At 41.1% G+C, this 288,358-nt stretch overlaps 4 protein-coding genes and 1 long non-coding RNA gene across 16 annotated transcripts in view; 3 read left to right on the plus strand and 2 right to left on the minus strand.

Annotated features, from left to right (window-relative positions):
* Positions 1-961: 961 nt before the first annotated feature.
* Positions 962-57,822, plus strand: LOC132398452 (V-type proton ATPase subunit S1-like). The gene is made up of 11 exons (XM_059977919.1): positions 962-978; positions 1,755-1,904; positions 10,075-10,201; positions 10,295-10,363; positions 22,942-23,123; positions 27,699-27,739; positions 38,924-39,009; positions 45,126-45,367; positions 48,264-48,326; positions 49,180-49,417; positions 56,238-57,822. The coding sequence occupies exons 2-11, from the start codon at positions 1,792-1,794 to the stop codon at positions 56,445-56,447; spliced, it is 1,371 nt and encodes a 456-aa protein (XP_059833902.1). The 5' UTR covers positions 962-978; positions 1,755-1,791; the 3' UTR covers positions 56,448-57,822.
* Positions 57,823-75,986: 18,164 nt separating this feature from the next.
* On the plus strand, positions 75,987-135,794 carry slc13a1 (solute carrier family 13 member 1). 3 transcript variants are annotated; one of them, XM_059977925.1, is made up of 15 exons: positions 75,987-76,141; positions 78,292-78,420; positions 84,045-84,181; positions 85,025-85,209; positions 85,311-85,413; positions 90,768-90,816; positions 92,125-92,282; positions 94,760-94,879; positions 100,719-100,817; positions 108,188-108,289; positions 112,198-112,295; positions 117,211-117,323; positions 119,215-119,376; positions 123,670-123,807; positions 132,434-135,794. In XM_059977925.1, the coding sequence occupies exons 1-15, from the start codon at positions 76,043-76,045 to the stop codon at positions 132,569-132,571; spliced, it is 1,830 nt and encodes a 609-aa protein (XP_059833908.1). In that variant the 5' UTR covers positions 75,987-76,042; the 3' UTR covers positions 132,572-135,794. The 3 variants fall into 3 exon arrangements, with proteins under 3 accessions (XP_059833908.1, XP_059833909.1, XP_059833910.1); XM_059977926.1 differs by lacking the exon at positions 94,760-94,879; XM_059977927.1 differs by lacking the exons at positions 85,025-85,209; positions 85,311-85,413.
* On the minus strand, positions 94,893-103,033 carry LOC132398455 (uncharacterized). 3 transcript variants are annotated; one of them, XR_009513659.1, is made up of 3 exons: positions 102,903-103,033; positions 95,667-100,441; positions 94,893-95,105 (listed from the first exon to the last, which is right to left on the minus strand). XR_009513659.1 is itself a non-coding variant. In XM_059977928.1 (3 exons), the coding sequence occupies exon 3, from the start codon at positions 98,153-98,155 to the stop codon at positions 97,160-97,162; it is 996 nt and encodes a 331-aa protein (XP_059833911.1). In that variant the 5' UTR covers positions 98,156-99,295; positions 100,272-100,441; positions 102,903-103,033; the 3' UTR covers positions 95,334-97,159. The 3 variants fall into 3 exon arrangements, 2 of the variants coding, with proteins under 2 accessions (XP_059833911.1, XP_059833912.1); XM_059977928.1 differs by lacking the exon at positions 94,893-95,105 and having other exon boundaries at positions 95,334-99,295; positions 100,272-100,441; XM_059977929.1 differs by lacking the exon at positions 94,893-95,105 and having other exon boundaries at positions 95,334-100,441.
* A 51,598-nt stretch (positions 135,795-187,392) lies between the features above and the next one.
* Positions 187,393-236,656, minus strand: LOC132398458 (uncharacterized). Its single transcript, XR_009513661.1, has 3 exons — positions 236,523-236,656; positions 206,178-206,269; positions 187,393-187,564 (listed from the first exon to the last, which is right to left on the minus strand). It is a non-coding gene; the product is annotated as an uncharacterized LOC132398458 (long non-coding RNA).
* Positions 236,414-288,358, plus strand: part of cadps2 (Ca++-dependent secretion activator 2) — a 676,394-nt gene continuing 624,449 nt past the window's right edge. For 7 of the 8 annotated variants that reach the window (XM_059977932.1, XM_059977934.1, XM_059977935.1 and 4 more), the window contains exon 1: positions 236,415-236,948. In XM_059977932.1, coding sequence (XP_059833915.1) covers positions 236,580-236,948 — 369 coding nt within the window. In that variant the 5' untranslated portion in view covers positions 236,415-236,579. Of the gene's footprint in view, positions 236,949-288,358 lie in introns of all 8 variants that reach the window. The other variant, XM_059977930.1, reaches the window with a different exon arrangement.

The raw sequence follows: 288,358 nt of genomic DNA on the forward strand, positions 1-288,358 counted from the left end.
TTAAAGTACAGCTGCTCATTTCTGGCTGTGTTTCTGGAATGCCATGGCCGTCTGTCAATTTTTGTTGGCAGCTCCCGCATGACTTCTGTACTAGTCCCCACATGCCCCACATTAATACTCAAGTTCAGTGTTGGAAATTTAGGACTGAAAACTGCTAAGTGCTTCCAGTTGCAACTGGAACAAGTCACAACTCCCTGATACTTTGCAGATGGTATGAGACAGCATTGTTCTTTTAAAACTGGCAGATCCTAACTAAAGTCCTGGACCTATGCAATACTGCATAATGTTTATGAATGCTTCCGACTTTTAAAAGCTGTTACAAAATACACAATTAAGGATAACTAATGTATTATTAATAATTTAGAAAACTAGGATATGTTAGGGGGGAGGAAGGAAGTGTTGATAATTTTTTTTTCCTTCTGTAACCATTTGAAAATTCAATAAAAAATATTTTATAAAAAATAATTTGGAAAACTTTTAATGTCAATTAAACAAAAACATTAAGTTAAATTCAAATTATTTTAAACTTATAACCTAAAAATTTCGTAAGTCCATACCAGCTGGTCATCTGCATTGAAATGAATGGTCCAGCAGGGAGACAAAGGAGAGGGCTGCATGGTGGGCTGTCTGGAACCTGTTCAGATTGACTTCAACTATGTGGCTCCAGCAGTTTACATATAATATCACCTTGCTTGGATTCTGCATAACAACAAGCCCATAATCTCCAGAAAAAACCAATGACCTTTGGACATATAGTAGAACACAAGTAGAAGTGTATCCAGCCCCTATGGTGTCATGGGCATTGAAGCTTGATGTTGTAAATCCATTGCTCTTTATGCATTCAGTATGTTTGGTAGAGTTAAGGGGAGAAAAATAGATGCAAAGCAATATACAACCACCAACAACTTTGGATCGATGGGCATTCATTTTAGTGTGAGTCACTCCCCTTTTGATGTCAGCTTGTAGTAAGTTCTGAAGGTAAACACAGCTCAGTACAATTTTTTCTGTCTACAAAAAACTCCTTGATCCTTCAATCTGGTACAGTTCCAGTAGAAAGAATAGCAAGTTTAGGTGATGGCATATTGCCGCAAGTTCACACTAAGTAGCTACTAAACTTGGGACATGCTTATATGGGAATCCTAAATTTAGAGGGATTTATGCAAAGAAGTACTTTTATTAAAAAACATAAATAACATTTTATGTGCATGTTCTAATAAGATTATGGACAATTTATGAACTACAAATTTATATTTTTACAATATATGACCCAGAGGAAATATTCAGCAGAAGATTTTTGCTTAAGTATATTTTAAAAACTTATACATTTGTCTTTTTTCTCAATTCTTTACTTCTGTAAATTTATTATATTCTTTAAATTAAAAGAGAATCTTTTATTTCTCTATTCTTTGTTGGAGGATTGCTGAAAAGTTAAAAATTAAACACGAATGGGAAGTGGAAGACATTCTTTAAGTAAGATTATTTTGGTGGTGAACAAGTTAATCATTTCTGATTGCAACATCATTCACGTGCCTTTTGTCTGACATTGCTCACATCGCAGTAGAAATTTCCAAATTGCTTTTCATCTTTTGTATTCTCCAATTTGCTATTTAATTAAATTTTCTTTCCCTGTCCATGTTCAGTAATGTTTATATGAAAGCAAGAAGGCACCAGAAAAAACAAGTTAAATCTGTAAGTTGCAGATGTGATCAGCAGGGCTTGTTTTATTTTAAGCGTATACACATTTTCACTTTCAGTGTGTTTTGATCGGAGGCAAGTCCTGTTGAAAGTTCCATGGCTTCAGATCGTTGGTGTTTGCAGCCACTACTATGGTGCACTTTAATTCACCTCTTTCAGGGTACTTCTGCCGTGGATCACGTTCCTGTCCTAGTGTGGTCAACATTTAGGTGAGTTTTTGTACAATATCTAATTAATACAATTAGTGTTTTTCAATCTAGGAAGTTACGAAGTTGCAACTTCCTTATATCCATGACAATGTATTATTGCCCTATAGCTGCTGTAAAACAAATTCAGAAGCTAAGCAGAAGTCATAGTTAAACAGAAATAGTTATTTTTTGAATGTTGTCCGGAAAGAAATCCCAAATCTATTTTAATGGAAGTCTGTGTAAATTTCTGCTTCAAAATAGAACAACTTTGTTTGTATGTCATACTGCAATGCCACAAGAAAAAGAGGCAACAAGCCACATAAAGGGAAAGTATACAGTTAATGGCAGGAGCCTAACAGGTGTTGATGTATGGGGAATCTTGGGGTCCAAGTCCACAGTTCATTAAAAGGGCTGCACAAGTTGGTCGGGTGGTAAAGAAGGCAAATCGCACGCTTACCTTTATTAGTTGAGGTATTGAATTCAACAGCCAGGAAGCTATGTTGCAGCTTTGTTGAATTCTAGTTAGGCTGCATCCAGATTTCTGGAGTATGTGGAGGCTTTAAAGATAGTGCAGAAGAATTTTACCAGGATTCTGCCTGGATTAGAGGGCATGTGACACAAGGAGTTGTTGAACAAACTAAGGTTGTTTTCTCTGGAGCAGCAGAGACGGAGAAGAGACCTGATAGAAGTTTATAAATTTAAGAGAGGCATGAATAAATATCCAGTATTTTCTTTTCCCAGAGTCAAAATGTCTAGTACTATAGAGGGCATACAACTAATAAGTAAGGGAGAAAGTTCAAACAGGATGTGCAGATCAAGTTTTTTTTTCACTCAGAGTTGTAGGTATCTGGAATGTGCTGCCAGGGGTGATTATGGAGGTAGTTACAACAGATATGTTTAAGTGGTGCAATGTATTTTAAAGTACAATATCACTTAAAACAATGGAATAGTGCCTTTCATGTCTAGGGGAAGTGGGAGGCCATCAGGGCATTACTGGGGCTGTGAAGTGGAGACCTCTAGGACACTCTGTCCTGTGGGTGTCACAGCTAGGATGTGTGCCTGGGAATTATTGCAAGGACTGAGTGTCGGCAGCGATCATGCCCTGGTTCATTGTAACTGTTCCATATGGCCTGATCATGTGTTAAAGTAAATACTTGTGTGGCAAACTACCAATGTTGACCTTATTTAAATGTCAAGGAAATTGAGATGTCACATGTACTTGCATGGAAAAGTCCTAAACGTTCTAACACCGATTCTGTAAATTAACTCTACGGCTGGGCTCCATGTGGACACCATTGGGAAGCATGGACTTAGCTGTGCAAATACATTATGAAATCTCCTCAAGAACTCTGTGTCAGAACTGATGCAGGATCAGTAAGCTCACTGATTTCAAGGTCAAATGCAATGGTGATAACATGAGTGAACCTCAAAGTCCTAATGACTGTATTAAGAGGCTGATAAAAAAGAAATCAAAGTATTCTGTTGAAATACATTGTACAATAGAGTATTACAATTAGAATTAAAACAACACTGGTCTGAGCAAAACCAGTATTAAACAAAACTGTTGTGATCTGATGGATTATGATTTTAAAAGTATATAGCTTGCAGACCATTTTGAACTACTTAAATGTAATAAGGTTTAAAATAATTGCAATAGGCTTTTAAACTATTGCAATTCAGCAGCTTTTGTCAACCTTGGGGAATATCAACAGTATTTTTTTATGTGCGGGCTGGAGGTACTAGGTCCCAGACTCCCACACATTTGCTCATATTCATTATTGTAACTTGAGTGGTAAAGGGCATTGAAAGTGCACTCCCTGCTCCTTTTGTGAGTTAGTGGAGAATGGCTGTGAATCTGACTGTTATCCTTTAAGGTTTGGTCCAGTGATTTCATTGTAACACACACCACCGAAGTGAGGAATGGAATCTGAAGTTCGGAATGGACATGTAGGACATTTAGTATTTTGAGAATTCTTTACCTTTCAATCAAATCATAATTGATGAAAGCCTACCATTGTACAATATTTAGATAACATGCATAAATGATCCATTATTCCTGCTTCCCTGACATGTGCCTGTAAGTAATTTTTTTCCCAGAGGTTCAACAAGACATTTCACAGAAAACAAAAAGCAATCAAAAATAACAAAACAGGATTTCTTTCATTAGTTTTCATTTGTAGAATTCACAGGTTTTGACAATAGTATTAATATTAATCCTTGCAAAACTAGTAGAAAGCTATCCAAAATTATACTTTCCCTCTTGTTTAAAAGGATTTTACAGAAAAAAAGTTAATACCAGAGTTCTGTTTGAACTGTAAACTTCTTGATATTCAGTAAAATGATTCTTCCCTGTTCAGTGTGGCTGTTTCTGCATATATACCTGATTAACTGGTAACAGGCAGTAATTGTGTACAGTATCTGCTTTCATTTCCTAAAACCAGTTCAAAAAGCAGAACATAAGAAATGTGATGAAAGATTTCTATGACCTTCATTAGAATACTTGGGTGAGTTCATAATAAAATAACCAAAGAAATATAAAGGCAGACATGATTTACTGGTAAAGATTGAAAAGACAACTGCCCACTTCCCTTTCTTACATTAGTCATTATTATTACTTTTGTTTCATTTCTCTTTAGCAAGTATCTTGTTGCTAAAATATTTTCACCCTTCCTCTTTGGTCTGAGCCCTTCCTTTCAAGTTCTCCTTAATTTTTAGAAGCACCATTTTAGTGTTCTATAGTCTACTCTGCATTTTAAAATTGCATGTGTTGTACAAAAAGCTGAATAAAAATATTGACCTACTGTACGTTACAATAGATGGTCTGAAGTTTTTTTGTAACTTTAGGTGGAGATTTTGTTTGTATCTATAAAATTAGGTTAGTAAATAAATTCCACTGCATTAAATCCAGCATTGCAACGACAGTTCATGAACTTCTGGGATGTTGGTTTCCTTACTGAATTTTTTTTAACATTTCTGGGAGTTGCTGATTGATGTAGTAATTTATCAAAATCAGCCTGTAGTTTGGAGCTTGTAAGATTTCCACAATTTGCAAGTTGTGCTTGATATTTAGGGAGAGGATAAAACAATGAGAATTAAATACACAGATTATATTCCATTTTAACACAAACTTTAGAAGTCTCAAATAGTTTCACAAAGTTAACTACTTTGCAAATGTAGTAATTATAAATATCAAAATTATGAGGTCGAGCTTTCACTTATCCCAGTTATCCCAGGACAATCTTGGTAAAATCTGTTATAGCAAACCAAAGATTGTGCAATTATGTAAATGAACTTTTTGAAAATTGTACCCAAAATGAGTCACTATTATACTCACTTTCCTAATCCCATTTTTCAGATATTCTGCATACCTAACCCAAAATACCAAAACAGACACACCTGGCTATTGTCAGAAACAGAAGGCATTAACAGAACAAAGTTCCCCACGGTCTAATCATTTTGCAGCCTCTGCAGCCAGTATATCTGCAGAGAAATAAACTTCACAACTTAGCCAAACTTTTATAGTGCTTTCAAGCTGTTGGCAAGCAACCTTAAGCAAAGTTCATAAATTATAAAAATTAAAAGAGAACTAAATACCTTTGGCTGCCAGCTGCAGCTTAATTTATAAAATTGCTTCAATGTAGAAAATTTCACAACAGCTTAATCAGTGAAGTACTTCACAGCAGTATGATTAATAAAGTAGACATTGAGCTGAAGCAGATACAATGAAGTCTGATTACCAAAGTAAGTTAAGAATTATTTCACATTTATGATCCTAAGTTTTGGACTTGCAGCCAATGCACAGCTCCCAGACATCTGTCAACCCATAACACTAATTTTTTTTTAAGGCAGGCTTACTCATGAAGACCTGTATTCATCCAACCTGAAGCGTTCTCTTTTTCGGAGAAACATTCCCAACCTGTTCAATCATTTTTGATCATTATCCCCTCTTTGTGGTTGGATCTTTTTTTTTCAGTTCTCCAGTGTCTGTAAACTTTATATAATACAATGCTGTGCTGTGTTATTTAGCAAAGTTCTAAGCAAGTTTAGCATGATAGCTCTTCTTATTTATATGTTGCTGGAAGTGAAAATCTGAATATTTGTTTTCTTTATTCTATAATGTTCAGCAATTTGTGTCACCGACCTGAGATCCTTTATTCCACTTCATCTTCTCTATAGTGAGCATGTAGCCTGTTTGTCCTACATACCCCTTAAAGGAAGAACTTGGTGGAGAAGTTATAAGGAAATTCCATAACGTGTCTGAACATATACCAGAATGTGTTGCCTGCATTCCCTACTACAAACTTTTGTCTGTTCCCACTAGCTCCACCCTGTTCTTTGTTCAAACACGAAGCAGATTGATTGCAACAATGGGTATCAGATATGACTCTGAAATGTGTTTTTAATGCCATATGTATAGGCAATTACTATGCACGTGGCATTGCTTGTCTCTACCCCTGCCTCAAGTGAAATGCTGCTGAAGCATTCATATACAGTCAATTGCACTTTATTAGGTATGCCAGCTCACCAATGCAAATATCTTATCAGTAAATCATGTGGTAGCAACTCAATGCTTAAAAACACTTAGACTTAGTCAAGAGGTTCCATTGTTGTTCAGATCAACACTGGAATGGGGAAGAAACGTGACCTAAGTAACTTTGACCATAGAATGGCTGTTGAAACCAGATGGGGTGATTTGTGTATCTCAGAAACTGCTGACTTTCTGAGATTTTCACAAATAGCAATCCCTAGAATTTACAAAGAATAGTCCAAAACAAAAGCAAAATAAAATTCATTGGTCCAAAATCCAGTTCTGTGGGCCAAAACACCTTGTTAATGAATGAGGTCAGAGGAGACTGGTTCAAGCTGACAGGAAGTTGACAATAATTCAAATAACCATATGTTACAACAGTGACGTGCAGAAGAGCATCTCTGAACTCACTGTATGTCAATCTTGAAGTGCAACTTGAAGCAGAACATCATGTATATACCCTTAATGTCCACTTTGTTAGACACCAGAGGTACCTAATAAGATGGCCTCTGAGTGTAAGCTATCATTATCTCTGGGCTTAGCTTTTCCGTTGCACTTCTGTCTGCTTCTCCCCAATCTCTCCTCAATAAACTTGAGCACATTCAAAACTTTCTTTATTGTTTCTTTGAGGTGCCTTTTGTATGCCATTGATACACAACATGGTGTGTATGTGGTTAATGCTACAAAAGGGAGAGGGATGCAAACACAAAGAGCTAAAGCCAGAAGAATGGATTACCCTGAAGGTAACTTTGAGGAATGGAAATAAGGCAATGGAAATCTGTGATGAAGTTTCAACAGAAGGATGAGGTTTAAAATTTGTGATACTGAGAAATAGGAAGTCAGTGTAGATCATGAAATGCTAAAGTAATGGATGAATACAATTTTCAAATGAAAGATGTGTTTCTATGGGGAGCTGTTTATGAATGATTAAGTATCAAGGTAGAAATATCATTGATGGAGATTTTATTGGAAGTCTCTGGCAAAGAAAAGTTCGAATAGTGAGAATCACATATTCAAGATAACATAATTGCTGCTTTTGCAGTGGATTCATCATGCAGTACAATTATCATCAACATCATTATGTGCCATGTTGTATGATGAAGGTGGTCATGGTCTCATTATTATGATTATTCTTTGCACATTTTTCTACAGAAGTGGTTTGCCATTGCCTTCTTCTGGCCAGTGTCTTTACAAGACCGGTGACCCCAATCAGTATCAATGCAGATTGTCTCTCTGGCATCAGTAGTCACATAACCAGGATATGCTTCAGCTACTCATATGACCATACACTACCAGCTCCCACAGCTCATTGTGACTCTGATCGGGGGCTAAGCAGTTGCCAGACCTTGCCCAAGGTTGACCTACAGACCAGCAGAGGGAAGGAACATCTTACACCTCCTTTGATAGATATCTCCATTCTGCCACCCAAAACAATACTATAACAAGATCAAATTAATTTGAATATATGTTTGTGTCCAGAGATCTTTTTGATTAGAGGTAAAACAGATGTCTGATTAAAACAGTTAAAGAAATTCAAATGTATGTTGTTATAATTATTACCAACGTCCCTGGAGAGACACTGAAGATAGTGGATATAGAAGTGTTTTATTCAGCATTTGAGACACTCTTGGAAGTAGGGGCCTGGTCAGACAATACTTTTTATATGCTAAAGATCAAAGCTAACAGCTGGACAATTCTACAATGTACTGTATCTGCAATGCTTCCTTTGAATTACATATAACTTTCAAACACCTCCTTTGCACCCACACTCCAGACACCCAGAATGATTATTAATCCCCACTGACTCTAGGCCGCATTCAGGCACAGGCAGACATCTGAGGTCGAAGTGGAGTGTTTCTTTCTTTGCGAATGCCCCAACCTGTAGCTCCAGGAAGTCCATTGTTCAGAGCCGCAGTTTAAATTCTGTCTGCAATCCACTTTCAAATCTGAAGAATGGCTGCTGTTGAAATTAATATTTGCTATATTCACTTCAGAGTATGCCCTAACATATATGTTATGCACAGAATTACATTATGATGAATTCACCTGCTTTTTTAAAAACTGGTCTATTAATTTTTACAATGAATGCATCTTGACAAATTTATGATGGCACCATTCAGAACCAAATGATCTTCAGTATCTTGCAATTATTTGTCTTTGAAGTGCATGCACTATAAACCCCAGAATTTTAGGATCATCAGAATTAATAATTTTTTGATATTTTATTGCTTGTTAAGCAATTTTATTACATTATCCTATACAATTTTGAACAGCATTTTTAATGCTATGGATGAAATGACGTGCCTGCTCATGGAATATATACAGGGTTTTGAACACAGATTTGTCTATAATCCAATGTTGCACCTTCTGTATTGAATTTATAATGTGTGAGAGCTGGACAAGGTATAGCACTTTTCAATGAGTTAGACTGAAGAAATCTCACTGGGACATGGAGATTCTAAACCAGGAAAGAGAAAGTAGAATTAAGTTATATACAGAATCGGAAATAAGTACTGGGAAGGGGCAATGGAATTAAAAGAGAGTTATGTGCTTAAAATTTCTTAAAAGTATGTGATTGTATCTATAAAGTAGATCTTTTAGAGCTAGAGAATTGACTTTGCAGTAATTATTCAAAACACATCATTAAATATTCACTTGTTTGATTTAACTTTTTCTAGCATGTTTACTGTATGAGCAATGTTTAGGTACCTAACTGCACCATTATATTGAGTTAAATGAAAGAAGAACAATGCATACACAGGATAAGATGCTATTTAGAGAGGAACTTCGAGGTGATAAGGCTCATGTCCAACTATCATCCTAAGTGACCCAGGTTATTTATTTGGTAGCTGCTGTCACAGAAGCCTCTGGATACCCAAAGTTAAATATCTATACAAATAGTTTCACAAGGAGAAATCTGTTTCCAAATCATAAGTAGTAGAGGAATGTTTGAGAAGCAAGTATTCATTATGTTTTAACAATGGTTTTCATGTGATCATCAGCTTTTAAAAAGACATTGTTTTTGGTGTATTATTAGGTTGCAGTTGTTAAACCTACCTGTACAAACAAGCTAGATGAACTCAGCAGGTCGGGCAGCATCCGTTGAAATGAGCAGTCAACGTCTCGGGCCAAGACCCTTCGATGAATGGATGCTGCCTGACTTGCTGAATTCATCCAGCTTGTTTGTACGTGTTGATTTGACCACAGCATCTGCAGTGTACTTTGTGTTTACTAGTTGTTAAACCTACTAGTGAGGGGAAAAATAAAGAAGGGATTTATATATTTAAAGGAAGGAATAATGACCTTTTTGTAGATATGCAGTATGTAGTAGCACTAAATTACAAGCATATTTAATTTTCATGTCAATTTTAAGACCACGTGTTTTCTACAGCTAATATTGCAATTCAGCTAGAATTAAAGAAAATATTCAGAAATGAATGCACATGTTAATGTTAAATGTTTCAATTTTCACTTATACATGTTATTTTCAGTAAAACATTAACTGATTATACTGATCATAGTGAAATAGGAAAATTAGCTTCTCCAGTACATTAAATTATATTTATAGTTAAATATGATCTTCATAATACTTTATAAATCTTTATAAATATTATCTTTAAAAGAAGTACAAAGCCTTTTTGAAATGTTCTTGATCACTTATAGCTCTTTATGGAATTTGAAAAATGCAACTCATGAAGGTCATATCATTGGAAACAAAGATCTACATACATTCCTGAAACCAATTTTTAACCAAGAGTCCCAGAATGTTATTCTATTTCTTCAGAATGAGGTTAGTAGTAGCTTTTTATGACATTAAAATTTATGCTGCATTTCTTACTAAACATTTTGTGCTATGTACTCATTGACTTTGTTTGCTTCATAGCTTAGTGTTGAAGACTTTACATGTTATGGTCCTCATAATGGAGACAATGAAGTGTTCTACAATATACAGGTAAATGCAGCTATGTCACTAGTACTTGGTTGTATTTAAAAATAAAATAATGTAAGTGGGGCCTTGAATTTAACACTTAAAACCTCAGCCACCTGGAATAATAACAAGATATTTTCTATGCTAAGAAATTCCATTAAAATGCAACAAAGCATTAAAGAAATGACAAAACTGCATTTATATAGACATTTTCATAACCCCAGGATAACCCAATTTTTAATTAATCTGAAAATACAGTTGTCAATTTCTATACATGAGGTTATCCCAAGTAGCATTGAGATATTTATTTTAGTAATAACATCTGAGGGAAAATTGCTGGCCAGGATATTTGGGATAACTTTTGTGCTCCATGCTGTTTCATCTTCTTGTGAGAATTGAGGGCTTTTGATTAAACATCTCATTCCAAAAGACAGAAATTTTACTCATGAGATACTGTAAAAATCCATTAGTCAGTTTTGTTTATGCTCAAGCCTGTAAACTAGCCCTTGATCCTAAGGTTTTTTGACTGTGAAATGATATTGTAGCTACTGAGCAGAGATAATTAACTCTCCCTGCTTAGAACTTCAATTATAAATGTTTCTTCCATTTTGCTACACTCTTTAATTTTAAAATAAAAAAAACTCTTTTATTTTAAAATTAAAAAAAAAACTCTTTTAAGAGACTCCTGGATAGGTACATGGAGCTTAGAAAACTAGACAGCTATTGGTAACCCTAGATAATTTTCTAAAGTAAGGACATGTTCGGCACAGCATTGTGGGCCGAAGGGCCTGCATTGTGCTGTAGGTTTTCTATGTTTCTAAAACTAGAAATCTTTCAATGCCATTAGCCTTTAAAAGTACCCAGCATTTTCAACAGGTCTGTTTCTTTTCCTATGTTTATACAATAGATTTAGGGGTTTGCTTATTATTCCTCAGAAAGTATAAGAACAGAATGTTGGGGAAATGATAGGAGGGAGAATATATATAGTAGGAATAAAGATGATTGTGAAAATATAAGAGCTTTTTTTTTAATATGAAACAAATTTTGGTTTAACAGCTCTGTGAATTTCTACACAGAAGAGTGAGAGCTGCCCTGCAGGAGAGGGTTACTGTATTGCATATCTAAATCATCCCTGACCATTATGTTGCAGTCATTATTTTTTCTTAGTACTCATTAAATAAGTCTATGATGCTTAAAGATATTATTTAAAGCAGAATATAACCACTATGAATTCAGCATTTAAATAACAATGAATAATGAGTATACTGCTTTCTCAACATAAGTTTCTGTTTATTGATATGCCAGATGTCATTGGTAACATGGGTTAAGATGAATGGAACATCACAATGAAGTTATGCTTAAACCTAACCTTCAATTTATGAATAACCTTGTAGAGGTTATTCATAAATTGTTAAATGTTTTATCAGTTAACTTTCTAATCTACCACAAATCATTAAATCAGTTACTATAGTAAATATATATTGTTGACGGTGGTGGTACAAGTAACTGAATATACCTCTGCTTGGGTCAAGTTCCACATGGGTAATGAGGTGTGACGGAAGTCTTCACTTCAGGGTGACCACTTTACATAATGACTTGTAACGAATCACAAAGTAGCAGTGGGCTGGATCATACTAGATTCTGCCTGCTTGCTCCTCTAAAATTCTTACAGCCACAGTTACTTCTGATCTGATGGGGCCAAATATTCTGCACGGCTGTGTTGCAAAGCAATATAGTCTATGAGCGGTGACTGAGACTGCTGGTGGTGGATCCTGAGACCCCATCCTCAAACCATTCTTATGGCCCTGGACTGCTCAACAGACAAATTTTAAAGTGCGTAAGGTAGTTCTGTGTATGCCTGGATTTGCTGGCAAGCAGTTGAGAAGCTAGATTTGAATTGCTTTTGCCAAAATTCAAAGCAACAAATTGCCTAGGCTTCAGTTGTACCTGCCAAAGTACTAACTTTATCACCTGGATGTACAAAATCAGAAGAGATAAGGGACTCCTTGACTCCGCCTTCGGAGCTGGTGACAAGGCAGCCCTAACAACAGCAAAGGCCAAACCATCCTGGGCCATCAGAGAGTCAAAGTGTGCACATATCCAATGAATCTACAACCACTTTCAGGATAGCAGCGACACGCGGCACATGTGGAAGGGTGTTCAGGACATCACCAACTACAGGACAACATCACCTGACTGTGCAAGTGATGCCTCCCTCCCAGATGCACTGAACAACTTCTACGCTCGTTTTGAGGCAGAAAATGACACGGTGGCGAGGAAGTCCACCCCTCTTCCAAATGACTAGGTACTGGGTCTCACTGTGGCTGATGTGAGAATCCTGTACTGGCTCAACCCACGGAAGGCTACTGGACCAGACAATATTCCAGGCAGAGTGCTTAGAGGATGTGCATCCCAGCTAGCAAATTGTCTCACTGACATCTTCAACATCTCCCTGAGCAGTGTCATCATTCCAATATGCTTCAAGGCTGCCACCATCGTCCCCATGCCGAAGAAGTCTTCAGAGTCCTGCCTCAATGACTACCGTCCTGTTGCACGTCATGAAGTGTTTCAATAGTCTCGTCATCAGGCACATCAAGACCATGATGCCCCACTCACTGGACTCCCTGCAGTTTGCGTACTGTCCCAACTGTTTAACAGACGACACTGTTGCCACCACCCTCCACCTCGCCCTAACCCACCTGGACAAAAAAGACATGTATGTTCGAATGCTGTTCATAGACTTCACTTCAGCATTCAACACAATCATCCCTCAGAAACTGATTGGAAATCTGAGCCTACTGGGCCTGAACACTTCCCTCTGCAACTGGATCCTAGACTTCCTGACTGGGAGACCTCAGTCAGCCACAGGGCCCCCCCCCCCCCCCCCAGGATTGTGTTCTCTGTCCACTGCTGTTCACTCTGCTGACCCATGACTGTGCTGCAACATACAGCTCGAACCACATCGTAAAGTTCGTTGATGACATGACCGTGGTGGGTCTCATCAGCAAGAACGATGAGTCAGCATACAGAGAGTGGGTGCAGTGGCTAACAGACTGGTGCAGAGCCACAACCTGTCTCTGAATGTGAACAAAAGAGATGGTTGTTGACTTCAGAAGGGCACGGAGTGACCACTCTCCGCTAAGCATTGATGGCTCCTCAGTAGAGATCGTAAAGAGCACCAAATTTCTTGGTGTTCACCTGACAGAGAACCTCACCTGGTCCCTCAACACCAGCTCCATAGCGAAGAAAGCCCAGCAGTGTCTCTACTTTCTGCAAAGGCTGAGGAAAGTCCATCTCCCACCCCTCATCCTCATCACATTCTACAGGAGTTGTGTTGAGAGAATCCTGAGCAGCTGCATCACTGCCTGGTTCGGAAATTGCACCATCTCGGATCGCAAGACCCTGCAGCAGATAGTGAGGTCAGCTGAGAAGATCATCGGGGTCTGTCTTTCCACCACTACAGACATTTACACCACAAGCTGCATCCACAAAGCAAACAGCATTATGAAGGACCTCATGCACCCCTTATACAAGCTCTTCTCCCTCCTGCCATCTGAGAAAAGGCACCGAAGCATTTGGGCTCTTACGACCAGACTATGTAACAATTTCTTCCCCCAAGCCATCAGACTCCTCAATACCCATAGCCTGGACTGACACCGACTTACTGCCCTCTACTGTGCCTATTGGCTTGCTTATTATTTATTGTAATACCTGCACTGTTTTGTGCACTTTATGCAGACCTGGGTAAGTCTGTAGTCTGGTGTAGTTTTTTTTGTCCTTGTTGATTTTACGTAGTTCAGTGTAGTTTTTGTACTGTTTCATGTAGCACCATGGCCCTGAGAAACGTTGTCTCATTTTTACTGTACCAGCAGTTATAGTTGAAATGACAATAAAAAGTGACTTGACTATTAGTGCCTCTAAGTCGCTCTGCAATTTACACACCACCCGTTTAGAAAATTGTAATTGTTTCATCATTGGCTTTGAGAAGAGATCCAACAATTCTCTACCTTTCTGAAGAAGATCAAAAAAAGATGCCCATCACTGTTATTTCAACGGTGATTAGCACTCTGAACTAAGCTCCCAGACAGTGCAGAGTAAACTAAGAGGTCAAATGTTCCAGCCTCTGACCTTCAGCTCATCTTTGATTTCTGTATTACAATGCACATGCACAGAAGTCAGGAACAAGTTGGTCTGTGCGTTATTGCATGCCATTTAGTCAATTGGATTGGATCTCCTTACTGCAAACGGAAAACATTTAAGATTTAAGAATATTTCTCATTATTACTACAAGAAGGTTTTTCAGCTGTTCCTTCCTAATAAAATTTACTTGACAGCTTTTTATGATTATTATGATTTATCTACAGACCAGGCCTTTACTTAGATTAAAACAACTGACTTATTTTGAAAGGGAGTAAAAGAAAACTCTATTAAGGTATTTTTTTTAAAGTAATAATGTAATACGGGGCAATCACAATGGCAGTGACTTCATTGCAATTGAATTTGTGATGCACAGATTCAATTACAGTAATGGAAAAAACAATCACAATGCACCCAAGTAGCAAAAATCTACTGGAAAAATGTAAAGTCTGGGGATCTGATTAAACTAATGGCATAACTTGTAATTAATTTAAATTTCTTTTATTCTGACATATGTTAACTTTGCTGGCAAGGTTAGCATTTATTATCTGTTCTTAATCACCCTTGAGATGATGGTCTTTCTCAAAGCCATTGATGAAACAATGACATTTTTCTAGGCAGGGTTATTGTGTAAGTTGGCGAGTGACTTAGAGGCACTAATATTCCCTTACCTCTCCTGATTTCTTATCACTTTGAAAAGTACAACTGAAAAACCTATCAAAGTTGCTGCTTTGCATTTTGTAGATAAGTCTGTGGTCATTGTGCTCTGGTGATGGAGGGAACTAAAGTGATAAATGGGATGTGAATTATGTGCTTGTTTGGCACTACATTGTGTTGAACGCCACTAATCTAAGCAAGTTCAACTGCTTAGATTTGAATGTTTTGCCTCCTGCCATTCAGCCAATCTTTTATACATGATGGTATCTTTCTTGTAGTACCATGAGTTTTTAACTTGTTAAGCAGCCTTATGTGTGACACCTTGCCAAATGGCTTCTGAAAATCCAAGTAAACAATATCCACTTACTCTTCTTTGTCTATTCTGCTTGTTATTTCCTCAAATGATTCCAAAAGATCTGTCAGGCAAGATTTCCCCTGAAGAAAGCCATGCTGACTTTGAGCTACTTTATCATGTGCCTCTAAGAACCTAAAACCTCATCCTTAATAATGGTCTCCAGCATCTTTCCAGCCACTGAAGTCAGACTACCTAGTCTATAATTTTCCTTTCTTCTGCCTCCTTTCTTAAAAAGTGGAGTGATGCTTGCAATTTTCCAGTCCTCCTAAACAATTCCAGAATCTACTGATTCTTGAAAGATCATTACTAAGGCCTTCACATTCTCTTCAGCTACCTTTTTTGAACACTGGGATATAGTCCATCTAGTCCACTTCAGATCTTTCAGCTTCCCAAGCTCCTTCTCCTTATTAATATTAACTACACTTGCTTCTGCTCCCTGACATTCGAATTCTGGCAATCTGCTAATATCTTCCACAGTGAAGACCAACACAAAATACTTAAATTCATCTGCCATTTCTTTGACCCCAATTTCTACCTTTTCAGCATCATTTTCCAGCTGTCTGATACTTAATTTCACATCTATATTATACTTTATATATCTGAAAAATACTTTTGATATCCTTTTTTATATTATTAAATAGCTAGCTTATATTTCATCTTTTCTCTCCTTGTGGTTTCTTTAGTTGCCATCTGTTGGTTTTTAAGAGCTTCACAATCATTTAACTTTCCACTAATTTTTGCTATATTATATGCCCACTCTTTTGCTTTTATCTGTCTTTTGACTCCCCTTGTCTGTCATGGTTGTATCATCCTTCCTTTAGAATGTTTGTTCATCTTTGGGAAGTATCAATCCCGCAACTAACAATTTGTTCCCAAAAACTCCAGTCATTGCTGTTCTACCATCATCCCTGCTAGTGCTTCCTTCTAATCACCTTTGGCCAACTCATCTCTCATGTCTCTATTATTCTCTTTACTCCACTGTAATGCTGATACAAATGACTTTAGCCTCTCCCTCTCAAACTGCAGAGTGAATTCTATCATATTATGATCTCTGCCTCCTGAGCATTTCTTTATCTTAAGCTCCCACATTAAATCTGGTATGTTACACGACATCCAATCCAGAAATGCCTTTCTCCTAGTGTGCTCAACTATAAGCTGCTCTAAAAAGGTATTTGTAGGCAATCCACAGATTCCAGCTCTTCGGATCCAGCACCAACCTGATTTTCCCAATCTATCTTCTTAATAAAATCCCTCATGACCATTGTAACATTGCCCTTTTAACATGCCTTTTCTACCTTCAGTATAATTTTTATCCCACGTCCTGGTTATTGTTCAGAGGCCTGCATATACTGTAACTCGAATTGGGGTATTTTGACCCTTGCAGTTTCTTAACACTATCCACAAAGATTGTACATCTTCTGATCCTATGTCACCTCTTTCTGCAATATGTATCTTTGGATGCTATGATCTTCTTTCTACCATGATTTTATGGGCACCATTATGATGCCCATAATGTCATACCTGCCAATCACTAATTGCACAACAACATCATCTACCTTATTCTTTATACTGCTTGCATTCAAATATGACACCTTCAGTCCTGTATTCATCAACCTTTTTGATTTTGTCCCCATGTTACACTTCAACTGATGCCACTGACTGTAATTTTGCCCTATCATCTACCTGTCATTCCTTACAGTCTCACTAGACACTGCAACTGCTTGTCTACCAACTGTACCATCCTTAGCCCAACCACTCCAGTTCCCACCCCCCTGACAAATTAGTTTAAACTCTAGAAAATATGCTCACAAGGATATTGGTCCCCTCAGGTTCAGGTGTAACCCATCCTTTTTGTACACGTCATACCTTCCCCAGAAGGGATGCCAATGATCCAGAAATCTGAAATCCTGCTTTCTGTACCAATTACTCAGCCACACATTCATCTGCCAAATCATCCTATTCTTACCTTCACTTGTGCATGGCACAGGCAGCAATCCAGAGATTACCACCCTGGAGGTCTTGTTTTTAGCTTTCTACCTACCTCCTTATATTCTCTCTTCAGGATCTCCTCCCTTTTCCTACCTATGTCATTGATACCAATATGTACCATTACTTCTGGCTGTTCATCTTCCTCATTTAGAAGCCTGCCATGGACCCAATCCAAGACATGCCTGACCCTGGCACCTGGGACGCATCATATCATCCGTGTGTCTCTTTCATATCCACAGTTATCTTCTATCTATGGAATCCCTTATCACTACTGCACTTTTTCTTTGTCCCATTTCCTTCTGAGCCACAGAGGCAAACTTAGTGCCAAAGACCTGATCACTGCAGCTTCCCCTGGTAGGTCATTCCCCTCCCAACAACTCTATCCAAAGCAATACACTTACTATTGAGGGGAACAGCCACAGCAGTACCCTGTACTGGCTGCCTATTGCCCTTTCCTCTCCTGACAGTCACCCAGGTAGTTCTTCCCGGAGTTTTAGGGCTGACTACTTCCCTGTAGCTCATATGTATCACCTCCTTATTCTCCCATATGAGCCGAAGATCATCCTGATATAGTTCCAGTTCCTTAACATGGTCTCTTAGGAGCTGCAGCTCAATGCACCTCATACAGATGTAGTTACTAGGGAGATTGGAGGTCTCTCTGAGTTCCCACATTTCACATGAAAAACATACCATTAACCATGGGCCCATTCTGTCTGCTCTAGCTACATACTAAGATACAAAGAAAGATTTAAAGAACTTACTGGAAACTTATTGTACTCTCCACCTGTTCTCACCTAGCCTGTTGAGCCAAAGCTCTGACCCTGGCCGGCTCCAATATCGCTGGGCTACTTACGCCTCATTTCTTTTTAATGGCCTGTGCCGAGTGATGCACCATCAACAACTCACACTGAGACGTAAGGCGAGATATTGGCTTTTATTGACTGGAAGAAGGAACCAGGAGTGAGTGTCCATCATACTATGTCCTGGAGACTGAGGCCGAGCATCAGGCCTCAGATCGCCTTTATACAGGGGCCTGTGGGAGGAGCCACAGGAGCAGTCAGCAGGGGGCGTGTCCAGACAGGCACATAGTTCACCACACCGAGTGCCTAATCATTCATTATTATTACAGCCTGTTGAAAATTCTCAAAAGACCCCAAGCTCTTTTAAAACGTCATGCCACCTCAGCCCAACAGGTGACTGTTCATGATTATTGCAGCCCACTAAAATGTCCCAAAAGGCCCTGAGCTCATTTTAAATCTCACTGTGTCTCAGCCAGACTAGCAGCTGCTCACGGTGATTGCAGACTGCCGAAAGCAGTATTTTTTTTGTATTCATTCTGCCTATTTACAAGACCAACTTGTCCTGCCATCTACATGGGTTTGCAAACATCCACATTTCCTGTACCTTTGTTGTACTGTTTTGATGTACGCTCAGTTTGTAAGCCTGCAATGTTGTTGTGCTCCGCCTAACACACAATTTCAGTGCTTCATGCTTATGATTGTACTACTACAAAATAGCGTTAGATGGTGCTATATTTCTTACAATTACAAAAATATCAATTCTTCAGAAGTATTTCATTGGCCGTAAAATATGTTGATCCTGAAAGGCATGTGAAAAGTGAAATATAACATTTTTATTTTCTTTCTGAAAGTTTCTTTTAATTAGCTAATTACCCTAAGACCCCTTGATTATGCTTTTCACTATTTCTTATTTTTGGTTTTCTATTCTTACTCTACTTTTTCTTAATGAAGGTACTATTAAATGAGAATTACAACTTATTATTTTATTCTCATTCTTCTAAATATATCATGCTTTCTGTAATGCCTATTCAAATAAACAACACTAACTAGCTACTACACATGAATGAGTTTGGATGAAGAATCAGACGAAGATGCATCAGATTACAATCTATATTAAATTGGCCCATTTTATAAACTTAATTTATTAGCTTGAGTTCCACTTTCTTTCACTTAGTTTGGCATGACCAACATACAGTGGTATATAGAACATATAACATAGAATAGTACAGCACAGTACAGGACCTTCGGCCCACAATATTGTGCCGATCCTTAAACCCTGCCTCCCATATAACCCCCCACCTTAAATTCTTCTATATAAATGTCTAGTAGTCTCATAAATTTCACTATTGTATCTGCCTCCACCACTGACTCAGGCAGTGCATTCCACGCACCAACCACTCTCTGAGTAAAAAACCTTCCTCTTGAACTTCCCACCCTTTACCTTAAACCATGTTCTCTTGTATTGAGTAGTGGTGCCCTGGGGAAGGGGCACTGGCTGTTCACTCTATCTATTCCTCTTAATATCTTGTATACCTCTATCATGTCTCCTCTCATCCTCCTTCTGTCCAGAGAGTAAAGCCCTAGCTCCCTTATCTCTGATCATAATCCATTCTCTCTAAACCAGGCAGCATCCTGGTAAATCTCCTCTTTACCCTTTCCAATGCTTCCACATTCTTCCTATAATGAGGCGACCAGAACTGGACACAGTACTCCAAGTGTGACCTAACCAGAGTTTTATAGAGCTCCATCATTACCTCATGACTCTTAAACTCTATCCCTCGACTTATGAAAGCTAACACCCTATAAGCTTTCTTAACTATCCTGTCTACCTGTGAGGCAACTTTCAGGGATCTGTGGACATGTACCCTGAAAGCTCTGCTCCTCTGCTCCTCCACACTCCAAAGTATCCTGCCATTTACTTTGTACTCTGCCTTGGTGTTTGTTCTTCCAAAGAGTACCACCTCACACTTCTCCAGGTTGAACTCCATCTGCCACTTCTCAGCCCACTTCTGTATCCCATCAATGTCTCTCTGCAATCTTCAATAATCCTGTACACTATCCACAGTACCACCAACCTTTGTGTCGTCTGCAAACTTGCCAGCCCACCCTTCTACCCCACATCCAGGTCGTTAATAAAAATGATGAAAAGTAGAGGTCCCAGAACAGATTCTTGTGGGACACAACCCTCCAATCCGAATGTACTCCCTCCACCACAACCCTCTGCTTTCTGCACGCAAACCGATTCTGAATCCACCTGGCCAAACTTCCCTGGATCCCATGCCTTCTGACTTTCTGAATAAGCCTACTGTGTGGAACCTTGTCAAATGCCTTACTAAAATCCATGTAGATCACATCTACTGCACTAACCGTATCTATATGCCTGGTCAAATACCGAAGAGAAGTATTCATTGAGGACCTCGCTCATTTCCACAGCCTCCGGGCACATCTTCCCATCTTTATCTCTAATCGGTCCTACCTTCACTCCTGTCATCCTTTTGTTCCTCACATGATTGAAGAATGCCTTGGGGTTTTCCTTTACTCTACTCACCAAGGCCTTCTCATGCCCCCTTCTTGCTTACTTCAGCCCCTTCTTAAGCTCATTTCTTGCTACCTTGTATTCCTCAATAGACCCATCTGATCCTTGCTTCCTAAACCTCATGTATGCTGCCTTCTTCCACCTGACTGGATTTTCCACCTCACTTGTCACCCATGGTTCCTTCACCCTACCATTCTTTATCTTCCTCACCGGCACAAATTTATCCCTAACATCCTGCAAGAGATCCCTAAATATCGACCACATGTCCATAGTACAATTCCCTGCAAATGCATCATCCCAATTCACACCTGCAAGTTCTAGCCTTATAGCCTCATAATTTGCCCTTCTTCAATTAAAAATTTTCCTGTCGTCTCTGATTCTATCCTTTTCCATGATAATGCTAAAGGCCAGGGTACGGTAGTCGCTGTCCCCCAGATGCTCACTCACTCGAGAGATCTGTGACCTGATCCAGTTTGTTACTTAATGATAGATCTAGTATGGCATTCCCCCTACTTGGCCTAACAACATACTGCGACAGGAATCCATCCTGGACACACATAAGAAACTCTGCCCCATCTAAACCATTGAAATTAATCATGTGCCAATCAATATTAGGGAAGTTAAAGTCACCCATGATAACAACCCTGTTATTTTAGCACCTTTCCAAAATCTGCCTCCCAATCTGCTCCTTGGTATCTCTGCTGCTACCAGGGGGCCTATAGAATACTCCCAATAGAGTAACCACTCCCTCCTGTTCCTGACTTCCACCCATTCTGACTCAAAAGAGGATCCTACTACATTACCCACCCTTTCTGTAGCTGTAATAGTATCCCTAACCAGTATTGCCACTCCTCCTCCCCTTTCCCCCCTCTCTATCCCTTTTAAAGCACTGAAACACAGGAATATTGAGAATCCATTCCTGCCCTGGTGCCAGCCAAGTCTCTGTAATGGCCACTACATCATACTTCCATGTATGTATCCAAGCTCTCAGTTCATCACCTTTGTTCCTGATGCTTCTTGCATTGAATTACACTCATTTTAGCCCTTCTACCTTACTACCTTTACACCCTTTATTCTGCTTCTCTTTCCTCAAAGCCTCTCTATATGTTAGATCTGGCTTTACTCCATGCACTTTATTCACTGTTCTATCGCTCCGGGTCCCATGCCCCTTGCAAATTAGTTTAAACTCTCCCGAGCCATGCAAAGATATTGCTCCCCCTCGCGTTCAGGTGCAAACCATCCAATCTGTGCAGATCCCACCTTCCCCAGAAGAGATCCCAATGGTCCAAAAATCTAAAACCCTGCCCCCTGCACCAACTCCTCAGCCACGCATTCAATTGCCATCTTTTCCAATTCTTACCATCACTATCACGTAGCACTGGCAGCAATCCTGAGAATGCCACCTTTGAGGTCCTGTTCTTCAGACTTCTACCTAGTTCCCAAAACGCACACTTCAGGACCTCATCCCTCTTCCTGCCTATGTCGTTGGTACCAACATGTATCACAACTTCTGGTTGCTTTTCCTCTCATACCAGAATGTCGTACACCTGGTCAGTGACATCCCGGACCCTGGCACCCAGGAGACAACAAACCATGTGGGTGTCCTTCTCACGTCCATAAAATCTCCTGTCAGCTCCCCTGACTATAGAGTCTCCAATGATGACAGCTCTCTTCTTCTCTGTCCCACCCTTCTGCACCACAGAGTCAGACAGTGCCGGAGGCCCTGCCACCATGGCTCACCCCTGTTCGGCTGTCCCTGCCAACAGTATCCAGGACGGTTTCCCCCCTCTGACTGTCACAATTGTGTATAATGCACAAATATTTATAATAATAATGCCATTGGTCAGCTGAACAAAACAAAATCTAACTGGTCCATCTTTGAAATTGATGTGTTTTTATTTTAATGGAATTTCAGGATATCTTCCATTTTTTTTGTTTTCCTTACAAATATAAAACCAAACATTTCTGAACAAATACCACTTTCAGATATTAGCGTGCTAGGTTCATTTCACTCCTTTTCTTACACCTATGTTAAAATAGGATCAAGTAATAAATGTTTGTTTATTGTATGTTTTCCTTAAGTTTCTAGGTGAAGTGAGAAAGAAGTCATGCTTTATTTTCTTTCCAGCAATTCCTTGACACCTCAAACTCATCCGTGGTTCTACCAGCAGTTGACTGGAGGGCAATAAAACACCTAAAAGAAAGTTTTAATTGGACCAAAGTTCTAATTGGCCATGATCAGGAGAAAGAACTGAAAGTGGATCCTTCAAAGCAAAATCTGATTGTAATAAACTTAGAACCAGTTGACAGGTATGTGTTATAATAATTAAGCTTATGTGCATTTTACGTTGGCATTAACATTTTAACTTAATGAAACATCTGACTATTATATCAATTTCATAAATTCAATCATCGTTCAAAGATCAAAGTAAATTTTTTCATTAAAAATATATGTCACCATATACAATCCTGAGATTCATTTTCTTGCATTACAAAATAAATCAAAGAAACTCAATAGAATCAATACAAAACCACACCCAGTTTTGAATTGTGCAAATACAAAAGAAATAATAACATAATAAATAAGCAATAATTATTCAGAACATGAGATGAAGAGTCCTTGAAAGTGAGACCAATGGGATCAATTCAGTGATGGGTCTAGTGAAGTTGAGTGAAGTTATACCCTCTAGTTTAAGAGCCTGATGGTTGATGGGTAATAACTGTTCCTGAACCTCATGGTATGGGTCTGAGGCTCCTGTATCTTCTTCCTGATGGCAGCAGTGAGAAGAGTGAATGGCTTAGAGTGGATGGTGGGGTCCATTATTACTGAAACTAAATGTTGAATTTGAATAAATTTGTACCTGCTGAATTCTGGGATGATGAACCAAATGAATTTTTTTTAAAATATCTGCTTCCAATTCATGACCATCAATAGATAACAATGGTAAACTTAGAGATGGAATAAAGCAGACACATAATTGATAGAATTCACAACATTTACCTAAATTTTTAGTCCCTCCCTTAACCTATTTAGCCCAATGAATTTGCTCCACTATTTGATCATGGCTAAACCATTTCCTTCTAAATCCCTTTCTCCTGCCTTCTCTGCATAACCTTCCATGCCTTGACATCAAAAATCTATCAACCCCTGCCTTAAATATTCCCAATGACCTGGCCTCTACAGCTTCCTGTGGCAATGAATTCCACAGATTCACCAGAAATGGATGCCCCTTTATTCTGAGGTTGTGCCCTTTGGTCCTAGACTCCCCCACAGTAGGAAACATCCTTTCCACATCTACTCTATCTGGGCCTTTTGATATTTGATAGTTTTCATTGAAATCACCCCTCATTCTTCTGAATTCCAGAGAGGACTGGCCCAGAGCCATCAAATGCTCCTTATATGTTAAGCCTTTCAATCCCAGAATCGTTTTCTTGAACCTCCTTTGAATCGTCTCCAATGTCAACACACCTTCTCTTAGATAAGGGGTCCAAAAGTTTTCGGTACTCCAAGTGAGGCTCAACAGTGTCTTATAAAGCCTCAGCATTATATCCTTGTTTTTACATTCTAGTCCTCGCGAAATGAATGCTAACATTGCATTTGCCTTCCTCACCACCTACTCCATCTGCAAGTTAACCTTTAGGGGATTCTGCACGAGGATTCTCTGGTCCTTTTGCACCTTGGACTTTTGAATATTCTCCCTGTTTAGACAATAGTCTATGCTTTTATTCCTTTCCTACCAGCGTGCATGAGCATACACTTCCTGGCACTGTATTCCATCTGCCTCTTCTTGTCCATCCTGCTAATCTCTCTAAATTCTTCTGCAGCCTTCCTGCTTCCTCAATAGTACCTGGCCATCTACCTATCTTCATATTGTTTACAAACTTGGCCACAGAGCCATCAACTCCTTCATCCAAATCATTGACATATAATGTAAAAAGAAGCTATCCTAATACTAACCCCTGTAGACACTAGTCACTGGCCGCCAATCAGAAAAAACTCTCTGCCTCCTGCCAATCAACCTAAGCTCTATCCATGCTAATATCTTTCCTATGATACCATGAGCTTTTATCTTGTTAAGCAGTCTCATGTGCGGCACTTTGTTAAATGCCTTCTGAAAATCAAAGTACAAAACATTTACCAATTCCCCTTTGTTGATCATGCTTTTTATTTCTTCAAAGAATTACAACAGATTTTTCAGGCAAGATTTTCCCTTAAGGAAACCATGCTGACTTTGGTCTATTTTGCCATGTGTCTCCAAGTCCCCTGAAACCTTATCCTTAATTAACAATCAAATACAGTACCTTTCCAACCTCTGAGGTCAAGCTAACAGGCCTATAATTTTCTTTCATCTGCTTCCCTCCCTTTATAAAGAGTGGACTGACATTTGCAATTTTCCAGTCCTCTGAAGCATGTCAGAATCCAGTGATTTTTGAAAGATCATTACTAATACATCCACAACCTCTTTCAGAACCCAGTGGTATAGTCCATCTGGTCCAATGACTTATCTACCTAGACCAGATCAGATGAACTACAGGCAACATAATCTCTTAGTTGTCAATGTCTGTCCTAAAATACTCACAATATATATATCTAAAATTGAAAAATATACAATTTTCAAGCTTTGCTACCATGCACCATCATTGACCCTACATCAGAAATGAATTTTCTTTTCCACATTTCAAGTTGATAGGCTTCTTCTTTGTTGGTGCTTTTTTATTTGAAGTTACAGTATAGATGTTGCTGCCTTTGGGCTTTCATCCTGCATGGTAAATCTAATGAGGGCCTACTGTGCAGATTTCTCTCTATGATTACAATTTGCTGCTATACTCATGTGATAACCTGCCGGGCTTTTCTGGGCTACTTTGAACAGCCCATAAATCATATATTTTCCTTTCTTCATCCACATTCTGCAATTTAGTCACTTTCCTTTAAATGCAATTGATTTTGTGTTAATTGTATAATCTCCAGTCAGCACATTGACTAGAATGTTTCTCATCATTATTTAACAAATTAAATGAATGAACAGTTTCTTTATTAATACTAGTTTCTATGTACTCATTCAGCATCAAAACATATTAAGCAAATATATATATCTCTAAGAAGGACCGTTACAAGTATAATCATAACCAATATTAATATTAATTGTGCACTAGAATTATAGTAAGTAAAGATTTTATTCAGAATCTTCCTCTGATCTGGAATAATACTGGAATCTTTCTAATATAAACTATTAATTTTTTTTAAGTTCTGAAAATGCAAATATAAACAGTTCTTTTGTTAGATTCATAAAAATATGTCATTTCCACATCCATTACATTTCATTTGAGCCCTGTGTCTGTATTTGAAATGCTTACTTTAAAAATGTGTCATATAAGTTCATACAAATGTAATTTAATAGATATATTAATATAGAAACATAGAAAACATATGGCACAATATAGGCCCTTTGGCCCACAAAGCTGTGCCGAACATGTCCTTATTTTAGAAATTACCTAAGGTTACCTAGCCCTCTATTTTTCTGAGCTCTAAGTACCTATCCAGGAGTCTCTTAAAAGACCCTATCGTATCCACCTCCACCACTGTCGTCGGCAGCCCATTCCATGCACTCACCACTCTTTGCATAAAAAACATACCCCTGACATCTCCCCTGTTTCTACTTCCAAGCACCTTAAAACTGTGCCCTCTCATGCTCGCCATTCCAGACCCAGGAAAAAGCCTCTGACTATCCACACAATCATCTTATACACCTCTAAAAGGTTACCTCTCATTCACCATCACTCCAAGGAAAAAAGGCTGGATTCACTCAACCTATTTGTATCAGGCATGCTCCCCAATCCAGGCAGCATCCTTGTAAATCTCCTTTGCACGCTTTCTATGGTAATGTTGTAGACCCCACTTGGAGTACTGTGCTGAGTTCTGGTCGCCTCACTAGAGGAAGGCTGTGAAAACCATTAATATATATAATTGATATGTATGTGTTATAAAATTAATAGATAATAATAATTAATAGATGTATTTTAATACAAGATCTACTGTTTCTGTTAATGAGATAATTATATTGGCAATGGAGAAAATGGGACTTACAAATAGTCTTGATGTGTGCCAGGAATTTACAGACTGGTTTGGTGGGACCTGCAAAATGCAACCTGCTTGAAATGATAGATGGAAATATATTGAACTCCAACCTTTTTATTCTCATTAAAAGAACATAAATTTATATGCTTCTATATGATATATCAATGCATTCTCTTTTTATAATCAACTGAATTATTTGCCTTTGTTATTAAGTTACAGGTGTCATTTACAATAATAAGTCATCAGTTCAATGGAGTATCCAAAATGACATGAGAAAAATATTTATACCACTCAAAACAAAGATTTATTTATTTTGCAACTCATGGCAAAACTCACTTCTTTTGCTTTGGGGAGAAAGTGTAAAAAGTCCCTTCATGATTTTTTTATAAGATATATTTCCAAATGCTTATCTACCTCCACAGAAAATCATAATTCTGACTGACCATAAGGATTTCCATGAAGATATTTCAAAAATGCAATTTTATTTAGGTGAAAAGAAAAAAAGGAATGGAGAACTTCATAATAAAATTATTTTTCATGATTCTATTGTTGGAAAGAGCATAGGGATCTCAAAAACTCTTTGTAAGGTCAGCTTGTAGCATACTTGAATGAATTCTTCACTATGATCCCCAATGACTAATAACAAAATGAGGTAATTTCATATGTACAGTTTTTAATAATTAAAAATTAGTTATTGCTTTAAAAATATAACAAAAAAGTGCAACTCAACAATTGATACATTAGATTTTTTATGATTATTGTAGTACTATACATGTGTCAAAAATGATTTTCTCTGTCTTAATGAATAGGGTGAATAACTTGAAAACAGCACAGTGTCTAACCAACAACGGTAAGACTAGCAATGATTTTGTTACTTTCTCTTGGCTAAGACTAAGCATTTTGCTATTGCTGGTCTAGTAGTTTGATAGGTCAAAATTCAACTGGACACTATAAATATTGTGTATTTTGATGTTAAGTGGAATGGATTGGACTAGAAATTGGATTATGTGCAACCATGTTTTTCCATACTGCATGCTGAAATAGGAATTATTTGTGAAGAAAAATTGAGGCCTGTTGGTCCTGGCTTTTATGCTGTGGTACCACTTCCCGGATGATAGCAGCTGGAACAGTTTGTGGTTGGGGTGACTTGGGTCCCCAATGACCCTTTGGGTCCTTTTTACACACCTGTCTTTGTAAATCTCCTGAATAGTGGGAAGTTCACATCTACTGATGTGCTGGGCTGTCTCTGCAGAGTGTTGTGATTGATGGATGTACAGTTCCTATATCAGACAGTGATGTAGCCAGTCAGGATGCTCTCAATTGTGCCCCTGTAGAAAGTTCTTAGGATTTGGGGGTCCATACCAAACTTCTTCGACAGTCTGAGGTGAAAGAGGCGCTGTTGTGATTCTTTCACCACACAGCCGGTATATACAGACCACGAGAGATCCTTGGTGATGTGTATGCCGAGGAACCTGAAGCTGTTCACCCATTAAACCCCAGATGCATTGATGTCAATAGGGGTTAGCATATCTCCATTCATCCTGTAGTCCACAACCAAATCCTTTGTTTTTGCGACAATGAGGGAGAGATTGTTTTCTTGATATCACCATGTCAAGGTGATGACTTCTTTGTAGGCTGTCTCATTATTATTTGAAATTAGACCAATCAGTGTAGCATTGTCAGAAAATATAATGAGCAGCTTGGAGCTGTGAATGGCAACACCATTATGAATATTCAGAGAATAAAGGAGGAGGCTTAGGACACAGCTCTGAGGGGTACATGTTGAAGGTTAGATGGGCAGAGGTGAGGGAGCCCGCTCTTACCACCTGCCGACGATCTGACAGGACGTCCAGGATCCAGCTACACAAGGCAGGGAGAAGTCTGATTGCTCTGACTTGCATGTGGATGATTTAGAAAACCAATCATTAGGTGTTAATGTTTACGTCAAAGATACGGTGAGCTATAATAAAATTGACCGAGAAGGTTTTGGATAGAAATGAAGTTGTGCAGTATATTTTCTAAAACTTGTCAGTTTTAACTTAGACTGTGGTAAAATTTGCTGCGTTACTCAGTTCTTTCTAATGGAAAGAAGTAAGTACTGAAATGTGTTTAAAGCAGTACAAATTATTTAAAGGTTAATTACTTACTGACATAACTCTTTGTCCACGTTGGAAAAAGTTAGTAACATCTACCGCTTTGGAGTTAAATGGGTAAACCATTTCCTGCCAAAGATTAAATAATCTGATTTTATCTTATGTTTATAAATAACTAGAAAATAGATATTATTGTTCCACTTGTTGCCTTTGGAATGTGTTTTGCTCTAATATGGATATTGTAAGAAAGATCAGAGCACCCACTGGTTTCAACTGGTTGCCACTGGTTAATATTGAGTTACATTTTTCTTTGCATTTTCAGTTGAGGTGATAGGGTTGTAGAGTATGAGACACAGGGCATGGAAACAGGCTCTTCATCCCACTGAGTCAGTGTCTGGAAACAGGCTCTTCATCCCAATGAGTCAGTGTACGGAAACAGACTCTTCATCCCACTGAGTCAGTGTACGGAAACAGACTCTTCATCCCACTGAGTCAGTGTCTGGAAACAGGCTCTTCATCCCAATGAGTCAGTGTACGGAAACAGACTCTTCATCCCACTGAGTCAGTGTACGGAAACAGACTCTTCATCCCACTGAGTCAGTGTACGGAAACAGACTCTTCATCCCACTGAGTCAGTGTATGGAAACAGGCTCTTCATCCCACTGAGTCAGTGTATGGAAACTGGCTCTTCATCCCACTGAGTCAGTGTATGGAAACAGGCTCTTCATCCCAATGAGTCAGTGTATGGAAACAGGCTCTTCATCCCACTGAGTCAGTGTACGGAAACAGGCTGTTCATCCCACTGAATCAGTGTCTGGAAACAAGCTCTTCATCCTACTGAGTCAGTGTACAGAAACAGGCTCTTCATCCTACTGAGTCAGTGTATGGAAACAGGAACTTCATCCCACTGAATCAGTGTCTGGAAACAAGCACTTCATCCTACTGAGTCAGTGTACAGAAACAGGCTCTTCATCCTACTGAGTCAGTGTATGGAAACAGGAACTTCATCCCACTGAGTCTGTGTATGGAAACAAGCTCTTCATCCCACTGAATCAGTGTACAGAAACAGACTCTTCATCCTACTGAGTCAGTGTATGGAAACAGGGCCTTCATCCCACTGAGTCTGTGTCTGGAAACAAGCTCTTCATCCTACTGAGTCAGTGTACAGAAACAGGCTCTTCATCCTACTGAGTCAGTGTATGGAAACAGGCTCTTCATCCTACTGAGTCAGTGTATGGAAACAGGAACTTCATCCCACTGAATCAGTGTCTGGAAACAAGCTCTTCATCCTACTGAGTCAGTGTACAGAAACAGGCTCTTCATCCAACTGAGTCAGTGTATGGAAACAGGCTCTTCATCCTACTGAGTCAGTGTACAGAAACAGACTCTTCATCCTACTGAGTCAGTGTATGGAAACAGGGCCTTGATCCCACTGAGTCTGTGTATGGAAACAGGATCTTCATCCCACTGAGTCTGTGTATGGATACAGGCTCTTCATCCCACTGAGTCAGTGTACAGAAACAGGCTCTTCATCCCATTGAGTCAATGTAGGGAAACAGGCTCTTCATCCCATTGAGACAGTGTCTGGAAAGAAGCTCTTCATCCCACTGAGTCAGTGTATGGAAACAGGATCTTCATCCCATTGAGTCAGTGTATGGAAACAGGAACTTCATCCCTATGAGTCAGTGTATGGAAACAGGAACTTCATCCCTATGAGTCAGTGTATGGAAACTGGCTCTGCATCCCACTGAGTCGGTGTACCGAAACAGGATCATCATCCCAATGAGTCAGTGTATGGAAACAGGCTCTTCATCCCACTGAGTCAGTGTACGGAAACAGGCTCTGAATCCCTATGTGTCAGTGTATTTAAACTGTCTCTTCATCCCACTGAGTCAGTGTACAGAAACAGGATCTTCATCCCAACGAGTCAGTGTACGGAAACAGGCTGTTCATCCCACTGAGTCAGTATATGGAAACAGGATCTTCATCCCACTGAGTCAGTGTCTGAAAACAAGCTCTTCATCCCACTGTGTCAGTGTATGGAAACAGGATCTTCATCCCACTGAGTCAGTGTCTGAAAACAAGCTCTTCATCCCACTGTGTCAGTGTACGGAAGCAAGCTCTTCAAACCACTGTGTCAGTGTCTGGAAACAGGCTCTTCATCCCACTGTGTCAGTGCATGGAAGCAGGATCTTCATCCCACTGTGTCAGTGTACGGAAACAAGCTCTTCATCCCACTGTGTCTGTATACAGAAACAGGATCTTCATCCCACTGAGTCAGTGTACAGAACCAGGCTCTTCATCCCACTGAGTCTGTGTACAGAAACAGGCTCTTCATCCCACTGAGTCAGTGTAGGGAAACAGGCTCTTCATCCCACTGAGTCAGTGTCTGAAAACAAGCTCTTCATCCCACTGTGTCAGTGTACGGAAGCAAGCTCTTCAAACCACTGTGTCAGTGTCTGGAAACAGGCTCTTCATCCCACTGTGTCAGTGCATGGAAGCAGGATCTTCATCCCACTGTGTCAGTGTAGGGAAACAGGCTCTTCATCCCACTGTGTCTGTATACAGAAACAGGATCTTCATCCCACTGAGTCTGTGTACAGAAACAGGCTCTTCATCCCACTGAGTCAGTGTAGGGAAACAGGCTCTTCATCCCACTGAGTCTGTGTACAGAAACAGGATCTTCATCCCACTGAGTCAGTGTAATGAAACAGGCAGTTCATCCCACTGAGTCAGTGTACAGAACCAGGCTCTTCATCCCATTGAGTCAGTGTCGGGAAACAGGCTGTTCATCCCACTGAGTCGCTGTATGGAAAAAGTCTCTTCATCCCACTGAGTCAGTGTACAGAAACAGGCTCTGAATCCCTATGAGTCAGTGTATTTAAACTGTCTGTTCATCCCACTGAGTCAGTGTACAGAAACAGGCTCTTCATCCCACTGAGTGAGTGTATAGAAACAGGCTCTTCATCCCACTGAGTCAGTGTACAGAAACAGGCTCTGAATCCCTATGTGTCAGTGTATTTAAACTGTCTGTTCATCCCACTGAGTCAGTGTACAGAAACAGGCTCTTCATCCCACTGTGTCAGTGTATGGAAACAGGATCTTCATCCCACTGAGTCAGTGTCTGAAAACAAGCTCTTCAAACCACTGTGTCAGTGTCTGGAAACAGGCTCTTCATCCCACTGTGTCAGTGCATGGAAGCAGGATCTTCATCCCACTGTGTCAGTGTACGGAAACAAGCTCTTCATCCCACTGTGTCTGTAAACAGAACCAGGCTCTTCATCCCATTGAGTCAGTGTACGGAAACAGGCTGTTCATCCCAGTGAGTCGGTGTATGGAAAAAGTCTCTTCATCCCACTGAGTCAGTGTACGGAAACAGGCTCTTCATCCCATTGAGTCAATGTACGGAAACAGGCTCCGCATCCCTATGAGTCAGTGTATGGAAACTGGCTCTTCAACCCACTGAGTCTGTGTATGGAAACAGGATCTTCATCCCACTGAGTCAGTGTATGGAAACAAGCTCTTCATCCGACTGAGTCAGTGTACAGAAACAGGATCGTAATACCATTGAGTCACTGTACAGAAACAGGCTCTTCATCCCACTGAGTCAGTGTATGGAAACAGGCTCTTCATCCCACTCAGTCAGTGTCTGGAAACAAGCTCTTCATCGCACTGTGTCAGTGTACGGAAGCAAGCTCTTCAAACCACTGTGTCAGTGTCTGGAAACAGGCTCTTCATCGCACTGAGTCAGTGTATGGAAACAAGCTCTTCATCCCACTGTATCAGTGTACGGAAGCAAGCTCTTCAAACCACTGTGTCTGTATACAGAAACAGGATCTTCATCCCACTGAGTCAGTGTACAGTAAAAGGCTCTTCATCCCACTGAGTCAGTGTACGGAAACAGGCAGTTCATCCCACTGAGTCAGTGTACGGAAACAGGCTGTTCATCCCACTGAGTCAGTGTACGGAAACAGGCTCTTCATCCCACTGAGTCACTGTACAGAAACAGGCTCTTCATCCCACTGAGTTACTGTAAAGAAGCATAATCTTTATCCCACTGAGTCAGTGTACAGAACCAGACTCTTCATCCCACTGAGTCAGTGTACAGAAACAGGCTCTTCACCCCACTGAGTCAGTGTATGGAAACAGGCTCTTCATCACATTGAGTCAGTGTAGGGAAACAGGCTCTTCATCCCATTGAGTCAATGTACAGAAACAGGCTCTGCATCCCTATGAGTCAGTGTATAGAAACTGGCTCTTCATCCCACTGAGTCAGTGTACGGAAATAGGCTCTTCATCCTATTGAGTCAGTGTACAGAAACAGGATCTTCATCCCACTGAGTCACTGTACAGAAACAGGCTCTCCATCCGACTGAGTTACTGTAAAGAAACATAATCTTTATCCCACTGAGTCAGTGTACAGAACCAGGCTGTTCATCCCATTGAGTCAGTGTAGGGAAACAGGCTCTTCATCCCACTGAGTCAGTGTCTGGAAAGAAGCTCTTCATCCCACTGAGTCAGTGTACAGAAACAGCCTCTTCATCCCACTGAGTCAGTGTACAGAACCAGGCTCTTCATCGCACTGAGTCACTGAACAGAAACAGGCTCTTCATCCCACTGAGTTACTGTAAAGAAGCATAATCTTTATCCCACTGAGTCAGTGTACAGAACCAGGCTCTTCATTCCACTGTGTCAGTGCATGGAAACAGGATCTTCATCCCAACGAGTCAGTGTATGGAAACAGGCTCTTCATCCCACTGAGTCAGTGTACAGAACCAGGCTCTTCATCCCATTGAGTCAGTGTATGGAAACAGGCTCTTCATCCCACTGAGTCAGTGTCTGGAAAGAAGCTCTTCATCCCACTGAGTCAGTGTACAGAAACAGCCTCTTCATCCCACTGAGTCAGTGTACGGAAACAGTATCTTCATCCCACTGATTCAGTGTACAGAAACAGGCTCTTCATTCCACTGTGTCAGTGCATGGAAACAGGATCTTCATCCCAACGAGTCAGTATACAGAAACAGGATCTTCATCCCAACGAGTCAGTATACAGAACCAGGCTCTTCATCCCACTGAGTCACTGAACAGAAACAGGCTCTTCATCCCACTGAGTTACTGTAAAGAAGCATAATCTTTATCCCACTGAGTCAGTGTACAGAACCAGGCTCTTCATCACATTGAGTCAGTGTAGAGAAACAGGCTCTTCATCCCATTGAGTCAATGTATGGAAACAGGCTCTGCATCCCATTGAGACAGTGTCTGGAAAGAAGCTCTTCATCCCACTGAGTCAGTGTACAGAACCAGCCTCTTCATCCCACTGAGTCAGTGTACGGAAACAGGCTCTTCATCCCATTGAGACAGTGTATGGAAACAGGCTCTTCATCCCACTGTGTCAGTGTATGGAAACAGGCTCTTCATCCCTCTGAGTCAGTGTACGGATACAGGCTCTTCATCCCACTGAGTGAGTGTACAGAACCAGCCTCTTCATCCCACTGAGTCAGTGTACGGAAACAGGCTCTTCATCCCATTGAGACAGTGTATGGAAACAGGCTCTTCATCCCACTGTGTCAGTGTATGGAAACAGGCTCTTCATCCCTCTGAGTCAGTGTACGGATACAGGCTCTTCATCCCACTGAGTGAGTGTATAGAAACAGGCTCTTCATCTCCCCGTGTCAGTGCATGGAAACAGGATCTTCATCCCACTGTGTCAGTGTATGGAAACAGGCTCTTCATCCCACTGAATCAGTGTACAGAAACAGGATCTTCATCCCAACGAGTCAGTGTACGGAAACAGGCTGTTCATCCCACTGAGTCAGTATATGGAAACAGGATCTTCATCCCACTGAGTCAGTGTCTGGAAACAAGCTCTTCATCCCACTGTGTCAGTGTACGGAAGCAAGCTCTTCAAACCACTGTGTCAGTGTCTGGAAACAGGCTCTTCATCCCACTGTGTCAGTGTACGGAAACAGGCTCTTCATCCCACTGAGTCAGTGTACAGAAACAGGCTCTTCATCCCATTGAGTCAGTGTACGGAAACAGGCTCTTCATCCCACTGAGTCAGTGTATGGAAACAGGATCTTCATCCCACTGTGTCACTGTATGGAAAAATGCTCTTCATCCCACTGAGTCACTGTACAGAAACAGGCTCTTCATCCCACTGAGTCTGTGTACAGAAACAGGATCTTCACCCCACTGAGTCAGTGTACAGAACCAGGCTCTTCATCACATTGAGTCAGTGTATGGAAACAGGCTCTTCATCCCACTGACTCAGTGTATGGAAACAGGCTCTTCATCCCACTGAATCAGTGTACAGAAACAGGATCTTCATCCCAACGAGTCAGTGTACGGAAACAGGCTGTTCATCCCACTGAGTCAGTATATGGAAACAGGATCTTCATCCCACTGAGTCAGTGTCTGGAAACAAGCTCTTCAAACCACTGTGTCAGTGTCTGGAAACAGGCTCTTCATCCCACTGTGTCTGTATACAGAAACAGGATCTTCATCCCACTGAGTCAGTGTACGGAAACAGGCTCTTCATCCCATTGAGTCAGTGTAGGGAAACAGGCTCTTCATCCCACTGAGTCGCTGTATGGAAAAAGTCTCTTCATCCCACTGAGTCAGTGTACAGAAACAGGCTCTTCATCCCACTGAGTCAGTGTACGGAAACAGGCAGTTCATCCCACTGAGTCAGTGTACGGAAACAGGCTGTTCATCCCACTGAGTCAGTGTACGGAAACAGGCTCTTCATCCCACTGAGTCAGTGTACAGAAACAGGATCTTCATCCCACTGTGTCACTGTATGGAAAAATGCTCTTCATCCCACTGAGTCACTGTACAGAAACAGGCTCTTCATCCCACTGAGTTACTGTAAAGAAGCATAATCTTTATCCCACTGAGTCAGTGTACAGAACCAGGCTCTTCATCCCACTGAGTCTGTGTACAGAAACAGGATCTTTATCCCACTGAGTCAGTGTACAGAACCAGGCTCTTCATCCCACTGTGTCAGTGTACAGAAACAGGCTCTTCATCACACTGAGTCTGTGTACAGAAACAGGATCTTCATCCCACTGAGTCAGTGTACAGAACCAGGCTCTTCATCCCACTGTGTCAGTGTACAGAAACAGGCTCTTCATCACATTGAATCAGTGTAGGGAAACAGGCTCTTCATCCCATTGAGTCAATGTACAGAAACAGGCTCTGCATCCCTATGAGTCAGTGTATAGAAACTGGCTCTTCATCCCACTGAGTCAGTGTACGGAAACAGGCTCTTCATCCCACTGAGTCAGTATACAGAAACAGGCTCTTCATCCCATTGAGTCAGTGTAGGGAAACAGGCTCTGCATCCCTATGAGTCAGTGTATGGAAACTGGCTCTTCATCCCACTGAGTCAGTGTACAGAACCAGGCTCTTCATCCCACTGAGTCAGTGTACAGAAACAGGCTCTTCATCCCACTGAGTCAGTGTACAGAACCAGGCTCTTCATCCCACTGTGTCAGTGTACAGAACCAGGCTCTTCATCACATTGAGTCAGTGTAGGGAAACAGGCTCTTCATCCCATTGAGTCAATGTACAGAAACAGGCTCTTCATCCCACTGAGTCAGTGTACGGAAACAGGCTCTTCATCCCACTGAGTCAGTATACAGAAACAGGCTCTTCATCCCATTGAGTCAGTGTAGGGAAACAGGCTCTGCATCCCTATGAGTCAGTGTACGGAAACAGGCTCTTCATCCCACTGAGTCAGTGTACAGAACCAGGCTCTTCATCCCATTGAGTCAGTGTAGGGAAACAGGCTCTTCATCCCACTGAGTCAGTGTACGGAAACAGGCTGTTCATCCCACTGAGTCAGTGTACGGAAACAGGCAGTTCATCCCACTGAGTCAGTGTACGGAAACAGTATCTTTATCCCACTGATTCAGTGTACAGAAACAGGGTCTTCATTCCACTGTGTCAGTGCATGGAAACAGGATCTTCATCCCAACGAGTCAGTGTATGGAAACAGCCTCTTCATCCCACTGAGTCACTGTACAGAAACAGGCTCTTCATCCCACTGAGTTACTGTAAAGAAGCATAATCTTTATCCCACTGAGTCAGTGTACAGAACCAGGCTCTTCATCCCACTGAGTCTGTGTACAGAAACAGGATCTTCATCCCACTGTGTCAGTGTATGGAAACAGCCTCTTCACCCCACTGAGTCAGTGTACAGAACCAGGCTCTTCATCACATTGAGTCAATGTACAGAAACAGGCTCTGTATCCCTATGAGTCAGTGTATAGAAACTGGCTCTTCATCCCACTGAGTCAGTGTACGGAAATAGGCTCTTCATCCCATTGAGTCAGTGTACAGAAACAGGATCTTCATCCCACTGAGTCAGTATACAGAAACAGGCTCTTCATCCCATTGAGTCAGTGTAGGGAAACAGGCTCTGCATCCCTATGAATCAGTTTATGGAAACTGGCTCTTCATCCCACTGAAGTCAGTGCATGGAAACAGGATCTTCATCCCAACGAGTCAGTGTATGGAAACAGGCTCTTCATCCCACTGAGTCAGTGTACAGAAACAGGCTCTTCATCCCACTGTGTCAGTGCATGGAAACAGCCTCTTCACCCCACTGAGTCAGTGTACAGAACCAGGCTCTTCATCCCATTGAGTCAGTGTAGGGAAACAGGCTCTTCATCCCATTGAGTCAATGTACAGAAACAGGCTCTGCATCCCTATGAGTCAGTGTATAGAAACTGGCTCTTCATCCCACTGAGTCAGTGTACGGAAACAGGATCTTCATCCCACTGAGTCACTGTACAGAAACAGGCTCTCCACCCGACTGAGTTACTGTAAAGAAACATAATCTTTATCCCACTGAGTCAGTGTACAGATCCAGGCTCTTCATCCCATTGAGTCAGTGTAGGGAAACAGGCTCCTCATCCCACTGAGTCAGTGTCTGGAAAGAAGCTCTTCATCCCACTGAGTCAGTGTACAGAAACAGCCCCTTCATCCCACTGAGTCAGTGTACGGAAACAGGCTCTTCATCCCACTGTGTCAGTGTACGGAAACAGGCTCTTCATCCCACTGAGTCAGTGTACAGAAACAGGATCTTCATCCCACTGAGTCAGTGTACAGAAACAGGATCTTCATCCCACTGAGTCAGTGTATGGAAACAGTATCTTCATCCCACTGTGTCAGTGTATGGAAACAGGCTCTTCATTCCACTGAGACATTGCTGGCCATCAACAGCCCTCTCCCCCCTGTATACTTTACAGTCCTCTGCCACCTTGCAATACACCTTTTGTAGATTATGTGTCTTCCAGAGTGATTGAAGAGCTGAGTGTTTGCTTCCTCTTGTTTTGCATTCTGTGAAGGAATTTGAGTAATCGTAGGAATTTAAGCAAGTCATCCACACTGATCTGCAATCTTTCTACTCATAAATTGCACCTCCCCTAGGATAATAAAACCTAAAATCACATATCAAACACTTACATTGCTCAACTCTTGTGTCCCAATGGCTGTTATTCAATTAACGCCTAGGATCTGGTGACAAAAGTTCAATGTTTCTTCACATGAAAGAAGAGATTGTGTTGTAAGAGTACAGTGAATGAAGAGCACAATTCTTATTACATTATGGTCATTAAAAATATGAACAATACTTAACAAAACCATTTAAAAATGGTTTTGAAAATTATATAGATACACTAATATTAGGCTTCTAGTGCAGCATAACATATTTTAATAAGCTATTTCTCAAGTTCAGAATTCATTTTGGGCCTGTGCTAACATTCAATCATCCTGTTAAAATAATAGTAAATCTCCTTTGAGTGCATATTCATTCAATAACCAAACCAGAATTTATTCCTCTCATGTTGCTGAGCCAAATGTATTTTGAATGTGCTGTGATCGGCTGATGTTTCTTAAAATGTGCATGTTTTGACCTTCATGTTATTTCAATCTAGATAGAGTAATTGGGATGACAATTAATACTCTGAAAAAGAAAGGACTTCAGTTTTCTGGCATTTACACAGCTTTAAGACCTTCTGTGGTGAGTGATAAAATTAAACCCAGATTCTGTGTTCTTATGCCACGTCTTGCATCTGACCATTTGGCTATATGTAGTTTATATGATCTTTATTACATGTTTTTTTCTTACAGTCCATTTTCAAATTTTATCCAATGGCAAATGTTATTATTGCCTTATTACTTGCTTGTTTTCCTTGTAAACATAATATTCCCTGGTAACCTGTTTAAGAATCACAGCAAAGTGACATTGAAACAAGTGACTAATTGTTGGCAAACCAACAGCATCAATAATAAAATGACCTGTATTCCTATTTTTAAGAATAACAGAAGTTATTCGATCCATCCTTGGTTACTTTAGACCTAGAAGAAGATTACAAAAGCTTCATAACAATGGCTAGCTTTCTCTTATGACTCCAAGATATTGACTCCACTGCTTAACCATGCAGCCTTTACACTTACTAATTATTCTTTATGGAAAAGTAACCACAACATTAAAAATGAATGCATTAGAGATTCATCTACTGTTTGTCTTCCATTCAATATTACCTTGCCTACCTTTTTCTTCAGCAGTATTCTCTTGCAGTTTTCCTATATTCCCTGATTTCTAAATATATAGAACTCTATCAATGTTTGTCCTGAATAATATATAGTTATTTAGCTTCCACTACCCTTTTAAGTGCAGAATTCCAAATATTCACAACCCACATCTTGTGGGTTGGCTCCTCAGGCCATCTGTGGTGAGAATGTTCCAGTTTGGGGCCTGGAAAATGAAAATGGCCAATACATTAGGGGTGTTATGCATGAAAGTGTAAAGAGACTGGACTGAGAGAGAAATAATAGATACAGAGTAGGAAGAAATAAGATCTGTGGGATGAGAATGTGTGAAATAATGAGCCTGTCAGGATAATCATGTTCGGGGAGAAGGTAAAAGTGTGATAGTGGAATTGGAGTACTGTGAGGCTAATAGCTGTAGAGGGAAGATCTCCTGAGAAAGTGAGGTCAGTGTGAGGATCAAGATTCAGAGGGTGATATGAAAAGGTATCTGAGAGGAGATAGCTTTTGTGAGCTGGAGGTCAGTTTGACGAATGACAACAGCATCACTCTTGACAGTAGATCTGAAGATAGCATTGGGGTTAGTCTTTACTGTGTAAAATACTACAAGTTCAGGGAGTAGTAGATTTGAATGAGAGGGGGTAGTGGTAAAATTGAGACAATCTAAACCCTCTGGTAATTAGCAGTGACTAGATATAAGTTCCACAATGTGGGGTGAGAATCCAAAGCCAAAGAAATAGGGATGAAGACAAAGGTGAAGAAAAGGTCAGTATCAAATCTTGGAATTCATTAAGGCAATGCTGTAGTGGGGTGAAACTAAGGTCTGTTTTAAACACTAATTGTTTAGGCTAGGATCAGAGAAGGGAGGATTGACAGTAATAATGAAAAATACAGCAAAGGATGAAAATTTGAGGACAAATAATGCTGGAGGCAAGTAAAGTGGAGGAAAGTTGTGAAGAGTGTTATTTGAATTGAGGAACTGCTGAAACTTGCAATGTTTGAAGTCTGAAAAAGGGAAGGAAGTTTTTATTCAAATATCTAATGTGATGAAAGATGAAGTACCTCTGCAAAGTAGAACAGCCCTTAAATAGAGGGAGTCAAAAAGAAGGTAGGAGTACGCATATGATGGGACATGAAACTCTGCTTGGATCACAGAATGGTTTGAGAAATATTTGGTAGTTCAAATATGCCTGTAAATGCATCTGAAATGTGAAGGGTTGAATTTCAGTTTTATTCCAAGTGGAATTAGTTTCAATCTGAGATATTGTGAAGGAAAAAGATGGGGCTGTGGAAGCGAGCTTTGTCAGCACCTCATCAAAGACAAGAAGAGAAATTGAAACTATGAACAGTTGACATGGTAAAACAGAACTTTCTGCCAAAGACAACCAGAAAGAATATGTTAATGTCAAAAATCTGAACAGAAATTACTACAAACACTCATCCAGTAAAGTAGCACTGTTCTACACAGTATTATGTCACCCTTGGTGGAACTTGCAACTATTACTAATGTTTGCACAAAGCATTCATTCAATTGATAAAGGAATTTATCTATTTGGCACTAGTTGTTAAATTTCCATTTTATCCTTGCAACAGAAATTAATGTTTTATAATTTTTGAATAACAAATATAATAAATGCTGGAAATGTTCTAGCATTAAAAGTGATTGACGTGAATTATTCATTCCCACTCCATTGGTATCCATATTTTTTTTACAAAGTGGCTTTTAAAATTGCTAATGTTGTTTTTGTTTCTTTAAGCTTTCCCAGTGTATTAAGTTACCTGTTAAAAATGATGATATTCAAACATGTTTGTATTTTAACAAGCTTGGACAATGTGCCTCGCAAAATTTGTTCTAAAGTACAAACACTACAATATTATGAGCTTTTTTCTAAGGGTACACATTATAAATACACTTGCCACTGCTATATGAAATGTCCATTATGTTAAGGATCTTTTAATGATGGGGTGCACAATTGACATAAAATAATTTAAAAGGATCTTGTCAATGAGCTATATAGGACAGTACAGTTTGACTTTCAATTAATGCCTTTGAAGATGTGCAAATGGGCTTGCTAAATAATAACTTTACGATGACTGAAAAATGCCAGTAAATGACCAGTTCTGACTCAAAGGGCTTGATGGTAATAGTCTGTTCATTCTGAATAGATTTAAAATGTACTTCCTTACTTTGTATTATTTTGCATTTATCTACATTGAAGCCCACCCACTGTTCATCAGTCCATCAGTTTCATTTCACAGCACCCTCTTAATATTGTAGATCTGCTTTGTAGCAATCCCAGATCTTTGTGGAGTCATTACATTTTTCTGTTGTCTCTATGAAGCATTTTTATGATTATATAACAGGCTTTTACAGTTCTCTGAAATCTGTTTGCACTGTTGGTGACCATTTCCTATTCACCATCACAACCTAATTCCTGCTACTGAATTTGAAAATCTAGTAGTTTCAGAGTCTGGCAACTCTTCTTGGCTAAGTTTCTAACATCTATTTTCCTTCTGTATCAAGCAACTAAACTCTTGGTTAATGTTATTTAAACCTAGGTTAACCGTTAGCTGAAGTAACACTTTCTTGTAAAGTATTTTGACTGCATTTAGTAATTCTGCTGTTACATCAAGTGTGTTTCTTAGGAACTAAAGATGAGAATGAATATGTTAAAATATTTTGACAGGATTTAATGCAGACAGGATTTCTTATTACAAAGAGAATTTGAAGTTGGTTATTTATCTTAATCAAACATTAAAACTGGCAGTCAAATGATCATAAATGAATTTAAAACATTACATGTTAGAAACTCAGCTGGTAAGGCGGTAACGGGAGTTGGATTTGATTTTTCTGGTTGTTGTTATTTTGACGGAAGTGGGGAAAAGAGAAAAAATATGTCTCGTAGCAGTGAGGGTGAGGAAGGGCTGGATAAGACGAAGGAACTATCTTTGAAAAGGGTTACCATGGGGATAAGGTGTCATGGAAGACATAAGTGTGAGAGCTCAAATAAGGAAGTTACAGATAAAGGGAAGATAAACAAAGGATAACGAAAGTTATGAAGTGCAGAGAAGCAGGAAATTCCGAGAAGGACAGGTATTGCCAATGGAGAGAAAACCATTGAGCCAATGTTTCAGATGGAAGACCAATCACAAACAAAAGAGAATCTGCAGATGCTGGAAATCCAAGCAATACACACAAAATGCTGGAGGATCTCAGCAGACCAGGAGACATTTATGGAAAAGTGTACAGTTGACGTTTTGGTGGAGGCCTTCACCAGGACTCATTACAAATGGAAGACCTGTTGCAGTACTGGCCAGAAATGATACAAATAGGAAAAAGAAGTTACTTGAAGTTGTGGAGTATGGAAATAGCAGCACTCCCAGGCAGATGATGTGATATTCCTCAAGTATATGTGGGCTCCATTAAAACTGTGTAGAAGGCTAGAGGCCAATAATAGGCCAGAGTTGGATGGAGAGTTAAAAATGGCAGGTAGCAGAATGCTCAGAGTCACCCATGCAGACTAAATACAGGCACTCAACAAAACAATCATTTTGCATTTTATTTCTCCAGTGAACACTGTGCACACTGCACTAGACTGGAAGAAATGTAAGGGTTTCATGTGGAAGGGCTTTTTGGTCGCTGGATAATGTAGTAATAGGAAAACAAATCTTCTCCCAAGTTGCAGTTCTCTTTCAGACCGCATCATATTTTCCCCCAGGATTTCCCTGTATTTTGTTGCATTCATTTTACTCTCCACCTTCACAAGCCTTCCAGGGCCTGCTGCAGTGAAGCATCCACACAGCATAATGTAGCCACCACCATGTTTCATGTTGTGTTTTTGACAATGTGTGGTGTTCAGTTTACACCAAATGTAGCATTTAGTCTGATGCCAGAAAGCTCAATTTTGGTTTTATTAGATCATAGAACTTTCTTCCAGCTGACTTCAGAGTCTCCCACATGCCTTCTGGCAAACTCTAGCCAAGATTTCATGTGAGTTTTTTTCAACAGTGACTTTCTATTTGCCATTCTCCCATAAAGCTGTGACTTGTGAAGCACCTGGGTAACAGTTGTTTCTCCCACCTCAGCCACTGAAGCTTGTAACTCCTCCAGAATTCTCATAGGTCTCTTGGTGAGCTTCCTTCACAGTTACTCAGTTTTTTGAGTAAGTCCTGTTCTAGTCAGATTTGTAGTTGTGCCATATTCTTTCTGTTTCTTGATGATTGACTTAACTGTACTGCAAGGGATACTCAGTGACTTGGAAATTTTCTTGTATCCTTCTCTTGACTAGTGCTTTTCAATAAACTTTTCGCAGAGTTGCTTGGATTGTTTGTTTGTCTTCATGGTGTAGTTTTTTGTCAAGATATTGACTCACTAGCAGCTGGACCTTCCAGATCCAGGTGTATTTTTACTACAATCAAGAGAAACACCTTGACTGCACACAGGTCTCCAAAAACAGATCTCCATTTGACTAATTATGTGACTTCTAAAACCAATTGGCTGCACCAGTGAGGATTTTGTGTGTCATATCATAGGGAGGTGAATACTTAAGCTATCAATTATTTTGTCTTTTATGTATGTAATTAATTTAGATCAATTTGTAGAGATCTGTTCTCACTTTGACATGGAGTTTTTTTTCCATTGATCAGTATTAAAAATGCCAAATTAAATCCATTGTGATTCAATGTTATAAAACAATAAATCCTGAAAACTTCCAAGGTGGGTCAATACTTTTTATGGGCACTGTGCACTGTATATGGTCTTCATTGCAAGGATGAAGTCTCAGATCATCAGCTAAGGATATTTCCTTGGTTGTAGATTTCCCTTTGTTTTAACTATATCCTGCTGCTTTGGTATCATTTGCAAGTTTATAAATCTTACTTTTCAACACCAGAATCCAAATATTCACATAAGCAAAGCAATGAAGAAAATTGGTCACTGTGTATATTTGTTGGAATTACTCAGACTAGTTGTTTGAGGAACCATTTCCAATCCCTGTTCTTGATCTTATGGTGAACTTGTTACCCAGAATATGGCTCACCCTTATTGAATAGCTTATTATGGCCTCTTGAAAATAAAGATATGTTACAAATATTGCCACTCTTGACCATGCCATTGTTAGGGGCTGGCACAGATGATGTCGATGGATTTGCCTCCCTTAAGTTTCTGTGCAACTGTCATGTACTGTCTTAGCTGCAGTTGCAAGGCCATCAACTGATTTAACTTTGCCACAGGGAAAATAGTGCTACCTCCATCCCCAAAGCAGACACTAAAGCACTATAGATATTAACCTCATTTGTTCCTCCTGGTAGTGAAGCATTTACACTGAATGCTTAACACCATAACTGGGATCAAAATAAAATGCCTTGTATTGCTCTAAGGCTGTCTTAAATTGGCTACATTAAGGTAATTACAATAACTGATGTTTTATAATGTTTCTGAATCAAGCATGTGGACCATGTAGGGTTTACTTTATTTCAGGATTACTTGCACAATTTTGGAATATCAATGAATTAGTCATGGGTTGCATTAACAAATTGTGCTTGTCTTTATCTGCTTTGTCTAACATTCTCCTTTCAATCTTTCAGGTTATTAGCAGCCATACTGAGAGAATGATTCATACTGGACGGCGATTGAAAGCCATGGATACAGATAGTTCTGTTTCCTACCCACCACTGAATGTGACAAATGGCACAGACACCTGCATTCTCTTTTATGCTACCAGCCTGCAGCTAAAGGTCAATGGAACGTTGATTGATCTCACCAATGAAACCTTTATTTCCCGTTCAGTGAACACCAGGAGTTCTATATGTTCAACCACCAATGCCACGTAAGTGGAAGAAATTGCAGTACTAAAGCTAAATCAGCTCTCTTATGCCAAATTGATTTCTTTAATAAAAGTGATAGGTTATATATGGTTTAGATACCTGTTGTTTCAACTCTAAACTCTCTGATGTTTATTTTAACCAGGGTCATTGTAAAATTGTAGGTTTGTTGATTCATATTTTTCTCCTGTATACTAAAGTCTCAAGGTTTGGTGGCTGTTCTGTAAGTGAGATATTTCTGTTGTGAACTTAAGAGAATGCCAAAGCTTAGTTTCTCTAAATTAATCATAGGGCTTATGTTATCAAATAGTGATGATAACTATTAGATGAGGTGTAGTGATTATTTATCTAGACATGGATGGTGCATTTCTGGAACCTGTGGGGGAGATGAGCAACAGGTTCACGTTCCACTTAATGTGAAAAATATGTACTGGAGCCCTGAACTTTCTGTGCTGTAATGGGCATATTAAGCTGGTATTATGTGCTGGGCTAATACATGCTCTCAACATTGTATACATCTTACACAAGGGGACAGTTCATAAGGATTGAGATTCAATGTGTGATGGTTGATTCTGAACTTAAAGTGTTCAGAAACTATGAGCCACTTAATTCCTTAAACCTATTCTACTCTTCATGGAAATGGTAAATGATATATAACCCAATTTCTGTTAAAAATTGATGTAATGTTCTTTTGGTTGAAAAAAAACAATCAGAGATCTAAAATTAATAGATGACACAGAGATTTCTAAACTTCCTTACTTTGTTACCTGAACACTCTTAAAAAGCTCAGATTTAGTTTCAAAAAATTACACCACCAGGTAGTATATTTGTTTTTGTAATCTATAACATGTTTCCTTTGAAAAGTTTGATAAAATTGCTTTCTAATTTTCTGAGTTCTACAGAATGAAGCCTTAGTTTGTATTAAATATCCTTCCAATTTAAACTTTAGACCCCTATTATTCAGAACCTATGCACGCCATCCTAAAAACTGATATGGCATATCTTTTCTAAGGTATGGTGCATAGAGATGTAGTCTAACAAAGATTTTGCTTGGATTCAGCGTAATTTCTACTCATTTTCTCTTTTGATCTAGAGGTCAGAATTCCATTAACTTTTTGATAATTAATGGATCATATATGTGGTCTCAAGTTGTTTGCATTTTAAGATTTTCATCATTTAAAAAGTACAGTTCAATCCAGTGACTTCACAATTGCCAAATTTGAAGCAACTTTTGTTGATGAACTTGACTCATTCATATCACTTTGTAATATAATGCTTCTATCTAGTCTGATTTTGTTATGATCTGCCTTTATGACTTTTATTGACTTTGATATGATGCTTTCTTTTGCATGACCAAAGTAATCTTTACCGGCATGTTTAGCCTCTAACACAGGCCCTTCAGATCAATAATCCTGAATGGGATGGGCCTATAATTGTTAGTGTTTCTTGAAAGTAATATTAAAGAAGCATTGAAGATTACGAGATCATGTTTTCTTGTAAAGAATCTAGGTGATTGAAGGGAATTTAACTTGCTCAATCTCCCATCATCAAAATCCTGGGGGCCACTATGACCAGATACTGAAACGGTCAAAGTAATGAAAATCCCATGGATAACAGAGCAAGTTAGAGATTAGGTGTCCTGTGGCAAGTTACTCATCTCAAAACACCTTAAGGTGTTTCTACTGTCTACACAAGTCTGATGAAATGCCCCCTGCTTGTCTGGATGAGTTTAGCACAGCTCTCTTGAGGCTTAGTACCATGCAGCTCATTTGATTGTCATCTGATTGGGACCCAGAACATTCATTGCTTCCCCCACTGCTGCAGAGTGGCAGTATTGTGTACCAGCTTCAAAATTCATTGCAGAAAGCTACTCCAACATTACCATTCAAATCTGAAATTATACTGCTGAAGAGAATGAGCACAGCGGGTATATATGAAAACTCCCATTTGAAAGTCTTCATTTGGAAATATCTCATTGGTCCTTTATAGTCATATAGTCTAAACCCTCAAATTCTCCTTCTAACAGCATAATCGGAATTCTTTCATAATAACTGTGTTGGTTCAAGCAGGCAGCTCAACACCACCTCCTCAAAGACAATGCAATCTTTGTTAACGGCATCCAGGACCTGTAAAAGAATAATTAAAAAGAATAATTGTTCACCCATTTTAAATAGACTTGAGAAGCAATTTTATTTCTTAGGGTCCAGAATCTTATAAATTCTTCAAATGTGTGTTGAATTAATTCAAGGCTAAGATAGACAGAGCTGTGGTCTCCAGGGGTGTGGAAGCAGTCAGGAGTCCAAAGGTCAAGATCAGAGAAGCAATGATCTAACTGAATGGCAGACTAGATTCAGCTGCTGCTTCTTGTGTTCTCAGGTAGTCTGATAGTCCAATGGATGCAGGGTTTTTTTTAACAAGTGGATAGATGATCCACGTATTAAGTCAATTGGCCAATGCTGGATTTCTTTTTCCAAAAGAACATCAGTCAACTAGAATCACACACAAAATGCTGGTGGAATGCAGCATTTTCAGATTCAGACTCAGTTTATTGTCATTTAGAAACCACAAATGCAATGCAGTTTAAAAATGAGGTAACGTTCCCCCAGAATGTGTGTTGCTTGAATTTCCAGCATCTGCAGATTTCCTCGTGTTTGCAGTCAACTAGAATGTTTATTTTAACAAAATCCGTATATATACTAGCTCTTAATTCCAGTTCTATTTAATGAACTTTGTTCAAATTCTCCAATTATCATGTGATATTTGTGTGTGTTTCATAAGGCCAATATAAAGTGATTATATGAACAATAATTAACTATTTTACTATTCTGCCTAATATGTTAAATTCTGTTCTACACTTTTAATAAGTACGTTTTATTCACATCTTTTATATTTTTTCATTAGGTTATCACTCAACTATTCACTCCAACAAAATTTAAAAATTAATATTAAGACACTAGAAATCAGGTAAGTCATTATTTATTTAGAGATATATATGGTACCAGGCCCCTCTTGACCAAAAAGCCCACACAACCCAATTACACAGGTGTGACCAATTAATCTCCTAACCTATATGTCTTTGGAATGTAGGAGGAAATTGGTCTACTTGGAGAAAACCCATGTGCACATGAGGTGAACATACAAACTCTTTACAGACAGCGGTGGAATTGAACCCTGAAAAAAAAGATGAGGAGCCAGAGTAAGAAGGTGGGGGGGCAGGGAGAAAAAACATAAGGTGATAGGTGAAACCAGGAGAGGGGTGAAATAAAGAGCTGGAAAGCCTTCTCCAGCCCTGTATCTCTTTCACCAATCAACTTCCCAGTTCATTGTTTCACTCCTATCTCCTTGTGTTTCTTCTTCCCCTCCCCACCTCCACCTTCTTATTCTGACTCCTCATCTTTTTTCTCCGGTTCTGATGAAAGGTCTTGACCCAAAACGTTGACTGTACTCTTTTCCATAGATGCTGCCTGGCCTGCTGAGTTCCTCCAGCATTTTGTGTGTGTGGCCAAAATGTCTTAGATGTTCTTTTAGTTCAATAAACTGGACTGCTCTTCAATAAAGCTGTACGGCCCCCTTGTGTTGCAACCAATCACATTAAACCTGTACTCTCTGATCACCATCTTTCACTCTAAAGAATTGGTTTACCTTTGTTTACTCTAGTTAAATATTCCAAGAGATTATCATCTATCAATTCTGAATCTGAATTAATCATCACATATTTTTCTTATGAAGTTAATCAATATGACTTGTTTTGAGCTTATAATAATTTACCAAGAAACCTTTTGCAAACATGATTTACTGATTTTGCTTTCCTTCAAAGGTTTCTCATGAGGAACACTTTCTACACTGGATCTGCTCGGCACTGGTTCACTTTAGATTTTGTTGAAATTGTGCAAGATGAAGTAGATGTTGGAAGATTTAATGTGTCCAGCATCTCAGCACCACAGGAATATTCCTTCCACTGTCAGTTGGTAGGAACTAGTGGGCTTAATGGTGTAGAATTTATTCCAGCTAACAAGACTGCCCAAGCCTGGACTATCACTATTTCTGAATTTCAGGTAAATTGGTAGTATTAAATAAAAATTTGTATGACCCTGATTATTGTTAGCAAGTCTTATTGTTGATTTGGTGATATATACTAGAAATGGAATAGTTGTAAAATCTACATCCATTTTCAGAAGAAAATAAGGTCTTTATGATCTACAATCATAACAATTAAATTTATATCCTTGTATACCAATGGCTACAGATTTGACATTTCTGCTTGTCAAACATGCTATTTTAAAGCATAGTGATGGAATTTTAGTTTGTTAATGTCCCCTTTTGACTCTTTTCCTTTGGTTTAATTTGTCCTTATTTCCTGTTAAGTATCATTGAAGAAAAAAATAAATTTTTAGCTGAGTTCCATTGTACACAGGTATACTTAGGAAGCAAAACCTAGCCATCGGGCGAAGGCATTCGTACTTTTGTTTAAATGAATGGGCCTTCATGATATCAGGAAGAACACAATAAATAAGAGTAGGAGTAGGTTACCAGGCCCCTCAAGTCAATCAATCAGATTGAAATCCTCTTTTGTGTCAATTCCTATAACCCACAATTTATCCATTTCACTGTTTAAAATATCTATTGATATGGCCTCCACCACCTCAGAGGATGAGAATTCTAGAGACTTACTGACCAGCAACAAAATGGCACCTGGTAGACAAATCTCATCAGTGGACACTATGTTTAATTCACACTGTCATTTATAACTGGAGGTAAAGGTAAATCCTTTATACCACATGCCCAGTATTGAGTGATCTATAACTACAGGTTTCCTTGAAAGATAATCTGAGCAGAAAGGAATAAGCATCATTAAAATAATTTTGTGATTGAAAAATTAATAGATAGGTTGATATTTCATTGATCCCAAAGGAAATTACAGTGTCACAGTAGCAGTACAAGTGCACAGATATACGAGTATTAGAAGAGAAGTGAGAAAGAATAAAAAATAAGTTACCTCAAATAGTCTAACAGGAGGGGACCATCACTTCCCAGGCTATAGGTTCACTCATTATAGAGCCTAATGGCTGAGGGTAAGAATGACCTCATATAGCACTCTTTGGAGCAGCACAGTTGTCTTAGTCTATTACTGAAAGTGCTCGTCTGTTCAGCCAAGGTGGCATGCAGAGGGTGAGAAACATTGTCCAGAACTGCCAGGATTTTCTGTAGGGTCCTTTGTTCTATCACAGCCTCCAGAGTATCCAGTTTGAATCCTATAACAGAGCCAGCCATTCTAGTCTATGTTGATGCCATTGCCCCAGCACACTACCATGAAGAAGATTATACTGGTGACAACAGACTGGTAGAACAGGTGAAGGAGAGGCCTGCATACTCCAGACTCCTCAGGAAGTGGAGGCGACTCTGGCCCTTATTGTACACAGTCTCTGTGTTTGTGCTCCACTCAAGTCTGTCATGCAGATGCACACCCAGGTGCACACTTGTCAGTCCTCACCATATCCACATCCTCACCATCAACAGTAACAGGGAGTAATGCAGGCTTAGTCTTCCTGTAGTCCATCACCATCAACTTTGTTTTACTGATGTTGAGCTGCAGGTGATTCAGCTTGCACAGTCTGACAAAGTCCCCCATCAATGAGGGCACTTGAGAAATCAAAAAACATGATCCTCACAGTTCTGTCCTACTTATCCAATTGGGAGTAGGCTCTGTTCAGCAGGTAGATGACAGCATCATCAAACTGCAGGGGATTGAGTGCTGATCTGACCAGGGGTTGGAAGTGAGCCAGGATCAGCTTCTCTCGGGTCTTCATGATGTGTGAGGTCAGGGTCACTGGACAGTAGTTAATCAAGACTTTTGGTTGGCCTCTCTTGAATACTGGGACCACACATGATGATTTCCACAAATTCAAGACCCTTTCCAGGCTGGGATTCAGAAACCTGTGATTATAAGGGTCCAGCAAAGATTGGTGCTGGGACTCCTGCTGTTCAGTCTATATCAAGTTTCTGATTGAGGGAATCAGTGTAAACTATCCACATATGCTGATAATACAGCATCAGGTGGCATTGTGGACGGTGTGGAGTATGCAAAAAGGCCCATTGGGAATACAGAAAATAAGAGGTCTTCCACTTTCCAAGGTTAAAAGTAAATTGATTAACAAAGTGCAGTACTTATATATTAACATATACAACCCTGAGATTCATTTTCTTGCAAGCAATCACAGTAAATACAAGAAATACCATAGAATCAATGGAAGGCCACACCCAACAAAGTGGACAACAATTAATGTGCAAAATTAAAATTGTGCATGTGCAAAAAAGAAAGAGAAAAGAAATAATAATAATAATAATAATAATAATAAAAAATAAGCAATACTCTTTGAGAACATGAGATGCAGAGTCCTTGAAAGTGAGTCCAGTTCAGCGATGGGGGCGAGTGAAGCTGAGTGAAGTTATCTCCTCTGGTTTAGAGGGGACATCTTCACTCCGATGGTTGAGGGGTAATAACTGTTCCAGAACCTGGTGGTGCATGTCCTGAGGTACCTGTATCTTCATCCTGATGGCAGCGAGAAGAGATCATGGCCTGGATGGTGTGCTCATTGATGATTTATGAGGCTTTCCTGTAATAATGCTCTGTGTAAATGTGCACAGTGGTGGTTAGGGCCTTAACTGTGATGGACTGGGCTGTATCCATTACTTTTTTGTGGGCTTTTTCATACAAGCGCATTGGTGTTTCTATAAGAGACCATGATGCAACCGGTCAATACATTCTCTATCACACATCTCTGGAGGTTTGGCAGAGTTTTAGATGTCATGCTGAATCTTTGCAAACTTCTAAGAAAGCAGAGGTGCTGCTGTGCTCTCTTCATAATGACAATTATGTGCTGAACCCAGGGCAGATCTTCTTAAATGATAATGAGGACTGGTTTATGAACCTTCAGTTTCCTCCCCCCAAAGTCCATAATCATCTCCATGGTGTTGTTGATCCTGAGTGAGAGGTTGTAGTGGAACCACTCAGCCAGGTTTTCAATCTCTCTCCTATATGCTGATTCATTACCACTCTAGATTCAGCCAATGGGCAGTAGGGCAGTCAGCAAATGTAAATATGCATTGGAACTGTGCTTAGCTTCACAGTCATAAGTACAATGCAAGTTAAGCATGGGGCTAAGCACATGGCCTTGTGGTACATCTGTACTGAGGGTGATACGGAGGAGCTGTTGTTGCCAATCCGAAATGACTGGGGTCTGCAAGTGAGGAAATGAGGATCCAGTTCCACTAGTAGGAATTGAGACCTAGTACTTGAAGCTTGTGATTAGTTCTGAGGTGATGACAGGACTGAATGCAGAGCTGTAGACAATGAAGATCATCTTCTTGCATCATCTCTGTACAGATATTCTAGGATTGAGTGACAAGCCAATGAAGTGGATTTTGCTCTTGACCTGTTGTGATAGTAGGCAAATTAGAGTGCAGCCAAGTCACTTTTCATGCAGGATTGTTATTTTTTTATCACTAACCTCTCAAAGCACTTCATCACAGTGGATGTAAGTGCTACTAGACAATAGTCATTAAGGCAGATTACCAGGTTCTTCTTAGGCCCCTGTATAATTGCAGTCTGTTTGAAGCAGTTGGGTATCTCAGACTGCTGAAGCAAGAGGATAAAGATATCGGTGAACACTTCAGTCCATTGATCAGCACAGGTCTTTAAAACTCAGTTGGGTACACCTTTTGGGCTGGATGCTTTCCATGAGTTCACCCTCCTGAAAGTGGAATGGCTAGAAAGAAGCAGTATTTTTGGGTTGTGTGAGATTGAAAGATGTTAGAGCTTAAAGAGACCTGTGTTTCTTGCACTCAAACCACCAAAAATGAACATGTAGATGCAGTAGTAATGAACATTACAAGTATGTTGAACTTAATTCCAAAGGATTTAAGTACTAGAATATGGACATTTTGTTCCAATTATATGAGATCTAGAACAGACCACATCTGGCATATTCAAAGGTTTCAAAGGTACGTTTAATTTCAGAGAAATGTATACAATATACATCCTGAAATTCTTCTTCTTCGCAACCCTCAAAAACAGAGAGTGCCCCAAAGAATGAATGACAGTTAAATGTTAGAACCCAAAAGCCCCCCTCCAGCTCCCCCCTCCCATGCATAAACAGCAGCAAAGCAACGATTCCCCCTCCTCTACCAGCAAAAAAGAGTATCAGTGCCCCCCACCGAGCACTCAAGCGTGTAGCAAAGCATCAATAAAGACATAGGCTTGCAGCACCCCAAAGACTACTTGCTCACCTGGTAATTACCACTGGCTCTGAATACCAAATCTGAGTTTGGATTCATTTTGGATTCCTCTACTGTCAAAATTAATCCAAACTCAGGTTGGAGGATCAACACCTCATATACTGGCTGGGAAGCCTCCAACCTGATGGCATGAACATTGACTTCTCTAACTTCCGTTAATGCCCCCCCTCCCCTTCTTACCCCATCCCTGACATATTTAGTTGTTTGCCTGTTCTCCATCTCCCTCTGGTGCTTCCACCCCCCAACCTTCTTTCTCCTGAGGCCTCCCGTCCCATGATCCTTTCCCTTCTCCAGCTCTGTATTACTTTCGCCAATCACCTTTCCAGCTCTTAGCTTCATCCCACCTCCTCCGGTCTTCTATCATTTCGCATTTCCCCCTCCCCCCACTACTTTCAAATCTCTTGCTATCTTTCCTTTCGGTTAGTCCTGACGAAGGGTCTTGGCCCGAAACGTCGACAGCGCTTCTCCTTATAGATGCTGCCTGGCCTGCTGTGTTCCACCAGCATTTTGTGTGTGTTGTTTGAATTTCCAGCATCTGCAGATTTCCTCATGTCTGCAGCCAACTTGCTGTTTTTGATCTTCCATCTCCCATGACACACTGATTTCCTGCAGAGGCACCGACCTGGAGTCCGCCTGCCTCCAGAGCCATGAAATCCCAAAATTCCAAAGGCGTGCTAATCTTCCAGACCACATCTTTGGTATATTGAATAACAAACAGTCTTGAGACCTCGAGACCGGATCCCATTCTCGCAAAGAACCGAAGTCAGCATCTAACTCCAGGTCAGAGTCTTCAAAAGAACCCTGAAAGGGAAAAATACGGATATTAAAAGATAGAAATAGAGCTGTTTCTGAAGATGCAAACAAAGGAGTCGCTGTTGGGCGCCATTGTCTCCTAAGCTCCACCCCTATAATTCCTATGTTTCTAGTGTATCTCCTACTGGAGGAAGGAGGCGTGTCATAGCGGAAATGTCGCAAGGCTTCACTAGGTAAATCCCTGGGATGGTGAGTTTGTTGCATGAGCAAAGATTAAGCAGACTAGCCCTGTACTCTGCTGGGATGATCTCAATGAAGTGTACAAATTTCCCAATAAAAATGATAGAGCAGCTGCAGATTATTCAGGACAAGAATATAGAAAAGAAATTACTTCATCCAGAAGACAGTAAATCTCTGGAATTCTGTCATGGAGTTGTGTCAAAGGATATTTGACACCTCTTTGGAGAACATTAGGGTGACAGCATTTCTAATGTCACCTCTAATGCTGAGATGTCAGCCTCAAGTTGCTGAGCATGTTCATAAAAGATATATAGGCTTTTTGATACCAAGTAAATCAAAGGATAGGAGATTGCTGGTAGAAAGTGACACAGTGGTTAAGGTAGGCAGAGCAGAGCATGGAGGTGAATGGTCTACTTCTGCTTCAATGTTTTACATTTTTCATGTTTTGATTTTATCAAAAATAAGAAAGCAGTTGAGATCAGATTATTTTTCTACCAGTAACTAAACAGACTGGAGTTCAGCATTCAGTACCTTTGTTTCCTTATGAAACTGTGAAGAAATTGTCCTACATGATGGGTCTTTTATTCAGCTTCAACGAAAGATGAAATCATGTACCTCTTATTGTTTTACTGATGTTTTCACAATAATATGAACAGAAGCTGTTATTACACTTCCACTGTGGAGCAGGAATGGAAGAAAGATTACTCTAATACATGTCTAAGCTGCGTACCTTACAGGTATCTGTCTACTGTTAGCTTCTTCGGATTGAGGAAAGTTGAAGTATCTCTTCATAATTTAACTTGATTAATAACCCAGGATGTCTCAAAGCGTTTCACAGGTACCTAATGAAAAGTAATTAGCATTGTAATATTGGGAAATACATCAGTCAATTATTCAGAGTTGCTCCCACTAGTAGCATGATGTGAAAAGCTAGGTGTTGTGTTTCTTTGTGATCTTGTTTGGAAAATGTGTATTGGAATAGTACCAAAAGAGTCTTTTACATCATTTGGCACAGCAATAGAGCCACAGTAAATTGTACTCCCAATAATGAGATATTGGCCTTAATTGTGTGCTTGTGTCTCTAGAATAACATTTGAACCCACTATTATATGACATCCACTGAATCAAAGCTAATATCAAAATATCAAAATCAAAAGAGGATCATTCCAACTAAGTCTGTGATGGACCAGCTCACAACTGTTACTTTCCTTAATTAACATTGGTCAGCACAAGTAAAACGGTAATCACATTTGGCATTGGTATGTAAACATCTTAATTATGGCACAGACACCATTAGCAAAGATAGCACAAATTGTTTCTGTCTAAAGTGAATGGCATATTAATGACATTGATTGGTCCTTGTTAACTGTCAATTGTTGACATGTCATCGGACTTGTGTGTGCAATATAAGATGAATGTCTCACTTAGAAATTTATTTTATGCTTTATCGCTTGAATTATGATTCCAAACCCATTTATAAAAGACGCGGGCATTGTTGTAATGCTCTGTTCAAACCAAAAGTAACTCCTTCATATACTTGGTTTAGTCTTGATTAATTGTACTTTTTCTCTTTTCTTGCCTCAACAGATTCAGGGTTTCAATGTGAAGAACAATATATTTGCTTATGCAAGTGACTGCACTTCATTCTTTACTAATGCAATTTGGATGGCCCTGGTGACATCGCTGATTCTTTTGTACATTCTAACCTATGGCATACACATGATCATGCACTTGACAACCAATGATCGCTTTGATGATCCCAAAGGCCAAGCTTTATCAGTTCCCCAGACTGATTAAGTGTACTGGAACTTAATTCTCTATCTTTATGTTAACTAAATTGAATTTACACAAAAGGTTACAGGGGATGTGGTTAGCTATAATTTTGATGTACTTATAGTTTGAATGTTAATCAATACTGGAGCTTTTAGCACCTTGTAGATAAAGTTGTCCAGAAAGGACAATGTGCAGATTGCTTAATCATAAATCTTTTCACTGCACCATAGTGTATCTATAAGCGGAGGCACAAAATGGTTCACAGGTAGGACTTTTTGACTGACTAAGTAATCTTGATACAAGAAAGTGAGGGGAAGTGGGGGAGGGGGAAAGATTGCCAGAACAAATGTGGACCAATTATTTCCTGTTGATGCTAATTTGAATGTTTAATAAAGGAGACTTTCTGAAATATTATTCTGTTATTATTCATCAGTGAATAGGAGATACAAAAGCACTTAAGCACAAATGAGCATGGGTAATTGTAACATGAATGGCTTATTTTCTGTAAATGATTGACCTCAGCATTAACTGTTACAAGTTAAATTCACTTAAGTTTTCTATTTTGTCAAGGTAACCACATAGAATATATGTAAAATGGCTGAAGTCAAAGGGAAGATTCATTTGAAATAAAAATTGAACCTAAACACTGAAGCTCTGAATACAGATTAGCTAATTAAATAAATTCCAATGGAGCCTTAAGTCAGTCATCCATATACAATGTGTACGACTTAATCCCAAGCGTTCACAGGTACACTGTTGAAATCATCTTTGCACATTTTCCTGTGGCAGTTGCATCCAATACATCGAAGGGAAATTCAGAATTGTATTTTCCAAAGGTCTTTAGCACTATTGGTCAGTAAACTCAAGGGCCTTCTGTATCTACTGCATTCCTGCAAGACTGCTGACTACTTCACCAACTTCCAGTATGAAAGATGGATTTCCAGAAATGCTCTTCTATAATTTGTAGATAATATTTCATAATTACTAGATAATAGTCAATCCAAGCATCTGGATCCTTACACAGTGTTCTTATTTTTGAAGCATTGCAAGAGTTTTTTAAAAAAGTAAATATTTTCCTTAATGTTTCTAACACTCTATATTGCAGCAGCGAGAATTTAAAATATATATAATGAGCTGTCTGATTAATTTCATGTGCTGATTTAAATTAAAAATACCTATTTGAAGACAAATTTTAATCAAACGTTATTATTTTTCCTTCAATGTAAATAGGCAGTACCATATAGAGTATGGATGAAATACTGCATCAAAAATAGAAATGGATTATTTTTATGACTTGGGCATCTTTGCACAAATTTTAAAATCATGATTAAAATATTTGGAGTACTACAAGACCAAATTGTTTCTGTGATTACTCATAACAATAAAAATATAATTTTCAGTGCTGTCTCCATTCTTTCAAATATTAAATGCAACCTTGTATTACGTCTGTGCAACTAATCTTTACAGATTTATTTTGAGTGGGCCAATAGCTCTCAAACATAATCCAAAATCACAGAGACTAGTTTCCCCCTGAAAGAGCTGCAACAAATAGTACATATATTTTATTAAAAATGGACATCATGATTGGACATATATTCTGCTGAGTCTGCGGATATGTAGCATAGTGATTAAGTTACTGGACCTTTGAATTATTGATTGTGCTTGCTGAAAATAGCAAGAACTGTCCCCAGCTAACAGAACCATACTTCCAGGCTTACTAACTCTATTAGCTGTCAAATCACTTTTAGTATTAGAAAATGTCTCACATAAGCACTCAGGCAATCAAACTTCTAAAAATTTTAAGAGATTGCTTATCTCACATACTAGTTAAACTTTGTCTTTAGATTGTTTTTCTTATTGATGTCTGTATTGTCCACATTTTCAGTCATGTTGGCATATAGGATAACGATTCATCTTGCGTTCCCTTCAAAGGTGTTCCTGTCCAACTGACTACTATCTCACCAATCAGGTCAATGTCACCAACATGACAGCTCCTCCTTCAAATACAGGTTGCATCAGTGTCTCTCTTTCATGGCTGGGTGTAATCATATCAGTTCTTTTCACTAATTTCCAGTACAGGCAAGTCCATCCTTTTTCAATTATGCAAAAACAAATACAAAGTCCAATAGTTTTGGTATTGAGGATTACATCACAATATATAAAAAGGCAAGAAAGTCTCAAAGCAAAATGTAGGGTCTTTGGAAAATGTGTCTGGAAATGGAAAATATGGATGTGAGGTTCTAAATGAATGTTACATAGCTGTCCTTACAGAAGAGAGTTTGATACTAGATATTATGGTTAGCAAGAATATTGTTAGATTGATGCAGTAAAATGTAAGGTTGGCTATGATTAGAATTGCAAATAAGTAGTAAGGGGCACAAGTTCTTTATAAGTAGATAAATCACCTGACCCAGATAAAATACATTCTCGACTGTTAAAAGAAGTAATGTAGGAAACAGTGGAGGCCCAGATAATCAGTTTCCAAATCTCTCTACACGTGGTTCCAGAAGACTAAAAACAGTTAACACATTTATTGGTTAAAAAGGGAAAAATGAATAGATCAAGAAATTACAGCACAGTAAATGTAATGTAAGTTATTTGAAAAAAAAGTATTTGTGTGACAATGTAACTCATCATTTTAGAAGCACACAGGTAAATGCTGAACAGTCAGCAACTTTTTAATAAATGTGACTAACTTAAAGTCAGTATTTTGTGGTAGCAACAAGGAACATATATAAATTGATGTAATAGTTCTTTTTACCAAGTATTTGACAAAGTTCTCACATGGAGTGTGATCAGAATTGCAAAGGCTTACAGGATCTAAGTGACAGAGGCAAGTTGGATTACAAATTGGTTCAGTCGCAGGAAATAGTGGTTGATTGGTAGTTTAGTGTCTGGTGGGCTGTTCAGCATATTATGCTATCATTGTGATATTAGTAGTGCTAATTGGGATCTCAGTGGCAGAGCCTATACTACATGTTCAATTCATTAAGAAGAACAGATGTTTAGCAGTAGGATGGAAACTACACAGAGCTGCTGAAGGGACTATCAATTATTTGTAGGTTTGTTGCTGATTAATTTGTAGAGGCTGATTGGAATAAGTTATGATTTTTTTTTTCCTTCGTAGGCAGTGCCAATTTGGATAGACTATGCTGATTTGCTTTGCAGAAGGAAATGTGTGTTGATTTCAAGTTTCAGCTGAACACTATTCCTCCAAGGCATGGGGGCACAGAAGGCAATTGTATTTGAATGCAGCATTATAGAGAGAATATAGCAAAGGGAAATGCAAATGAGACTGCAAAATTTGGAAGTTTGAAGCAACACGCACGAAGTGCTGGAGGAACTCAGCAGGGCAGGCAGCATCTATGGAGGGAAATGAACAGCCCATATTTTGGGCCAAGACCCTTAATTGGAATTGGGGAAAAAATCTTTCTTCCTCCCCTCACCTGGATTCACCTATCAACCTGCCAGTTCATGTTTCTCCCCCTCCCTTACTCTTTTATTCTAGCCTCTGCCCTCTTTCTTCCCTTGGTCAATGCCAAATACTTAGCTGGTTACTAAAAGCCACCCTTTCATCTAGCACTACCTGACTCCCTTGCTAGACCAAAGCAGGCCCAATGATAGTCCAGGACTATCAGCTCTTGATTACTGTCTGGAACCCGAGTACAAGAATGGAACAAATCCTAAACAAATAGCATCCAACAGACAACTGGAAAATTCTAAACATGCTTCTGCATCATGGGATTTTCCTGAGACAGCCTGCAGGAAACTATAGAGAGGGTCTCCACATTTATGGTAATCTAGTGCATGAATCCTCAACAGTAATTGAAAATGAAGAGAAAGGCTGATGTCAGGAACAATTTTATAGCTTGGTTGTCAGAGGCAACTTGCCTGACAGAAGCAATCACCAGTGGAATTCTGTTTCAACCTTTATTCTGATGTGATCATCAGTGTCTACGTGGCCATACTAACTAAATAATAATACCAAACCTCATTTACTTATGACACAACAGGTACAACTTCCAGCCAATCATTGCTGTTTATTCCATGGTGTCTGCCACTGTTGTGCCTAATCCTCCCTGTTGCTCTCCGACTGCAGTCCCCTCTGATGGCTGTTAGAAAGCTGCAAGTACTCTTTTAGCATTGCCTCTCACAGCTCTGGACCCAGGAGATTTAACCTCAGAGTGAAACATTTCTGGAAATGAGCCAGTCACCCAAAATGCAGCAGTAAAGACCTTTGTGGAGAGGCAGTGTGAATTTGGAAATTACACCATCCCGGGGGCAGCTGATTTATTCTCATCCACACTTGCACACAAATTTATTTTCATACTGCTACCCTTAAACAATTACATTTGCCATTCACCCCATTTGGTCTATATTGCTTCTTAATCTCTTTGATGAAGAGAATTGAATTCTTTAAATGCACCAATAGTATTCATCTGAATGACTCCATTAAGGAAAAATGACCTTTCAGGTAAATAAAGATCTTAATAACATAACCACCTGATAATTTTGACTCACTACCTTGGCTCTCCTCACAAATACAAACAGTTTATCCCTTCATAGTGTTGTATGTATCTACTAAGAACAAAATAAATGGGAGCAAGTATAGTCTCCAATCCCCAGCTAGCACTGTTATTCAATTGTATCATGTTGGTGTTGGACTGTTAGTGTCAATTTCACTTTCTTGTCCGATCCTTCTATTCCAAAAATCTACTGTATTTTTGCCATATGTATATTCAATGAATCAGATTTCCCTGGGATAAAGAATAAATAATAAAATTAGAGAAAGGCAGGGGAAAGTGCCGCAGCCATCATCAGAGTGGATATAATCAGAGTGGCAATCTTAGGGTTTTAGCTCTTCGAGGCTTCAACAAAGAGAGGCTTCACTCAGACAAAGCAAAGGAAAGAAAAGCTCAAGATTTTTCCTTTTTATATCTCCTCAGCCAGGACAGTAGAGATGCTAGGTAGAGTAGTGAAATGCTCCCCTTGTGGGATGTGGAAAGGCAGGGAGTCCTCCAGGATACCTGACAACTACAACTGTGAGAAGTGCATTCAGCTTCAGCTTCTATATCTTGAATAGCTTGTTGTATGAAGAGTGATTGATGGCTCTGGGCCCGTATTTACTAGAATTCAGAAGAATGTGTTGTTATCTCATTGAAACCTCTCGAATGGTGAAAAGCCTTGATAGAGTGGATGTGGACTGGATGTTTCCTATGGTTGGAGAGTCTAAGACCAGATGACAGCCTTAGAGTAGAAGGACGCCTTTTTAGAGCAGAGATGGGGAGGAATTTCTTTGGAGGGTAATGAACCTGTGGAATTCTTTGCCACAGGCAGCTATGGAGACCAAGACTTTATGTATATTTAAGGCAGAATTTGATAAATTCTTGATTGGACAGGGTATGAAGGGATACGGGGAGAAAGCAGGAAATTGGTGCTAAGAGGAAAATTGGATCAGCCATGATGAAATGGCAGAACAACCTCGATGGGCCGAAAAGCCTAATTCTACAGTCCTATATCTTAAGGTCTTATGGTCTACAGAATGCCAAAGATTTCAGTCCTCTGAGAGAAGTGGTCTGTTTCTCATCTCTAAAGTATCAGCTCAAGTTTCCTGTAGTTTTCATGGACCATCCTCCAGGTTGTATAGCTTCTGTCTTGCTATGGGTCTTACATACCCCCAGCAGATGTTGAATATTAGTATTTGCAATGTACCTGAATCCTTGCTTCACCAATGCCTCATGTTCATAGTCACCATGAAGGTCAAATGCATGTACTATCTAATATTTATGTCCTTTTCGCTGCTACTCAATTTAGTTGTATAATATTGCAATAATTATGCTTCCATAATATCTCCAGTGCATCTTTTTAAACTACCAATACGTTCGTATGAATTCAATTACTCTCAGTATACCACCTACCCAAATGTGTCTCAAATGATCTCTTTGCCTCTACAGTCTTTCTAAATTCATTGTGTCCCCAGTTGTTACCTCTTTAGCATTTCAGACAGCAGATATCATGTGAGGAATGAGGGTTAGGCTGGTATACAAGGACAAACAATACAAACACGAACTGTGTGAACCATTTCTCCAGCAGCTGTTTCCTTATTTCTCCTTCAATTGTTGAATATAACAGAATGTTAATAGTGGAGGGGAAGGAAGTGCAAACCATGGACCTGGTTCTGAAAGCCTATCTGTGGGCAGCACAAACTGATCGCAAACCTGTCTGGTCCCCTCTACAAGGTTGCATGACCTGAATGAGAACTCCAAGCTCGCTGACTGACATTTGAGCAGGAGGAAGTATTCCTTCCCCAGTTGAAAAAGAAAATCAATATACACCACTTTGAAGGGATGAACTTCTGAGTTTGTATGAAAGAGGTAGGTGACTCGTCCTTCAGGTCTTGATACACTGAGCAAGCTTTCACCAAATCTTCAAGCCGGGCACAAATGTGACAACCTGCAAAGCTTCCCCTGACTATTCCCACAGAATAGCAGTTTACTAATAGAGTGGCACTGTTGGGCTAGTGGTAAGTGTCACAACAACTATCAAGTGATCTGCACCAGTACTGAATCCCATCTGAACATGACAACCACTTGTTGTGACAATGACCTGGTGGCTCTCTGTAGCACTCTGGGCCCGGTTCCATGATGGGGAATATGCTGTTGATTCTCGTCTGCTCTGTGGGGCTCCCCATTCTGTCTGCATCCCATGTTGGCAATGTCAACCTTACATACTTTTCAGGAGCCTCATCACCTAAAAGTTTCCCACTTGTCATTGTTCCTATAACCCCATGACCCAGCACTGTTGGGAAAAAATATGCTGCCAGCAGTGTCCTTTTTCACCTGCTCAATCCTCATACCCTAGAAATGTACACTGATTGGAAGTGCCTCGCATTATTAAGTCCCATCTGCATCTTGCTGTCACACCTGCATGCTCCCTCTAATATTATACGCTCTGACTTCAGTAATCTCAATGGATTCTATCAACAAATCTGCACATCAAACAATCTCAGACCTTGTTCCCACTACCTTTGGCTTGACCATATTTTTTTAACTATCTTCTGTTGTCCTCAGTTCCGCTATAACTCTCAAAAGACTTGAAGCTGGAATGAAATATCCCTTGCATGTTAGATATGTCAATAATACTTTATGGAGCCAATAGAGTCACTAGTGTTTCATATGTCTGCGGTCTCTTTGGCAGCAGCAAAATTGTCTTGCTTTCCTTTTGCTTCTTCAGTTTCACTAAGAAGCTTGACAATGTTGTCATCCTTAAGAAGCTCCATGTGCAAAATGAATGGCTGAAGTCATTCATCCTTCTTGAGTTTCCCATTGTATTCAAAATATCCACTGCATCTTATCATCTCCATGTGTGCTCTGGTTCAGAAGATTTCCAGCCACTACATTGTTGTCCTGCTATTCTCATAAGCAGCAACATCCCTTCTTCATTTTCAGTAGAGGGACCCTGGTTCTCCATGATGTTGCTGTAATCTTAGGCAATCAAACAGACATGGGGCAAAAACAGACTATACTCAGTTGAAGGCTCAGTCAAATACCTGTATTTCAACATATGTTCAGATCAGATCAATTAGAGTACACCATATAAAAGATACATTATACATATAGACACTGCAGAAACAAAAACTGTATTGCGAACCCTAGTTATGATCTCATCAAAGATTTTCATACCTACAACATGGCATCGCTTCTTTTATACTCTATTTCATTTGCCAATAGTTGAGATTAATTATGCAAGTGTAAGCTGTTGCACTTAAGAGAAGTCAAATGTAAAAGTAATGCACATAGTAAGTGGTAGGACCCTTAACAGCATTCATCTGCAGGAAGATCTTGGGGTCCAAGTCCATAGCTCTCTGAAAATGGTCATGCAAGTAGATACATTAGTGAAGAATGCATAGAGAATGCTTGTCCTTATTTGTCAGGGTGTTGATTATTAGAATCAGGAAGCTATGTTGCCACTATATAAAACTTTGGCTAGGCCACACAGAGAAGTGTGCGCAATTCTGGTCACCCCATTCCAGGAAGGATGTGGTGGCTTTGAAGAGAGTACAGAAGAGTTTCAAGATACTGCCTGGATTGGAGGGTATGAGCTATAAGGAGAGGCTGGAACCAACTCAGGTTATTTTCTTCACAATTTTGGAGGCTGAGGGGAGAACTAATAGATGTTCATAAAATTATGGGAGGTTCAAATAGAGTAGACAGTTAGTATCTTTTCCTCGGGTCAAAATATCCTCTAATACTTGAAATATTGGTGTCACGGTCCCTTCTGGCAATCACCCACCTGGCTATTTTCCTCAGGAATTGGGCCTCAATCACCTCGTTTAGTTCCCAATCATTCCCAGGTTTCACTAACTACAAACACCTGCTTTCCATCAGCAAATGCAGTATAAAAACCCTGCAACCACAACAAGGAGCTGCCAGTTCGTTGGTTGACTTGTGTATGAGTAACCTGGTTCCATGGTTCTTAGGACTATCAATTATAGTCTAGCATCGTTCCTGAATTCTCTACTAAAACCAAAACTCTGGGTAAAGATTCCTTGGCATCAATTCTACACTCGCTACGACCATAATGTCTCACTACTTGGCCTCTGCACCATATTCAGCACTTGGGTTTGTTCCACCGCCACATTCTTGTAACAGAACAAAAACTGGCCATGATGAACCCAGTGGACACGGATCCTATACAACAGGCCCTGGCCAGCCCGGGCTACTTATTGGATGCCCACAGCCAACTACTTCGGGAGATCGCGGAAAACCTCCGGACACTAACCACAAATGTGCAGAAGGTCAGTGAACAAGTGGACCGGGTCGCTGCTTCTTCTCCTCTGCCCCCTCCAAGAACCCAGGCTACCCAAACTGCACCGCTTGGGATGGCTTTGCCCCCTGGAATCAGCAACACCATCCCCTTGAGAGCCGTGTGTACCCGAGCCTGAACCCTACACTAGGGACCTAGGTAGGTGCAGGGCCTTCCTGTTATAATGCTCCCTAGTCTTTGAGCTGCAGCCATGTACCTACATTTCAGATAAATCTAAGATTGTGTACATCACAGGTTTGCTACGAGGGGATGCCTTGGCATGGGCGGTTTAAGTTTACCCTCATGAACCGTCCAGGATCCAAGAACAGGAAGCCGGACGCGCTATCCCACCAGCATGACTCCAAGGGTGACACCTCCAGTCCCGAAACTATGCTCCCACCATCCTGCCTGGTGGCCACCCTCACTTGGAAGATCGAGGCCAAAGTAAAGGAAGCCCAGCGGGACGACCCCGACCCTGGCAATGGACCTGGCGATCGCTTGTACGTGCCTGTCTCTGTCAGGTCTCAGGTTCTCCAATGGGGGAACACATCCTGGTTTGCCTGTCACACTGGGAGTGATCAGACCCTGGCTCTGCTGAGGAAGCACTTTTGGTGGCTGTCCATGGAGGGGGACACCCGGTCTTATATCTCGGCTTGTCCCATCTGTGCCCGGGGAAAGGTCTCTCATTGACCACCTGCGGGTCTACTTCGTCCTCTACCTGTCCTTGGTCATCCCTGATCACACATCACCCTAGGCTTCATCATCGGTCTACCCCATTCCCGCAGAAACACCACTGTCCTCACCATAGTACACCAATTCTCCAAGGCGGTACACCTTGTGGCCCTCCTTAAACCCTTCCTCTCAAGAAACCACAGATCTTCTCATCCACCACGTCTTCCGCCTCCACAGAATCCCCGCGGACATCATCTCCAATTGAGGTCCCCAGTTTGTCTCGCAGGTATGGAAGGCCTTCTCTCAAGCCTTACGTGCATCGGTCAGCCTGTCATCCGGCTTCCACCCCCAGATGAACGGGTTGACGGAACGGGTCAATCAAGACCTGGAGGCAACGCTACGTTGTGTAACAGCAAACAACCCATTGACCAGGAGCGACCACCTCCCGTAGGTTGAGTAGGCCTACAACTTTCTGGTGAGCTCTTTCATTGGGAGGTCTCCATTTGAGTGCTCCCTTGGGTACCAACCTCCGCTGTTCCCCGCACAAGAAGAAGAGACTGTGGTACCATCGGTTCGGGACCATATTGATCGGTGCCAGGAGATTTGGGAGGAAACACGCACGGCCCTACTCAGATCAACAGATCGAAATAAGAAGACATCCAACCAACACTGGACTCCAGTGCTAGATTACCAACCTGGGCAGATGGCGTGGCTTTCTTCCAGGGAAATCCTGCTCAAAAACGAACGTAGGAAACTCGCCCTTCACTTCTGGGGACCATTCAAGGTTGAAAGGGTTATCAATCACACAGTGGTCCACCTAAAGCTGCCAAGGTCTGTGCGCATCCACTCGACTTTTCATGTTTCCCAGTTAAAGCCAGTTTCTGTCAGCCCCTTGTGTCCCCCAGCTGAGACTCCCCCAACTGCCCATATCATCGGCAACCATCTGGCATACACCCCGTCCAAAGACTATTGGGTGTATGCTGTAGGGGCAGGGGCCTCCAATACCTGGTAGACTGGGAAGGGTACAGTCCAGAAGAGCATTCCTGGGTTCCCCTTCATCCTAGATCCTTCCCTCATCCAGGATTTTCATCAGAACCATCCAGACAGGCCTGGAGGATCGCCGGGAGGCTCCCGTTGAGGGAGGGATACTGTCACGGTCCCTTCTGGCAATCACCCACCTGGCTATTTTCCTCAGGAATTGGGCCTCAATCACCTCGTTTAGTTCCGAATCATTCCCAGGTTCCACTAACTACAAACACCTGCTTTCCATCAGCAGATGCAGTATAAAACCCTGCAACCACAACAAGGAGCTGCCAGTTTGTTAGTTGACTCGTGTACAAGTAACCTGGTTCCAAGGTTCTTAGGACAATCAGTTCTAGTCTAGCATCGTTCCTGAATTCTCTAGTAAAACCAAGACTCCGGGTAAAGACTCCCTTGGCACTAATTCCGTGCTCGCTATGACCGTAACCCCTCCCTACTTGGCCTCTGTGCCTGTGTTCAGCACTTGGGTTTGTTCCACCGCCATGTCCTTGTAACAACTGGACATGTAGTTAAGGTGAACGGGAGAAGTTTAAAGGGGATGTGCAGGCAATGCCTTACAGAGAATGGTGGGTACCGGGAAAGGGCTGGCTGGAGTAGTGCTGGAAGTGAATGTAACAGTTTTGTTTAAGAGGCTTTTAAGCAGGCACATGCATATGCAGGGAAAGGAGGGATATGAATCATGTACAAGAAGAGACTTGGATTAAGTTGGCATCATGTTCAGTGGAGACATTGTGTACCAAAGGGACTGTTCCTGTTCTCTAATGTTCTATGTCCAATGTAATAGCTATTAAGGACACCCATCCATTCTCCCCTCTCCTTTCCTGAATTGTGACATTGTAGAATTACATTTAGTTTTATTATTACTGTTGTGAACTTGGTTGTTTTGCAGCAGCAGCAGTACAGTGCAATGCAAAAAACTACTGTAGTTACAATAAAAATATACTGTACTCTGCAAAAAAGGGAGCAAAATAGTGAGGCAGGATTCAAAAGTTCCTGGACAGGTTGGGGGGCTGATGATGGAGGGAAAAAAGCTGTTTCAGAATTGTAGAGTGTGCACCTTCAGCATTCTGGACCGCCTCCCTGATAGGAGTAATGAGAAGAAAGCATGAACTGGATGGCCGGGGCCCTTAATATGGATACCATGTTCTTGAGGAAGATATCCATTGTATCAGGGAGGGTTGTGCCCTGTGGTGGAGCTGGTTGAGTCTACAATTCTCTGCAGCCTTTTGCAATCCTGTGCGTTGAACCTCTTTACCAGGCTGTGATCGAACGATTAGAATGCTCTGCACCATGCACTGAGAGAAATTTGCAAGAATATTAGGTAACATACCAAATCTCTTCACCCTCCTAATAAAGTAGAGCTGCCTTCTTATTGACTGCATCATATGTTGGTCCCAGGACAGATCCTCGGAGATATTGACACTCAGAAATTTGAAGCTGCACACCCTTTCCACCGCTGATCCCTCAATGAAGACTCGTTTCCCCAACTTCTCCTTCTTGAAGTCCACCATCAACTACTTGGTCTTACTGACACTGAGTGCAAGGTTATTAAGACAACACTCAAACTACTGAACTATTTCACTTCTATACACCACTTCCTCATTACCATCTGAGATTTTACCACCAACAGTGGTGTCATCTGCAGATTTATTGATGGTATTTGAGCTGTGTTTAGCCACCCTTTCATGAGTGTAGAGAGAATAGAGCAATGGGCTATGCACACATCCTTGATCCAAAATGGCACAGCAGAGGACCAACTCCCTTTGTATGCATCTCTCAAGGGAATCATCAAATGGTCCCATTCTTGAACTGCAGCTGAAATCTGCAGCCATGGAAACTATGGTAAAAAACATCATTTCAATTTACTTGAAGGACAGAATCTTCAGAAGGACAAACTTGGGCCTCCAGACCACCCAGGGAGTGAGTGCGGCAGATAGAAGCTCAGGGGAAGGCTTCATCGTCTCAGGAAGTGTGAGAGCTGGAGAGGACTCCTGGTAAAACTGAAATACAGGGCCTCCTTACCATCCTCCTGGTTAATGTATAGCCTCTGTAAAATATAACTGAAGGCCTCAGAACAAGTCTGCAGTACCAGAGGGTTATCAGGGAATATCAGGGACTGTTGAGCACTCTGCTTCACAGAGTCGTGGCTCAGCCCAGAACTCCAGACACAACGCTCCAGCCTGCGGGGTTCATCATCCACCTTATAGACCAACAACAACAGGTAAAGGCAGAGGCTGTCGTGTTGCTATACACAAGAGATTCTGCAGATGCTGGGAATGCAGAGTAACACCTACAAAATGATGGAGGAGCAACGTTTGCATTGTGATTAGCTCATGGAGGTTCATTCTCAGTCCTGCTCCCCCGACCTCAGACTTCTGGCAGCCACGTATCATTTGTTCTACCTGCTGAGAAACTGCCCTGTTGTCATCCTGGCAGTGCTGCTGTACATTCGTCAAGCTGGCACTGGAAGAGCTGAACACCGTGATCAAAGGTCATGAGACAGCATACCTGATGTCTACCTGATCACTGTGGGGGATTCAACCAGGCCGGCTTGTAGAAATCTCTGGCCAATTACTTGCTTACTGCTCATTATGCTGCTGGCGTTTAGGACAGCAATGACAAACCTCCATCGCTGGCAGCGTTCAGGGTCAGGGCTTCCTTCATCATGTCAGTAGCTTCCACTCGGTTTTCAGTACTGTCAGTCATGCAAGTCCCGGGTGGAAACTCAGGAATACCCCTGCTCTCCGATGCAGCAGGCATCTTCATCGCTGTTACTGTAACAATTTTATTTTATCAGCCAGCGCTGATAGCCCTGAGCTGATCCCCTAAACCTGGAGGACGGGTGTACTACCCTTTATCTGGCCTCCACTCTTTGAACTGTTTAGCATGGGTGAGCCTAGGCAAAGCCAAAGCATAAAGCCCTGACTCCAGCCAACATAACTCTCTGAGTCATTGAGGCATGCAAGCCTCCGAACTACATAAGAGCATCTTTCAAGAGGGTGAATCCACGAAAAGCATCCAGCCATGTGGGGGACTTGGTTGAGTACTGAAGGCTGGCGCTGATCAAATGGCTGACATGCTCACCAATACTGTATCTTTAACCTCTCAGTTTGGTTGTTCAAGGTACCCACTTGCTTTGAGCAGGCCTCAATCCACAAGAATAGTTTAGGATCATGCCTCAATGACTATAATCCAGGAGCATTTTATCCTCTGATGTGCTTTAAGAGGCTGGTGATGAAATGTATCAACTCCTGACTGAAAAGCGACTTGGATCCACTCCAATTTGCCTACTGTCACAACAGGTCCACAGTAGACGCCACTTCATTGGCTCTTCACTCAACCTTGGAACATCTGGACAACAACGATGCATCAGGATGCTCTTCACTGACAGCTCGGCGTTCAATTCAATCATCCTGTCAAAACTAATCAATAACCTTCAACCTTGGCCTCAGTACCTCCTTGTGCAATTGGATCCTGGATTTTCTCCTTTGTAAACCCCAATCCATTCAGATTGGCAGAAACATCTCCTCCACAATCTCCATCATCACAGGTATACTGCAAAGCTGTGTGCTTAAACCCCTGTTCTACACACTTTATTCTTACAATTGTGGGGCTAAGTAGAGCTCCAGTGTCATATTTAAGTTTGCTGATCATACCACTGCTGTTAGCTGAATCAAAGGTGGTGACAAATCAGCATATAGGAGGGAGATTGAAAACCTGGCTGAGTGGTAGCACAACAAATATCTTTCACTCAATGTCAGCAAGACCAAGGAGCTGATTATCAATTATAGGAAGACAAAACCAGAGGTCCATGAACCATTTCTCATTGGGGGATCAGAGGTGGAGAGGGTCAGAAACTTTAAACTCCTCAGTGTTACCATTTTAGAGAACTTGTCCTGGGTCCAGCATGTGAGTGCAATTACAAAAAAAGCATGTCAGCGCCTCTACTTCCTTAGTAGTTTGCAAAGATTCAGCAGGTCATCTAAAACTTTGACAAACTTCTATAGATGTGTGGTGGAAAATATATTGACTGGTTCCATCACAACTTGGCACGGAAACATCAATGCCCTCGTATGAAAAGCCTGCAAAAAGTGGTTGATATGGCCAAGTCCATCACAGGTAAAGCCCAGCCATCCACTGAGCACATCTGTACAGAGAGCTGTCACAGGAAAGCAGCTTCCATTACCATCAGGTCCCCACCATCTAGGCCATGCTCTCTTCTTGCTGCTGCCATCAGGAAGAAGGTTCAGGAGCCTCTACTTAGCAGATGTACCTGAACACCACCAGGTTCAGGAATAATTATTACCCCTCAACCATCAAGCTCTTGAACTTTCAAGGACTCTTCACCTCATGTTCTGGACATTCATTGCTTATTTATTTATTAGTATATGTTTTTTTTCTTTTTGTATTTGCATGATTTATTGTCTTTTGCACATTGGCTGTTTATCCGTCCTATTGGGTGTAATCTTTCTATTGTGTTTCTTGGATTTACTATGTATGCCTACAAGAAAATTAATCATAGTTGTATATGGTGATGTATATGTATCTTGATAATAAATTCACTTCGAGCAGTGAACTTTGGCTGTACTACTCTCAGTGTTTTGACAGGGACTGACGGTTGCAACACCAGTGGTGAGGAACTGTGAGGGTATAGTCAAGAGTTGCAGAGGAACATTTGTATAATAGCTTTGGAGTAGTGGACTTGACCATCTTCAGGCTTCATCCTTAGATCTGAATGAATATGCCACAGCCATCACCAACTTCACTAAGACCAGTGTGGATGAGTGTGTGCCTTCGAGTCATTCAGCTGTAACTTTCACATGACTGTTTTAGAACTACCTGTAACTCACTAATTGTTTATTGATACTATACCTCAGTTTTCAGCAGCCCCAATAGGTTTTACGATAAGAAAAATCGCTTTGAGTAATTTGGAAAGAAGACAGAAAGCATTCTTTGGAGTTATATTAGTACACACTTGTATCAGTAAGTCACTCCCTTTATTGTCAGAACATGATTTGTTTCAGGCATAAAGACCTGGTTCAAACTACTCCACAGATTAAGAAACTCTGGAAAATTTTGAAATATTTTGCAAGCTTATCTTTTAAGTCTTCAGCTACCTCTGGAAAAAAAAATCCTTTCTTCTGTAAAATGAAAAAAGTTTTCGGGAAGGAAGTTTTCATTAAATCTTGCAACACTAGGTCAGGTGATGAAATGTTCTTGGAAGAAGTCCCATTTGGCCCAGTGATGTATCTCTTTGAAGTGGTTCAAGTAGCACAAGATCGCATTGAGCAAAATGAAGACTGTTCTTTGTTCTACAAAGCATAATGTGCTCTTTCTATGTTAATTGTGGCATCTAGACTTATGCTACTGGCTTGCAACAAGGGAAAGAAGGTGGATGATAATTCCTTAATTTTGCCCATCTAGGTAAATATCAATGACTTTTTCCTAGCCCAGAGATTATCATTTCAATTTGTCACTTGACACGGAACAGGTTATTCATGCACGGTTTTGGAGTGGCTACCCATATGATCACCAATTTGCGGTTTAGGAATCACAATTATGGAAGAACGGAGTATCGCTCAGAATTCAAGAATACCGTCTAGGGACAAAAAGTCATATATTGTCACCTGAAGACCTGAATGAGAGTTACTTTCTGAGCATGTGACACAAATGATGCTTTCTGCTTCTTTGTGTGCTGATTCCCCATGATACACCCATTGCCATGTTGTGTACAGGAAATCATTGCACTCCGTCAGACATTTTGAGGAAATGAGGAGGAGGTACAGGAGCCTGAAGGCAAACACTCAGTGTCTTAGCAAATGCTTCTTCCCTCCACTATCAGATTTTTGAATGAACAATGAATCCATGTACACTACCTCACTCGGTTTGCCCTCTTTTTGCACTACTTACTGAATTATAAATTTTATATATAGATATCTATTTCTTATTGTAATTTATAGTTTTTAATTATGTATTGCACTGTACAGCTGCTGCAAAACAAAAATTCCATGCCATATACCAGTGATATTAACCAATTCTAATTCTCCTTCTGATTCATCTGAAGCCAAGTGCTGGGAACCCAGAAGATTGTTTTTTTTATATAACATGGGAATGTTGAGCCACTAAGTGCCTTTACCACCAACACTCAGGGACAAATAAAATGCTGGAGGAACTCAGCAATCCAGGCAGTACCTATGGTAAAAAGTACAGTTGAGGTTTTGGGCCAAAACCCTTCAGCAAGACTCCTCTGCAGATTTTCTCCTGTTTACAACCAACCCTTTTGAGATCAATTAACTCAGTACAATCAACTTAAATGTGTTAAGTGCTTATTTCTACCTTCCTACATTCATCCTATTTTTTAATTCTCTCCACATTGCAATCAAGTCAACACAGATTCTACCACACCAGGAGCAATTCACTTTAGCCAATTTACCGACAAACCTGCATGTCTTTATCATATGAAAGGAAACTGGAGCACCTTGAAGAAACACACCATGTAAAGGAGAAGCCAGATGATCACATCTGTAATATCGGCAGCTCCCCTCAGCTATGTCACTATACATCCCCACCTGTATGTCATGTCTTTTAGATAGCAAAACATTTTAGGATCCTTTATAAAACCAAAATTGAACGCTGAATAGTAACAAAAGCTTAACTGCAAGCTGTAGGGGAAGGCACTGGACAATCTTGTAAGTTGTGGTTAAAGAAGTGGGGACCATTACAGTTAATTACTTCATGCATAAAACTAACAAATAATACTGCTGTCAGAGAATCTGAGAGACAGCTGAAGAACGTTTGAGAAGCTAGCTAAGGGTGTCAGAGAGGGGAAAAAAGAGCAGGGCTTTGGGACAGCTAGTAGGTAAGAAGTATGTAAAATTGAACAAGGAGCCAATGCTTATTGGTGAAAATGCCTATAATAGTGAGATGAAAGTGAATACAGGGTTGTGTAGGAAGTGCAACTTTGACCGGACAGGGATTAATGTAGAATAAAATTTAAAGATCTTGGGAAGAATGAAGTAATGGAGTCAAACTCTGAATGTTCTGAGCTGCATATATTTCAATGCAAAAAGACAGATGAGCTCAGGGCATGGATCAACACATGGAATTATGGTAGTGTAACTATTAGTGAGACTTGGATGCAGGGGAGGTAGGACTGGCAGCTCAGTGTTTCAAGGTTCTGACGTTTTAGACGTGACAGGGCAGGAAAGATTATAGAGGAGGGGTTGGCACTACTAATCAGGGAAAACGTCACAGCAATGCTTGGTCAGGATGGACTGGTGTGCTTGTCTAGTGAGACTTATATAACCATATAACAATTACAGCACGGAAACAGTCCATCTCAGCCCTTCTAGTCCGTGCTGAATGCTTACTGTCACCTAGTCCCACCTACCTGCACTCAGCCCATAACCCTCCATTCCTTTCCTGTCCATATACCTATCCAATTTTTTTTTTAATGACAAAATTGAACCTGCCTCTATCAATTCTACTGGAAGTTCATTCCACACAGCTACCACTCTCTGAGTAAAGAAGTTCCCCCTCGTGTTACACCTGAACTTTTGCCCCCTAACTCTCAACTCATGTCCTCTTCTTTGAATCTCCCCTACTCTCAATGGAAAAAGCCTATCCACGTCAATTCTCAATCCCCCTCATAATTTTAAATACATCTATCAAGTCCCCCCTCAACCTTCTACGCTCCAAAGAATAAAGACCTAACTTGTCCAACTTTTCTCTGTAACTTAGGTGCTGAAACCCAGGTAACATTCTAGTAAATCTCCTCTGTACTCTCTCTATTTTGTTGACATCTTTCCTATAATTCAGTGACCAGAACTGTACACAATACTCCAAATTTGGTCTCACCAATGCCTTGTACAATTTTAACATTACAGCCCAGCTCCTATACTCAATGCTCTGATTTTTAAAGGCCAGCATAACAAACGCTTTCTTCACCACCCTATCCACCTGAGATTCCACCTTCAGGGAACGATGCACCATTTATTCCTAGATCACTCTGTTCTACTGCATTCCTCAATGCCCTACCATTTGCCATGTATGTCCTATTTTGATTAGTCCTACCAAAATGTAACACCTCACACTTGCCAGCATTAAACTCCAAAATGTGAAAAGGTTAAGGGAAACATGAAGGGAAACCTCTTCGCTCAGAGGGTCATGAGAATGTGGATTGAACTGGCAAGGAGCTCAATTTCAACACTTAAGAGAAGTTTGGATAGTAAGTATATGGAGGGCTATGGTCTGGGTGCAGTCAATGGGAGTAGACAGTTTAAATGGTTTCTACATGAACTAGATGGGCTGAAGGACCTGTTACTGCACTGTACTTTTCCATGACTGAATCTAATAAAAGCAGAAAAATTGCTTTAAGCAATGGGCAGGGTGAGCAGGGGATAGGTGTTGAATGTTAGAAGCACGGGTGTGCAGTGTTATTAAAGAGGACATAGGCATACATATTGATGGTTAGCATGTGGGACTCAAAATTAAGATTTAACTGAGGCACTGCATCAAAATGAGAAAAGTGGTTAAACAAAAATATATTTCTATTACTTTATACTGGTGGCAGTATGTGAGTTTATACCTGTGTGTTTTCAAGGATTATCTCCCACAAGTAATTTGAAATAATATAACTGCTTTATTCCAGAATTACCTGCACAGTGACCAGTGGCATGTATTGCAGTGGGAGAGAAGGAACAATCTGAGGTAGCCAGATTCACTCTTCATGTCCCCCCTACCCTAAAGTGAACAAATTGACAAACTGTAGCAAAACAAATGTTGGAGCATTATATTAGGAGATTGATTAGTGTTATTTCAGTCAGACAGACTTAGCACAATGTGAAATATATTTTACAATTGTGCAATCCTACAGTGTTGTAATAAGCAACTGAAAAATTCCTTTTCCCCGGGGAATTAGTGAACGGGCCTCCAAGATAGCAGTGGTTAATTTTTAACTGGCTAAAGAATCGAGTTCTGTTATTTGTTGCTGAGCCAGCTGAAGATGAGGTGTGTCTCAGAGATTAACTCACAGAGTACTATTTAAGCATTTGCAGAGCCATCAGTTTGGGGCAGTTGGAGCTGTCAATTCTCCTTAAGCTATGAGTTTCCCAAGGCAAACTTGGCAGTATCGGAAGTTGATAATTATTGTATTCTGTCCATTGCTATTCCTGCCGCTGCCTCTCATCATCAAGACTAAAGTAAGGGATTTAGTGTCCATGTACTTACTGCCTCAATAGTCTTGCATTGATTTTTGAACTTTGTATTTATGCTGTTTTAATTTTGTCTGCTGTGTGTTACATTGATATTTTTTCCACATAAAGCCTGCTAGTCAATAGACCACTTTCTCTGTTGGGAATTTACACAGTTTACTTCAAAGTTCGTTTTTTTTCTAACTTTGGCATCCAATCATATCCCCTGTTCCCGATTTGAGAAAAATGTTTAAAGCAAGTTTTCTGCTGTCATGAAGTTGGATTTAATGTAAACTTGCCTCAAGATTAAACCAATGAAATCAAAACCAAATGCCGTAGTAGGTATTGTTCTTTACTGGGATTTCTAATTTCCTAATGCATAAGTTTGTTTTCTCTAAAATCAATAACAAGTATTATATTGGAATTTGTATTAAAATGTATTTAAGAATGTTACTGGCAACCAAGTTTGAGAGGTCTATTACCAATACAAATGTCTTTATTTGGTTGAGTTGTTTCTTTGATTGCATTTGTGCTCTTTGACTTCTCATCAAGTACAATTTCTAAATGTTATTATACATTGAGTTTCATTCATCCTACCAGCTCAACATCAATGTAAATTAGACGGCTGATTCTTATCAAATGATTCAAAATGTCTAACTTTTGGGGTTGAGGTGTCAATATTGCCATTGGATCGGGGGTGACTGGAGTACTGGGTATTGGTAGCTGTTGTGTCTGTATGCTGTGATTGGTCTGGTAAATGTATGCCACACTTTAAGTAAGTTCTTTCCACTAGCAATATTCACAAAACCAAGCATTTTTAACTTGATATGACACAAGGAGTAATTGAATACGGAGAGTTTTGAAGCAAAGTATTTTACATTCCAAGGAATTTGCTATTCAGTGGTCTTTTCAAGGGAGTCTTTCTTTATCCAAGTTTCTGAAGTTTTAATTAACTGCGAGATGAATGAAAACTAATTTGTACAACTTTGAATTCCTAATTCAGGGGATTAGAGCTATCAAGGAGACACTGACCCCACTTGTAACCAAAGAAAGCAGCCCTTTTTTGAACTGTTGGCTTAAAGTTTGTCACATTTTATATGTGTGCTGTCACTTAACCATGGATGAAGTGAATGTAGGTATGGAATTGCTATTGCTGGTACTAAAATATGTTATATATAGACACAGGTAATTAAATTAAGTCTCGACTATGGAGGTTAGTTTATTTTAGCAAGAAGATGCGGAAGAGAAGAAACTCAGGCAGAGCTAGTCAATACCCGATATACTGGTAGTATTGATAGCAGTTTTAAACTGGTCCATGCTCCAGACAAAACTGCTTCGGAATTTGAAAGAAAAGTGGGTTAGTTTGGAGGAAGAAGAAACTGTAGGAAAGATGAAACATTTGTAATTCAGCAAACTTCTCAAAACCAATTCCAAAATATAAAAATTATTTGACTTTTATAATCTGATCATTTTGGAATAACATGAAAAGATACATTTGTTATTTAAGGAGATTTTCAAATAGAAATCGAGTGAAATCTGAACCTACCATGTATGAACTTGCCTTATGTTACTATGATAATGAAAATGAATTTCAGTGAATGATTTAGGACCAGCTTTACAGGTGAAAACTTTTGGTTTGGATTTGAGCATCAGGAATTTGATTCCTGCTGATAGGCTGAAGGGACTTAGGCAAATTTAAGAAATCAAGAATGCACAGAATTTCATTTAGGGTGGGGGGGGGTGGGGGAGGAAGCTTAATTAGAAAACTATTCTTGGAAAGTTAAACCCCATTGAAGAAGGGATTATTTTTACCTTCACACGCAAGTTGCTGGAGGAAATCAGCAAGCCAGGCTGCATCTGTGGAAAAAAAATGCAGTCGAGGTTTCAGCTCGAAACATCGACTGTGTACTCTTTTCCATGGATGCTGCCTGGCCTGCTGAGTTCCTCCAGCATTGTGTGTGTTGCTCAGATTTCCAGCATCAGCAGATTTTCTCTTGCTTGTGATTCTTTTGACCTTACAGTGGGCAATGTTTACACCCATTGAGGAAATGGCCAGTAACGGTAAGGAATAAGAAAAATGGCATCTTTATCTCCTTGTCCACTTTGAATTTACACCTGCAATTGCTTATTCTGTATTTATTTTCTCTTCTATTGAAAAGGAATCCAAATGTGCTTTTACACTGCTTGTGGTGGCAATCTATTGGCTAACAGAAGTGATGCCTCTTTCTGTAACAGCTTTACTCCCAGCTCTCATGTTTCCACTCTTTGGCATCATGAAATCCTCAGAAGTAAGTAATGGTACGACTTTCATGAAACGGAGCACTCCGCTAACAATTTCTATTACTAAATATTAAAGCTGTACAATTGATAGGGGGATGCTGGCAATATATCAGAATAACAGGGCACTTCCGTACACTTCTCACCAAAGAATAAATCATTTTACTGCAAGATGGCCCCACATTTTGTAGTCAGGAGCAAAAGAACTATGTTGGCTGTTAACTCTAAACAGTGCTCCCACAACTATTTAGTGTTGATTGTAGACTTTGCTATTTTGTATACAAGAAATCCTGCAGATGCTGGAAGTCTTTAGCAATGCACATACAATGCTGGAGGGACTCAGGGCAGGCAGCATCTATGGAGGGAAACAACTGGTCAACGGTTCATCATGACTGAATATGAAGCGGGCAGAAGACAGAATGTGAAGGGAGGGGGAGGAGTACAAGCTGGCAGGTGATAGGTGGACCAGCGGAGGGAGAAGGAAAATTGGTAAGGGAGGGTCAATGATGTAAGAAGCTGGGAAGGGGTAGCTGTGTCTTCACCATCCCATCCGACCATTCCCTCTATGAGGTGAAACATGCTGTCCTCAGCAAGAGCGTTGGCTTTGTCCTCCTGTGCCCACACTGCCTTGAGGACTGTGCCTACCATAACGCCAAGCTCTTCTTCCATCACCTCTGTCTGCAAACCTACTTATTTGTCAATGATTTCTGCCTCCAATCCCCTCCTCATTCAAATGATGAACCTTTCTCCCAACTTGAACTGTCCTCTTCTTGAACATCCCACTCTGCTCTTCTGTCCGCTTGTGGCTCTGTTGACTTTGAACTGCTGATGATTTATCAACAGTGTTAACTTTTCCACTTCACTCACCTATTCCAACCTCATTGCCTCCACTCTCTCAACACCAATCCTAACCTTACCTCCAAATTCAAAGATGACAGGGGTGCTGAGGCAAGATGGCAACTCTCAGACATGTCCTCTTACTTACATGTTAAAAAGGACCCCACTAAGAAGCATCAGGCCATAACCTTACACATCATCACCAACCTCATTGACTCTGGAGATGTCCTGCCCACTGCCACCAGCATCATTGTTCCTTTACCCTGGACTGCTCACTTCTGCCTCCTGCCCAAGATCCACAAATCTGACTGCGCAGATAGGCCCATTGCTTCTGCTTGCTCCTGCTGAAAGTGTGGCTGCATACCTTGACTCATTTTTGGCCCCCTTGGTTCAGTCCCTTCCTACCTACATTTATGACACTACACATCCTCTCCATCACTTCAATAACTTTCAGTTACCTGGCCCTGATCACCTTATATTCACTATGTATGTCCAGTCCCTGAACATTTCTATCCCACATCACAAAGTCCTTAAGCCTCTCCCCTTCTTTCTGGACAACAGGCCTGTGGTAAACTATGTATACCTGTCTGGACACGCCCCCCTGCTGACTGCTCCTGTGGCTCCTCCCACAGACCCCTGTATAAAGGCGATTGGGGGCACTGCTCCACGCCCAATGGGTCCCTCACCGTGCACGTCAAGCCCTACACAGACTCCTCCCGACACTCCCATACCGGGCCCCACACACACATGTGAGGGGTTACTGATGCCTAACGAGCTTGCTCTGGCCTAACTGGAGGTGCCAGACCGTTAGGCATCAGCAACCTCTCATGCGTGTGTGTGGCGCCCGGTATGGGAGTGTCATGAGGAGTCTGTGTAGGGCTTGGTGTGCGCGGTGTCTTGTGGGTATACACCTCGGTGGGTACGGGGTTCATAGTCACCGTGGAGTGTTCGGGGTAGGGGTCTGGTGCTCCTGGGGTTGCCAGGTCGCGGATGGAGACCGTGTCCTTCCACTCATCAGGTAAGACCACGTAGGCATACTGGGGGTTCACATGAAGTAGGTGAACCCTCTCGACCATCGGGGAGTATTTATTGCTCCTCACATGTTTCCAGAGCAGCACTGGCCCTGGGGACGTCAGCCAAGCCGGTAGGGTGGTCCCAGTGGCAGACTTCCTGGGAAAAGAAAAGAGTCGCTCACGAGGAGTGGCATTGGTGGACGTGCATAACAGGGAGCGGATGGAGTGGAGTGCCTCAGGGGGGACCTCCTGCCATCGAGAGACCGGCAATCCCTTTGACTTAAGTGCTAAAAGTGTGGCCTTCCACACAGTGGCATTCTCCCTCTCCACCTGTCCATTTCCCCGGGGATTATAACTCGTGGTCCAACTAGTAGCAATGCCCCTAGCCAGCAGGTACTGGCGCAGCTCGTCACTCATAAACGAGGACCCTCTATCACTGTGGATATAGCAGGGATATCCGAACAGAGTGAAGAGCTGGCGCAGGGCTTTTATGACGGACGTGGCAGTGGAATCGGGGCAGGGGATGGCAAAGGGAAACCGCAAGTACTCGTCGATTATGTTAAGAAAGTACACATTGCGGTCGGTGGAGGGAAGAGAGCCCTTAAAGTCGACACTCAGTTGCTCAAAGGGGCAGGTGGCCTTTATAAGTTGTGCCTTTTCAGGACGGTAGAAGTGCAGTTTACACTCAGCGCTGACTTGGCAGTCCCTGGTCATCGTCCTGATCTCCAAGGGAGTACGGCAGGTTCCGGGCTTTCACAAAGTGGAAAAGTCGGGTGACCCCCGGGTGGCAAAGATGTGCATGGAGGGAGTATAGCCAGTCAAGCTGCGCGCTGGCACATGTTCCCCGGGATAGGGCATCAGGGGGCTCATTGAGCCTTCCAGGCCAGTGCAGGATGTCATAGTTGTAGGTGGAGAGTTCCATTCTCCACCACAAAATTTAATCATTTTTGATTTTGCCCCGCTGTTGGTTGCTAAACATGAACGCAACTGAGCGCTGGTCGGTCAGCAAGGTGAACCTTTTGCCGGCGAGATAGTGCCTCCAGTGCCTAATAGCTTCCACTATGGCCTGGTCTTCTTTCTCCACCGTGGAGTGCCGGATTTCAGGGCCTTGAAGGGTACGAGAAAAGAATGCTACCGGCCTTCCTGCCTGATTGAGGGTAGCAGCCACTGCAAAGTCGGAGGAGTCACCCTCTACTTGGAAGGGAATGGTCTCGTCCACCGCATGCATCATTGCTTTGGCAATGTCCCCTTTAATGCGGCTGAAGGCTGTGTGGGCATCCGCTGAGAGGGGAAATGTGGTGGACTTGACCAGGGGGCAGGCCTTGTCTACGTAGTGAGGGACCCATTGGGCGTAATTGGAAAAGAAGCCCAGGCACCTTTTGAGGGCTCTGAGGGTGTTGGGAAGAGGGAGTTCCAACAGGGTGTGCATACATTCAGGGTCAGGGCAAATGACTTACTTCTCCACAACATACCCAAGGATAGCAAGTCAGGTGGTTCCGAACACACACTTGTCCCTGTTATAGGTAAGGTTAAAAGCTTTGGCTGCTTTGAAAAATTGTTGGAGGTTGGTGACAACAGGCCCAATCAGTTCCCTCTGCCACCATCCTCTTCCATTTGGCAGAAATGGTTTTTACCCTCAACAAGTTCTCTTTCAGCCCTTTCCACTTTCTGTAAGCTAAAGGTGTAGTCATGGGCAGTGTCACGGGGCCCAACTATGTCTGCTTTTCATTGGCCATGTGGAACAATCAGAATTCCAAGCCTGCACCAGTAACGCTCCCCAACTCTGCTACATTGATGACTGTATTGGTGCTACTTCTTGCTCCTGGGCTGAGCTCATCAATTTGGCCTTCAGTTTCCACCCTACCCTCAAGTTCCCTGACGCCTCTCTCCCCTTTCATGATCTCTCTGTCACTGTCTCCGGAGACAGACTGTCATCTTTTAACAAGCCCACTGACTCTCACAGTTACCTTTTCCCACCCTATTGCTTGAGCAAATGCTTTCCCCTTCTCTCAGTATCTCTGCCACACTGTACCAGTTCCCAGGATGAGGTTTTCCATTTCCGAAGATGGGTTTTGCCATTGACCACCATTTTGCACAGGAAGCTGCCCTGATCTGCATCTCCTCCATTTTGTTCATGTTGCCCTCCCCTCATATCAATATGCATAGGCCTCTCCTTGTCTTTATCACCATGTGAGACTCTGTATCAAGTACATTATTTTCCACAAATTCTTTCCTCTCCATGGATGCTACCATTGTGCACACCTTTCCCTACACCTACCCCTCTCTACTTCGTGTAGGGCTTGCTTCCTATGCCTCCTCTGTCCACTCGTTCCTCCCCACCGATCTGCTTCCTGGCACTGAGGCCTGCAACTGTAACAAGTGCTCCTCCTGCCCCTGCACCTCCTCATTCATCACTCTTCAGGGCCCCAGACAGTCCTTCCAGGTGAGGTGATGCTCCACCTGCAGGTCTGTTGGGGTCATGTCCTGCATGTGGTGCTCCCGGCACCACCACCTTTACATTGGTGAGACCCAATAGAGGTTTGTTGACCATAATCACTCTCCCCACCACAAAATGCAAGATCTCCCAGTGGTCACCCATTTCAATTCAACTTCCCTTTCCCATACTGACATGTCTATCCATAGCTTCATCAATTACAGTTGCAGGAGCAACATTCATACTGCATCTGAATAGCCTCCAATCTGATGTCATGAAATATGATTTCTCTAGGTTCTAGCAATTACTTTCCCCCATCCATTTTACCCTCCCTATCTTCTCTTTTTTTCCCCATTCACCATTCTGGTTACCATCTCTTTCCTTCTCTTCTCCTTCCTTCCTCCCTCTCATAACCCACCCATCACCTGTCTCTGGTCACTACGCATCCTTTCCTTTATTCCAAAGTCCAGTTCCCTCCCTTATTAGATTCTTTCTTCTTCAGACCTTTACTCATACACCTATCACCTCCCAGCTTCTCACATCATTCCCCCTTCCCTTCTTCATCCACTCACTCTCACACCCAGCTATCACCTGCCACCTTGTATTCCTTCCTCTTCCCTCACTTTCTTATTCTGCCTTCTGGCACCTTCCTTTCCAGAGCTGATAAAGAGTCTCTGCTTGAAACATCAATTGTTTACTCCCGCCATAGATGGTGCCTGACATAGGCATTTCTCATTTGTTATTATGTGACTTGATTTGGTGCCTGGTGTGGCATTACACATCTTTGCAGGTTGATCAGTCAGTTAGACTGACTGGTTTTAACAGGCACCTTAACAGGGAGTTTAAAAAACGGTTAATGATTTACATTTAACCAACTAACAGAAAGCAAAATTAAGTTAGGTTTGAATGTGAAAAAAGCAGAAACAGAAATACTAACTAAAGAAAGAAAACAAGATTTCAAGATTTTAATAATCATTGATTTCTAATGATCTGTGAAATTGCGACTCCACATTTTGAAACTTTGTTTCAGGGCAATAGGGAGTGTTGATAAATATATATGACTGATGAAGCCATTAAAACCTCTTACACTTCATTCAATAAACACTAATGCTTTGAATGATTTTTACATTGAGAAAAGTGTTCCAAAGCTGAGGTTCATGTCAATTCACTGTGTTAATTAGATGTTTAAAGGCTGCCTCTATATGCACATTGAAGGTAGAAGGTAACTTACAAATTTTGTTTAATTGTCCCTGGTCAGAAGGGTGGAAGTCACTTGTGGGCAAATTCACTGTCATTACAATTGTAAATTCTAACCCAACTGTTTAATTAACTATTCAATAAACATTTTCAGGTTGCATCTGCCTACTTCAAAGATTTTCACGTTCTGTTAATCGGCATTATTTGCTTGGCTACTTCTATTGAAAAATGGAATCTACACAAGCGAATAGCCCTGAGGATGGTGATGATAATGGGAGTCAATCCTGGACGGTAAACATTTCTACAGAAAGTAACATAATAACATTTTGACAAGTCGAATTAATAAGAATAGTATAACTGAACTTGAACCAGTTTATTATTAGGCCAAATTTTGGACTAGAAGTTCTTTTTCAATGCACTTTTCTGTGTGTTGTGCAAAAGTATTTAAGTGAAAACCTGAGCACTCAGCTCAGTACTTGCTTAAGGCAGGATTGATTTTGTTCATTACAGAATGGGAGAAAGTCACTTGGTCCTGCTTATCCTTGAGAAGATTGTGTTGAACATTTGTGATTGTCCTCCCATAGCCCTGCTTGTAAGAGGTTTCCCAGCTACTGCAGACTGCTGTCTCCTGAAATCAGATTTAATTCTTGCTGTCTAAACTTTGTCTCAATATTAATTCTACTGTCAAACCAACCTGTCTGGTCCCTATGTAAAGTGATTACAATAAGTTCATCTGACCAGCATTAATAAAGGTTCAAAATATCAAATAGTTATGGACAATGAATTGCATCCAGCCCACCTTTGTTTACCCATTCAGGATGCATTCAAATTTGATTCCATTGTGTTCAATTATTCAAATAATCCACTCACTACAATTAACCAGATACATCTTAATACAACAGAGTCACTCATTTTCAACAGATGCATTTTTTGAAACACTCATAACTTAATTCAAACAAGGAAACTATTTCATAGAATTTCCACAGAGGATTATCGCAGAAGTAGAATGCACTCTCTGGACACAAGTGAAACATTCTTGTTTTACAAAAATATTATGACCAACATTGCTAATTTTAGATGAATATTTCTGTAGAGTCTTTCCAGTTTTTGGTCACGATGTTCTGTGTTTCACAGGTTAATGATGGGGTTTATGCTCAGTTGTGTCTTCCTCTCAATGTGGCTCAGTAACACCTCCACAGCAGCCATGGTAATGCCAATAGTTGAGGCTCTTCTTCAGCAGCTTGTGACTGCAGAAGCAGCAGCTAATCTCACTCAAACAACTTCGTCTGGATTCACAAACCAAGCTTTGGAACTGAATGGTAATACACAATGGGCCAGCTCATTTTTGTGCTCAAGCAACCTTATTTCTTTCAGTTATCTAGTTTTATTTACTCTTTCTCTGCTACCTTTTAAATCAAAGAGAAAGAATCTGTAATGAAGAGGTTGGAAGAAAAGGAGGAAATTGTGAAGGAGAATGAAAAAGAAGAAATGAAACAAAAATACAGGCAAATGAATGGATATGGGTAATGTAATTTTCAAAGACTATCACTATGCTGTAGGCTATATTTGATGTGACACAGTTAATTTCCTTATTTGTTATGCAAGTTTTTTGGGTAATCCCAAGTGATTGTTAATGCAGTCCCAGTACTTTTAAGTGCATTTGAACTGTTAGAATTCTGAAGGTAATTTTGAATAGATGATTCAGCACCTCTAGCCTGTAAACTAGCTGCTACAACACTGTTTTTCAGTTAATATATTACTGCTTTATGTTGTTTCTGAATAGCTTCATTCAGTTCAACCAAAGTGGTTTATAGAATGTGCTAGCAAAAAAGTGTTTAAGTCTCTGATGTTCATCCCAATTGATACTATTGCATAGGTAGGTAATTAATTTGTTGAAATTGTTCGGTAGTTTCATTTTGTAATATGATTCTACTTTAGCGTGGGATTTTATCATTATGTTTGTTACTTTTGTTAATATATGACTGAAGCTTTCTCTTTGGTACTGAAAGATCAGATCAATGTTGGACCCTTTGTTCAGTATTGGTGTATATAACATGAGTGTAGTACGATTGCTCCCATTGTTGTTCAGAACGTTCACTTATCATTAAATTCTTTCCCATTGAGTTCACCTTTTGGTACCCAAGATGACACAGAATAACTAAAACAAGGTTTGAACTTGTTCTACTCAAGCAGTACTTAATATAAAGAAAAACTCTAAAGTGACAATATTTTTCTAACTTTTTAAATGTAGGATTTTTCATTACAGTCAAATAAAATGCATAAAATACTTACTTAAATTTTGGGAGAATTAGACTAATATTTTATCAATGTCTTGACTTCCTGGTTCGGCTCCTCCAGGTGCATTGGAGATGTTCTGTAATCCTTTGTGTATCCAAATGTAATTGGACTTCATTGCATTGAATAAATGGAATTTATACAAAATATGAAAAATTAAGCCCAATGTTTTAAAGACAGCACAGAAAGTTAAGTACTTTCATTTTCTTCCTTTCTTTTCTAAGTATCATTAAAGGTTTAAACCTACTCTTTCAAATCAGAGTCAAATTTACTTGTATCATATTTATAAAACATAAATTAACTTTTTTCCCATCCCGCTTATTTTTGCCAGGAATGTTACAAGCATAAAATGTACCTTTTTTGAAATAACTTTTCCTCCCTCAAAATAACTTTTACTTGCCAGAATTAACATTTTTCCTAGTTAAGGAATCACCATCTTGGATATTCATGGGGTTCTATGAACAACCAATAAGAATTTGGATTAAATCATATTTGATAAGTTTTTCCTCCATCTGGCATGTTCTTGAGGGGTCTCAGGCATCCCTCAACATCTCCATGGCAATTAACAGACTCAGCATGGACAAGTTCATGTTGAGGACCTGTGATTCAAATCATTTCAGGGGATAAGATAGGTTGTGCTAATGTGCCTTCAGTGCTGCTATATGTGTTCACTTTATCTGTCAATATGGTAAAACACAAGAGAGTTTACCTATTGTTATCTTTGTAAACTGATATCCTACATGATGTGGAGCATTGACACGGGAAAACAGCATCCATCATTAAAGACCCCCATCACGCAGGTCATGCTGTTTTCTCACAACTGCCATCAGGGAGAAGGTACAGGAGCCTCAGAACTCACACCACCAGGTTCAGGAACAATTATTAACTCTCAACCATCAGGCTCTTGAAGCAAAGGGGATAATTTCACTCACCCGCTAGGGTTACTTGAGAGACTGAGTATGGGAGCTGACACTGTGATGCACTTCCAAAATAACTAACTTCCAAGTCAAGAAAAGTACGTTCGAACTAGCAAAGATGAACAGTTTTATAGCAATATTAGAAATAAGCAAAATAACGAACTAAGTGTAACTAAGCAAAGTTAGCGAAACTATGTAGTCAACAAAAAAAAAATCATTCCCTGGTTGCTTCTAACTCTGAACAAGACTAAACCTAACTAAGACAAAGCAAGAACTTGTAATTACAGTTCTACCACATCTTTCCACTAATTACCATTAATAAACACACAGCACAAAATACAGTACAGGCAGACAGAAAATATATACATGGCTCTTACATGCCCTGTCACTGAACTGCTCCCACAATCTATGTACTCACTTTCAAGGAGTCTTCATCTCATGTTCTTGATGTTTATTGTTTATTTATTTATTAGTATTTTTTTCTTTCTTTTTGTATTTGCACAGTTTGTTGTGTTCTGCAGTCTGGTTGGCTACCCTGTTGGTGTGTTCTTTCATTGATTCTATTATGGTTATTGGATTTATTGAAAAAGAATCTCAGGGTTGTACATGGAGATTTTTTTGCACTTTGATAATAAATTTACTTTGAACTTTGACAATATTATCACCCTGGATTTTATTTGTCATGTAATATCATATTCAAAAGCAATGATCCACAGTGAGGAGAAAATGATTTGCAATGTTTCATTGTAACTAATCTGCAAGCCAACCCATTAACAGTTCACATTTTAAAATTCCTGTTTAACTTGATAGTTCAGGTTTTAGTTGCATTTCAATTGCATGCCACAGAAAATTACATGCGCATTCACATTATGTTCCTTATATTTCGATTGTTATGTGAGTCATAAAGCAATACACTAAGAAAAAATATGTAAAGTGGCAATACTATAGCTTGACGATAATGCTTGCAATATTCCCTTTCATACAGTGGTGTAACTTTATTCAATAGAAATGTGCATTATGAATATGAATATTGCACTCTCAAGTAATTTTATAGCAATTTTATTACAATTCTGTTGCTTGCAAGTTTCTCAAAGAACCCACTTGGGAGCTACATATTGTAAATTCATTGTTTTTTTTTACCCAGCAGCTGGGATTCAAACCCTAATCTCAAGTTATTGAGCAATATCTGTCAGAACAATCTGTCATTTGAGCTATCACTTAAATTTAAACAACTTCTTCAAAAGCTTTGCTGATAGGTGAAAAATGTGAAATATTTACTGATTTTTCTCTCTCCTCCAATGCCATCTGACCTGCTGAATATTTCTTGAATTCTCTCTTGATTTTGTTTTAAACATTCTACTAAGATATGTATTTGCATCAGGTATCTTACTATCAGAGATCTTCTTAACAGTAAGGCCACCGTCAGTCCACGTGGGCAGCAATGTCTCTCATCCCACTACGCTGAGCACTGGCCCTCCTCAAGTTTGCACGTTCAGCCCGCTGCTGTTCACACTGCTGATGCTTGACTGTGTCGCAGGATCCAGCTCAAACCGTGTCATGGAGTTTGTGGATGATGCAGCAGTTGTTGGCCTTATCAAGAACAAGGACGAGATGGAGTAAAGAGGGGAAGTGGAGCGACTGGTGGATTGGTGTGAGAAGAACAACCTAAGCCCGAATATGGAGAGGACAAAGGAAGCCATTGTGGACTTCAGGGAGGTGCAGATGAACCATCCCTCTCTGCAAATACATGGCTCCTCCGTAGAAGGAGTTAAATGCAGCAAGTTCCTGGGAGATCACATCACCGATTACCTCACCTGGTCCCTCACTATCACCTCCCTGAATGGGAAGGCACTTCAGCACCTCCACTTCCTCAGAAGATTGAGGCAAGCAAGACTCCCATCTCCCATTGTAAATGAGTTTTACAGGAGCACCACTGAGAACATCCGAACAAGATGCATCTCCATCTGGTATGGAAGAGGCCGAGCATCGTCTACTAGACTGTGAGAACAGCTGAGAGGATCATGAGGGTTTCACTGCCATCCATCAGGGACATTTATCAGGAGTGTTGCGCACGCAGCCTTAATACCCTAATATTACTAAGGTTCCCACCCATCCATTCAGCATCCTCGTTGACTTTCTACCGTCACGCTGGAAACTACGATACATAAAAACGAGAATGGGCAGGATGAGTAACAGTTTCTTCTCCCAGGCTAACAGGAGAAAATCTGCAGATGCTGGGAATTCAAGCAACACACACAAAATGCTGGTGGAACGCAGCAGGCCAGGCAGTATCCATAGGGAGTAGCACTGTCGATGTTTCGGGCCGAGACCCTTCGTCAGGACTAACTGAAAGGAAAGATAGTAAGAGATTTGAAAGTAGGAGGGGGAGGGGGAAATGCAAAATGATAGGAAAAGATCGGAGGGGGGTGGGGTGAAGCTGAGAGCCAGACAGGTGATTGGCAAAAGGGATACAGAGCTAGAGAAGGGAAAGGAACTTGGGACAGGAAGCCGACAGAGAAAGAAAGGGGGAGGGGAGCACCAAAGAAAGATGGAGAACAGGCAGTGATGGGCAGAGAGGGCAAAAGAACTAAATATACCAGGGATGGGGTAAGAAGGGCAGGGGCATTAAGGGAAGTTAGAGAAGTCAATGTTCATGCCATCAGGTTGGAGGCTACCCAGCCGGTATATAAGGTGTTGATCCTCCAACCTGAGTATGGCTTCATCTTGACAGTAGAGGAGGCCATGGATAGACATATCAGGATGGGAATGGGATGTGGAATTAAAATGTGTGGCCACTGGGAGATCCTGCTTTCTCTGGCGGACAGAGCGTAGGTGTCCTACGCGATTCCCTTGTCCATTCATCCCTCCATCCCTTCCTACCAATCTCCCTCCTGGCACTCATCGTTGCAAGCAGAACAAGTGCTACACCTGCCCTTACACTTCCTCCCTCACCACCATTCAGGGCCCCAGACAGTCCTTCCAGGTGAGGCGACACTTCACCTGTGAGTCGGCTGGTGTGGTATACTGCATCCGGTGCTCCCGGTGTGGCCTCTTATATATTGGTGAGACCTGATGCAGACTGGGAGACCGTTTCGCCGAACACCTATGCTCTGTGCTCCCCTCCCCCTTTCTCCATAGCCCTCCCATCCCATGATCCTTTCCCTTCGCTAGCTCTGTATCCCTTTTGCCAATCACCTGTCTGGCTCTCAGCTTCACCGCACCCCCTCCGGTCTTCTCCTATCACTTCGCATTCTCCCCTCCCCCTCCTAATTTCAAATCTCTTACTATCTTTCCTTTCAGTTAATCCTGACAAAGGGTCTCGGCCCGAAACGGCGACAGCGCTTCTCCCTATAGATGCTGCCTGGCCTGCTGTGTTCCACCAGCATTTTGTGTATGTGGCTTCTCCCAGGCTATTGAGCTTCTGAACTCACGACTACTCTGTATTCAAAGTGTTACTGGTTAATCTGTTCTATACCTTACAGTATCTAATATTAATGCACTTCAGTTTGTTATTCATCTATAGATCTTACCTTAAGTTATCGTGTGTTATGTGCCTTACACCCTGGTTGGGAGAAACGTGTCTCGTTTAAATATACATTATATGTTTATGTGCATGTATGTAGTTGGATGACAGTTGACAAATGCTACCTTTTTAATCCATCCAGATGTCACCTTGATGTAGACGTTCAAACAGGCAAAACAGAACCAGATGAGGTAAAACCTTTTATTATTAACACAGTACTTAACTTTACACACAGCCCTAAAAATAACTTTTTTTGTCATTCTCAAAAAAGTTAGGAGAGGCTGTGCAGCTGTAATCTTGTTAGTTTAATTTCTTTATGAGGTGTTGCTCCTCTAGCCTGCTCCACCACCCAAGTGCCCACCTTCTTATTCTGGCCTCCTTCCTTTTGCATTTTGTGCGTGTTGTTTGCAATCATCTGTTCTATCCCTGAAGCACGTTCTTTGATGGTATTTATATAATGCCAGAAATATAGCAAAACATCTAAAAGGGCAAGGCAAAAATGCAAAGGAATAGAGGAACTCTTAAGAGCCAGAATTGTAGGAATGCATTACCCAGAGAATTTTAGTTTTAGAATACAGACTTGAAAAGACTTGATATTAATACTTTGCATATAAACCAGATATTTCTTAGAAATCGCATCAATTTTAGTCCTTAAAGTACATAGTGTAAATTTTCCAATTTGAATATGGCAACTATTTCTGGGTGCGAGATATCACATATGACCCCTTAGCTTCTAATTAAAACCTGATTTTACCTTGGTTTTAGAGCAGCACCTTGGCCAGTATTTCCTAATCAGGAAACTTGTGCCTGGTGGTGACACCTTGGTAAGCACATGAATTTGTTAGAGATAGCGATTGAAAATACTTGATAATGCAAAAATTATGACATGGATGTTTTGGTTAACTTGTGGGGTAGTTGAACTCTTTTGTAAGTGGTTTTGATTATTGAAGATGATCAGTTTTTCTTTTTGGCTCATAACCTTCACTCTAAATTTCAGAAATTATGTATTATTTGGGGTTCAAAAACTAATTTTTTTTTAAAAGATGAGTTTTATTTATCATATATACATTGAAGCATTGAAACATACAGTGAAATGCATTGCTTGCATCAAATCAAATCAGTGAGGATTGCATTTCTGGCACCAACATAGCTTGTCCACAATGTACCAACCCTAACCGTACGTCTTTGGAATACAGGAGGAAACCGGAGCACCTGGAGCAAACCCAAGCGGTCACAGGAGAATGTAGAAACTCCTTATATGCAGCAGAGGGACTTGAAACGCGTGGTGATTTCTGGCATGGTAATGGCGCTAGGCTAATCACTAGGCTACTGTGCCACATTTTCCCCTTAATTAAAAACACACCCTGCATTTTCTCTGATTATTATTATCATTGCAATCATCTGTAATTGTCTGCTGTGGACTTTTATATCCAAGACCCAGAGGCTGTGTAAAATCATCAGTGTATATCCTCGTGATTCTGTAACTTTGTTTCTGATAGGCTTTGAGACAAGGAGCTGTTGGCAAATACAAAAGTGAGAAAGATCATAACTTGTGCAAAGGAATGTGTCTTTGCATTGCTTATTCTTCCACTATTGGAGGATTAACTACTATTACAGGCACCTCAACCAATCTGATTTTTGCTGAGCAACTGAACATGTGAGTATATCATTTTTATACATTTTAATTGACCCTGGCCAATAAATTCTGTTTCCTCTCATACTCACACTTGGTAAAGCTCATCACAATGTAGTTAGTGGATTGAAACAGTAGTCACCAGTTTTGTGTTTGTTGTCATGGATGGCATGCTGGCATGGGGATTAGTGTTGCTGCCTCACAGCCCAGATCCCCAGGCTTCATCTCTATGGTTTCCATGTGGTCCCTGCAAAGTGAATAGGATTCTCTAGGTAGCTCCCCAAATCAAGCATAGATCGCTAAACTAGACTGAGACCTATTTGGCAAAATGGTGCAGAGGGAATGTCTGAGGAATAGGAACTTTCCTCAGACAGGTAGCACTCATAGGAGACCAATAGTTCCCATACTGATAAAGCTGGGGTCCATATCTTTGAAGGTTATTGTGGGAAGGTTTTAAAGTGACAAGGCATATTAGATGATGCTCTAATGGCAATGATAATGATCTAGTGTAACGTGTGGATATATCGGGTCTAAAGATGTTCTGAAGAACATGAGAACAGAAGCAGGAACAGCACATTTGGTCTTAGCTGATCATGGTTGATCTTAGACCTTAGTGTCTCTTCTTGAATAAGCTCCATATCCCTGGATTTCCAAAGATCTGAGGACCTATCAATTTTTCTTTTGAATATGCTCAGCTACTGTGCCTCTTCTGGTCTCTTGGTTACAAAGTTAGGAAGATCTATATAGACAGAATATGTGGTGCAATGGAGCTTATAGAATACAAAACAGAGCAGCAGGATACAATACAACTGGTGAATGGATACGGCACATATACGGTAAGTATCTGGGATATCAACAAGGAAAGAAAATAGAACATAGCACGATAAAGGAAAACTTTTGACAGTATTTACTTTGCGGCTTAAGAAAATCTGCCAAACGGAGCTCAACAGTAAAAATATAACAAAGGCAATACCTTTTGCTATACCTATATTCAAGTATTCTTTGGTCATAATATCTTGGTCCAAAACCAATCTGGAAAATTTTCAACAAAAAATAAGAACTGAAATGAAAAATTTTGAAAACATTGTGTACACACCAGAAAATATAATTTACACTCGAATGTACTTAGATTAATACTACCTAGGACAGAAGGGGGAAGAGGAATAACAGACAGTAAGAACGTACACAACAATCAGTTAAAACTTCTAGGATATATGTTGATCGATGAAAACAGGATTCAGTGCTCCATGCGAGCAAATGCAAATCTGGTAAGAAGTACACACCACTAAACTTAAGTGAGAGAACAAACCAGAAAAATGAAGAAATTATCTCTATTGATGAAAAGTTAGCTAAAGGAAGAGCATGACGCTCCATGGAAGACATCCCCATGAGCTGAGCAGATTAGATGACAACAAGGAAGTGTCAAACATCTGGCTCAGATTTGGAGACCTTTTCCCAGAAACAGAAGGGTTCCTTGTGGCAATACAGGACCAGGTGGTTAACACAAAAAATTATTAAAAGTACATATACAAAAAAAAACACATTCAGGATGATCAATGTAGAAAATGCCAAGAGAAAACAGAAATCATTCAACACATTACAGGATCCTATAGCAGTTTAACTCAATCTGTTCACTTACACAAGCTCAATCAAGTGATTAGTCAAAATCTTGCTTTAAAATGCAAATTCATAAAATTACTATAAGTACAAGGCTGATCCGGTTCTAGTGTCAAATCCCACAAATTATATTATGACTGATCTGTTATTACAGATAGGGCAATCCATAATAATCATCTGGATATAATATTACAGGATAAACAAGCAAGAACAACTTATTCAATAGATATAACCAATCCAAACACACATAACTTACAGAAATCAGTAAATGTGAAAAACACCAGAAATATGATGAATTAAATGATGAAATTTAAATATTTTGAAGCATGAACACGGTATACATTGCCCTGATAGTAATATCTACAACTGGTATCATCTCAAAGGTACTACACAATAGCATTAAACAATTGGGGCTACACTGTAATATCTATGTAAGTCTTCAGAAAGCCAAAATACTGAACACCACTAGAATTGAGCGAAAGTTCCTAACTTTCAGAAAATATTGGGAGCACTTAGCAGACTAGGCAGCATCAGTGGGGGAAAAAAGCAGTTAACATTTCAGCTTGAACTCATTGACCTTTCTGAGGTAATGTTAAGTTGGGTTCTTTTTCCACAAAACTTTGCTTCTTTTTCTACGGATGATGTCTGACTTGCTGATTGCCACCAGCACTTTCTGTTCTCCTTTCATTATCAGTCCCCTTAAGTTCTCTTATCTTTGCAAAAGGAACACATTAGGTTTTGTTCATCTGTTTTTTTAAATGGGTAAACATTAGTGGGTCTGTTTTGTGATTGGACATACCAGTAATCATTAAACCATGTGAGTAATTTACATTTATCAGAAGTTTCTCTGATTTTCTTTTTCAATAATGTAATTTTTCATTTAGGCACTACCCCGATTGTCACTGCATAAATTTTGGGTCTTGGTTCATACTGGTGCTCCCCCTGACTGTGATCATTACCATTTTATCTTGGGTCTGGCTGCATATCCTTTACTTTGGCTTCAAGTAAGTTTAAAACTCAAATTTTTACATTCAGTATCTAAGAAGTCAAAATCTGCTCATGATTTTTTACATTCATTGAATAAGGAATGAAGAAACTCTAATCACACTTTTAACATAAGTAAGTGCTCATCAACATTGATTATATCAGAATCAGAATCGGGTTTATTATCACCGGAATGTGACATGAAATTTGGTAACTTAGAAGCAGCAGTTCAATGCAATACATAATCTAGTGGGGGGGGGGGGGGTGAAGAGAGAGAGAGAGAGAGAGAGAGAGAGAGAGAGAGAGAGAGAGAGAGAGAGAGAGAGAAATAATTAATAAAATAAGACAATAAATAAACAAGTAAATCAATTACGTATATTGAATAGATTGTAGTGTTCTCGCTCGGGTGTAACAGAATGCCGAGTTAAACACCGACATTATTAAACATCATTATCAATAATGACAGGATCACAGTAAGATTAACCATTTACTGTTCACTCTTCGACATTGACGTATGGTGAAAACTGTTGATAAAACAATACAAGATTTGTACAGCGTTTGTTTCCTTCTTGATATTACAATTACATCGTAAATACTTGCAAAAGTAAAACTACAACAACTACATTACATTAAAGTGCAGCATACAGTCAGAATCTACCTACGCCATTGACTGCTTTGAATACACTTCAACGCAAACTATCCGCAACTCTTTAACTAACGAAAACATAAACATTATCGACCATCGTTACTTTTAACGGGATCAGCGTTAACATTTTAATTCAACATATCGATTATCTCATAACTCACAGTGTTGCTTTCACAATGTTCCTGGTGTGTAGAGAGAAAACTTTGCTGGCGCTGCTCGTGTTCGCACATGTCTCGACGCCCACCTTTCCGTTTTTCCCAAACCGGTATTTTCCCACAGGACGCGGCGAAACCGGATATGATGTCATCGCATGCCGCGATATCTCACAGACAACTTAAAACAATCCTAACTTTAACTAGAATGCTAACAAATGAATTACTAAGCGAAAATATTATAAACTAAATAACTGCCATGAAGGCAGCACACTCCCCGCTTGACCTTCATAAGGTCACAATGAACATAATATAAAACTTCAGTCTCTAATCAGTCCTTAGGTAGAAGTAGAATGACTTCTGTAACAGGACTTTGGTATATTTTCACATCGCCTTGGTCGGTAGTTTTCAGCTCAACCTTCCTGACATGTCCGTTCCTGCTAGGGAATGTAGTGAGACCAGGACCAATTTGCCAGAGCCTGGACCTGTCTCCGCTGCTTTAAGTACAAATCCTTATCAGAGAAGTCCTCTGGTGGAGGGGGAGCTCCTGCCTTCTGCGTAGGGAGCATTGATGGCGAGAGTATGAAGGGGTTTTCCGGGTCAGAAGACACGGGTAGGAGTGGTTGTGCATTTATAATGGCTGTAACCTCTGCCATTAGTGTGCACAGTACCTCGTGGGTCAATCGGGTGCGTTGCTGCCTCTCAGGTTTCCTTTCCAGGGTTTTTTGCAAAGGCGTGAACCGTTTGACTGCCTGCTCTTTGTTGTTTGGCAAGCACTGGCGTGGTTCTCTGAAAGGCAATGGGCGACCCCATTATTTGCTTCATCTCTGAAGACCTTGGTGTCCTTTGTTTTTAAGAAAATGGCATCTTGAGCTGATTGAGCAAGTTTATTATCATGCTCAGTTTGAACGAAGACTGACTGACACAGCGTCTCGTCAGTTACTTTACGTTTGTTAAAGCCTTGTCATGCTTCCTTAATACACGTGACACTTGTGCGTGGTTGGAAAATTGAATGGCGGCCACTCTCTAGCACATTGGTCTTGAGTGTGCGAACTGTCGGTTTGTTTACATTGCCAGGGCACACCTCTCCTATCACCACCCAGCCTAGATCCAGGCGTTGCGCAAAGGGGGCGTCGTGTGGTCCATTGACCTGCTGCCTAACCTTGTGCACCTGAGGAACGTCTCTTCCTAATAGCAGGAGTATTTCTGCTGTTGGATCCAGTTCTGGGATGTGTTTGGCGATGTGGCGGAGATGTGGCTGGTGTAGCACTGCACTTGGCGTCGGGATCTCAGTGCGGTTATTCAAAATTTCATTGCACTCTAAGAGTGGAGGGAGACAGATGATGACTTTACCATCCAGGGACTCGAGCTGGAAGCCTTCTGCCTTCCTTCCTTGGGTTTCCATGTTGCCTGAGCAAGTTCTAAGGTAGTATGGGAACTGCTCGCTCTCAATGTTGAACAATTTAAAGAACTCTGGACTGACTAGTGAGCAATTGCTCTGATCATCCAGAATCACATAGGCTTTGATGGCCTTGTCTGGCTCCTTTAGGGTACACCTTAGTGAGGCAGATCTTTGAACAAGAACGGCTTGACTGAGCTTGACAGCAAACTTCTGTACAGCTCGAGCTGACAACAGTTGTCCTGGAGTGAGCCTCTCCCTCCCCGCCGTCCTGTTGTGGGGGTGAAGGAGCGTTGTCGGTTTGCGGGAACGGGCCGGGATACATGGCCCCATCGTGATTAGTGCTATCACATTCCGGACACTTCACGGTGATCGTACGCTCTCTAGCAAAGTGAGAGGTCGAGGAACAGCATTTAAAACATATTCTTTTCTCCTTGAGAAGGGCCATCCTCTCTTCAAGGGGTTTTTCCCTAAACATTCTGCATTTTCTGAGGGGGTGAGGTTTGTTATGCAATGGGCAATTCTTGCTAGGGTTGTGGTTAGTTGTAAAGGCTTCAGTCTTAAGCACTGAGACGGGTTTATCAATGTTGAAATTATTCGAAGAGGATTTATCTGGCTTGGTGTAAACTGTACTGCTTCCTTGACCCATGAGGCTAGGGTCATTTCGCTTCTTCGCCTCCCTGTGCACAAACCTAGTGAAATACTTAAAGGGAGGAAATCGACCATTGTTGTCTTCTTTGTACTCTGAGGCAACAGACACCCACCTGTCCTGCAGCCCAAATGGAAGTTTGTCCACGATTTGTCTAATCCCGGATGGAGTATCTAGGTATACTAGACCAGTTGAGTAGCCATCTTCTTTGGCGCCTTGAATCTCCATGAGTAAATCTCCGAGCTCCCTTAACTTAATGTGATCTTTGGCTGACAGCTTAGAAAAGTTTTCCAGATGTCGGTATAGCGCCGCTTCAATAATTTCGGGGGCCGCATAGCCCTCCCAAAGTCTCTCCCATGCTTTGCTTAAGGCTAGCTCGGGGTTGTTGATGTACACTGAACGTATGCGTCTCACCTGCTCGCGTGATTCTTTTCCCAGCCATTTCGCCATAAGATCCAACTCTTGGGTTGCTCTGAGCTGGACTCCGTCGATAGCGTTGGTGAATGTGGAGTACCATGCACGGTAATTTTCAGGATTGTCGTCAAACTGGTACAGTCCTGAAGTGGCAAGATCTCGTCGTGCTAAATACTGTGCCAGGGCTTCAATTGCAAGTGGCCTGTGGCCTGGGGAAGTATGTCGGTGGGTATATGACCGAGGGCATTCCTCTGTTATGGACTTTGCTGTTCTGACTTCAGTCTTTGCCTCTCTTCTCGCCAAATCTTGTAAGTTTGGTGTCGAGAAGTATTTGTCGTCAGCTCTTTCATTCTTGACTTCATCGCGGAGTTGCTAGGGTAAATTGTCTTCCTCAGATGGATGTGGTGCAATTGGGTCTCTCTGAGACTCCTCATGACATGGGGCGTTATCGTATAAGTATGGAGTGGAAGAACGAATCTTCCAGACTGTTTGAGATTAGACATACTCGCTTGTGCGTTCCAATCTAGTCCTTTCTGAAGTAGATTTTACATCAACCAGATCTTGCATTTCTTCAGCGTCTTCTATGAACTCTGCTTCCACCCTGGCAGCTTCTGCTTCTCGTTCCAGTGTCAGCATTTCTAACTCTGCCGCTATCCTTGCCCTATCCAATTGGTTTTGGGCTTCTCTGGCAGCCTTTTCCATTTCTCTGGCAGCCGCTTCCTTCTGGTTTTCGGCTTCTCTGGCAGCCTTTTCCATTTCTTTGGTGGCCGCTTCCTTCTGGTTTTCGGCTTCTCTGGCAGCCTTTTCCATTTCTCTGGCGGCCGCTTCCTTCTGGTTTTCGGCTTCTCTGGTAGCCGCTTCCATTTTCAAATCTGCTTCTTGTCTGGAGTAGCGCAGTCACACCCTGGCGGCTTCTGCCTTAGCTCTTGCATAGGTGGACTTACTTGATGATGTCCTACTGCCCCCCTCGCTGGGTGGCAACAACTTGACGCTGAATCGAGATGACATTGCAGCACTTGAAACACCTGATAATGCCGCTTTTTCACTGTAGTGTTCTCGCTTGGGTGTAACAGAACGCCGAGTTAAACACCGAGTTAAAACTTTGTCAATAACGACAGGATCACAGTAAGATTAACCGTTTACTGTTCACTCTTCCACATTGACGTATGGTGAAAACTGTTGATAAAACAATACAAGATTTGTACAGCGTTTGTTTCCTTCTTGATATTACAATTACATCGTAAATACTTGCAAAAGTAAAACTACAACAACTACATTACATTAAAGTGCAGCATACAGTCAGAATCTACCTACGCCATTGACTGCTTTGAATACACTTCAACGCAAACTATCCGCAACTCTTTAACTAACGAAAACATAAACATTATCGACCATCGTTACTTTTAACGGGATCGGCGTTAACATTTTAATTCAACATATCGATTATCTCATAACTCACAGTGTTGCTTTCACAATGTTCCTGGTGCGTAGAGAGAAAACGTTGCTGGCGCTGCACGCACTCGCACATGTCTCGACCCCCACCTTTCCATTTTTCCCAAACCGGTATTTTCCCACAGCACGCGGCGAAACCGGATGTGATGTCATCGTATGCCGCGATATCTCACAGACAACTTAAAACAATCCTAACTTTAACTAAAATGCTAACAAACGAATTACTAAGCGAAAATATTAAAAACTAAATAACTGCCATAAAGGCAGCACAAAGATTATTTAGAAAATGTGCAAAAACAGAAGTACAGTATATTTAAAAAATTGAGGTATTGTGCAAAGTGTCAAATTCCATTTAGGAATCAGATAGCAGTGGGGAAGAAGCTGTTCCTGAATCGCTGAGTGTATGCCTTCAGACTTCTGTACCTCCTACCTGATGGTAACAGTGAGAAAAGGGCATGCCCTGGGTGCTGGAAGTCTTCATTAATGGATGCTGCCTTTCTGAGACACCGCTCCCTGAAGATGTCCTGGATACTTTGTAGGCTAGTGCCCAAGATGGAGCTGACTAGATTTATATACTTCATTTTATTACAAATTCATAGTATATCTCTGCCATGAAAATTAGTTTCCAATCTAATTTTTCTAAGCAATTTCAAATGTCACAGGTTACAAAGGGAAAGTTATTGTTGGTGGATGTGCTTACCACAAGTGTTTCAACTGCTGAGAGTACACATTTGATTACATTTGTCTTGTATTTCTGATAGTTGAATGTCCAATTAAAACTTGCATTGTTCTTGGGGTAATCACATTGGCTCCAGTTAAAAAGTATGGAAGACCTTTGTTAGTTGAAGAGATATTTTCTGATTTCTGATTCTGAAGGCGAGAAACCAAGCAGAAGATTGAGAGCAATTCAGGACCTCCACATTAAACAACTCATGCACAGATTTTCTAAAACTAACATGTACTGGCTTGTTTTAAGTTGGTAGATAATTAATTTATTTATCTTCTTTACTAAGATGAACAATTGAATGTTGTTTGTGTATCCTGAACATTTAGCAATTGGTAATGTCAAAAGTAGTTCACTTGTTTGGATTTGAAATGGTTTCAAACTTATATTGTCAGTCTAACCGGCTTCATTAAAACAATGCAGCTTTTCAAAGACATTTGAATTTTGCAAAGAAAAAAGCAACAGAGAAAAAGCATTGATAAAATTGATTGAAGAGGAATACAGGAAGCTTGGACCCATGGGGTGAGGCACAATACCGTATAAGTACTGACTAAGAATTTATGTTATGAAATAATGAAAAATTAGTAAAGCTTAATTCATGCATTTTGGATGTTAATGTTGATACCTCTTTATTTTTCAAAGCTAAGCTATTGGTTTCCACATGATCCATGCTCTCTTGTTTATAGCATTTTCCCAGATGCTTTAGTGCATTTTTGCTTAGCCTGATACACCATATCTTTGTGAAGGTTGAAGTCCTTCTGCAAAATGCTGCAGAACTATAAATGGAAAGACTTCCCCCATCTCACAAAAACATTAAAAAAAATAGTGCCTGCACCGATGCTGTCAGATTCCAATCTATTTCAGTGTTATTTAGAATCTCATCACCACCACCAATTAAACACTGGAAAGAAATACTTGTGAACTTGACAAATGTAATGAATGAATTAAGTTTCCTAAGCTCTCTCATTAGCGGAAACAGTATCAATGATCAATTATTAATTGTAAAAGCTGATGCTTCCAGTATCCAAGATCTAACTTCTCTTTTCAATGTAGTTTTTGTTTTGTTTATGGTTTAGTAAAAATTGTAAGCCAACTGAAATTATCATTAGTAGACTGAAATGTGTATTTATTAAATTTGTTCTGTTGGAAATGCTATTGGTAACAATTGTACATGATGGCTTACTTTTTTTTAGCACAGATGGCAGAGTTCCTGCTTCCTAACTCAGAATAAGGATTAGTCAAAGTTATAATTAATCACAATTCTGCCTGCCACTGAAATTTTCAAGAGGCAGTGGGAAAAGAGTTGCTGAGCAAATGACTTACAAAAAGGCAATCTATATTAATCTGTATATTGGAAACTGCATTATTCTCAGTGACAAAACATTTATGATTATGATTAATTTTTAAAACCAAAACATTATGTCTAGTCCAAAAGACTATAGATGCTGTAATTCTGAGACCTCAACACATAAACAGAGGAAGCAAAGAACAGCTGAACACTATGTGTGTAAAATCCATATGACATTAGATGCTGGAAATGTTCATCAGGTTAGGCAGCATCTATGGGGAGAACAATAAAGTTAATGTTTCAGGTTTATACCCTTTCTTCAGAGTGAGAGCGTGGCAATCAAATATTTTAGACTGCAGAGAATGGGAAGAGATGGAGAGTACAAAGGGAATGCCTGTGGCAGGATGGAAAATGATCAATATACTGGTGAAAGAAAGGGTAGTGGAAAGGAACTTGCAGCAACATAAAAATGCAGTTAAGTCAAAGAATTCAAAGACAATCACAAGGTGTAATCCTCATAACTTTCCAAAGTTTGGGCATAAAATAATTCTCACAGTTTTCTCTAAGAAATGGAACCCAGCAGTGGAAGGGGAACTCATTGATTTGAGAAGTAGATAAGCCAGGCAAAAATGGGTGGTATTGTGAACGATTGACTGCTCTCTATTCAAGAAGGAAGATAAGGGCCCTTAGACGATCTGGGTGTTGGATGGAGGTGCTGATTCAATATTCGTGAGGAAAATAAATCAGTTGGGATACCTCTCCCCCTCCCCTTCCCTCCCCTTCACCTCCCTCTTCCACTCCCATTTCTCCTGTATTTCCCTTTCTATCTATCCCCTTTCTCTCTCTGTTATATTGTTTCACCATACTCAATGTAACTTCCAGGAACACTAGCTAGTTTTCATGGAAATTTGTAATATAACTATTCCAGCTGTACTTCTCCATGGATGCTGCCTGACCAGCAAAGTTTCCAACATCCTTCTTTATTTCAGATTTTCAGCAACTGTGCTTTCCTCTATCACACATTTCCAGTAAAGCTTCCTCTCTCCTTTGTCCTCCGATTTGCTCTTACAGTGCCTTGTAAAGATATTCAACCCCCTAATATTTGTTCACATAAATATTACAACCAGCAATTTTGATCAATTCAATTGAGAATTTTTATTTGTGAATCACATGCTCCTTTTTTACTGGTAAGATGGTGGCACGTTCAATCGCAATGGCCTTTGGGGGCTAACCAAAGGAGGATTTTTCTTTTGAAAATTTGTTCTTTATCATTTTAAGACTATACTGGACTCCAAGAACAACAGGTGCAGCAAGTCTACCACATCAGTGATCTGTTCGTTGTTCAGAGCTGCCAGCCGGGGTGTCGAAGGGGCTGGCAGATGAGTCGGGGCAGGAGAAGCCAGCACTTTGCTTGAAGAAGGAGAAGCTGGCATTCCAGAGCGTATGTTATGCTCCTGGGCCCCAGGGGGATGCCGTCTCATTTGGATGTATCCATGTATAGTTTGAATGATAATTAAACTTGATTCGATTTGATTTTCACAGTAGTGCCCTCAAAAATAGAGAAAATTGTGAAGTATGAGAAACTAAAAATTCAAAAACTGAGATGTCAGCACTTCATAAGTATTAATTAACTTCATAAGTATTAAACTCCAACCTTGACCTCCAGGCTGGGACTTCACGCGCAGCCACCGGAACTTCTGTTTCCCCTTCCCCCACCACCACTCTGTAATCCTGTGTCCCTCAGGGCACACTGCCAGCCCTTGGGCCCACTGAGACTCAATCTTCCTCTCACTCCACCTTCCCTGAACACCCCAACCCCCATCCCTCCTCTAAGCCCAACTCTTATCCATGCTGGGTCTTCACCATTTCCATTGCCCTCAGTAAGGGCCTCACCTTTGTCCCCCTGCGCCCACGCCTCAGCAAGTTCCGCACCCGCTATGCTACTGAGATTTGTTTCCTCTGCCTGCATCTCCAAGCCTATGCCTTTGGCAAGGACTCTTCACTCCACACCAATAACCCCTTCTCCTGTCTTCAAACCTCCTCCTCTTCCTGGACACCCTGCTCTGGATCTTTTCTCTGCCAGCTGCCAATGGGACGTCAACTGTCTTGACTTCAGCATCCTCTCTCCAATTCTGACCTCACTCCTTCCAAACGATCAGCTCTCCACTCACTCCATGCCATTCCTAACCTTGCCATCAAACCCGCAGATAAGGGAAGGGGGTGCTTTAGTAGACTGGTGCACTGACCTTTACCTTGCTGAGGTCTAGTGACAATTGTCAGACACCCCTCTTACTAACCCTGTGAACAAGATCCCACAAGGAGCACCGGGCCATTATCCCCCACACCATCACTGACCTTATTAGCTCTGGAGATCTCCCATCCACTGCTACCAACCACATAGTTGCTGCACCCTGCACTTCCCGTTTTTACCTCCTACCCAAGATCCACAAACCCGCTTTTCCAGGTAGACCCATTGTTTCAGCTTGTTTCTGCCCAGTGAACTCATATCCGCATACCCTTGACTCTGCTTCATTCCCCCACCCCCCGTTCAGTCCTTTCCTACCTATGTCTGCGACACTTCACTCGCTCTGGATCTTTTCAATGATTTCAGGTTCCCTGGCCACTATCATTTTATTTTCACTATGGCTGTTCAGTCCCTATATACCTCCATCCACCACCAGGAAGGCCTCAAAGCTCCCCGTTTCTTTCTGGACAACAGACGTAACCAATTCCCCTCCAGAATCACCCTCCTCCATCTAGCAGAACTGGTCCTCACTCTCAATAGTTTCTCCTATGGCTCCACCCACTTCCTTCAAACAAAAGGGGTAGTCATGGGCACTCCCTTGGGCCCTAGCTATGCCAGCCTTTTTGTTGGCTACATGGAACAGTCTATGTTTCAAGCCTACACTGGTGTCCGTCCCCCACTTTTCCTACGCTACATCGACGACTGCATTGGTGCTGCTTCCTGCATCCATGCAGAACTCACTGACTTCATCCACATTGCCTCCAACTTCCACCTTGCCCTCAAATTTGCTTGGTCCATTTCAGACATCTCCCTCCCTTTCCTCAATCTCACTGTCTCTATCTCTGGAGGCAGCTTATCTACTGACATTTATTATAAACCACAGACTCTCCCAGCTACCTGGACTATACCTCTTCCCACCTTATTACTTGTAAGTCACCACCCCCTTCTCTCAATTTCTTCGCTTCCACCATATCTGCTCTTTGGATGAGGTTTTCATTCTAGAACGAAGACCTCCTTTTTCAAATAAAGGTGCTTCCCTTCCTCCACCATCAACACTGCCCTCAACCACATCTCTTCCATTTCACAGACATCGCTCTTACCCCATTCTTCTGCCACCCTACCAGGTATAGGGCTCTTCTTGTCCTCACCTACCACCCCAACAGACTCAGCATCCAGCACATAATTCTCCAGAACTTTGGTGATCTCCAATGGGACCCCACCACCAAGCTCATCTTTCCCTCACCCCCCATGTTCTGCTTTCCGTGGAGATTGCTCCTTACGCGTCTCCCGTGTCAACTCGATCCTCGCCACTGATCTCCCTCCTGGCGCTTATCCTGGCAAGCAGAGCAAGTGCTACACCTGCCCCTGAACCTCCTCTTTCACTGCCATTCAGAGCCCCAAACAGCCCCTCAGGTGAGGCGACCCTTCACCCGTGAGTCTGCTGGAGTCATATACCGTGTCCAGTGCCCCTGGTGTGGCCTCCTGTATATCAGTGAGACCTGATGTAGATTGGGAGACCACTTCACTGAACACCTACTCTCCGTCCGGCTGAAGAAGCATGATCTTCCAGTGGCCATCCATTTTAATTCCACTTCCCATTCCCATTCCAACATGTCTATCCATGGCCTCCTCTACTGTTGCAATGAGGCCACACTGAGGTTGAAGGAGCAATATCTTATATTCCTTCTTGGTAGCCTCCAACTTGATGCCGTGTAATAGATGTCTCAAATTTATGGCACTGCCCCCCCCACCCATTCACCGATTTCCATCCCCTTTTCCCTTTCTCACTTTATCTCCATGCCTGTCCATTGCCTCCCTCTGGTGCCCCTCCCCCCCTTTCTTTCTTCCATGGCCTCCTGTCCTCTTCTATCAGAATCCCCCTTCTCCATCCCTGTATCTCTTTCACCAATCAACTTCCCAGCTCTTTTCTTCATCTCTCCCCCTCAAGGTTTTATCTTTTGTCCTCCAGTCCTGCCGAAGGGTCTCAGCCCGAAATGTCGACTGTACTTTTTTCCATAGGTGATGCCTGGCCTGCTGAGTTCCTCCAGCATTTTGTGCGCGTTGCTTCATTTCCTGTTCAACCTTTCTGGCAGAGGCTAGCAAGTTTTTATCCAGGATCTCTCTCTACTTAGCAACATTCAACTTCCCATCAATCCTGACCAGATTTCCAATCCCTGCTGCTGAAAAACATCCACGTAGCATGAAGCTACCTCCACCGTACTTTACAGTAGGGACGGTGTTACCCTGGTTGATGCCACATGCACCGCATAAATATTAGATTTATGCCACATGCACCGCTTAGTGTTGAGGCCAAAAAGTTCCACTTTGGTCTCGTCCAACCACAAGACCTTTTTCCAGCTCTTTACAGTATCTTCTAAATTATTCATCGAATGCCTTTATGGGCAAGAGTATGCTTTTTTTTCTTTTCTTTTCGCCCTTGCCACTCTTTCATAAATACCCCTTTGGTGCAAGGCCTTAGAGATTGTGGGGCTGTGAACTTCATCTCCAGTTGATTTCTGCAGCTCACTGAGAGTGGCTGTTGGCATCACAGTAGCCTCTCTTACAAGTGCCATTCTTCTCCGGCGACTAAATTTAGAAGGGTGTCTTGACCTTGGCAGTGTAGCTGTGGTTTCATATTTTCTCCTCTTTTTCATGATGGACTGCACTGAGCTCCAAGGCATGTTCAGTGGATTTGAGATGATCTGGTACCTTTCCCCAGATTTGTGCCTCTTCATCATCATTTCCCTGACTTATCTTGAATGCACTTTTGTCCTCACTTTGGTTTGGTCTGTTGAAAATCTGCCATGCTGTTGGACCTTACAGAGAGAGATGGTATTTATTCTTATGAGTTCATTGAAAACAGGCAATCCTCCAGTTTTCTACATCAACTAATTGGCGAGTTAGTAAGTTGATACAATATATTGCACCTGAGGAAAGTTAGAATAGTAATTACAAAGGAGATGAATACTTTTTTCAGCCTCATAACTTTGGTTCTTAATTTTCAGTAAATTGTTGACAGGATTTGGAATTTTTCTTTTGATTTGACATGATGCACAATGTTTTTGTACCTACATTTTTGTAGCTCAAAAATCATACTTTAATACATATTTTAAATTTTTAAAATGAGACAGTAAAATTGTGAAAATGGTTGTGGGAGGCAAATACTTTTTTCCAAGGCACTGTATATGTAAATCATCTGCAGTTAAATCAAGCTTACAGTACCTACTCTCAGCTGGTCCTATCACCACTGGCATTATTTAATCCCTCTTGGTCCTCAACTATCACAGGAACTTTCTTTGTTCTCCTCACCATGTCCTCTTCTCTGTGATTTAAATCATATTTGATCTCTAGCTTTTCCTAGATCTGATCAAAGATTATGAATGTGAAAGATTAAATGTATTTAACTCACCACACAACTGGCCAAATTATGGACAATACCCAGCACATTTGGAATTGAAGTCTTTGGCTGGGACAATTTTGACCACAGGGCTTTTCACTTCTGTCAGGAGAAGTTCTCTGTAAGCATGGTTTCATGCATATTACAAAATATTATTTTTTACATCTACTATCAACTTTCATTTCCCACTATCAGTCCTAATATTCTTCAAGAGTCTTTCACAGTTACAATATAAAGTGAAGGAATAGAGGCTGTCATATGGCTGGAGATGGAGAACTTTTATTTCAATGAGTGCAGTAAACTTATTGTTTACTTCATATGCCAAAAGAAATAATGACATTGTAAAAATTATGAGTTGCGGCATCGTGGTTTTGTGAATGCTGTGAGATAAAGCTATACCGGATTTGAATAGGATGGTAGGTTGTAGGTCCAAGAATTTAAAATTGACCACTGAAAGATGGGCCTTTAAAAAGCTGCAGATGTATATGGACATACCCTTAATGCAATTAAATCTGATTGAAGGTAAGGTGGAGACTGATGAGAAGCCCTTGCTAGAACCTTTCCTCGATGGATTGACAGACAAATAGAGCAGTTAAGACACTAATGAATGTGAAGGAGGACATGATGCAAAATAAAGGCAAGAAAGACTTGGATAGTCATTGACAAAGAATGGGAGACTAACCAGTGGAACATCAAACTAATTTAGAGTGCAAGAGTAATGGGATGGGGAATATATTTTGGGTCAGGATCCTTGAGGTGGGTTGCAGAGACCAGAGTGGGGGTTGCTGAGGGTAAGTGGATAAATGACAATAACTGGTAAATGGAACTCCCTCCCTCCATCTCTGTAACCATGCCTCTTTAATCTCTCACCAATTTGTTCTATATTCTTTGTTCTACATTTCATGAACTATCCTTGAATGTTCTGCCGTACTGAAATAAATACAAACCTTTGTGTGTCTCAGGTATCAGGAGATTGTTACCCTCATTATATTTTGCTTCATGGCAATATTGTGGTTTATGCGTAACCCTGGATTTTTCCCTGGCTGGTCCAATCTTTTTCCACAGTAAGTGAAAACCTTTCTGCATTTGGGATCAAAACTCATAGTTGAATTAGCAATTGTATAGAAATGATGAAACCAATGCCATTTGTTCCCTCAGCCACTCAGCTATCAAATACACTGGAATTAATCAGGAACAGGTTGAGACTACTTCTGGAAGCTTGCCAGATTCAGGATATAACTTCCAGTTTAACTCTCAGGGCCTGTTTAAACTGGAAATGTATTTCCGAGAGGGAAGTAGCTTTCCCTCCTGGCACTTTGATCTGTTATTTCTCTGCAGTAAGATTTTCTGAATAAGTGATTTGGGAGCTCTCTAGGCCTCTGCATAGGTCATACTGCAAGATTGCAAAGACTAGGGAAGATGGCAAAGATTGGCAGCTAAGGAACCATCACCCAGCACCTGTATGAGGTGGAGACCTTTTTTATTCAGTGACCATTCACACACTTGGGAGGGAAATACATCTAAACAGCTAGATGTGTGTAGATCAATGAAATGGCCAATACTCAGCACATACATAGTAGTGGGGATGTAAGATGGAATTTTCCATTGCTTGCAATGTCATCTGGCAATAGTCCAATGTCACTATTCCAGCATTCATTACATGTACTACCCTACGCACGAGGTTGCACCTAACCACTTCTCATTCTCCTTCCAGATGTACATACAGCTCTTGCCATTTGAAACCATAGCAATGTCTCCAAGATTCCCACTGGATATGTAACCTTGCTTATTGCTCACTTCACACATCAGACTCACACTTTCCCTTCAGCAGTTACCTATTGTCCAAGAAATCTTATTTCTTCTGTTTCCCTGCATGCGTGTAACAGAAACTCCACTCCTGAACTTTATCCTTTCCTGGCACTGTTGACTTCTCTGTTATTACAAGAGAAATATTATACGGTGCATAACATGATTGATCTGCATTAATCTTGGACATCTTGGACTCATCTCAAAATGCAATGGGTTACTGCATTGGAGAGTTTAATTTTGGGTCTTATCCACCAGGACGTCCAACCAGTGCACCATATGTTGTATTTCAGAATGACACATATTCAGCCAACTTGACGACATCATATCTAATTCTGTTGCCTGTTACTTGCCAATGAGTCATGTGTCAGTAGGAGCTGATTATCTCCCAGATCCTTAGCAGCAGCAAGGTCTTTTAGGGAAAGGCTTCTCAAAGAGCCACCATTATGTTTACCCTGGCTCCCAGACATCAAAACTGACTCTGGTGTGCTGGGTAGATAACCGAATGTGTTGCGGGAGTTTCCACATCCAAATGAGGAGCAGGAGTAGGAAGGTCTTCTTCTCGTTCTGGTGAGAACAATGAGATTTGAGCTTTAGGGGTCAAAATTTTGAAAGAAATTCAATAATCTCCTGTATTTATACAACACGTTGAAAGGTTACAAACTGTTTTGCTCCAAACACAAGAGATTCTGCAGGCTCTGGAATTCCAAAGTAGCATGCACAAAATGCTGAGGAACTCGGGGGTCAGGCAGCATCTATGGAGAGCAATAAGCAGTCAATATTTTGGGCTGAGATGTCAACTGCTTTTTCTTCACCATAGATACTGCCTGGCCTGCTAAGTTCCTCCAGCAGTTTGAGTGTATGTATTTTTCCCATCATGGCCACAGGAATGTCTTCATCCAGCATCTGTGGTGTAATTTAACACTATGTCATGACTGTACTTTGTCCAGTATTGTGGCGCTTACTTCCTTCAGATTTTTCGTCTCTGGAGTCTGTTAACATACTTGGATGGAAACTGGAACATTTGTCATTCAGAGAAAAGAAACCACTTTGAAGAGATTTATGGATCAAATGTTTCATTTGCTTACTGCAGGGCTTACTCCTGCAATTGACTACTCTGAAAGAACAATTAAACTAGAAGGCCATTAGTGACGCACAGTGATACAACATGCTGCCTTCTTTTATTTACGTCAGTAAACCTACTTCCTCAAGCCTTCCATACAGCTCAAAGCTCAATTGAAGTAGCTTATTCTGGCAGCAGCTCTGTCTATAGTTGGAACCTTCACAGACTCAGGCACTGAGGTGTCATCAGGCACGATCAAAAACATAACAACAGCAGCAAAACATTATTTAATCTAACGGAGCATGCTGCAAGACTAATGATACAAATGAGTAATCTGGATTCATCATAAATGTCACAATAACGTCTGTCATATAGAAATCACGATACTTTGACACTGAAACATCCTTCTCTGTGTGATAAGGATGACCTATTGATCTGTCTCATGATCTACCATGAATAGCCTTGTAGAAGCAGAAAGTTTTAGAAAAAGGACAAAGCCAATGAAGTGAATTGAAAATGAGAAATTTAATGATAAATAGAAACAAAAAATACTGCTGAAATATTCAGTTAGGTAGTTTCTGTGGAAAAATAAAGAGTCTGGAGTAGGACTGTTACCCTTGATCTTTTAGCTTAGTGATAATATTCCTACACACTGAATTACTGCACTATGGCTTACATGATCATCAGACCATAAGATATCTGGGAGAAGGGAAACTCTTGATCTCAAATCTCTGCTGCCTTGTGGCTATACACTCATAGGGAGGGATTTGGGAATATACCCCAACAAAGGAATCTGGAGCTGGAGTCCCTAAGGCAGTCCAACAGGAGTTCAATGCTGACTGGCATCTCCTGTGATGCTGCTGGTGCCAAACTATATCTGCCTCTGCCATTCCTTTGGGTTCATCAGATGCGTGGAGAAGGGGAGCTTGCTAAATGGGCAACAACTTGCTCTCTATCTTGTACTGCCCTGGGTTGCGTTTCTAGACAGCTAGGACACAACATCCATGGTTGACCCTGACAGACGAAGGCCTCATCTCATCTCCAGAGCAGAATTAAGGCATCTGGTCCATCAACTCTATTCTATTCAATCATGTCTGATTTATTTTATCTGCCCTATTAGAGTCATAGAGCACTAAAGGACTGAAATTTGCCCTTCTGTCCATCTAGTCTATGCTGACTTTTTTTCCTGCCTTTTCCTATCAACTTGGGCCCAGATCATATCCCTCCAAATCCTTCCCAACTATGTACCTTCCAACTTCTCTTAATGTTACAACAAACTTGCACACATCGCTTCTGCTGGCACTCATTCCTCACTTGCACTGATGTCTCAGTGAAGAAGCTTATTCTTAGATTTCTCTTAAATATTTCACCTTTCAACCTTAACCTATAACCTTTAGTTCTAGCCTCATGCCTATTTATACCTCTCATAATTTTAAACACCTCTATAAAGAACACCCCTTCCTCTTCTGTGCTCCAATGAATAATGTCTTATTCTAGACATTCTTTTCCTATAACTCAGGTCCTGAAGTTCAAGCAATATGCCTGTAAATTTTCTCTGCACTTTCTCGATCTTATTGATAACTTATAGAATGTCAACATAACACCCAACTCTTGTACTCAGTGCTCTGATTTGTGAAGGCTAGTATGCCAGAGGTTCGCTTTACAAAGTTATCTACTTGTGAGGCCACTTTCAAGGAATTATGGATCTATATTCCCAGGTCCCTTCATTCTCCCACTTCTCCCAGTAACCTCTAACCTTCTTACTGATCAAGAACCTATCAATCTCTGCCTTAAATACACCAAGGACTTAACATCCACAACTCTCTGTGGTATTGAAATTCATAGATTCCCCACCTTTCTAGATAAATAATTTCCTCCTCAACTCAGTTTAAAAGGGACAACACTTTATTCTGAGGGGTATTTTGATGATTGTGCTATTTAATTCAGAATCAGGTCATTCTTATCTTTTTTTTCTCTCTCTACATGTGCATTATGTTATTATAAGTCATGAAAGACCGATGCTATCATTGATAGATGCAGAAGAATTTTTTCTGTCAATTAGAAAACACTAATGCAAAATGAATGTAAATGTTTCATTTGCAGGTACAAAGATTTTGCCACCGATTCCACCGTAGCCCTCTTGCTGGGAATTCTATTTTTCATCTTGCCTGCTGAGAATCCTGCTTCAGTTTTTAAAAAGAGTTGAGTTCTTACAAAATATTTTGATGTTTTTTTTTATCTGTAGTTGCAACAGGCTGGTAAATGTCACAGTTACTTTCTACTTTCAAAAAATCGCTGGCAAATTGAAAGAGAATGCCTCTAAGCAGTTAGTTTTCATTGAGGTTACAAACTGATTGTGAAGGGCCACCATCCCTATAAATTATGTTCTCTTTCAATGCATGAAGTAAATTCAGCCAAGCGCTTTTTGATGTGTGTCATACGTGTGCATCTAACGTGATCTCTGGAACAGAAATGCATCGAGCACATCTGGACTGCTGTAGAGCAAACTTGTCCTGGAAATATGCATCCTTGGTACTTTCAAGGATGTACGTTTCCACCTTACTACAAGCACTCTTCTTAGGATCCAGTTTGGGTCAAAGATTAAGGGAAGCTGAACCAAGTTTTATTTACACAGCTTGCTGTAATAACCTAGGAGGCCAAGTCTGAGACTGAAAGACACACAAGGCAAAAGGAAAAAAGCAATGGAGCAGAACTAATCAGTTGGCTTTTTGAAAGGCTTCTACCGATAAGCTAGACCATATGGCCTCTCATGTACGTACTGTATTATTTTATGATTCCAGGAACCAAGTCATTCCAAAATTTGCCAGTATACAGTTTGTCTACAGCATTTATTAACTATTATTATCTTGACATAAGATAAAAATCATTTTAAAATCCTTAGAGAAGATTGAACATTTTTAAATGTTTAATGCAATAAGTTCCTTATGCATGGCTTGTTTCAAAAGATGGAAGACATTGAACATTGTTAAGAAGGCACCGTAGAGGAAGGAATAAGTGAGTGAGGACACATTTTATCTTTTTGCATATCTATGTGTGCTCCAGATCATAATGTTGAAAGTAATGAATATGTAAAAATTCAGGGTAAGTAAGAGCTCTGTAATTTTTCTAGTATTCGGCTTAACTGGAAAGATTATTATTATGATTGCTAAAAATTGCACAGTATCAGATTAGTTGTTAGTAACTATATCAATGATGAATTTAAAAAATAGAAACATAGAAAACCTACAGCACAATACAGGCCCTTCGGCCCCAAAGTTGTGACGAACGTGTCCCTACCTTAGAAATTACTAGGCTTACATATAGCCTTCTATTTTTCTAAGCTCCATGTACCTATCCAAAAGTCTCTTAAAAGACCCTATTGTATCCGCCTCCACCACCGTTGCAGGCAGCCCATTCCATGCACTCACCACTTTCTGTGTTAAATGCTTACCCCTGACATCTCTTCTGTACCTACTCCCCAGCATCTTAAACTTGTGTCCTCTTGTGGCAACCATTTCAGCCCTGGGGAAAAGCCTCTGACTATCCCACATGATCAATACCTCTCATCATCTTGTACACCTCTATCAGGTCACCTCTCATCCTCCGTCACTCCAAGGAGAAAAGGCCAAGTTCACTCAAACTTTTCTCATAAGGCATGCTCCCCAATCCAGGTAACATCCTTGTAAATCTCCTCTGCACCCTTTCTATGACTTCCACATCCTTCCTGTAGGGAGGCGACCAGAACTGAGCCAGTACTCCAAGCGGGGTCTGACCAGAGTCCTACATAGCTGCAACATTACCTCTCTGCTCCTAAACTCAATCCACGATTGATGAAGGCCAATGCACCATGTGCCTTCTTAACCACAGAGTCAACCTGTGCAGCTGCTTTGAGTGTCCTACGGACTTGGACCCCAAGATCCCTCTGATCCTCCACACTGCCAAGAGTCCTACCATTAATACTATATTCTGCCATCATATTTGACCTACCAAAATGAACCACCTCACAGTTATCAGGGTTGAACTCCATCTGCCACTTCTCCGCCTAGCTTTGCATCCTATCAATGTCCCGCTGTAACCGCTGACAACCCTCCACACTATCCACAACACCTCCAACCTTTGTGACATCAGCAAACTTAGTAACCACTCCCTTCACTTCCTTATCCAGGTCATTTATAAAAATCACGAAGAGTAAGAGTCCAAGAAAAGATTCCTGAGGCACACCACTGGTAACTGACCTCCATGCAGAATATCACCCATCTACAACCACTCTTCAACCACTCTTTGCCTTCTGTGGGCAAGCCAATTCTGGATCCACAAAGCAATGTCCCCTTGGATCCCATGCCTCCTTACTTTCCCAATAAGCCTTGCATGGGGTACCTTATCAACTGTCTTGCTGAAATCCATATATACTACATCCACTGCTCTACCTTCATCAAAGTGTTTAGTCACATCCTCAAATAATTCAATCAGGCTTGTAAGGCATGACTTGCCCTTAACAAAGCCGTGCTGACTATTCCTAATCATATTATACCTCTCCAAATGTTCATAAATCCTGCCTCTCAGGATCTTCTCCATCAACTTACCAACCACTGAGGTAAGACTCACTGGTCTATAAATTCCTGAGCTATCTCTTCTCTCTTTCTTGAATAAAGGAACAACATCCTCAACCTTCCAGTCCTCCAGAACCTCTCCCATCCCCACTGATGATGCAAAGAACATTGCCAGAGGCTCAGCAATCTCCTCCCTCGCCTCCCACAGTAGCCTAGGGTACATCTCATCTGGCCCGGGCGATAATGATATCCAACTTGATGCTTTCCAAAAGCTCCAGCACATCCTCTTTCTTAATACCTACATGCTCAAGCTTTTCAGTCTGCTGCAAGTCAGCACTACAATCACCAAGATCCTTTTCCATAGTGAATACTAAAGTAAAGTATTCATTAAGTACTTCTGCTGTTTCCTCTGGTTCCATACACACTTTCCCATTGTCACACTTGATAGGTCCTGTTCTTTTACATATTATCCTCTTGGTCTTCACATACTTGTAGAATGCCTTGGGGTTTTCTTTAATCCTGCCTGCCAAGGTCTTCTCATGGCCCCTTCTGGCTCTTCTAATTTCCTTCTTAAGTTCCTTCCTATTAGTCTTATAATCTTCTAGATCTCTAACATTACCTAGATCTCTGAACCTTTTGTAAGCTTTCCTTTTCTTCTTGACCAGATTTATTACAGCCTTTGTACACCATGGTTCCTGTACCCTCCCATAACTTCCCTGTCTCATTGGAATGTACCTATGCAGAACTCCACACAAATATCCCCTGAACATTTGCCACATTTCTTCCATTCTTTTCCCTGAGAACATTTGTCTCCAATTTAAGCCTCCAATTTCCTGCCTGATAGCCTCATAAATTCCCCTTACTCCAATTAAACGCTTTTCTAACTTGTTTATCCTATCTCTCTCCAATGCTATTGTAAAGGAGATAGAATTATGATCACTATCTCCAAAATGCTCTCCCACTGAGAGTTCTGACACCTGACCAGGTTCATTTCCCAATACCAAATCAAGTACAGCCTCTCCTCTTGTAGGCTTGTCTACATATTGTGTCAAGAAACCTTCCTGAACATACCTAACAAACTCCACCCTATCTAATCCCCTTGCTCAAGGGAGATGCCAATCGATATTTGGGAAATTAAAATCTCCCATGACAACAACTCTGTTATTGTTACACCTTTCCAGGATCTGTTTCCCTATCTGCTCCTTGATATCCCTGTTATGGCGGCCATAAAAAAACACCCAGTAATGTTATTGACCCTTTCCTGTTCCTAACAGAGACTCTGTAGACAATCCCTCCATGACATCCACATTTTCTGAAGCCGTGATATTATCTCTGATCTACGGCCCCCATCTCTTTTGCCTCTCTCCCTGTCCTTTCTGAAACATCTAAAACCCGGCACTTGAAGTAATCATTCCTGCCCCTGAGCCATCCAAGACTCTGTAATGGCCACAATATCAAGTCTCTAAGTACTGATCCACGCACTAAGCTCATCTCCTTTGTTCACAACATTCATTGCATTAAAATAGATGGCATTTCTAACCTTCGGTCTGAGCGTGTCCCTGCTCTATCACCTGCCTATCCTCCCTCTCACACTGTCTACAAGCTTTTTCTATTTCTGAGCCAACGACTTCTTCCCCAGTCTCTTCAGTTCGGTTCCCACCCCCCAACAATTTTAGTTTAAACTCTCCCCAGAAGCCTTGGCAAACCTCCCCGCCAAGGTGGTTATTCATAGATTTCGTGGCATTACTGATTTTATAAACCCTTTTCCGAGAGTTTTTTTTAAACTAATGTTGGTCTGAGACCTGGGACTTGCAACAGGTCTAGTGCTGTCGGCAATGGGTGAGGTACCAGGAATATCTGTAAAAGAATGCTCTTTTTTTATCATTCTGCTCCACACTCACCACAACCACCTTCACCCCATCAAAACAGAGTGTTCTGTGAACTACTGTGCCAATAGTACTAGTTCTCCTATCAATGCATTCTTTCAGTCTATTTTCTTATCTAATTAGCATCTAGCATTCCTGGAATTAAAAACCAAAGAGAACACAAAGTCTGCAAGGAATTGCTTACCCTTGTCGTACTTGAGTCGTGGCTCACTTTTATTTTCAATCTGATTAGTGTCAAAGTCAAAATATAGAATGCTGGAATAACTCAGCAAGACTTGCAGCATCTGTGGTGGAAAAAGTGCTGATGCAGGGTTGCAACTCGAGACATCAGCTTACCCCTTTGATCTCCACAGAGACGCTGCTTGTCCTGCTGAGTATTTCCAGGTTCCAACAACTGCAGCATTTTACTTTGTCTGTGAACGTCAAAGACAAAACCTGTGTTACTGGGAGCAAGGGTGGCATCCCTTTGTAATCTGTCACATAGGATCCGAATGGTTAGTAAGGAAGACGGTGTGATACCTGGATAAAATAAAAATAAAATTAAAATAGATGACAGCGTATAATTTATCCAATTTGCAACTTTGAGTCTTAGAGTAGTATCTTGTCACAGAATGATAATGCAAGCTGTGATATCAAGATTTGCTGGTGACTTTTGCTACCTGCTTTTGGTTCTCCAACAGCGGGGGAGGAGGAGTACGCAGCACTTATTACCTGGAAAGAGTTCCAGTCGTGCATGCCTTGGGAAATATCCTTACTTGTCGGAGGCGGCTTTGCCCTGGCGAAGGGTTCTGAGGTAATATGATCCATACTGCATTGACCCTCTTCTTTTTCCAAATAATGAGAGAAAACTTCACAAAAACTAAAACAACTTTATTCATAACTGTGATTTAACAAGAAAATCACCCGTGCTGCAGTATTTTCAGAATGTGAATCAAAGTTATTTGTACCCCGTTGGACTTGGCTGCCATTAGGTGTCAAAATAGCCACTAATTATTAATTCATTGCTATGGGTTCCTGCCAGGTCTGCTGGAGACACATGCAAAACATCGTTGTTTTTCCATGCACAGGGCCAGTGGCTGGCGTGTTTTCTGGGCAGTTATCAGGCAAACTTTGTGACTGGTGATACCAAGGAGAACTTCTCAGGTTTATAACTCTGGGTGGCACTCATGGGTGAAGATGTCACTGCCCTCATCCCTATGACTGCCAGCAACTGCCATTCATCCAGTAGTGTTCAAAATTCAGAGAAGGTTTTGCTCCATCAACATGCAGCAGGCACATGGAGATTGTTGGCCATCCTACTCCTAAACATCTGTTTAAAAGGAAAACTTTGCGGGTGTTTGGCTCATCCTGGCGGCCCAGTCGGTGGCAGGAGAAGGCCACAGTGATGAGGTTTCCTGCAGGTCATCGACGCTTGTTTTAAAATACAGAAGGGACGGTGGGGCAGCGTAGGAGTAGGCCAGTGGTGAGAGGAGGAGTGTCAGGCTTCAGCTCGAGAGAGGCATCAGCTCTGGGTACATTTCTGTCGAGGTTTCCTTTTTGTTTCCCTTACTGTACCTAGTGTAGTAAATGGCCATTGTCTGTTCTTCATGCCAGATTCTCCAAGGCAACTACATCTGTGTAAAGTGCATCCAGCAGCAGCTCCTTGAAGTCCGTGTTAGGGATCTGGAGCAGCAGCTGGATGACCTTTGGCTTGTAAGGGAGAGTGAAGAGATCGGCGATCAGAGTTACAGGGAAGTAATCACCCAAGTTGCAGGAGGCGAGTAGCTGGGTGACATTCAGGAGGAATGGAAATGTGAATAGGCAGTTAACACAGAGCACCCCTGTGGCCGTTCCCCTGAATAATAAGTATACCATTTTGGATACTGTTGCAGGGGATGACCTTGAGGGGAATGCCGCAGAGACCAGTTTACTGGCACTGCGCGTGGGTCCACGGTGCAGAAGGGAAAGAGGGAGAAGAGGGGAGTGATAGTGATAGGAGACTCAATAGTCAGGAGAACAGACAGGAGATTCTGTGAACGTGGACAGGACACCCGGATGTTATGTTCCCTCCTAGGTGCCAGGGTTAGGGACATCTCAGATCACATACACAGCATCTTGGAGGGGGAGGGAGCAGCTAGATGCCTTGGTACATATTGGTAACAATGGCATAGGATGAAAAAACAAAAAAGGTCCTGAAAAGAGAGCTGGGCAGAAAGTTGAGAAGCAGGACCTTCAGGGTGGTCATTTCTGGATTGTTGCCTGTGCCACATGCCCATGAGGGTTGAAACAGGATGATTTGGCAGATAAGAGCGAAGCTGAGAAGCTGGTGCAGGGGGCAGGGCTTCAGATTCTTGGATCATTGGGATCTCTTCTGGGGAAGGTATAACCTATTCAAAAGTGAGGGGTTGACCTGAAACTGAGGGGAGACGAATATTCTCATGGGCAGGTGTGTTAGAGCTGTTGGGAAGGGTTTAAACTAATTTGGCAAGGGGTTGGGAACCGGAGTAAATGGATTCAGGATAGGACTGATGTTTTTTTTTAAAAAAAAGCAAAGATAGCACCCGTTTTCAGTTAAGAAACTTGGGAATTTTGTTCACAGTTTCAGTTTAATATGTGAGTGCCTAAAATACTGTCAATCCAATGTAGAAGTGACTACATATTTGACTGTCTAACAGAACAAACATATGCTTTTGTTCCACCTCCAGTTATCTGGGCTTTCCTTATGGGTGGGAAGCAAGTTGGAACCCCTCGGCACTTTGCCAGCATGGCTGATTGTACTGGTGACCTGCTTGATTGTCACAAGTGTCACTGAGGTGGCTAGTAACCCAGCCACTATCACAATCTTCCTTCCAATTCTAGTGGCCTTGGTGAGTATTCCAATTCATAGTCTCTTTTTGACTGGGGTCACGAAATGCCACTCAGTAAAGAGCCTGGTCAATAAGGATACAAAGTCAAGCTGATTTTTGTTCCTACTCAATAAGATGCAGAAATGGTAAAGTTCTTACAATAAATAAATCTATTTGTTACACTTGCTGTACACACAAAATGCTGGAGGAGCTCAGCAGGCCAGGCAGCATCTATGGAAAAGAGTAATCAGTCGACGTTTTGGGCCAAGACCCATTATCAGGACTGCAGCACCGTTTGCCTTAAGCAAAGGGAAAGAATGAACCTGCCACATGAGCTCTCTATACACCCAGGACATTTGAAAATGGACTCCAAGCAGCTAACCAATGGGAAAACAGTTGCAGTTTCTAAACTAACCAATCACAATTGAAGCAACTTTTGACAACCAGAATAAGCCACCCCCCTCCCCACAGGACAAATGTCTCGGCCCAGAACGTCACCTGTACTTTTTTTTTCCATAGATGCTGCCTGGCCTGCTGAGATCCTCCAGCATTTTAGGTATGTTGCTTGGATTTCCAGCATCTGCAGATTTTCTCGTGTTGTTACCCTTGCTAGACTGCCAATGTAATTCATCATTCCTGATGGATAATTTATTCAGCTCAGTTCTTATACAATAAAAATTGTAAACGGAAGGCCGGATTTTGTGGCTCAACTTACAGTGAATTGCTGATATTCTATTTGTATAACCCTGTGAACTTCAAAATTTAGGGATTTACCCAAATATGTGAGTGTGATTAAACACAGATATCATAAACTTTCAGTGAGTTCAGCATGGCCCGATTGACTGTGCTGTTTGCTGTCTACTCCAGTGATATCAGAAGAAATCCATGAACTGCAAGGGAGACACGAAATGCTGGTGGAACACAGCAGGTCAGACAGATTCTACAGGGAGAGGCACTGTTGGCATTTCGGGCCGAGACCCTTTGCGAAGGGTCTCGGCCCAAAACATCGACAGCACTTCTCTCTGTAGATGCTGTCTGACCTGCTGTGTTCCGCCAGCATTTTGTGTGTGCTGCTTGAATTTCTAGCATCTGCAGATTTCCTCGTGAACTGCAAGAGAGCTTGGGTTTTCATGAATGTGATTCTGAAAAATACTTTGCTGTGGTGGGCAGATTTAATGGCATACTCAGAAACCACACATACAAATATTTACTCCTTCATTTGCTAATTTAATGTCTGAAAGAGTATTGTAATCATGTCATGTGAACGTTGAAAACAATAATTTAAAAATTTAAACACTATAGAGTCATAATCTCATAGAATATTATCACACAGAAACAAGCCCTTAGGCCCAAATTGTGCATATCAACTACAGCGTCTTTACTGCTCGTCCCAATTACCTGCATTCAGCCCATAAGCTTACAAGAATCTCCCCTCTGTTTAGTCTATCCAACTGTCTCTTAAATGTTGCTATTGTAATTGCCTTGACACACAGACAGAGAGACAGATATACTTTATTGATCCCGAGGGAAACTGAGTTTCGTTACAGTCACACCAATCAAGAATAGTGCAGAAATATAGCAATATAAAACCATAAATAATTAAATAATAATAAGTTAATTATGCCAGGTGGAAAAAAAGTCCAGGACCAGCCTATTGGCTCAGGGTGTCTGACATTCCAAGGGAGGAGTTGTAAAGTTTGATGGCCACAGGCAGGAATGGCTTCCTATGATACTCAGTGTTACATCTCGGTGGAATGAGTCTCTGGCTGAATGTACTCCTGTGCCTAACCAGTACATTATGGAGTGGATGGGAGACATTGTCCAAGGTGGCAGGCAAATTGCTCTTCTAGCTGATTCTAGGGCCTCACCACTCTCTATGTAAAGAAGTTACATCTCAACTCTCTTTTAAAATGTAGATATGCATCTAGTTCTTGATTCTCCAATGTTGGGGAAAAGACTAAGACAGCCCCACCTCATCTATATCCCTCTTGATTTTATAAACTTCTATAAGGTCACCTGACATTCTCCTATGCTCTCAAGAATAAAGATCCAGCATGACCAACTTCTCCTTAAAACTTGGACCCACCAGTTTGGTTGTAAATCTCTTCTGCCCCCTCTCTACCTTGATACTTTCTTTCATGTAACAGGGTGACCAAAACTGTAAACAGGACTCCAAATGCAGTCTCATCATTAACTTACACTCAGTGGCCACTTCATTAGGTAGAGGAGTGGAACCCGATGTAGTCTTCTGTCCATCTACTTCAGAGTTTGATATGTTGTGAGTTCAGAGATGCTCTTCTGCACACCACTGTAACACTGTAACGTTTGAGTTCCTGTCAGCTTGAACCAGTCTGGCCATTCTCCTCTGACCTCTCTCATTAACAAGGTGTTTTTACTCAGAGTTGTCACCCACTGGCTGTTGTTTATTTCTCACACCACTCTCTGTAAACTCTAGAGACTGTTGTGCATAAAAATTTCAGGAGATTTCAGGAGATACTTAAACCACCCCATCTGGCACCAACAATCATTCCACAATCAGATACTTCTTCCCCATTCTCACCTTTAGTCTGAACAACTACTGAACTTCTTGATCATGCCCATGTCTGCATGCTTTTATGCTTGCATGTGATTTGACTAATTAAATATTCACATTAACATGCAGGTGTACCTAATAAAGTGGCCACTGAGAGTATGTAACTGCAACTTAACATCCCTACTCTTAAGCTCAGTGCCCTGACTGATGATAGACAGCCTTTTTCATCACAGCGTCTACTTTAGTGGCCAGGTTCAATGAAATGTGTACATATTCCCAGGCTGCTCTGTTCCATAACACTTGTCACTGTCCTGGCATTCAAAGTATAGGTGAGTGGCCAACTTATCCAAGTTGTAATCTCTTTGTTGTTCCTCAGCACATCTCCCTAACTGATCAAGATCTCTTCATAATTCATTGTAACTTGTTTCACTATCAACACGAACCCCTAAACTACTAACGTGAGCATACAATCTAGACGTTCCATGCAAACTGACATCCAAATAATCTACATGGATTATAATTAACAGAGTTCCTAACACTGACCCCCTAGGGCACCCCACTAATCACTGGTCTCCAGTCAGTGAATTAACCTTCAACCACCACTCTCTGCTTTCTATCATTGAACAAACTCTAAATCCGTCTCACCACCGCCCCTTATCCTGGAGATCTGCAAGACAAAGGCCTTACTAAGGTCCATATAGACAACATCCACCTCCCCAACTCCATTGGTCCCCTCTTTGAAAAACTGCAAGATGTCTGACAGACATGACTTCCCAGACACTAAACCATATTGACTGTTCCTGATTAGGCATCGACTAACCAAGTGATAGTAGATATTGTCCCTTCAGTGACTTCCCACAAATGAAATCAGGCTGTAGTTCCCTGAATAACTTGATATGACTCTTTTAAAAGTCACTCATTTGCCAACTGTTGCTTTGCCTTTAAATAGAGCTATCTAGTCAAACCCGGCCTAATGTCCTCAAAGCTGGCCCTGCTCCAGTTTAGGACTTTAACCTGCTTTGTTCCCCAAGAGGAGATCAGTACTGCTTCTTCCTAAGTAGGCTCCTCTGTATATTGCAGGTATTGGATGCACTGCTTAAATTCTGCCCCATCAAGGCCCTTTCCACCCTGGGTGAACTAGTCAATACTGGGAAGATTGAAATCTAAAAACTATCCTGATTGCTAGACTGACATGCTTTGGTTGCTACATATAGTCAACGCAAAAGCAAATTTCCCCACTAGGATATTTATGATACTTAATCATCTACTCTAATTGCATATCCATTTTCTGGAATTTATTCAATACCTTGTTCAATATGTAAAAGATAATACAAAATTATACTTCCTGTTTCTGGATTTGCTGCCTCGCAATGTTTCAATGTGGCTGGTTGCTAAGTGAGTTTGATGAAGTCAGAGCTACTGGAATGAAGGAACCTTTTTTGAAATGACGCCTGACAACAGCAGGTAGCAGAAAAGGGGAAGGTTTAACCATGGGGATTGCTGGATCCTTGTGGAAAGCTTTCTTTGAGGTCAGCAGAAAGCACTATTAATTTTCTCTGCTATCTGTGGATTTTGAATTGATATAATTAATAGTTCTGTAAAAAGGCTGTTGATTAATAGTCTTTAATAACAAATCTTATTTCCAATTGTGATCATCAAAGCTTATGTTTCATGATTTCATACTTAATGACATTTACATAATAATATGTTGTCATTTCAAACATTTAATTTATTTTCTTTTGTATGACTAAATAATCTATACTTCTTGTCTTCTTTTACAGTCTGAAGCCATTCATATGAATCCACTTTACTTATTAATACCCACAACTCTTTGCACCTCATTTGCATTCCTCTTGCCAGTGTCCAATCCTCCAAATGCTATTGTCTTTGGATATGGCCATCTCTCAATCATGGACATGGTAAGGCATTTTCTTTCATGGCATTTTCCTTAAATGTCATTTGACTCAGCTCTGATAAAGATATGTAAAAGGAGGTCATAGTGGTCATAGCTTAACCAACAGCTAACTGTAAAATAAAGTAATTAATGTATTTAAGTATAGTTATGGTGCTTTCATTGAGCAAGATGAAGTCCTCACGAAGGAATGCAGATCATTTTCTTAATTTGACTTCCACACAGTGCCGCTCTTGACCCTAGGAAACACCCCGAGTGCTAAGCTGGGTGCTGGTGTAACAATTCTAAAATGTCAGTGATCTATCAGCAGGGAAATAATTGTCTGGAATTTTAATGTGAGCTTGCTGAATGTCAATGATTTCAGTTTGTTGCTTTAACCTCTCAAATCTGTGTTTACTGTGAACAATATGTCACCTGTTTTAAATAGAAATTATAATTGTAACCTCTTATGATCACTTTATGCCACATCATTGCAGTTAAAGTTAACATTTTGGTTTATTATAGAAATTACTGAGGTCCTTTTAAAAGAAGGAAGTGCTTCACAAAATTGGATGGGGCCTTAAGAGAGGAATTCAGATTAAATTTAAGGAAGTGGCCAGAGTTGGAGAGATAGGTTTAGAAAAGTTCTTGGGGATGTGCTGATGTATCAATGGAGTTGTCACTGACTTCTTTAAAACCTATGTGGTTGAGTGTGTGCCTGCGAGAATATACTGTATATTCCTGAATCAAAACCTATGGATGAACCAGGACATTCACAGTCTTCTGAGAGCTTGATCTGTAACATTTAAGTCTGGTGATCCAGGACTATACAAGAAGACTAAGCATGACTTATGGACAACTATCTTAAGAGCAAAAGAATAATTCTGATTGAGGTCAGAGATGGAAACGGGTGCACATCAACTCTGGCAGGGTTCATATGTCATTACTTCTTACAAAGCGAAACCTAACATCATGAATGGTAGTGATGCTTCTCTCCCAGATGAGCTCAAAGCCTTTTATGCTCACTTTGAAAGAGAGAATAAAACTACAGCATCTGGTGACCCTGTGATCTCTGTCTTGGTGGCTGATGTCAGATCATCTTTCAACAGGGTGACTCATTGTAAGGCAACGGGCTCCAATGGTGTACCTGGTAGGGCTCTGAAAACCTCTGCTAACCAACCGGTAGGTGTGTCCAAAGGTACTTTCAATCTCTCATTGCTACAGTCAAAAGTCCCCACCTGCTTCAAATGTGCAAGAATTATACCGGTGCCCAAGAAGCACAAGGTGGTCTGCCTCAACAGCGATTGTCCAGTAGCACTCACGTCTATGGCGATGAAATGCTTTGAGAGGCTGGTCATGGTCAGAATCAACTGCTGCCAAAACAAAGTACATGGAGCCACAGCTATTTTGCCTATCACCACAATAGGTCTACAACATGTCATCTCATTGGTTCTACATGCAGCCTTGTATCACCCGGAGAATACTAATACTTATGTCAGGCTGATGTTCATAGACTACAGTTCAGTGATTAACACCATCACTTCTATTGTTCTGATCAAAAGAGCTCCAAAATCTGGGCAACTCTACTTCCTCAACGGAACACCACAGATCAGAAATAATTTTTCGAGGATGTAACCAGGAAGTTAGACAAGGGAGATCCAGTGGATGTAGTGTACCTCAATTTTCAGAAGGCATTTGATAAGGTCCCACATAGGAGATTGGTGGGTAAAATCAGAGCTCATGGCATTGGGGGGATATTGACATGGATAGAAAACTGGTTGGCAGATAGAAAGCAAAGGGTAGCGGTGAATGGGTGTTTCTCGGAATGGCAGGTGGTGACTAGTGGGGTGCCACAGGGCTCGGTATTGGGACCAAAGCTGCTTACGATTTACATCAATGATTTAGATGAAGGCATTGAGAATAACATCAGCAAGTTTGCTGATGATACTAAGCTGGGTGGCAGTGTGACATGTGATGAGGATGTTAGGAGAATTCAGGGCGACTTGGATAGGCTGGGTAAGTGGGCAGATACTTGGCAGATGACGTTTAATGTGAATAAGTGTGAGGTTATCCACTTTGGGAGTAAGAACAGGAAGGCAGATTATTATCTGAATGGTGTAGAGTTAGGTAAGGGAGAAATACAAAGAGATCTAGGAGTCCTTGTTCATCAGTCACTGAAGGTAAATGAGCAAGTGCAGCAGGCAGTGAAGAAGGATAATGGAATGTTGGCCTTTATTACAAAGGGAATTGAGTACAAGAGCAATGAAATCCTTTTGCATTTGTACAGGGCCCTGGTGAGACCACACCTGGAGTATTGTGTACAGTTTTGGTCTCCAGGGTTAAGGAAGGACATCCTGGCTATAGAGGAAGTGCAGCATAGATTCACGAGGTTAATTCCTGGGACGTCCGGACTGTCTTATGCAGAGAGGTTAGAGAGACTGGGCTTGTACATGCTGGAATTAAGGAGATTGAGAGGGGATCTGATTGCAACATTTAGGATTATCAAGGAATTGGACAAGATAGAGGCAGGAAATATGTTCCAGATGCTGGGAGAGTCCAGTACCAGAGGACATGGTTTGAGAATAATGGGTAGGTCATTTAGGACAGAGTTAAAGAAAAACTTCTTCTCTCAGAGAGTTGTGGGGGTCTGGAAAGCACTGCCTCGGAAGGCAGTGGAGGCCAATTCTCTAGATGCTTTCAAGAAGGAGCTATCTTATGGATAGGGGAATCAAGGGATATGGGGACAAAGCAGGAACCGGGTATTGATAGTAGATGATCAGCCATGATCTCAGAATGGCGGTGCAGGCTCGAGGGGTCGAATGGTCTACTTCTGCACCTATTGTCTAAATAACATCTCCTTGCTGAGAATCAACACTGGCGCTTCTCAGGAATGTGTGTTCAGCCCACTGCTCTACTCTCTCTACATCGATGACTGTGTAGCTAGGCATAGCTGAAATGCCATCTATAAATTTGCTGATGACATAACTGCTGTTGATAGTAATTCCGATTGTGATGAGAAGGCATACAGGAGTAAAATCGATCAGCTGGTTGAGTGGTGTCACAAAAACAACCTTGCATTCAGTGTCAATAAGACCAAATAATTGACCGTGGACTTCAGAAAGAGGAAGACGAGGAGACAGACACCAATCGCCTTAGAGGAATCAAAACTGGAAAGGGTGAGTAGTTTCAAGTTCCTGGGTGCCAACATCTCTGAGGATCTATCCTAGACTGAGCATATTGATGCAGTTACAAAGAAGGCATGACAGTGGTTATAATTCATTAGGAATTTGAGGAAAACTGGCATGTCACCAAAGATGTACTGTGAAGAGCTTTCTAACTGGCTGCATCACTGTCTGGCATGGGTGCAGCCACTGCACAGGATTGAAATAAGCTACAGTAGACTCTGTCAGCTCCATCATAGGTACGAGTCTCCCTGATTCCTGGATATCTTCATGAAACGATGCCTCAAAAAGATGATATCCTTCATTAAGGACTCACATCACCTCTCATCTTCTCATTGCTACCATCAGAGAGGAGGTACAGGAGCCTGAAGGCACACACTCAATGACTCAGGATTAGCTTCTTCCCACCTGCTATCAGATTTCAGAATGGAATTTGAATCCATGAACACTACCTCACTATTTTTTTTCTCTTTTTACTCTACTTATTTAACATATATGTATTTGTGGTGAGCATTCAGTCAATGAAGATAGAAGAGAAAAGCTCCATTATCTCAACTGCTGCTTTTGTTGCGACTAGCACAATAGCAGCCAGCGCAATAGTTCAGAGAGAACTAACTCAGTCACACACAGATGGGGGAGGTGATTATTTCACACATTGGGTACATTCAGGGTGGCACATAAGTGAACAACTGTATAACCTGAACTAAATTGTAATAATAAATTAATTTGAACATCTCACCATAATTCTAATGAACACACACACATACCAGGAACGTTTTAAAACCAAGAACAATGAGATGCACTGGCCACTAGGAATGCTGGGCGAGTTGTCGACTATTTCCCCCAGAGTGTCACACTGCCCTCGCTTGAGGGGTCAGTCATCCCCGGCAACCCCAGGGTCCACGACATTGTCCACAAGTCGCGGTGGTGGTCGCACTGCTGCCTGGGGGGCTGGAAATGTCTGCAGCCTCCCAGGGGAGGCACTGCTTGGTGAGGCAAGAGGCAGTACACTCGGAGCCTCGCTGGGTCAGTGGTGGCTAACGCTGATACAGTGCCAGCCGGTCCTGGTGCAGCACGACTGTCTTCAACCACAGGCGCGCCCAGCATACCACATCGTGGACGCGGTCAAGCACCTCTCCCGGCCCCTTTCAGTGGTTTCCCAGCTTTGGGATAGTTCCTTCTTCTGGGAGGAACAGTAGACCCACCTTCGGCCCCCACAGTGAAGTCACATCCCTTGCTGCGGGCATCATAAGCTCATTTTTGGTGGCCGCCAGCTCCACTTTGATTCTGCCAAGTTGCATTATGAAATGCCCACAGGGCCCCCCCCCCCCCCCACCGAGGTGCTGCAGGTACTCCAACCCAGCCTCCCCAGGAACCTCTGGCTCAGGATGGGGGCCAAACACCAGATTGACTGGCTTGCACAGCTCCCACCCGAAGACGAGCACAGTCAGCACACACCTCGTGCTCTTCCAAACTGCTGTCTGCTATGCCCACAATACTACGGATAGGTGGCGATCACAACCACGCTGGTCCCCGCTAACGAGGATAATGAGCTGCACAGCCAGGGTGCAGTGGCTGAAGTCTCCTTCATGAGGGTCTCTGTGGTGGTGGCAGCTCTCTGGTCTAGGACCACCTATGCCTCCAGCCACTTTGTGGAGTAATCTATGGCCATGAGGAAATAGCGATTCCCAGCATCAGTACGAGAGAAGGGGCTCAGATGTCCATCCCTACACCCTCCATTAAGGCCCCCACCAGGTACTGCTGCTCTGGCACCCTAGACTGGTAGGCTGGCCCCTTCTGGGACATGCAAGTGTCACAGCAGTGCAGGAACAGCTCCACGTCCTGCCTGCACCCAGGCTAAAAGAAGCATTTGCACAGCTTGTCCAACGTCCTTGTAACCCTGAAATGGCCAGCCCCCACCAGTCCGTGCATCAACCTCAGCACCATGGCACGAGCCCTGGGGGGACCATCGCTGTTATCAACAGATAGCCTCTCAAAGCAGCGACAGTAGACCTCTTCCAGGTTCCGCAGAGCATGATTAAAAATAACCCTCTCCAGCAGTCTTGCGATTGTGGCTGGGGTGTTACACAGGCCAAATGGCATTATGCATAAGTGCCACAGCCATTGACCAGCGGTGAAGGCAGTCTTGGGCCAGTTCGATTTGCCAGTAGCCACTGCAGAGACAGAGAGAGCTGAACTCGGTCAAACCCACGATACAGTCCAGGGCATCATAAAATTCAGGACAGCAGGTAGGACTCCTTCTGGGTCATGGCACTGAGATGGCAGTAGTCAACGCAGCACCATCTTTCTTCCTGACCAACACCACTGGGGCTGCCCACGGGCAGCCGGAGGGCTTAAAGATGCCAGCCACCACCATCTCTTTGATCTGCTGCTCCACTGCCCGGCATTTGGCGAGGTCCAGGCGATGGGGCTTCAGGTGGACAGGCTGGGTGTCCTTGGCGTTAATGTGGTGCTGGAGCAGCCCCATGTGTCTGCGGTCCTCATGCCCGGTTGGGAAGATGTCGGGCTCCAGGAGGTTTTTCGGCCGCTGCTGCTGGCCCTGACCCAAGCCCTCCCTGCTCTGCTGCTACAGCTCCCAAACTGCCTGGACGACAGTGCTGGAGGGTGCCGCTGTGGTGCTGCCGATGTCATCGCGCTCCACCGATGGGGTTGCCGATGACAGGCGCAGGGTGAACTGCACTGGGGTGGCTTGTGACGGTGTGCACCACCCTGTCACAGGTTTCGGTGCGCTGGCTGGGCTGCTCTGCGGCGAGCCACTGTGAGACCGGTGGCAGTGGTTGCTGCACGTGCCTAGTCTGCTTGCTGGAGCTGCCCTGCCAGAGAGCCAGGGCTTCAGCAGCAAGGTAAAGTGTTGCCCCCGGCACCTCTACATGGGCTGCCCCCCCCACCCAAGTGGGCAGAAGTCCAGCCCAAAGATGCAGGAGTCCCAGCTAGCCACACCTCGTGCTCTGCAGTGTCTATCCTCACCTCGATGCACAGCCTCCTGCTCGCTCTCATTGCCGCACAGTAGCTGGTGACCGTAGCCAGCTGGGCCTGTGTCGTTGTCCACCCAGGCGGGAATGGCTGGTCCGTGTTGGGGAGAGCACCCAGATGGTGATGGTTGACCCCGTGTCCATCAATTCATGGCATCTGATGCCCTCCATCACATAGTCCATGTGTAAGCCTTGCTCTTCACTCACACAGCCCACCCGGGGAGATGACAACAGAGGGATCCTGCTGGAGGTCTCGGGCGGCACTTCCCGATGTCCGCGGTGGGCTGCAGACCACGTGGACTGCCTCGCCACACTGGTAGCAGAGATCAGGCCTGTGGCACACGGCACCAGTCAGAACTGTCGTCAGTTTCACCCTCCGCCTTGGTGACACAAGCTCGGGTTCAAGGCATGCAGGGCGACGCTGGAACTCCCTGAGAGGCTAAAATTGCTTCTGCCCTCTCCACCTCTGCCAGCCAAGAAGGTGATGACAGGTGAACATGCTGGTGAAGGCGCTCCGGTGCCACCACCTTTACAAAGGTGTGGAGGGCAAACTCTTTCTGGGTGCAGGAGAGAACTGGGGGTAGCCAGACCAAACACAGTGGCAGACATTTGCTGCAAATGCCCCCAGGCTTTCTCCTATGTGGTGCCATCTGCTGCCCAGTTCTTCCCTGCACCTGGCAAATCTTTCACAACACCAGACACTCTATCAAGGATGTCATGCAAAAGGAAGTGGACAAAACTGACTCCGACCTCAATGAAGTTACTAATATCTACTTAGTTCAGGTACGCGAAAGTTTTCCTGCTTCACAGAGTAAACTAGATTAAATTCATGCTGAGTTGAAAAAGGACCAAGTCTGCAGGAAGGTCATGCAATACTGTGAGCATGGATGGTCAGCTGTCCCAAAAGGAGCTCAGTTATACAGCTGCTGAAAGCTGTATTCACTCATTGTGGAATACCAGAGACACTTGTGTCAGACAACGGCCCACAATCTTCCTGCTCAGAATTCAAAGCCTTTGCTAGGGGTTATGGGTTCAAACACCAGACAAGCAGTCCACAATACCCACAGGCAAATGGAGAGGCAGAAAGAGCAGAGAAAGCTGTTAAGAGTCTCTTACTGAAGGCAAAAATCCCAACAAAGCATTGCTGGCTTATTGCTCCACACCTCTTATGATTGTCTACAGTCCATCAGAGCTGTCAACAGGCCGTAGAACAAGCCTACCCGTTCTTCCTTCCCTTTGCCAACCTCACGTACTAGACTGAGACAAGGTAAGAAATTTTGAAACACCAGAGTGTGGGAAAACAAAGAGTGTACATGATCTCAGACTCAGAGCAAAATCATTGCTGCCACTCAGGAGTGGTGAAGCTGTTTGGGTTTCTGACCAGTTCAAAGGAGCAATAGTAAGGCAGTGTACGTCATGATCGTTTGTGATCAGAACATCAACGGGTGAAATCAGATGGAACAGGTGTTCACTTGTGCTCCTTCAAAGTTCATGAAAGGTAGATGAAGAAATAGAGTGGCCTGATTCTTATGACGAGGACCACTTACCTGAGGTGGATGCACTGGTTCAAGAGTCTCCATCTGCTCCAAAACATTCAGGAACCTATACCAAATATGCTCGTTTATCTGTCCCACCACAGAAATGTACTCCAAGCCCAACAGCTTAGAGCAAGTGACTAGGGGCAGAATAAGCCTCCCACTTTGATGGAGAGTTCAGGTTGTCTGCCCTGAACTCCATTACATTTAATGTTTTTTAACGTGGAAAACATTTCACAAAATGAGACTTTTTCTTAAAAAACAGGAATTGGTGAAAATGGAGGATAATAAAGATTGAGAGACTGTTAAAAACAAAGGGGAAGACAGTTACAATGTTGGCAATTCTTTTTTATGTTTATGTAAGGAGCATAATTGCTATAGGTAAAGTGAACTGAGTGGCTCAATTTCAGTGACTATAATTTCAATGCAATCCTAGGGACAATAAGTACATACCTAGTTTTTCTTTTTTTCAAGAAGGGGAGATGTAGTGGTAGTTAATGGGTTATTCCTATGCCACTCAGTTAGCCACTTCCACATGGGAGGAGTTCACATACTGTAGAAACAGAGTTAATCAATAAAGTTCATTTAAATAGCCTGCATGTTACTGTGCTGGTGTGCTATGCACTCTCCCTCAGTAGCAAACACAACAGCTATTTTATATTAACAGTACATGTAATCAAAATAGCTGTAGCCAATATAGTGATATTCTGAACCAAAATCAGAAATTATATTTAATCTTTGGTCTTTGACACTGCTTATGAAAGAGGTAAAGGTGAATAATAGGAATTAAAATATTATTTTATTTCCCTAGTTAGATGAATAGACACACATCTCTAAATCTGTATCCGTTTAGCAATCATGAAGCAAAGTTTTCCAATAGTAACAGAAAAGGATGATCAAACTCCATATGGAAGCACACTTCTAACATGTGTTTTTTTCCTTAGGTAAAAACTGGATTGGTTGTTAAACTAATCAGCATTGTAGTTGTGATGATTGCAATATCAACTTGGGCTGTTCCATTAATGGACCTCAAAACATATCCGTCCTGGGCACAAGACCTCAAAAATACAACAGCTCCATAGCACCTAAGATGTAAATGAACAGGCCAGGCTTGACAGACAATCCTATTCTGATTAATGTGAATGAAGAAGGCAATGTCTTACGGTGAGACTGTCAAAAGCAACAATCTATACAATAAGGATTTCTGCCTGTTCAATTCAGGGCTGTGTTCCAATGAAAGAGCCAAACTACAGCAAAGAACTTAATGGGAATTATAACCGGAATTCTGTATCCATTTGAGAAGATTGTAGGTACTTCACACCGTGCAATATTTAATTTGAGATGAAACTTAAACATATAACGTTACAGTGCAGTACAGGCCCTTTGGCTTACGATGATGTGCTGACCTTTTAACCTCCTCTAAGTTCAATCTAGCCCTTCCCCCTACATAGCTTTCCATTTTCTATCGTCCATTTTCCTCTCTAAGAATCTCCTAAATGTCCTTAATTTATTTCCCTCTACCACCACCACTAACACCACTTTCCTTGCACCCATCAATCTCTGTGTAAAAAAAAGCTTACCTCTGACACCCCTCCTATACTTTCCTTAAAACTACATCCCTTCATATCAGCCATTTTGGCCCTGGTGAAAAAGTCCCTGGCTGTCCATCTAATCTATGCCTTTTATCTTGTACATCTCTATCAAGTCACCTCTCACCTTCCTTTGCTTCCGAGAGAAAAGCCCTAGTTTGCTTAACATAACCACATAAGACATGCCCTCCAGTCCAGGCAACGTCCTGGTAAGTCTTCACATCTTTCTAAATCCAAAGCAACACACACACACACACACACACACACACACACGAGGAACTCAGTAGCCCAGGCAGCATCTATGGAAAAATTGACATACTCCAAGTGTGATCAAGCCAGGGTTTTACAGACCTACAACATTATCTGTGGCTCTTGAACTCAATCCCCTGACTGATGAAGGCCATCACACCATACACCTTCTTAACAACCCTATCAAGCTATGTCATAATATTGAGGGATTTATAGACATAAGCCCCAAGATCACTCTCTTCCTCCACACTGGTAAGAATCCTGCCATTAACCCCATGTTCCACCTGCAAACTCAATCTTCCAAAGTGAATCACTTCACAGTTTTTCTGGTTGAACTCCATTTGCCACTTCTCAGCCCAGCTCTGCAGTGTATTAATGTCCTCTTGTAGATTATGAGAACCTTCAACGCTATCTACACAACTGCCAAGCTTAGAGTCATTCGCTAGCTTACTAACCCATCCTTCTACTTCATCATGCAAGCCATTTATAAAATCACAAGGGCAGAGATTGCAATGGAACTCTGCTGGTGATTGACCTCAGGGCAGATAATGCTCAATCTTCAACTACCCTCTGACTTTCTATGGGGAAACCAATTCTGAATCCATACAAGCAACACATGCAAAATGCTGGTGGAATGCAGCAGGCAGTATCTGTAGGGAGAAGTACAGTTGACGTTTTGAGCTGAGACCCTTCGTCAGGACCCTTTGTTAGTCCTAATGAAGGGTCTCGGCCGGAAACGTCAACTGCACTTCTTCCTATAGATGCTGCCTGGCCTGCTGCATTCCACCAGCATTTTGTGTGTGCTCCTTGAATTTCCAGCATCTGCAGATTTCCTAGTGTTTGCGCTGAATCCATACAACTAAATTTCCCTGGATTCCATACCTTCTGACTGTCTGAATGAGGTTACTATTTAGATCCTTATCAAATGCCTTACTGAAATCCATATACACCACATCCACTACTCTACCTTTATCAATGTGTTTTATCACATCCTGAAAAAATTAAATTAGTCTTGTGAAGCATGATCTGCCCCTCACAAATCTATGCTATTCCCAATCAATCTATGCTTCTCCAAATCCTCATAAATTTTGCATCTAAGAATCTTCTGCAATAATTTGCCCACCAGTGAAGTCAGACTCACTGGTTCATAATTCCCAGGGTTATCCCAATTCCCAGCTCCCTTTCTTGAACAAAGAAATAACATTTGCCACCTTATATCATCTATTAGGACTACTGTGGCCAGAGAGGACACAAATAGCTCCTCCCTCACTTCCAGAAGTAACAGTCAGTACCTCCAGTTGAACTCTGTGTTACAAGTCAACAACAATGAATATATAATTGAGACAGGGTTTTTATTTACAAATAAAACATGTATTAAACACTGCTAAAAAAAAACCCAAAAGTAAACAAACGACTAACTTAACCGGAAGTCGGCTGCTGTGCGGCAGCTTGAACAGTTCTTGAAGTGAGAATGTGAAAACAGTTCTTGAAAGTAGTAATGCGAAAGTCCAAATGGTTAAACAGTCCGTTAAAGGAGAGACTTCTTGAAAATGATTTAAATTCTCTTTCGTGGAGTTACTGCTGACCCCAGCTGAAGTATGTTATTCCCCGGAGGATTTACGATCGACAGAAATAAAACGAGTTAAAGGCACTGACCTTTCTTTGATGAAACTTTGTATCCAACCCTCTGCTCTTCTTTTGGCAAAGCAGGAGTTAACATGGATACTCATTAATAATTCCTCATGCGAAGATTAAACAAAGGCCGAATCTGTTTCCCCGTCGACATTAACTTTTCCTATCCTTTGGGATTTCCGAACTCCTTTAAAATCTTCATTCTCCACTGACCAATCTGGCAGTATTATAGCGAAACTGCCAGCAATAACCTTTGAGACTTAAAACAGAAAGTAAAACTCCACTTTTAAACAAAACTGCGTCATAATATTGGAATACGCAGCAGCATGGAGTCAGTGGCGAATTCAGCCATGAACTGCCCACAGCACAAGTTGGGGTTCTCCTTTTATACCTTGTTGAAAAAAACTATCACATGACCTCTCACTGGCAGGAAAATGACGTCACTCCTCCATCACAAGACCATTACCTGATGTCCAGCATAGCCTCAATTACATCACAGTCACATGACAAGTACAAGATACCCATGGGTACGTAACACCTCTCTCCAAAAAAAAATTGTAATCTGTCAAGAACAAAATTTTAACAATTAACCATTTACAAAAAAAATACAAATGTATAAAGTTTACAACATACACAGTATACATAGTATTATCACACATCAATTTACAAATTATTACACAAGAGGGTTATAAATGTTTAAATATCACTCCATAAAAAATTATATTGTACATTCAACATTGAGACAGACAATCAGCAATCACATCATCTTTACCTTTAATATGAGTTATCACAATATTGTACTCTTGTAACATTAAATTCCAATTTATTAGCCTTCTGTTTTTGTTTTTCATCTTACTCAGAAACACTAATGGATTATGATCAATGTAAACGATAAGTGGTTTTTGAGTTGAACCACATATACATTGAAATGTTCTAAGGCTAAAACAAGAGATAACAATTCCTTCTCTATTGTCGAATAGTTTCTTTGATGCTTATTAAATTTCTTAGAAAAGTAAGCTACTGGATGATCAACCTCATCACCCTCATTCCTTTGCATTAATACTGCTCCTGCAGCCTCATCACTAGCATCTACAGCTAATGAAAAAGGTTTTTCAAAGTCAAGTGCCTTGAGCACAGGTTGTTGATATATCATTGTTTTCAAATGCTTCTTGACAAGGCACTGTCCACACAAACTTCACATTCTTCTTCAAGAGGTTAGTTAATGGAAGGGCCACATTAGCAAAATTCCTACAAAATTTTCAATAAACATCAGGATTCTTGTACCGATTCCCTTACTACAAATAGAAATAAGTACATACCCTCATCCCAATCACTTCCATTTTCCACACAATACATCCTTATCATATTTTTGAGGGTAGAATGAAACCTCTCCAAGGCACCTTTTGATTCTGGATGGTATGCAGACGAAGTGATTTGCTTAGCTCCCAATTTATAAACTATCTGTTGAAACAATCCAGACATATAATTACTGTCTTGATCAGATTGTATTTCCTTAGGCAACCCAAAATAAGTAAAGAATTTTATAACAGCCTTTGTTACCGTTTTAGCTGTTATGTTCCTAAATGGTACTGCCTCTGGAAACCTAGACGAAGTACACATGATAGTCAACAAGTGCTGATAACCAGTTTTTGTTTTTGGTAATGGACCTACACAATCTATTATAATTTTAGAAAATGGTTCACCAAATGCTGGAATAGGTTGTAGTGGAGCCACTGGTGTAATTTGATTTGGTTTACCCACAATTTGATAAGTATGGCACGTTTTACAAAACACCGCCACATCTTTTCTTAAACCAAGCTGGTAAAAATGTTTTAAAATCTTGTCCACAGTTTTCCTTACCCCTTTATGTCCACCTAAGGGCACTCTATGAGCTAAAGTTAAAATCTCATTTCGATAAACTTTAGGAACAACTACCTGTATGGTGATCTCCACTCCCTCATCAACACTCCTTTTTCAAAATAATATCCTACTGGCACCTTCTCAATTTCACTATCTGGTGGAGCTTGTTCTTTTAACTTTATAATCTCAGGATCTCTACTCTGCTCTGCTATCATCTCCTTCCGAGACAGAGACAGATCTTCATGGTCAGACTTACTCCAAGAATCTTGTTCAAACAAGGAAGATAAGCAAGTTTCTGACACATCCTCAAAACTCGAATCCTGAGTTGAACAATCATAAACAACCTCATTCTGCACATCAATCTTTTTAGACATAGCTTGCGTTACAGCACAGGAAGAATCTGTGTTAGAGTCCATCTGTAGTTCTTCTAACATTATAGTCAAATACACTTCAGGAAAAACTTGTCCACCTGCCAAATCATTACCTAACAATAAAGAAATATTCTTCACAGATAAGCTAGGCTGTAATCCTACTTTAACAAGTCCTGTAACTAACCCTGATTTTAAATTCACTTTATGCAGATGTACAGGCATAAGGGCACTTCCAACACCTTGTATATAATTTACCTCACCAGTATCAGACTCTACATTAAACTTTAACACTGTCTAACATCAGTGATTGAGAAGCTCCAGTATCCCTAAGGATTTTTATTGGCACAGGAGTAGATCCTTCTTTCAAGGATACAAAAAAAAATACCCTTCAGTTATAAAATAATCATATCCCCTTTTAACTTGGTCAGACTCTAACAAAACTTCATTTTGTGTTCATCAAACCCTGTGGACTTACAGGTGTTTCAGTATGTTGCACACAAGCATCTGGGACTGCTTCCTTTTCTTTTTTTTTCAATCGGAAACAGCTGTTACATGACCAGGTTTCTTATAATAATTACAAATGGGACCAAATTGTCTTTCCTTCACAGGTTTTCCTTCCTCCTTACCTTTCTCACTAACTTCTGATTAATTTCTGATTTAATTTGATTCACTATGTTATTTTTCCTTTTAAAAGTTCTACCTCGAGAAGATTTATTCTTATGAATTAAAGCATACTCATCAGCTAATTTAGCAGAGTCCTGCAATGTAGCAGTGTCTCTCTTGTTTAAGTATATCCTTACTTCAACAGGAATGCTTCTTTTAAACTCCTCCATTAAAAACCAGCTCTTTCAATTTATTATAGTCCCCATTTACATTTACAGCTTTATCGTAGGCAAATTCCATATATGTTTTCCCCACAGATTTCTTCAAATTTCTGAATCTTTCTCTATAAGCTTCTGGGACCAACTCATATGCCTTCAATAAGTGCATTTTTGTAATATCATAATCAAGTGCTTGCTCAGCAGTTAAAGCTGTATAAACCTGTTGTGCTTTGCCTTTAATTACACTCTGCAACAACACTGACCATTTCTCTTTTGGCCACTCTGAAATCAGAGCAACAGTTTCAAAATGTTGAAAATATTTTTCTACTTCTGTTTCACTAAATGGAGGGACCAATTTAACTTCCAGACCAACAACAAACGTTTTCCTAGAACCAGGAGAAATGGTTCTCAGACCTTAATCCCACCATCGCAAATTCAAATTCCCTCTTTTTATTTTCAGCTTCTAACCTACAACGCTACAAGTCTGCTTTACTTTGTTCCAACTTCATTTGTTTGATTTGTAACTGCTTCTCTAGAGTACTTATTGGAAACGAATCTAAAACCGATTCATCAAAATCACCCGAATCTACATACAATTTTTCTCTGTATTAGAGCCCCTGATGTAGACCTCGAAATACCTCTAAGTTCCTACCTACTAGCAATCTCAAATACAACATTTTTTTTCTCCTTCGCTAATAACTCTGCGTTTGGTGAAGCCAGAAAGTCATCAATATTCATTGTTACTGAATACCACTCACAAGCCAAACAAACAAAAGAATCGAGTATTTCCCTTTTCCAAAACACCGATCAAAAATGAAACAAGCATTTAAACTCAAAAATGGATTCAGATCGCACGAGCCCCCAATTGTTACAAATCAGCAACAATGAATATATAATTGAGACAGCGTTTTTATAACAAATAAAACATTTATTAAACACTTCAAAAAAAAAAACCTGAAAGTAAACAAACGACTAACTTAACTGGAAGTCGGCTGCTGTGCGGCAGCTTGAACAGTTCTTAAAGTGAGAATGCGAAAGCAGTTCTTGAAAGTAGTAATGCGAAAGTCCAAATGCTTACACAGTCCGTTAAAGGAGAGACTTCTTGAAAATGATTTAAATTCTCTTTCGTGGAGTTACTGCTGATCCCAGCCAAAGTATGTTATTCCCTGGAGGATTTACGATCGACAGAAATAAAATGACTTAAAGGTACCAATCTTTCTTTGATGAAACTTTGTATCCAACCCTCTGCTCTTCTTTTGGCAAAGCAGGAGTTAACATGGATACTCGTTACTAATTCCTCGTGCAAAGATTAAACAAAGGTTGAATCTGTTTCCCCGTCGACATTAACTTTTCCTATCCTTCGGGATTTCCGAACTCCTTTAAAATCTTCACTCTCCACTGACCAAACTGGCAGTATTATAGTGAAACTGCCGGCAATAACCTTTGAGACTTAAAATAGAAAGTAAAACTCCACTTTTAAACAAAACTGCATCATAATATTGAAATATGCAGCAGCATGGAGTCAGTGGCAAATTCAGCCATGAACTGCCCACGTCACATGGTGGGGTTCTCCTTTTATATCCTGTTGAAAAAAAATATCACATGACCTCTCACTGGCAGGAAAATGATGTCACTCCTCCATCACAAGACCATTACCTCATGTCCAGCATAACCTCAATTACATCATGGTCAATTGACAGGTACAAGATACCCACAGATACATAACAATTGTCTTTTTGTGTATTTCCCCCTAGCTGTCAGTTTGTGGTTTTGTATTGCCATGTGCTCCTGTCCTCACTCCTGCTTTACTCCGGCCTCCATATCACTGAGTACTCCGTCTCTCACCTGTTTCTCATTATTACCTGTATTGCTGCCACCCGTGTCTCATTGTGCTCCACCTATCATCTGCCTCTCTGTTTATTGCTCAGTGTATTTCAGTCCTGTGTTTTCACCTGTTTGTTGCCAGATTGTGCTCATGAGTTTTCTTGAGCCTTTTCAGCATTCGTATCTGTACTCTGTCTGTGTATTGACTCTGCCTGTTTTCCAATTCTGGTTTTTGGATTTCCCTGGATGTTTTGATATCTGCCTGAACTTTGATGTTGACTTTGTTTGCACCTGGGGATTTGTTACTCAAATAATATCACTTTGTGCACAGTACTGGGTCTGCGATTGGATCCCTGCTCCAACTAACCTAGGATATATTCTGTCTGGCCTTGAGGAGTTATCTATCCTAATGTTCAAAAGTTCCAGCATACTGTCTTTATTAACATTGATATGTCCTTGCATATCAGCCTGTTTATGCTGTCCTGAAGCCAAGTATTCATTAAGGACCTCCTGACTCCAAGCACATGTTTCCTCTTATATCTCTGATTGGTCCTCACTGTAGTCATCCTCCTGTTCTTCACATACATCTAGAATGTTTTCTTTAGGTTTTCCTTAATCCTACTCTCCAAGGCCTTCTCATGCCTCCCTCTAACTCTCCTAAGTCTATCCTTATGCTCCTTCCTGGCAACCTTGAAACTCTCTAGAGACCTACCTGATCCTTGCTTTCTAAACCTCAAGTAAGCATCTTTCTTCCTCTTCACTCGAGAGTCTACATTTCTTGTCAACCATAGTTCCTTCACCTACCATTGTTTCCCTGCATCAATTCTAGACAAACCTATCCAGAATCTCTTGCAAGTACTCCTTAAGCACCCTTCACATTTCTGTTTTCTATTTCTGTGACTCCATCTGTTCTTAGATTTTGCTCCCAAGTTCCTGCCTAATAGCATCATAATTCCCCTTCCAATTAAATACTTTCCGATACAGTCTGCTCCTAACCCTCTCCAAAGCTATGGTAAAGGTCAGGAAGATCTGCCTAGGTCCAATACCTAGTGCCAGATCCAGGATGGCCTCCCTCGAATTGTTCTTCCTGGACACACCTAACAAATTCTAGCCCATCTAAAACTTTTGCACTAAGGAAGTGAAAATATTGATTTTAGTGAATATTATAAATATATGCTTTACAACTAAGTTTCTATATATTCCATGGTTACTATATTAGGTGCGTCCTGTACCTAATAAAGTGGTCACTATGTATATGTTCATGATCTTCTGCCATTATAGCTCATCCACTTCAAGGTTCATAATGTTGTTTATTCAGAGATGTTCTTCTGCACCATGCTGTTGCAACATGGAGCTATATGAGTTACTGTTGCTTTTCTGTCAGCTTGACCCAGAGTGGTGATTATCCTCTGACCTTTCTCATTAACAAGGCATTTACACCCACAGAACTACTGTACTCTAGAGCTTTATTGTTTATTGCACAAGTCTCTGTAAACTCGGGAGACTGTTGTGTGTGGAAAACCCCAGGAGATCAGCAGTTTCTGAGGTACTCAAACTATCCTGTCAAACCCCAACAATCATTCCATGGTCAAAATCACTTCGGCCACATTTCTTCCCCATTCTGATGTTTGGTCTGAACAAAAGCTGAACTTCTTGACCACGTCTGTGTGCTTCTATGTATTGAGCTGCTGCCACATGATTGGCTGATTAGATAATTGCTTTAATGAACAGATGTACCTGATAAAGTGGCCACCCTGAGCATGTATTCAACTTTTATACAAAAGCCTTCTCCTGACTACATTACATTGCACCATTTCTTTTGAGGTTACCTTAATTTTTTTTTCCTTTTGGTGAAGCTACTTATTGAAAGAAGACATAATCTGGTAAGGTTTTTCAAATTTGTGCCATTGGCAGAAAATTAGGATACTATTAAAATGCAAATATTTTCTTGCTTTTAGATTGTTGCCTCTACAGCATATGTTGTGTTTCAACAATCTGTATTAGAAAGAATATAATTTGCAGATTAACACATGCTTACAGAATTTTTCTGCAGTATTGTATATACTGGTGATGAATGGCACTGGAAAGGATATTAATGTTCCTTTTCTGTCTGGTAAATTACAAAGGCACCTTCTACTCGTATTGTGCAAATGGTGGCTTGCACCTATTCAGGAAGGTGCAATACCACCACCTACTGTCATGGAGTATGACAGGAACCATGACAAGGATCAGATCCTGCCTCCCAAACCGGTTTCAATTAAAAAGTTCACCAGGGCCCTATGTGACTTAACTGTCCCTGCCTCAGGTGCCAGAATATCCAGTAACCTAGACGCCCCAGACCTACCCAGTAATTGTCTAAACGGCTTCCTACGTTCCAACGAGTATCTGTTGATCATATGTTCCACTGTCTCTGGGACTTTACAAAAATCACATCATCCATTCCCATGTTTGAGTACAAACCCAGGTGTCCAAACCTCAGGCTCGCCAGCCACATATCTTCTTCCTTCCTATTCCTTCCCAAAAAGTACCTCCCTGAACTAATGTAAATAAATTGTAATACCACCTCCCAGTCCCACTCCTATCTACTAAGGCACCTCTTGAATCTTCCTCATTTCAGTTTAGGTTAATTGCCTTGATTTAATTATTTTGTTTGGTTGCTTAATGGCTCCTTGGAGAAGAGTTAGTTTGAATTCCCTCTCTCAAGACCATCCCTATTTTATAAGTACATTAGAAACAATTATATCTGGCACTTGTCCATGGGCAATGTCGTAAGCTATTCACTGTGATATTAATATAATTTAAATAATGGAGTGGCCTTTGATCTAATTTTAGCATTTTATTTGTATTCCATTTCCTTCCTGATATTGTCAATGTGACTGTAACTAAGCTCACTAGAGGAAACCTTTACTGTTTATTTATGATTTAGAAATAATTTCAATTTCAACATTCCAGTGGGAATTAGACAAAGCCTATTTGCTGTTTGTCTAACTTTTCCAAGAGAGAAATGAAGACCTCGTTTACATGCCTGTTTGTGATAGAATTGTTCATGACAGGATATCAAACAACTTCTCTTCATCAGTTTAATGTTCCCACTGCATCTTTCATCAATGCGCTAGCAAATGGGAACTCTCAAATTTTCTTTGGAATAGCTGCCTCGCTACATTTCTATTAAAGCTGTTTCCCTTTTTGATTCATTGAAACATCTCATCAGAATAAGTTACATATTTGTCATAGAGCAAAGAAGAAATGTTCCCTTATTTAGCAGTTTGTTCCTCCTATTCAATAATTCACTCACAGTATATACATTGAATTAAATAACAAAATAGTACATACCAAAAAAAAGAGAATTATTAACCAGTAAATACAATCTAAACATGGTTGTTATTTATCAGAAAACTTTAATTTTGGCCATACATTAAAACATGTGGATGCTGGAAATCTTAAATAAAAATAGAAACTGCCGGAAACACTTGGCAGATCAACAAATATATGAGGAAAGAGAAACAGCTAACATTTCAGGTCAAAGACTAGTAATCAAGAGAAGGGAGAGATGGAGATGCAGAAATGTTCAGTGAAAAAACAGTGGCCCTGTTGATCAGAGATAGTGTCACAGCTTCAGAAAAGGTGGACACCATGGAGGGATTGTCTACAGAGTCTCTGTGGGTGGAGGTTAGGAACAGGAAGGGGTCAATAACTTTACTGGGTGTTTTTTATAGGCCGCCCTATAGTAACAAGGATATCAAGGAGCCAATAGGGAAACAGATCCTGAAAAGGTGTAATAATAACAGAGTTGTTGTGATGGAAGATTTTAATTTCCCGAATATTGATTGGCATCTTCCTAGAGCGAGGGGGTCAGATGGGGTCAAGTTTGTTTGGTATGTTCATGAAGGTTTCTTGACACAGTATGTAGACACGCCTACAAGAGGAGAGGCTGTACTTGATTTGCTATTGGGAAATGAACCTGGTCAGGTGTCAGATCTCTCAGTGGGAGAGCATTTTGGAGATAGTGATCACAATTCCTTTACAAATCTCCTTTAAAATAGCATTGGAGAAAGATAGGAACAGAGAAGTTAGAAAAGTGTTTAATTGGAGTAAGGGGAATTATGAGGCTATCAGGCAGGAAATTGGAGGCTTAAATTGGAGACGAATGTTCTCAGGGAAAAGTACAGAAGAAATGTGGCAAATATTCAGGGGATATTTGTGTAGAGCTCTGTATAGGTATGTTCCAATGAGACAGGTAGTTTATGGTAGGGTACAGGAACCGTAGCATACAAAGGCTGTAATAAATCTAGTCAAGAAGAAAAGAAAAGCTTAGAAAATTGCAGCAAAAGGCAGAGAGGGAAGAGGTAAAAGAAAGTTGGAGAGGTAAAAGAAGGTAAAAGAGGTAAAAGAAGCTTGGAGAGAAGCTGTTTTTTTTAACTGATTGGGGCAAAGAGGCTAGACTGTGCAGGCGCGTGATGTAGTGCGCCAAAGATTTAGAAAGACTATACAGCGGCCATCCTCGGAGTGGACTGAAGCAGAGTGGGACAGCTTTGGCTCAATCAGGCTTTGGCGAGAACAAGCAGAGGTGAAGTTGAATGGGGCATGACTGCGCAAGCTTGTGAATGTTGGCCTCTGAGATCAGCGAGGGAATTTAAAAAGTGAGCAGAGGCTGAGTACGAGCTTCACTCCAGGTGAGGTAAGGACGGGTAAGCTCCTTTAATTAGTTACATTAGGAGTAGGTAATGGAGGCAACAGTTAGGGCAGTTGAGTGCTCTGTTTGCAGTATGTGGGAAGTCAGGGTGAGCACTGTTGTCCCTGATGACTACACCTGCAAAAGGTGCATCCAGCTGCAGCTCCTGACAAACCGTGTTAGGGAACTGGAGCTGGAGCTGGATGAACTTCGGATCATTCGGGAGGCAGAGGCAGAAATAGACAGGAGTTTCAGGGAGATAGTCACTCCTAGGAGTCAGGAGACAGGTAGTTGGGTGATTGTCAGGAGAGGGAAGGGGAATAGACAGGAAGAGCAGAGCATCCCTGTGGCCGTTCCCATCAACAATAAGTATACCGTTTTGGATACTGTTGGTGGGGATGACCTACCAGGGACAAGTTGCAGTGGTTGCATCTCTGGCACCGAGACTGGACCCTCAGCTCAGAAGGGAAGGAGGGAAAAGAGGAGAGCAGTAGTGATAGGGGATTCAATAGTTTGGGGGACAGATAGGAGGTTCTGTGGAAGAGATTGAGAATCCCGGATGGTCTGTTGCCTCCCTGGTGCCAGGGTTCACGACATCTCGGATTGAGTTCTCAGTATTCTCAAGAAGGAGGGTGAACAGCCGGATGTCGTGGTCCATGTAGGAACCAATGATGTGGGTAGGAAGATTGAGGAGGTCCTGAAACGTGAGCTTAGGGAGCTGGCTGCCAAGTTAAAGGACAGGACCTCCAGGATAGCAATCTCAGGATTGCTACCAGTGCCACATGCAGGTGGGTTTAGAAATACTAAGATAGTGTAGATCAACACGTGGCTGAAGACATGGTGGAGGAGGGAGGGCTTCAGATTTATAGATAATTGGGCAGTTTTCCAGGGAAGGTGGGACTTGTTCCGGCAGTAAGATTTACATCTGAACTGGAGGGGGACAAATATTCTTGCAGGTAGGTTTGCTAGAGAGGCTCCAGTGGATTTAAACTAGATACGAGGGGGGAGGGGAACCAGAGTGTAGGAACAGATGTATGGGACAAGGAAGAAAAAGAAGACAGTAAAGTTCTTTGTACTGTTAGAGATAAACAGAGAGGAAGAGTGGAGAATTTCTTAAATGCATTTATTTTAATGCCAGGAGCATTGTAAGAAAGCTGGATGAGCTTAGAGCATGGATTGATACCAGGAAATATGATGTTGTAACTATTAGTAAAACATGGTTGCAGGAGGGGCATGATTGGCAACTAAATATTCCTGGATTTCATTTCTTCAAGTGTGATAGAATCGGAGGGACAGGAGGGGGAGGTGTTGCGTTGCTTGTCAGAGAAAATATTACAGCGGTGCTCTGGCAGGATAGATTAGAGGGGTCACCTAAGGAGGCTATTTGGGTGGAATTGAGGAATGGGAAAGGTGTAGTAACGCTTATAGGGGTGTATTACAGACCACCGAATGGGGAGCGAGAATTGGAGGAGCAAAACTGCAAGGAGATAGCAGATGTTTGTAGTAAGCACGATGTTGTGATTGTGGGAGATTTTAATTTTCCACACATAGACTGGGAAGCCCATACTGTAAAAGGGATGGATGGTTTGGAGTTTGTAAAACGTGCGCAGGATAGATTTTACATAGAGGTGCCAACTAGAGAAGGGGCAGTGTTGGAACTTCTGTTAGGGGATGAAATAGGTCAGGTGATGGAGGTATGTGTTGGGGAGCAATTCAGGTCCAGTGATCACAATGCCATTAGTTTCAATATAATTATGGGGAAGGATAGGACTGGACCCAGGGTTGAGATTTTTGACTGGAGAAAGGCTAACTTTGAGGAGATGTGGAAGGATTTGGAAGGAGTGGATTGGGACGATTTATTTTATGGGAAGGATGTGAAAGAGAAATGGAGGTCATTTAAAGGTGAAATTTTGAGGCTACTGTTTATGTTCCTGTTAGGTTGAAAGGAAATGTTAAGAGTTTGAGAGAGCCATGGTTTTCAAGGGATATTGGAAACTTGGTTAGGAAAAAGAGAGATATCTACAAAAAGTATAGACAGCATGGAGTAAATGAGGTGCTCAATGAATATAAGGAATGTAAGAAGAATCTTAAGAAAGAAATTAGAAAAGCTAAAAGAAGATATGAGGTTGCATCGGCAAGTAAGGTGAAAATAAATCCGAAGGGTTTCTACAGTTTTATTAATAACCAAAGGATAGTGAGGGATAAAATTGGTCCTTTAGAGAATCAGAGTGGACAGCTATGTGTGGAGCCAAAAGATGGGGGAGATTTTGAACAATTTCTTTCCTTCAGTATTCACTAAGGAGAAGGATATTGAATTGTGTAAGTTAAGGGAAACAAGTAGGGAAGTTATGGAAGCTATGATGATTAAAGAGGAGAAAGTACTGGCGCTTTTAAGGAATATTAAAGTGGGTAAATCTCCAGGTCCTGACAGGATATTCCCTAGGACCTTGAGGGAGGTTAGTGTAGAAATAGCAGGGGCTCTGACAGAAATATTTCAAATGTCATTAGAAACGGGGATAGTGCCGGAGGATTGGCCTATTACTCATGTGGTTCCATTGTTTAAAAAGGGTTCTAAGAGTAAACCTAGCAATTATAGGCCTGTCAGTTTGACGTCAGTGGTGGGTAAATTAATGGAAAGTATTCTTAGAGATGGTATATATAATTATCTGGATAGAAAGGGTCTGATTAGGAATAGTCAACATGGATTTGTGCGTGGAAGGTCATGTTTGACAAATCTTATTGAATTTTTCGAACAGGTTACTAGGAAAGTTGACGAGGGTAAAGCAGTGGATGTTGTCTTTATGGACTTCAGTAAGGCCTTTGACAAGGTTCCACGTGGAAGGTTGGTTAGGAAGGTTCAATTGTTAGGTATTAGTATTGAAGTAGTAAAATGGATTCAACAGTGGCTGGATGGGAGATGCCAGAAAGTAGTGGTGGATAACTGTTTGTCAGGTTGGAGGCCGGTGACTATTGGTGTGCCTCAGGGATCTGTACTGGGTCCAATGTTGTTTGTCATATACATTAATGATCTGGATGATGGGGTGGTAAATTGGATTAGAAAGTATGCAGATGATACTAAGATAGGTGGCGTTGTGGATAATGAAGTAGGTTTTCAAAGCTTACAGAGAGATTTAGGCCAATTAGAAGAGTGGGCTGAATGATGGCAGATGGAGTTTAATGCTGATAAGTGTGAGGTGCTACATTTTGGTAGGAATAATCCAAATAGGGCATACATGGTAAATGGTAGGGCATTGAAGAATGCAGTAGAACTGAGTGATTTAGGAATAATGGTGCATAGTTCTCTGAAGGTGGAATCTCATGAGGATAGGGTGGTGAAGAAAGCTTTTGGTATGCTGGCCTTCATAAATCAGAGCATTGAGTACAGGAGTTGGGATGTAATGTTAAAATTGTACAAGGCATTGGTAAGGCCGAATTTGAAGTATCGTGTACAGTTCTGGTCACCAAATTATAGGAAAGATGTCAACAAAATAGAAAGAATACAGAGAAGATTTATTAAAATGTTACCTGGGTTTCAGCATCTAAATTACAGGGAAAGGTTGAACAAGTTTGGAGCGTAGAAGGTTGAGGGGGGGCTTGATAGAGGTATTTAAAATAATGAGGGGGATAGATAGAGTTGACGTGGATAGGCTTTTTCCTTTGAGAGTAGGGGAGATTCAAACAAGAGGACATGAGTTGAGAGTTAGGGGGCAAAAGTTTAAGGGTAACACGAGGGGGAATTTCTTTATTCAGAAAGCGGTAGCTATGTGGAAGGAGCTTCCAGTAGAAGTGGTAGAAGCAGGTTCAGTATTGTCATTTAAAGTAAAATTGGATAGGTATATGGACAGGAAAGGAATGGAGGGTTGTGGGCTGAGTGCGAGTAAGTGGGACTAGGTGAGAGTAAGTGTTTGGCAAGGACGAGAAGGGCTGAGATGTTTTCCGTCTTGTAATTGTTATATGGTTATATCGTTATAAAAGGTTCAGAGAGCTTGGTAATGATAGAGATCTAGAAGATTATAAGGCTAATAGGAAAGAGAAGAAGAAAATTAGGAGAGACAGAAGGGAACATGAGAAGGCCTTGGCAGGCAGAATTAAGGAAATCCCCAAGGCATTCTACAAGTATGTGAAGAGCAAGAGGATAAGACGTGAAAGAATAGGACCAATCAAATGTGACAGTGGGAAAGTGTGTATGGAACTGGAGGAAATAGCAGAGGTACTTAATGAATACTTTACTTCAGTATTCACTATGGAAAAGGATCTTAGTGATTGCAGTAAAACACGAGTGAATCTGCAGATGCTGGAAATAAATAAAAACACAAAATGCTGGCAGAACTCAGCAGGCCAGACAGCATCTATGGGAGGAGGTAGTGACGACGTTTCGGGCAGAAACCCTTCATCAGGTGTGAAGTAACATGGAATGGTTGAGGGGGGATAAGCAGTCGGGGGAGGGATGAAGTAGAGAGCTGGGAAGTGATAGGCTGAAGGGAAATGGGCTGAGGGAAGGTGGAGAATTATGGGAAATAAAAGAGAAAGAAAATTAGGGCTGGGGGAAGATTATAGTGAGGGGGGAAAAGAGAGAGAAAGAGAACCAGACTAAAATTATAGATAGGGATGGGGTAAGGGGGGCAGGGGTATCAATGGAGGTCTGTGAGTTGAATGTTCATGCTGGCAGATAGGAGGCTACCTAGGCGGGAGATAAGGTATTGCTCCATCGACCTACGTGTGGCCTCATCTTGACAGTAGAGGAGGCCATGGACAGACATGTCGGAGTGGGAGTGGTCTGTGGAATTGAAGTGTGTGGCCACAGAGAGATCCCGCCACTGCTGGAGGACTGAGCGCCGGTGTTCGGCGAAACGGTCTCCCAGTCTGCGGCGGGTCTCCCCAATGTATAAATGGCCACATCGGGAGCACCGGATACAGTATATCACCCCAGTTGACTCGCAGGTGAAGTGGTGCCTCACCTGAAAGGATTGTCTGGGGCCTGGGATGGTGGTGAGGGAAGAAGTATGGGGGCAGGTGTAGCACCTCTTCCGTTTTCAGGGATGAGTGCCCGAAGGGAGGTCTGTGGGGAGGGATGGGGGGGATGAAGGATAAGGGACCCCTGTGGAAAGCCAAGAGTTGGGGGGAGGGGAAGAAGTGGCTGGTGGTGGGATCCCGTAGGAGGTGGCGGAAGTTACGGAGGATTATACGTTGGATCTGTAGGCTGGTAGGGTTATAGGTGAGGACCAGGGGGACTCTATCCCTGGTGGGCTGGCGGGGGGATGGGGTGAGGGCAGAGGTGCATGAAATAAGGGAGACGCGATGGAGGGAGAGTTGATAGTGGACGAAGGGAAGCCCCTTTCTTTAAAAAAGGAAGACATCTCCTTTGTCCTAGAATGAAAGGCCTCATCCTGAGAGCAGATACGGCGGAGGCGGAGGAATTGAGAGAAAGGGATAGCATTTTTGCAGGAGACAGTGTAGGAGGAGGAATCGTCTAGGTAGCTGTGAGTTCTCTGAGGAATTGAAGTGTGTGGCCACAGGCCTTTTCCATAGTGAATACTGAAGTAAAGTATTCATTAAGTACTTCTGCTATTTCCTCCAGTTTCATACACACTTCCCCACTGTCACATTTGATAAGTCCTATTCTCTCACATCTTATCCTCTTGCTCTTCACATACTTGTAGAATGCCTTGGGGTTTTCCTTAACTAGACTATTCCTCCTCCCACACTGTCTCCTGCAAAAATGCTATCCCTTTCTCTCAATTCCTCCGCCTCCGCCGTATCTGCTCTCAGGATGAGGCCTTTCATTCTAGGACAAAGGAAATGTCTTCCTTTTTTAAAGAAAGGGGCTTCCTTTCGTCCACTATCAACTCTGCCCTCCATCGCATCTCCCATATTTCACGTACTTCTGCCCTCACCCCATACCTCTGCCAGCCCTCCAGGGAGAGTCCCCCTGGTCCTCACCTATCACCTTACCAGCCTACAAATCCAATGTATAATCCTCCATAACTTCTGCCACCTCTTATGGGATCTCACCACCAGCCACTTCTTCCCCTCCCCCCAACTCTTGGCTTTCCACAGGGGTCCCTTATCCATTCATCCCCCCCATCCCTCCCCACAGACCTCCCTTCGGGCACTCATCCCTGCAAACGGAAGAGGTGCTACACCTGCCCCCACACTGCTTCCCTCACTACCATCCCAGGCCCCAGACAGTCCTTTCAGGTGAGGCACCACTTCACCTGCGAGTCAACTGGGGTGATATACTGTATCCGGTGCTCCCAATGTGGCCACTTATACATTGGGGAGACCCACCACAGACTGGGAGACCGTTTCACCGAACACCGGCGCTCAGTCCTCCAGTAGTGGCGGGATCTCTCTGTGGCCACACACTTCAATTCCACAGACCACTCCCACTCCGACATGTCTGTCCATGGCCTCCTCTACCGTCAAGATGAGGCCACACGCAAGTTGATGGAGCAATACCTTATCTCCCGCCTAGGTAGCCTCCTACCTGCCGGCATGAACATCCAACTCACAGACCTCCATTGATACCCCTGCCCCCCCTTACCCCCATCCCTATCTATTATTTTAGTCTGGTTCTCCTTCTCTCTCTTTCTCCCCCCTCACTATAATCTCCCCTCAGCCCTACCTTTCTTTCTCTTTTATTTCCCATAATTCTCCACCTTCCCCCTAGCCCATTTCCCTCCAGCCTATCACTTCCCAGCTCTCTACTTCATCCCTCCCCCCACTTCTTATCCCCCCCTCGACCATCCCATGTTACTTCACACCTGATGAAGGGTTTCGGCCCGAAACATCGTCACTACCTCCTCCCATAGATGCTGTCTGGCCTGCTGAGTTCAGCCAGCATTTTGTGTTTTTAGTGATTGTAGTAATGACTTACTGCAGACTGAAAAGCTTGAGCATGTAGATATTAAGGAAGAAGATGTACTGGAGCTTTTGGAAAGCATCGATTTGGATAAGTCACCGGGACCAGATGGGATGTACCCCAGGCTACTGTGGAAAGCAAGGTGGGAGATTGCTGAGCTTCTGGCGAAGATCTTTGCATCATCAGTGGGGATGGGAAACGTTTCGGAGGATTGGAAGGTTGCAGATGTTGTTCCTTTATTCAAGAAAGGGAGTAGAGATAGCCCAGGAAATTATAGACCAGTGAGTCTTCGCTCAGTGGTTGGTAAGTTGATGGAGAAGATCCTGAGAGGCAGGATTTATGAACATTTAGAGAGGTATAATATGATTAGGAATAGTCAGCATGGCTTTGTCAAGGGCAGGTCGTGCCTTATGAGCCTAATTGAATATTTTGAGGATGTGACTAAACACATTGATGAAGGAAGAGCAGTAGATGTTGTGTATATGGATTTCAGCAAGGCATTTGATAAGGTGCTCCATGCAAGACTTATTGAGAAAGTAAGGAGGCATGGGATCCAAGGGGCATTACTTTGTGGATCCAGAACTGGCTTGCCCACAGAAGGCAAAGAGTGGTTGTAGACGGGTCATATTCTGCATGGTGGTTGGTCACCAGTGGAGTGCCTCAGGGATCTGTTCTTGGACCCTTACTCTTTGTGATTTTTATAAATGACCTGGATGAGGAAGTGGAGGGATGGGTTAGTAAGTTTGCTGATGACAAAGGTTGGAGGTGTTGTGGATAGTGTGGAGGGCTGTCAGAAGTTACAGTGGGACATCGATAGGATGCAAAACTGGGCTGAGAAGTGGCAGATGGAGTTCAACCCAGATAGGTGCGAAGTGATTGATTTTGGTAGGTCAAATATGATGACAGAATATAGTATTAATGGTAAGACTCTTGGCAGTGTGGAGGATCAGAAGGATCTTGGGGTCTGAGTCCATAGGACGCTCAAAGCAGCTGCGCAGGTTGACTCTGTGGTTAAGAAAGCGTATGGTGTATTGGCCTTCATCAATCATGGAATTGAATTTAGGAGCCAAGAAGTAATGTTGCAGCTATGTAGGACCCTGGTCAGACCCCACTTGGAGTACTGTGCTCAGTTCTGGTTTCCTCACTACAGGAAGGATGTGGAAGCCATAAAAAGGGTGCAGAGGAGATTCACAAGGATGTTGCTTGGATTGGGGAGCATGCCCTATGAAAATAGGTTGAGTGAACTCGGCCTTTTCTCCTTGGAGCGATGGAGGTGACCTGATAGAAGTGTACAAGATGATGAGAGGCATTGATTATATGGATAGTCAGGGGCTTTTTCTCAGGGCTGAAATGGTTGCCACAAGAGGGCACATGTTTAAGGTGCTGGGGAGTAGGTACAGAGATGTCAGGGGTAAATTTTTCCTCAGAGAGTGGTGAGTGCGTGGAATGGGCTGTCGGCAATGGTGGTGGAGGTGGTTAAGATAGGTTCTTTTAAGAGACTTTCAGATAGGCACATGGAGCTTAGTAAATTAGAGGGCTATAGGTAAGCATAGTAATTTCTAGGGTAGGGACGTATTTGGCACAACATTGTGGGCCGAAGCGCCTGTATTGTGCTGTAGGTTTTCTATGAAAAAAATACCATGATGGAGTGATGGACATCAGCAACATACATGAAACCAGAAATGGAACAGGAATGTGCTCTCATAGGATAATAGTCTGAAGGTGTTTTCAAGATTATAAGGATCTGCTTCCAGTCTTTCTGAGGGAGAAGTATCATTCACTGCTGAAACCTGCATTTATTATCTATTCCTAATTTCCCCTTGTCTTTAATGGTTTGCAAGATCACTTCTTAAGAGGGTTTGAAGTCAGAAATTTCCCATATTAGAGAAGGGCAACAGATTGTGACACTGTGTAGTGTAGCAGTTAGCATGATGATGTTACAGTTTGGTGTGTTAGATTTTGGAGTTCTATTACTGCATCCATTTTAAGGAGGATTGTACATGCTTCCCATGACCTTCTGCATTTCCTGTGGGGGGCTCCGATTTCCTCCTATAGTCTAAACACCTTCCAGTTAGTAGGTTAATTGGTCTTTGTAAATTGTCCCATGAATATGCTGGGGTTAAATAGGTGGGTTACTTGGCAATGCAGCTTGCTGGGGCGGATGGGCCTGTTTTATGCTATATCTCTAAATAAGTAAGTTTCCTTCCTGGTAGGATGTTGGATTTTTACAGCTATTAAGTAGTTTCTTGGCAATGTGGGAGTTTTTTCTTGGATAACACACACACAAAATGCTGGAAAACTCAGCAAGTCAGACAGCATCAATAGAATTAGAACTAAGGTCACATTCAAAGATCTTCAGTCCATTTGAGATGGCAGCTGCTGGTTCGTGCCACTTCACCTCGATGGGTATTTCTTTGAGCTTGAGTCTGACTTTCCCCCACAGACTGGAAAGATTCTGTATGAATTCATTCAGCTTGGGGTGAGTGTTACACTCTGGGTACCACATGGCTGTGAGAAACAGATATTCTGGGAGCAACTGCAGAGACAGAAATGGAGATAAAGTTTCAGAATTAGGAAAACTTAGAAGGGAAACATGTTTTACGTTGCAGAGATGGGGTAGGGATCAAGAGAATGTCCATTATAGGGTGGGGTGCAGGACAGATTGAGTAACACAACTGGTGGTGGTGCTGGCAGGGAGATGTAGTTTAGACTTTTTAATTCTCGTGGAGATGCAATTAGAAGGAGATAAATGGAAACAGAGGAGAGAAGGAAATAATGCTGGAATGAAGATAAAGCATTCCAAATACTGGAAGGCTGAAATCAAACAGACAATATCGGAAATCCTCAGCATGTCAGGCAGAATCTGTGGCAGATGAAAACTGGAGTTAACATTACAATTTGATGACAAATTGAGGATCCATTTATCTGGAATGGTTGAACGTTGTGTTGAGTCCCAAGGGCTTATGGTATGATGAGATGCTGTTCCGTGAATTTACCATGTGGTTTTGTTGAAACAGTGTAAGAGGTCAAACCATCATCAAAGTGGGAATGGAACGGATAAGTGATGGGAAATTGAATGGGCCCATCACTCCTTTCATTCTGAGCTTCTGGTCCACTTTTGTGCCCTTCCCCACCCTCCTCCCAGTCTACCTTCATCCGTATGGTAGCTCTTTGTGTTCCTGCTCATTACCATCCAGCAGCTGTCTCCTATCTTCACATTCTTCTCTGTCTGCCTCCATCTATCATTCACCTGCCACAGACTTCCAACTCCATCCACACTCACTTCATCCATCTGGCACTACTTGACTGTCACGTTACACCCCTCCCCAGTCTGTCAATCACCTTGGAATCCTTTCTCACCACTCCCTTTCTCCTCTCTATGCTGACCATTTCATCCCTCCACTCTCAGTCCGAATATGGGGTTTTGTTCCGAAATGGCGACAGTTTATCTCCTCCCATAGATCTTGCTTGACCTGTTGAGTTCTTCCAGCAGATTGTGTGTGGCTCCAGGTTCCAGCTTCTGCCATCCCTTGAGTTTCCAATCATCCCACTTATTTCAATCCTCCCCTCAGGAATCTTTCATCTGGAATGCCTAGTTTTCCCTACAGCTCCTAATCTTTTTCTTATTTTCACTCCGGCTTCCCCTTAACTCATTCTGATCTTTCCCGTCACCACAATATCTTTCCTGCATCAACTTTATTCTCCTTTTACAATCTACTTCATCAACTGCCTTCTCCCTGTGCCAATCTTCCCCTTTACCAGCCATATTCCATTCTGATTTTTTCCCTGCCTAGCTCTCCTGCCACAATCATTCGCTCAAGATCTTTCCCCACAACGTTCTCTCCTCCTATGCCCCCAACCTCCCCATATTCAAGTGTCCATTCCTGTGTGCAATGGGCAGCTGAATGCATATGCAGGGTTAGGGGTAGAATGCCAGTTGGAACCTGTTGGATGTTGGCATTGTATAAAAACTTGAACTTCACACTAGACTGGCACAGGTTCCCCTGGATATTTCATTAGGAGATAAGAAGGCCAGCTTAAAGATCCAACCCATGCTCCCACTCATAGTCTCTGAAACCCACATTCCCATTAACTCCCCCAGATTCAGACACTTATTTCTTACCAAAGGGCATTTACAGGGAATACTACAAACCCACATATCCCTGTGTTACAGGTGGAAAACAGGGTAGCAGGAGAAAGACACATAGAAAAACGATTGATGTGGAGAACATTCAAACCTCACACAAAGCGTACCAGATGTCAGGATTGAACCTGGATCATTGGAGCTGTGTGCCAGGATCTCCACGAGCTGTGCCACAGTCCTCCCTGGCACCTAATATGCAAGCTAACCCTGAGATGTGGTGCAATTTCTCACTGGAGGTGGCAGGTGCTGAAAGTTTAATCATAAGTTTGATTGTTAGTCTGTACAGTGGTGCTGTACTCTGTAATGACAGGGCATGAGTTTTCCGCTAAATTGAATTTCTAACCTCAGCGTTGTCACCAGGAGGAGGTAGGCAGGAAGCTTGGTACAATTAACGTGTCCTCAAGAAATGGAATGGGGAAACCTGTGAGAAACTAATTAACTTACTTCCCTTGCAAGAACTCTTTGCAAAAGTTAGTTGTAACATTTCTCCTCTGATTTATATCAGTTCATTCCTTTTTGGAAACATGTTTTTCTATTAAGTTGCATTATACACAATAGAAAATATACACAGTATAAAAATTCAACACTTTGTAAAATTGTATTACAACAGAGTGTAAAATCCAAAGATGAAAGCTGACAAAGTAACAATAGCCATTGGTCAATCTAAATGTCCCTAGATTTTGTGTCAATGAGCAAAACGGGAAATAGACATGTTTTTAATTGGAGAAAGAGATGTATTTTAGGGTGGGTAGGGTCTTCCACTCATCCTTTTTGTATATTGAGTTGAGTATAGGTGCAAAGAGATCCTTCTGCAGTTGTACAGGACCCTGGTGAGACCACAACTGGAGTATTGTGTGAAGTTTTGGTCTCCAAATTTTGAGGAGGGACATTCTTGCTATTGTGGGAATGCAGCATAGGTTCACGAGGTTAATTCCTGGGTTGGTGGGACTGTCATATGTTGAAAGATTGGAGCGACTGGGCTTGTATGCACTGGAATTTAGAAGGATGAGAGGGGATCTGATTGAAACTTATAAGATTATTAAGGGATTAGACATGCCAGAGGCAGGAAACATGTTCCCGATGCTGCGGGAGTCCAGAAGCAAAGGCCACAGTTTAAGAATAAGAGGTAGGCCATTTAGAACAGAGTTGAGGAAAAACTTTTTCACCCAGAGTGTTGTGGATCTGTGGAATGCTCTGTCTCAGAAGGCAGTGGAGACCAATTGACTGGATGCTTTCAAGAGAGAGTTAGATCGAGCTGTTAAAGATAGTGTGGTCAAGTGATCTGGGGAGAAGGTAGGAATGGGATACTGATTGTGGATGATCAGCCATGATCACAGTGAATGGTTGTGCTGGCTCAAAGGACCGAATGGCCTACTCCTGCACCTATTGTCTATTATCTATATTGATGTAAGATATGCAATTTGAAGGATCTAAAAGAGTGAAGCTTTTTGGGCCCCTAGTGTGTGAGAAACTACCTAACAGGTATGTGAATCTTAACTCAAACATTTATTTATCAGATACAACATATGCTCAATTTTCTTGGCCTGGTTCTGTGCATCTGCTGGGATTAGTCACTTCAGGATAGCAAACAATATGTCAACAAGATTTTATCAAAGAGGAACCACACCTTATATTCCTAATGAGTAGACTCCAACTTGTCCCTCTCTCATGTTATCTTCTTGCCCGCTCTTCCCCCACCCCCCACCTTTTTTACTTTCTCCCATGGCCTTCTGTCTCTTTCACCAATCAACTTCCCAGCTCTTTGCTTCATCCCTGTTCCTCCAAATTTCACCGATCACCCAGCATTTCTCTCTCCCCTCCCCCACCTTTTCAAATCTGCTCCTTAGCATTTTTCCTTCAGACCTGCTGAAGGGTTTTGGCCTGATACGTTGACTGTACTTTTTTTCCATAGATGCTGCCTGGGCTACTGAGTTCCGTGTGTGTGTGTGTGTGTGTGTGTGTGTGTGTGTGTGTGTGTGTGTGTGTGTGTGTGTGTGTGTGTGTGTGTGTGTGTGTTGCTTAGAGTTTACAGAAATGCAAAATGAAATGAGATACATTTGTTTTTGTTTCATCTGAGTGAGTGCTTGTGAGAGAGTAATTAAACAGCTAGATCAGTAAGTGAGTAAGCAGTTAGGCCTACTGACAATTTAGAAGCACACATTCACCACTTCAAACAAAGCAGATGATTTTAGAATAAAGGTTTTATTATTCATTGTGTTTTAGATCACGCAATCATCAAGTGATAAAAACGACATGTAGCTGTGAGGCTGTGACACATTGCGTAAATCACAGCAGGATTCATATGCTGCATATTTATTCCAAAAGAAGAAATGAAAATAATTACCCCTTTCTTTTAAGAAAATGATTTTCATGCAGAATATATTCATAGAACAATGTACGGTAAGTGATAATGAATCGGGAATTGTACCACTCGGATGGCTACTTCCAGTTTTTCACACCCTACATACACAAGGTCACAATTTGCCCCACCAGTTGCAAATAATTTGGTCATGAACCTCGCAGTTATGTTGGAAAATCCACCCATGTGCAATCGTGCAAGCATTGATTAATCACTGCCCATACATTTTATTATTGCCAATTGGCCAAGGGTTTCAGGCAGATTTCATTGCACCTTGAGTGGTGATGATAGAGTTTGAGGCTATCTACTTCTTCATTGTAGAATACGTGACCTGTTAACCAGCTTCGAGTTAAAACAGGAAAATATTTGGTCATGTTGGCACTCCAAAACAAGTAGCAACTTCCCACAAACTTGAACTTCACTGAGGCAGGTATTCTCACATTTTATACGTACTCTGAAAATTCTTGGCCTGGAAAGCTGATAAGCATAATGTTGAAAAATAGGTTTGGCCTAGATGGGTGGGTTGTGGCTGGCATGGACAAAATGGGCTGAAGAAAGTACACACTAATGCTGGAGGAAATCAGCAGGTCAGGCAGTGTCTGTGGAGAGAAATAAATGGTCAACGTTTTGGAACAAGACCCTTCATCAGGACCAAAGAGTCTGTTTTGTGCTGTTTGACTCTATAACTGTTTACTGTTCTCATTCCTGATGCTGGTTAAAAAAAAGAGCACTACTTTAATTGAGTACATGCTGTTAGGACATGAGATTGGAAAGAGGCAGAGATGTTTTGAGAAAAAAAAAGAACAAACCATCAATTATCCCTATCAAAGTGTTTGAAATAAAGAAAGCATATAAAACATAAACTCAATTATTAGGGTAATCTGGAGGGCTTGAGAAAATATTCAAGGGGAAAATGGCTTAGAGTATGTTGTAGTAATTGGAACTTCCCTGTAAGTACTCCTCCTGAGACAGGCAATGGTGTAATGGGCTGGTTTGATCAGACCCAAATAACTCAAACGTCCAGGAGATGTGGCAATAAGTGTACAAGCATAACAAAGTAACTTAAATCTAATCTATTTCCATAAAAATAGAAAGCACACAAGATACTGTGTAGTCACAAAGATGTCAGGGCTCATGATTCATAGTCACCACTTGATCGTTGTTGTCGGAGGAACTCTGAATTCTGACTCAATCCCAAAACCACCTTGGGCCCTAGGTACCGATAGCAATTCTCCAGTCCAGGTGAAGTCCAAAGAACCAATACCCCAATAAATATGTGTTCCACATGTGTAGAGAGACATACAAACTATTTGATCTTTTGTTCTCATGCCATGAACTCAGCTGTTCATTCAAACAATATAATTGCTCTTCAACCTGGTGTTTAGCATACCCTTATAAATCAATTAGGCACTTTAATAGTCACTCCTTTTCTACTACAATTAATCAAATTACAATGGCTCCAATTGGCTGCCTGCTTGAGCTCATCTGTGGAAACAGCTGAAATTCCTCTCTTTAATGTTTTTTTTTTCCTTTAAAAGGTTGTTGGGGAAAATGGCTTCGAGTATGTTGTAGTAATTGGAACTCAAATTGCATTTTTTTCATGGCAATAACTGTTGGAGCTCACCACCCCCCCCCCCCCCCCCACCCTCCTCAATTGGCTGTTTTCTGAAATTCTCTAAATGCGGCGTGGAAGACACCAAGGTGCAGCCCTGTGGATGACTAGTTTAAGGCTGGTGCTGCCAACTGAGGTGTCACAAGAGAAGGAACATCAGGATTTTGCAGTGCTAGATGGCAGATGGCCATCTCTGTAGTGGAGAAATTGCCTTCTTGCCCTCTTTCTCTCAATGTTGGGGTGAGTTTGTGGCCGATTCTCGAGTCAAAGAATCTTGGAATAAAAATCAAAGTGGCAGTCTTTAACATTGTAACAGTGACTATTTGTTGGTCTCCCCTTTCACTGTGACATGGGTGACATCTGTCTATGCTGTGTGAGTGACAGAGGTTGAACTGTCAGGAACAATAGTTTTTGTTGACAGTAGGTAGGTTATGGTTTCTCTTTAGGAGCTTTGCTGTTGCTTGGTGGGTGTTAATGCTTTCTGCTGAAATGAATGGGGAGGGAGGGATGAGGTTAATGCTTTGCTGCTGCTTGCATGGGGGAACGGGACAGGGGCTTTAAGGTCCTGTCGTCAATTCTTTTGGGCTTCTGTTTTTCATGGATGTCTGCGAAGAGTAGGAATTTCAGGATGTGTATAATACACATTCTCTGATAAATAAATGGAACCATTGAAACCATCTGAAACTGGCACTTACTTCACAGAAAAGAAGTCAAATGAGGCCAGTCACTCTAGGTTTACAACATTCTCTCACAATTATAGGCCAATCAACACATAATCAAATAACATACATCTTTCCTGAAACAATCTCGTCAGTTTCACAAATCACAATGTTATTAGTGGCTTGTCCGGTCTCAACAGAAGACCGACATCCAGCAAAACACAAGGTAAGCATTAAAACAGAACAAAGCAACATTCTGGTAGGAACCTTTAAAAACAAAAGCAGAGAGACACTCAATGTAGAAGGAAAAAATGTCAGAGTATGTTGTAGAAATTGGAACTCCAGGGAGGTGCCCCTTCTAAAACAGGCTTTTTTTTTTCATTCGATATCAGGCTCCAGCACATTCAAATGCAAAAATAACAGTAGTGTCAGGTTGAACATTCCACCTTTTAAATCTAATAATTTAAATATCAAAGTCTGATCAAAAGCCATCTACTTGCACTGAAAGGTTTAAAGGCTGATAACAATGCTATAAAGAGCATTGCAGATATGAGTTATGATGACATGGGGCTACAATTTTATATTTAACTGAGAAAATTAATGCAAGCTGACAATGTGCCAGCCATCAAAAGTTGAAATGAATCAGAGAGAGGGAGACAGAACAAATCAAGAAATTATGGCTGGATGTCAGCAGAGTTAGAATTATAGAATACCATTTTTAATTGGCTTCCTGCCACATTATCATGTCTCTCAAAGATGTAGTAATCTGCTTGTTATACAATAAAATTCTTTAAAGGGCACTTACTCTGAGTTTCTTTAGTGGAAACAAATTAATAACTATTGCTTTCAACAGATTGCTCAGAAAAACTGTTCCTGTTAATCTATTTTTATAATGCTTGTGGAAGGAATTGTATAATGTTTACTTAAAATGGGGAATGTCAAGTGAGCAGTGAATGATAAGCAGTGAACCTGCTGAATGAGTAGGATGAGTGCAGGTGAAATTTTGAGGTAAATATATCTCAGCTGATATTGCTCACTAAAAGTCATCTCTCATAACCTTGTTTCCTATTCATCTTTTTGGCATTGTTCCTCTCTCCTCCGCTGTTCTTTTCCTTACTTTTCATTTGCGAAATTGGTGAGACTGCCACACCTGGAGTATCGTCTGCAGTTCTGATACAGGAAGGATGTGATAAGCCAGAGTGCTTGCAGAAAGAAGTACACAAAGTTGTTACTGGGCTTGAGACAAGAGAAGACTGGATGGACTGCACTGTTTTCACTGGGGTGAAGGAGCCTGAGGGTTATGGCTATTTATAACATCATGAGGGACAGAGATAAGGAGATGGCTACAGACTTTATTCCAGAGTCCTCGTCTTGTCACATGACATGGGCAGCCATGGTCTTTATGACCATGATTGTTCTTGGCAAATTTTACCACAGAAGTGGTTTGTCATTGACTTCTTCTGAGCCGTCTCTTTACAAGATGGGAGACCCCAACCATTGTCAATACTCTATGGAGGTTGTCTGCCTGGCGCCACTGGCCGCAAAACCAGAACTTACGATATGCACCAGCTGCCCATGCGACCATCCACCACTTGTTCCCATGGGTTCATGTGACCCTAAACGGGCTAGCAGAGGGAAGGAATGCCTTGCGTCTCCTTGATAGAGACGTATCTCCATCTCATCACCTTGCCAGCCACTCCCTTATTCCAGAGTCTAAAACTAGAGGGCATAGGTTTAAGGAAAGAGGTAGAAAAATTAAAGGGCAAGTTTTTTTACTCCGATCATGCCGGAGATAGTAATAGAGGCAGGTATAAATACAATTTTTAAAAGATACTTGGACAGGCTCATGGTTTGGAAGGATATGGGCTCAGTATGTCATGTTGGTTGGTAGGACAAGTTGGGCTAAAGGGCTTGTGGCTGACAAAATGACTTCATGAGTGTTCATCCTATTTTTCATATCTACTTTTCATCAATGTCTGTTTATTCTTTCCTGATACTTCTCCTTTCTGTCTAAGGAAAGCAAAGGGATGAAAGCATCATGAAAGAGTCTACCTTTTTCTTGGAGATGTAGGTTAATAGCTGGATATTCAGATGTAAATATGCATAAGACAAGTGATCAACAGTCGGTGTGACCACAGTTTAGCGTGATTTGTCTGAAGACACAGAACAGAAAAAAGGTATTATATAAGGACCCAGCTAAATTATGATTAGGTGAAGTTGGAGATTTTGTGATACCAGTTCTCCACCACAATTCTTTGTGCCCAACCACAAGAGCTGAGCACGGCACTCCTCCCCACCCCACCCCCCTCGCACGCTACCTTGCTTTGTCCGATCTGAATGGTATTGGTGAAGGACTGGATTGCAGGAGAATTAATATGTTTGCAGCAGCCATCAGAGGATTTGTATGGTGGGAGTGATGTATTTTCTCCTGAGGTCAGTAAGCTGGCACCAGACCTTGCCAAATACCAGAGGATGTGCCTTCTCTAGTAAAGTGGGGGGGGGGGGGCGCTAAGCACCCTCAATCTCTGCTCAAGTGCAGTATTGATTTCAGTTTTGGTATTTTCATTACAGAAAGGGTGAGGAAGCTTTAGAGAGTGCAGAGCAGATTTATCAGCATGTGGCCTGGATTAGAGAGCACGTCTCATGAGAAGGTTGAGCTAGCTAGGGCTTTTCTCTTTAGACCAAAGAAGGATGAGAGATGACTTGATATAGGTGTTTATGGTGATGGCAGGTATAGACAGAGTGGACATCCAGTGCCTTTTTCCCCAGGGCAGAAATGGCTAATATGAGAGGAAATTATTTGAAAGTGATTGTAGGAAAGCATGGGGGGGGGGGTGTCAGAGGTAAGCATTTTGCATAGAGATTGGTGGATGCATGGAGTGCACTGCCAGAGCTGGTGGTACAGGCAGATACGTTGGGAGCATTTAGGTTATTCTAAGACAGGCATATGGATGAAGGAACAATGGATGTCCATGTGGGAAGGAAGAGTTGTGCTGATCTTGGAGTAAATTATCAGATCGGTACAACCTTAAATGGGCTGAAAGGCCTGTATTGTGCTGTAGTGTTCTGCATTCTACATTGCCTCACCATTTCAGTAACTGAGGAAAGACAAAAACTAGTTCTCAATAGCCACAAAAGATCAATAAAATCAGAATCTGGTTTATTATCACAGGCGTGTTGTGAAATTTGCTAACTTAGCAGCAGCTGTTCAATGCAATACATAATATGGAAGGAATGTGTAAATAAATAGATCAATTTATATATATATATATATATATATTATATATATAAAACAGATTAAATATAGTGCAAATACAGAAATAACATGTATCAAAAAGTGAGGTAGTGTTCACGGGTTCAATGTCTGCTTAGGAATCAGATGGCAAAGAGGAAGAAGCCGTACCTGAATCACTGAGTGTGTCTTCAGGCTTCTGTACCTCCTACCTGATGGTAACAGTGAGAAAAGGGCATGCCTTTGGTACCGGGGTTCTTTACTAATGGGACACTGCCTTTCTGAGACACTGCTCTTGAAGATGTCCTGTGTGCTTTGCAGGTTAGTACCCAAGATAGAGCTGACTAAATTTATGACCCTCTGCAGCTTCTTTTGGTCCTGTGCAGTAGCCCACCACCCCCATACTAGACAGTGATGCAGCCTGACAGAATGTTCCCCACAGTACAACTATAGAAGTTTTTGAATTTTTTTATTGACATACTGAATTTCTTCAAACTCCTAATGAAGTATAGTCACTGTCTTGCCTTCTTTATACCCGCAGGCTTCTGTACCTCCTATCTGATGATGATTCTACTAACAATGGTTGTATCATCAGCAAATTTATAGATGGTATTTGAGCCATGTCTAGCCACAGTCATGGGTATGGAGAGAGTAGAGCAGTGCGTTAAGCACACACCCCAAGGTGCACCAGTCTTGATTGTCAGCGAGGAGGAGATGTTATCACCAATCCGCACAGATTGTGGTCTTCTGGTTAGGAAATAGAGGATCCATTTGCAGAGGGAGGTACAGAAACCCAGCAGGCATACAAATTTTTAAACAAGCAAAAAACTTATTTGTATAATTTAAACTGACTTTCCTTTACACCCCCATTCCTAATCCCAAAATCTATGCTTACTGATCTTTGCAAAGAACCCTGTTAATAAAATGCTGATTTTCATTTTATTGCAATTTGGTCTGTCTTACCTACAACTTAGCTGCAAAGTTTTGGTCCTCTGCCCTCTCCTATAAAATTCTTTCTTCCTCATTCTTTTAACTCTTCCACCTATCCTCTCCCCGCTTCTCACATCAATACCCCTCCCCTATCCACTCGCATTTCACCTCATCTGGCCTCGCCCATCTCCTTTCAGCCTACTCCTCCCTATCTTCCCATCTTATTCTGGCTTCTGCCCTCTTCCTTTCCAGTCTTGGTGAAGTGCCTCAGCCTCAATTGTTGACTGTTCAGTTCCCTCCAGAGATGCTGTCTGAAGTGCCAAGTTCCCCCAGCATTTTGTGACTGTTGCTCAATGTCTCCAGCATCTGCAGAATCTCTTGTGTACATAATAATAAGTCTAAAATCAAGGACCCATTAAACATCTGTAGGAGCACTTTTTGGAGATAACAGCAAATACTGCCTCCAGCATCTACAGAATCTTTGAAGTTCATTCTGTAATATTGGGAGGGGTATTATGCAGCACATGAAACCATTAAAATTGATATATTGACCAACTTAGTGGAAGTCCTCAGTGGGCATTTTCCTTCTGGCTCCTCTAGGTAGTTGTTCCCCATTTAATTTGATACTGAAATATTCTGCTGATATTTAGAAATCTTTGGCTGAACATGATTTCTTGCTGGGTGGGTAAGTTCAAAGCTAATCAGCAGAAACCAAAGAGGGGCCAATCCATTTGGCAGATTCCAGTGAAGGCAATCCATATTGTTTTATTTGAATATGTCCAGACTGATTCCCCATAGTGTGTGGAATTTAATAAATGGGCAATTTGTGATGTAATACATGGTAAACATATGCTATGTGTGGTGGCACTTGTGAGCTGACCCTAGAACATCAGTTGTGTTGGTTGTTAATGAAAACAACATTTCACTGAATGTTTTGATGTAATAAATGTGATAAATAATTGAACCCAAATCTGAGGAATGCTCCTCCTCTTCAAGCCACTGAGTGGTGTTTTGTTGAAATTAGTCAATATCTCAATTATTATTGTACTAAAGAGCATGGGCCTGGCAGGAGGTGAATTGTGTCGACTTTGGTCTCTACTTAGTTGGCATTCCCTTTCATCCTGTAAGAATAATGCTCATAAGAGTGAATTTTCTGTCATCTTCACACTGATTGGGTGCTTAGAAATGGGATGGTAATGAGAACAAAATGAGTCATATCCAGCTTACCAGACAAACGTCCAGAGGAATCTCCACCCTCTGGAGTTGGCATCCCTAGTGAGAGGTTCATGCAGAAATCTGAATTGGATCAGAGGATGTGGTTAGATTCAACAGCATCAAAGGGATAGGTTTTGGAAGAGAGATGAAATCCAAGATGTGTAAGAATTTTGGAAAATGCAGAGTGTAACTACAGGTGCAGCTGCCGAACTGGACATAACAGGAAATGAGGGATGCACAACAAGACCATTTCTCAGAAGATGGTGAGACTGGAGTAGATGCAGATATGGGGAGGAATAAAACTACAAAATGCTTTAAATAAAGGGATTGAAAAGGATGACAAGGTTTTGAATAATTTAGTTCAGTTTGACTTGGAGATAAATCTGGAGTGTACACTCAAGTTCAAGTTATTGTCATTCAGCTGTATGCACCAAATGGAACAGTGTTCCTCCAGACTACAGTGCACAACACAGAACATATAAATCACAAGCAACACAAGGTTAATATCACCACAAATAAATTAACAAAAAGAAGGTGCATTTATGACACAAGTCAAAAAGTAAACAGTATAATGTTGCAGGCTCTTCATACGTGCTGAGACCTGGGTGGTGGTGGTTTCATGGCCTGGGGGAAGAAGCTATTTCCCACTCTATCAGTCCTTGTCATAATGCTATGGTACCTCCTGCCTGATGATAGGGGTCAAAGAGATTGTTGGGTGGATGGGAGGGGTCATGGACAATGCTAAGGATCCCTGCATATGCAGCACTCCTAATAAACCTTTTGGATGGGTGGAAGAGAGACCCCAATGATCACCTCAGCAGTCCTTGCGGTCACATGTATGCAAATCCTATATCAGACAGTGATGCAGCTGCTTAGGGCACTCTTGTTGGCATCCATCTGTCTTGAAGGACAATGGGTGATGATGATGATCATCATCACAAACCTGGGTCGAAGGTATGGTGATCCTGAGATGCCCCCCTTAGCCTCATCAGTGTGGTACAAAGGAAAGCTTATGAAACAACATGTTTGGCACCAGCTCAGTTGCAAGATCTGCCAGAAGGATGTTCAGTGATGTCCAGTCACCCTAGGGGCTCCACTCTGGATTTTCTGTCTGGGTTTACTCCCATAACCTTCATCTCTCTCGAGGCTGCCCACAGGCAGTAGGGCTATTTACTCATAGTTGGGGATCTGATTCACGAGCACCAGGATGTATCCAAACACACCTGTGGGCCTGCACGCTACGTGGGCAGGGGACAGACCTCCTCCCTGTCCTTTGTTGTTCAGCCTGAGTCTGAAAGGGGATCGGTTTCTGTGTGTCACCAGTAAGGAGGCACGACATGAGGCTTGCTGTTGTAGAGGCTCTCCTTTTCACAAGACTGCTAGCCATCAGTGAAAGCTGAGAGTGACCAGCACTACCCACTATGCTACTACACTAGATGTGTCACGACAGCTATTGCAGTTCCCACACCAGACAGTAATGCAGCCAGTCAGGATACTCTTGGTGATGCTCCTGTAGGAATTGCTTAGAATGGGGAGGTGGTGGGGGGTGGTGTCTCACTCTACTCAATTTCCTCAGGAAGTGGAGACTTTGGTGTGTGTTCTTGGCTAAAAACGTGGAGTTGAGGGATCAGGTGAGATCGTCCATTATTATGCACTCCCAGAAACTTGGAGCTTCTAGCTCTCTCCACGGAAGAGCCACTTATGTGCAGTGAGAAAGTCATTGGCAAATGTAGAGAGTTCAATGTAGGGTTGAAGATGGTGGGAATTGGTTTACTCTTGTTTAATGAGTGTCAAATGGCATATAAATATGCATAGCTAGTGAATCAGTCAAAAATAATCTAAAGAAATAAAAATGGGATGGGTACAGCAAACATGGAATAAGATACCATAACAATATAGTGCAGTTGAAAATAGACTCAATCCCAAGATGAGCAAGTCTACCCCTATTTTGCAGTCTTTGGAAACTGCTGGGAAATTTGGCCCCAGGTTTTCTATTGGAAACATTGTTTCAGTGTAAAACTAACCAAATATCATCAATATTGGTGCCTTTCTTTCAGTCCCTCTGGTCCAAAAATCTGACAGAGCAATAAAATAATCACTTTGAGGAACTCAGAAAGGTCAGGCAGAATTTGTGGAGGAGGAATAAGAAATTGCTAATGTTTCGGGTCAAAACCTTGCATTGGGACTAAACTTGGTCCAAACTAAATTTGGTTTAATTTTCTGTCTCTTGTTAGTCTTTTAAAAATGCCATTTCTTGTTTACTCAGAACAGCCAATTTTCTCGAACAATAAATTATCTACATTAATGCTGTTGAGGGCCTCTCTTGCCATTCTGCAGTGCAGCCGCATAGTCTATATGCAGAAGCATATGCACCTTCAATTACTTTTCCCCACTTCAGTCTAACTTCTAGTAGAGAATTGTCTACATCTATCACTTGCAATGTCGGTGTCTGTGACATCACATAGGGCACCAGGTAGCAGAAGTCTTAGAAAGGACCCAAGATCTCTTCTAGCCAAGGATTATGGGAATCATGTTAAAATCTAGACTTTTCCAAGATCAAAAATATTGTGTTTCACCAAGGTGGTATCATTGAGCTCCTTGACTATTGTCCAGTACTACCTCAATGACTATCATCGAGTAGCACCTACATCCACAGTGACGAAGGTCTTTGAGAGGTTGGTGATGAAACATATCAACTCCTGCTTGAGAAGTGACGGATCCACTCCAATTTGCCTGCTGTCCAATGTTAACAGCAGATGCCATTTCATTAGCTCTTTTCTCAATCAGGTTGCACTTAATTTGATTGCAGCTTGGCATTCAATGTTAACACACACTCAAAGCTAATCAATAAGCTTTGTCCTAGGCCTCAATACTTCCTCATGCAACTGAATCCTCAATTTTCTCACTTGCAGAGACTCCAGTCAGTTCAGATTGGCACCAACATGTCCACAATCTCCCTTAGCATAGATTCAGCACAAGGCTTTGAGCTTAACCCCCTACTTGACTTTCTTTTTACTTATGATGCTAGGTATAGCTACAAAGCCATACTTAAATTTGCTGATGACACCACAGGCATTGGCCAAATCAAAACTGATGATGAATCAGCATAAAGGAGGGAGTTTGAACATCTTACTGTGCCACAACAACAACCTCTCATTCAATGTCAGCAAGACGAAGGAGATGATTATTGACTTCAGAAAGAGGAAACTGGAGCTCCATGAAGCAGTCCTCATTGGGTATCCATTGCGTGTTAAGCCAAACCCACCATTGAGCACATTTACATGGAGCACTGACACAGGAAAGCAGCATAAATCATCAAGGCTATGGTCTCATCTCACTGACGTGCACCACCAGGTTCAAGAACAATTATTATCCCTCAACCATCAGGTTTCTGATCCTGAAGGGATAACTTCACTCAACTTTACTCTCCCCATCACTGAACTGTTCCTATAATCTCTGGGCTCACATTCAAGAACTCTTCATCCCATGTTCTCAATATCATTGCATATTTATTGTTATTATTTTCTTCAAATTTCTTTTTGTATTTGCAGTTTGTTTTTTTTTGCTCATTGGTTGTTGTCCATCCTGTTGGGTGTGTTATTTTATTGATTCTATTGTGTTCCTTGTGATTGCATGTAAGGGAATGGATCTCAGGGTTGTTTATGGTGACATATATGTATTTGGCAACAAATTTACTTTGATCTTTGAACTTCTTTGATCTCAAATACAGCCTCATCCATCTGGCTGAATTGCTTTTCCCTTGCATGTAATGGTTGTAATTACTCTCAGCTTCCCATTCCAGCATCACTCCAGGCTGCTGTTTCTGTGCCATGACATATCCCACAGATTAGTGTTTTCTGGCTCCACAGTCTAGAAGGAAAGATTTCAACTACTTTTCTACATTCCACAGAAGCAGGCAGAGTGGGCATGAACCTTGGCAAGGCAGGAGATAGATCCAGAATGTCAAGTCTGAGAAGTCACGGCCAAGGACTAGAGGCCCAGAGGCTGCTCATCTCCTCAGCGACTACCAACCTGACTTCTGGGATTGCTGGTCTTCGACTGTGGAGTGCTCTGACTTGGACGCCAAACCCCTACCCCTCTCAATTCAAACTCCTTCACCTGTCCTGAAACACTAGTCTGACCCCTAACGCCCCATACTGTGCCCAAAACCATCCGCAGGAACCTAAAAAGAAAACACAATCCAGTCTGAGCCATGACAAGATCAGTTATTACAGGTCAGCACCATTTTCACCTGAGCAGTCTCCTGCCCTGAGCTCTAACTCTCCCTTATCCCTGTCCCTGAGCTATAACCTGACTCCTAACTCCCCACACTGTCCCCAAAACCATACCAACAAGCCTAAAAAAAAAGTATAAGCTACAATATTGACGGACATCACAACTCTGCGCCACATTGATCTGCACAGTGTTGGTTTAACACCCTTTTTTAACCATCAACAGCAGCTCAGAGCAGCTGAGGCTGCAGCTGTGAGTTTATGTATTAGCAGCTGTAAGATCTGGTAAATGATCAAAATAATACAACGTTGTAAACCAATGCAGTGCCATGTTTCATGGAGAAAGCTGACAACGGTGCTCTGGGAACTTTGCAATGGAAGACAGCAATCTTTGTAGACTTCAACATCTTGTACAACACTGTTTCAGGGCCAATATGAGAGGAATTTCTAGGCTTGTATCTCAATAGGTTGTACCATGGGGACTTCCATCAGGGGCATTCTGAGAGTGAGATGAAAATCAACTCGGAGAACATACTCCGAATACTATCTCCTCTGAGAAGTATTATTGATGCAACATGAAGCATTTTCTTTGACAGCTGTATATCTCAGTGGAAGAAAGATACCTGGGATGTTAGCTATGCGCTGTTGTGTGTATTTTAAAGAAATAAATGCAAAATCTTGCATTTGCATGTTAGTTTCATTTTGCCTTTTTACATAGAAAATAACATGGGATGTTTATTGTCAGAACATGGAAGGTAAACATATTAAATTCTACAGGGTTTGATAACAGATGCTCAGTAGATAATACCACAAGTCATGGCTGATTTATTTGAAATTAAGTCATTAGAGCAAGTCATTATAAACTAATTAACTTGTAGACCTGTGTAATACATTTTATATGCAAGGCACTCATTCATGTGATTGAAGCTGGAATGGGAGATCTCGTCTTTTTAGGCCTTCTCTTCTTTGTGCAGGACAATGAGGCTCATTGCGAATGAACTGCATTTGCAAGACATTGATCAACCTAAAGTCTTCCAATCATCAGCACAAAATAAAGCCTGCCCTAACCACAAAATTGTCTCCCAGACTCATGATTTGCTTACCTTTCTTAAGCAAACCAAACAAGTTTTGTGACTCTGTACCTGGTTCTAAACAGATTAAAAGTGTGCCTGTTTCCTTTTCATTATGCGCCACTACTTGAGGTAAAACAATCTCAAACACTTCAAATATTCATTGCATTTTTCACCTTTAGATTATGATACTATAATATTTACTAGACTTCAAAATGTACATTTTTTTCTTTGGTAATTAATTACTTTAGGGTGCCTTGAGATCATGATAGACACCATTAAATTGCCAAAAGATAATTCTAGAAGAGAAAGATGAATTTTCTTATGCACAAAAGATTCTGCAAATGCTGGAAATCTGCAGTAACACACACAAAATGCTGGAGGAATTTAGAAAGTTGGTAGCATCGATGGAAAGGAATTAATCGTCAACATTTCGGGCTGAGACCCTTCATCAGGACTGGAAGTGAAGAGAGAAGATTTCAAGTTCCTCATTTTTCACTTTCTTCCTACTTCTTATTTCAGTGTATAATTAATTTGCTCTTTAGATTTATATTCCATGTTGTTTTTAAAATATTTCTCATGAAAATACATCAGCTTTTATGAGAGCTGTAATATTTGACTATTTCCCATAATGTCATTATAAAAAGTTTAGCAAAATTCAATTTCCAAAAGCAAAAGAGCTATGGACTTTGAACATTGAATTCTCCAACATCTGGTAATTCCCTCCCCCTCCCTTCCCCATTCCAGTTTCACTCTGCCTCCTCCTCCAGCTGCCTTTCACCTCTCTCATGATTCCGCTTTCTACTACCCATTGTGCTTTCCCCTTACATTCTTTCTCCACCTTTCCTGCTTATCCCCTCCCTGCTTTCCTTCTCCCACCCCATGATCTTTCCACTGGTGTTTCACCTGTCACCTTCCACCCTCTCCCCCACCTTCTTTATAGGGCCCCTACTCCCTCCCTCTTCAGTCCTGACGAAGGGCTTTGGCCTGAAACGTTGACTGCTCGTTTCCACAAATGCTGCCTGACTTGCTGAGCTCCTCCAGCGTGTTGTGCGGGAGAGCTATGGACTAATTTCTTCAGAATATTCTTATAAACATAAGGCTATTTGGCTTGATCATATGTATACAGTTTGGCCTTACCATAATTTACGCACTTTGAAGTCGTACATGGGAAGCATTTTTTTTAAAAAAGCTCCTTGAATAATGTTGTGGTATCTGTACCACCAGGGGTCAGATTACATTCTCAGAAACATCCTAAGATCCACTAATAATTTCTCAGGATACCCCAAAGCCCTTTGAAGCTAATGAAGAATTTTTGTGAATTTCATCGTGGAATGCAGTAGCATATTTGCACAAAGGCGGCTTCCACAAGTGCTAGCTGTTCAGTTAAATTTGGAATGAGATGCTTCATGAGGATGGAGGTCTCAGCTGGAGCATGTGTGACAATGCGGCATCTAGCCTGAGCCAGAACTCTGGATATCATAGCACATGTTTGTCTTATGTCAAAAATGACCTTGATTTTAAATGTGAGATGGAATTGGTATTATGAATTGGGTCAGGGCCAGCAAATTACTTGCATGGATTAGGAGGTGCTTGGATGGTTAAACTTGGTCCATGTAAGACAGAAGTTTTCAACCTGGGATCCACGGACCCCTTGATTGATGGTATTGGTCCATGGCATAAAAAAAAAGGTTGAGAAACTCTGATATAAGATAAAACTTCCACACAGTAGTCCAGCAGATGAGACTGGTTGTTGAGCACAGAGATGAAACAGAAGAATGATTTCCTTCATTGACTTAATGTACTAATAAAATGTGTTGTTATTTGCTGTGTTGTTAATGAATACAAGCATACTGAGATTGCTTTGTGTCCCTAAGTTTACCAAATAACATCAAACCAATTGTGGCAATGAAAATTAAATGTTAATGGAACCATGAGCAATGCTACTTGATATAATTTACTAACTGTAATTTTATTAGTGTTCACAATCTTCACATAAACAGACTTGCCACATTAGTCCTTCTGTATGTAGACATACAATCCTCAAGGAAACTGCAATTGCCCTTGTATTCTAGAGGAGAGAAGAATCTTTGATTGATCATCATTCAAATGCATATTTTTGGATGCAGTGATTAAAGCAAGTTTGAAGATTAGAATTCAGAACAATTGCTGATTAGATTTCCAGCCAGGTGGAACTTTTAAATTTTCTAAACTCAGGAGCATGGTCCAAGAGTGCAAAATCTCACCTTATACAACAAACCTGTCATCCCGGCAATCAGCCTAATAAATCACAAAAACACGGGAAAATCTGCTGGTGCTGGAAGTCCAAAGCAACACAGACAAAATGCTGGAGGAACTCAGCATGCCAGGCAGCATCTATGGAAGATGGTGAACAGTTTTGGGCTGAGATCCTTTATCTGGGTTGGAAAGGAAGGGTAAAGTTAGAATAAGGTGTGGGAAGGGAGGAAGAAGTACAATGTGGCAGATGATTGGAAAAACCAGGAGAGGGGGAGGAGGTGAAGTAAAGATCTGTGGAGTTGACTGGTGAAAGAGATAGCAGGCTGGAGAAGAGGGAATCAGAAAGGAGAGGACAGAAGACAATGGGAGAAAAGGAAAGGTGTGAAGAATCAAAGGGCGAGGATGGGCAGGTGAGAAGAGAAGGTCACAAGATTGTGGAATGGTGAAGGAGAGGAGGGGGATAATTACCAGAAATTGACGTTCATGCAATCAGGTTAGAGACTACCCGGATGGAATATAAAGTGTCGCTCCTCCAACCTGAGTAAGGTCATACCGTGGCAGTCGAGGAGACCACGGACTGACATGTCGGAATGGGAAGCAGAATTGAAATGGGTGGCCACTAGGAAATCCAGCTTTTTGTGGCGGATGGTGTGAAGGCGCTTAACGAAGCGGTCTCCCGAACTGTCAGGTCTCACTGACATGCAGGACACACTGTGAGCACCGGATACAGTAGATGACCCCAGCAGACACACAGGTGGAGCGTCGCCTCACTTGGAAGGACTGTTTGCGGCCCTGAATGGTAGTGAGGGAGGAGGTGTGGCTGCAAATGTGGCATTTATTCTGCTTGGAAGGGTAAGTGTCAGGAAGGAGATCAGTGGGGAGGATGCTTCCCAGCTGTTTACTTCACCCCCTCCCCCTCTGCCAGTTTCACCTATCACCTGCCACCTTGTACTTCTTCCTAACCTTCCTCCACCTTATGCTGGCTTCTTCCCCCTTCCTTTCCAGTCCTGACGAAGGCTCTCGGCCTGAAACATCAACCGTTTACTCTTTTCAATAGATGCTGCCTGGTCTGCTGAGTTCCTCCAGTATTTTGTTTATGGTGCATCAGTCTAATAAAGCTCTCTAGCGTGCCTCCTCTCTCATAAGTATATACTGAGCATAGCAAGTCACATTGTAGCTGTATAAGACTTTGTTTAGGCCAATTTAGGGAATTGTGTGCATGCAGTTCTGGTCCCCACATTATAGAAAAAATGTGGAGGTGTTGCAACCAGGATGCTGCCTGGATTGGAGAGTATTAGTTGCAAGGAGAGATTGGACGAATTTGGATATTTTTTTTCTGAAGTGCCAGGAGCTGAGAGGCATCCCAATTGAAATACATTGAAGGATGAGAGGCAGAGATTGTCTTTCTCCCCAGGGTGGAAATGTCTAATATGAGAGGGTGTAGCTTTAATGTGAGAGGGAGGAAGTTTAAAGGAAATTTATGAGGTAGTGTTTTTACACAGAGAGAACCTGGAATAGATGAGCTGGGGAGGAAGTGGAAGCAAAGTTTAACAGGCATTTAGACAGTCACTGAACCAGCTGGGAATGAATGGATAAAGACCTATTGGAGGCAGGTGGGATAACTTTAAATTGGTATCTTGTTTGGCACAGATTTTGTGTGCCAATGGGCCTGTTCCTGTGCTGCACTGTAATAAGCTTTATAACCTTATACTGTATACACTGTGGATGGGACCTGTACACTCTGTGACCTGCCCTACTGAGATTTACTCCAGGTTTATTCTGAGCAATGTTCTACATAATTAAAGCAAGTCACCTTTACACTTCAACTCAAATCCTTTTACAAGAAAGACCAACATATCCTTTGACTTCTTAACTCATAGATGAACCTGTATTTAATTTTCAGTGCTTCATGTTCGAGGACTTCCAAGTCCTACGCAATATTCAACCACTCAGTACTCAGCCTTTTCTCTCTGACAAGTGGCATATCTCACATTTCTCCATGTTGTATTACATCTCCTCTGTCCTTGCCCAAACACCTAGCCTGACCACAACTCAAAAGCTTCCCTGCATCTTTCGTAAAAAGCTGAGCTAATATCGCAAATGGGTAACTGATGGAGACAGGAGGAATCAAGTTACCTGAAATTATAAATTGAATGTGATATTCAGATGCCATCCACAATTGCAATTGATTACAAGAAGCTTTTAGTGTGCTGTGTTGTCAAAGTACAGTGGTTCCTAATCTTTTTCCTCTACACATTTACTGATTATTAGGCTCCTCAAAGCTAAATTCTTTTGCTGGTAACAGAATAATTTGAAGGAGCAAACAGGGCCAACACTGTATCATCAACTGAAGACATCACTGTTCTGTGTTGGTCAATGGCTCTTCGAACAAACATTTCCTATTCACCCCAGTCAGAAGTGTTGCCTATTCAGTTCAGTAAAGGTTGAAACCTTGTTTAAGCAATGAGGATCACTGAGAAAAGCTGCCCCAATATTACATAGAGTAACTGAAGCACTTCTTGTCGGCATCTTCAGGAGAGACTGCAAAGGCATTGCAATGGTGTTCTGGTCTGTAGGTTACAGATAAAAGCCATCCCTTGTTCCTTTACTCGATAAAATCGAAATTGAGACCACTGAGCTTCTGGCTTGTGTAACGCCAAGGGCCATCAACTTCAACCTTACACAGCTTCTGAGCATTTGTGGAACAGTACATATTGACTTAGTCTTTGATCAAATATAGCAAACAATTGGAATTTGCCACAATAGCTTTCTCTATTATTTTTAAGGGTCTGAGCAGTGAGATAAATGTACCTCTGCGGCTCTCCCAAACTAGAATTAGGAATGTCAGCAGAAGACATTGGCTATATCGACATGGCTCAATAACTTGGTTTTTCAGTCTGTTAAAATATATTTCCAGCCATGAAGCTGTAGACAAACATTCACCTCTTTTTCACAGCTGTAAAACTTTCCCCCTTCCTCTTGCCAACTGTGGCTTTCAAAATTAATTTTGGCCATTGCATGAGGAGTGTGTAAGTTATTTCCTCCACCAAGGTCACTGAAGCATAGATGGTGTGATCAGAAATCAATAGTCAGGACAGTTTTATTCCATCCACTGCTGGCATAAAGATTTATGTCTAGTAATTCTAGTTTTAGTAATTCTAATGCTAGGAATTGCCTCTAGGTTCATCTGACTTTTTGTTTGGAGACTGTTGTCACTGGGAATTTGAGAGATTCTCTAAGATGAGATGACATAAGCATGAACATAACAGGGCATGTGCATGCACTTGAAGGTCAATTATCAGGTTGAGTGAAGACAGATTAATTAATAGTTAATGCAGAGCAAAAGTCTTTTAGGAGCAGAAGGCAGGGTTTAATTTGCACTTTCTCATTTTACCAATAGATGGTGTCATGTAACTAGGCTTGCAGTCATTCCAAAAGTCTACACACCGAAGTGCCAAAATAGTTCCTGTTACTTTCAATACTTGTAATCCAGGTTGTGAGATTCTGTGAGACTAGTGGACAAGTACTAATAGGTTTGGCAAACTGTGGCTTCATGTAGAAACAGCTGAGGATCGTTGATTTTATTTATATCCACTAGAAGTCAATTGATGAGTAGCTAAGGAGTTAACATTTGCGTCTTCTTGCATACAATTGTAAAATTATACTTAAGAACAACTGCCCTTACTAAACATTTTGAAGAAGTATGATTCCTTAGAAAGTGCTGGGTAAAGGATTGCAATTAATTTTTGATGTTACAGCTTTATGGTTTTGATGAAGTAAATCTGGAAAAGCTGGTTTCAGTGGCAGGGGCATACTGACCTTGATAATGTTGGCAAAAGAGCCAAAGGTGCCCCATAGTAAGATGTCTTAAGCAGTGGGTTTTTGTAATCTGGGGAGTGCTGTCTAAAATCATGTTGAATCAATAGCAGCTTTCCAAAGGGAGTGAGAGAGAAATGTTCATAATACAGTTGAGAAAGAGTGGGTACATAGAAATAATTGGACAACTGTCTCAGCAAACGGCAGTTTTATAAATATTAGTAATTATTAAATTATAAGTATTTTATAAATGAAAATCAAAGCTGCAAATGCAGAAAATGCTGGATGAACTCAGCAGGACAGGTAGCATCTGCAGAAAGAGAAAGAGTTAATGTCTGAGGTCGAAGATTTTTATCAGAACTGAGGAAGAGAGAAAACCATTTTCCAGCCCAGTCTCTCAATGACCTCTGGCTGTGTACACCCACGCTGTTACACTGAGGCCCAACACTGACAAGAAGCCAATGTGCAAAAGAAGGCTAACTGTGCAAATATAAAAATAATAAAAAGAAGTAACTGTGCAAATATAAAAATAATGAAAAGTAATAAAAAGCATTTAAATGAAAGCACAACCCAGAAAAACAAAGAAATTATCACCAGAGAAGAAAAAGTCAACCAACTGAAGAGCAGCCTCCTCTGTGGAAGACAACCCCACAATCTGAGCAGACTGGATGTTGACAAGGAATGGCTGAATTGGAGACCTCTTCCCAGAAACCGAGGGGATCCTTGTGGCAGTACAGGACCAGGTGGTTAACACAAAAAATGTAAAAAGCAAAATAAAAGACTAACTAATTCAAGATGATAAATGCAGAAAATGCCAAGAGAACACATTACAGGATCCTGCTGCCGTTCAACTCAATCTGATTACTTGCACAGGAACAATCAAGTGGTAAACATCATTCACCAAAATCTTGTTTTAAAATACAAACTCATGAAAGACACCATACCTGATCCAGTTTTCGAGTCAGAGTTCTACAAATTATATTATGACCAATCCATGATGTGTCTGTATACAGTGTAATATTCCAGGATAACCAAGCAAGACCAACTTGTTTGATAGATTTATCCCAAAGTTACGACACAATATGACAAATTTATTATCAGAGTACGTACAGGTCACCGAATGCAAGCCTGAGATTCTTTTTCTTGCAGGCATACTTAGCAAATCTATAGAATAGCAATCTGTAAACCATAAACATCATAAACTGTAAACAAACTGTTCAAATTCAGATAATAAATAAATAGCAATAAATAACGAGCATGAAATAACAAGACAAAAGGGCCCTTAAATGAGTGTAGTGATCCCCTTTTGTTCAAGAGCCTGATGGTTGAGGTGTAGTAACTGCTCTTGAACCTGGCGGTGTGATCCTGAGGCCGTTGTACCTCTACCTGATGGCAGCAGTGAGAAAAGGGCATGGTCTGGGTGGTGAGAATCTTTGATGGATGCTGTTTTTCTTTGGCAACATTTCACGTAGATCTGCTCAATGGTTGGGAGGGTTTTACTGGGCCGAATCCACTACCTTTCGAAGAATTTTCCCCTCAAAGGCATTGGTGTTCCCATACCAGGCTGTCATGTAGCCAGTCAGCACACTCCACCACACATCTATAGAAGTTTGCCAAGGTTTCTGACGACGTGCCGAATCTCCACATGAGGAAGCAGATGTGCTGCCGTATTTTCATTGGGTCCAGGATGGGTCCTCTGAGATAGCATTAAACAATTAGGCCTACACTGCAATATTTATATACATCTCTAGAAAGCCACAATTCTAAACATCAATAGAAATGTATGAAAGTTCCTAGCAATTGAGAAACGAGTATTGTTGGCTATACTTGTACCTTGGGTTTTACCAGCTTGAGTTGAGGAAGTAATATAGAATAAATAAATAGACAAACAAACAAACAAACAGGTGGGTAGATAAAGAAGCAATGAATAAATTGACAAACAAACTGGCAAGCAAACAAACAAATCGATAGATACGTACAAAGAAAATGAGCTGTAACACCCTTGAAAGTGAGTCCTTGAAGTTATCTATGCTGGTTTGGGGGCCTGATACTTTAAGGAGATGAACTGCTTCTGTAACTGGTGATACATAAGGCTCCTTCCTGTACCTCCTGATGTATTGTCAGGCTATAGAGAGAGCATTGTGTACACTTCGGGTCAATGCAGTACAGGTAGGAATGAGAGCACTAGAAAGACTGACAGGAGATGTATAACAATGTTGTCACACTGAAGAATAATAGCTTAGGAAAAATTAGTTTGGATTGTGGTAGTTTCCTTAAGATAATGGAGGTGGAGTGCAAATTTAATCAGTGTTTTTTTTAAGAAAAAGGAGAAAGTTCAAACTTCGAAGTAAATTTATTATCAAAGTGCAGGTATGTCACCAGATACAATCCTGAAAGTTATTTTCTTGCAGGCATAATAAATAAATCCCTAATAGAACAATAACCATAATGCAATCAATGAAAGACCGTGCCAACTTGGATGTTTAACCAGTGTGAAAAAGACGACAATGTGCAAATAGAGAAAAAAAGAAATATCATAATGAATAAATAAGTAATAAATATTGAGAACATGAGATGAACAGTGAGTCCATAGGTTGTGGGAATATTTGAATAACGGGGCAAGGGAAGCTCAGTTGGTTCAAGACCCTGATGACTGAGGAGTAACAACTGTTGCTGAACCTGATAGCGTGTCCTCTGAGGCTCCTGCACCACCACCTTGATGGCAACAGTGAGAAGAGAGCATGACCTGAGTGGTGCGGGTTCCTGATGATTTCCAGGATGCTGCTTTCCAATGACAACACTTCATGTAGATGTGCTCAGTAATGGGGAGGGCTTTATTTGTGATGGTCTGGGCCATATACACTGCTTATTATAGGATTTTGTGTTCAATGGTATTGGTGTTTCCATACTAGAATGTGATGTGGCCTGTCAATATACTCTACACTACACATCTGTAGAAGTTAGTCAAAGTTTTAGATGTTATGCCGAATCTTCACAAACTCTTAAGGAAGTAGAGGCACTGTTGTGCTTTCTTTGTAAATGCACTTACGTGCTGGGCCCAGGACAGGTCCTTGAAATAATCACACTGAGCAATTTAAAGTTGCTGACCCTCCCCATCTCTGATCCTTGAATAAGGACTGGTTCATGGACCTCTGGTTTCCACCTCCTGAAATCAAAAATCAGCTCCTTGCTCTTACTGACATTGAGTAAGAAGCTGTTGTTGTGTCCCCAATCAGCCAGATTTTCAAACTTTCTCCTATATACCAATTTCTCACTACCATTGATTCAGCCTACAACACTGGAGTTGTCAGCAAATGTGAATATAGCATTGGAGCTGTGATAGGCCACACAATTAACCCAGACAGGGCAAATTTCCCTTGGCAGCAAGGGTAATAGCAGAATGTATAGTATTGTGAGTAAATGGAAGTAGCAAGAAAAGGAGGTTGAGGAAAATGTTTCATAGTCATGTGGCAAAGGAGAGTTTGAAAACTTACTGCAAGGACTGTGCAAATTGAAACTCTCATTGGCTTTTTAAGTAAAAATTTATCTGGATGAGTGGTCTTAGTTACCATAGCCAGCAAGTCTCCAAGTCAAATCTAAATAGCCCTTCTGTTATGTGCCTAGTCACACAAGAATGTAGGAAAATAGGAGCTGGTGTAGGGTACTCAGTCCCTCATGCCAGAACTGCCATTCAGTATGACCATGCTGACCTATGCTGCCCTCAACTCCTCTTCTCTGCCACTTTCACCTAATCCTCTCTTTCTCAGTCTTTCAAATATTTACCGTAACTACCTCCACTTTCAATACTTCTAATGATCTGGCCTCTAACATACTCAGGGGCAGGCAATTCCAGAGATTCACTATCCTTTGACAGAATACAGTTCTCAGTGACTGTAGACAGGTTAGTGATGTCTTAATGATCCCTTACATAGAATTATAACCTCATGGATTTGATCAGAACATATTTACTATTATGTGGTGTTGTGCTCTCTAACCTTGGGTGAGGGAAAGAGTTAAACATTACAAAATGTGCATAAATCTGGGTTAAAATCACCTAACAACAAGCATTCATCTGGCTAGTACTCGATGTGTCATCTAGCGTTCTGTCGTCATATCCTTGGAAGGTTGTGAAACTGAACTGACATCTGCTGTCACAAGCAGACTGCAGGAAGCCTGTTTGGCTGAGCTATGCTAAAACAGAATCACAGAATAGGTGCACCATTTGGCCCTTTGAGTCAGCAGCAGCTCCAGTGTAAGAGGGATCCAACTAGTCCCACACCCACGCTCTTTCCCATTGGCCCTGTGAGATGATTCCTTCCTGGTACTTATCCCGCACTAACTTGAAAGCCACTGTTGAGGTCTCTGGCATTATTAACCCTGGTCATTCCAGACTTGAAACCTACAAAGCCACTTGAAAACTAGACCTGGAATAATTACATAGGGAAAGAGTTACGTGAATGCAGGAGATAAAGAAAAGGCTGAGCCTCAGAATCAGAAATACAATCAGATTTAATATCTCTGGCATACGTCATGAAGTTTGTTGTTTTGTGCAGCAGCTCATTACAATAGATAATAATAAAAACAATAAATTGCAAAAAGTATATAAACAAGGGTGCCTAAGACTTTGGCACAGAATTGTATTTGTAAACATGGAGCAGAGAAAAAGTTTGTAAATCTGGCAGGAGCAAACGATTTATGAATGATGAAGGTGGAATCCCTAGGGAGGAGTCTGGGACAGGTGGCAGAGGAGTGCAAGGTGCGGGACGTGGCACGAGTGCTGAAATAACCAGACATTTGATTCCAAACAATTGGTTTCCAGAATGTCCCTCTGATGCTTCTTGCACCCTCTCCTCTCCCTTCTCCTTTTCTCAGTCATGATTCCCCTCTCCCTGCCCCTTTCCCACTCTCAGTCAACAATAGAGACCCATTTCAGAATTACGTTTAAAATCACTCGCGTGTCAAAAAATTTGTATTTTTTTGCAGTGGCAGTACAGTGCAATACATAAAATTGCTCGAGTACTGTGCAAAAGTCTTAGGTGTGTGTATATGTGTGTATATAAGAGAGAGAGGGCTGTGTGTGTGTGCATTTATGTGTGAGTGAATTTAATTTCATGGGTTATGCAAAAAGAGAGGAAGAAAATACTGAGGTCTTTATAGGTCCATTGACCATTCAGAAACCTGATGCAGAGGAGAAGAAACTGTTTCTGAAATGTTGAATGTGTCTCTTCCGCTCCTGTACCTCTTTGATAGTAGCAATGGGAAGAGGTCATATCCTGGGTGATGGGTGTCATTAATGATGGCGCTGCCTTCTTGAGGCATCACGTTTTGAAGGAGTCCTGGGCGCTTGGGAGGCTAGTGTCCATGATGGAACTGGCTGAAATTACAACTTCCTGCAGCCTGATCTTGCGCAGTGGCTCCTCAGTGATGCAACCAGTTACAATGTTCTACATACTACATCTGTAGACATTTGCAAGTATCTTTAGTGACATACTAATTCTCCTCAAACTCCTAATGAAATATAGCCACTGTCAATCCTTCTTTGTAATTAGATCCTCACCGTCCTCAATGATGGTGACACCCAGGAAATTGGAACTGCTCACCCTTTCCACCCTCGGTTGCTCAATAAGGAGCAGTGTGTGTTCCTTTGACTTCCCCTTCCTGAAACCCACAATAAATTCCTTGGTCTTACTGATGCTGAGCTTCCAGGATCAAGGGCTGAGTGAGATGTATCGGGGTAGGTATCGATCCCTGAGTGGGAAGAGTTTATTGACATGAGGATTCACCTCAAATAAGTATAAAAAGTTAAATTTAATGCATAATTAGGGGAAAAGAACTAAGAATTTGCAATCAAAAGTGCATAAAATAAAGACTGGAGATATCCACTAAGTGTGGTGAATATTTTGCCCTCTGTCCATTGTCAAGATAGTACCTTATTAGCTACTGCGGAAATATTTCTAAGTCAATTCTTCAATCAAGCTGCTAAAACCAGACAAGTTTGTCATGTGCTGAGAGGTGCACAATCTTACCTTGTCCAGTTGGAACACTTCCAGTTGACTCATCAAATTTCTCTGCAGATTTTGTCTATTATTCCCAAACTTCTCAAATCCTCTGTGATTACCAGTTTGACTCCATCAGGTTATCTTGTGTGATATCATTCTTTCATTATGTAAATGTTTGAAGCATTAGCTAATGCTGAATGGAATATTACGGATTTTTTTTTCTCATCAGTTCTTTCCTTCCTGAAAATGTTGGCTCTAGACTATAGTTTGTCTCTGGCACTTTGCCACTGATTTATACAACTCCTTCCAAATGGTAAGATTTATTGAGAGCCTTAATACATATTGAGGTATGTGCTTAAGGCTTGGTTTTAATTTAGTAGGCTACGCAATTGGAATTACCAGAGTGAAGGATTAAATGTTAGCATACCACCATGCTCTCTTAACAATGCAGCTTCTGCACTCGTCGTTCAATAGTGATCAGGAGCAGAAATCCTGGCTGATTTATACTTGGTGTTCACTTTATTCAGTGCACCCGTACACCCGCTTATTCATACAAATATCTAATCGGCCAATCATGGGGCAGCAACTCATTGCACAAAAGCATGCAGACATGGGCAGGAGGTTCATTTGTTCTTCAGACCAAACATTACAATGGGGAAGAAATGTGATCCAAGTGACTTTTGACTGTGGAATGATTGCTGGGCCAGACGAGGTGGTTTGAGTATCTCAGAAACAGCTGATCTCCTGGGATTTTCATGCACAACAGTCTCTAGAGTTTATAGAGAATGGTGAGAAAAAAAACATCCAGTGAGTGGCAGTCCTGTGGGTGAAAATGTCTTGTTAATGAGAAAGGTTAGAGGAGAATGGCCAGACAGGAAGGTGACAGTAACTCAAATAATCACACATTATAACAGTGGTGTGCAGAACAGTATCTCTGATCGCACAATACATTGATCCTTAAAGTGGATGGGCTACAGCAACAGAAGACGATGGACATACACTCTTTGGCCACTTTATTAGACAGAGGAGGTACCAAATAAAGTGTCACTGACTTTATTGTATATATTCATGGTCAACAATTTAAGACAAGGCTGATCATTAAAACCAAATAACAGATATTTGTAGCAGCCTTTTCAGAAGAATGCAAATTAAATGTAGCAGTGCTTCCTTTCAATTATATGCTGACAAAACATGAATATCTGAACAGATATGGTAATTATTTATATCCAGTTTGGATTCTAAAGCTTTGCACAATTGAGGCAAGGCACACATAAGTATTGTAAATGGAGCACCTCACTCACTAAATAGTTTGCCTGTGTAATAGAGTATGAATCAATTTTCTGTGACATCCATTGCTTTGTTGTACTTAAAGTAGCCAAAAATCAATGGTTTGTTAGGTGCAGAAGTAAGAAAAGTAACAATTAAAAACCAAATACCTATTCAAAATTGCATTTGCTGTAGTGAAAAATAAGTCTGAGAGTGCCTTGTGCTTGAATTTTAAACAACAGATTTAAAAAATTGAGATAAATGAGAGTTATTAATATAACATTCATTTTTGAACAGGTATGTGATGCCTGTATCTGCTGAATATGAGTAGGTTTGAAAACTGTTCACAAAATCTCTGCTTTACTTCTCTTGCTTTAATTTTTTGCACTGCCCGTATATACAGTAGGCTTGTCTTTTCTGTTTCTATAAATTTCTCTAACTGATTTAATGATGTTTTTGTAAAGGTGTCAGAGGATAAGAAACCATCATTTATACTTGACAGCACCTAATTTTGAAGGATATTTTTCTTTCTTTGTGGATATTGATGCCCAACTGCGTATTTGTGTCCATCCATGATGTAACTTATATCTTGTGTCAAGTGGAGGCTGAAGTAACAAACAGAAGAAATTAGGTATATATTTTTTTAATTTTTGGCAGTGTATGATAATTACTTATTTCTAAATAACTGCATTCAAATTGTCAAACTGCTATAGTCAGAATTGGACTCCTGGAGTCAAATATTTGTGAAGATTGGGTGACTGTTGTCTTATGACCATACGACCATAAGACATAGGAGCTGAATTAAGCCATTCAGCCTATTGAGTCTGCTCCACCATTCTATCATGGTTGATATATTATCCATCTCAATTCCATTCTTCTGCCTTCTCCCCATCACCTTTGTTGCCTTAGTAATCAAGAATCTAACTAACTGCACTTTAAATATACCAATTAACTTGTCCTCCACAACCATCTGTGGCAATGAATTCCATTGATTCACTACCTTCTGGCTAAAGAAATTCCTCCTCATCTCTGTTCTAAAGGGACATATTTCTATTGTGAGTTTGTGCTTTCTGGTCCTAGACTCCCCCACATCTCTCCATGTCCACTCTATGTAGGCCTTTCAATATTTGATAGATTTCAATGGGATCCTCCCTCATTTTTCTAAACTCCAGTGAGTCCAGGCTCAAAGCCATTAATGCTCCTCATACATAAACCCTTTTATTCCTGAGATTATTCTCATGAACCTCCTCTGAATCCTCTCTATTGCCCAGACATCATTTTGTAGATAAGGGACCCAAAACTGCTCACAATACTGACCATTCATCAGTGCCATCTGAGCATTACAGTCTAAGCTTCTATGTTCTAGTCCACTTGAAATGAAGGCTAATATTGCATTTGCCTTCCTTATCACTGACTCAACCTGCATGTTGATCTTTTATTTGGCAATGTGAGACTCCTGCAGATTTTGATGGCAAAACTCAGTTCAAATATTTTATCCTTTTCCATTAGCCAGCAACTGGTCAGATTATGAAGTAGTTGACTGTCAGCAGGAGAGGCCTGGAGTACAATATTGGAGGAGGGAGAAGTCATCCAGGCAAAGGGATTGCCAACCGCAGTTCAGATGGGCTGGATGGAATAGCTTGCTATGTGAGACTGTGACATGAAACACTCTTGCTTCCTCTGAAGCCCAGGTGAGCTCCCAAGGTCTAGAAAATCTGACTCTCCAGATCTTAAACCCTGAAATCTGGCTGAGGTTTGAAACATGCAACTTTAAAATATTAAGCAGTTGGCTGAATGTTGAGCAGGTGGGTTGCCCAACTAATCCCCATAACATGTGGGAGTGCACTGTGGAGAAATAACATTGAAACATTTCTGTGCTTTTCTATTTTTGCTTAGTGATGCTATTGTCCCAAAAGAGCATAATTTATCATGCAGTGAACAATACAAAGAGGAATCTACTAATAATATTGAATAATGTGAAGTCTCTATGAAGCATTTGCTTTTAAAATTTGAATTATCAAGTGCATTCCTTTTATTTGTTTATTGAAATACAATATGGAATAAGCTCATTTGACCCTTCAAGCCACACGGTCCAGCAAACGCCCCATTTAACCCTAACCTAATAATTTTCTATAAGCTCTGCACATTGTACACCTCAAGTCACCTCTTTTCCCACAAAGTTTGAAATTTCATGTATAGTAGTTGATACTGCTTAACTAACTTTTCAAGATATTAATCTGTTCAGCTGCTCTTTTATTCATATTGATTAAATAATTTAGGAGCTGTTTTTAGTGAATTCCTTTGAGAAGTTTCATTTATATCAGCTATCACTGTAAATAATGTGAATCTCGGCAATCAATTGAAATTAGATTGCCATATCCTGCAATAATGTATAAACTTCCCACACAGTAGAATGTCAAGAGCATCTTCAAGTATTGCTCTGAGTAGTTTGTAAAGGGCTTTTTTGAGGTGTTGAAACAGAACTTGGTTTATAATGTTAAAATGGGAGCAAAAAAAAAATTCTTTCAAACTTGTCTTTGCATGGACCTTTGACTGATGGAACAAGATATTGATTATCAACAGCGCTATTAGTAGCAGTATCTTGATAGTCCAATATTTACAGCCATGAGTTTTTAATTTATGGATGGCCCCACACAACTAGAGTCTTGAAAAGAACAGGGTAATAAATTGGTCACTTTATCATAGAATATGTTATTACTAAATATGAAAGAATTTTTATTTTATGCACTGTCAAATCTGAGAGAACTTAACAGTAAGCAGAAACAATTTGAAGAATTACTCAGCAGTGACCATCAAAAATTTGCTCTGTTGATTTATAAATATTACACTCTTTCATTATTGAAAGGGGGATGAATTATTTACAGTTCGTAATTAACCTAACAAAAGCTGTAGGGAAGTTTATTTCATTCATGGTTAATTCTGGAAAGATTGAAATCAGTACTCCAGTCACTGCAGGGAAAAATATAATTGAATTATACATTCATGATGAACCCAGTATAGCTTCAACTTTTACTTCACTGGATTACAAAGATTGAAAAATAGTTTTCAATATTTTTTCAATGTCTGGGTTGGGTTGGTTTGGTCAGAATACAGGTGGATGATGGTATAGAAAACAACAAAGAATGAAAATCCTTTCAGGATGTTGTTTTAGCAACATGACCTTCCATTTAGAGAAATGATGCAGGATGTTGGCAGGTGAAAAATATTAAAAACTGAAAATGCTAGGAATACTAAACAGGTGAGAAGAGAAACAGTTAATGCTTTGGTTCAAAGACCTTTTGTCGGATCTGACAGATTCTTTGACTTGAAATATTGACTCTGTTTCCACTTCCACAGATGCACCCAAATCCGAATACTTCCAGCATTTCCTCTTTTTATTTGGGGTTTAGGCAGGGTCAGGTGCTGTAGAACAGGAAAAGTACCAACGTTGTATCACTGTTTTATACTTTTTGAGAGAGTGAGTAATTTCCTTCACTGTTGTTATAGTCTCAATGCCTACCCTGGTCTCTTTGTTATCAAAATCAGACAGAAAACCAAATATTCCATGCAAATATGGAATTGACTTTCATAGATGTGCTTAGTAGCTTGCTTGTCTACCTCACTCGCCTAACTCAATTTGTCTTGCAACCATCTTCTCTAGCTAAAAGACAACTTCTGTGACTGGGACTTCCACCATGTTAAAAGTGCTGCAGGAATATAAATTCATGTTGTCATACAGCAGATTACTCGAGCATGCTGTGCAGTGTTTCTGACCTTGCTCTGTCACATTATGTTTAGTAAGTACTCAGTAAATGACATGCTTGTACATCCATCTCAAAGATGTTCTGATTCCCAATGCAGCCCACTGTCAAAGCATCATTGCAAGCCCATTTAGTGCAGTTTATATTTTCCCCTCTCATTTTTAAAAGTTACTTGTTATTACAGATGAAAACACTGAATTTCATCACAAACATGTGGATTCTATTTCAATGCCGCGGGTGCCCCAGAGGCTGAAAAGATTTCACAATACAAATGAAACAAAACAACTTTGAGATCATATTTGATATCCTAATCCCATCACTCCTCCATCACCTCCACAAATGTATTTTTCCCTAGCTCATTTCCATTTTTGGCTGACTGGCTCAAGAAAAATATTAATAGCATCTCCCAGTACCTATTACAATATTACATTTGTTGACCTCCATGTGCTTTGAACTCTCAAGAAACCAATAATTTACTCTGTATTTTGTCTCTCATTACTTTGCCCTTGTTTTTTGCATTATCATTGGGTGAGGCTTGGGTGGGGGGCCACTTTTTGACCAGGTGATGGGTGCTCAACTCTTTTTTGTAATGGGTTCTGTGTTTCGTGGCTGCCTGTAAGGAGACAAATCTCAAGGTCTGTGTAGAGAATACATACTTCGATAATAAATGTACTGTGAACTTTGATGGAGATTTGATAAGTATCCAATTTAGTTTGATGCCTGATAAAGAGGTGACCACAGAGGAAATGCTTTCATTATATTGCTACAGTTGCCCATCAAGTTACTTAGTATAGTTTACAGGATCATTTACAATAAAATTGCCTTGCTGAATTGCTTCTGTGCAACAGGTAGAGAATGCAACAAGCAACTGACGCTGTTGCCCTATAGCTTCAGGGACCTACATTCGCTCCCGACTTGGGCTGCTGTTTTTGTAGAATTTCCATAATCTGTCTGCATTCCTCTCCTAAAGCTTTGGTTCCTCCCACATCCCAAAGATACTCTGTTGGTAATTGTATGGATTTTGAAGATTGCCCCAAGTAGATGGAGAAGTTCAGCCATGCCACGTGAGATCACTTCACTGGAAACCGCACATCATTAGGACTCGGGGCCTGCTGCTTGTTGATTTACACAAATATGACAATGCATTAGTTCCATAATACTCTAAAATCTTTGTTTCATGAAGCCTTTTTGGCATAGATTATATTTATTGTTGTCGGCTGTGGATGTCTTCAGTTCTAGAATCCCGTACTACGCAACTTTGCCTATCTCTCCAGCTTCAGAGTTTATCTTTAAATCATAGCTCTTTTAATCAAGGTCTTAATCATCCATATTCATACACTCAGAAGCCACTTTACGAGGTATTCCTAATAAAGTGGTGACTGAGTGTATGTACATGGTCTTCTGCTGCTGTAGCACATCCACTTTAAGCTTCAACATGTTTTGTGTTCAGAGACGCTCTCCTGCATGTCACTGGTGATTTGAGTTACTGTAGCTTTCCTGTCAGTTTGGACCAGCCTGGCCAATCTCCTTTGAGCTCCGTAATTAACAAAGAGTTTTTGCCCACGGAACTGCCGCTCGCTGGATGCTTTTGTCTTTCACACTGTTCCCTGTAAAATCTAGAGACTGTTTTTTGTGAAAATCCTAGGAGATCAGCAGTTTCAAACCACTGTGTCTAGCACCAATAACCATAAGGCCATAAGCCATAGGAGCAGAATTGGGTCATCTGGTCCATCGAGTCTGCTCCACCATTCAATCATGGCTGATCCTTTTTTTTTAAATCTCTTCCTCAATCCTTCTTCCTGTAACCTTTGATGCCATGTCCAATCAAGAACCTATTAATCTCTGCCTTCAATACATCCAACAACCTGGTCTCCACAGCTGCATTTGGCAACAAATTCCACAAATTCACCACCTTTTGTCTAAAGAAATTTCTCTGCATCTGTTTTGAAAGAGTGCTCCTCTATCCTGAGGCTGTGCCCTCCTGTCCTAGGCTCTCCCACCATGGGAAACATCCTTTCCACATCTAATCTGTGTAGGCCTTTCAACATTCAAAAAGGTTTCAATGAGATGCCCCCTCATCCTTCTGAATTCCAGTAAGTACAGACCCAGAGTCATCAAACGTTCCTCGTATGATAACTTTCATTCCTGGAATCATGCTTGTGAACCTCCTCTGGACCCCCTCCAATGATAGCACATCTTTTCTAAGATGAGGGGCCAAAAGAGTTCACAATACTCAAGGTGAGGCCTCACCAGTGCCTTTTAAAGTCTCGGCATCACATCCTTGCTCTTATATTCTAGAACTCTTGAAATGAATGCTATCATGGCATTTGCCTTCCTCACCACCGACTCAACCTGCAAGTTAACCTTTAGGGTGTTCTGCACAAGGTCTCTCTGCATCTCCGATTCCTGGATTTTCTCCCCATTTAGAAAATAGTCCGCACATTTATTTCTACTACCAAAGTGCAAGACCATGCATTTTCCAACATTGTATTTCATTTGCCACTTTCTTGCCCATTCTTATTGTCTGTCCAAGTCCTTCTGCATCTTACCCATTTCCTCAACAGTACCTGCTCCTCCAACAATCTTCATATCATCTGCAAACTTGGCACCAAAGCCATCTATTCCATTATCTAAATCATTTATATACAGCATAAAAAAACACCAACCCCTGCGGAACATCACTAGTCACTGGCAGCCAACCAGAAAAGGATCCTTTTATTCCCACTCACTGCCTCCCACCATTCAGCCAATGCTCTAACCATGTTAGTAATTCCACAGATAGTCACTTAGATCACATTGCACCCCCATTCTGATGTTTGGTCTGAACATCAACTGAACCTCAACAGCAGCAGCAGAAGGCCACGAACATGCACTCAGTGACCACTTCAGTTAGGAGATACTCAAAGCACCCTGGTAGCCCCCAACAATCATTCCACAGTCAGATCACATTTCATCCCCATTCTGATGGGGTTTTTTTTTGAACAGCAACTCAACCTCTTGAGCATATCTGCATTCTTTTTGGAATTGAGTTGCTGTCACATGATTGGCTGATTAGAGATTTGCATTAGCAAACAGATCTACAGGTGTACTCAATAAAGTGACAACTGATTATGTATCCTTTGGTGGGTATCATATTTTATTTCATAAGCAACTGCCTTGGGATAATGTACAAAATCAAAGAAGCAAAGTAGGCTATTTCACATTTATCAAACATAGTCTGGGATCTGGGGGAGAACTTCCATGATTTGGCTAAGGTAGTCAAGTTGAGTTAGTTGAGCAAGCTCAGGTTTTTCTCTGTAGCAATGGAGGGTGAGAGACGACTTGATAGCGTACACAAGAGGATTAGAGACATAGACTGAGTGGATAGACAGACTCTTCCCCAGGCCAGAAATGGCTAATACGAGGGGGCATTATTAAGATGATTGGAGGAAAGTTTAGGGGAGATGTCAGAGGTATGATTCTTTTTCCACCAAGTGTGGAGAGTGCATGGAATAGGTGAAGGAAAAGGTATATACATTAGGGGCATTTAATAGGCACATGAATGATAGAAAAATATGTAAGGTTATGTAGGTGGGAAGAGTTAGATTGATCATAGAGTAGATTAAAAGTTTGGCACAACGTTCTGGGCTGAAGGCCTGTACTGTGCTGGAATGTTCTATGTTCTGTGTAAGATGATGAGTTATGTGGCATTGCCTTCAGTTAAAGACATTATATTTTATAGGGCTAAAAGGATTAATTATGGCAATGCAGAAGTTGATCAGTTTATTTTTCTTAATCATTTTACTGCAGCAGAAAGTGTATTACCAATGCTAATGTCTGTAGGCTCATTCACAAATCAGCTGTAAGGGTGAAAGATCTTGATTAAATTTAGACACGGCCATGTGAGCTATTATTTTCATTGCATAAAGATGAAAGCTCGTGTAAGGCAGAATGAATGCATGTCAAAGAGAAGGGCAGGTGCCAAGAAGAGATCAAAACAAGAAAGTGAATAGAAAGTACATGGATATTTTAGAACTACTCAAACCCTCTGTTTCTTTTGGTAAAGAGACATGTTTCATTACTTTTTAAGTGATGCTATCTATCTGCAAGCTGAAATCATTATTTGCATTCTAATATTTCCATTCAGAATTCAATTGGATTTGAAGTATATAGTCATCTTTCCCCATGTCTTATGCTTCTTGGATCCATGAACAGTGCAGTGTTTTTTTAATTAAAAACTGAAAATAAATTGCAGTTATATTATGTTTTTCAAAATAAACAAATTTAGGAAAGTATCTCTCTAGGGTAACAAAGATATGAAGCTGCAGTAGCAGGTGTTATCATTTTTAGTGGAAGACTAGTGAGCACTCAGTGAGATTTGTGGCAAGAAGCTGCATATTATAATATCAGCCTTGGGCACCTAGACGTTATCAAAAACCATTTGAAAAGTAGCTATGAGGAGCCCAAACTAAATTTAATATATTAGAGTCTGAGTTAGTTATTGTGCCAGTGCTTACTGAAGTGCAACGTTTATATTTTTAATAACGTTTTAGGCAGTGTGGCCTACTGCGTGACATCGTCAGCTTAGAAACTTTTACCCTGCAGTCCGCTATCTTGTGTACTCTGATTCTAGTTGCTTGTCTTTTGAATATGTTGCTAACTGCTGGGGAGTTATAATGTTCAGTTAATTGGCTGAAGTCACATTTTGTCTTTGGTATGTGCGTGAGCATTTCAGACATTCTCATTCAAAGAGGTGTAAAATCAAAAAGAAAAAAAATGCAGATGCTGGTATCGGAAATAAAATCACAAAATACTGTATGCACTCAACAGGTCAAGCAGAATCTGTAGAAAGAGAATCAGAATTAAGAATTCAGGTGGAAGACCTTTTATCTGTTTATCGGATTAATGAGGATACTTATTTAAGTTAACAGGAGACAGCTGTGTATACAGTGGAATCACTTCATCAGTTCTGACCTCACCCAAAAATGTATCCCCTTTGCACTATCCCTTCCTTCTCCAATTCTTTCTGCAACTTAAACTTGTTTACCCTGTTTTGATGAATGGTTTTCAAACTGAAACATTAATTCTATCTCTCCATGTTTGCTGCCTAATGAGTTTCTGGAATTTTCTGTTCTTATTTGCAAAGTACTATTTTATTGTATACTAAAAGTTAGCCATGTGAAATTCCTAATATACTTGTATTTTGCAGTAAAAATATATATAGTTACAAAATTAGAATTGTTTTTTGAATTGAGAGACAACGCTTTACTGTTAAAATTTTGTTCTGTAATGAGCATTTTATTGTTATCTGTAAGAAATGTGAAGGCACAGGTTACATGCGTATCAATTACTTTGTGGAGTCGTGTAAAAGGTTTTTATTGAATAATGTTAAATGAAATATTTAGGTGAAAGAAATGTGTGAAAATTCCTCACAACCTTCATGTTTGCAGCTAATTTCATGTCTACCATTGGCATATGTGGGGCCAGTGACAGTTTTGGTTGACAGGGTGACATTAGTCCTTTTGTGAAATTGTCAGTGAGATTGCTGAGCTCCTTTAGAGGCAAAGCCAGCAGCAGCTGTCCTGACACTACAGGAGAACAGCAGCTAACATCAACTTGCCTTGTCTTGCCATGTCAGCCTGAAAACTGTTTTTTTTTCTGACTGGGCTTGGCCAGCAAGACATTAGCTTTTATCTTGCTTTGAAGAAATAGCATTCATGGCACTAGTGTGGACTCCTGTGAGATATTCCATCAGAGCAACTTTATGCATATTAGTAGAGAATGCGAACACTTTAGATATTCTATTAACATGCTCATTCATTTAAACGCTTATGGGTGATGTAGGAAAGTTGTTATCAGGCACTGCCAGTGAAAACATCAGCCTGACAAATGTCACGTCTGGAATATCCTAACTCTACACAGCTGTGATTTGACATTTGTTGCCATTAGCAATTTGTAAGTCTAGTTACAGCCCCGATAAGTCATTTAATGTTATGTGCTGATTAAATGCCTAAATTAGAATGAATGTCGCATCAGTGACAAGATGCAAGTACTGGAGGCATATAATTCGCTTGTGTCCTGACCACAGTCAACTTCCAAATGCATTCCCATAAGGCAATTGACAAAGAAACTATGCCTTGTCCATTTTGGTATCAGTTATTCAAGGAGTGCAGTTCAGATTGTATTTTAAAACAATGCTCCAATATAGTCCTGACACATGATATATACATTTTAGGTTTTGCTCACCACAATGGTTTTAACATGGAGAGCTATGAAAATAGCATTAGCTTTAACTGTTATTTCCTACCCAATGCTTCAAACTAATAGCATTTGTTTTTAGCGATGAGCAGGAAATTGGAGAAGAAACCAGGGCTAGATGATTTATTGAATAGCAGAGCAAGCTCAGGGAAAGACTTTTTTTTATAAAAATGTTTTAATTGAATTTTCAAATGGTCACAGAAGGGAAAAAAATTATTGACCCTTTCCCCCCCCCCCACAACCCCTCCCCAACCCCTCCCCCCTAACATATCCCTGTAGAAAGAGGGGAAAAAAAGAGAAAAAGAAAGAATGCCTGGATATCGGAAGATCCCCACATGCTCCATGGAGTTCATAATAGCTTTAGTATATATACTAATTTCTTTCACCAAATAACCAATAATTTTATCTTCAGAGCACCTATATATTTAATCCTATCTTTTGTAAATAAGGGCGCCAAATTTTCAGAAATATTTCATATATATCTCTTAAATTATAAGTAATTTTGTCAAATGGAATGCAGCTAAAAGCTATATCTGTTTTCATTTTCTTAATGTATTTTAAAATTCTTTTTCACCAGTACATTGCCCATTAACATTAAAACTTTAAAAATTCAGTGAATTAGTCATTATTTTTAACAGGGTTACTCCAGTATATAGTAATACCTAACTTTTCAACTTTCATAGTACCTTGGGGAATCTTTTTAAATTCTCTGTGTTGCTATGTGTCTTCCCCACCCCCCCCCCACCCCCCGATTGTCCAGACAAAGAAAGAGAGATTAAAGAAAAATAGATTATAAAGAAAAAAGATAACAAAATACCCCCCTACTAATGTTGTGAATAAAGAAAAAAACACAACATTACCCCCCTCCATTGTGCGGGTCATGGCAAACGCCATGATTACACACGTGAATCCAGTAGCAATCGATCCGAAGTTCCCCCAGCTCCCCCGTAACGTAAAAAAGTATATATAAGAGAAGAAAAAATCATCACTACTCTCGATTAATATTTCTCAAATTTTTACCTTTCTCCCCTGTATCATATAAATATTCTTCTTCCTTAAACATCCATCAACTCCATTCACTCTCCCTGTCTTCATCTTTAATCCATTTCACTTTTAAATCTTTGGCTGTGATTAACGAATATTTGGGAGTTCTTGTGCAAATTCTTCCGCATCCCGATAATCAGTAAAAGATCTTTTTCCGTCATCCAAAAAAATTATCAGGGTTGCCGGGTGGCGCAATATAAATTTATAACCCTTTTCCCATATAACTTTTTTCGCTGGGCTAAATTCCTTCTTTCTCTTCAAAAGGTCATAACTTGTATCAGGATAGAAAAGAACTGTTTTCCCTTCTATCATCAATGGCCCGTTTCTCTTTCTGGCACGTTGGGCAGCGGCCTTCAGGATCTTTTCTTTATCTTGATACCTTAAGATTGATCGTGGGTTTTGATCAACTTGAGGTCTTGATCTTAAGGCTCTGTGAGCCCTTTCAATTTCAATTAACTGGGTTCCTTCTTCCACTTCCAAAATTTCCGGAATCCATTTTTGAAAAAAATTTATTGGATCCTCTCCCTCTATACCTTCTTTAAGTCCAACAATCTTAATATTATTTTGTCTGTTAAAATTTTCAAGTACATAAACTTTTTCCAACAACTGTTTTCTTTCTGATGTCCAGGCAGAAATATTATCTTCCATTTTATTCACTCTATCAATGGTGTCTCCCATTGTTTCTTCCAAGTTTTTAATTTTCTTGTCCATTTTGTCCTGTCTTTTCATCATTTTATCAAACATAATCTTCATATTTTAATATCTTTTTTATTACTTTTAATGTTTTTAATTTATGCATTATTTTCACCAAAGTTTTTATGTCTCCAATATCACCTCCAACCTCTTCCTGTTGCTCTTCTTTGTTTGTCTCTTCATCTTCATCTGATTTATCCAGAGAATCTGATTCCACCTCATATTCACTTTCACTTTCAGTTCCGATCATAGCTGGGATTTGTAGTTTGGATTGCTCGTGTTTGCGCATGCCCCTTCCTTCACACATGCACAATTCCTGTTGCTCTTTTTTTGGGAAAAGGTTGATATCGCCTCAGTTTCCTGTTCTGTATCGCCGGAGGTAAAATGCTCTTGAACCCGAGGCTCTTTCATGGCTGCCGGCCTTGATTCTTTTCCAACTTGTGTTGTCTTCAAAGTAGTAGTTTTCTTCTGCTTCTGTTTAGGAGACATATCTTAAGACAATCCTGAGTAGTTTATAAGTAATTTTTAAAAAGTATTTACTAACTTTTCTTCACTTAAACATTATTTTCCTGATTTTTTACCGGAGAGCTGGATTTCCACATCTCAATCCTACGTCATCATGTGATGTCCCCCAGCAAAAGACTTTAAGGGTAATTGCTGTTTCGTATCGCCAATGTTTTAATAACAATTGGGGCTCTATATATGCAAGTCAATTCTAAATGGTGAGTGCATATTGAAACTGCACAGAGTAAACAGACCCTGAGTATGGCATCTGATTGTATCACTGGAAATTCCTGCAAAAGGCAAAGTCTTAAGGTGGATAAGTCACCTGGACCAGATGGACTACATCCCAGAGTTTTGAAAGAAGTTGCTGAAGAAACAACAGATGCATTGGTCACGATCGTTCAAGAGTTACTTGCTTCTGGCATGGTTCCCGAGGACTGGAAAATTGAAAATGTCACTCCACTCTTTAAAAGAAGGGAGGAAGACAAAAGAGAGGAAATTATAGGCCATTTAGACTAACCTCAGTTGGGAAAGTGTTGGAGTCCATTATTAAGAACAATGTTTCTGTGAAGGGAAATCTTGCCTGACAAATCTGTTAGAATTCTTCAAGAAAGTAACAAGCAGGGTGGACAAAGAAGAGGCCATGAATCTGATTTACTTGGATTTACAGAAGGCATTGGATAAGATGCCTCACATGAAGCTGCTTAACATGATAAAATTGTGTGGTGTAACACAAAATATACTGGCATGGATAGAGGAATAGCAGGCATGCAGGAGACAGCGAGTGGGAATAAAGGGGGATTTTTCTGGTTGGCTGCCAGAAACTAGTGGTGCTCATCAGGGGTCAGTACTGGGACAACTACCTTACATATTGTTTGTCAAGGATTTAGATAATGGGATTGATGGCTTTGTGGCAAAGTTTGCGGATGATATGATGATCGGTGGAGGGATAGGTAGTGGTGAGGAAGCAATGTGATTGTAGCAGAACAGACAAATTAGAAGAATGGATAAAATGGAATACAATGTTGGGAAATGTATGATTATGCATTTTGATGAAAGGAATAATAGTGCAGACTATTATATAAATAGGGAGAAAATTCCAATATCAGAGGTACAAGGGATTTAGGAGTCCTTGTCCAAGACTCCCAGGTTTAATTCACAGGTTGAGACAGTGATAAAGAAGGCAAATGCAATGTTGGCATTTATTTCAAGGGGAATGGAATATAAAAACAAGGAGATAATGCTGAAGCTTTATAAGACACTATTCAGGCTGCATTTGGAATATTGTCAACAGTTTTGGGCTCCATATCTCAAAGGATGTTTTGTTATTAGAGAGAGTCCAGGAGAGGTTCACAAGGATGATTCTGGGAATGAAGGGGGTTAACATATGAGGAGCGTTTGCAGCTTTGGGCCTGTACTCACTGGAATTTAGAAGAATACATGAGGATCTCATTGAAACCTACCAAATGCTGAAAGGACTACACAAGCTGGATGTGGAGAGGATGTTTCTTCTGGTGGGGATATCCAAAACTAGAGAGCAATGCCTCAAAAGTGAGGGGCAATCTTTTGGAACAGAAATAAGGAGGAGTTTTTTTGGCCGAAGAATGGTGAACCTGTAGAATGCTCTACCACAGACTGTGAAGGGGTCCAAGTCCATGGGTATATTCAAAGCAGAATTTGATAGATTTCTGATTGGTCAAGGCATCAAGGGATATGGTAGGAGGGAAGGTGGATGATGTTGAATGGGATCTGTGATCAGCCATGATGAAATGGCAGAGCAGACTTGATGGGCTGAATGGCCTAGTTCTGCTCCTATTTCTTATGATCTTATGGTCTTAAGTCTCTTATGGTCTCTTGCATTCACTGCAAATCCACTCGCACTTTAGAGAAACCTGTTGCATGTGTCGTATTGTGAAATGTTTACACCATACTTCAAAATGTGTCACATAAATTATTGTTAAATGGATAGCAACAATTATTTCATTTTTAACTAAGTACTGAAACAAGTGAAAATTTTGGAAATACTCAGCAGTTTGGCAAGTACCTTTGGAAAAAGAAACAATACTAATATTTTTTTTTGTAGACTTATCAATATTGAGTAGGTTTCTGACAAAGGGGTCTTAAGTATTGAAGGTTTCAATGTTCTCTATCTATGGATGTTGTCCAGACTGTGGGTTTTCAGCATTTTATATTTTTCTTTCAGATTTTCAGCATCTGAAGTTTTGAGTTTTGTTTGTAAATATTGATGAGATTGTTGGAATTGTTGGTAGAATCTCGGGAGTGATGAGAGGGTGCACAGGAATGAGATATGCTAACTAGTGGAGTGGTGCCGTAGCAACAACCTGGCACTCAATGTTAGTAAGAGCTGATTGTGGACTTCGGGAAGGGTAAGACAAAGGAACACATACCAATCCTCATAGAGGGATCAGAAGTGGAGAGAGTGAGCAGCTTCAAGTTCCTGGGTATCGGGATCTCTGAGGATCTAACCTAGTCCCAACATATCAATGTAGTTATAAAGAAGACAAGGCAGTGGCTATACTTTATTAGGAGTTTGAGGAGATTTGGCATGTCAACAAATACACTCTAAAACTTCTATAGATGTACCGTGGAGAGCATTCTGACAGGCTGCATCTCTGTCTGGAATGGAGGAGCTACAGCACAGGTCCGAAAGAAGCTGCAGAAGGTTGTGGATATAGTCAGTTGCATCTTGGGTACTAGCCTACAAAGAACCCCAGACATCTTCAGGGAGCGGTGTTTCAGAAAAGCAGCGTCCATTATTAAGGACCTCCAGCACCCAGGGCATGCCCTTTTCTCACTGTTACCATCAGGTAGGAGGTACAGAAGCCTGAAGGCACACACTCAGCGATTCAGGAACAGCTTCTTCCCCTCTGCCATCCGATCCCTAAATGAACATTGAATCTTCGGAGAGTACCTCACTTTTATTTAATATACAGTATTTCTGTTTTTGCACATTTTAATCTATTCACTATACGTAATTGATTTACTTATTTTTTAATTATTTTTTTCTCCCTACTAGATTATGTATGGCATTGAACTGTTGCTGCTAAGTTAACAAATTTCATGTCACATGCCAGTGATAATAAACCTGATTCTAATTCCACTTTGAAGGAATGCTGAATGAACTGTGGTATTAAAATATTTATAATATATTTTTAAATGAGTTGAAAGCACAAATACTTGCCAGATTGGACTGGTTTGTTGCTCTGAGAGCATGTCTTGCAAAGGTACGTGAGGAAGACATCTAACATCAATTTCTATTTCTTCAGTAATCTCTTCCAATTAGCAGAGGCCATGAAATTTCTGGTAATAAGTTAAAGACCCTTGTGCATGACCAATATCATTTCATATATGCATTACACAGCTACTTTGTTTTCAAAGGATTTGCTGCTTTAAGTAGTGGAAGATGGTTGGTTTTCTAGGATATATACTCAGTGGCCAATTTATTGGGATTGGAGTGGAACTGCTGCAGCCCATCCACTTCAATGTTCAACATGTTGTGCATTCAGAGATGCTCTTCTGTCCACCGCTCTTGTAACTCATGGTTATTTGAGTTACTGTCATCTTCCTGTCAGTTTAAATCAGTCTGGTCATTCTCCTCCTAGCCCTCTCATTAACAAGGCATTTTTGTCCACAGAACTGTCACTCACTGGATGTTTTGTTTTTATTTCACACCATTCTCTGTAAACTCTAGAGACTGTGCATGAAAATCCCAGAACAGTAGTTCTGAGATACTCAAAAATGATGTTACGCACCAACAATCATTCCATATTTAAAGTAACATAAGCCACATATTTTCCCCATTCTGATGTTTGGCCTGAAGAATAATTGAATCCCCTGACCACATTGGCAAATTTATATGCTTTGAGTTGCTGCCACACAATTGGCTGATTAGATATTTGCATTAAAGAGCAGGTGTACAGGTGTACCTCATGAAGTGGCCACTGGGTGTAAATGCCAAGCATTTGTCTGTAGTTTCAAGTTACTCCACCTACAAAGTCTCCCCTTTATTAACTTTGATGTAATTCTTTTTAACTATAAAAGAAGGAATTTGAAATTCTTCTTTAGGAGGTTTGAATTGCAATGCACAGGAAGTAACATACCTAAAATAGAAAGTGTATTCAAATCACAAGCTTTGAGCTAGAGCAGAGAGCTGGCATTTCCTCTCTCTTTCATTATCCTGCCAGAGTTGTGCACATTGCGGAATTCCCGCTTGTGACCATAAATGAAGAGAATGTGAGATATTGATTATATTTGATTTTGTTTTGTTTGGTTTTACTTTGTTTGCTTTTGCATGACAATATTTGAATAGAAACGGAAGTTTCTGCTACTATTTTCCCCACACATTCCTCAACCAGCACCAAAAATAGACCATTGATTTGTTTCACTGATCCTACGTGTTACCTAGCTATGCACAAATTAGTTATCATGCTCCCTGTACTGCAACTTTAACCATATGCTGATAGTACAACAATAGTTACGCTATTTGAGATACCCTGAACTTTTAAAAAGTACTGTATAGATGACATTTATAACTCATTTCAATAGTGGCAACTCAATCCATTTTTGCTTTATACCAATTGCATGAAAAATAGACCAACCCATTTTCATCAGAAATGGAAGAAGCTTGAATTCTGACCAGTGGATAACAACACTGAGGCTAATCTGTTTTATTACTCAGAGGCAGCTGCCTAAAATGAAATATCCCCAATCAGTGCTGAATGGATTGTGTCATGAATTAGTGTATCATACTGTTTCTGTAATTCCTTGTACTTGCCTTGTGTAATGCCAAAATAGGGCAAACTAAACTATGATTTGGGGATTTTTTTCATCAATATAAGGGCACACAGGGTGTACACTTACATTTTTTACCCTCGCACTGATATTCAGTTTAGGTCTTTTGCTGTTACAGAGATGTGGCATGAAGGATTTACAGTGGCCTGTGCAGTTTGTTTAAAATCGATCCTTATGTATAATTTGAAACACAATGAATTCCAGTTAATTAGGACGCATAGGAACAATACAATTTGGCCCAATTAAGTGGCTGCTCCAAATAGTCAAAGTTTACTAAAATGGATAAAAGGTATAAAGAAGGAAAACTGCCATTTAACTGAGAAACAAATTATATCTTAAATACAGAACAAACTAGAGCACTTCCAATACTACAACAGTGCTATAAACTGTATTAGTTCCAAGTTGTTATCAACGGAATTCATCCAGTGTTAATTTACTGTCCAGATTGATAGTAAATGAACAAAATCAACACAAGCATCTTGTGTAAATCATAGACTGCCTTCCTACAATGCGTTCAAGGATTGGATCCTCCAAATCTTCATTTTCATTGTAACAATCAAGTTGAATGCTGACACCTTCAAATTTTTCATAGTTCCTAACTATGAAGTTAGAATGCTTGAAACCACAGTGAGCAAAACAGTTCTAAATTGTTTTTCTACTTATTTCTCAACAACTATCAATGAAAAAGTCACTGCTTTCTGAACACAAACACAAGCAATGACACTATTTAAAACCTGTTCACTCTAAACGCCGTATGGTGTCTAACAGCCACACAAGTGAACAAGACTGATGCTAGTTAGAAACCATTCATCAACAGTTTCCTGTCAAAATTAAGCAGAATAGTGTCCAAAATAAGCAAAGGTAATCTCAGCTACATTCTTGATTAGTTTTTGTTCCTTAAGGATGTCCCAAATAAGCAGTAGTTTCCAAGAAATTGATTCTGTAAGTGTGGGTGAAAAGAGAACTATTTATTTGTAAACTATCCATGCATTGCAAATGGGAGATGTTTCCAAAGTGCAATTATACCTCTCTGCTATCTTTCTTTCATATTTGCTATATTTGTTCTTATTTATTATATGCTTTCATTTAGCTATTTCTCTTTCCTTCGGTTCAAACTCTCATAATATTCTGATAGCCATTTTCAGTATAATGGATCCACTGTGGATTTGTATTGACTGTGTAGTATTTTCCAGTTGAGTCTCCTCTGGTTAATAGAAGTTGTCTCACAGTGCAATGCCTTATCCAAGCTTTCAGCCATGCAGAGCAGTAAAAGATACCATTAACAGGTATACATTTCCTACAATAAACATCTCTGTTGCTTATTAAGTACACTCAAATATTTAGCATTTATACCTGCTTTATTTTGCCACGTCCTAATTTCCAGTGTTCTCTGTATTTCTTGGAAGGAAAACATTTATCTACACAACAAAGAATGTTAGTGCTGAATTACTTGACAGACTGCAAATGGAACATATTCAGGTAGTTGGCTAAAAGTTCAGCTGAAGTGTTCTGTTGCTTCTACCATGAAGAAGCAAAATTGTAAAGATTTCCAGCACAGAAAATGGTCCATTCCAGTGATAATGGTTTGGGTCACTGCCTGCCTTATTTAATGTCATGGTGTCTAATATATATCCATGTGTTCTGTTTTCCCTTGCATACATTTCATTTCCTCTTTTTTAATTAAATGTCTTCTTTTTGATAATGCACTCACAATTAAACAGCATCTTTTATGATGCACAGTCATGCAAAGCTCACACTCTAAGCCTCTGAAGATCAGCCATTTTGTAAGCAAGAGAAACTTAGCAGCCAATTTCAGCACATTAGATCAAACAAATAACACTGAGATAAATGGTCATATATGCTTTTGAAATTTATAAACCTTTCTTTGTCCAAATCCTTTGTTATTCTCCTTATAATTTCCTCCATAGGTTTGTTTCATTGACATCCTTAGAAGTGTTCTGGGATATTTTGTTGTTCTGAATGTGATTGTGTAAAATCAAATTGAGGCTGTAAATATGCTTCAATGTTATTTTATGAGTTAGTGACCATAGGTTGGATTTTTTATCATAACTACCTGTTAGCAGTACTTTCGTATGTTTTCCCAAATAAAGTTGTATGTAACTGATGCACCTCAGTTTTAACTGAAGGTATTAATATAGAATTTCAGTGATAACTTCTGCATCGTCCACTTACTTGCATAACTCCAATCCATGCAGTAAAAAACATTAAATGCTTATGTCATTGCATCAGGAAGGACTATTGACATTGAAGAAAGTGGAACAGACTTTAGTCTTCCATTGCGCAGCTGACATGCCTAACTATGTGGAGAACAACCAGTTCTTGTAAACCTTCAAAAGAAATGTTGCTGTAAGAAATCGGAAATAAAAACAAAAAATAATGGAACCAACATTTTTTCACAACCTGTGGAAAATTAAGTTTTCAGGTCCAAGGTCTGTATGATTGCTGTATCTATTGTCAGTGCATTTGATTATGGCCCAGGTACGGAGGGAGAGATACTACAGGGGATCAACAGTTCGCAGACTTTAATGCGAACAGTATTTTAAGGGAAAAACAGTAAGTGCTAGGCCAAATAGGGTCATTACCTAAAATTCTCAAATGGAAAACTAGATGCCAACACTGCAGCTGAAAGGAATATCCAAATAGAAAACAAATACCACTAGTCTTCAGTGTCAGTTGACTTGATAGTCCACTTTCTCAGGCAAGGCTGAATGCAAGCAGGCAGCATAATGTTGCTGTGCTTTGCTCAAGCAACGAAAAGAAGGGAATTAGATACCACCATAATGAAATAATAATTAGCTGACATGTGCATATTCATGGGTTGCGCTGCTGAGTCCGTGGTTGTGACACCTACTTGGCCTCTCCAACTTGCTATTATGTCATATGCTTGCCCTGTACTAATGATCACATGCTTTATTCTTGAGATCTTTATATCAATCATCTTATACAAACTTCAGTAGTTCGATACTTTAAGTTTCCTCTATAGAATGCCTTGAATGCTTTAAACAAAAGCATATCCTCTACCATCCTTTCTATCTTGCAATCAATTGATCTCTGTCACTACTCACTATAGCACCACTAAAATTATACTTTAGCCACTCACACTCAAAATCCATGCCACTGTAGTCACATGTTGCCTTGCTGGGGAACCCTGCTGTTATCCAGCTTGGTTTAGAAACCCTCTTCTACTAAGATAAGCTAATAACTGAACCTGTACCTTCAAGCACAAGAGTCTAAGAGAGTAGTCAACATAGTAATGAAAGAGAAGTGGTGGAGATAGGAGACCAAGGAGGAGGTGTTGTAGGTGAAGACTAGGTTACAAGAATAAATAGCAATCAGTATTGCCACAAATGGTATTTTATACCATTGTATAGGATTAATAATGCATCAAGGAAGCAAAGGGTTGAACCACACAGAAACATGCCATTACGCTCTTTAAGCCTGTGCCGACCTGTACTGACTATCATATTCAGTCTGGAGAACATATATTACGCTTCACAGCACATGTAAAACAGAAAATAAACATAATATGGCCTACAGATCTGAGTAATAATTATTTGGAAGCAACAATGCAATAGCTGGAGTTTCATACTAGATGAATATGTGAATGCTAAATTTGACTCTGCAGTGATTGTGTGAAAGCTGGCTGCATCATGCACACATTTCCAGGCCATGGTGAACTCAGAGGCTGCTGATACTCTCATCGACCCCCATTATGGATATAAGATAAAGTTGCAAAATAAGAATAGTTTTATCCCTGACTGACAAGTCATGAAATTTATTGTTTTGTGTCAGTACAGTGCAGCCACAACAGATCATTATAGGTTACAATATTAAAAAAATCATTAAGAAGTACAAATGATGAATACTGGGGTAGTGTTCATTGACAGTCATTGAACGGACCATTGAGAAATCCGATAGCAGAGTGGAAGTAGTTATTTCTAAAATGTTGTGTAGGCCTTCAGGCTGCTGTAGCTTTTCCCTAACAGTAGTAATGAGAAAAGAGTAGGTCCTAGATGGTGAGGGTCCTTAATAAGACCGTAAGACATGGGAGCAGAATTAGGCCACTCAGCCCATTGAGTTGGATCCCTCTCAACCCCATGCTCTTCCCTTCTCATAATTGTTGATGCCCAGACTAACCAAGAACCTATCAATCTCTGATTAAAATATACTCAGTGACTTGGCCTCCACAACCATCCATGGCAATGTATTCCAGAGATTCACCATCCTGTGGCTAAGGAAATTCCCTCTCATTTCTGTTCTAAATGGACAACCCTCTATTCTGAGGCTGTGCCCTCTGGTTCTAGAGTCACCCGCTATAGGAAACATCCTCTCCGTGCCCACTCTATCTGGGCCTTTTAAAGTCTAACAGGTTTGCATGAGACCTTCTCATTCTTCTAAACTGCAGTGGGTACAAGATCAGAGACATCAAATGATCCTCAAAAGTTAACCCTTTCATTCCCAGAAGCATTCTCATGAACCTCCTCTAGACCGTTTCCAATGCCAGTACATTTTTTCTTAGATAAAGCACCCAAAACTGCACACAATACACCAAATGTGGTCTGATCAATGCCTTATAAAGCCTCAGCATTACATCCTTGCTCTTATATTCTAGTTCTCTCAAAATGAATGCTAATATTGCATTTGTCTTCCTTGCTACTAACTCAATCTGCAAGTTAATCTTCAGGGAATCCTGAACAAGGACTTCCAATTCCCTTTGCAACTCTGATTTTTTTAATTTTCTCCCTGTTTAGAAGATCATCTGTACTTTCATTCCTTCTACCAAAGTGCAATCCCTTCTCTGCACTATATTCCATCTGCCACCTCGCTGCCTGTAGTACTGTACTGCTGTCATAAAATGAACAAATTTCTTGACATATGCCAGTGATAGTAACCCTGATTCTGATTACACAGAGGACAGGAATGCTTCATACCATATCAGGCTTCTTACGAGAGGCAGCACTTACAGTAACGTCCAACAATACAGTATCCAGCCATTCAGAAATCCTGATAGTGTGGCATCTGGTTCACTCATTAGTCGAAAGTGTGGACCAAGGATCTGAAATGGGAAAAGGTGCGTAGTTGAATCAGGAACACTGAGGATCAGTCTGAGACGTACTTGCTGAAACTTGCAGGATACAGCTCACTGGGTTCTGTTTCCAGCTCCCTTTATAAACAATACAGGTTCAGTGAAAAATGTATCAGGTGACTACACCTAGCTTAGGTGGACACTCTGATCAGCATGGATCCAAAAGGGCCTGTCAATGTGCTATTTGACTCCATGTGTAACATGTTTTGTTTTTACAACACCAGACATATCATCTTTGATTACTGAGCGTTCATTTCCCTTATATAAATGCCACCAAAAGTAATAGTGTCAGCTTTGGTTTCCACCCAAGCAAAGACACTTTTGTTTTGCTTTTTCCATCTCTTGCCTCTTTGCAAATTAAAACCTACTTGTTTTCTCATTTTACTAGCTCTGATGAAGGGCCGTTGGCTTATTGTTAACTCCATTGCTCGTCCCAGAATGCTGCTTGACTTGCTGGGAATTCACAGCATTTTTGGTCTCAATGCATCAACAAGTCAAAGTTGTTTGAATTAACTTAAATGATGGGTAAATTGAACACAGGCATTCTACGAATAAGTGACTGGAGTTGGACTGGGTAACCCAACAAATCATTTGTCTGGTCCAACGTAATATCACTTAAGGCATAGCCTCTTGGACAGGTTCATGTTTAGGAAAGGTTTAGATCAAATATTGATCAAACACAAACCAATGGGACGAACTCATGCAGGCACCATGCTCGGCATGTATAAGTTGGCTTAAAGACATTTTTATGCAGTATGACTGATCTTTTTGATCATGTCACATACAGACCTAAGAGCAGGTATGATGCATTTATTATTAAAGCAACAGATACAGAATTAGGACATCTTTGTCAGAGGGAAATATGATGCATTGTCTGTTGTTTCTGAGCTCTCACTTTGCCTTGCAAGAAGCTGTGGATGAGAGTCAAATGAAGCTCAAGCTGCAATGCTCTGTGATCAAACAGGCTTCTTCTTCATGTGTGACTCATGTCTAAAAGATGAACACTTGGGTATAGGTGAACACTGCCTTAGGTATCCTAACCTCCAAGGAATTCTAGAGAAGTTCATCAAAGGATATCGCAGATTTCATAACTACTTAATAATTAATACTCTTATCTGTCTGGAATAATGGTCAATAAAAGCTGGTTCTGCATTCTGATATTGAACCGCAGTGTTATATTTTTTTGCCACAGAAGGCAAAGGATGGGGAAATGCCAGGAAATAGGTGGACAGATTGTAAGGATGAACTTGCAGCCTGCAGTTCAGAAGGCTGGTTAGGAATATCTAATTAAGAATATTGGGACATATAATGATTCTGACTGCTTTTATATTGAACAAGAGCCAGCTGCACAGTAGATTAAGCTGCCCATACTGTACATATGGCTGAATAATAAGGGAAGCTTCAGTATTGAGGGAGCTGTGTGTTTGATGTCTGTATGCCTGCTGCAATCCTCCAAGTATTTTCTAACACTGAATATACCGCCCAAGAAAATTCTGAATGACACCTGGCTAATTTAGATATCCTTTGCACATTCTGTGTCTTTTGGGATTTTTTTTGGGTGTTATTTCATGCCAAAACTTATGTTTGATACTCAGGGCATGTTATATTAGTTAAGGGATTTATTTTCTTTAAATGTATTCTTAATCAGGTTTTTCCAACAAAAGTTGAATGTTCAGCATAGAAATGGCCCCATAATACCTAGATATTAAATTTGACCAATATCACAACTTTTTTGAATGGTCTGAAGATCAAAGTAGCACAAGAAATTAATATCATTGAAATGCCTCTCACATTGAAACCATCTAGCTTAAGGAGTTTGTTGCTACTATCCATTTTAGAATAATAATGCAATTATTTTTTTACAAGTCATCTTGAAAACATGTTTGATCTTTTTAACATACTCTATTGTGTATTTTAGTGCATGAGAAATACTAGAAAGAGGCTGGGACAAATACTGCATCCTAATTATTAAAATCTGTTCAGTAATGGGTAAGTGCATAATATTATTAAATACCTGATAAAGTGATGGCAGAACATTTCTCTATGTAACGAGATGAGTCAGACTGCTGATACCTCTGTAGTTATTTTGTTATTAATGCGAAGAGGCAAAGAAGTCTTTCGTTTCATGTACTTAATCTTTTTTGTGATTGTAGAATATCCGAAAACAAGCTGCAGCCTATGCATGACTTTTGAGGCGTGATCAGTATAGTTATGCAGGCAGCCAATCCATACTCAGCATGACTCCACAAACATCAAAGTCATCATGTTTTATTGATGTTAATTAAGAGCCAAATATTGGCCATGGCACAAAGACAATTCCCATACTCTTCTACAGAATAATGACACATGATCTATCACATTGCCTTCAGGAGCTCTGCAAGCTTGATTTAACATATCATCATTTAACACACACACACACACACACACACACACACACACACACACACACACACACACACAAAAACAACAGTATAGTGCTTTATCATAATTACTCGGAACTGGGACTTGAGCAAACACCTTTCTGATTCAAAGTGCTCCCGATGAGTCAGATGTAGCTAACAATACCAAAGATAAGTGTAGAGATATTTTCTGGGCAATCAGATGACCACAATACATATTTCACCAAATCATGGTGTACTGCGATCTCACAAAAGTGTTATGTAAGTGCAGTAAAACTTCCTCACTCTAAAACTCCTTTGCATTAAACACTAATACATTAATTACTTGCTGTACTTGTATGCTATTCTGTACTTCCTGTCTAATGAGCACCAAATCACTGTGCATTATAACATTTATGAGGCTTTCCCTTGCAAAGGAGACTTGAAAATGCATAATTTCTAGCAAGCCAGATAATTTCAACACTTCCCATATTGCATTATATATGAAGTATGCATGCAGGCTCAGTGTAATTGGTGGAATAATTATTTTAACAGTTCTCTATATCTCTTTATATTTCTGACACTACATAGTTAGAATTAAAACAGCAAAACTGCTAATAAGAAGAGAATATTGAAACAAGTTACAAACATACTTGTGAGCCAGCAACATTTGTAACAACAACAGCAGTTTGCGGTACTGCCTCAGGGATTAATTCTAAATGAGTATTGGCAGGGTAGGTCATGAAAGAGAGTTCTGGCCATACTCTGCAGAAGACAAGGGAACAGTATGACTTGGGAGCTTTCTGGATAAGGACTGGAACAAATCCTGCACAAAAGAGTTAAGTTATGCAGATATAATGTGGCGAGAGGGGAAACTGAGTTTGTGTGCTAGTTACCAATGAATCTAACAATATGGGAGTGTCAACAGGAAATGTACTGTCATTAATGAGTCAGAGGATGCAGCAATTAAACTAAATGGGCACTGAAATGGCAAGCAACTTGGGTGTTCTGCATCAACCATGATTTTTGATGGGTGCATTATCAGAGAAGAGGAAAATGTTCATTTAAACCAATCACAAACAAGAGAAAATCTGCGGATGCTGGAAATCGAAGCAACACACAAAATGCTGGAGGAAATCAGAAGGCCAGGAAGCATCTATGGAAAAGAGTTTAGTCGATGTTTCAGGCCGGGACCCTTCAGCAGGACCCTTCGGTCTCGGCCCAAAATGTTGACGGCACTTTTCCATAGATGCTGCCTGTCCTGCTGACTTCCTCCAGCATTTTGTATGTGTTGCTTGCATTTAAACTCAAGCTGGATCTGTAGGAAGCACTGGTGTGCATCATCAGGTGTGGAAATCAATGCCTCTGTTTCACAAATCATATGCAACTTCTTTTAGACCAGAAAGAAATGCTAGAATTAATGCAATAGAAAACATCCACCTTCCAAGAAAAGTCTATCAAGAAAAAATGCACATATCCTTCTCAGCATCCAATTCTGAAGTGAAGTAGTTAACAAAAACAGCTTCTGTGGTATAATTTCTTCTCACAGAATGGAGAATAATGGCACATAAAATGGCATTGGAAGCAAATCTACACAAAGTGAGAACAATGAAGACTTGTGCTTGTGTGTCATGGGTGCCACTGACAGTATGGTCAAGTGGTCAGTGCATAGTAAATGAGCTTGAAAGCCCATTCAGATGATGTACTTAAGATTTTAGATCAGAGGAAATAGTTGGTGTGTTGTAACCATCAGCAAAGGAAACTGATTAGGTTTAATTGACCATCATTGATAAAGATTGGTTTAGAAAGTCTAAGATGGATTTGGAAGGTAGTATGCAGAGATCTTTGAAGATACTTACAGGTCTATTATCAGAATCAGAATCAGACTTTAATCGCCAAGTACCTGTGCACATAAAAGGAATTTACTTCCAGCAGATGTTGTCTCTCTGCTCATAACAATAATAATGATAAATATAAATGAAAATATAGATACATAATATAGATATATAATGAAAAATATACAAGTAGTGCAATCCAAGTAATAGTTAGCCGACAGTTAACCAGCAGTTAACTGTTCAGCAAAGTGACTGCAGTAGGGAAAAAACTTCTCCAGTGCCTATTAGTCTTAGTCTGGAGGGATCTGAAGCGCCTACCAGACGGAAGCAGTTCAAACAGTCCGTGCGCAGGATGGACAGAGTCCTTTATGATGTTCCCTGCCCTCTTCTTCAACCTGGAAGAGTACAGGTCCACAATAGAGGGCAGGGAGGCTCCAATGATGTGCTCGGCAGTCCTCACTGTGCACTGTAGTCTGGTTCTATCCTGCTTGGTGGCGGCTCCATATACATATGTCAGGTGCAAAACTAACCTATAGTAACAATCGACTTATTGCATAAAGTAGGACAAAATTAAGCAAAGATGTGTGACTGGGCAACGATCAACAGCAATAAGTCTTAAAGTGGGCAAAGGTGACTGGTGATTACAGGGTGATATTGAACAGACAAGTTATGACGAAGAATGCCCTTTATGGGATTATGGGATTTATATGCAAAGTTAGCAAAAACTGGATCTGTCACATGCATATTCTCAGTTCAATGTGGTTAAAGATAATCAACAACAACATTCAACAAGGTGTTTTACTGTTGGTGTTCGGTGTGAGCTTGTCACTGAAAAAAATAATGGACCATAGACATTATACCATTTAGTTTAAAATGATGTATGATTAGTCAGAAGCACTAAGCAAGAAAATCTTTGACAATTCGAACCAAACAGCTGGCCTCACACATGCAAATACATACAAATGAGGGCAAAGAAAAATATTTTTGCATCATACACAGTGAGGATGATTAAAATGCTGTGCTTAGATTGGAATATACAGTATGCATGAGGAATTATCTTTGGGGTTTTAAAAAAAAAGTCTCATTAGCTATTTTGGAAAAACCTTCTATCTTTCTTGGCATTTTTTGATTACACATTGGCAGTACCAACAATGACATTCAGTACCAAGAATGGAAAGATGAGCAATTCTCAATAAATATCGTTGTAGATATATTTTCAATGAGACCCTATGAAGCTTCAGACATTGTATAAAAGTATGATCTTCATACAAAAAGCAAATGATAAAATTGTAGTTGCAGCTCTGGAGACAGCTGAGAAAAGACATTGTTCACAAATGGGAATGGCAAGACATTTTAGAAGGATGGATAATCAGACAAGTTTCCAAATAAGGAATAGGGAAGCACAATTGAGATGAGCAATAGGTGGAACAAGGTTCTGCTGAGCCATAGCCTTACCTTATGAACTTCTTCCACCTGTATATAATTTGTTTCTCTTCCTGCTCCCATGATTTTCTTATTGCACAAATTATGTCAATAGGATAGATAGAGAGAAGCTTTTCAGATATATCTCAAGGCCAAAGGGCATAGATTTAAAGTGAGCAGCAAGAGTGATAGAACGAGGGAAAAACAGAATCAACCGGGGGGTGATTGCATCCTGGAACGCATTGTGAGTAGGTGATGATGGCAGGTAATAACGTTCCAGTGAAATATTTTATAATATTTTTTCTATGAAAAAACTGTAAATGCTGTAAGTCAGCCAGCCCAGAGAAAGGCTCTACTGCTGAGAAGACAGATTTTTAAAGAACTTCACACTTATGACTGAATGCAGTTACCAGAAATTATGTTTACTGTATTAGGTAATGATCTTGAAGCATGGTAGATAAATGTATTGTCTGTTAAGACCATAGAGGCAAGACAGCAAAGAAGTATTTGACTGCACTCTAAATGAGATATTTCCAAAAGGTAGTCATTGACATGACAAGAGGATGGATAACTTCTCAATACTTACAGATAAATACAATGTTGGATCCCCTAGAATAACAATGTTCTTTCAAAGAACCAAAACTTGTTTTCTCAGGTCCTGGCATACCAGGTTTAGAATAAACATCTTCAATTTCATTGATTTCTATTTTAGCATTTTAAAAAGTAAATTTATTTAAATACAAGTTGAAGAAACGGGAACGCTCAAGTTCAACAGTGAAGCAACAGTTAGCTAACATTTTCCTAAAGTATAGAATGATGATACAATCTGCAACATGTGATGCTACTGCTAAGTTACTAATGCAACAAAGACTTGGAACACAATAGATGAGTTCAGCCAAACCTACTGGGGGCAAGTGGAAGAGAAACATTGAGGTAGAAAGCTAATTATTAGTCAGTCTGTAGAGGGAAGTATTTTAAGCAAGATGACAGAGTGCATATGTTAACACCATCTAATAAATCTGACATTCAAAAATTGGATGTTGGAAAGATAAATGAATTATATGATACACATTACGTTAAAAGTTTGAAATAAAATTAAATTTAGAATTAGAATACTGAGTTCCTCAAGTGAATATTGATGAGTTCTGATTATATTCCACAGATCTGGGAAGTGGCCCACATTCCCTGAATCACATATTGGATCTTTATTGCTGAAGGACGGTGTTAAAGAAGCAGGGGCAGAATTTTTGCTTTGCCTATTCCCTTAACTCTTCTAAATCGATGTTAGTGCTGACTTGGTTTCTAAACATGCACATATATAAGCATTGTCTGCATATTCTTATTGTCTGAAGCTGTGGTGGCCTTTTTTCTGGAGTGGAGGCAATGCAAGTTTGAGATTTTCTCATATATCCTACCAATCATTCAGTTCCATTGGGGATTTTGATGAGCTGAGGCACAGTGCACTATGATGCAAAGAAAAGCACTGGATGAGATGAATGATGTTTTACTTAACACCAGCCTATGTTGAGATTGGGAATATTGTGGAATCTGGTTAAGATCACAGCTTGCATGCTATCAAATAGCAACCATAATAAGCAGTCAAATTTCTATAGGACGATGAACTTAAAGAAGAATTCTTTAAGTCTCTATTGACTGATGCAGTTCAAGATTTTTATGAGGCTGAAACAGGATGCCTGTATAGCTGTTGATGCCACATCCTGAAATGCTCCTGACATGACCATGCAATATGATCATGTTCTTCGTGCCTCTTCATGGATGGAATGCACACTTCAGTTCATTGATCTGTTTTTCAACCTCTTTGAGGAGATAATTGAAGAGAACTTTTCTGATGACATTTATGTTGGCAGGAAGCGTGGAGACCCTTTCTAGTTATCAATATTGAATGTCGCCTTCCTTGAAGATCTCCGTGATTATGGCACCTTGGTGATCCTTTATTATATCTTCTGTTCCTCAGTGCTCTGAATTTTTTTTTTACTTAAATTCCTCTCTATCACAATTTATAATGACCATCTGCTATGGAAGTCCCATTGTATCTCAGCTGGCATTCAGATGTATGATCGAACAGGGAGTTGGCTGGAAGCTGAACCAAATAATTTGCAATTGAATGGAGTCTAGAAGTCACATCGAGGACACCGTACAATTATTTCTGTTAGAAACTTTGATTATTTTATTGAACTCAAAAATTACTTTGCTGGGAGTATGTCTATTTTCCATTGGCTGGGCAGCTGCAGTAATGGCTCTGGCTTTCTATGAGGTAATTTAGATTTCATTTTCTGTGACATCGTAATCACTAAAGCAACAGTAACTGTTTAGTAATCCATATCTGGAGTTCACACATGGAAGGACAAACAACTGTAGAAAAGTTTGAACATTTGAAATACATTCTTTTAGAAGACATTGACAATAAAAAAGCTTCAATAGGATTACTTGTGACTGATACTTTCTCATAGACTGGGCAGCAGACCATAGACTGAACTCTCACAGAATTATTTCATTTTTGGAATGGAAATCTAAAGTCTAGGCAATCCTACTTTACATTGTCATTGATACACTGACTAGTGAATACCAATGAATCAGTAATATGATCATAAGATATAGGAGCAGAATCAGGCTATTTAGCCCATCGAGTCTGCTTTGCAATTTCATCATGGCCAATCCAATTTTCCTATCTGCCCCGATCTCCTACCTTCTCCCCATATTTCTTCATGCCCCGACCAATCAAGAACCTACCAACCATTGCCTTAAATATGCATACAGACTTGGCCTCAACAGCTGCCTGCGATAAAGAATTCCACAGATTGACCATCCTCTGTCTAAAGAAATTCCTCTTCATCTCCATTCTAAAAGGATGCCCCTCTATTCTGAGGCTGTGTCCTCTGGTGTTAGCCTCTCCCACCATAGGAAACATCCTCTCCACATCCAATCTATCAAGGCCTTTCACTGTTTGATAGGTTTCACTGAGGTCAATTTCCATTCTTCTGAATTCTAATGAATACAGGCCCAGAGCCATCAAACACATCATATGACAAGCCATTCAATCCTGGAATAATTTTCATGAAACTCCTTTGAACCTTCTCCAGTTTCAGTACATCCTTTCTAAGATAAGGGGCACAAAACTGCACAGAGGCCTTACCAGTGCTTTATAAAGTCTCAGCATTACATCTTTGCTTTTATATTCTAGTCCTCTTAAAATGAATGCTAACATTGCATTTACCTTTCTCATCGCAAACTCCACCTGCAACTTAACCTTTAGGGAACCCTGCACAAAGACTCCCAAGTCCCTTTGCGCTTCAGTTTTTTTTTGTATTTTCTCTCCATTTAGAAAATAGTCAACCTTTTCATTTCTTCTACTGAAGTGCAAGACCATACACTTTGTTGGCCAGAAAGAATGACAATCTTCAAATCAGTGAATTCAAATGAATCAAGGACAGTGGAAGTGGTCTTTGTTCTTGCCGTGTGCTTGGGGGATGGAGGCTGCCATTTTGTGAAGACAGTTCTTCATTTTGTGAGCTTGACATGCTGGGCTTGATTAGTGTTTTAAAGAAGGCACAAAGACTCTTCAGGTAACCTGCTGAACTGGAGGTCATTTCCAAATTAGGAGCTATTTCTGAGGTGTTCTTTGGTTGGCTATAACATGCAGGATTGTGAATGCCTGAGGTGATTTGAGCTCATTGCTGACTGAGAACAAAGAGCCATGAGTCAGCAACTGTCCCTTGATGGGAAGAGGACAATAGATGGATGCTGGCTTGGACTAGAGCCGATGACCAGGTGTTAAAGACCAGACACATGACCTGCGGCCAATGACATGGGAATGCGACATTTGAGTTGATAAGAAATAGATATAAAAGTGGATGCTTTGTGGGTCCTGGTGGCGTTAACTTCAAAAAATAACCATCGCAGATACAAGTGAGAAGAACCCTGCGTGAAGCACGTGGAGAGTGAATTGAGACCACGAGGAACAAGGAACGCCTGGCCAGCATAAACTCCTCCGCCTGGGTAATACCTTTGCTATTCTTTGACTATCCAGGAGAGTCAGGGATACTTAGCAGGTGTGCGCACAAGATATTTAGTGTATGAATTCATGTACTTGTTAGTTTGAACAATAAAGGTAAATACAGATCTCTGTGCCTCACTCAGAATTGTTGGAAGAGGTAGAAGCAGTATCTCTTTTTTTTCCAAAAACTTCCTGACACTGTATTCCTTTTATCATTTATTTGCCCATTCTCCTAATCTGCCCGTCCTTCAGTAGCCTCTCTATTTACTCAAAACTACCTGCCCCTTCACCTATCATCATATTGTCTGCAAATTTGCAACAAAGCCATCAGTTCCATCATTCCAATTATTAACATATAATGTACAAAGAATCGGATCCAACACAGACCCCCTGTGGAACACCACTGGTCACCTGCAGCCAGCCTGAAAAGGCCCCCTTTATTCCCACTCTTTGCCTCCTGCTGATCCGCCACTGCTACATCCATGGTAGAATCTTTCTTGCAATACCATGGGCTTGTAGCTCGATAAGCAGCCTCGTGTGGCACCGTATCAAAGGCCTTTTGAAAATTTAAGTACACAACATCAACCGATTCTCCTTTGTCTATCCTGCTTGCTATTTCTTCAAAGAATCCCAACAGATTTGTCAGGCAAGATTTTCCCTTGAGGAAACCATGCTGTCCTCATCCTATTTTATCATGTGCTTCCAGGTACTTTAAGACCTTATCCTTAATAATCAACTCCAACATCTTCCTAACCACTGAGGTCAGACTAACTGGCTTACAGTTTCCTTTCTTCAACCTCTCTCCCTTCTTGAAGAGTGGTGTGACATTTAGAATTTTCCCGTCCCCCAGAACCATTCTGGAATCTAGTGATTCTTGAATGATCTTTACTAATGCTTCCACAATCTCTTCAGCCACCTCTTTCAGAGGGTGTACACCATCTGGTCCAGGTGACTTATCTACCTTCAGACCTTTCAATATCCCAAGAAACCTCTCTTTAGTTATGTAACTTCACACACTTCATGACCCCTGACACCTGGAAATTCCACTGTACCGCTGGTGTCTTTCACAGTGAAGGCTGATGCAAAATACTTATTCAGTTCATCTGTCATTTTGTTGCCCCCCCCCCCCACGAACTACCTCATCAACATCGTTTTCCAGCGGCCTGATATCCACTCTCTATACACTCTCTTTTACACTTTATGTATCTGAAGATACTCCTGCCTCTTTTATATTACTGGCTAGCTTACTTTCATATTCCATCTTAATGACTTTTTAGTTGCCTTCTGCTTGCTTTTAAAAGCTGCCCAAATCTCTAAATTCCCACTCATTTTTGCTCTATTATGTGACCTCTTTTTTGCTTTAATGATGGTTTTGACTTGTTAGCAACTGTGTGTCACCTTTACTTTAGAATGCCTCTTCCACTTTGGGATGTATATATCCTGTGCCTTCCGAATTGTTTCCAGATATTCCAGACATTACCGCACTGTCAACATCCCTGCCAGTGTTCTTTTCCAATGAATTCTGACCACCTCTTCTCTCATATCTCTATAATTCCCTTTACTCTACTGTAATACTGATACATCTGACTTTAGCTTCTTCTCAAATTTCATGGTGAATTTGATCATATTATGATCACTTTCCCCTAATGGTTCTTTTACCTTAAGCTCTCTAATCAATTCTGGTCAAATGTGGATTCTGAATCAATATGGATAACACTGTATGTTTTTGCCTTCTTTAAATAAATTTCAGTGTTAGAACAATAGAGAAAAGATTCTCAGGAGTTTTGGCCCAAACCGTCGACAGTACATTTTTATATATAATCATTTTATATATACAAGCATTGAGCACTAGCTCAGCTGTTTTAGGCTATGTCCACACTAGACTGGATAATTTTGAAAACGCCGGTTTCACGTAAAAATGCTAGGCGTCTACACTAAGCATTTTTGAAAATACATCCGTCCACATTAAAATGGGTATTTGGGTGATCTCCTCCTTCTGGGCATGCGCAGGAGACATCCACAGAAAACAAGCAAAATGTTTGGTGTCGAATCTTGCAGTGAAAGTGCATGTTTGTGCAGTTACAGACTAGAAAAACTCAAAAGGAAATTGCCAAAAAAATAGATAGCTGTTGGCTCTCACGCAGGTGGACTTAAAACTAAAAAAAAAAATACTGGAGCATATGGAGGCATCCAACAGGGAGTTCATGGACAGTATGACCCGGCTGACGACGAACATTGAAAAACTGACTAAGTCTGTTGCATTAATAAAGCACCTTGTTAAATGTATAAAACATGTCAGTATCAGTGTTATCGTGTATTTCCATAAAATGTTACATTAGGTTGTAACACATCTATTGTCAGAGAAGTACTTGCATAAATAGGTAAACCACCTTCATACAAGCAAGGACAGAAAACAAGGCAAAGTGAGTATACTTATTTATTCAGTAAGTTATGGGTCAAAGTATTTGGTGAGTACATTTCTAACTCTTCTGGCTTCAGTCTCATTGCTGTCTGTTCTGAAATTGTTAGGTTGTGTGGGGGTTGCATTCAGGAAAACAATGAAATGCCATCATCTGTTCCAGCACGTCATGACAGTAGTTCTAGAAATCTCTGTTTACCCCGTCCACACTACTCCTGCCCAAGAGGCATTTTCAAATTTACACACTCTGGAGGGCGTTTTAGAAAAGCTCCATTTTCGGGGGAGGAAAATGCCATTTCAGTGTGGACGGAGGGTGAAAACGAAGAGAAAAGGCTTTGGTTACGGATTTACCTGGTCTAGTGTGGACGTAGCCTCAGTCATTCCACAAAATGAGTTTGAATGGCATTTTAAAATGAACTGAACTGAAGCTTGCAGATATCCAGGTAAGAACTTATACTAGAGAAAGAGTAACTCCTGTGGGAATGGCATTTATAACAGAGAGATACAACAGCCAACAAACCACATGGGGCTTGTAGGTGGTCAAAACAAGTTGCAATCATTGTGCGGGCATGACCTGCTGAGACAACTACAACTTGACTGGAGATCCATTACATACCACATCCCCTGTAATAAAGTCACCTGAGAGTGAATTAAGAAAGGTACTGGATGATGCTACAACAGTCTCCATGCTGTATTCCATGAACTTTTGCCCAACAGAGAGCAAACATGTGTTGATGTCAACCTCTGTGCCTCTGGTTTGAAAGCATATTGGACCAAAGAAGTACGATGCTGCTCAGAGGCAGCATGAAAGTGATGTAAGCAGTGGTCCAACTACAAACAGTTTTTGTAGGCAGCATATCTGAGAAAGCCTCCCTGATATGTTAGTCAGTCAGTTACTTGTGAAATGTGGCTTGGTTTGAAGCTGGAAGAGAGTTCAAGGAGCTTCAGGGAAGTTGCAAACATTCGGCTTCTGTGAATAAATGAAACCTGAATCTTCTCCGCATGCACTAGGGTTATTGCGTGAACTTCAAGTGGGAGACAAAAAGCTCCTTGTAAAAGTAGATGCCAGGACCAAAGCCCAGCTGGATGAATGGAAGACCAAAAATAAAAGAGTCAATGGAGATACAGAAATGAAAGATTCATCAGATGATGTTGTGGATGAGGAAGCCAAAAGGAGAGATCAAAACGTCACGGGATGAACAGAAGAGCAAACTCCAGTGAACTAAAAGCACCTTCCCAAGGTCAAAATGCACAAACTAGAAAAAGGTAAAGAAAGGTAAGGATGATGACAATGCTATGGAAATGGAAGAGGATAGATGAGACCTAATTTCCAGAGAAGTTAGGAAATTCAGAGAAACTCATAAGAAATTGGAATAGAAAGTAAGGCACGAAAAAGAAAGACGAAGTTGAAAAGCAGAGAAGAAAGGATTGAAGTGGATCCAGAGGGAAAAGCTGAGAAAAAGAGAAGAAAGTGTCCAGGGCTGTCATGACCACTTCCTGCAGTCTCACAGTCAGCTCCTGCAACTACCACAGAGGACACCAAAGAACCTGAGATTGTTCACAGCTGTACGCCTCTCCTGCCAAGCAGAGCACCCACACACCCTGCTTGTTAAGAGGAAGAAGTCTTGCACAGAGAGTTAGATCTATAGGCATGAATGGGACAATTTAAAATTTACTATGCTGTACATGTCTATATAGTGTTTTGTTTGATATGAGGGAGAGCGTAGAGAGAGACACCTGGACAACAGAACTTCATTGACAGCACTGCTTGTACAATATGTGAACTCCCCACATGTGGGAGTGGCTCCCTGAGTGGCATAAGATTAACCCATTAAACGTCACAACATCTCCCCTTCTTAAAAAAAATGGAAAATCTTGGTATGTATTTCTTGTCGATAGATCTACATTGAACTTCAGCGATTCAGTTCACTTTACACATAGCATATAACTTAAACTCCTTACATAAACAAAAAATATTGCCACCATTATAACAGTCGTTCTCTTTGTTCTTAATGATCCCTCACTCTCTTTGTATATTAAAACAATTACCAACATAATAATGGTCTTTCTCTTTGTTTTAATTGTCTCTCGCTCTCTTGGTTTTCCCTAATTTTTTCCTTGTTTTATGAAGAATAGTCTCATTAGAACACTTTCTAAAAACCATTAAATCTAATGGGGGTCAGGGTAGACTACTTTAACACTCCGACAAAGTTAGAGGATTATTCTGCCTCTTAAGTCACTTGCCCTAAGCTATTAGGCTATGGAGTATATCTCTCTGTGGTGGGACAGATATATGACCATATTTGGTATAGGTTCCTGGAATAGTTAGAGCAGATGGAGATTCCTGAACCGGTGCACTAACCTCAGCTAAGTGGGCCTCATCATAAGGATCCAGCCACTCTATTTCTTCCTTGCCCTTTTGCAGACTTTGAAGGTGCGCGAGCACATGCTTCTTCCGCCTGATTTCACCTGGTGATGTTCTGATCACAAATGAGCATGGTACATGCTGCTGGACTACTGATCCTTTGGTGGATTGGTCTGGAACCCAAATGGCATCACTGCTCCTGAGCGGTGACCAAGATTTGCTCTGAGTCTGAGATCGTGCAAGTTCTTTGTTTTCTCACACTGTGTTGTCTCAAAATCTCAGTCTCAGTCCAGTAAGTGAGGTTGGTGAAGGGAAGGAAGAATGGACAGGCTTCTTCTCAGTCTCTGGCCCATCGACAACTCGGATGGACTATAGCCATTTGCAAGAGGTGTGGAGCAATAAGCTAGCAGCGCTTCGTTGCTTTTGCTTTCAGTAGGAGATTCTTAACAGTTAGTATTTCTCTTTCTGCTTTGCCATTTGCCTGTGGGTACTGTGGACTGCTTGTATGGTGTTTGAACCCATAGTCCCTAGCAAAGGATTTGGATTCTGAGCAGGAAGATTGTGGGCCTTTGTCTGACACAAGTGTCTCTGGTATTCCATGATGAGCTTTCAGGTACTGTATAACTGCTGCTGAGGATGTAGAGATCAGTTTGAACACCACAGTATTCCATGAGTAGTAATCCACAGGGAGAGGATATTTGTCCCTTTTCAGCTCAAAAATGTCTGTGCCTGCAATTTGCCATGGGAAATCTGCCTCAACTATGTGCCCCTGTGCTATTGGGGCTCGACTTCCAGAGCCACCTGAAAAGTGTGACAATGGAGTATGATGGGCCCCTCCCACCAATCACTGTCAGAAATCCTCAGTACATCACCCAGCATTCTCAACTTGATTGCTATCGGGAAACCCTAGCAAAGGATTTGGATTCTGAGGTAGGAATTCGTCACATACCCTGCTACTGACCACACACACACACCGACCTGCACATCCCACCCAACACCATGCCAACAGCCGCACTACAGGCACCACTTGTGGCCTCTCCACCCTCAAGAACCCTCCCCCACTGCTGTTCGCCAACCTGACCCCTGACTGTAAACCTGTGGCAACTAAAAGCAGGAGGTACAGCGTGCGGGACAGGGCCTTCATTAAGTCGGAGGTACAGCGGCTGCTCAGGGAAGGGATCACTGAGCCAAGCAGAAGTCCTTGGAGGGCCCAGGTGGTCGTTGTTTGGTACTGGCAGAAAAATAGGATGGTCGTGGACTATAGCCAGACCATCAATAGGTTCACGCAGCTTGATGCATTCCCGGTACCCTGCATCGCGGATATGGTCAATCAGATAGCTCAATACAAGCTCGACCATAGACCTAAAATCTGCTTACCATCTGCTCCCCAGCTGCCTGGATGATTGCCCCTACGTTGCCTTCGAGGTGGGCGGCAGGCTCTATCACTTCCTGCGCATCCCCTTCGGTGTCACGAATGGTGTCTCTGTCTTCCAGAGGGAAATAGACCGGATAATGGACCAGTGCCAACTGAAGGCCATGTTCCCATATCTGGATAACATCACCATCTGCAGTCACAACTGGCAGGATCTCGACACCAACCTCCAATGATTTTTACAAGCAGCCAAAGCTTTTAACCTCACCTATAACAGGGACAAGTGCGTGTTCAGAACCACCCAACTTGCTATTCTTGGGTATATCATGGAGAACGGGGTCATTGGCCCTGACCCCGACCGTATGGGCCCCCTGTTGGAACTCCCTCTTCCCAACACCCTCAGAGCCCTCAAAAGGTGCCTGGGCTTCTTTTCCTATAACGCCCAATGGGTCCCTCACTACGCAGATGAGGCCCGCCCCCTGGTCAAGTCCACCACATTTCCCCTCTCAGCCGACTGCCGCGCAGCCTTGAGCCGCATTAAAGGGGACATTGCCAAAGCAACGATGCATGAGGTGGACGAGACCATTCTCTTCCAAGTAGAGAGTGATGCCTCCGACTTCGCGCTGGTTGCTACCCTCAATCAGGCAGTAAGGCCGGTAGCATTCTTCTCTTGTACCCTTCAAGGCCTGAAATTCAGCACTCCCTGGTGGAGAAAGAAACCCAGGCCATAGTGGAAGCTATTAGGCACTGGAGGCACTATCTCACCGGCAAAAGGTTCACCTTGCTGACCGACCAGCGCTCAGTTGCGTTCATGTTCAGCAAACAACAGCGGGGCAAAATCAAAATTGATAAAATTTTCAGATGGAGAATCGAACTCTCCACCTACAACGATAACATCCTGTACTGGCCTGGAAGGCTCAATGAGCCCCCCGATGCCCTATCACGGGGAGCATGTGCCAGCGCGCAGCTCGACCGGCTATACGCCCTCAATGCAGATCTTTGCCACCTGGGGGTCACCCGGCTTTTCCACTTCGTGAAAGCCCGGAATCTGTCTTACTCCCTTGGAGATCAGGACGAAAACCAGAGACTGCCAAGTCTGCGCTGAGTGCAAACCGCACTTCTACCGTCCTGAAAAGGGACAACTTATCAAGGCCACCCGCCCCTTTGAACGACTGAGTGTCGACTTTAAGGGCCTCCTTCCCTCCATCGACTGCAATGTGTACTTTCTCCACATAATCGACGAATACTCGCGGTTCCCCTTTGCCATCCCCTGCCCCGATACCACTGCCATGTCTGTCATAAAGGCCCTGCGCCAGCCCTTCACTCTGTTCGGATATCCCTGCTATATCCACAGTGATAGAGGGTCCTCATTTATGAGTGATGAGCTGCGTCAATACCTGCTGGCTAGGGGTATTGTTACCAGTAGTACCACGAGCTATAATCCCTGGGGGAATGGATAGGTGGAGAGGGAGAATGCCACTGTGTGGAAGGCCACACTCTTAGCCCTTAAGTCAAAGGGGTTGCTGGTCTCTCGCTGGCAGGAGGTCCCCCCCGAGGCACTCCACTCCATCTGCTCCCTGTTATGCACGTCCACCAAAGCCACCCCTCATGAGCGACTCTTTTCTTTTCCCAGGAAGTCTGCCACTGGGACCACCCTACCAGCTTGGCTGACTTCCCCAGGGCCAGTGCTGCTCCGGAAACATGCGAGGAGCAATAAATGCTCCCCGATGGTCGAGAGGGCTCACCTACTTCATGCGAATCCCCAGTACGCCTACGTGGTCTTACCTGATGGGCGGGAGGACATGGTCTCCATCCACAAGCTGGCAGCCGCAGGAGCACCAGACCCCTACCCTGAGCACTCCACGGTGACTATGAACCCTGTACCCACTGAGGTGTATACCCACCTGACACCGCGCACACCAAGCCCTACACAGACTCCTCACGACACTCCCATACCGGGTGCCACACACACGCATGAGGGATTACTGATGCCTAATGGGCTGACACCTCAAGTCAGGCCGGAGCCAGCACAACCACCGTCACTGGTGCAATCACCACCGGTGCTACGTAGATCGCAGCGACAGACTCGACGGCCTGATAGACTTGACCTGTAAATATACTTGTCAGAAACTTCACCCCGTGGGGAGTCTCTTTTAAAACAAAGGAGGGATGAATGTGGTAAATTATGTATACCTGTCTGGACACGCCCCTCTGCTGATTGCTGCTGACTGCCCCTGTGGCCCCTCCTAATGACCCCTGTATAAAGGTGATTGGGGCACTGCTCCTCCCTCAGTCTTCGAGATGTCATGCTCCCTTTTTGCTGTTAATAAAAGCCTATCATTCACTTCCAGTCTCCTAGAGTTATTGATGGTGCATCAAACTCTTCTTTCAATACCTCCAGGTCTGTGTACTGCTCTCGCCACTGAAAATTGACTGCGAATCTAACTTTGCAGTGAGGTTCAGCTTCTCAATAGCTGTCCTAGTAGTGGTGAGAAGAGATCTTGTTTTAATTGTAGCTCATTTTCATGAATGGAAACAGTAAACATTCCTTTCACGCTGAGATTAGGTTTCCCTGGATGCATGATGGATTTAGTGTAATCTTATTTTTCTTCACCAGTTTTGTGAAATGACATTTGGGATGGCTGTGGCATCTGCCCCAGTGTTCATTTTGAACATCACTGCCTTATTTTACCACTGAACTGCAATAGACCAGCCTTGTCTATTTGAATCTAGAGCCCCAAAGAAAGCTCTCTCTTTGTCTGTATTATGGTCATCTTCGACCTCATGAAGAACAGTTTTTGAGTGTCAAATGCGTTTATAGTGGTCAACTCCATTGCATTGGTGACACTTCACTTCTTTTGCCGAATAGAGCTCTTTGATATGGAATGGAGACTTGCTGCACCTCCTGCTGTTGGGCATTTTATCTGCTTTGTTTCACTTGTCCGTTTTGTTTAAGCTGTGTTCTGCTGTCACCTCATTCTGTGATCTTTATGGCTGCACCTCGTTTACTCTCATATATCGCATTTCGCTTTCCTGGGAAATATTCTTTGGATTTGTCCTGCACTGTTTTGTACCACTTTTCCTGAGCATCTGTTAGTTTTTGGCTCCAAAGGTAGTCATAGCTGAAGGGTAGTAGTGTGAACGTGCTCCCACTGCTAAACAAATGCTCTTAATGGCATGTGTCTCAAACAGCCTCTGACAACTAAGTCCAATTCCTGGCCTTCACGTGTAGCATAGTTCTTATGCCCGGTGGAGCTCACTGACAGGAGAAGGGGCAAAGGTGGAAGGTATTTGCTCCATTTTCCTGTTTGTTTGTTTAGTATTTTATTTACTTGGATTATAAAAGTCTTTTGCTCTGTCTCCCTGACAGTTTGACTAACTGCTCTGCTGTGTCAGTGTCTCTGTGCACTTCCCCAGGCTAGTGACCCACAGATTATTACAATTATTACTCTCTTTGGTGCAGCTCATAGATAATACCCAGCAAACCTGACCCGGTTTCACGTACGCACATTTAGCAATTAGCATAGTCAGTCCAGACTGATAAGTCCTTGGACACCTCCCACAGACATATGCAAAAAGAACAGACTTAAAAAGGGATCTAGTGCTTTCCTGGCTTATATGCCGAATGGTCTCTACTTGGGTTTTCAGCCAGGTGCAAGTATCAATTATAACTGACACTTCGATGACATACTCTGCCATCTTCATCAGGGATGATGGCTTGTCATGTCTAATCCGGTGGTATTTATACCCTTGTAGTCTATCCCTCCTGATTCTCTTCATCCAATCGGGTTTCAGTTCTCCCATGTTGTTTACAATCAAACTCCAGTTCTTACTTAGAGCGAGGCCTTCATCTTCATTAAAATTCTTTTTCTCTAGTTTTATTTCAAAGGCTTCCTTTACCAGGTGGCCCCAAAAGTCACTGGTGCAGCACTGAGCGTCATAGGAAGTCATTCCTGCCTGTGGCCATCAAACTTTACAACTCTCCCCTCAGAGTGTCAGACACCCTGAGCCAATAGGCTGATCCTGGACTTATTTCCACTTGGAATAATTTACTTATTATGTAATTATTTATGGTTTTATATTGCTATATTCCTACACTATTCTTGGTTGGTGCAACTGTAATGAAACCCAATTTCCCTTGGGATGAATAAAGTATGTCTGTCTGTCTGTCGGTAGTTCTGTGCTGACAAAGGCCATTGGGAATGCAACGTTCTGCTACCGCCTATTTCTCCGGGTAACCCAAATGGATACACCTCCTGAGCTCCTTGAAGCAGGTTTCCACCGTGCGTCCTACAGAATGGCTACAAGGTGGCCAATATACACCTCCTCGCATTCACAGGGAATCCTGTCAATGCTAGTTGAACTTAGTCCCAGGTCAACTTTGACCCACCTGATTTAAGCTTGTTTATGGGTTTGTGGATGGTATTAATCTGGTATGTCTTCAGGATCCTGGCCATCCTTCCAGAAATTGCGGAAATATAAGGAAGGCAGGCAGTAGTGACAGGTTCTTCCTCATTGTTAGTTTAAAGGCCTGATTGATTTCCTTCACCTTGTAGCCATTCTGTAGGAACATCGTGCACAATGGTCTTATTTCCTCAGGGAAACTCTTCCGGTCGGAAATAGCTTTCACATATTTAATCATTGTAGAAAGAACTGCACTACTTGGGGGGTGTGATGGTGAGAAGTCAACCACTTCTGACACCATGTTGTGCTTGATTTGAGGGAGAGTTCAGAAAGAGTGAGACACCTGGATGGTGGCATGCAGGCTGTTAAACTGAATGACACTGCTTGTACAGTATGTGAACTCCTCCTATGTAAGAGTAGCTTGCTGAGTGGTATAGGATTAACCCATTAACTACCATGCATACGGTAACACACTCAAAAAGCTGGAGGAACCTAGCAGGTCAGGCTGTGTCTATGGAAATGAATAAGCAGTCGATGTTTTGGGCTGATAAATTTGAGTACAGAATTGGATACATCAGGAAGCTACCATGTGATATTTGTGCAGCTCATTTAAAGTAAACACGAAAGAAGACTCACTTTCTCAGCTCTCTTGTTTTCCTTTGAGTTAGTTCAATGTTTTAGAAATATAGAAACATGGAAAACCTACAACACAATACAGTCCCTTCAGCCCACAAAGCTGTGCTGAACATGTCCTTACCTTAGAAATTGCCTACGGTTACTCAAATTAACCCTATTTTTCTAAGCTCCACGTACCTATCCAGGAGTCTCTTAAAAGACCCTATCATATCTGCTTCCACCACCTTCGCCGGGAGCCCATCCCACACACTCACCTCTCTCTGCATAAAAAAAAACTTACCCCTGACATCTCCTCTGTACCTACTTCCAAGTTTTGGAGTTACAAAACAGTGGTCCCAGCAGCCAAGAAGAGTGGATCTGTCAGGATCTGTGGTGATTTTAGGGTCACTATCAGTCTTGTACTGTAAATAGGTCAATACCCTCTGCACAGGATAGAGGATACTTTCGCAAACCTCACTGGAGAAAAATACTTCAGTAATGTGAACTTAGGTGAGGCCTACCTACAGGTAGAAATGAAAGAAGGGCCCAAAGTGTGTCTCACCATGAAGAGATACAAAAGGGTTTATCACTATAACAGGTATACTTCTGAAGTAGCATCTGCACCTGCACTCTGGCAGAAAGCTATGGACCAAGTACTGCAAGGCTGTCCAGGTACTCAGTGTTACCCAGATGACATCATTGTTACCAGTGAGGATGACATGGACCACCTCCAAAACCTCAAGGCGGTGTTAAAAAAATTAGATTATGGACTCAGAGCACTATGTGGCAAGTGTGAATTCTTTAACCAAGTACCACTGTTCTCACACAATTGATGCACAAGCATTACACAAGTGTGCTGAATAAGTTCAAGCAGTTGTGGATGCTCAAGATGTGACACAGTTGTGGTTCTTTTTAGGATTTGTCAATTACTATAATAGGTTCCTGGCCCCTTGAACTCATTACTGCAGATCATAAAGAAATGGCAGTGGACAAAACAGTGTGAGGTGGCTTTCAAAAAGTCAAAAGAAATGGTGATGCCAGACACTGTTATCACTTGTTATGATCCACATTGTCAAGTGAAGCTTGATCATAATGCCTTCCCTTATGGGACAGGTGCATGTCATATGTTATGAGGCATGGAACTGAATGGCCCGTAACCTTTGCACCACGTTTCCTTACTGCTGCTGAGAAGTAAAATTACACACAGATTGGCAGACGGATCTTGAGTCTGGTTTGGGGTGTAAAACATTTCAATAAGTATTTGTACTTTTACCCTAACATTCTGATCTTCAACCACTAGCATTAATCCACGGAAGGGTGTTCTGATTCTTGGAGGAAACCATCACAAGATCAAATTCAAGAGGACAGCTAATGATGGAAATACTAATGGATTGTCCTGTTTGTCCTTCGAAAATGAAATAACTGCAAAATTTACAAAAGAAGACATTCCCCTTGATGATTCTCCCTAATGCAAATGGGAACTCTCCTTATTATGGTGGATGTGATCCAAAGGGAAGTGAGCAAAGACCCCATACTGTCTCAGGTCTACACAGGAACCCAAAATCACTGGGAAATGCAGCAGAAATTTCAATTCCCCCATTTTTAACAGTGCTGGGATGAACTTACCCTTGATGTGGGTTGCCTTATGTGGGAACTGAGAGTTGTACCATCCAAGCTGAGAGATAAAGTGATGGAGGAGCTATATGCCAGCATTCTAGATGTGGTGAAAATGAACAGGTGGTCAAAGCTCTGTCTGCTGGCCTGGGACAGATCAGCAGATTGATCAGCTTGCACTGTTCACGATGCCAGCACATTCAGAAGATACTGAGAGCAGCAATTCTCCATCCCTGGGAATGGCCTGCATTGCCCGGGCAGAGGATTCGTGTGGATTTTGCTGAATCACTCATGGGCACATATTTCTTAGTAGTAGTAGGAGCAGCTACAAAGTGGCCAGACATGTTTCCAATAGCCTCCACTACAGCCTCACACACCACTGATGTGTTGAGAAGTGTCTTCTCAAGAAGCAATGCTCCAGAACATTTAGCCAGAGACAATGGAATTGTGATGACAGGCCAAGGTGAGAATTGTGAGGACTCAAGTTCTGGAGTATCTGAGACTGATATCAAAACATGATAATTGGGACTGAGATGAGAACAGGGTTCTTGTCTAGATGCTAGATGAGAACATAATGAGACTAGATGAAAATCTAAATCAGCCATAAATCCTAAACACATTCGCAGACTGAACTGACATTGAGCTGATGATTGAGGACCAGTTCAGGTGCTCTTTAAATATCCAAATCTTGGCACCGAAACATGACCACCACTTAGCAAAGCAGGCCAGAACCTGATTACTTGTGTGATCTTGATGGTAATCATGGATCATTGCTGGATCCAGGATGTCCCTTTCTGGAACCCAGCAATGTTCTTCAGGTCCAAACACTGCCCAGTCAATGGGATGGACTGCTGAACACCTTGAACAGTTCATGAATCCAGAAGTTTCTTTACAGTGAAGACCTGTTGCCCATTAACAAATCTGAGTGGTGGCAAGGTTGATGGTGGTGGGGCTAAAGGACTGGGTATCCACAGGTTTCAACTTGGTTACACGGAAGGTGGGAATAAGCTTAAGGGTCTTGGGGTGCTGCAAAATGCAAGCTACCAAATTCACTTTCTTAAGGAACTTAAATGTCACAATGAATTTGGGCGCCAATTTTCTTGGCTCCACATGGAGAGGCAAATCTTCAGTTGACAACCAAACTTTTTGCTCAAGCTGAAAAGCTAGTGCCTGTCTTCTCTTACAGTTGGGCTTCATTTCGGCTTTACGGGTAGAGGCCATAGTCCATTTCTTCTTACAGTGCTTTACAAGATCCTCGGCAACAGGAATCCCAGCCTTGGCCTCTTGCTTGGGGAACAGTGGTGGAGAATACCCAAATTGACACTCAAATGGGGACATCCTGTGTGCAGAATGCACTAGTGTGTTGTGGGTAATGTCTGCCCACTTCAAATGATCGCACCACGCATTTGGTCTTTCTGAGGCTAGGCATCTCAGAGTCCATGTGCTCTGTCTGACTGTTGAACTGCTGGTGAAATCCAGATGGTCTTCCCCTTGGAGATGTGTACCTATGGTCTGTCTGGAACAGGTTGATGAGCCCCTGAGGTTGTGTGTGGGACTCCTTGTTCTGGATGCACACCTTGCATTCTTGTACATATTGCTGGACTTCTTAACCATCCCAGTCCACCGGTATCTCCTCTTAATGAACTCAAGGGTTCTGGCAACCCTTGTGTGAGTGGTCATTCTAGATGTGTGTCTCCATTGAAGAACCCTAGACCTGGTGGAACTTGGAACAGATAGACATTTGGAGGATTGTTCTTGGGAATCTCCCCTTGTGCCTGAGACTTGTGTACAACCACATCATTTCCCCAAAAAATGGGCGCTGCCACCTTAGTTTGGGGCAAAATAGTGCTAGGCTACTCCTCTTTTTCGAGTTTGTCGAACTGATAAGTCAAGTCATCTGATTTTCGATTCTTTGATCCTTGTCAATAGATCAAAACAAAATTGAACAGTTAAAGAAAAGACACCACTTGCCCTGCCTGGAATTCAGTTTTTTGGCCTCCAGAATATAAGCCATGTCTTTGTGAGCTGTCCACACAATAAAAGGGTTCTTGGCACCCTTAAGCCAGTGACACCACTCCTCCTGAGCCTACTTGACTGCGAGCACCTCCCTATTTCTAAATTCATAGTACACCTCTGCTAGGGATAGATGCCTGGAGAAGAACACACAGCTGATTGTCTGAGGGTATCTGTTGAGACAATATTGCACCCACTCCAACATCCGAAGCATCCCCTTCCATGATGAATGGAAGGTCTGGGTTAGGCAAGACCGAAATGGGAGCTGCCGTGAACCACTGTCTGAGTTCTGCAAAAGTAGCCTCCTCTTCATGGAAAGCCATAGACCTCTTTTAATACCATCCGCGGAGCCACCACTGAGCTGAAGTTCCTGCTGAATTTTCTGTAAAAGCTGGCAAATCCCAGATATCATTGGACTTGTTTCACACTGGATGGTTGTGATTGCCAATCTGATTGCCTGTTTCTTGTAGGGTTCAGACTGAGATTATCATTAGAGATGATAAAACCCAAAAATGAAACTGTGGTCACATGCAATTCGGACTTTTCAAACTTGACATAAAGTCCATGATCTGGAAGCCTCTTTAAGATATCTCTGACATGAGTGACATGCTCCTCCATGGACCTTGAGAAAATTACCATGTCGTCCAAATAGACGAAGACATGCTTATGGAGAGTATCCTGAAGCATATTGTTCATGAAGGTCTGGAAAACCACTGGCATGTTAGCAAGGCCAAAGGACATGACCATGCACTCATAGTGCCCTGTTGGTGTATTGAATGCATTTGTCCATTTATCACCCTCCTTTATGTAGACCAGATTGTATGCACCTGCAAGTCTTGCTTCGAGAATACTCTTGCCCCTTAGAGTATCTCAAAGGCATTGTTCATGAGTGGAAAGGGGTAATGATTCTTCACTGTTATGTGATTCGGTCCTCTATAATCAATGAATGACCACAGGCTTCCATTCATTTTTTGTAGGAAGAAGAAGCCTGTGCCGGCTGCTGAGGTGAAGAGCTGAATGAATCCCATTGCAAGTGCCTCTTCTATGTACTCCTCCATAGCACGTCTCTCCAGGCCAAAGAACTCGTACAACTGACCACTTAGAGGACAAGTGCCAGGGCAGTAGTTCTATTGCACAGTTGTAGGGTTGGTCCAGTGGAAGAGTCGAGGCCTTTCCTTTGCTGAGAACCCCTTTCAAATCCTTGTAGGCAGAGGGAATTTCGACTGGGTTGGGTGTTGTAACTAACCCCTGAGGTTCCTTAGGTGCCAGCAGTCATTTGGCAGACCACAGAGTCTTCTCCATAGGTTCACTATAATCCTTTGTTAAAATAGAGTCCAAATTGGAGTCCTTAACCAACTCCAGAGACTTGATGTAATCAGAGCCCAAGTCATTATCCGTATCCTTGGATAACAGCAACAAGGCATTACAAATAGTCTTTGTCTTCCTGGGACTAGGTTCTGAAGATCTACATTTAAGAGCCTTTCCCTTAGATGGGACCAGGTGACTGGTTCCCTCAGGCTTGGCTGATAGGGCTTTAGAATTCTTGGGCACCTCCTTGGTGGGCTTTTCAGCTTATTCCTGAACCACAGACCCTTTCTCTCCAGTTCCAGCATGCCTCTGACTAGTCAGGGTCGGGACTTGCACGGTCCTGTTGACTGGAGCTGGCTTGTCCACCTTAGAAGGCATGACTGGGTCTCCTGAAGGCTTCAGGTTGTTCCAAGCAAAGGTCTGCCTCCTCAATAGCCGCTGGCCTCGGGAAAGTCTGGGAGTTGGATCATCAAACCGAAAACATTTCTTCTTACCAAAACATAACCATGCACTGATTCTCCCCTCCTCCCAGTTCACAGAAGGGTTATGCTTGGACAGCCATAGGTACCCAAGGATCAGAAGTACATAAGGGGAAACTATGATATGAAAGCAAATGCCCTCTGCATCCTCACTTACAAAACCAACGTCTCCTGCAGGATCTTTCGGACCCAAGAGGACTTCTGTCCAGGGTAGTTGTGGTTATGTGCTGGCTCAACTCCTGTAGAGGTATATTAGCTCGATGGGCTGCTCCCAAGTATGGAAAATTATTTGCTGCCCCAGAGACCACAAAAGTATTCACCTTCACCAGTGCTTTCACCAGGAGACCTGTGTCTTCAACATGACACCAGAAACTGTAACGTTGAGTGTAAAGGCTGCTATTGTCTCAGTCCTCCCAATACTGCATGGTTGTGGCAGTTTCCTAGTGGCTGCAGCTTTGGACGTTCTCAGTGACCTGCTTCCTGCAGTGGTAGTAGCAACCTTGACTCCAATGCCAGGATCTCTCATTGGCGGATAATCTTGTGCTGATTACAGCTGATTTCCATCGGCTCAACCGGGTCTTGGGCTGGTCATTGTCCGAGGCCAGGATTGGGCTAGCCTGCTTTGACGTCTTGAGGTAGTCCCACTTCCACTCTGCCAGGTGATTATCAAGGCAGATGGACTGATCAATCAGATCCTCTGTCATACTGTATACTGGCAAAGGCACCCTTCAATTTCCTCAGAATCCCTGGCGGTACAGAGTGTCCAAGGCCTCCCCATTCCAGCCACACTCCTTGGCCAGGGACCAAACCTCAATTGCATAGTCAGCAGCTCACCAACTACCTTGACAAATCTTCATCAGGTGGGCAAAGTATCTGTTAGCTCTGGAGGGATGATGGGACACCCGTTCATGGTGTTCATAAATTTTTCTAAATCGGAGCAAATCTCTGACCTCTGCTTGCAATGCTGTATAGCAAACTGGGATGCCTGGAGTTTAAAAACTAATTAGCGCTGTGTGAGGAAGCCATGCCAAGAATCCGGGTCACTGTTGAACCTCTCCGGGTTTGGAAGATGGACAGACTTCGCAGCATGACTGACAACCTCACGCGAGCGATTTTGTCTTCCTCCTCGCAACAGTTGGCACACAGCAATCTGGAAGTCATGCATCTCCAAGCCCTGTCTGGAGATCTTCTTGCCATGGCTGGCCACAGCTGACAAGAGAATCCAATACCCCACTGGGTCAATGTTGGTGCAACTGTATTGTGATGAGAGGCGAGGATGGTGAAGATCCAAGTGCTGGAATATCTGAGGCTAGAATTGAGACGAGGTTAGGGTTCTTGACTAGATGCGAGATGAGATCCTGATGAGACTAGATGAGAATCCAAATGAGACAGTAATCCGAAACACAACTGCAGACTCATCGAAGATGAGCTGATGATTGAGCACCGAACCTGAATCCAGGTGCTCTTTAAATATCCCAATCTTGGCACCAAATCACAGCCACTAATTGGAGCAGGCCAAAATACCGCACCAGCTATCCATACTGCAAAGAATCGGAATGTCTAAATCCGAGAGGCTGATGTGGTCAAGTGTGTGCTGTAACAATTTGTTGAGGAACAGTTTTCAGTCATTCCTGGAAGTAAATGGAATAAGACATATTATATCTACTCCATAGCAACCAGCTACAAATGGCTTGGTGGAAAGGTTTGTCCAGAGTCTAAAGAACTCACTGCCCACAATGTCAGTGAAGAGACTACACTGACACTGAATCAGAAGCACACGAATCTCCTCCTGGCATGTCGCAGTGCAGCACACTCCACAACCAACAACTCCCCAGCTGTGCTGTTCCTGGGTTGTCCTTTCCACTCACACTTAGATCTCCTCAATCCCATTCTCTGGAGGAGTATGCAGGACAAACAGCTGAGACACAATGAGGGCTCTCAAAGAAGGAGTTTTAATGTTTCACTCCTGGACAAGCAGTCTTGGCGCGGGACTACAGAGATGATCAAAAGTGGGTACTTGGAAAGATTAAGTACGGAATGGCACCACTCTTTTATACAGTGGAGTTTGTGTCTGATGTCATTTGGAGACGACATGTCGATCAGTTGAGGAGAGCAGACTGTCAGAGAAGAAAGTTGGCCAGAGTTGTCAGAACCACTTCCTGCAGTCCCAGAGTTAACTCCTACATCCACCACGAAGGAGGCCCTGGAACCTGAGACTGTTTTACAACCGTAAGTCTCACCTGCCCAGCAGAATAACTCCTCCTGTCAGGAAACACATTAGCCCACACCACAAGATTACAAAATCCTCCACAATGATTAAATCCTTAGGCCTAAATGGGACAATTTAAAATTGACTATGTTGTGGATGTCTATATATATATATGTGTGTGTATATATATCGAGAGAGAGAGAGAGAGAGAGAGAGAGAGAGAGAGAGAGAGAGAGAGATGTATTATATATTTGAGTTGAGTTGTATTCTATACTGGAGTTTATAGATAAGCAGGAAGGAGTGTACTGTATTTAATACTTCAGTAATATCTGAGTAATATTGTAAATATATTTGATTAAGTATTCTCTGTTTGTATACATAATTCATTATGTAAGAAGTACGCGAATGGCATATGTTATTATGCCAGCACATTATGTGTGCACACCTCACTAAAAGAGAAACTAAGTACACGTGCATCCAGGCCTTTCTTTTCCTTTCAACTAGTTTCTGGAGTTACTAGAACATTGGTGTTTGCAGACAATCTACCTGAGTAGTCAGTATTTCAGAGTGTGTGTGGAAGTGAGTTTCCTCCCACCCCAGTGCACCAGATAACAATAGGAAATGACAGCCTTGTCTACATACTGGACCATCCCTGTGTGCTGAGCGCAACAATCAGGGAAACGTGACATCCATATTTCCTTGAAAGAGTTACTATGAGCACAGTGGGTTGTGCCCTGTGTTGTGAATGAGTGTATGGTTTTCTACCCTAACGTCTTAGGCTAATATTCCAGAGCCCTCTGCACACTTTTCAGTATTTATTTTCAGGCATTTTGCTGGCGTTGGCTCACCCCCGAACTGGAGGGAATAATACATAGCAAGAACATTTCCGATGAGCAGATGCCTGCCATTTCTGTCTGTCATCGCAAGCTGTTGGTCTGTCTGTCCATTACAGGGTCCCTAAATTTTGGCCGTGATGGCCAGCGTTGGTCTTTTTCACCGCTTCCAGCATCGAAATACATTGAACATAAACAAAGCGTTTACGCTCCCTCCCCGCCCGCCCCGATTTCTTTTCCTTCTTCGGGGCTACACACTTCGATTGTGAACACAATTTTATTTACATATTGCAACCCGCTTAATTAACTTACACTTTAAAATAATAAAAAAGAAAAGAGAAATGACCCACGTGGGTTTTGGTGAGATTTTTAAAGGTATTCAGTGTCTACGATCATCGAGACTCAAAGGGTTAATATGCGTTTTCCAATGCTTTGTATTTGGGGGAGGTAGAAGGCGGTACTGTAAAGGTGGACTAATTTTAGCTTGGAGAGTGCTCACTGAGTCTGGTGTTCTGCTTTTAGTGTTTCAGTGGCATGATTTTATTATTAGAGACTATATGGGAAAGACAAAAGCGATTGTTTTTTTTTGTTTGTTTTGATTTTATTCCCAGAGCGAGGGAGACGAGCAGAGAGCGAGAGGCCGGTACTGGGAAGTTTAAGGCCAGCGGAGAGTGAGCGAGCCCCGAGCCCCCACGTGTTGCGTGCTTACTAAAGCTACAGGTTGGCTACCTGTGAGTTTGTGCTCCTTCCTGGTGGAGCTCCAGCTCTGATAGGTCTGTGCAAGGGACTCTCGGAGCACCAACTCCGCCCTATCTCGGGCTCCACTTTATTAAGGAGGCGCAAACAGGCAAGAGGATAGAAGGGGAAAGGCAGTGTGTGTTGATTGTTAGTGTGCTGTACCCTGACAGACTGGTGTGAGGTGCCCTTTAGGGCTTGGCTCACCTGGGTCTTTTGCTACAGCTGTCACAGTTTTCCCTCAGGGTCTGGGTCGGGGGCGCGATGTTGGACCCGTCCTCTAGCGAAGAGGAGTCGGATGACTTGGTGGCAGGAGATCTCTCCAAGGAGCCGTCGCTGGCCGGAGGGAGCGGTGGAGGCGGCGGCGGCGGTGGCAGTAGCAATGCCAGCGGACTCTCGCTGCCCCCGAGCCGGGGCAGTGACTCGGGCCGCTCCGGCAGCGCCCGCTCGGTCAGTCCCAGCCCGTCGCTGGCCAGCGAGAAAGAGAAGGAGGAGCAGGAGAGGCTCCAGCGGGAGAAGGAGGAAGACGCCAAGAAGAGGAAGGCGCTGCAGCTCTATGTTTTTCTGCTGAGATGCATCGCGTACCCTTTCAATGCCAAGCAGCCCACCGACATGGCCAGGAGGCAGCAGAAGGTGAGTGTGCCGGGCTCCCTCTCCCCCTCCCTTCCAGCCCAGCGAGTTGCCTCCTGTTGGATCCGGGGTAACAGGTGCTGCAGCTGATCAATACAAAGTCTCCAAAATACTTGCAGGCATCAACAATGGAACAATTAAAATTTCAAAAATAAAGTTGGCTGCTCTTGTAGTCTGAGTACTTACTGTCCCCTGTGCTGTAGGATTTCTGCAGGGTTAATCTAATCAAAGACCGAAGCTGAACAAATACTGGAAAGGACGTGTGAAGTGGCAGGCTGTGGAGAGAAACCGGGTTAATGTTTCAGGTTAGCAGTATCATCGGAACTAGTCATTGACAAGAGAAACAAGGCTTATCAGTGATCTATTCGGGGTAAAGGTCATTGACTCCAAACGTGAGCTCTATTTCTTTCTCAGTCACTTGCTGAATGAGGTTTCAGCAGAACGTGGCTTCGGTTGACAGGACTTTCCTGCTTTTGAGATCTTGTGATAAACATCACTTTCCAACTGTTTCTTGTCAACTGAGAACTATAGCATGGCACAGCATAGAGAGAAGCTCTGCATCCTGTCCCTGACAGCTGTTTAGAAAAGCTATTCAACTAACCGTGCAATCTTTCCTTTTCAGTCTTGTATTATTAATCCTCTGAAATATTTATCAGTTCCTCTTCGTTTTGGAAGTACAATTGAATCTGCTTCTGAAATCCTTTCTAAATCTTGTCAGGCAGTACACTTTGGTTTATCTTAAGTTGCCCTATAATTTTTCCTCTCTTTGCCTCTGGTTCACTTACCAATTGTCTTCAGCCTGTCCTGTCTCTGCGGACACTCCTCCTGGAAACATGATTTGTTCTATTGAAAATCCCTTATAGCTTTATCAAATATACTAATGAGATCTATCTCTTGGAAAGACAGAAACCTCCTGTCCAACCACTTCGCGTAACTCAAGTCCTGCTTCCTCGGTATCAAAGTAGTAATTCTATTCTGAAAACAAAATCTTGTTTTATTAGCATTAACCCTATTTTGCCCTCCTACCTGGTGCTGTTTGACTAGCCTGATATTTATGGTACTTTCTATTTTCATTCAGACTTGTAGCATATATAGTTTTGTTTTACAATAGTAACTCTTTTGTACATCTCTATGGCCCTTTATGTTTAAAGTATAGTATGAGGAATTTAACACTATTCTTGAGGCTATTTCATGGTTTGGTATAACTTTATTTGTTTTCATCCCTGTAGTGATAACGCTGCCTCACAGAAACAGTTGTATAGCAAGAGAACAGGCCCTTTGCTCCAACTCAACCATGCTGATTCAAATGCCTTCCTGAACTAGTCCTATTTGCCTGATATCCCTTTAAAATTGTCCCAATGTGCTGTGCTGCCCAGCAGCCCACCTATTTAATGCTAGGCTGATCACAGGGCGAACATACCAATTAACATGCTAACTGGTACGTCTTTGGACTGTGGTAGGAAACTGGAGCACCTGGAGGAAAACAAAGCAGTCACAGGGAGAACATAAAGCTCTTTACAGTTGGCGCTGGAATTGAACTCTGATCTCCGAAGCCCCGAGCTGTAACAGCATCATGTTAACGGCTACACTATCATGGCACCCCCCCCCCCAAACAGCTATAACCTGACATCCCACTCCTGTACTCAGTGTCCTGACGGATGAAGGCAAGCTCGCCATCTGCTGCCTTCATCGCCCTGTCTATCCGTGTTGCTGCTTTCCCGGATCTGTGCTTGTATTCCCAGGTCATTTTCTTCAACAACACTTCCCAGGGCTCTGCCATACATCATGTATGTCTTGGCTTGATTTAACTTCCTAAAGTGAAGCTCTTCACACTTCTGTGCATTAGATTCCATATGCCATTGCTTCTGTTTGCTCACTTTCCCAGTTTATCTCGATCCAACGGGCCAGCGTTTGGGTAGCTACTCATTGTATTGCATTGCTGCGAACCAGTTAAACCAGGCAGATCCACAGGACTAAGAAAACCCTTGTGAGTGCAAACCAGAGTGCCACCAAGCCTTCCACTGAGCTTTGGAGTATGAAAGGGGATCATTTGATCCAATGCCAGTACTTGAAAGAACAATCTAAATAGTTAAATTCTTCCATTCTTCTTTGCCCTGCATTATTGTAATTGGCATTCTGTGAAATTGACAGCTAAGTGTGTCCTACAACATTTTTGGATGTTACAATCTGGTGTGCACTAATTCTGTTTGCATGAAATTGTTCCTTATTGTAGCTCGGAAAATATTGCACCCCACCCCCCCAAATTATCATGGTATTTAGTTTCTATTCAAGTTGTTATTTTCTTTAAAAAACACTCAATCCATAGTAACATATTTGCTCTCAGTTGTTTTCAGTGTAACTTCTGCACTCCATGTTAACACCACTTTCAAAAAGAAAACTCCACTCCAAGGATTATCTTTAAATGCAGCAATATTTTAAACTCATTAACATCAAAGTGAAGAGGTGGAGAAAGGCTGCCTGTCATATCACTTTTAATCCTCTGTTCCTTGTTGAGCAGTGTCACTTCTCCATAAAGCAGCTCCAGATGTGGTGTTTGTTGTCGTCTATTAAATTTGTGATGAAGGGCTCCCACTATTCACCAATTTGCCCTCCTGTAAATGACCTGAATTAATGAGACGCGATGTGCTCACAGTCACATTTGACATGACACTGAATGATGTCTGGAAAATACAGTCTGGTTAAGTGAAGCTGTAATTTTAGCCCACACACAGTTGTCATGATGATATCCGTCTATTTTTCTTTTGGTGAAGTTTTGATGTCGAAATGACAAGTTTACCCTCTTAATATCAATGTCATTTGAATGCTTTTTATCTGTTGCTATATGCTTGTTGCAACAAAGCTTTATAAGAATTGAAGCACCATATCAGTTAATGTACAGTGTATTTATTTAGCTGATATGAGACCTGTAACTGCAGGCCTGCCAAAATTAAGTAAGCAGAGCCCTGGTGACGTTATTTTGTTGGAGAGGGAACTCTATCACTGAGTAACTGCTTCTATTAATTTTCTCACTAGTATGGTTATATTAATATTGTACCCATTTACTGATTGCAATGACCAGATTCTTATTAATATGTTGCATCAGCCTATTTTAGTAAGTTTAAGTTTAGGATAACTTTAAAGTAAATGAACAGCTTTGTACTTGGGTATCTATTGTGGGGGGGTGGGGGTTATGTATGCATTGGATGCAATTCATATACTTGTGACTAATATTCAGCTCAATTTATGAAAACTGTAAATGAAGTGTAATTGTGTATCTTTGGTTACTCAAACGTGCCAGTTCTGCGTCTATCTGCACCAGTTTATTGCCACTGAGATATTTGCTCAGCGAGATTTGCCTGCGTGATTCCCAGCTGTCTTCACAGAAGGAACCATTGCAAGTCAGGTGTATTGACTTTATACCTCTCCACTAAGAGCAGATACTTTCTTCAGCTGTTTGCATTTTAAAATTTATTCAAAGGAGAGAGACAACTTCTAGTTGACCAGCACTAATTTGATTCCAGGATGTAATGGCTTGTCATATGAAAAGCATTTGATAGCTCTCGGCCTGTAGTCACTAGAATTCAGAAAAATGAGGGGTGACCTAATTGAAACCTATCGAATGTTGAAAGACTTCGATAGAGTGGATGTGCAGAGGCTGTTTCCTATGATGCGCAGGTCTAGGACCAGAGGACACAGCATCAGAATAGAGGGTTGTCCTCTATGGAGATAAGGAGGAATCTCTTTAGTCAGAGTGTTGAATCTATGGAATTCATTGCCACAGGTTGCTGTGGAGGCAATGCCTGAAAAAAAAAGTATTCACCCACTTGGACATTTTCCTATTTTGTTTTACAACATTTGAGTCACAGTGGATTTTAAATTGGCTTTTTGACACTGATCAACAGAAAAATACCCTTTCACGTCAAAGTGAAAAAGATCTGTACAAAGTGATTTAAATTAATTACAAATATAAAAGACAAATTAATTATTGCATTAATATTCACCCCCTTCAAGTCAATACTTGGTAGATGCACCTCTGGCAGCAATTACAGCCTTGAGTCTGTGTGGATAGGTCTCTATCGGCTTTGCACATCTGGGCACTGAAATTTTCCCCATTCTTCTTTATAAAACTGTTTAAACTCTGTTAGATTGCATGGGGATTATGAGTGAACAGCCCTTTTCAAATCCAGTCACAAATTCTCAGTCAGATTGAGGTATGGACTCTGACTTGGCCACTCCAGGACATTAGTCATTCCTGTGTAGCTTTGGCTTTATGCTTGGGGTTGTTATCTTGCAGGAAAACGGATCATCTCCCAAGTCACAGTTCTCTTGCAGACTGCATCAGTATTTCCCCCAGGATTTCCCTGTATTTTGCTGCATTAATTTTGCCCTCTACCTTCACAAGCCTGGGGCCTGCTGCAGTGAATCATCCCCACAGCAAGATGCAGCCACCACCAAGCTTTACAGTAGGGATAATGTGTCGTTGATGATGTGCGATTTTTGTTTGGCTTATGCCAAACATGGCATTTGGTCTGATGGCCAAAAACATTCAATTTTCGTTTCATCAGACCATAGAACCTTCTTCCAGCTGACTTCAAAGTCTCCCACAAGGCTTCTGGCAAACACTAGCCAAGATTTCATGAATTTTTTTTCCAACAGTGGCTTTCTTTTTGCCACTCTTCATAAAGCTGCAACTCTCGAAGCACCCAGGCAACAGTTGTATGCACATTCTCTTCCATCTCAGTGACTGAAGATTGTAACTCCACCAGAGTTTTAGAAGTCACTGAGCTAGTTAAATGGAAATCTGTTTTTTTGGAGACCTGTGGGCAGTTAAGATGTTTCAATTGATTGCCATAAGAATACACCTGTATCTTGGTGGCCTCTCTCACTAGTCCACTCCTTGCACAGTCACTCGGTTTTTGAGGACACCTGAACAGATTTACAGCTGTGCCTTACTCTTTCCATTTCTTGATGATTGACTTAACTGTACTCCAACGGATACTTAGTAATTTGGAAATTTCCTTGTATTCATATCCTGAATTGTGGTTTTCAATAATTTTTTTGTGGAGTTGCTTAGCGTGTACTTTTGTCTCCATGGTGTAGTTTTTGCCAGGATATTGACTCACCAGCAGTTGGACTATTCAGATCCAGGTGTATTTTTATGGCAATCAATTGAAACACATTGACTGCACACAGGACTCCAAAAACAGATCTCCATTTAACTAGTTATGTGACAGCTAAAGCCAGCTGGATGCACCAGTGATGATCTGGTGTGTCATATTAAAGGGGGTGAATATTTGTGTAAAAAAAAAATTATTTTGTGGTCTATATTTCTAACTAATTTAGATCACCAGTTTTGATCTTCTCTGCCAAGGAAAAGGGCTATTTGTATTTGACCAGTTTAGGCTTCATATCTCGGTTAAATGTATTGTTTTTTCCCCAAAGAGAATCATCCTAGCTTAGCTATAATTTTAACATAACAATAATTCTATAGCTATGGATTTGTGAGGATATTGCTTTCATGAGCTGAGAATTCCTGAGTGGATTTGGACATTGAAATTATGTGCAATATTTTGATAGTATGTTGAAAGGAAATTCATTGAATAGTTGAAGTTGACTGAATCCCGTGTTTTGCCCGAAGGAACTTTGCCATAATGTGCTTGGTCTACAATGTCTTGCCTCTTTGCTCAAATCGTCATCGTCCTTAGTGCAGAGTGTACTTACTGCTAGTCAATAGAAAGTTTCCTTCCGGATGTTTTTGGCAGGTTTAGTCACATTCTTTTCAAAAAGGCAGTCACATTTTGGTTCATTGCAGGAATTGAATTATCTGTGCAACACAGAATGAGCAGTAGTAAATGTTTTTTGATAACCTGTCTCTGAAACCTTCCATCACTTGGCCAATAATAAGAAATAATTAGTTGGATTAGATTTATTCTGCCTTTCCCATAAAATCACACACAGAGAATGCACAATACTTTCAGTCTACACCATGTGTTGTAGTCTTGCCCTGCCCCCATCTTCTTCTCTGCCTTATTTCCATTTCCTTTCCAGTCTTGATGAGGGGTCTCGGCCCAAAACATTAAATCTTTATTCCTTTCCATTGATTTTTCTCTGACCTGCTGAATTCCCCTGGCATATTAATGTGTTCCACTTGATGTCCAGTATCGGCAGAAACTCTTGAGTTTAGCATTTAATGTCTTCTTATCGCCTTAAAGATGCTGATGGTAAGCCACTTGTTTGTACTGCTGCATTTCTAGTCATGAACTGCTGCTGTTCTGACATGTTGCCTTTTTCACTTAACTGATGGATCCCCTTGTCCATAGTTGACAATAGTGTGCACTGTGACTACACTGTCTCCCCAGAGAACCACAAGTCAGTTCCCCTTATCTTCATTTCCATCCTGCTGTATCTACATTCAAAGATCCTCAGTTATGACACAATTCCACAAACAATGTATCTTGCATGATTATTTTATTTCGATATCCTTGACTAGCATTTCAGAGATCACTCCACTGTCTCCCCTTGCCCTTTCCCAGAGTGCTCACTTTGCAAGCTCCTGTTCTCCACCTGTCCTCCTAAAACAAGGCCCTGACTGAGTTTTCACGTGAAGCAGTGACCTGCATTAGGTTCAGTTTAGTGGACTGCATTTGCTGTTTGAAATCCTGCCTCCCCTGCAATGGAGAAAAAAAAAATAGTGATCGACAAGTGAACTCTGACCATTTGGTTTCCTGCTACATTAATTATCCAATCTATTCCCACATTCCATGGGATGCCTTTCAGCTTTCTGGACAAAGTGGAGTTCAGAGAGTTTTCGGGTGACAGTTCCGCTCTTCCCATTTGTATGACCACTAAAATTGCCTTGTGTTTCTTGTCACTTCAATGCCATTTATGCCTTGCATTGTTATTCCCCTTAACTACTTTTACCTGCCCAATTGTAATGTTTCTCTGCAATGTAAAAACTTGCACTGGTGGTGATGTAAACCCTGAAAATTTCCAGCAACCTCGGTAATTTGATATTTCCGGGGTTGGTTTAATTGCAACCTCAATGTTAATGATAGGACACTCTGACTCTACTTGATGTCAAGATTTTGTAGTGAGACTTCCTCATGGGGCTGTAATGGTTGTCTTGAAACTTGGGATGAATGACTGGTGCATGCCACTTCTGAGGACATTCCGGTGTTGTTCATTTATTGTGGCATGAACAGCTCCATTATGTAATGTGCAGCAAGCAGAACTGAACATGTGATCACTGTAAAACGTTCCCACACCAGAGCTGTGCATGGAGGGGATGGGTGCAAGTGCTTGGACACTTTCCAGAACTTCTCATGTTATTTTGACTCGGGATACTGATCGCTGATTGTTAACAGCCTAACTTTTCATACCGGAGAGAAGTCAATCTGTGGAGCTTTTTCTCCTTGTTTACAGCTAACTTGAGTTTTACAAGGCTTCTTGATGCCTTAGTTGGTTAAATATTGCCATGAGAGGGCACTCACTAAATTCCCCTCTGGAATCTAGTTCTTTGTTCCACATATGCACCAAATCTCTAATGAGGACTGGATTTAATCAATCCTGAGCTAATAATATTTTCAAATGTATGACAAGGGAGATGTTGAAAACACTCGCGGTTAAGCTGCCTCCATGTCAAGGACCCTTCATCAGAACTCAGTGAGAAAGTGAGTTTCAGTTGCAAAGAAGGTGAAGGGGGAACAATGAGAATGCTAATCACAGGATGTAGATCAAGGTTGTCAAGATGATGGCACTCCTGTAACTGCTAGTTTTAAAGCAGAAGGTTGAAACAAATGTACAAACAAAATCTGTGGAGAAGGGAGAAAAGATAATCATCTAGGTCTTTAGAGATGGAATATGCCAAAGATGCTTGAGCAGTGCAGGGGGTTAAAGATGCAAGGCAATGTGGGATAGCGAATTAAAGTGATGAATAACTGGAAGCTGCCAACACTCACTACTTGAGTGGTGGGAGCCCCCCTCCCCCCCCCCCCCCCCCCCCGATCAAAGAGGAGGTACTAACAACTAGCGAAGTAGTTTCACCACAGTTCACTTGTCTTTAGTGCTATGCATTTAAATTTAAAACTTGGGTCTTCTATCTTATAAAATGTTTCCAAATTACAAATTATTTCTAAAACACAAAGGAGTTCCAAAACAAGGTATAATTCTTATAAGCTATAAATATTTACCAATGAGTTGCAGCGAACAAATTGTCTGAGGAATGAATTCTAGTTCCGCCCTTATTTCCAATTTCTTGATGTTCCTTAACCATTTCTTAGAAGCCTGACTGCTTTCTACACTTTTACTGTTTTCTGCCAGTTGGGTGACTTCAGACACATGATGATCTTTCAGATACATTTTTACACAGGTGGTCTAAAAGCTTCTAAGACAGAGAACCCAAACACCCTCAATTATTGCTGTGGAACTGACTTTTTGAGCATTCAAACCTTCCAACTATTAATACATCAACTATTTGATGTGCTAAGTGATTGTATCAATCTGGTCTGTAAGCTTCATTGAACCAAGTAACTTAGCTAGCATTGTCTGGTTTGGTACAAGCCTAATTAACATACTGCACTGTTTTACCCTGCCTCTTGAACAGTAAGCCTTGTGCTATGGATCTGCATCTTGTGCTATATAGGCAGTGCTGTTTGTTTGCAACCACATGGAAATCAGTTTTGAGATCAGACACTAGCCAAGACTCCTTTTGGGGACAGTCTATAACTCCACCAACTGTCCCAGTAAATTACCAGTGTCAGTAGAATTCTTGATCAAATGCTTAAAGAACTTTTCCCCTTGTAGGAGTTTGTTTTTTCTCTGTCGAGTATTCACTTCCTTTATCTCAGGTGTATGTTTCTGAAACTTCAAAGGGTAATTACAATGATAATTTTTCCATAAGCACTTGGCAATGAAGTATAATGTACATATTACAGTCAATCTTAAGCCATCTTTAAGATTTCCTTGATCACAAAGTTCTTGCTGTTTCTTTCATGCAAGTTTGGATCACTATCTTTGCCTCTGTTCGTTCATCAGGTCAGTTGGTAATGTCTTTCACTGAACTGAAGATGGCTCATTTCTTTCATGGGTATTCACATTGTTTTTGATCATAGTGCATGAACTTTTCAGGTTTTCTGAAAATGAGTCTTGTAATCACATTACTGTGTATTTTGCTTAAGGATTGGTAACCTTGCATTTCAGTTATAGAAAATTGTATTCATCAGTTACATGATTTCACAATATAATAACATACACAGTGAAACCTTTTTATAGAGATAAACTACTTTTATTTATGTAGTGACGTAAGGAAAAGTACTGCTCTCCAGCTGGAGGATTCCATCTGCACTTAAGTTCTGGGTGACCAACAAAGGATGGCAGAACATAGGAGTTGGTCATGTCCCTGCCATGGGAGTGAATTCCCATTGGTATACTATAGCTTGGCATTGTAATACCAACCACACCATCTGCATAAGTTTATTTCCATTTTTGGTGATTCCAGACACTTGGTATAATTGTTAATGATTAGGCCTACCTGAGAATCATTGATACATCTTCCTGACATTTGTTTTCCCAGAAAACTTTAAGCAAGTGCTACCCAGTCTGTTTGCCAGACCATGGGATTAACATACCCCTTTGTCATACACTGCATCTCCAGCTGTAAGATCCATGCTATTGGCTGGCATTCTGTGCTATATTGTCAATGCTGTTGGTTTGTAAAGTTGTCCTTTAACTTCAGACTATCGCTTGCAATTTGCATTGAGAACTCAAGATTGGCTCCTGTTTACAACAAGAGGCTAAACAAGAATATCAGTTGGAAATTTATCTTGATCAAAAAACAATTCTTTGATCTCCAGAAATGTCAGCAGTTGTTTAAAAAAACAAACTGAATTTGGCAAAAACCCAAGGCCCTGTGGCCCTGGACCGCAATGTCTAACACCAAATTCCCAGTATAGAGTCACTATTCTCAGATCTATTGTGAGAAAGAATTATTGGGCTTTCAGAAGAAACAATTAAAGCATGATCTCAAAGCCTCATTCCAAAGAAAAATAACATTCTACTCATGGCAACTCTGGCCAATGATCACTCAAAATTAAAAAAGATGATTAATGTACAAATGGGGAAATGGAAGGTGATGCATGTGGCATTTGCAGACACTCTGTGTGAACAACAGGAGCACTGCCCCTTAATTTAACCACCTGCCTGCCCCATTAGACACAACCTCCTCCATCTGTGGATGAATCTGTAATTCCAATATTGGCCTCGTCATTCATAGTGGTGGGGGGGGATGGGACTGGAGTGCAACCAAGTCTTCCTTAATCCTGAGGGATTAGCTATAAATAAAATCAAACTTTTTCACAACAGCATGGGTGGAAATCTGTTGCCCTAACAGAGGCCAGAGTGTGAACAAGGAGCTTATTTTTGGTTAGTGTGTATCACCATGATTTTGAAGTGTCTGGTTCAGTCTGAAACAAATGTTTAAGAGAATGATGATGTGGGTGGACAAAAGTCAAATTTGGTGATTGGCTTCAGTATTTCCAATATTTAAACCCCATTAGGTAAAGATAAAAGGATTTTCATCCTTGAATGAATTGGTAAGCTAGTTATAGTTTGGGCACTGTGAATAATGCTAATCTCACATTATTTAAGTCAACCATCTGTTGCAGTGGAACTTGATTCCAAATTATTTGTCCAAGTCTGGCTTACTACCCACTGATTGCTTAATGTAAATAAGTAGAGTGTGATGGTTGGTTGATGTTGGTTGACGTATTGTGCATTTTTAAGATTTAGATTAAAGTTGCAAATTGAGGTTGTAATATTATAATTGTGCTGTCTAGGTGGAATTGCTGTTTGTTCAACTGGCATTCAGTCAGCAAGACTGGCAAAGCAGTCTGCTGCTTGGATGTGTTAACACCTGCTTAATGCCGATTGCATCCACAGTCTGTTTGCATTCCGTACCTACATCCCCTCTGATTACTTTACTAACATTTAATCATTTACTGCAAGCCTTCCAAGCAGTCAGCAGAAACAGCCTCAGAATGGCTGTCAAATGGACAGATTCTACTTCCTTCTCCAGCTGTGGAACTCCATGCTGATCTGGTTCTGTTTTGATGCCAAAATGCAATGGTTTCAGTTCACCTAAAGGTCAGAAGTGAGTTGTTTGCTTTCATCTCAAGCAGCAATCCATCAGTGCTCAATTTTATTAAGTGTAATTTTGTCTCCTATCACGAACATTTTTTTTTAAATTTGAGGGTGTAGTGTTTTGACAGTGAGAATTCTATCTGATCAGAATCAGGGTAGCAGGGTAACACAACAGTTAGTGAAATGTCCTTGCAGTGCTAGCTGTAATATAGTTCAATTCCTGCGCTGTACGAAAGGAGCTTGTACATTCTCCCGTGAGCACATGGGCTTCCTTTGGATGCTCCAGTTTCTGTCCACATGCTAAAGATCTATGATTTAGTAGGTTCATTGGTCACATGGCTGTAATTGGCCAGCATGGGCTCATTGGGCCGGAAGGGCCTGTAACTATGCTGTATCCTCCACTAAGCAGCTTATACTTTCCTCTGTTGAAAGGTGCACAACTGAAATTTTTTGAATAACTCTGCTGGTTTCTCTCCCAATCCTGGAGCAATGGGATCAATTGGACCATTAATTCATATGGTGCCATTACGCACAAAGGTCTTATTTGTCGACATTTCTTTCCTGAGTCCATTCACAGAAGTCGCATTCTTTCGCTTGCTGACACAAAGGGACTGGGTCAAAGTCAAAATTACTGTCAAATGCACATGTATATGTGTGTACAGGTGCAGTGAAAACCTTACTCACAGCAGCTTCACAGGCAGAGCATCACAAAAGCAGCATTCAAGGAATAATGCAAATTAAAGATAATTTGTATGACTGTATGGGGGGGTGGGGGGAGCCTATTTTTAGTCCAAAGTCATTAAAATAGTCATGGTGTTCCTAAACTAGAGTGGTGATTAGTGGTTTTGGAGATTGACTCTAGAATCAGGTTTAATATATCACTGGTGTATGTTGTGAAATTTGTATTTTGCGGCAGTATATTGTAATATATAAATTACAGTAAGTGTATGTACAGTATATTAAGTAGTGCATAATGAGGGGAAGGGGAAATCTGAGGTAGTGTTCATGGGTTCCTTGACCATTCAGTAGTCTAATGGAGGGCAAAAAGCTGTTCCTGAAACAATGTGTCTCTTCAGGAATTTGAAGCTGCTCACCCTTTCCACTTTTGATCCCTCGATGGTGACTAGTGTGTGTTCCCTCAGCGTCCCCTTCCTGAAGCCCTTGGTCTTGCTGAAGCTTTTGCTGTGACTCTACTTGAGCAGCTGATCTATCTCACTTGTCACCCTCTGAAATTCTGCCAACAATAGTTCTGTATTCGGCAAATTTATAAATGGCGTTTGAGGCATGCCTAGCCACACAGTCATGGGTGTAGAGAGACTAGAGCAGTGGGCTAAGCACGCATCCTTTAGGTGCAACATATTGACAGGCAGTGAGGAGAAGATGTCTTTTTCTAATCCACACACTGTGGTCTCCTGGTGACTCCTGGTCAAGGATCCAGTTGCAGAGGGAGGTACAGAGTCCCAGGTTTTGAAGATTGTTGATTAGAACTGAGGATGTGATTGTGTAGCACCATAATGTGTATGCTGATGCTGTGGCTTCACCTTTAATAAACCACCTCTCAGAGTCATAAAATAAGTGCTTATCCCCTTCCTGTCTTTGGATTCTATTCTGGTCTGATTTGATGGCCAGCTCTGCCTTTTACATTTCAAGTGTTCCTTCTGATCCTGTGCAAGCTTTAATGGCAGTAGTTCAGTTGGCAAATAATGGGTGTTCACTCAAACATGCCTTTAGTGAAGTGGAAAGGAAAAAAATAACCGGATGACTTTATGATCCTTGGCTATAGTTATGTTGGGTCCACAGCTAGAATAAAGTATGTTGTTGAGGCTGCCACTTCATAGGAAAGGTGATATTGTTCGGGAGAGAGTGCGGAGGAGGTTCACCAGGATATTGTTTGGGGCGGAGCATTTCAGTCGTGAGGAGATACTAGCTAGTTGAGCTTGGAGAAGATGAGGGGTTGGGGGCAATCCTGATAAAAGTTGTATAAAATTATAACTTGATACTTGGAAAATCCATCTCCCCATTGCAGAAGTATCCAACACTGGAGGGCATCGATTTGGGGCAAAAATGTTCAAAGGAGATTTTTTTTAAAGTATTTGCAAACACATCAATTAGGGAGAGAGTCTGTGGTATGTTGAATTACTGGGTGAGTGAATTATTGGGGTACTGAAAGTTTGTGTCTTTATTGATGCTTTGCTGCCTGTTTGAGTCCTTAGTGGGGGTGCTGATGTTTTTGCTGGCTGGGGAGGAGGGAATCATTGCTTTGCTGCTGCTTGTGCATGGGTGGGGGGGCTTTGGGGTTCTAACATTTAACTGTCATTCATTCTTTGGAACATTCCTATTATTGTGGATGTTTGTGAAGAAAAAAAATTTCAGGATGTACGTTGTATACATTTCTCTGACGTTAAATGTACCTTTGACATCCAGATCACACTGCCTTAAGATGTGCTCCCACAATATTTCCTCTAAGTATCTAGACAAGCAGTTGAAGTCCCAAGCATGAAAAGTTACTGACCAAATGCTAGTAAATGTGATTCACAAAGATAAGTATTTGATGGTTAGCATAGATGCGCTGAAGCAAATTTATTACCAAATGTGGGTCAAATCTCATATCAGCCATGTAACTTTCATATCCAGAGTGAAATGTATGTCAGGGGTTGTATCTAGTGATATATACCTGATATAAAATTTTACTTTAACTTTGTTCATTCTTTCGTGTTTTTTAAATGACATAATCTTGGAAAACTTAATTTAAATTGGATGAATGATGTATGTTCCAGCCAGTAAGGAAGTGTTCTCATTTGTAAGTACAAGGAGCTCATACCGAGCCTGATGGGTTCACAGCTCATTCATCTTTGTGTAAGGAATTGTTATCTTCGACAGAGCTCTTAAATCTCATCTGAAATATCTTTGCTTGAAATAACAATGCAATTATCTTGTAGCACAGATATTAAACTCTCCTCCTGAGATGAAATGTAACTTGATCTTCAGAACGAAAAAATTTTTCATATCCCACTGAGATGAGACATTTGTGGGTAAGCTGTTGAGCAAGTGGTCATAGACTACTTACAGTGGCTGATTAAATCAAACCGATGAAGATGCTTTTGGGGGGAGGGGATTGGAAGGGAGAGATGCTATATCGAGGGGCAAGGATGCAGTGAGGAGCCATCTTTGTAGCAGAATCTATAAGTTCCAATTTCATTCTCACTAAAATAAATATTATAGAAAGTAGTAAATAAGATTGGAGTAGATGGAAAATTAATGGCCTGTTTTGATTTTTGCAAGCATTCCATTATTTTCTGCAATTTTAGATCTTCCATGGAAAAATTTCTTCCTCCTTTTGTGCCTTCCAGAATAGGGAGAGGGGTTGGAAAAGTGATCTTTTGTCCCTTCTCTGTGTCTGTGTGTCTCAACAAAATGTGATTTTGGCCAGATGGGGGGAAAAGTGCCAGGGATATTTCTTTCCTATTTTGCAAATTAAAACTCCGTTTGTCTGCATATTGAATTGTCTGTCCTGGTGGCTCCCAAGTTGAAGGACGCAGTATTAAGACAAAGAAGTATCACACAGTATCAGTGGCCTGCTGCTCCCCAGTGTACAGCAGTTTTGTTTTGAATGTTGTTGAAGTCTGTTTGCATAGTATGGAATTTGGAGATAATGTCATTCCAGCCACACAGATCTGCTCAGCAGTGAATCTGGAGTTCGTGTTTCAGTGGTGTTTACGTAAGATTAGTTACACCTGAGCTGAATCAAATTCACCTTGATGCACAAATCGAAGTGCAATATATGCACCTTGTGGTATTGTCTGCTCCTGTCAAGTGTTCAACTGATAAGTTATTATTAGTGTGCACTTTATTGGGAGGATACTCTTAACTGAACTCATTATGTTGAGTATCACAAAAATATTTTCCAATTCGAGGCAATTTTCAGAGTTTAGAATGTGATGTTTACAACAGTTAAGTAGAAGATCCATTAGCTGGTTGGTGCTTATCCATGTTGAGAACGGTGTTTGTATACCAGATAATTAATGGGAAAATGCCTCCATTATTCATAGAATTAAACAAATTCTGCAAAAATAAATAGATCACTTCAGCTTTGAAGATATTTAAAAAAAAACACTTAAACTATATTTACATCTGAGGCAACTACTTATTAGCTTCTAATTAACGTGCAGTGGTTGCTTCCTCTTGTCTTAACAAATGATGCAAGCCATTTTAAAATGCAAGTGGTGCACACCATGGCATCACTAAATGTGGGAGTTTTCTAACAACTGAACTTAGAACCTTCAAAATAACTCTCTCCAGAAATGTGATTTCGTGCAATAGTAAATCTTGTGCTCCAATACTGGGTGGGCTGCAATTCTTGTTTGGCTCCCACAACTACACGAATCTTTGGCTGCCCAGCGAGTCCAACTGAGTTTTAGACTGCGCTGCCATGTTGTCCCACGACCATCACTGGATGTTATTTACTTGGATTTTCAAAAGGTGATGCACATGAGGCTGCTTAACGAGTATTACAGGAAAGATGTTATCATGGATAGAAGATTGGCAGCAGGCAAAGAGTGGGAATAATGGGAGCATTTTCTGGTTGGCTGCTTGTGGCTGGTGCCATGCCATAGTGTGGGGACCGCTTCTTCTTGCATTGCACGTCAATGATTTGGATGAAGGAATTAATGGCTTTGTGACCAAGTGTGCAGATAATATAATGATAGATGGAGGGACAAGTAGTGTTGAGGAAGCAGGGAGGCTGCAGAAGAACTTGGACCGATTAGGAAAATAGGCAAGAAAGTGGCAGATGGAATACAGTGTTGTGAAGTGCATGGTCGTGGACTATTAAATAAAGGTGTGGACTATTTTCTTAATGGGGCAAAAAATTCTAATCAAATATATAAAGGGACTTGGAAGTCCTTGTGTAGGATTCCCTAAAAGTTAACTTGCAGGTTGAATTGGTGGTAAGGAAGGCAAATGTAATGTTAGCATTCATTTCAAGGGCTACAATGCAAAAGCATGGATGTAATGCTTAAACGTTATCAGGCATTGGTCAGACCACATTTGGAATATTGTGACCAGTTTTGGGCCCCTTGCCTAAGAAAGGATGTGCTGGCATTGGAGAGAGTACAGAGGAGGTTCACAAGAATGATCTCGGGAATGAAAGGGTTAATATAAGAAGGGTTTGATAGTTCTGGGCCTGTACTCGCTGGAGTTTAAAAGAATGAGGGGGAAATCACATTGTAACCTATTGAATATTGGAAGGTCTGGATAAAGTGGATGTGGAGAGGATGTCTCTTGTGGTGGAGTTTAAGACCAGAGGACACTGCCTCCAAATCGAGGTATGTCCACAGAAAAGAGATGGGGGAGAAAAACGCATCTCTTTAGCAAGAGGGTGCTGCATCTTATTGCCATAGTTGGCTTTGCATGTCATTTCATGTCATTGGGTATATTTAAGGCAGAGGTTGATGGTTTCTTGATAAATTGGGGATTTGAAGGTATGGGGAGAAGGGAGGAGAATGAGGTTGAGGGGGATAATAAATTGACTGTGATGGAATGGCAGAGCAGACCTGATGGGCTGAGTGGCCTAATTTTGCTCGTATGTCTTTTAAAAAGCATTTTGGGACAAATGAAGTATTTAAATTAAAATAATTCATTTAATAGCAGCACAATTTATTAACTTTAATCACTGCAGGACAAATTTCCTCAAACTTTTGCGTACGGGCTGATGACTCTTACCAAATCTTGCTTATCAGTGACTACTTTTGATGTGTAGCATTTACCTTGGCTCCTGTAAAAGGTGATTCTGAGAGTTAAATCCAGTTTTGAAAAATAGAATAACTATACATAATACAGGATACTAATGCATGCTTTCCCTTTTGTCATCAAAATTCAAAGTTCAAGAGTATTTGTCACTTTTCAGTACATGAACGTAAAGGAGAACAAAATGATTGCATCAGAGGAACAATAAATACAAAACAATGCTGAATGTGATCTTGTACACAGTGCATATGATTAACTTGTCTACATAATTTGTATGCATATGCAGTGATGATAGGTGCAAGAGTATCTGAACCTAAGGTAACTCGGAGAGGAAATAATTAAGTAACAGGGACTCCTAGCAAGAGAAGCTATTTTAGGTAGCAGCAAGGTATATGAAAATGGCATGACAATGACTGTCAAGGTAGGTATGAGGTATGGAGTGTGTGTAAAATGGCAGAGCATGGGGGTTGAAGGGTGCTGAGTAGATCATAATCCACTATTATATTTAAAGTATAACCCCACATATAATAGTCATCATTAAACTTGTCACAAGTGCATTACATAAACACGTTTAAAGTTCATGTGATAATGTGCAACATAATTGTCTAGAAAGTCTGAAGCTTACTGAATGAGCCAGGATAGATAATTTGGTATTAGTACCTGTTTTGTCCATTAGCCAATTTCCTGAAACCACTTCAGTTGCTCCTGATGCTTCAGACCTTGGGGTATCTGTGCATTCTAGGGGCTGAAAATGCACCTTTTGGACGCCTTTCTTGAGGTTGGATTTGGAAGCCTGTTGGCTACAGTGAAACTCAGCAGTGTTTGAGAGGGGGCAAGGACTAAGTGAGATACGTAGCGTGGTTATTGCTTGCAGGGGTAGGATCTGCAAAATTTTGGGAAAGCTTGGTGCAGGATGTTAGAGTTCAGTGGTGGCTGGGTGTAGTCATTGGACGTGGGGGCAGATATGTTTAAATGCAGGGGTGGGCTTACCACTGGGTGAAAGCCACCCGGTTTGCATTGGTTTGGAATCCATGTTTGTTTGGGAAGGTTTACAATAGGTTTCCTTCGAGCTGTGCTCTGTAAATTTCTCGTTGTCTAAAGGGATTGTTGTGTGGGGAGTGACATCACCCCAAAGGAGAGACTGCATCAGGTCACTAATAATGGCAAAGTCAACCTTCAAAGTGTTGCAAAATGATTCTTGGGGAGCTGAATTTCTAGACGAGTAAGTTTATGGTGTTTTCATTTTCCTTTTGAAACTTGTTTTTACAATGGTAGAGAAGGTGAATTTAGCAATTCCACCGGGAGTTGAGCTGAAAACTGAGTACAGGTCAAGGCCACGAATGCGTTTTCACTGGTCTGTCCTTGGCTTTCTTTGGGGAAATCAGGAGAAGGCGCTTTGCACATCAATCTCCATCCTTTTCAGTGGATGATCATTCAGTGACCATTAGGTCGACAATTGCTCTTTTACAGTTCTCTGCATTCAATTCAAAGCTCTGTTTGCAGATGTAAGACAGTGGCATTTAATATTTCAATTTTTATTTGAACATTGTAATTTTCTTTCTGCTGGAGCTTAAATAGAATTTGTGATGGTGAGCTTAATTCATACTTGAGCAGTTGGTCTAATTGCAACATTTGGGTGGAGATTGCAATAGTAACCTCACATTTCAAATAATTCAACAGTTCAGGCAGATGCCCTAACAGTGAAGGGAAGGACTGATGTTTGTAATGAATGCAATTGGAAGTTATGACAGCTCTTTATGACAGCTATTATCATGTATTTCAACTGTATCACAATTTCCAAAATTTCATTTGCTACCAGGAAAATGCCTTTTTGGGACAGCTCTTAACTGCAGTGACAGGGGTTTCAACTTATTCTCAGTCTAAAGAAGGAATCACCAGGACCATGAAATAATTATCGCAAAGCTTTTGGTAATCTGAGCAATATTGTGTGCTTTATATATTTTTTAAATGTTCTCCACCATTTCCAATTATGGTATTGCTTGTAACTGTCACCCAAGCTCTTGGTAATATAGTGGTTAGCACAACACTCTACAGTACCAGCGATCTGTGCTCAATTCCTGCTGCTGCCTGAAAGGAGGTTGTATGATCTCCTTGTGACTACATGGGTTTCCTCCAGGTGCCCTGGTTTCCTGCCACAGTCCAAAGACCTGCCAGTTAAGTTAATTTGGTCAGTGTACAGTTGTCTTGTGATTAGGCTAAGATTAAATTAGAGGATTTCCAGCATCTGCAGATTTTCTTGTGTTTGGACAGTGCAGCAGGAAGGGGCTATTCAGAGCTGTCTGTCAATAAGTTTAAAAAAAAAGTTGATCTGTTATAGATGTACAATATTCACATATGTTGTCAATTTAAGCCAGAATGCATGTGATAATGTGCTTGCCAAGGCCAATCTTCGCAATTTGGTCCAATATGAGGGGAATATTTACAGCAAATTGTTGCTCCATTTTAGGAACATTGATATATAAAGGGATCTTGGGGTCCAAGTCCATAGTTCCTTGGAAATAGTAACAAATTGCCTTCGGTGGTAAGAAGTTGTGTTACATGTTTGCATTCATTGTTTGGGGAGCTCGGTATGTTAGGATGTCACATTGCAGCTGGATAAAACTTTGGTTAGGACATGTTCAAGGCAGTCTTGTTGCACCATTACAGGAAAGATGTGGAGGCTTTGCAGAAGATCCAGAACAGATTTGCAGAATGCTGCCTGTACTAGAAAGGATAAACTACAAGGAAGGATTGGACAAAATTGGATTGAGCATTGGAGGCTGAATGGATACTGGACAGGCTTGTGCAATTCTGAGAGACACACTAGATGTTTGGGATGGAAATGCCAAGTACCAGATGGCATAACTTCAAGGTGAGATGAGGAAAAGCCTGGAATGTGTTACTAGGGGAAGTGGAGGAAGGACATAAAATGGCAATGTTTAATGGGCATTTAGACAAGAACATGGACAAACAGGGAATAGAGAGATTATGGATCACTTCCAGGTAGGTAGGTTCAAATTGGTATTGTGATTGGTATTGACATCATGGGCTGACGGTCTGTTCCTTTGCTATATACTGTTCAATGTTCATTATGGTTTTAAGGCTGCGTGAGTGATATGAACACATTAAACATATAGTACTGGGCAGTTTAGTTTACTTTATCCTTTTGTATATCCATGACTACCAGTATAAATGCCTTTTGAATGTGTTACCTGTCACCTCACAACAGTGATTGGACCCTAGCTTATTTTATGGCTCTGCATGTCTTGCCTCTTTCAAGGGTGGTGCTCATCAACAGTTGTCAAATTCTAGATGTTTTAATGTAATAACTTTTGACAGAAACAACATGGAAGAGGATTTTGAAGCTTATGCTTTGCAATGTACTTGTGCAGTCCAAGAAAGCGAAACTTCAGTGAATTTGGTTCTCAAATCCAAGTTACCAGTTGTCAGCAAATGGTAACTTTGACTCCCGCAGACTATACACAGCAGCCTGGAATCCTGTGTGAAGTGGGTGTTCTGAAATTGCAGGCTGTGCTTTGCCAGAATTTTACACTCTGTGTTATGAGGAAAAACTTGTTAATTTTCCATCTGGGAAAGCCACTCGATAGGCAAAGTGCCAGTTTGGATCTGATAAAAGAACAACCAATTCAAACACTTCAGTGTCGGCTAATGGGTACAGAAGACAAAGTCAAGTGTAAGATTATTTGCCGTTTTAAAAAAAATTAAGACAACAATCAATTGAATTACAAATAAGAGGAAATCCACAGATGCTGGAAATCCAAGCAACGCACAATCCTAGAGAAATTCAGCAGGCCAGGTAGCATCTATAGAAAAGAGTACAGTTGAGGTTTTGAGCGGAGGTCCTTCACCAGGACTGGAGGCAAAAAAAATAATTGAATCAGTTTACAAATGTGCAATAAGTACGCAGGCATATTGGTGAAAGTAGTGGGAAACTTCAACTGACCTCACATAGACGAGGACAACATTGTGCAAGGGGTTTACACTAAATAAGGTATCTTAAGGAGGGGCATCCAAGAGCACTTCTTGAAACAGGATGAGGATAGTTCAAATCTAGGAGTGGTTACGCTGTGCTTTAGACTTTAAGAGGTGGGAGCATTGAGCGAAAAGTGATCACTACTCCTTTAGTCATACAAAAGTACAGCACAGGAAACTGCCCCTTCGGCCCATCTAGTCCATGCCAAACCATTTAATTTGCCTACTCCCATCAACCTGAACAGAGACCATTGCCCTCTATACCCCTACCATCCATGTACCAATCTAAACCTCTCAAACTTTGAAAGCAAGCTCACATGTACCACTTGTGCTGGCAGCTTGTTCCACGCTCGTGTGACTCCGAGTGACGAAGATTCCCCTTATGTCCCCTTTAAACTTTTCACCTTTTATCCTTAACCCATGACCTCTAGTTATAGTCCCACCCATCCTCCATGGAACAATCCTGCTTGCATTTACCCTATCTACTGTATATCCCTATAATTTTGTATACTTCTATCAAGTCTGCTCTCCATTTTCTATGTTCCAAGGAATAAAGTCCTAACCTAGTCAATCTTTCCTTGTAACTTGGGTCCTTCAATCCCAGTGACATCCTTGTAAATTTTCTCTATACACTTTCAAACTTGGTTATATCTTTCTGTAAGTTGGTGACCAAAACTGCACAGAATACTCCAAATTAGTTGTACAAGACTCCAATGCCTTGTACAACATACCATCCCATCTCCTCTACTAAGTGATTTATGAAGGCTAATGTGCCAAAAGCTCTCTTTACCTCCCTATCTACCTGAGATACCGCTTTCAAGGAATTATGGACCTGTATGCCCAGATCACTTTTGTTCTGTCATGCTCTTCACTGCCCTACTGTTCACTTTATAAGACCGATCCTGGTTTTCCTACTGAACTGCAACACCTTGTACTTGTCTGCATTAAATTCCATCTGTCAGTTTTCAGCCCATTTTTCCAGTTGATTCAGATCTCACAGCAAGCCATGATAGTCTTTCTTATTGTCCACTACACCCCCAATCTTGGTGTCATCCACAAATTTGTTGATCCTGTTAACCATACTATCATCCAGATTGTATATATAGATGACTAACGACAATGGATCCAGCACCAATCCCTGTGGCACTCCAGTGAGAGAGGCAACCATCTAGCACCACCCTCTGTCTTTTCCCACAAACCAATGCCTAATCCAATTTCCTACCTCCTCTTGAATGCCAAGCAACTGAACCTTCTTGACCAACCTCTCTTGCGGGATCTTGTCAAATACCTTGCTAAAGTCCATGTAAACAACATCAACTGACATATCTTCAACTTTCCTGGTAACTTCCTCTTTTAAAAACTCTAAGACTGGTTAGAAACAAGCTACTAGGCAAGAAGCCATGTACCAGTTTCTTATAACACCATCAAATAACTTTCCCACTACTGATGTCAGGCTCACTGGCCCATAATTTCCTTTTTTTTTCAGAGCCTTTCACTAAATACAAAGTGTTCCCCTACACCAATGCCCTGTCTCATTTCCTAATAGCAGATCAAGTATCACATACTCCCTCATTGGGACTTTTATGTACGGATTTAAAAAAAAACTTTCCTGAACACATTTGACAAACTGTATACCATCTACTCCCTTTAAGGTATGGGAGTCCCAGTCAATATGTGGAAAGTTTAAAATCTCCTATAACAACCTTGTGTTTCTTGCAACAGTCTGTGATCTCTGTGCAAATTTGTTCCTCTAAATCCCATGGATTGTTAGCTAAACTGTAATATAGCCTCATCAATGTGGTAATACCTTTCTTATTCCGCAGTTCTACCCATAATGACTGAGCACTGCTGTGACATTTTTCCCTGACAAGTAACACCACCCTTCCTCCTTTAAATCCCTCTGCTCTGTCGCATCTAAAACAGAACCCCTGAGTATTGAGCTGCCAGTCCTGTCCCTCCTGCTACCAAGTCTCACTAATGGCTACAACATCTTAATTCTAGGTTTTGATCCAATCCCTGAGCTCATCTGCCTTTACTACGATACTTCTTGCATTGAAGTATATGCAGCATAGGACATTAGTTGCACCATGATTAACCTTTTGATTTTAGACTTTGAGGTCTAAACAACTTCCGTCTCCACATCCCCTCCAATATCTACTCTGGCACTTTGATTCCCATCCCCTGCAGCTCTAGTTAAACCCCCTCCCCACCCTGTGCTGCATTAGCAAACCTTGTCGCTAGGATATTAGTCCCCTTCCAGTTCAGATGCAATCTCTCTTCTGCACAGGGCCCACCTTTCCTGGAAAGAGAGCCCAATGATCCAGAAATCTTGTGTCCTCTCTCCTACACCAATCTCTCAGCCATGTGTTAAACTGTACAAATTTCCTATTTCTGGCCTTACTAGCATAGGGCACAGGTAGCAATCCTGAGATCACAATCCTAGAGTCCTGCCCTTCAGTTTTAAGCGCAGGTTAAATATGGACTTTGTGGAGAAAGTATTACATTTTGGATAGACAAATTATGAGAGTATTAGGAAGAGTTCAATATGAGCAGCTGTTTTTGGACAAGTCATCATCTGATATGTGGACACCAGCTGCAGGAGTTACAGGAGTAGTGTGTTCCAGTGAAAAGGAAAGAAGAGGATGCTAAGGGAAGGGAATCTTTGAGGAGAATGATGGTGAATTTAGTCAAGGAGAGAAGGTAAGTGTATGCAAAGGTTAAGGAGCTGAAATTGAACGAGGCCCTTGAAGAATATAAACTATGAAAGAAATCAAGAAGGGTGTGGGAAGAACCAGGAGGGGCCATGAAAGTCTTTGGCTAGCAGGATTAAAAATAATCTCCAGGCATTCTATATTTGCATCAAGAGGAAGAGGATAAATAGGGAGAGGGCAGTTCCACTCAAGGATTGAAGGCATGTGTGCTTTGAGGTGAGGGATGTGGACAGGTCTTAAGAGTACTTGTCATTGACATTCGCCAAGGAGAAGAAAGTGGGAGATCAGTGTGAGTATGCTAAGGCATTTTGAGTTTAAAAAAATAAACGATGGTGTTGGGTCTCTTGAAAAACATTAAAGTGGATAGACCCCAGAGGCTTCTAGGATATACCCAGGTTATTGGGAGAGGCAAGAAGTGAGATTACCTTTTTATTCTCCCCAAGGAGGAAATGTCCTCTCCATGTCATCCTTGTTAGTTTGCTATTTTCTTCTAATTTGTTGTTTTTTTAAAATATAAATTGGAGTACTAGAGACATCCAGAAGCATTTCAAATTCTTTGGACCAGGTGGTGGCTGGCTAAGTCAGTAACGAGCTCCGCTACCTGTTCTCTGGGCAGAGTTTGATATTGTGGCACAAGACGGGGTGCTGTGCAGAGCCTCTGTGATGAGAATTGGAGTAGCTTTTGTTAGAATGGATGGTATCCTCCAAAGTAAATTTCTCACAAACTAAATAGGTGATTCACTGAGTCGTACAGCTTCAAAATGGGCCCTTCAGCCTAATTCCTCTGTGCAACTAAGATGCCATTCAGAGTTGGTCCCATTTGGCCCATGTACATGTAATGATCTGAACTCTAAACCTTGTCCTGTCCAAGTGCCTTTTAAAAGTTGATGTAGCTGTCTATAGCTACATATGTCTATATGTTCCTATAGCTGCTCATTCCATATACAGACAAACCCAGATGGGGAAAAAGAACTACCCCACAGATTCCTATTAAATTCTCCACTCTCATCCTCAACCTATGTCCTCTAGTTCTTGATTTGCCCCAACCCTGGGAAACTGTGCATTTACCCTATCTATGCTCCTCATGATTTTAGATACCTCTTAAATCGCTCCTCCTCCTATGATGGGAAGGAAGTTCCGGTCTGCTCAGCCTCTCGCCACTACTCAGTCTCTTGAGTTCTGGCAACATCCTCATAAATAACATCCTTTACTCTTATAGCATAATGGCACTTATAGCATGAAGCTCAAAACTGTGCCACAATGTTCCAAATGTGGCCTCACCAGTACCTTGTACAGGTAAGTAGATGGGAAGTATGAATAGCATCCTGTAAGTGGTAAGTTCTGGACTAACTTCAAACTGAACATGAGTAGAATAATTGTATCAACTGGCACAAACCCCTTACAATTTCCAGTCTGAAGTCTCATGGTGATTGATCAGTGTGTTGTGCCACAGAATGTCTGCTTATTGTCTGGTGATTATGGCGATGTATTGTACTGTAATGCTACAACAAAACATCAAATTTTATGACACATATCAAAGATAATAAACCTGATTCTGATGCTAACTGGAGTTCTTAAAGCCTTCATTTGCAGCTTGCTCTGCTGCCCATATAATAATGCAGTAAAAGAAGGAAAACGGAAATATGTGATTTAGTTACACAGTAATGGTGTATTCTTACTTTGAGCCTGTTTTCTTTTGGTAAGATGTGAGAATGATACTTGCTTTATAAGCAGCAGCTATGTATGTACGTTCCCACAAGCAGCCAGAAGCAAAGAAACACCATGAGACCCATTCGGGGAAAATATCAAACACCCAATCTGCAAAATGAAACATTGTGCAAATGGCAAAAAGCAAGTGAACAGCACGTAGTATCAAGTCCAGTCATGTTCAGTTTTGTTCAGTTCAGTGCCATGCTGTGAGCCAATGCAGGCCACAGGGTCATTCTTTGCCGAAGTGCCCCAGTCCATATTGAGCACCCCAATCAAACTGCTCAAAAACAGCAGAAAAAAAAATAACCAGAATCTAGGAACACATGCAACGTGAACCTCAAAGTCCCCTAAAACATGTCCACAGACTCACCGCTCAATCCCGGCAATGTGGATCCCAAGACCACTAGGTTTCCTCTGACAACAGTTAGCAAGAGAGAAAGACCAGGAAGACAGAACTGATTATCCATCCATCCTCTGCTCTTGTCCTTGTTGACTTCAAACTTGCTCTCAGCGCCTCAATCGGAGAGAAGCAATGGAGTCGATCACAGGCTCAGGGCCCTTGAAGCTTCAATTGGAGAGAAGCAATGGAGTCTGCCATGGGCTTGCACTCCATCTCCAGGCCACAAACTCGGCTCCAAACCTCATCTAACTTCCTCGGAGACAGCAATGTGCCAGATTGCTCAAAATGGAAATCACAACTTCCAATCCAGTTCAGTTTAGTAGAATCATATCTAAAATGTTGTAAAACATAATAGTAGTTTTGTGAACGGTTAGCAGGATGTTTCTGTTGGTAATGTTGTTTGCTGGGGAGGGTTCTTCACCAGGATTGACTAACTCTTCAATCACTAAATTTTTGTCAGATTTAATGAAGTCATTGAGTTTCATATGTTGGAGTTAACAAATTAAAACTTCAGGGGCAACATTGTGCTCAGTGTTTAATTGCAGCCTGTTTGGATCTGCTACTCAGGAAGCGTATGCTTTGCTTGGAATCCCAGGGTTGTTTTTCTTCCAGGTGGAACCCTTGGATTGGATGGAACAATGTTTTTATTTTTTTGTCTCTCTTGGTATTTGAATCTAATTTTGACTTTCTGGTGAGATTTCCTGGATGTAGAACAAGTGATAGTCATTCACCTTGAGCATTATATTTCTCACTACAAAAATACTGTCTGGGCTGGTGGAGCTTTTTTTACCCCTACCATTGTGTTTTTCAGGCTTCCAGCAGTGACTGAAATTTGCTTTTGTATTTTCAAACGTGACGCCCGAGAAAGAAGTTGGTTACAGGAATAATTCTTCCCCACCTCGACGGTGTTTTTTTTAAACAGCACAGCTTATTTTCATCAAACCCTTTTTCATGATGTTTCTGAAAAATAATTTTTTTACTGCTTAAGCTTAAACCTAACCAGTTAAAATAACTACCTGATGTGGCGAGTGAGGTGATAAAGATGCAGTCAGGCTAGATGAATCCTGCTGCAAGGTGCTGCCAAATGCAGCATGCGTTTTCCCACTGCAGCAGTGGCTGTTATGCCAGTCCCAAGTGAAATGTCCTCCTTGCTGTCAAACAAATCCCAGCCCATTTTCCTTTGCAACAGCAGTTTGCACGCGACTGTGTCTCTTGTGTTTATCCCTTTGGAAGATCCACTCCTTGAAAGCTTTAATGTTGCACACCTGAGACACAGGTGATTACAAGAACTAATTACAAGAGAACAGGACATGTTGGATTTGCCTATCTGAATGAATGGTATTAACCAATAAGCTTTGCTCTGCCATGTGTTGACAGAACAAAAGTTTGTTTTAATGTGAATATTGAAGAGGCTTTGCTATAATGATTGTCAACATTAAAACCAATATAAAAAAACTCCTAAGAACTTGTTTTGTTTAGCTGCTAATCTACATAAAGTTTCAATGAATGGCACATGGAAGCAGCTGTGTATTCACAATTAAACCATGTTACATGCTTTGCTAGCACCTGGAATGAAACTTAATGTACTTGATTTGGTGAGAGATGATTTGACTTAATTCTGGAAATGAGAATGGACAAAGTTAGCTGTAAATTAATGTCACTGCTGCAGTCTCTGGGTTCCATATGGGCCATTCCTTGTTCTGTTCCCTCTGCTCATTCCTATTTCTTGTGGCGTAAAAATCTTCTTCCTTGGGTGAACCATTCCAGCCACCTGTTTGTTGCTCATGGCTGAGTCCTCAACCACAATATACAAAATGTGTATTTTTTGGTGGTAAGAAAAGTTCAAGATCACTTTGCAAATGGCTCCAACTGTCATAAGTTAATGTGGTGTGAACACAAGCTATCTGTCCCTCATAGTTGACCTATCTGATGTTGTACCTGGAAAGATAATGTCATTAGAGTCCATATGGGATTGGATTGAAGTGGTAACTCCCTATTGTTTATGAATTGGCATCTAAGTTGGCTCTATTCACAAATGCCCAAAGTAGTTAACACTGTGTGGGCCGAATTGAACCTTTTTTTTTACCTTGACTTGAAATAAAAACCTGAACTTGGACGTTTCCCGATCCATTGCCTAGTTCCTGGGAGTCGAGCTCATCACCATTTGCTTTCTAAAATGGGTTCAGAATTGGGTTGGTCATAGAAGGCAGCAGTGGTGGTGTTCTGCAGGGATCAGTCTATATTAGAAAGTTTGCAGGTGACATAAAAATTGGCAGAGTTGTGGATGGCAAAGTAGGTTGCTAAAGACTGCAGCGGATATTGATCAGTTTTGGATATGGGCGGAGAAACAATAAATGGAGTTTAATGTTATTGTGGGGAGCTGAAGGGAAATCTATATAGCACAGAGCTATGTAAACCAGGCGGAAATTCCACCTTTGCTCTTGTGTAATGGAGCAATGAAAATCCTATATGTTGTAATTGCAAACAGCTATTCTAATATTGGGATTGGTTGTGTGTAAATCAAGTATTTTTTTACAAAATAAAATAAGATTTAAAACAATGGTAAAGGTGATGTTGATAAGTAGCAACTCTTTGCATATGTATCCAATGGGAATTATTAAATTTTCATGTTTCAGATTACTGCAGCTGAAATCAAGTCACAACCATGCTTACTTCAGTAAGCAGCGTACTTTTAAGACGTTTAAAAAATCTATTGATATTCAAAATCTGATCCCAGACTGCAGAATTGGTTTGTAAGTGCAGTTATCCCTTTAAGAAAATGGAAACAGGGACAGTTCACTGGTTTACATGTAGGATTGAAATGCCAAGACATTAGGCCCCTATTCTTGACCCCTGCTGGGGAATGTAGTTTCTGGGGAAAATAAAATTGAAGACCTCAGAGCAAGATCGTTGTAGTGGAGGGACATCAGAGACTGCTGTGCCTTTTGCTTGACAGAAACGTGGCAATTTCAGATGCAGCACTGCAGCCTGATGGCTTCTCCATTCTCTGCAAAGACAGGACAGCTCTGTCTTTTAAAGGAAGAGTAAGAAGAGTGTGCTTTATGATTTGAGGAATCATGGTGCACAGTCGTAGGGGTTCTGTCTCAGCCCTGCTCACCCAACTTGGAACACCTAGCAGACAATTGTCATCCTGTTAATTTGCCCATTGAGTTTTCTGCCATCATCCTGGTGGCAGTGTACATTTCACCTCATGTCAATCTCAGACAGGCACTGTAATCATCAGGCATGGAATAGAGGATCCTGATGCCTTCCCTGTCATTGCGATGGATTTCAATCAGGCCACCTTCAAGTCTCTGAACGACTACCACCAACATATCAATTGAGGAACCAGAGGAGCCACTTGACCACTGTTATACCACCATCAAAAACAATTTGATCACCTTTGCAAAGACCAAAGGCCACAGCACAAATGGTGAGGACCAGGAAGGTCAAGGGAAGCGGAAGAGTGCTTTCAGGACTGCTCTAAGTTGTGCAACTGGATGTTATTCGGGAACTCATCTTTGTATCTGAATATATACACTACAGTTCTCAGAGTTCATCAAGGCCTGTGGATGAATGTGTGCCTTAGAGAATATAACTGACATACTCAAACTAAAAGCTATGGATGAACCAGGAGATTTGTACAGGAATTGCACTGCAACCACCAAATCTCCTCTGCCATCAGATTTCTAAATTGACAATGAATCCATGAAGACTGTCACTTTTTCCCCCCTCTCTTTGCACTACTTAATTGATTTAATTTTTTAATATGTACTCTTAGTAATTCAGTTTTTATAGTTTTATTAATATGTATTGCAACTTACTGCTGCTGCTGCAAAACAAGCAATGACATTAAATCTGATTCTAATTCTGGAAAAGAGAAACTTCATGTTTTATGCAGTTTAATTTTTGGCCTCTATGGGAAAATTAATGAATTGGACATTTTGTGTTGTATCATCTCCACATCAAGGAAAAAGAGACAATCAGCACAGAATAAATCCCTTCAGTCCATTTAATCCCATTTATTCCAAAGCCCTCAATTCTCTGTGCTCCTGTGATATGCTCTCTGAGGGATGTCCATCAACTTCCCTTCCATTCTTTTAATGTGCGTAAAAGGATTATTTCCATTAATCTATCAGCCATTCTTGGGATGTTGGAGGAAATCATTTTCTGACAGAGTGTAAGATGCAGGCACTGTGAGAGACTAGGATTCGGTCTGCATTACTGGAGCTGAGACAGCAGCACTAGCTGCTGCACCGTCACACTGCCCTCCATCTGACCAATGTATAGCCAAAGGCCACATTAGGCTATGAATTAAATCCTGCTTATTAGCAGCTTCCTGTAAACAAAATTGGATTTCACCAATTGTGTAGAGGTCATATGTTGTTGAAATGATAAATAATTTCTAGATTCCTGTTCATTCAACTTTTAAGCAAAATTTTTGACCCTACGTGCTTAATCATCAGTATTGTTTTCTGTAACCCTGAATGCCAGGGTTGTTACTGTGCTGTATCAGTAAATAACTTGGTTATCCAAAACGCTGGTAGCTTTCATTCCAAATCTTGGTAGTCATCACTGCTGTTCCTTGATCTACAATATTTCAGCTACTATAGTGAAAAAGTGCTCTCCAAATGTAAGTCTTTTTTCCCCTTTTTTTTTTAAATTACTTTGTTCTCACCTTTGTAAACACTCCACCCTAGAATGCCCTAGATTGCTTTGCTCCTAATCTGTGGTCCTGATCTTCAGCATTGCAATAGTGGTGGTCATGACAAAATTCTTGGCTCTCGAGTTTCCTCCTGAAACCAAGTTTACCTTTTTCAAATTTTACATTAGATTAGATTCAACTTTATTATCATTGTGCTGAGTACAGATACAAAGCCAAATGAAATACAGTTAGCATCTAACCAGAAATGTAAAGTATATGTTATTTACAAAATAACTGCAAATAAAAAGTAAGTGCTACAGCACACAAATATAGAAGTACTGAGACAGTACAATATGGGTGCAATACTCCTTAGTACTGTGATGTGAGGTTCATCAGGATCACAGCCTCCAGGAATAAGCTCTTCCTGTGCCTGCTGTTGCAGGAATGGAGGCTCCTGTAGTGCCTACCGGATGGGAGGAAAGTAAAAAGTCTATGGTTGGGTGAGATGCATCCTTCATAATGCTTTTTGCCCTGCCCAGGCAGTGTTTATGGTAGATATTCTCATTAGTGGGCAATTGGGTGCCGATAATCCACTGAGCAGTTTTCACCACATGCTGGAGTGCTTTGTGGTCTGATACAGGACAATTGCCATACCACACTGAGATGCAGTTGGTGATTATGCTCTCAGTGGTTCAGCGGTAAAAGTCCATCAGTATCCTGGGACAGAGGTGAGCTTTCTTGATGCTCCACAAGAAATAAAGGCACTGTTGCGCCTTTTTGATCAGGATGGAGGAGTTCAGGGACCAGGTGAGATCATTAGAAATGTGGACACCAAGGAATTTGAAGCTTGATACACACTCCACTACAACTCCATTGATGTAGATGGGTGTGTGAGTGTGACTCCTAGCATGCCTGAAGTCCACGATGATCTCCTTGGTCTTCTGGGTGTTAAGGGCCAGGATGTTGTTGGCACACCACGCAGCCAGGTGCTGGACCTCGTCCCTGTAGGCCGTCTCATCATCCCCTCTGATTAGGCCAACCACTGTGGTGTCGTCTGCAAACTTGATTATAGAGATAGAACCATGTACAGGAACACAGTCATAGGTGAAAAGGGAGTACAGAAGAGGGCTCAGCACACATCCTTGAGGCACACCGGTGTTCAGAGTGAGAGTGGAGGAGGAGAGGTTGTTAGATTGGGGTCTGTTAGTCAGAAAGTCAAAGGTCTAATTGCAGAGGGATGAGCTGATAACAACCTGGCAAAGTTTGGCGATCAGCTTGGAGGGGATCACAGTATTGAATGCTGAACTAAAGTCAATGAACAGCATTCTGACGTAAGAGCTGGAGCTGTCCAGGTGGGTCAGGGCAGAGTGAAGTGCAGTGGAAATGACGTCCTCTGTTAATCTGTTGGTGCGAAAGGCAAATTGATGGGGATCCAGGGTAGTGGGTATTTCTTGAAAGGAATTCCTATGTCCAAGGTTTCAGTCACCTGTCATCCTCTTTCTTTCTGTGGCTTGGTGTCTCATTCAGAACGTGCTTTATTGTAACAGTGTTCGATAATGTTTTTATCATGGGGTTTGTTGCTTTTGCATCATTTAGTTCATCTTTGCACTGACTTGGGTGAAGATGAAAATTAGTCACGTATTGCTGGGGGAATATTTGCTCACCACGATGCTACAGGGAATTTGAAAAGCTGGAGGGGTGGGATTTCAAAGTGGCCATTCAATTTGCTAAATTGCTATTCAATTTTTTCCTTTCATTAATACTTTAATTCCACACCAGCTGCACTTGCATTTTTTAACTGTTCATTATAAGTGCTGAAGTTTTTTTTTTGCCTTGAGCTTCCAAGTAAGAGACTGAAAATGGCTCTGGTGTGAGGCCATTGGGGGTTGAGGTAGCACAGATGATCTGGATTCCAAAGCTGCTAAATTTAATTAAAAAGCATGAAGTGTCTCTATTTCTGATTCACACATAAATTTGTAATTTATGATTTTTGTGGCCCTATTTTTGATGTGCTTTTTCAGTAAAGTAAGCTGTGATGGAAGAGATGGAAGATGTATGTATTTCTGATTCTGGAATTAGTACTTGACTAAATGTTAGTAGTTACATCTTTATGTGGATGAATTGGCCAGACTGAAACTTTAATTTTTAATCACTTCATTTTGTTCCTATATTCAAGAGAAGTTGAGTGCAGTTTCTGGAAAATATTCCTCCACAATTCAGCCCTTTTAGCCTAAATATTTATGGACTTGCACCCTCTATGTCTTTCAAACTGCCTGCAACTGTGTTAATCCAAATGATCATTTTCTGAATTAACATGTTTGCTGCTTCTCTTGTCACCTACTTCCTTTGCGAAGAACACATCCCATACAACTCTTCACCATCAACTTTCCACCCAAGTTTTCCAAATAGGTGTGATGCACTTGTTCCAAGAATGCCCCTTGGCCATACAGTAGATTACAAACATTGAATACCACTTTCTGAATTAAGATTGTAGCATAACTGTGATGTAATGATCTACGAGGGGTGATTGATAAGTTCGTGGCCCAGGGTAGAAGGAGTCAAATTTAGAAAACCTAGCACATTTATTTTTCAACATAGTCCTTTCCTACATTTACACATTTAGTCCAGCAGTCAAGGAGCATGAAGATCTTGGACCTTCAGAAAGTGTCCACAGATGGGTGATTGATAAGTTTGTGGCCTAAGGTAGAAGGAGATGAGTTATTAACTTCAAACTTTCTGCATAATCACTTAGAGTGCACGTAACTGAGTGATCAAACTGCATGTGCAAGTAACAAGAGCTGTACAACTCATCTCCATCTACCTTAGGCCACAAATTTATCAATCACCCCCATTGTGGACACTTTCTGACGGCCGCTGGACTAAGTGTGTAAATATAGGAGGGGACTATGTTGAAAAATAAATGTGCTGGGTTTTCTAAAATTGACTCCTTTTACCTTAGGCCACTAACTTATCAATCACCCCTCGTATATCCCTAGTAGTTCTCTGATTAGGAGATAACAGACTGGTTCTGATTCCAATCTTTAACTGCTTGTGTAGTGTTCTAACTCAAAGCTAAAAGAAAAGCAGAAAATGATGGAAACACTCAGCAGGCCAAACATCTGTGGGAAGAGTAACTGTGTCAGGTCAGAAATGCTAAAAGGTTGCAAGTTATTTCCCTTCCTTTGTCTGCCACATTCCAATCTGCCATCTGTGTGGTTCTACCCATGCAAAGCCAGCGACAGCTGGTTGAATTTGGATTGTATTTATCTAAGAATAAGAATGGGAGAATTGTCCTTGTGGGGAAAAGCAGTAGTTTTTAAATAGTTTAAGCTAAATCAGCATTTTAACTTTTTGTCTTATAGTTCTTCTGACTTACAAACCAGACAAAGCCCCTCTGTCATGCTAATTGAGCCTGAGTTGCACAGCCTCAAGTTTAGATGTACGGATTATTTACAAAAGTAAATAATATATAAAAGTATATAAAAGTACACTATTTATTGTATTGGTTTCCCTAAGAGCATGTTGGCAATTTGTGGAAAAATTAATTCTGAGATAGCCTTCTATCCCAAGAATGCAAGTAGATTGCCAGAAGTATCACAAAGCGTTAGAGAAGTTATGGGTCTTACTTGCTGAAGGCATGGTGACATTAAAATCCCAAAGAACCTGGAAACTTTCAGTAGTTCAGGAAGTATGCATGATACCAACATCAAGAGAAAGTCTTTCAGGTTGGAACTCTTTTGTCTGATCAAACTTTGAGTCTGGAAGGACCAATTTTTTTGTAACTCTTAAAACATAAAGCTAATTGATTAAAAAATCATGGAACCAGGAGATAATGCATGCGTATTTTGTTTTTACTTTAGTGGTTACTTAGTAACATAATAACGTATGCCATTCATGCACTCTTGTATAGAACCCCTAATAAATTGTTTGTTTAAGCACCCTGTGTTTAAATATTACTCACGCACAACAGCCAAAAATAGATTAGGTAAAATATTTTGGTCAATTGTAGGATTGGAATGGATTTTCTTTTTTTCTAAAAAGAAAGCTAGAACAAGCATTTTAATATTGAAGTTCAGTGCAGTGATCTCTTGCAGAGTTGAGTTTTAAACTACTGCCTCCTGTTTCCTGTTTAAGTTATTGGATGGAAAGATCTCTTTTCTCTAATACAAAACCCAGAGCTGGGTCAAGATTTTGAATGCAAGAAATGGAGCAAGGTTTGGTGAAAGTTGAGCACAGTCTGGTGTAACATTTGCACCCTGTGCTATGTTACCCATTTAGTGTGCTGTGCAAGAGAATCTGATGGCTGTCACCCTGCTAATCAGAGTGACCAAGGAACACCCTGCAGGTAATGTTGGCTGTGTACATTCCTATAGTTCTTCTCACTTGCAAACCAGACAAAAATGAACTTGTCACCGACCATGAGAGAATTTTGAGCTGTAGCTAAATGATATCCCCACTTCCCTCATCTGTGGAGTTGGTTACAGTGGACCTGTGAACTTAAGTGGGAACAATTCCATGGCAACAGAGCCTGCTCCTTATTTATGGCAGTCGCTAGGTAACTGTACACCCACGTACACTGGGAGGGAAGCTGGTCCATGTCCATTGATTGGGAAATGAGCTCATATCAATAAAACTCCTCCTAAAGAGGTGTATTGGAGAAGTAAGTTTAGTCGCTATTCCTAAGGAGAAGGTGCTTGGGAAGCTGAAAAGTCTGAACGTAGACCAGATGGACTGCAGTCCAGGATCTTGAAAAAGTTGGCTGAAGAGATTATTGAGGCATTAGTAGTGATCTTTTAAGAATCACTAGATACTAGAATAGTTCTGGAGGACTGGAAAATTGCAAATGTCACTCCACTCTTTAAGAAGAGAAAAAGACAAGAGACAGGAAATTATAGGCCAGTTAGTCTGACTTCAGTGCTTGGCAGAAACATTAGATTATTAAGGATGAGATTTTGACGTAAATGGAGTCTCGTGATAAAATAGGCTGAAGTGGATATGGTTTCCTTCTGGGGCAAATCTGTTGGAATTCTTTGAGGAAGTAACAGGCAGGATAGACAGAGTTTAGTAGATGTTGTTTCTTTGGATTTTTAAAAGGCCATTGACAAGGTGCTGAACTTGAGACTGCTAAAAAAGATGGGAGAACATGGTATTACAGGAAACACACAAGCTTGGACAGAAGATGGGCTGACTGGCAGAGGGGGAATAAAGGGAGCCTTTTCTGGTTGTCTGTGACTAGTGGTGTTCCACATGGGTCAGTGTTGGGCCACTGTATATGTTAATGATTTGGATGATGGAATTAATGGCTTTGTGGCTGAGTTTGCAGGTCTTACAAAATATATGGAGGGCCAGGCAGTGTCAACAGGAAGCAGAGTCAACAGGACTTGGACAGATTAGGAGAATGGACAGAGGAGTGCAGGTTAAGAAAGTGTTTGTTCACACACTTTAATAGAAGGAATGAAGGCATAGACTGTTTAAAATCGGGAAGAGAATTCAGATATGCAAAGGGATTTGGGAGCCCTAGTGCAGGATTCCCTAAAGGTTAACTTTTAGGTTGATTCAGTAGAAAGGAAGGTAAATGCAATGTTGGCATTCATTTTGAGGTCTGTAATATAAAAACAAGGATGTAATGCTGAGGTTTTATAAGGAGTTGGTCAGATTACATTTGGAGTATTGTGTGTAATTTTGGGCCGCATATCTTGCTTTTGTTGACTATTGAAGCAGATGTGCAAACTGCCTGAGTGGTTCCACCTTCCCTTTGCTATGTGATGTGAATACTGAACAGGGTTCACAGCTCTTTGAATAACAATCTTCTCTTCACAAACCCCCTTCCCAAAAGTGTTCACAACATAATAACTTAATATCTCTACAATTTGCATATTATCACTAAATGTTACATACATTAGATGCTTGAGTTTGCTGTAAACTAAGACAGTTGTCTAGAAAATCAGTTGCAAGGAAAATCCTTGCAATTCTGTACAATGTTTCTCACCTTCTGCATGCCACCTTGGCTGAACAGAGGAACACTTTTAGTAATAGACTAAGACTGCTTCAGAGTGCTATATGAGGTCATTCTTGCCCATGGCCATTAGGTTCTATAATGAGCAAACCTATAGATGAGGAAGTGATGTCCCCCTCCTGTGAGACTGCTTGAGGTAACTTTTTTTTATCCTTTCTACTTATTTAATATTTATATCTGTGCACTTGTAATGCTCCTGTGACGCTGTAATTTCCTTTGGGATCAATAAAGTATCCTATCTATCTAACTTTTGTCTCATCTGTCCACAGAACATTGTCACAGAAGGATGGTAGAACATTTAGGTGGTTTTCTGCAAACTTGAGATGTGCAGCAATTTTATTTTTCTTTTGGAGAGCAGTGGTTTCTTCTCGGTGTCCTTCCATAAATGCCATTCATATTCAGTGTTTTTCTTGTAGTGGACAAATGAACAGAGACCTGTAGTTCTAGAGATGTCTGCAGATCTGTTGCTGTTGCTCGAGTTCTTTTTCACCTCCTTCATCAATGCACATTATGCTGTGGTGTGATCTTTACAGGATGCCCACTCCTAGAGAGAGTAGCAACATTACTGAATGTCCTCCATTTGTAGACAATTTCTCTTACTGTGGACTGACGAACACTTGGGTTTTTAGAAATGATTTTGTGGCCTTTTTCAGCTTCATGCATCTCTACTATTCTTCTGAGGTCCTCTGAGGCATGGTGCACATGATGCGGGAAAGATCTGGAGTCTAACATCAAAGAGCTCTTTACAGCATTGATGGAGATTGAACTACTTCTATGGCACTGCCTGTACACTTGTCTAGTGATGCAGGTTCAATCCTGACATCCAGTGTTGTTTGTATGACTGGATTTCCTTCCACATTCCAAAATGTGAGTTGGTAAATGTAAATTGGCAACTAAATTACCCAAAGGGATAAAATGATAGGGGTAGAATTAGGTGCAATTAATAGGAATGTGGGGAGATTATTAAGATTAGTGTAAATCAGTGCTTGATGTTTGATGTGAATAGCATGTTTGTTAAATGATTCTGTGACTCTTCTGGTCTGGATCAGTAATACATAGTTTTACAGTATTTAAGATCAGGAATATATTTTCCTTTTGTTTTCCATCAAACTGAGTGCCTGCTGTCATAACTTGATGGTATTGCCTGAAGTGCTGGGGAAAGCCACGTTAATTTAAAAAGAGTTGACCGGACAGGATGCTTGATAAACTAAGAGCAAGAAATGCAGGAAACACTTAGTAGGTTGGGGAATGTTGCTGTTTTGGCTTACTAAGTGTGAAAAGTGTATGTCTTAATTTGTGGGGGGGGGGGGGGTAGTGGTGAAAAGAACAAAGGGTGTGAATGTAAAGAGATCACGTGAAGCCTGAGGACTCGTGAAGTTGATGCCATCAGAGACAGGGCAGGGAAGGCTTGGTATCTCCATACCTGGAGAAGGAGATACATTAGGGACACTTATGAAGTTCTTGGATAGGCACATGGATTATAGAAGTGGAAGGGTTAAATTGAGTGCAGTGAAGTTATTTTATCTGGGCAAGGTGTGTATTCAAATTCAGTCATTGTTTGTTTCCTGCAATCTAGAAACATCTTCAATGACATTCTTACAGTTATCCATTTGAACTTGTGTTTGAAGGGTAAATTTAGTTCTAAACTCAGCAGGTCAGACAGCAGCTATGGAAAAGAGTACAGTCAAAGTTTCCGGCAGAGACCCTTCAGCAGGATTACAATTTGATCTTCGGTTTTGCTGTGTAGAGATTGCCGGTTGTTTTGATCAAGCACTGACGATAAGCCTGCAATGCGAGGGCCACCAGCCATGCACCTAATGCATTGCCTCAATTCCTCAACATCATTGCTGTGTTATTGTGTGTTGAGGTTGCAGCTGCTTTTTGTTCACTGAAGCAGCTCTACCATGTTATCAGCTTGTGTTGAGAGACTGATTTCAACAAACCTGCACTCCCATTGTTCTCTTTCTACTTGTGTGTCCACCTAACTTTCTTCCTTTGTTCACCTTTCACGTGTGTCTTCTCCTCCCACTTGTTCCATTTGCCTAACACCCCTCCTTATCAGCTTCCACTTATCGCTACCAGTCTCTATCTCTCCTCCCTTGTAATGCTGTCGCTGGCAATCTTTCCCCTTCCCCCTCAACCCTGATACAGGACCTCGACCCAAAACGTCGATGTATACCTTTGGCCTCTACAGATAAAGTTTAACCTATAGCGGTCCTCCCACATTTTACTTTTGTTCTACCAGTCCGGTGCTTTTTATGATTTTTGAGCTGGTATTAAAATAATAGTTCCTGAAATTGGACCATGAATACTAATCATGATGTCTGATTTGTTTGTCTATAGTTGGTTGGTTATTTCTAGAGGTTTTAAATAATTGGATATTAAATTTATTTACATAGTAGATAAACATAGATATTTCTGATATTTTCCCCTACTAGTTTGAAAGCCTTGTTAATTATCAATCTTATTTTAAAGTTGTGTGTCCATTTAGCTGAATGTACAATTGGTGCTGGTATCTTGTATAAATAAAACCTTTTGTTTGTACTATCTTTGCTAAGAATTTTGATGTTTATCCTGTAACCGCTTCTGGACTAGTTGGTAATTCAGAGTCTGGTCTAATATCACCAGCATATGTTGTGAACTTTGTTAACTTAGCAGCAGTACAATACAATACATGATAAATATCAAAAAAGAAATGAATTACAGTAAGTAAATGTGTATCTTAAATAGTTCAATTAAAAATAGTAGTGCCAAAATAGAAATAATAAAGTGAGGTATTCATGGCTTCATTTATTGCAAATAATTGATGATTTTTTTCCCCTTAAAGCCAACCTGTTGAAAAGCAACTCCAAAGCAAATACTTAGTAACAAAGGTTCTTCCTCCTCCTTTAGAAAAGAGAATCATTTTTCCTGATGGGTGTGACAATCGGAACTGTAAACAATTCATTCAGGGATAGCCTTCATCTATGGGATTAAGATTTATCCAGCCATTGTTACTAGTCTTCCCTTGAATGTTTATTTGAGGGAATGGAAATAATGAGACAAATTGAGAGACAAGGGCAGACTAGGGGACTGGATACAACTAATTGGAGCAGTTCAGAGGGAGAGGAGATGAGATCATCATCCACTTCCTTCCCAGCAAAGGCAAATTGATGTTTTCTTAATGGTGATGAGCTGTGAACCTTTAAGGGTCAAAATGATCTGCATGTGTGTGAACATAAACCTTTTAGATTTCTTAATGCACTACAAGTTAAAAGAATGCTGGAATTCTTTTGTATTTTTATCGGTGCCCTCGCACAAATGGGCAGAATTTGTTTCATGGGCAGCATCTGCTGTTTCCCGTTTTGGGAATCTCATCTCAAAAGGCACTGGGCTGGATTATACTTCAACAGGAGTTAATTAGTCCAAATGCTGTAGCTTTTCTTCATATTGTATAAAAATATAATTAACTGCCAGACATGGAGAGACTACAGTCGGCCCTCCTTATCCATGGGGGATTTGTGCCGGGACCCCCCCACCCCCACCCCGCAGATACCAAAATGCTCAAGTTGGTGGACTTTAGGACCCGGTGGAGCTCGGGACCTGCTGCCCACAGTGTTTCTGTTCCGGAAAACAATCATGATTGAAAATAAAGTAGAAATAATAAAGCGATCGGAAAGAGATGAAACATCATTGGCCATTGGAAAAGCGTTAGACTACAGTTGGGATAAAGTGAGAATAATGGGGCATGTGAAGGCCCTGCTCCAATGAAAGCTACAATTATTACTAAGCAACGCAGTGGTTTAGTTATTGAAATACATACATTTCCTAAGTGTGTTAGATGCACAGAAAGGTAAAATATATACTATATACTAAGACAAACGTTTGACTAACTGACGCTAAATAAATAACGGATGTACCTGCTCTGACTTAGAGAACCTCCGTTTTTTTTGATTCCCGATCCACGGTAACCTACGCATATCCTCCCGTATACTTTAAATCATCTCTAGATTACTTATAATACCTAATGCAATGTAAATACTATGTAAATAGTTGTTATACTGCATTGTTTAGGGAATAATGACAAGAAAAAAAACTGTACATGCTCAAACAACAAGTGCTAGAGAGAGAACTTCCGGGTTTTCCCGATCCGTGGTTGGTTGAATCCACGCATGTGGAACCCGTGGATAAGGAGGGCCGACTGTAGTTGTTATACTGTTGTTTAGGGAATAGTGACAAGAAAAAAATGTCTGTACATGTTCAGTACAGACGCAAGCATCGTAGCTCTTCTGGGAACGCTGATGCCGCCTCGGCATCAGCCGATCTCGATTCTCTCATGACCTTTAAGTTCTTGAGGCTGTGGTGCTTTACATAGCTAGCCAGCCATCCCTTACTAGCCTTAAACTCCTTCCTCTCGCTCGCAACATAGGCAGCGAACAAACGAGACGCAAGGCGAACAATGCTCAACTTCTCGACTTTCCCGATCCGTGGTTGGTTGAATCCACGCATGCAGAACCCGCAGATAAGGAGGGCCGAATGTATTCTAGCACTTGTGCCTTGCAGATGGTAAAAGGAACTTCGTGTCAGGTGGTGAGCAACTTTCTGTAGTCTGTTGCGTGTCTGATCTGTACAAATTAGGCACAAGGCTGTTCTCAACTTGCGCCAAGCCTTTCTCCAAAAAAAAAATCCAAGACCTTGACCAGTATTTGTACTGGTATATAGACAACATTCCAGCTGTCTGTGTGTGAACCAGGCAGCAATATGGAAGCTTGCACTGTGATTACAGAATAGAAACAGTAGTAGTGTTCTTGATGTGAAATTAGTGTTAAGCTGAGAGTTAAAATGGGAACTATATGAAGTTATGTCATTCCTGTCAATGTGCTCATGGAACATGTACTTCTTGAGTGACACGTGGCCAAGTGGTTAAGGTGTCAGTCTAGTGATCTGAAGGTCGCTAGTTCAAGCCTTAGCTGAGGCAGCATGTTGTGTCCTTGAGCAAGGCACTTAACCACACATTGCTCTGCGATGTCACCAGTTCCAAGCTGTACGGGTCCTAATGCCCTTTCCTTGGATAACATCGGTGGCATGGAGAGGGGAGACTTGCAGCAATGGCAACTGCAGGTCTTCCATACAACCTTGTCCAGTCCTCAGTCACCATCTGGACAGCCGAAGGTGATTTTGTGCACAAGAAGTTTTCTATTAGGTCCTTAATGTTTAGTCCTTAATGTTTTTTTTTCTAATCTCACTGTGGCCAGATTGGGGTACAATAAATATTGTATTTAGTTGTATTAATTCAATTTGCCAAATCATTAATGCAATATTTTTCCATCCCATGAAGATGTATGACCTGTCTAACTGGAGGAAATTATTTTATGAAGCTGTTCTCTGACTGAGGTGAACTTAATGTGATTTTGGTGATGCATTTGGCGTTCTACGATATTCAGACATGGTATTGAATTGTCAGTACCATGCCCTACCTAGCTGGTTGTATGAAGAAGGATTATGTTTGTGTAGTCTGCCAGATGGTCATGAGCACCTGTGAAAGAAAACTTGGTGTGGGCCAGCACCCCTCACTCCCCACCCTCACTGGGGATGAAGGAGAGGAACCTGGGCCAAAGTAGCCTGCTGGACAAGTGCATTCAGTGAAATTTCGCACACTATCTTTTATGAGCAAAGTGCACAGTTTATGAACCTAATCGTGTTATGTCAAATTTGTAAATGCTTCATTTATATTTAAACAGTGATGTGGAATTACAGGATGCAAATCTGCAACAGAAATTCCACGTAGACAGCTGAAGGGTCGCTGAAATGTCGACTGTAGTCTTTTCCATAGATGCTGCCTGGCCTGCTGAGTTCTGCCAGGTAGGTAGGTGTGTGTTCCAACATCTGCAAATTTTCTCTTGTTTATGATAAACTGAATACATTTGTTAATATCATAATTGTTTTTGTTTTGACAATATCAAATCCCTCAGTTACAATGTCATCACCACAGCTTCATGAAGTTCCTTATAATTCAGGTCGGATTAAAGAGTGAATGGAAAACTGAAGTAATTAGTCTCACAAGTCTACTTGTACCTTTTTTTAAAAATAAGAAGCCCAATGGACCTCCTGCGGTGATTAGTTGCATGTAATCTTATCAAGGGATTTGAATTAAGTCATAGACCATTTCAATTCATTTGTAATGTTTATCTGAAACCTGAGATGAGATTTACTTTTCATCCTAGTAGCAGAAACAAATCCACCTTTCATCTGGAGTTTCTGAAAATGAATTGTCCTGGAATTCCTTGTTAATCAGAATTTTTCGCAGCAAGATACAAAATCCTGCAACTTTGTTTTTAAATTGACTAAGATTTTTATTTGTTTCACAACCTCATTTTGATACTTTTTCTGCAAATCTGTAAGAGTGCAATAGTATTGTAAACTGGTGTGTTTTTTAATGTTGGCACATGTGCTGTCACACTGCAATAATGTAGCAGCAAAGCAATAGAAACTGTTCACCAGAATCTACCATGTATTATCCAGAAAAAGATGATTTTTCTACATTGTGTAAGGCAAAGTTTCACAGAAGAGGTGTATAAGATGATGAGATGCATTGATTGCGTGGATAGTCAGAGGCTTTTTCCCAGGGCTGAAAGGGCTAGCACGAGAGGGCACTGTTTTAAGGTGCTTGGAAGTAGGTACAGAGATGTCAGGGGTAAGTTTTTTTTTAAACACAGTGGTGAGTACGTGGAATGGGCTGCTGGTGATGGTGGTGGAGGTGAATACGATAGGGTCTTTTAAGAGACTTCTGGATAGGTACATGGAGTTCAGAAAAATAGAGGGCTATGGGTAACCCGAGGTAATTTCTAAGGTAAAGACAAGTTTGGCACAGCTTTGTGGGCTGTAGGGCCTGTATTATGCTGTAGGTTTTCTGTGTTTCTTTCTACGTTTCTAAAAGTATATAAAGTCTAATGTGCTTGAAATTAATTAACGTCAGTATCACAGCCCATATATTGCTGGAAATTGAAGATTTTTCCCATGGTGTTTCACTTGTGAAATAAATTGAAATTTGTAGTCTGGCCGCAGACTGGCTGCTGATTTCATCCTGTAAAGGGAGCATTCATCAATTACGTGTGTGTCCTCCTTCCCTCTATGCCTGCGATTGCAGGGAAGGTTGCTGCTGGTCAGGTTTTGCTTTATTTGTTGGCTCTTTGTGTGTGACAGCTCATCGTGCCCATTGCTTTTGGCCAGCCTTCATCAAAGGAAGTGTGCTTACAGCAACAAGCAGCAAGTGTTTGTTTTCCATAATGTGTCTACTTAACCGGTAGTGGTTATTGTCGATGCTAGTTGGTAAATGATTGCTTAGAGTAAGAGTTGGACAAAGATGATATGGAGTTTGGGCCAGTTTCTTGTCTGAGTGCGGTACATATGAAGATGGCTCCAGTTTCTTAGCAGTTTCTTGTTGATACTGTGCTCGATGGAGAGGTTTGTGCCTTTGGTTCACTTGTGGATGAGGTAATGCTTTGCGGCCATAGGGCACTCCGAATGGCCTTGCTTCTTGAGGCTCTTCATGAGGTGAAGTAATCACGCAAGTCTTGCATACACCTACACCTGATCTTCAGCCCTATCTGTGTTTCTCTACAGAGCTTGGGTGTGGAAGCCCAAATGCATTGAATCTTATTCCAGCTGGATGTTGGTTCTCCACTGAATCATTGGCGAGCTGTTGTGTGATCTGGCCCACTTAAATTATTGCATAGATCCGCATTTCAGACTTTCTTTGAAACAATTGAAGGAAATGGTTGCAGTCCTGAAGTTCCCCTTCAGTGTCATAGTCTGGATACAGACCAGGACATTGTACTCAGGACATACTTGGGGGTTTTGGATATTTTTAATGATTTATTGTTTCCTCTGTTAATATACAGTTGAAGTCTGAAAGTGATTTAAAGTGGTAGTGAAGTTTGAATAGAATCCTCTGTCTCTTGCTTCATTTTGTGCTGAGAAGTAATTAAAGTGTGAGAGTGATGAGAATGATAAGATGCTTCTGGGTGAAAAGAAACCGTGTGAGTACTTGGCCTATTGCTGATTTTTATGGGTTTTTAATTAAATTTCTTCAGGTTCAACTTGGTTCTTGGTGCTTTGCAATTAAGCACTTGCCTTCAGTAACTTGGAGATTAAATCTTGTATCTCCTCTTACCCCAGAATTTCTGAGGTGGTGTCTTTTGTTTTCAGTTTTTTTTCCCCAGATCAGTTAACAACAGAAAGATTCATTGGCTGTTTGGTGTCATCAGTCAGGATACAATGAAAACTCCCTGCCCACAGAATGAGGCAGTTGAGCCCTTTTTAAAAATATTTGAGACACTACAATTCCCTCTCTTTTTGAGGAGGGAGAAGTGTTATTTGTTGAGGGGGAGGGGTGTAGAGGATGATTTTGAGAAGAGGGTTGCGGTACCTGAAAAGTTCATATTTACTAATGTACGGACCTATCCAGGATGTTGGATTGTCAACGTTTTGCAGTTATAAGAGCTGAAGATGAAAAATGATAGGTATTGTGTACGAAGTGAGCATTGAGAAGGCACAATGCAGACTGGGCACTTAAAGGTCATAATTATGGTGGTAGGGTGGCGATCAGTTATGATTAACCCAGAGGAAAAGTGAGCAGTAGCACGGTTCACTGTTTGCATGGTCACAGCAAAGGAAATCCTTAAATGTTGTTGCAAATGAAGATGGAGTTGTTTCCCAAAGAGTAAAGAAACAGGAGTTATTTATTCTTTGTAGTTGACTGTGATCTCCCTAGAATAATGAGCTGGTTTCCTAGCTGAAGAGTAGGGCAACAGTCATGTATACCTTCACTTCTTTAGTGAATGTCCAGACCATGATATTCTAAATCCATGTTGCTTGTGCTTGGAGAGCAGTCAAGTGAGCAGGATATAATAATTCTGATTGCCCTGTTGCTTTTGGAGGTGTTGCTGAGGTTAACATTTACAGAAATGTTGTAGCAATTGGAGGGGCAGAAGTTGAGAGATTTTTGAGTGAGTGTTTTGGGAAGAGTGTGAGATGGAAAGTGAATTTGGATGGAGACTGAGATGAAGATAAACTTGGGTCGTGTCATTTGGCATCTTGACGGATAGATAACTGGAGGTAAATTGTGTTTATAGGAAAAGTGAATGGAATTGATTGATTTGCCCTTGCCACATAAACAAGCAGCAATGCAAACTCCTCGCTGGCTGTTCTGATTCCAGGCTGAATTCTCAAATATATTTGTGATGCCTGAGTTCGGAAGCTTTGGCTCAGGCCATGCTTGTAACCAGCTGAGCCCAACTAGCGTCCTAACATTCTGCCAACCCGTGGACTAATGGGTGAGCTTCTTCACTTTGATAATTAAGAGAAATTTCTAACAGACTATTTTGGTATCATGCCTTTTATTCCTCTCCCTAGTTATTAACATTTAAATAGTCTTTAAAAACACAGTGTGATCCAACTTGTGAAGTTTCTACAGTTAAAAGTGTAGTCACTGCGGTTTCCTGCTTACCAGTTTTCCTTCAATGCGCTGTGAGTATTTTGTTTCACCTTTCTTTTCATGAATTGGGAAGCTGCACTGAAACTTCAGCAGCACCTACAAGAATTCTTTGTAGTTTGGCTAAGCAATTTAAAAATAGCAACACCTAGGCAAGCAGTTTCACATGAGCATGGAGTCAAATCGTTCATGTTAAATTCCTAGGTAGTCACACTGCTTAACTGTTTACCTATTAACTTTTCTGACTAGTACAGAATAATGTGGTTTAGGATTATCACTAAATCTCCATGGGCCACTTTGACAGAAACTATGATGCAAACTTTTTTACCTGCTTTGGTTACTTCCAATTAATTCATTTGCAAGCACAACTAAAGTTGTGGAACGCCAATTTCTCTCCCTCCTGCAACTCTAAGACCTAGAAGCAGGTGGCCACTGTACCAACTTGCAATATGTAAAATCTATCCTTGAGTCATCTAGGGGCTTTTTATTAAAATAACCATGATGGTTTAGAGACTAGAACTTCCATGGTGTTTGCGTATTTTTTTCTTGCACATGGGGGGAAAAGGAGTGTGGGGTTCGCCTTTTTTTTCCTTTGGACAGGTTCCATGGTTTTGTGACTGTCTGTAGGGAAAACAAATCTCAAGGCTGTATGCTGCACACATACTTTAATAAATGTACTTTGAATCCTTAAAATTTTCAGCCTTGCATTTGTTTGTGTTGTTTGGTTCACAGATAGTGGTAATGTTTCTTCCTCTTGGGTGGTCCCTCACTAAAGAATGACTTCACATAAATGATTGGGCACTGATCACATACTTACTCAATCAATCATGAAACCAGGTCCCTCCTGGAGATGAGCATGAAACAATGACAATTGTCAATCTGGAATGTTTTGTTTCAGTTTTTAAGATTTATTAGAGTTTAAGCATTACCGACAAGCAATTATAAGCTTTTTGCCATTGGATGCGTAATTGTTTATACTTGCTAGAAGCTGGTTATTGGGCCATTGCCCTTTATATGGAAATGAATCATAAATGATTGCCTTCTCCAATCATAATGGTCTAATTACAATCTGTGCAAACTTCAGGAAACAGCATTGTTATCTAAATTTTAGATGGAAGCTTTGACTTCATGTTATTTCAGAAATTTTCCTTGTAATACACTTTCATATTTATAACTGTTATAACCCTTGATTTGAACACACCATTACATATTTAACTTCTGAAATTATTTCTGCTTTTAACTATAAAATTCCCCTTTGGCTCCTCCAAGCACAGGAGATCTCAACAAATTCTGTCTTGTTGGTTATTCTATTCATTGGTGTCTTACTCGTGCCCAGGCATTTCATTATTGTTCTCCTGTAGTTGTTTATTAGGAAATAGATATCACATTCTTGGCAACAATGAAGAAATCCAAATCGCATTGGATCATTGTAGTATAGTGTTACTCCAGGCTCATGCAGGGACTTTGCTTCATGGTGTCAGCTGGGGGTTAGAGATGGATTATATCGTTGGGTGAGGAGGTGATGGGGCCCACTTGTTCAATTGCATAGCAAGGTATTTGTGTGCGTGGTTGTTCCTTTCCATGCCTTATAGCATATTGTATGTCAATCTTGCCGTTTCTTTAGCATTTGTCTGTTTCTTTTTTTTTTTGAGGCCAAGATGCTAGCTGGATGCTCGATCCAGCAGTGATGGGAAATTTGGAAGGAACTGGCAGGGCTTGAACCTGAGACCACCCTCCTCAAAGTTTGATGTGGATTCCACTCTTCCACTGGACAGCATTTATGTGCATTATATCATCTAAATAACTGTTTAAAGTGTATAAAAGTTAGGTGGGATAATTTGCCCTTTCAGGTTTTCTAACTGATGTGCCAGCTGTTGAATACAGCAAGACATCAATTGTTTAAAGGGGTCTTAACTCAGAATGCTCAGGCCTTGCTGTCTGAAGCACTTGCTCATCATAAAACATATCTCTTGGTGGAACTGGGGTGGCTTTGATGTTTTTTTAAATTAAGTGAAATCAAATCCTTGTGGGTAGAGTTAAGAAACTGTGATGGCAGAAAAGCCCTGGTGGCAGTTGCATACAGACCTTCGAACAGTAGACAGGAAGTGGGATTCAAATTACAATGGGATATAGAAAAGGCATGCAAAATGGGCAATGTTACAATGGTACAAAGTACAGTCGACATTTCAGGCCGAGACCCAAGGGTCTCTGCCTAAAATGTTGACTGTACTTTTCTCCATAGATGCTGCCTGGCCTGCTGTGTTCCTCCAGCATTTTGATTTCCAGTGTCTGCAGATCTTCTCTTGAATGTTACAATGGACATGGGGATTTTGGTTTATAGGAAGTTTGGGAAAATCATTTTGGTGCTGGATCCCAAGAGAAGGAACATGTAGAATGCCTACAAGATGGCTTTTTATTACAGCTTGTGGTTAAGCCTATTAGGGAAAATTCAATTCTGCATTTGGTTATTGTACAATGAGCCAGATTTGAATAGGAGCTTAAGGTAAAGGAGTGATCATAATATGATAGATTTCACCCTGCAGAGGGAGAAGATAAGATCAAATGTATTGTTATTACAGTGCAGTAAAGGAACTCCAGGGGTATGAGAGGGGTGCTAGCTGAAGTTGATTGAAGAGGCACACTAGCAAGGATGATGGCAGAACAGCAAGGACTGGAGTTTCTGGGAATAACCTGGAAAACACAGGATTGGTTCATCCCAAACATGAAACATTCTAAAAGGAGGATAGGGCAACTGTGACTGATTGGAAATCTAAGACAGCATAAATCAAAAGAGTTTGTATATAATAGAGAAAAAATTAATGGGAAGTTTGAGGATTGGTATTCTTTTAGAAACAAAGGCAACAAGCAGCCATAGAGAGATGAGATGAAAAATATGAAGATGAGCTAGTCATTAACATAAGAGGATACCGAAAGTATTTTTCTGATGTTTAAAGAGTAGAAAGGGGCTAGAGTGGATATTGAACCACTGGAAAGTGACATTGGAGATGTAGTAATGGGGAACAATGAAATGGCAGATGAATTGAAGTATTTTGCATCGGTGTTCACTGAGAAAGACACAAACAATATGCCAGAAATTTGAGAGTCGGGGAGGGGGGGCAGAAGTGAGTATATCTGCCACTTGCCTTAAATCATGCCTTCTAGTATTAGACAATTAAATACATTGTGTAAAATGAAGGGGAAAAATAGTGAGGTAGTGTTCATCAGTTCAAAGTCGATTTTGAATTCAGATGGCAGAGGAGAAGAAGCTGTGCCTGAATCAGTGTGTGCCTTCAGGCTCCTGTACCTTCTTCCTGATGATAGTAATGAGAAGAGGCATGCCCTGGGTGATGGGTGTCCTTAATGATGGATGCCATATTTTTGATGCATCACTCCTTGAAGATATGCTGGGGAGGCTAGTGCCCATGATGCAGCTGACTGAGTTCACAATTTTGTGTGCTTGTTTTGATCCTGTACAGTGCTCTCCGCCCCCCCCCCCCCACCCTGTATCAGATGGTGATGCAGCCAGTCAAAATGCTATCCACATAAATTTCTGCAGATGTATTGTGTCTTGGTGGCGTATGAAATCTCCTCAAACTCCTAATGAAATTTAGCTGCTATCATGCATTCTTTGTAAAGGCATCGATATGTTGGGTCCAGGATAGATCCTCATAGATGCTGACATCCAGGAACACGTGTGTGTGTGTGTGTGTGTGTGTCCTTCTCTTATACTTTTTGAAGTCTACAATCAATTCTTTAGTCTTACTGGCATTTTGGCAACAGCACTCAACCAGGTGATCTGTCTCGGTCCTGTACATCTTCTCATCACCATTTATAAATCTGCCAACAATGGCTGTCATCAGGAAATGTATAGATGGCATATGAGCTGTGCCTAGCTGCAGTTATGGGTGTAGCGAGAGTAGAGCAGTAGGCTCAGCACACATCTCTGAGGTGTGCCAATGTTAATTGTCAGCTAGGAAAGTCCATTATTAAGGATGAGGTTTCAGGGTGCTTGGAAGCACAAGATAAAATAGGGTGAAGTTGGCGTGGTTTCCTTAAGAGAATTCCTGATGAAATAACAGACAGAAAGGACAAGTCCGTGGATGTTGTGAGCTTGGATTGGACAGGATAGGAGGAGGACAGGAGCCCATGTTATTACAGGAAAGATACTAGCATGGACAGAAGATTGGCTGACTGGCAGAAGGCAAAGAGTGAAAATAAAGGTGGCTTTTTCTAGATGGTGGTGGGCTACTGAACCAGTTTGCATAACTTCACTCACCTCAACACTGAACTGATTCGACAACCTACTGACTAACTTTCAAGGAATAGCTGAGTAAAATTAATGGGCCGAATGATGTAATTCTGCTCCTATGTCTTTTTGGAGTAGTTCTCCCTTAGGATTTCCCATCATTGCAACCTGACCCCTAAGACTTCTTTATATCCCCTTACCATTCCTGACAGGTCATTTGCAAGCACACCTCATCCTTCCCACCTGCCAATGACATGATCCTTTGAAGTCCAGATTTTGAATTTTTAATTCTTTTCCTGAACCTCTTCTCTCCCCATCCCTTCTTTGACCTGCAAGTTGGACCCATGGAATGCCAGCAAGCTCAGTGAGCTTGGAAGAAATAACTTTGTGCAAATGGTCTAAGGTTTTGTGATTTGTGCACTGAAGAATTTGTAGCAGTAATGTCTCTGAAGAAGTGTTTCTTTGATCTGCTAAGCACTGACAACATAAAGCACTATTCCTGGTGCCAGAACTATTCTAAGTGCTTTGTTCTTTAGGGTGTGATGGCCCTACCTGTCCAGCTAGTTTGTATCATTCAGAAAGTTGGTTGCAAAGCCATCATCTAGATCATGGCTTTGCTTCCTACAGTACAACGTGTTCTTTGCTAGATACACCAAGGTTCTTCAGCTGCACCATATAACATTACAGTTAATCAAATAGATTTTATTGCTATGTCAAAGAAGCCATGGGAATTTGCCAGATGTTTCTCAAGATGTAAAAGGTTATTTGGTCCATCAAGTTGATGGTAGCTCCTAGATCATTCCATTATTTCTGTTATTCTGCTTATTTCCCTGTCACTAGTCTCACAAATATGTGTCAACTTGCTCCATCTCCCAGTTAACCATTTTTTCCAACTGTGCAGCATTTTCTTGTATGTGAGAGGAAATTAAAGCACTGGGGGGGACGGGACATATGATCACATGGAGAAGAGTTGAAGTCTACACAGACCAAATCTTAGTTCAATATTGAACCTTGGTTGCTGGAGCAGTACCACTTGTTGTACTACTATGTTGCCTGAGGTAATTATGCATCCTGCAACTTTGGCATCCCTGCGGGGAAAAAAAGAGTGAATGTCTGACATATTACGAGTTGCCAATCCAGTGGACTGTTATGTCCTGGATGGGTTTGAGCATCTCATGTGGTGTTACAGCTGTGCTTGTGCAGGAAAGTAAAGTTCTATCACTCCTAATTTGCTGTCAGTGGTGGCCTGGGGTTGATATCAGGGGGAGAGTGAGTCATCACATGACATTCTGCTCTCGTGGTCTGTTTTGTGACCTGTCATGTTGCATTTGTCATTGAC

This window comes from Hypanus sabinus, chromosome 8, assembly GCF_030144855.1.
Source record: "Hypanus sabinus isolate sHypSab1 chromosome 8, sHypSab1.hap1, whole genome shotgun sequence".
NCBI lineage: Eukaryota > Metazoa > Chordata > Chondrichthyes > Myliobatiformes > Dasyatidae > Hypanus > Hypanus sabinus.

Bases quoted from the DNA above. Each gene is read 5' to 3' on its own strand.
- LOC132398452 (XM_059977919.1), top strand. From the start codon at position 1,792: ATGGCTTCAGATCGTTGGTGTTTGCAGCCACTACTATGGTGCACTTTA. The intron at 10,364-22,941 runs GTAAATGCAGCT...TTTTCTTTCCAG, and splicing joins AAGTGTTCTACAATATACAG to CAATTCCTTGACACCTCAAA. The intron at 23,124-27,698 runs GTATGTGTTATA...CTTAATGAATAG, and splicing joins AACTTAGAACCAGTTGACAG to GGTGAATAACTTGAAAACAG.
- slc13a1 (XM_059977925.1), top strand. From the start codon at position 76,043: ATGAGTTTCCCAAGGCAAACTTGGCAGTATCGGAAGTTGATAATTATT. The intron at 94,880-100,718 runs GTAAGTTTAAAA...AAAACAATGCAG, and splicing joins ATCCTTTACTTTGGCTTCAA to CTTTTCAAAGACATTTGAAT. The intron at 108,290-112,197 runs GTAAGTGAAAAC...TTTCATTTGCAG, and splicing joins TGGTCCAATCTTTTTCCACA to GTACAAAGATTTTGCCACCG.
- LOC132398455 (XM_059977928.1), bottom strand. From the start codon at position 98,155: ATGGCGAAATGGCTGGGAAAAGAATCACGCGAGCAGGTGAGACGCATA.